This window comes from Xyrauchen texanus, chromosome 3 (assembly GCF_025860055.1).
Source record: "Xyrauchen texanus isolate HMW12.3.18 chromosome 3, RBS_HiC_50CHRs, whole genome shotgun sequence".
In the NCBI taxonomy this organism is placed as follows: domain Eukaryota; kingdom Metazoa; phylum Chordata; class Actinopteri; order Cypriniformes; family Catostomidae; genus Xyrauchen; species Xyrauchen texanus.
In genome coordinates this window covers 45451262-45679263 of record NC_068278.1, presented here as the reverse complement: position 1 = coordinate 45679263, position 228002 = coordinate 45451262, and the positions used below count along the sequence as shown (strand labels likewise).

At 38.3% G+C, this 228002-nt stretch overlaps 5 protein-coding genes across 8 annotated transcripts; 3 read left to right on the top strand and 2 right to left on the bottom strand.

Annotated features, from left to right (window-relative positions):
* Positions 1-270: 270 nt before the first annotated feature.
* Positions 271-2743, top strand: LOC127627170 (vacuolar ATPase assembly integral membrane protein vma21). The gene is made up of 3 exons (XM_052103441.1): positions 271-429; positions 795-904; positions 1751-2743. Exons 1-3 carry the CDS (start codon positions 368-370, stop codon positions 1891-1893), a joined length of 315 nt encoding a protein of 104 aa, XP_051959401.1. The 5' UTR covers positions 271-367; the 3' UTR covers positions 1894-2743.
* Positions 2744-14987: 12244 nt separating this feature from the next.
* npas2 (neuronal PAS domain protein 2) lies at positions 14988-108244 on the top strand. Of its 2 annotated transcripts, none has more exons than XM_052106009.1 (22): positions 14988-15128; positions 79648-80044; positions 80565-80621; positions 81787-81941; positions 86703-86794; positions 87644-87733; positions 89403-89526; positions 90278-90391; positions 92060-92178; positions 92526-92608; positions 95137-95243; positions 95480-95627; positions 96063-96144; positions 96307-96433; positions 96545-96648; positions 97183-97257; positions 97371-97529; positions 101018-101182; positions 101324-101514; positions 101824-101916; positions 102071-102281; positions 104409-108244. In XM_052106009.1, the coding sequence occupies exons 2-22, from the start codon at positions 79971-79973 to the stop codon at positions 104595-104597; spliced, it is 2559 nt and encodes an 852-aa protein (XP_051961969.1). In that variant the 5' UTR covers positions 14988-15128; positions 79648-79970; the 3' UTR covers positions 104598-108244. The 2 variants fall into 2 exon arrangements, with proteins under 2 accessions (XP_051961969.1, XP_051961975.1); XM_052106015.1 differs by lacking the exon at positions 14988-15128 and adding an exon at positions 58625-58721.
* A 4097-nt stretch (positions 108245-112341) lies between these two features.
* radx (RPA1 related single stranded DNA binding protein) lies at positions 112342-127444 on the top strand. The gene is made up of 15 exons (XM_052111015.1): positions 112342-113210; positions 115662-115804; positions 115945-116137; positions 116281-116389; positions 116501-116601; positions 116721-116840; positions 116960-117055; positions 117498-117668; positions 117873-118054; positions 118198-118334; positions 119115-119162; positions 119956-120047; positions 121078-121362; positions 126797-126961; positions 127077-127444. The coding sequence occupies exons 1-15, from the start codon at positions 112655-112657 to the stop codon at positions 127220-127222; spliced, it is 2544 nt and encodes an 847-aa protein (XP_051966975.1). The 5' UTR covers positions 112342-112654; the 3' UTR covers positions 127223-127444.
* A 69-nt stretch (positions 127445-127513) lies between these two features.
* Positions 127514-140183, bottom strand: apool (apolipoprotein O-like). Of its 2 annotated transcripts, XM_052111024.1 has the most exons (10): positions 140164-140183; positions 136949-137059; positions 136394-136513; positions 131755-131809; positions 131569-131667; positions 130791-130882; positions 130561-130659; positions 130064-130418; positions 129365-129979; positions 127514-128390 (listed from the first exon to the last, which is right to left on the bottom strand). In XM_052111024.1, the coding sequence occupies exons 1-10, from the start codon at positions 140173-140175 to the stop codon at positions 128302-128304; spliced, it is 1647 nt and encodes a 548-aa protein (XP_051966984.1). In that variant the 5' UTR covers positions 140176-140183; the 3' UTR covers positions 127514-128301. The 2 variants fall into 2 exon arrangements, with proteins under 2 accessions (XP_051966984.1, XP_051966979.1); XM_052111019.1 differs by having other exon boundaries at positions 127515-128390; positions 129365-130418.
* Positions 140184-142564: 2381 nt separating this feature from the next.
* Positions 142565-223819, bottom strand: si:ch211-26b3.4 (connector enhancer of kinase suppressor of ras 2). 2 transcript variants are annotated; one of them, XR_007968485.1, is made up of 24 exons: positions 223727-223819; positions 197626-197789; positions 190123-190325; positions 189825-189912; positions 189666-189707; positions 188735-188854; positions 188527-188586; positions 180143-180211; positions 178275-178421; positions 176467-176597; positions 176191-176351; positions 175378-175458; positions 170087-170325; positions 169506-169540; positions 158092-158140; positions 157721-157769; positions 157344-157516; positions 156902-156975; positions 150825-150896; positions 150666-150736; positions 150459-150541; positions 149564-150265; positions 145377-146157; positions 142565-145237 (listed from the first exon to the last, which is right to left on the bottom strand). XR_007968485.1 is itself a non-coding variant. In XM_052102624.1 (23 exons), the coding sequence occupies exons 1-23, from the start codon at positions 223788-223790 to the stop codon at positions 145936-145938; spliced, it is 3099 nt and encodes a 1032-aa protein (XP_051958584.1). In that variant the 5' UTR covers positions 223791-223819; the 3' UTR covers positions 142565-145935. The 2 variants fall into 2 exon arrangements, 1 of the variants encoding a protein (XP_051958584.1); XM_052102624.1 differs by having other exon boundaries at positions 142565-146157.
* Positions 223820-228002: the final 4183 nt, after the last annotated feature.

Genomic DNA, 228002 nt, shown 5'->3' with positions numbered 1-228002 from the left:
ATACCTTTATAGTTACTCAACCATATACACCAATGCAACAGTGGGAGTCTTGGATGCAGTTCCAAGCAACACAGCAGTATGACAATTACAATAAATATCCGATTTACACATAACAGCAGTATTAATGAATTATAAGAAAACTTAACAATTAATAATAAATAAATGTTTATGAAATTGTAATAAAGAAATAAATGCATTTCAACAGAGTCGAGTTCTGACCATGAACCCACCCCCAAAAGAACCGCTTTCAACAAGATCACGTGACAAAGACCCGGAAGCGCAAGTCATTCAAAATGTCGCAGCAGGGAATTACGTTCTGGTGATTTTCTTTCTTTTTTCTTCTGACAATAATAATAAAAAACAAACAATGCAAACTCACGACAAGACATCTGTCAGTTCCGTGGCAGGAACTGCGCCTGATTTCAGAGGGTAAGGCATTTTATATGATGTTCCTATTTAGCTATTCAGTGTGACCCCCCACACATACAAAACTAACAGATCAGAATGAAAAGGTAAACATCGAATATTCACATATATGATGCTTGCACTGGTATTTTGCATTAACACTTTGCATTAACGCTTCGTGAGCGTGCGCTATCAGGCCTCGATGAATCTGTAGGAGCTATACATTCGATTTTCCACTGAGAATAATTTAGGCAACGATATTACTGTGAAACTGTTTCTCTGCTTTAGACGGAAGATCTTAAATTGATCATTTAAAAAAAATATATTCGACTGGTTTAACTTGTCTGTCGATCTCTTCCTTTTTCTCTCTTCCTCTTTTACTCCTTTAGGAATGACGGTTCTCTTGTGTCTGTGCTGAAGACACTGCTGTTTTTCACTATACTGATGATAACTCTACCCATCGGACTGTATTTTGCATCAAAGGCTTTTCTCTTTGAAGGTATTTTGTTCTAAAGGCTGATAAGCCAACTGTGGAAGAATAGCAATAATAATTATATTATTATTAGTTTATATATTAGGCCTACATATAATTGTATATTATATAATATACGAAATAGTCTAAAATATATTATCTTATTATTATTCATATTTAACTGAGGAAAAAATATGTAATCTTAAGATTTTTTGCCCTTAGTATTGGTCTTTTGCATATTTTAATATATTGTATACATAATATATATTGTTTATATTATTTGATAACATAAATACAGGCAAATATATTTAAGGAATCTTCTGGGTTAAATACAAGTTAAGCTAAATTGTGGCAAAATGTAGATATAAAAAAATAATTTAAACTCTTGCCTCATTATTTTAAAATAATTATTAATAATAAAAAGTAGTGGTTACAGTAAGTCACTTACAATGGATGTGAATGGGGCCAGTCCATAAACATTAAAATGAAGACTGTTTCAAAACTATAGTACTTAAACATATATGCTAACATGATTTTAGTGTGATAAAACCAGGGATTTAATAGCCTTACAGTGTTAACCAAATTACAGGATTTGCTGGCATTACGTCATGATTACAACAAAGTAATCATGACGTAATACTTTTGAAACAGTGTGTATTTTAATGTTTATGGACAAGCCCCATTCACTACAGTAAGTGCCTTACTGTAACTGTGACTTTTTCTCTTTTTTTAAGAAAATTAGGGATTTTTTTTGTGATAATCCACAATATGCCACAAATGCTGTCAGTTGAGCTCATATTGATTCCTTTAACACTCCTTTAAATTGTTAATTTGTTTCAGTAATCCATAATGTCTGTTCTCTTCTCTACACAGCCTCTCTGGGTTACTCAAGCAATGACAGCTATTTTTATGCTGCCATCGTTGCTGTGCTTGCGGTGCATGTGGTTCTGGCACTCTTTGTTTACGTTGCATGGAATGAGGGGTCACAGCAATGGAGAGAGGGGAAACAGGATTAATCAGAACTGGATGCAACAGAGAGAAAGAGAGAGGGAAATGCACACATGCCACTTTCTCATACACATTCATAAACATGAATATAATAATGGACTGAAAGCCTGTGTGTGTGCATTTGCTTTTCTCCTGAATGTCTCAGCATATCAGAGAGAAGATGCCAAAATTGCCTCTTCATCTCATGGACTGGTTGTCACCTTTCTGGAGGTCGTGTCAGAAGACGTTAGTTGTTAATGTGTTTTTGTGTAGGGCTAATACAGGACAGAAGAAAGCCAAAGTTAAAACAAGCTCATGTTCTTATGGAAGTTCATTGTTCCTGCAGTGTTACTATCTGACCCATTTCAGCATAGCCAATAGTTGAATCCAACTCTGCTTCTGATCTGTGATATGAACTTCAAAAGAACTAAGCTTCAGCTCATTTCAGTCTATTGCACTGTAATCTTTGGCTCCCTGTATGATTTTAGTGTCTTCCTATATTATTTTAGATACATTAAATCTAGTGTTTTGTGATTGTGTTTTTCCAAATTTGATTTCATGTTCTTTATAAATAAACATTGTTCTACAGAACCCATATAACCATTCTTGCTGGAAATACACACTCCCAAACCCAAAGAGTAAATGTCCTTGTCCTTGTTTTTTTTTTTTTTTTTCTGTATTCATGGATCAAAGTATCCAGTAGATAAATGCTTCACCTGCCCTCCAAACACACTGTTCTTTGTGCCCCTCATAAGGTTCTCCCTTTGTCATGAACATTAAATTGAACTTACTGGGTATGTTTGGCTTAACAAAAGTTTGTTTGTTTTTTCTTGCAAGAGGAAAGTCAAAAGGTGTTGGGTTTTTCATGATTTTGAAGGTTTGAAAACCTAAGGGTTTTCAAACTGAGGTCTGGGGGTGCAAGGAGGTCTGCAAAAATGTTTAGAGAAAAAAAAAAGAAGGTTTACATTATTTGACATTATTAGCATTCTGAAATTATCTGATAAATCATGATTATTTTATTGTATTCACAGCCATAGTAAGAAATAAAAATTAATCGGCATATAATTTCATATATATAAATATATAGAGTCAAATCAATTTTATTTGTATAGCACCTTTACAACACACATCGTTTCAAAGCAGCTTTACAAAAGCTCAGGCATTTAACAGAAGATCTTATTTGTAAGAAATAATAGTTGTAGCCTAGTCACTCTTGGTAATGTTGCTTTGAAATCAAATTTATTGTTTTATCATAGTATACTTATATATATATATATATATATATATATATATGTAATGGTTCGGTTTGTATGGTTTAAGGGTCACAGTTTCAGTTCGGTTCAGTATTTGCTTTGTTAATAATAATAAAATATATATATATATATATATATATATATATATATATATATATATATATATATATATTAAGGCAAAATCCAAAGAATAATCTATTTGATAAACATTTCAACAGGTTCACCCTTAAATAACAATCATTGTATTACAACAGTAACCATAGTTTTACCATGGCATTTGTAGTAAAATCATAGTAACCACAATATAAACATGGTTACTGTCACGGTTACAACATATAGAAAAATGGTTACTATATAGAAATTACAGTTTTACTGTTATAAAACCATGGTTAATTGTATCAAAATGGTAACAGCAGTCATGGTTACTACAATATGACTATAGTAAAAACATGGTTAATTTTTGTATGGGTGCTTAACTAAAAAAAAAAAACATTTTCTCTAAAAATTAAATCAACATTTTAACTTAATACCTTCCAAGTCTGCTGGAAAGCTATACAGTCCAGCAGTGCTGTTGCAACCAGCAACATTAAACCTACGTACCATCCTGACCACTGTACTAAATACAGATTATCTACGCTAACTTGAAGCTATCCTAACTGACGCAATACTATGCTACTAACTAACTATGCTTCTAACAATACTACACTAACAAATATGCTAATTAACGACCTAGGCTACACGAAATAATCTAAATAACAATATAAATGCTATGCTAAATAGATGCTAAAATACTCTATCCTGATCGTTTTCAATACTCGCAATTCCAACACCTTACTGGCTACAGTGGTTTTGACGAAACGAGATGGTTTTTATACTGCCATGGGCGTGGTAGCTCGTACCAAGCTGGTACCAAGGGCGTGATGAGCTGGAACCTGCTTACGTCAGCTGTCACCGGTTACGTCACGAAGTACCGCAAACAGCCAATAGGAAAATTCAACTGCAGTAGCCACCGTTCAACCTGAAGAGGGCAGGCGTTTTCACACCATATATTGTAGAATTAAAACACTTTATACACAAATGTCAAAAAAATTACTTGAATCAATGACCAGTACTAATAAATCCCCATTCTTACAGATCATTAACTAAAAAAAGTTGGTTTAGGGTTTAGTTACCCTTTAAAAATGGAAGGGAGTGTGTGCAGTTTCGGCTCACCTCTATCCCTAGGTGATGTCTGCGTAAATTATTTATCAAGTATCAATGTATTACTATAACGGCATAAAAATGGCATTAATCAAAGCGCATTATTGACGCTCATGATAGATTACTGCCACGCGAGGAAACAGGAAGAACTTGCGTTCGCGTTTTAAATAAACCCTCACGTCACGTGCATTATTGACATAGACTACCAGTATACGCCACTTGTGTCGAGTTGCCTGTTTTGTAAATGTATTTTTATCATAGCTGTTGTAATTGACTGAAAAATAAAATGTTCCCAGAAAGGAGAAACGTAATGGGCTCCTCTCTCAGCGTTTCGTTTTCCCCACTTGCCATTTTCAAAGTTACACACCACGCTTGCAGAACAGTGATGTCATCAAGTTGACCCACTTGAAACACAGGTGGAGCGTATCCATTTACAGATCCATTCAGGTGAATTAGCGGAGGCTGTAACTGTGCCTGTTTCACGCTTTGTTTTCTTGAATAAAACTTGTGATCCAGATGCATCATTAAATGTAAGGTGAACCGACCGCGATGCCAATGCTTCCCGAACCATGGGTGGCGAACCATACGATTAATTTTTTTATACCGAGAACCATTACACCCCTAATATACACACTGATCAGCCACAACATTTAAACCACCTGCCTAATATTATGTAGGTCCCCATCTTGCCACCAAAATAGCGCCAACCCGTATCTCAGAATAGCTTCTCACCACAGTTGTACCAAGTGGCTATCTGAGTTACCATAGACTTTGTCAGTACAAACCAGTCTGGCCATTTTCTGATGACTTCTCTCAACAACATCAAGGCATTTTTGTCCACAGAACTGCTGCTAACTGGATGTTTTTTGTTTTTGGCACCATTCTGAGTAAATTCTAGAGACTGTTGTGTATGAAAATCCCAGGAGATCAGCAGTTACAGAAATACTCAAACCACCCCATCTGGCACCAACAATCATGCTACTGTTGAAATCACTGAGATATTATTTTTTGAAGGTCATTCCACCAACGCGGTATGGTGAAACTGAAAGTCCGGTAAAGTGTTTTGGTGCCTCTTTGTTTTGGTACGACAAGGCGACATTCCTTAGCCGACCGCAGGCTTATGGTTGGAACGTAGCTCTGCATAAATGTTTTAGGTATGCTGGAGCATACCCAGTGACTGTTTGGTATGCCAGCATCAGGGCCTTGAATTTAGTACATGCATGAACCGGCAGACAGTGAAGAGAGACAAAGAGTGGTGTAACATGTGCTCTCTTTGGTTCATTAAAGACCAGACATGCTGCTGCATTCTGGTTCATTTGCAGAGGTCTAATAGCACATGCAGGAAGGCCTGCAATGAGAGCGTTACAGTAGTCCAGTCTAGTTATGACAAGTGACTGAACGAGCAGTTGTGTGGCATGTACAGAGAGGAAAGGTCTTATCTTCCTGATATTGCAGAGTGTAAATCTACATGATCTTGCAGTCTTTGAGAAGTGGTCTGTGAAAATTACCTCATCATCAATGGTTACCCCTAGATTTCTAACCGTTTTGGAAGGTGACACTGTAGTTGGACCCAGCTGCACGGTGATGTTGTGTTCAACAGCAGGGTTGGCTGGAAAGACAAGGAGTTCGGTCTTGGCTGGGTTGAGTTGTAGGTGGTGTTCCTTCATCCAGGCTGAGATGTCTGCCAGACAGGCAGCAATTCGAGCGGTCACTGTGGTGTCGTTGGGCTGGAAAGATAAGTAGAGTTGCATAGCAGTGTAGCAGTGGTAAGAGAAACCATGTGACATGTGGATGATGGGTCCTAATGACGTTGTGTATATGGAGAAGAGAAGTGGCCCAAGCACTGATCCCTGAGGTACCCCAGTAAGTAACTGATGTGGCTTGGCTTACTCCAAGTAATACTGGATTTAGAGGGTGACAAAGCAGCAGACCCAAAAGGGCAACTTTGGCAAATATACCAGGGGACTACATAAGGCACTTGAAGACCTGTAAAAGCATGTGACTTCAAAATACATTGAAATGTCTCAAAAACAGTAGAAAGTAATCAGATGGCTTCCAGACTCAATGTGGATGGCATCCCTGTTTGATTCATCAGTGGCACAGGAACAATTATTTCATAATGTCTCAGAAAGCAGTGATAAAGGAGCAGTCTGTGACTTCAAAAGGACCTGTTTAAGGAACTTTTTTATTACGTATAGTAGCAAAAGTATGGCAAAATACTATCAGGCTGTAATGATATAGAGAGGAGATTAGGTATGAACCCAGGTACGGGAGCTTTATTCAAAGAGTGCAGGACAACTGGGCAAACAGGATACAGTCTTTACAGTGGAGGAGCTAGGGGGTGGCCACGTTTTAGTCATTTATTTTTTGGTCATTTGTTGGCACAATTTAGTTCTTGGTGAAGAGCTAAATTGTGAGGTGAAATCATCTCTGTACAAACTTAACATATGTGGACACCAAGGTCGCAAACCTCTCCGTACCGGGTGTCATTGTATGACTCTTCCCGAATGCGAGTGGGGGTTTATTAATCTAAACTTCACCGGAGCGGCGCCAAGCAAGCAGTCATGTCAACGATGTCATGTGCTTAGCGGTCTTTAGATGCTGGGCGGTGCTTTTACATCTTAAAGAGACGTGACAACTAGCCTGTAAACAAATTTAATATAAATTGTTGTAAATAATTAATTCACTAAATTTACCGTATCACTGCATGAATTTAATCAGATTTCTCATTATTATTTTTAGTAACATACAAGTATCTTGGGGACCCCCCCAAGTCTATTTTTTTACTTCTTATGGGGGACCCTAATACATTTTGGGGGTCCTGGATCTCCCCAGCCCCCTCTCAATTCGAGCACTGCGGTGAAAATTTGTCTTTATTATTTATCCTTTTGATGTTTCATTTAATATATTCTCAAAAATCTATCCTCTAATGGATATCAATCAATTGCAAATACAACACAAAAAACTAATATTTGTTTTGTCAAATATATGTGTGGTCCAATTTTGGTGCCCTTTTATTCTATACTTTGTGCAACCTCCCTTTGCCAAGATAACCACTCTGGATCTTCACCTATTGTATTTAACTGGCCATGGAGATGGAGTTTATTAGAACACAAGTAAACAATCCAAATCGGCAGGCAAAATAGAGGTTGTCGTTATGCAGGCAGTATAGTTCAATAAAACAAAAAGACAGTCCAACAAGGCAAACAAAACAAAGGGGTATCCAATAAGCAGTAAATCCTGGAAAAAAGGCAATGGTCATAACAAATAAACAATCAGCAATGGCAATGGAATAACACTTGGTAAGGCAGGGTAAGCTGGCATTAATTTGCAACGTGACAGTGGAAACAGTATGGTATTTATATAGTTCAAACAGGAAGTAACCAATGAAGAAATGGTGAAGAGTTAGTATTCGGGAGAGGGCTTCATCTGGTGGTTGGTAGGAGGGGTAACAACCTTGGATGTTACACCTATAATTCAGAGGTCTACGCTGGTGGACTCCTCTCTTCAGTTCACCCACAGGTTTTATATGGGGTTCAAGTCAGGGGACACGGATGGCCATGATAGAACCTTGACTTTCTGGCAGAGGCAGTCAGGTTTCGATTTTTTATGTGTTGGTATTTGATAGAGTCCATGATACCATGTATCCGAACAAGACATCCAGCACCTCTAGCATAAAAACAGCCCCACAACATTAAAGATTCACCACCATATTTAACCGTGGGCATGAGGCATTTTTCCATAAGACTGCCTCTCTGTATGCGCCAAATCCATTTCTGGTGTTTGATGCCATAAAGCTCTATTTTTGTTTCATCAGACCATAGAACCCAGTACCATTTGTGTCTGGCAAACTGAAGACGTTTGAGTTTGTTGTTGGATGAGAGAAGAGGTTTTTTCTTGAAACCCTCAGTTTTGGAGACTTTCTGACCCCAAAAACCCAACAAATTTCTGCAATTCTCCAGCTGTGATCCTTGAAGAATTTTTGGCCACTTGAATCATCCTCCTCCTTGTGTGTGGAGACAATATAGACACACATCCTCTTCCAGGCCGTTTCTTAACATCTCCAGTTGATTGGAACTTCTTACAGTAATTAACTCGGCTAAATTTGACGGCCTTCATAGGACAAACGGAAACAGAACTTACCATGGTGGCTATGACAGCACACTGCTCTTTAACAAATGCGAGATTGAAAAATGTCCAGGTCAAAAGCCTACATGTTGTACTGGCGGCCATATGTATCATCAATTATTTTAGGGGGGCATAAGCAAAATCCTAAGAAAGATAAGTGGGCATACGACGTATGCCTGCCTATGCCCTAGACTACACTACTGGAGCGAACATAGAGTGGGGTTTTTTATAATCCAGGAGTAGCGGTAAATGGACAACCTGGAGTGGAGCTGGAGCGGAGTGATTAAAGAATGCTTTGAGTGTGGAGGGGAAATTGTTGCTTCTCTACTCCACTCTCATACTCTGATGCATACTTAGCCTACATAGCAGTCAGACATTCATTAATTAAAAAATAAGCAACCAAACTTCAACGCAAACCGGAGGTGGAACAGCTATTTATTTCTTCGCACATAATTAATTAGGCCTCCACCACTTCAATGTAAATCAATGTTTCATGTCCATCTATTTGTTTATTTGGCAAGTAGTCTTTATAGGCTGAATAATGAAGAGTTAGACGGTCATTAAAAAAAAAAAATAAAAAAAATAAAAAAAATAAAAAAGGCTTCCAACAGAGTTCTGTTGCAAACCGGAGTTGGATTTTAGTGGTTCAGCCATTTCTTTCTTCTCAAATTACATAATTTCAATGCAAATCAATATTTTATTTCCATGTATTTATTTTTTTTGGTTAGTAACCATTTAAGCAGATTAATGTAAAGTCAGCCATAATATTTTATATTGAGTTGACAAAATTGTATATTTTTCCATCACCATGTGTTGTACACTGGAGACATTTAGTTATTTTTTACAAGTTGAATCTGCCTCTATAGCCTTAATTAAAATGTCAAAATGTATCCCACAATTCTTAACAGGAATCACAATGGGAAGATGATGACATGTTGACGTTGTGACTGCAGAGACTTAAACATTAAACCAGGCGATGTGTCCTATTGTTGCATCCACTACTTCAGCAAGTGGGAAAGAGGTACTCAGAGTTATAGCTGACCATGATATTGTCTGTTTTTTTTAGGATTATAAAAAAATCTGACAAAATTTACAGACAACTTTGATAGGCAGAAAATAGAAACTTTACTTTATGTAATGTTTTAATATCTTACAGATCCCTACATTTAATTTGATATTTATATTTATTTGTATAATTTGTGCATTTTTAAACACTTTATTTGGCAGTTTAACATTACGACCTCTGAGGACAGGTTAAGTTGCATGTGCTTCCAAGTACAGAGCAAATTCTAATGAAATTATTTTAAAATATAAATAATGAATGACCTAAGTGACAATTCCTTTAGATGTAACTTTTTCAGAATTTTTATAACTATGAATATAACTATTTTAACATAAAGAGGACTTTTGTATGTAGGACATGTTTTGTCTCTTATCTCAAGAATCAGTGATTTGTTATTTATTAAATACAGAACTGTGATATCATATCCTATTGCCCTAATGTGTTGCAGGGTCCAAAGTAATCTTGCAAGTTTACAGTAAACCCAGGTTGCTCTAGTGGCACTGTCCCTGAATAAGTGTAATGTAAGTCGCTTTGGATAATTGTATGCTAATATTCTAACCTATAAGATGTGTCAAGTTTTCCAGTGTTTCTGAAAGAGCAGATAAACTGGACCAGTCTTCAGGATACATTTACAGATGGAAACAGGCATCCAGGGAAGAATGACTGGCTTTTTCTATATAAAGAGGACCTATCATTTCTCTAAATTTGTCTTGATAACTCCAGCACCAGAGATGGAGATAAGATTTATCTCAATTTGGAATGCCCAATTCCCACTACTTAGTTCCATGTGGTGGCGTGGTTACATACCTCAATTCAGTTGGAGGAGGACAAGTCTAAGTTGCCTCCACTTCTGAGATTGTCAATCCACACATCTTTTCACATGGCTCGTTGTGCATGACACTGCGGAGACTCCGCATGTGGAAGCTCATGCTACTCTCCACGATCCAAGCACAACTTATCCCCAGCCCCATTGAGAGCGAGAACCACTAATCGCGACCACGAGGATATTACCCCATGTGACTCTACCCTCCCTATAAATTTGCCAATTTGATTGCTTACGAGACCTGGCTGGAGTCACTCAGCACACCCTGGATTCTAATTCAAGACTCCAGGGATGGTAATCAGCGTCAAAACTCACTGAACAACCCAGGCTCCCAGAGATGGAGATAAGATTAAATGTTTGTTATTAAAGAGGGATAGCAGAGGTCACTGGCTGGTTACGGATGGATATTTCCAGTGCAAAAAAATCTTTGTCACAGGCAAAAGAGAAGTACTGAGGAAAGGATGTAGAGGTGGAGTGAATGAAAAATAGAACTCCGTTTCAGACAAAGCAGCAAAGCTATAGCAGCTTTTGTTCCACAGCAGGGGGCCATTACACAGAAATAGGGCAAGGATAGCAGTTATCCAACTGTTCCTCAGACAGAGCAGTCCTGTCCTGAAATTAGCATAGAACAAGATAGAACCACTACCAGTGGTTGCATTTTCACTCATTCTCTTCACCGTCCACACCACAGACACAGAGATGACAGAGATATTTTATACTTTTGTGGCGTCATCATTACAATTATAAATCCAGGTCTCTTTGTGAGTGTATTTCTGAGTGTGCATACACACTTCAGTTTATGGTTGGGTATATGTGTGTGAGTGAGTGAGTGTTGTATAATCCTTCCCATTTCCTGTGTGTATGTGAATGTTGCTTTTTTCAGTCAAACATTACATGACCTCATTGAGGTCAAGAGGTCTTCACCTGTATTACAGCCTTGATGAACATGCCCTTAGCACACAACCAACACTTACTGTACATGTATTGTGTATTTTCCTTAAATCATTTCAACACACATAAGAAAGCCAGATATTTGCGGCATCAAGGCTAGTTCACATTACAGTATATTCTGGCAATGAACCACCCAGTAAAACATGTCTGATTGACACGTAAAGCAAACCAGTTGAACCAGAGTTTTTTTGGCTTATTTACTGTCTGGTGTTGTAGTTGAATAATGGTGCAACTGTCTTCATGAATGGTTATACAGAATAAGGATGTGCCAGAGTGATAGACCAATTGACTAGTCGTCTTACAAATGACTAGTCGATTAGTGGATGTATACATTACTAAAATGTATAATTTTTAGTGGTGGTGGTTTAATGGGAGACACAATTCTAAAATAAATTTAAAAATACAACTTAGATTGTTTTTGAATATTGATAGCTTGATGTACAGCAAAGCACTGCATCAACAATATATTTCAAAATGATCACTGTCGGACATGAAACTCTCTGCTGAGTAATATTACTGTATTTGTGAGGTGCTGTGGAGAGATTAAAGTGTTTTGCTGATTCTGTCTGACAATGCTTAAATAAATAGTTGCTGTAAAAAAAAGGTGCGAACTGCTTGATGTATTGAACTACATGTGTGCCCGCAAAGTTACCTTGCAGTTTTGCACTTTTGACTCGGTTACACTGAAGCACGTTCTACTTTCAGGACACGCATAAGCAGTTTTGCGCCACTCTGTGTTGGAGCCTTTCTTATTTCATATTTTGATAGTTTTGTGAATCTGAATGAATCTGGCCAGGATGTGAGAGCTTTGGACAGAAAGTGTAGACTCTGATAAATATTTTTGGTGAAAGTTTATGAGTCCTGTTTCAAACCTGCAGAACTAGAACCCTGTCGCCTTTCTACCCAAGTAGAACGCATCCACTAAGTTGCCATGGGCACAACTTGGGCTCTCATCCTGTATTTTGATTGTGCAAAAGTAACTAAGGGTGATTCACCGATTAGCGACCACAGCCGAGACTGGCTTCTTTATCTTGGAATTTTCTGAGCAATCACTCCAAGTTCTGTCAAAGAGAGAGAGAAAACTGAGAGGGGTGGAAAGAAAAATTCTTAACTGTGATGTAAGCTAATTTGAGGAAAAACTGCACAGGAGAAATGTCTATGCTCTGCATTCAGTAATAACTCTATGACAAGCTGTAGTAGTCTGATGCTGTCAATCCGAACTGCTGTCCCCTCAGTCCCGGGCACAGACATGTAGTTCTAACACTGATTTAGGGCCAGATATTCTGAGACTCACACTGTGACTTCAGTGTTTTAAAACAGGCTGGTACCTTGAAATGAACAATATTTCAGTGCCTGCCCAGTGACTCATACCTATCTCATTGGGTATGCTGCCAGGGCATTGAAACAGCAATTTGTGTTCTGATCTGATCTGTACTTATACACCAAACACACCCTCCTTCTATAATGTCTTGTTTAATGTTTCTTTGTCTAGATGAACACAAAAAAGTATATTTTTGTGGTAAGGAAGGGTGACGAGACCTTATTTAGAGTAGTGTCATATTTGATTTTTACAGAAGTGAAAACGAGGCTGTAAAGGAAAGACTTACAGACTCTTTAATGCCATGCACTGTGTCCACAGTTTTCCTGACCACCCACTGGGTGTTGCCATGATGAAAATGATTGGCGCTAGACTGTTTTCTAGTTCTGGTCTCCATAAGAAGCAATCAGAAACGAGCAATCCAGACCAAGAACAACAACCATTTTTTAAGTTTGTTGGAGTAATAAGGGTTCAGTCTAAACTTGGGGAGTTGTTGGCTGTCATAACAACTCAGAGTAGTTCATGATATTTAATGTAACTAACCTCAGGCCATAGCCTAATGTAATTAATCCATTCATAAACATTGGCAGGTGAGGCACTGTCAAAAGACGCTCATGGCGACTCTGTTAAGCATCAGCAATAATATGGAGCCTTATGCATTTTATTTAAGGAAATTAATTTTATATTATTATGATGAGAACTTTATTCTAAATATTATTTTAATTATTTTAATATTATTATTATTATTATTTATTTTATTTTATTTTGTACAGTAAACATCACATTATCAGCTAAGAACATAAACCAAAGCGAGTAAAAACCCTGGAGACTACAAAAACGAAAATAGGCTTCTGGAATGAATCAAGGGACATTTCCAAGTTCAGGAAAAAGGTGCATAAAGCTGTATGAAGGTCCTAGATCACATCTAATTTTCATAGCTCGTGTTTTTTGGAATATTTAGTATACTGATTTTTTTTTTAAAGATGTTTATTCAACGTTTTATCAGCTGAACGACCAAAACCAATTTAAAAACATTACAGCACTTTAAAGAGATTTTAAAGCTGAAGTATGCAACTTTTTCAATATTAAAATGTATAAATTTTAATTCAATGCAGAAACGATTATAAGTAAGCCATGCATAGGTTAATTTTCAAAAAAAAAAATTAAAACAAAACGTCTCTATGGCACTATAAAATGGTGGCGAGGGAGCCTTTTACCAAATGCCTGGGGTAAAAGGCTACCTCACTTGGGGCAAAAGGCCACTAGGGGGATTATAGTGATATAGTGTATACCAGAGCAATAGTTTTAAGGCACAATTTGTCAACATAGGCAAATACTTTTGAGATAACAAACGCTTTTTAGTTAACAAATTAAGATAATGCTTATTAAAAAGAACCATTTCAGAAAAGGGTGCATCATTTCTTGTTCATTTCAATCACATTTGACATTTCATTACATTTTAAGTATTCTCTAAACAAATGTATCTCCATTGTGATTGGATCAGTCATTGTGAGCCCACTTTGAATATTATTCATAACAAATCTATTCACCCCACTTACGAAAAAAGTTTATTAAAAGGGCCTTAAGCCCCTGCAACAGAGAGACTTTTTTAATTTATATATAATCACACAAATAAATATTTTGTTTCAAAATAAATGTCATAATGTATCAGATATTCATTTGTTACATAAATTTATATCATTAAATAAAATATTATCCTAATAACATTAGATCAAATTGCTTCAAAATTAACCTTTATGCATTAAACGCAATGATCTCATGGAAGAGGAAAATTTAGCAGTTCAGTGTGTTAGGAAAGTACTGTGTTAGGTTTTGATGCTATTTAGTGTTTTGGGGGAAAATAAAATCAAACTAGCCTTTTGCCTCGTGTAGTAGGCTACTCTGATGACGCAATATCTCAGGTTCATTCAGCCACAAACTAACAAGTCCCTAAATTCACCTTATGAAACAATAGTCCTTACATAACAGAACTGTCTACGTTGTCCCACACCGTTTGGGAAACTCTAATGCAAGTATCTAGTTTTATAAACCAACCGTCACCCAAATGTTTTCGTACTGTTACATTTGGCTTCCCTTCCGATATGTAACGGAGGCGCCCTTCATTTTCTTCGCGAAGAACTGGCCTCTTTTGAGACACGACGTCCTTAATTCTCCGCCGATGACATTCACTGGCCGGTGTTCAACCCGTTTAAACACGGGAGCGTGGCGGATGTGCGCTCTTCCCTCCGCCGATTTTAGCGAACCCGGTCTCGCCTCTCGGCGCGCGGTCACGCCCCTTTGCTCCTTTTAAGGAGTGACGACGGCTGATGACGTAAAGAGTGAGGTGTGTGCGTTGGAAAATGAACATCAGTGATTGAAAAAAACGCTGTGGAAGCCACTCATTGCCCACTGAAACGGTGCAGGTTATGTAACTCGGTTTCATGTGTAAGACCTCGGTGTGTCTCGTCGCTAGAGATTGCAAGCAACTTTTCTGTTCAGGTCGGGTTCTCTTTGCTGTCTCTGATTAGGTAAGTACAGCCGGCTGTTTCTTGGTTTAGTTTGTGAAATTAGAGCATACAAGAAGTGTGTCAGTGTATTAAAGGCGCTTGGTGGAGTCATAACGGGTTGACATGGACGAGAAGAAACTGGTGCTATGGATATTTTCAGCAGTCAGTTTAAGTTGCAGCAGTTGGAATGCGAGTGTTCATGTCACTTGTCGTCTGGTCGAACGGAGCAAATGTGTCTTTTGTAATAAATTAGTTTTTTTTCTCTATGATGATGTAATGATTCTGTGTCTTAACTGATAAAGACAGTTAGGCAAGTCTCTGTACTTTATGTTCTTTCGAAATTATATATTCTAAGGCACTGTAGATAGTTACTGTCCTATAACAAAAGTGTCAGACAGATGTAGGGCAGGTTATGAATTATGCATGTGCACATTCATTCATTGGACGTGTTGACGTCTGTGTTTTTTCTCTTATGGAGGTCAAGAACAGCAGCAGTCTAAAATCCTGTCTGTTTTTACAACCTCTTAAAGGACTTAAGTTATAATGTTATGATTAAATGAAGCAGATAGTTCAATTGAAAGTTTGAACCTAATACCCTAAAATAAAGGCACCTATGAATAAATGCAAGTTATGTAACACTTGACTTGAGAATCATGAGCCGGTGGCAGTGACGTCATGCCCTGGATTTCGTTAACAGGAATACAAAGTTCATTAGTGATGATGTGTCCGCACGCTCCGGACGACGCTCGGTTTCTCATTCAGCTTTTCCATTAAACTCGCGTCTCTGGTGGTATTTAAAATAATGTCATCAAATAATGTCTTTATTTGGTCATTTTATGTGAAGTAAACATGTATTAAAAGCTTTCATATTAACAAATATACCCATGCGCTACATGATTTAACATATTGGTGACCTGTTGGATTGTTTGGTAAAGGTTTAATTGTGTAGTTGCTACGACATGAGGATTATAAATAAACCGAGCAGCCTCATTGTGACGTGCGTGAGCCACCGATGTCTTCATCCTAATCTAATTGGTGCTTTATTTTTTTCCATTTAGTTCCCTGAATGAAAGTCAGGTGACAAGCCATCATTATAAGCCATTAACTAATTGTCAGTGTTTCTTTAATGTGTTGGTGTTGTTGCGAAGGTGGTCGCAGTTAGCTCTGTAGCTGGTTGGTTGAAAGGGGGTAAGGAGGGGCCCACAGGTTCAAGGGGGCCCCACAACAAATTCTAATCTGTATTTTTAGTAGGAAAGGGGCCCATAATACCTTGATCTAAGGGCAGGGTTCAAACCTGTTTTGCTGCTTTTTTCGTATCTTTATGGCACTGAAATCATAATCTTGAGTAAAAGCTTGTTTTGGGAAACAGATGTTAGGATAAAACATATTTCAATGAGTCAATGCATTAGGCAACACTAATAAATTAGGGTGTAATAGTGACCAATTAGTGAGTTAATAATAAATCTTAAATCTGTTATTCTTGTCTTCTCAATAACTAACCCCTCTCAGTTATTATTCTTATTACCCTGCATGTTCTCATCATCTGGTTCAAGGCTGGAAAAAGCACAAGATGCTGACACATTATATACATTTTTGTTGCAGACATTTTGAGAATATAGAGGGGTGTCACATGTGGATGAAATATTTGACAGTATTTTTTAACATCTTTCCATTTGTTTGTGTGGAGTGCGCATGTGGAGCAAGTGCTGTTGCTGGATAACAGGCTTGTTCTGTAATGGACAGTATGCATTTACTCTTGCATAGTTTTTCAGTTTTTTGAATATGAAGTCTTATAAACACACACTTTACTGATTCTATATTTTGCTTATGGTCACTGAAAGAAAAAAAACATACCTGAGACTGTACAGGTGAACATTAAAATGAGGAATATACTTTATGCTACACAAAAAAAGAAGAAAATGTTCTAGGAATGTATTGCTTTAGTTCATTTTAATTGGGTAAATTGAACAAGCAGCAAAAATAATGTCACAACTTGATTTCTTTGTGTTCTATCCATTTAAATTTGTAAAATGGATGTTTAATTAATCAATTTGAGTTGGGAAAACATGAAAAGTTTTGTGGATGCAGCATTGATAATACTAGGTAGGGGATTTTCATTTCCCAGCATGATTTGCATAGGACTGTATAGGGAAAACAAGTGTTGAAATTAAAGTGTTATTTTATGCATTTTTGAGCCAGATTTGAATAGTTAGAGATTTGTTAATGTTTAATGTTCTGTTAATGCTGGAGTTTTGGGGGTTACCATTGTGGTGAAGATTGGCACTTGGGTTGAGGATGGTCTGTCACTTTCAAGTGATCATTGATTTGAGTGCTGCTTAGGTCTATAAGTAATTACTATTAAATTGACAGTACAACAGTTTTACTGTACTTGACTTTGCTCACATGGCATATACTAATAATTGATCAATTAAATTGGTCCAACATAGGAAAATTATTAAATTAAACATTAGTATATTGAGTTTGACAAACCTAATGAAGTTGAATTAAAACTACTAATGTACATTCATTTGACCTAATCCAACTAAATGATGTTTGCTTAATTAAACAGACTTAATCTGAATGAAAGACATAAAATTACTTGTAAAAACGTTCTACAGTTCAGTTACTTTGGTTTATGACTTTTTGCTACTTTGATTTTTGTTTTTTTGAGGGATACGTATTTTGTACCTTTTTTACCTTAACTGAGATGTTTGTTGAATGAGGTTGTGTATAAGTGTTTTGTAATGATAAGTCAATGATTGGTCAAGAAATGTATGGTTGTTCCCAGCTGGACAGTCACATGTCATGGCATGCCCTTATAAAATAGATTCTTCAAATATTTAGTACTTTCCTGTTTTCATTGGCCAATCTTGATCTTGCCAGTCATTGATTGGGTCAGTTACCTCATGTTATTAAACAATTAGGTAATTTAGGTGTGTTTTGGAAGGTTAGAGGATTCACTCTTTATTGTAAGAAAGCTTACACTAGAGACAGCTCTGACAGAGTAATAAATTCATAAGGGCCGTTTTTCAAGTGCAAATACAGTGAGTTGGATTTCCGAAAGCACAACTAGACTCGCCTCTCTAAAATTGTTATTGATCAATAGATGCAGCAAAAGGTGATACATTTATTTTTTTTCTCTCTTCATATTTCTAAATGTTTCCCTCTTTGTCATTGCGATGCACTTTCCCCATGGATCCCCAATTCAATCAATGGATTCTAAGCATTATCTGATGCAGCATAAACTCTAGTGTAGGTACATTATCTGTTTTCCGATCTCTCTTTCTCTTTTGCTCTATAGGCACACTCTTTTCACTCTCTCTTACCCTTTAGTCTTTTATGTCTGTTGTGCTGGGAATACAGGCTCTGCTCTGTATGGGCACCGTACTGTGCCCTATTCTGCTCTCAGTGTTAAATGGTTCTAAACAAAGGTCTGCTTTATTAGAAAAACACACACTGACTCACAGATTGAAAAAAAACTGGAACGGAAACCTGGACAGGTACATCCCCTGCTGTGCGAGTGTGTGTTAGGTAACAGATGTCACAGTGGCCACTGCTGGGCTGTTACGGTGCTTTCGCACTGGGGAAACTGGGTTACTGGGGCATGGCCTGCAAGCTTCGCCCTAGCACGCAGGCAGGTATGTCATTGTGACTCGGCAGGCTGAAATGGCAGTGAGCTACTGCAGTGCTTGAGCATGCTAAGAGAGGCACTAGTCCTTTAAGAGCTCTCAGAGCAGTGGTGAATGTTCATTTCTGTGTCAGATCTACAGCCATGAGAACCGAGCATAGAGCTGGATATACTAAGTAGAAAGATAGATGATAAAAATAAAAGGGATAGAGCACTGCTTTGACCTCCACATAACGCTTGCAGACAAAAACATCATATTCAGTGTTTTGTGGATAGTTAAGATATACTGTGGTTATGTGGTACATAAAATGCGTCTTACATAGGGCTGAACAATACTTTATTTTTGTCACAAGCTCATCTGGCCTTGTTTTGTGCAACAAATAGCTTTAAGACCTCCTTTCCCCTTCACTTTATCTCTGACAGTGAATCACTGCTGTGTGTTTGTGCATCAGTGTAATGAGTCCAGGCGGAAAAAAATCGCAAAGGCCCCGCCCTTCCACACAATGTTTATGCTGGTTTATGTTTTATTAACGTTAAATGCATTAATCGAGATAAAAAAATAATGCATTTAACTTGCGTTTACACATTCATTTTGGCAGTTCTAATTGTTACTATTTTTAATTAAATCCTTCAAGTGTTGTCAAAAGTACCGGTACTTAAATGCTCACACGCATATTTGAGTGTCTGCTCTGTTACTCCTTTTACACTGAAATGCACAACAAATCAAATATAAAATCGTGATATGTCCTAGTGTGATTTATTAAACCGCAAAATTTTCTTAATGTGTATGAGCTGCATAAGCTTTAAATTAACGTGTGAAGCAGACCGCTCATACACTGGAAACTCCACAGATTATGAGAATCATTCGTGTTGTATGAGAGATACAGAGCAGAAAACTAATCCACTCTGAAGCATTACTTTTATATAATTAAATCACAGCATTTGCGTTTTATCGATCATACACAAAACTGTTTAGAGGTTAAACGTCTGATAAAAATACACAGAAAAATAAAAGCATAATTCATAATAAAAGCTAAACCTGAAATTTAAGATATGGCAACAAAAATATATTATAACTGTATAGTCAAATGTAATCCGCACTTTAGAAATAATAATAAGTAGAATAATAATGATGAATGAATAATGATTGTAATAAAAATAGAAATTAAGCAATATATCACAAGCAAGAGTGCTTTTGTACTGAATAAATGTTTGTTAAAAAAATGCAATGGTATGTTAAATAATTGTTCTATTTTTTACTTGTTAAAAGTTTTTAAATGTTTAAGGAACATTTTTGATTAGACACCATTTTGATAATTAAATGATATTAAACTTAAAAACATGTAATTTTTGAAATTTAATTACAGAAATAAAAAGGAAAAAAGAATTTGGAGAAAAAAATCAAACCGATTTCAGTAGGGCCCTGCTTAGAAACAAACAAGTGTTAGAAAATTTTGAAGGAAACATTCATATATTTTAATTTACTATTTACATTGAAATTTAACTTTAAATAGGCTAAAGGAGTGTGTTCATATTACATTATCATATTAGCTATTTTTTTCTGTGCTATTGAAATTGGTATCAAGAACCGTGAAATTTCATTGGTATCGGTACCAACTACTGAAATTTTGGGACCGTGGCAACACTAAATCATTTATAAAAGAGTTCTTAACCATGGACTAAACCAACCAGCCCCAAGGTGCATCACATTATAACATCACTGTTATTCACTGTGCGTCATGGGGCTTGGGCGGTCGCTGCATAGCACTTTTGGCACACTATGTTTGCCTCGTTTCTATTATTTGTGCATCTTCCTTTGCAGGATCATAGGTAGTGTAGTAAAAAGGTACTCTCTGTGCCTTGAGGTAGAACATGCTCTGGGGAGTTCGGCAAATGAACATATGATTGATTAATGTTTGAGCTTGTGAAACATAGTTTGAGGGCAGTACTGTGGAATTTTACCACTGTGTACTAAAAGCACTTTACTAGTGTGACATAAATGTAACTACATCATAGCTATACACTGGGCTCTGCTTTTATCTGCATATTGGTATGTAATACTTAAATATTCTTTCTCCTTCTAATAAAAAACAAGTCTAATTTCTTGTGAATTTTCTTTTCCTTTTAGTGTCCCTTTATTCTTAGTTCTTTAGTTGTTTCTTTAGTGCTCTGTCTTTCATTTTACTCAAAGATTGGGATCAATTAGTTTGAATCAATTAGAATCTAGCTGATCAATTCATTCATTTATAGTTGAATTAGACACAGTTTCAGCTATCACTTACATTTCCTGTCTTTCTGTCTTTGATATCTCTCTCTCTCCCTCTCATTTACCATATCTAACTCTTTCATTCTATGCTGATTTTTAATGATTTCATTAAAACTTGGGAAAATTAGCCTTGTGTTTTTGGCAATGTCCTAAGAAAATAATATTGTCAAATCCAGATGCTGTCAGCACCTAACTAAAACTACTAAAAACAAACTTTTATCTGCTCGCTCTGATAAGCCTCTCAGAATACTTATCAGTATGTTCATATATAGTTTACCCACCCAGCTCTCGAATCAGACCAAAAGTCATATATAACTACTGATTTATATATGTCGACTATTACCAAATTATACTTCTCAATGAAACTCCACAATTAGCAGCTAGATGTTGTATTAAATGGATAGTTCACCCAATAATAAAAACTCAATCTTCATTTGCTCACCCTCATGCCATCCCAGATGTGTATGACTTTCTTTCTTCTGCTGAACACAAGAGAACATTTTTAGAAGAATATCTCATCTCTGTAGGTCCATACAATGCAATTAAATGGTGATCAGCATTTTAAAGCTCCGGAAAGGAGATAAAGTCAGCATAAAATTAATTCGTATGACTCCAGTGGTTTAATCAATGTCTTTTGAAGTGGGTGAGAAAAGACCAAATTGTAACTTCTTTTTCACTGTATATCTAAACAGCAGTCTCTAGACATGATCATGATTTCAAGCTCGATTACTAGTGGAAGTGAAGGCATGCTAGGTAGTATGCGTCCTTTGAAGGCTGCAGTATACCGCATGTCCTCCTTTAATCAAGTCTCGTTTAAATGAGATGGCCTTCGTAGGACAAATGGAAACGGAACGTAACATGGTTGACAGAATGCCACTTTAACAAGAGCGAGGACTTTGAGACGGTAACAAAGTCCCTCTGGAAGGGAATATATGAGGTAAATTTTAGGAGAGTTATAATGATGTAAAGAGAAAAGAAAATAGATTTTACAGGTGTTCTTTTAGTCTTATACTTTTATTTTAATTATATATATTATATACTCTGCACCCATCTACTGAGGTACTTCAGCTTGGGAATTAACATTCCTTGCGTTTGAACATCATATTTACGAGCAAATTGATGTAATTTTTTTTAGACATTTCCGTTGAAGCAAAGAATTGTGGGTTGTGAGTGCCCATGAAGGATACACCTCATGCATCCTTTGAATTCCCATGAAAGAAGGTTGCATTCGAAGTGTTCTACTCGCTTTTATGAAACAAGACCGTCTCAATGACGTATGTGGTCAACAAATGCGACCTCCAGAGGATGCAGACTTCCAAATGAGACACAGCTTATCAGTGCTGCAAATTACCTCAGACATCATGGCTCAGGAGGTGCTTTGAGTTCAGTTCGCTTTATTTGTCATAAAAACATAAAATATTACAAAAGCATGTTAATCTCAAACCATGATTTATTTTTCATTGATTATAATCATCATTATAATTCTTTTTACATTTATAGTTGTTTATATATCTTAATTTGTGTAAGTCATTTCCCCCCTGCATGTTTAGACGGATACTTGCCTGACGGTAAATGGAAATGTGGTTACTTATATAACCACCTTTTTTGATCACTTTATTATTTTAATTGCTTTTTCATTTCGTTTTGAGTGCAATTTGAATTTAGAAATGTGTTTTGATTTAAGTTTTTCATTTTTTAAATAAATTAATTAAATTTTCAATGCAAAATTACTAAAGCAAGAATATTCACAGATCCCTCAGCCCGGGGGTTGCCAATGTAATTGTGTGGATATATATATATATATATATATATATATATTAGGGCTGTCGATTTAACGCGTTAATCCAGTGCGATTTTAATTTTATTACAAATAACGTGTTAAAAAAATTTACGCAATTAATCGCAATGCCCTGGATTGTAATAAGGAAGATTCCTTAGAAATGCAAGCTTGTAGTACCACCTGTTTACTCCAGTGGGCAGTAAGTAAAACTTCAGCTCTGTGGGCAACACGCAGTTTATACAGTGAGGAAAACAACCAGACAGCACAAAACAAACATTCGTTACATTCTTGCGTTCAAAACATTTGATGGAGCGCAAATTCGAACTAAGGGATCTCAAGCTGTGATCTAAGTATTAAACTATATTTAACTTGACACACTGACCTAAACATTTTATATTTATGACGCCACACACCCGAGACGCTACACAAGCATGTCTGACGCTTGTTGAAATTGACGGGTCCTTAAACAAGCCCTCATAATAAATCTCCAACTGATTGACAAATTCACTTGTGAAATGGATATTTGTGAACTGTATGCCAATGATTGGCTTATGTTCAATAATATGGTAGTAAACAATATATTGTATTCTAAAGCTGCTTTTTGTATTGTCTTATCAGTGATTAACTCTTCTACCACAAGAATGTAATGCATTTTAATTATTTGAATACTTATATATAAAATACACACACACACACACACACACACACACACACATGCATACATATACTTTTTTAATAGACTCAAAACACCTCTGTTTAGCTGTGCATTTACTGAATGAGCACTGTGCCACTGTGTGTCCGACTGTTTGTACTGTATTTTATTTTATTTTATTCTAAACTGTTTCAATTATTCTTATTTTTTTATTCTTATTTTAATCTCTTCTATGTAAAGCAATTTGAATTACCATTGTGTATGAAATGTGCTATATAAATAAACTTGCCTTGCCTTAATATTTAAAGATAATTATTTCATCATTATATATTGAATTATTGTTATATCAGGGGCTATATATATATATATATATATACACTATTGTCCAAAATTTTGGGGTCACATGACAAACTTTTCTCATGATCTTAAAATCTTTTGGTCTGAAGGTGTATGCTTTAATATTTTGCCACAATTATATTTTTGTCTACAAAACTAATTTCAAACATTTATGTATTTTTCTACTAATTATAATATTAATATTTTTTTTCTATTATTCAATAGTTGTGATTACTTTACTGTTATTCTAAAATAGAAGGGAAAAAAAATTACAAAAGAGTGAGTAAGTGACCCTAAACTTTTGAATGGTGTATGTGTGTATATATATATATATATATATATATATATATATACATACACACACACACACACACATACACACATACACAGTGCATCCAGAAATTATTCACAGTGCTTCACTTTTTCCACATTTTGTTATGTAACAGCCTTATTCCAAAATTGATTAAATTCATTATTTTCCTTAAAATTCTACAAACAATACCGCATAAAGACAACGTGAAAGAAGTTTGTTTGAAAAAAAAAAAAAAAAACCCAATCTAAAAGTATTCACAGCCTTTGCTCAATACTTTGTTGAAGCACCTATTTTTGGGCAGTTTCTCACATTCTTCTTTGCAGGACCTCTCAAGCTCCATCAGGTTGGATGGGGAGCATTGGTGCGCGTCCATTTTCAGATCTCTCCAGAAATGTTAAATCGGGTTCAAGTCTGGGCTCTGGCTGGGCCACTCAAGGACATTCACAGAGTTGTCCCGTAGCTGCTCCTTTGTTATCTTGGCTGTGTGCTTAGGTTCGTTGTCCTGTTGGAAGAAGAACCTTCGCCCCAGTCTGAGGTCTAGAGCACTCTGGAGCAGGTTTTCATCATGGATGTCTCTGTACATTGCAACATTCATCTTTCCTTCGATCCTGACTAGTCTCCCAGTTCCTGCCACTGAAAAACATCCCCACAGCATCACCACCACCATGCTTCACTGTAGGGATGGTATTGGCCAGGTGATGAGCGGTGCCTAGTTTCCTCCAGACATGATGCTTGCCATTCAGGCCAATCTTAGTTTCATCAGACCAGAGAATTTAGTTTCTCATTGTCTGAGAGTCCTTCAGGTGCCTTTTGGCAAACTCCAGGCAGGCTGTCATGTGCCTTTTACTGAGGAGTGGCTTCTGTCTGGCAAGTCTACCATACAGGCCTGATTGGTGGAGTGCTGCAGAGATGGTTGTTCTTCTGGAAGGTTCTCCTCTCTCCACAGAGAAACGCTGGAGCTCTCAGTGTGACCATCGGGTTCTTGGTCACCTCCCTGACTAAGGCCCTTCTCCCCCGATCGCTCAGTTTGGCTGGGCGGCCAGCTCTAGGAAGAGTCCTGTTGGTTCCAAACTTCTTCCATTTACAGATGATGGAGGCCACTGTGCTTATTGGGACCTTCAATGCTGCAGAACATTTTCTGGGACCTCCAATGCTGCAGACATTTTTCTGAACCCTTCCCCAGATCTGTGCCTCGATACAATCATGTCTCGGAAGCCTACAGACAATTCCTTGGACTTCATGGCTTGATTCATGCTCTGACATGACCTGTTAACTGTAGGACCTTATATAGGCAGGTGTGTGCCTTTCCAAATCATGTCCAATCAACTGAATTTACCACAGGTGGACTCCAGTCAAGTTGTAGAAACATCTCAAGGATGATCAGTGGAAACAGGATGCACCTGAGCTCAATTTTGAGTGTCATGGCAAAGGCTGTGAATATTTATATACAAATGATTTTGTTTTTTTTATACAATTGCAAAGATTTCAAACAAACTTTTTTCACGTTGTCGTTATGGGGTATTTGTTTGTAGAATTTTTAGGAAAATAATAAATTTAATCAATTTTGGAATAAGGCTGTAACATAACAAAATGTGTAAAAAGTGAAGCACTGTGAATAATTTCCGGTGTGTGTGTGTGTGTGTGTGTGTGTGTGTGTGTGTGTGTGTGTGTGTGTGTGTGTGTGTGTGTGTAATGAAAATATTTGTTTAAGTTCAGCAGAAGAAAGTCGTACACATCTGGGATGACATGAGGGTAAATTATGAGAATTTTGTTTTTGGGTGAACTAACCCTTTAACTTATTTTATATGAAGTACCACGTGTTTGGTAGTGTGTTGTCTAAATGTATCTGGAATTTTCAGTGATAGGTAGGTATCATCTGACAAAATTTTACCTAGTAAAAATTAAAGAAAGGGAGAACTGGTTTAAAGTCAACATGAAACAGAATTCACAACCACAAACCATTGTACTTTTGGAATTGGATGTTTTCCCAAGTAAAACTGGATATTAAATGACAAAAATGTTGGGTGGGACATTTTTTTCTATTAAATTGATTTGATTGTGAAAGTGAGCACTACCAGAATGGATCAATTTGGTTGAAGGTGAGGGACTGAAAAGTAAAGGCCCGGGTATTCTTAGTTTTTCTGCATTCCAGATCGGATCATGGTGTTGCCTTTCAAAGTATTCACTTATGACTGTGAGTGAAAATTAATGTGTTCTACACATACACACTACGTCTGCTTTTTGATACTCTTAGCAAAGTCAATAGCTGGCACCTTCATTTTGAGAAACACATAAACACGTATAATGCACAGAGGCACCTGTTGTGGAAGTCTTATCTCCATATTTTGGAAAAGCCGTCTGATGCTATGACTGGCTCATTCTCTTTGGTTTGCAACAAATGCGATAGGCTAATCAGAAATTTCCTGTATAATGTAATAAGCTAAATTCTGTTATGGCTGGATTGCTTGCAGTTTATCACGTAGCCTCTGTTAACAGCCTTTTCAGGGCTTATTTATTAAATGACTTGAAGACTGTTTGAGAGGTTGATTAAAAAAAATAAATATGAATAAATATTCACTACAGTGATTCAGCCTGTAACATTATCTTGATTTTCAATAAGAGAACAAGGCAGAAACAAATGTATATTTCCTGTCTCATGTGTGGACTTGAAAAGAGAGAACGGTTAATTTTGCTTTGCTTAGAGATCAGCTCCTCTGTTTCTTGGTGTAATAAACAAGGCAGAAATGTTAAAAGCTGCTCCTGAATCTACTGTGAAATGCGGAACCACTCGCAGTAATGATCATTATTTCTCTGATGAGAAGATAGTTTATAAATCATAAAGCTTTCAGCTGCAAGGCCAGAATCATGCTTAGAATATATCTGCTGTAAATTATTCATTTTAGTTAGTTTTTTGACCCACATTTGTGGAATATGCAGAGATCATATCAAAATACCGGCAAACACCACAGATGTCATTGATTTTGGACACGTCATTGTCACCACCATCAGCCATGTTAAAGATAAACTTCCTGATAGTTATGATTTTTCTCCTGTATATTGACAACATCGTTAAGAAACATTTAGGTTGTGTTTGTCAAACATGCATAAATTGCACTTAGCAAATGAAAATTCTGTCATTTTTTACTCACCCTCATGTTACAAACCTATATGAATTAATTTTTCCCGTGGAACATAAAAGGAGTTAGATGGCATGTTTGTCTTGAATGGAAAAACTGGTGACCTGAAGTTCAAATAATAATTAGCAAATTAATTAGCAATGATTATTATGAGTTTGACCATTGGTTTAAACATTGATGAAATCCTAATTTGAACTTTTAAATTTTTAACTTCGAACTGGTTAGACTGGTTTTAAAAATTAGCTAGTTCAGTACCTAAAAATACTAAACACTAAAATACTTTTAATGCATCACAGAAACATAAAATCTAGTGAGTTCGAGTGTGTCCATATCTAAAAGAAAATAAAACTGTAAGAGGGGAAAGACCGAGAAAGAGGAGAAAAGTATTTGAGAGGAAGAGAGACAAGGTGTGTATGTGAGTGTGTTTGCATGTTATTTGAGGGTGTATTGTGTGTGTATGTGTGTGTTTTTTAAGTTATAGCACTGCCCAGTGTCTGTGTCAGAGGGAAAAGGGAACTGCTCAATGGAAATTCATTGCAATTATCATGTGAGTATTACATACAGCATATTAATAAACTTGTCAGTATGTGCTGGAGAACTCTCTGGAAAGACTTTCAAGGTTTAAAGGATTCATGGGCCATTTGTAAAAGTGACTGGGATTTCCACTTATGCAGGTCTCTGAGCACACTGTAAACACAGATACAGACAGTTGAGAAGCAATTCATAGTTTGCACATTTCCTAATTTCCAAAAGTTATAGCAGGTGCATACATTGTGGAGTTTTGTTTTTATATACAGATCTGCTTGTGATGGGAGTAATTGGAGAAATGTGTTATATTTGTCAAGTAAGGAATCATTATGTAAGCAAAGTGGTATTAGTTATAATTGAGGCCTGATTTGTTGCCTGTACAATTTAGTTTGTATGCATTACATTTTGTGTACTGTAGATAAATCTTGCCAGAAAATACTACTCATTTAGCCAGGGCAGGGCAGACTTGTGTAACAAAACAACATTTCCCATCTGTAGCAGCATGAGATTGCTCTGCTCTTCTTTAACCCAAACCATTTTTAACCTAACCAAACCAACGTAATAAATCGGACTTAAATTCAAGGCCACTTCTGGCCTCAGCCCTCAGAGAGGTAGTTTACAGTCAGAGCACTATGGGGATTGGCTGTTGATGGCGCTGCAGCAGATAAGTCTCTGTGTATGAATTTAATGGCCGTAGAAGGTCTTATGGGGCAGAAGCAAGCTGTACTGTGGCTTTGTGATTACGTTAAGCGAGTGGAAGTATGTTGCACATGACTGCAGAGAGAATGTCTGGTATTTGTGTCACTCTCTGTAATCTTCTAATGACGTCATAGGCAATGTTCAGTGTACGATTATACTGCTTAACTGCTCACGTCATTCTCAGATCAAATGCCTCTCTCCCCATCCCTCCTCCTCTCTCCTTCCCTCACTCTCTTTCTCTCTCCCTCCCGAGGTTTGCTGCCTTTACAAGATTGACTGTTGTACCTGATCCCATAAAAAGGGTTGGGAACCGAGAATCAGTTCTTATTCAGAACAGGTTCTGTTTATTCAAAAAAATAATGGAACTGAATGAATGAAACACAACACAACCTGTGTAGTCTGATTCCTGATTGAATTACTTTTATGAGCTGGTTCTTTTGAATCTACAGTGTGAAACTACAGCATGGCCAGTGTAGGCTGATTCTGTAACTAATGACTCTTGAGTAGGTTCTTTTGAATCAGTGCGAAACATACAGTGCGACCAGTGCAGCCTGATTCCTGAAAGATTCATGAATCATTTAGTGGATGAAAAACGTACTTAAACGCAGTTTAGAATTCATTAATTTTATCATGTCCTAAAATGAACAAAGAACTATTGCTGTGAAATGTGTACTTTAGGCTTGTGAGACTTAGACCCAGTTTACACCTAGTATTAAGCTACGTCTCGAGTGACCCGATCACTTGTGGTCAGGTGAGACACGTCGCTGTTCACACATTGCTTAAATACGTTTAATGTGACAACTTGTGTCTCTGATTTCATGACGTCATACATCAATCACTATGTCAGTGTGTTACTGCATGATATTAAAGTGCAAAAAAAATCTGAAAAGTCAAAGAAAGTGCAATCTAAGCACAAAGGCAATATTTCAAGCAGAATTATTTATTTTAGTGGATTTCCTGTATTACAGTTTTTCTCGATTGCTTAAACACGTTTCTTGAAACTATACCTCGTATTCTCAAAACAGTAAACACAAATCCATAACGTCTCACCCAGTTTCCCAAACAACCTATTTTCAGGTCAAAATGAAGCTCTACACTCAAAACCATTCACTCTTGCTGAAAAACCAAACTTTGCCCTCAGACAGGACACACAAGCCCTCAAAATAACACGCACTACAACACAGTCTAACACACTGGTGCAATAAATTCAAAACAACATTTCCAAAACTGGTAAGTTATGTTACTTGTGGTTCCCCTCCTCACAAACTTTTTCACATGATGAACAAAAGACACAACCAATGGATACATTGGCACATTTTTATTCATTCATGTACTACATAGTACAACACAAAAAAAAAAAAGAAAGAAAAAAAGAAGATTATTCCGCCTCAGCCTCCTGTCTTTGGTCTGGGTCAGGCCAGAGAATCTCATCCACATCACAGGCTATATTAGCCCTAGCCAGGCAGCGGGGTTAAAATCCTCTTGCATGCCTGATCCACCCCTGGCAAGCATCTACTGATACATCTAGGCAGGCTTCTTCCATGGCCTGGAGGAGGTGAACACGCATATAAGGTTCTCGATCATACACTTTCCACCGCCATGCCGAAAAAAAACTCCTCTATTGGGTTTAGAAAGGGAGAGTATGCAGGCAGAAAGATGTTTGAAAATCTCGGGTTATTGGTAAACCAGTCTCGAACCAGAGCAGCGTGATGGAAGCTGACGTTATCCCAAACAACAACGTAGTGAGGGTGGTCTGGTTGTGCTGGTTCCCTGTGGTCCAACTGGAACATATGCTCTCTTAGACCGTCAAGGAAAGCAAGGAGGAGCATAGTGTTATAGAGTCCTAAAATGGCATGGTGGTGGAGTACCCCTCGTTGGCTGATGGCTGCGCACATAGTGACATTCCCTCTGCGCTGACTAGGGACATTTACAATAGTCCGATGGCCAATTATGTTCCTCCCCCTTCTCCTCCTTTTGGTCAGGTTGAAACCAGCCTCATCCACAAAGATAATTTCATGGGGAACAGGCCAGCCTTCAGTCTCAAAGATTCTCTGCAAAACACATGAAACACAGTAGAGTAAATCACTATGCTGAAGCACAGTTCAAGAGGGCACAAATGGCAGCATAAACTGCTATACTCAGATGGTACACAATACTTCATGCGATATCAAAATTCATACCTGAACATATTCCACTCGTTGGTCTTTCACTCTGTCAGAGTTTCGTTCAAAAGGGACGCGGTATACCTGTTTCATCCGGAACTGGTGCTTTCGGGGGATGCGGTCAATTGTGGAGAGGCTGATGGCATTTATTCCTCAAATGATTAATATCCTCAATCACTCTCCTTTGAATCTCTCGCAGGCAGATTACGTTATTGGCAATGACCATGTTTACAAGCTCCCTCTCTTGCTCCTCCGACAAAAACCTTAGCCTGCCTCCACCAGGTGGTCGTCTCTGTGTCCTAAAAAAAATAGAAGTACTCATTACTGTAACTCTCACACATCCTTTTTACAGGAAAAGATGGAAACATACTGAAACTATCTGTATGCGAGGCAATTTGATTCATTTCTTTATTACACTAGTACATATTACGTAGTGCAACAGTAGATGTGATGTGCTGTACTCTGTGCTTTGACAAGTTACTGTACAGAGCAGTCTTACTGTAAGTACACCTACCTGTTTTCCTCCCTGAAAGTTCTGATGATGGAGGCGACGGTGAAGCGACTCAAATTAGGCTGTACTCGTTGCCCAGCCTCCCTCATAGTCATGCCATGGACAAGGACATGATCAACTAAAGTGGCTCTAATTTCATCCGAGACTGCTTGTCTCCTTGCCCTTCCTCCTCCTCCTCCACCACCATCTCCACCTCGTCTACCTCGTCCTTCACCACGTCCTCCACTTCCTCTTCTTCCTCCTCTCCCTCCTCCTTCACCACGTCTTCTTCCTCCTCCTTCACCACGTCATCTTCCTCTCCCTCCTCCTTCACCACGTCCTCTTCCTCTCCCTCCTCCTTCACCACGTCCTCTTCCTCCTGCTTCACACGCCTCCCTCCCTCGACCTCTTCCTTCATTTCTTTGTGGATCCATTGTTCCAAAACTCAAATGAACTGACTCTGGCACTTTTATGTATCTTGAAAGTTCTGATTGATGTGTGTTAAATTGTGACTCTTAGTGTTTTCACCTGGGTAATTGTGTGCTAATTGAGCTGAAACTATGCTGACTTGAGTGAACAATATTGAATGCTAGTGCTTTCTAAATGACCACATGGTCTAGGCAATGAAATATTAAGGGATTTGTGTGTAGAGTTTTGCAGTGACAGTTCAACAATTCTGACTCATGTGTCAAAACAGGGAATAGTGTTTATAGTTTAGTGAAATGGGTGTGCTTTTTGATAACTGGCATTATGGTTTTGAAATTTTAGTTCAAAAGCCTGGTTATAGTGTTTAAGCAATTGAGAAAAACTGTAATCTGAGTTTCAGATATTTGTGCTTTTCATCTGTCTCGCTACATGTTTATATCAGACACACTGAATAAGATCGGTAAAGTTCTTGTGCTTTTGAAAGTATCCGCTTTTTAAAATTTTCCTTTTTAAAGCCACTAAGAATTGCATTTCTTATTTCCAAATATTTATTTCTCACAAGCACAAGAAGAATCGTTAATGTGTAACCATTACTGAACCAGAATCTTTACATTTCATAATGATTCTTATCTATAGACGTCACTTGAGTGCACTGAAAAAAATATGTGTAACTGAGCCTTTGGTTGTGCATTGATATCCATGTATGCACATTCAGTGAATATATGAGACCACATTATCTTGGATCCAAATCTAATTTAAACTGGGGAAGTAAACAAAGTTTTAGAATTTTTTATATAAAATATGAAGGAAAAAAAAAAAGAGATTCAGCAGTATTTTTTTAAGTCATTAATCAAAATTTGTGTTTCATTCTCAACCCGTGGGATAACATTGATCATCAGGTTTTGCAACTTTTGGCATATTGTCCATGCCAGCTCAAGATTATGATGTCATTAAAGCAAAATGAGGACACATTTAATGCTACTACATTTTGAAAATCTTGATCATTTTTTTTTAGTTAATCATTTCCTTCATGTTATGTGGAATATATTATTTTGTAATGAAAATTAAAAAAAGTGCAAAATAGAAACCTTTTCTCTAGTGGTCTCAGACTATTGGACCCTGCTATATGCATATGGTCATGCACATATGAGTATTTCAGGTTAAGCCATCTTTTAATCCATGCTATTTTCATCCCTCAGGCTTGAGTGGGGTCTTGTTTCTTTGTGAGCTTGGTGTTTATTTATCCAGGTTTCTAGGTTAGTTCTATTCTTTACTCTGATTACAATACCAGAGTCTGTTCAGGTTAAACTATTCCTGTCAGGCTAATCTTAATTCCATTACAATTCATCTGTTTGGTGGGGATGTGGTAGCATAGTGGTTAAAGGTTAGGGCATTTTCACATGTTCAGTTTAAGGCTGACTCATGAAAATTCTGCTCCATTACCACTGTGTATTTGAGCAATGCACTGAATTCTAGAATTCAGCAGATGTCAATACTGAAACTGAAATCTAAAAAATTTTGTTATTTCAGTAGTATATTTCAGTAGTATTTGTATTTCAATTTTCATCTAGTAAATCTCAAACAGTATTCCAGGTTTATTAAAATTACCTGAACATTAAGGATAAGGACCTGGATAACTCTGCGAGTATTGACGCCAACTAACACCCCTGGAGTCGTGAGTTTGAAGAGTGACTTCAGCCAGGTCTCCTAAGCAACCAAATTGGCCCGGTTGTTACGGAGAGTAGAATCACATGGGGTAACCTCCTTGTGGCCACGATTGGGGGTTCTCGCTTTCAGTGGGGTGCGTGGTAAGTTGTGCATGGATCGCGGAAAGTAGCATGAGCCTCCCGTGCTGTGAGTCTCTGCGGTGTCATGCACCGTGAACCACTTGATAAGAAGCGTCGATTTACTTTCTCAGAAACGGAGGCAACTGAGAATTGTCCTCCACCACCCAGATTGAGGTGAGCAACCACGCCACCACAAGGACCTAATAAGTAGTGGGAATTGGGCATTCCAAATTGGGAGAAAGAGTATCTAATAAAAAAAGGTGGATAGAAGCATGGACAAAATGGAAACGGGCATCAGACTGGAAGATCACTTGCAGCCCTCTACGGACACGTTGGAGAAAGAATCGGCATTGGCTAGTAATTTTTTTGTTCACTCAAGTCGGTCACTTCGACGCTGTGTCAGTAGCTGATGCTATAGGACCTCCTCTCAAGAGTGACAGTCTCTGAAACCCTTTAAAATCATGCCAATCTATGGTTATTGTGGGCAGATAAACTGGAGCGCAGTGGCATTTCATCAGAATTTTTCTCTTGAGGGTTAAGAATACATCTCTCGTGCTATGGATGCCCAAATCTTCGCTTTGTCATTGATATTGCGGACCTTACCCCCAAAAAATTAAACAACACCGGTGAATAAAGATATTGTCTTGGTTTTGCCAGAGCTAGTTTCATATAGCCAGACATTTAACTAAATTACATAAGGTCTGGTCCACTTTGCACTTACTTGAACAGTAGGGCTGCAACTAACAATTATTTTGATTATCGATTAATCTAACGATTATTAGAATGATTATTCGGTGATTATTGTAACGATTAATCATTAGCTCTTAACCGATTTATTCAGCTTGTGAACTGACTTAAAAGGTTGTATTAAACATGCTTACTAACAATAAAAAGGACAAAATCATCTTTTAAAAATACCTCTAAATGACATTCACTGAATTAAAGGGAAAAAATACTTTTTAATAAATTTAATCAAGTAAAGACATTCATTGTTTTCCATTTAGAATAGTCTACAAATACTTAAAACAAGATGCATTTACTTGAGAAGCAAGTAGAATTGCTTTACGAGAATGTATCTTAAAAATAAGTGTATAAGTAAGTTTGTATAATGTGTATTTTCTCACTTGGTTATACTTCTGCGGGGGTAGTAAAGACAAAATTTACTTGTGTTCAAGATCTGTTCTCTAAAAGCAAGTATAAATATCTTATATGCTGCTTCTTCGGTGAATGCATCTTTTTTTAAAGGATTTTTAGATATTTAAAAATTTGCTCAGTGACATATATTATGATTCACTAAGTCGTGAGCCAATACATTATAATCTAGCTGTAGCAAGCGTGGGCGCTTGTGCGACGAGCGTCCCCGTGACAGTGTGTGCATCAGCCGGGTGCAGTTTCTGTCTCTCCCCTTAGATCGGGACATTTGTGCAACTCATAGAAGAGGTGCTGAATTCACAGAGAAATGACAGTTTTGGAGTTTGTAGTTATTTAAGTGATCTGCTTCCATATTATTTGTACTTTAATAAAGCTATAATGCATTAAACAACTGCATTTAAGGTGTAACGTCAGGATGTTTCCTATAAAGACGCTCAGCAGTTTTGCTTCACCGGAGCGGCAGCTCCAGCTCCACTTATTCCACAACAAGAGTGCTTCTGTATTTACTTATTTTTTATTTTTGCATTATAATTCCCTCATACAGTGCAGTCTACATCACCTGAAGCTATTTGGAAAGATTAGAGTGCATCTGGACTGTGAGCTGTGTAATTCTTCCTCTCCTCATTCAGGTGCGAGCCGCTGTGCTTCTCTCTTGTGTCATCATTAGAGTTTGATATGATCTCATGTTACGTTAAATGAGATCAAATGAAAGATTTTTTTATTGTCGACATTGTCTATTAAGTCGACTAATCGTTTCAGCCCTAGTGCGCATGTGTCTGTCTGTACGCGCTGTGTAGTTTTCCTCTCGGGGCTTGTCATAGGTAAGATATGTCCATGCGCGTCAGCTGCGCTTATTGTCAGTGTTTACTTTCAGTTTCGTCAGTGATCTGCATCAAATAAATGACGTACATCCATTTCTTGATTTGTAATTATTTATTTACTGAAGAGAGCCCTATGCAATTACTCTGTAGCAGCTGTTATGTTTTGTATGATGATGCCAATGCTGATGTAGCTCTGTTTGGGTGGAGTACATTTTTCATTTGTAGCTGGCACAAAGCAGCCTTAACTCGGCTGTGTAAAGACACCATAACAGTTAAAGTCACCATTAATTTCTTTTTCTCAGATCAAAATAATAAGTAGAATTTGACAATCATTAAAGAAATGCCACCATGATTATTTTATGGTTTTATGAAAAGAATATTCTTATTTGTAAACTTAGAAATCAAACTGCTTGTGGGGTAGATATAAATCTCTAATTTCTTTGCCTTTGTCTGAAATGTATGTTTCAACAGTGCACTGTCCAACTCATAGCTGATGATGTCATAGATTATTACTTTTAATGTATTGTCTTTTTTCTTCTTCTAATGTTCCTCTGTTTGGAGGCCAGGAGGAGCTGTAAGCCCTCAATGCCAGCTCCCCAAAATGATACAGATTAACAAACATCACTCTGGCTAATGTGGAATCCATAATGTCATGCTAATCATATCATATAGGCATGGTAAAGTGAAGCATTTTATCAAATGATGATGACATAGATAATATTGTCAATATTGGTTCTTTGTTACTGTCCAGCAAATCTTATCAGGAGAGTAATTCTTAATTATCCAACGTGTGTGCGTGCGTGCGTGCGTGCGTGCGCAAAGAATCAGTATTTTGGTTCTTGTTGCAGTTCACATTACAATCTTTCTCTCTGTGTTGATCGCTCGTTTTCCCTCTCTCTGTGATTTGTGAGACTGTTGGGATTATTTGAGTGGTTAATATTAATGAAATCTCATGAAAGTTTGGAATATAGAAGTTAATTATTGATGTTATGTTGGTGCTGCTGCACACAAGGGAGTTTGAAGGTTCTTTAATTATAGAGTAATGAGAGTGGACCACAACATTCATTACACCAAAAACATCAGAGCACTAAAGGACCATTTAAATACAAAACTAAGTTTGATAAATGTATGCAACCTGTATCATATCAAATATTAATATGGTTTGTTAGGTTATTAAATGGCTGGTTAGAAAGTGCAGTGCTGGGTGATTTTTTGACAAAAGCAGGTTGAATGATTAACTCATTTTTGCAAGTCAAGCTGCAAAAGCACAGACTGCCTAACCTGCATCTGCATTGCAGGTGCTGCATTTTATCATGGCACCTGTAGCTTGGCAATGGACCTAGAGTCATGCAATCTAATCACATTACATTGAAATCTGTCCCTCCAGCTAATTTACTTGTATAAAATAGTGCTTAAACAGTGTGCTAGTGTGCCTGTAAGTTTGTTTATGTTTGTTTTTAAATGTATGTATGCATGCATGCCTGTGTAGGTGCAAATGTCTGTATGTGACAGTGTTGGACAAAAGCAATAATTAATCTTTTTAAAATGTCATTTAAATGCTTTAAGCTGTTTTTGCGACATCAAACTAACAGACCTAGATAATGCGATTGTAGCTCGGCTTCATCCAGCATGTGTACACCTTAATCGGACTACATTTGGCCTCAACGTTATGTGCTGCCGCACAACGTGTATTTAACCCGGAAGTCGAATGCAACACAAAGCAGTGAAGACGGATAGCAATAATACAACGGTATCATGGCGAACACTAGAAATTTTAATTTTTTGACAGATCAGCAATCTGGGAGCCATTCACATGTGTAACACATTGATGTGCCTCTAATTATTATTGTTTCATCTGTATTCTGCCCATTGACTAAACCTTATCTGTCTGCCGTAGTTACGCCTTTATCAACCAACACCCATCTTTGCATTATCATCCAATGTCTTAAAAACCTTTAAGACAAAAAACCTTTTTCATGATCTTACGTGGACTATTTACACAAATTCCATCATAAAGTACAATAAAACAGGGTAACAGGTGCATACTATGGCCAAGGTTAGCATGATGGCATTAGTGAATGCAGAATGTAAACATTACAAATTATACATTATCTACTGCATATTACTGTTCTTTATAATTGTGTGGTTGTAACAGATTCTTTTACTTATCTCATAAAGATACCATTCATAGAATGAGGTAGAAAGCATAAGGTTTATTGAATATGCAGCCTGAAGCAAATGACAGGTCCAGTGACAACAAGTGACATACAGACAACAAATCTATAAAATACTAGAGATTGTTGGGAAAATATAGACAAAGAAGTCGTCTATATATTCAGGACATCTCTCCCCAGTCTAAATGTGATTAATACCTTGTACACGGAGCTTATAAGGATAATATCTTTATAAATTGAAGGTGCCAAGTAAAGCAAAGCAAAGCAGAGCTCATTTAGTTAGAGCAATCCATTAGCAAACTGCATGTCTTCTGTCTTCGGACATCAATATATAATGTAAAATAAATTATTATAAAGTAAAGATAAAAGTACAGCTGCAAAATCCATTTTCTTTTCTCTCTACATCGTTAACTCTCCTTCAGTTTACCTCAGAGATTCTTTTCTCACTGCTGCATGCTGTCATAGCAACCATGATAGGTTCTGTTTCCATTTATCTATAAAGGCCATATCGTTTAAGCAAAGCTAATTCTAAGTTGAGGATATTGCTGCCTACAGATGGTACTACCTTCGTAATGAGACACACCCTTCTACTCAGAAATGTTATTGATTTGAATATTGTTGGTTGATTTTGTTAATTTTTCTCTATAGGAATGAAATTTGAATAAATGTGATGATTTTGCCATCTGTTAACTAAAAGAAATTGTTACAAATTCAGCATAAGATCAGGTTGGGATCACTAATAGATTTTTGCATTCCCCCCCACCTCCAAAATGCCAGTTTAACCCTTCCTTACGTATAGCTCACTGAGGAAGCCTCAGTCATCATGAAGCTAATTTTAGTGTGTGTGGGTGTGGGTTTAAGTGGTTTACGAGAACCTTTTTTTAGCTTACAAACTGGTATTATGCTCTTAATGTGGTTTATGAGGACATTTCTAGTGTCCTCATAATTCAAATCGCTTAAAAAAAACAAAAAAAAAAAAAACATACTAAACGATGTTTTATTGAAAATGTAAAAATGCAGAACTAGAGTTGCAACGGTATGAGATTTTCATGGTATGATAACAGTCTGGTTTCAAGGTATATGGTATTACACAATTACTATTACAATTACTATTATCAGTTACAATGACCCTTAAAGGAGTGAAAACAAAATGTAAAAAAAAGTTTTGGTTGGTTGAACAAACACTATTATAATTGTGTTTTTTTTTTTTTTTTATTGAAGTATGTGTAAAAAAAAAAAAAGTCTCCATTTTGAAAATAAATAGAATAAATAAGAAAGCCAACAGAATTATAATAATAAATCAAATTATAAACATGAAAGAAATAGCATGTAACTATAACATGTTATATAACTAAAGCATGTTAGTTTACATGTTACCATAGCTTGCTAAATTAACTACTAAATGAAAAATGACATCAGCTGTGTGAGCTATAAATGAATGTCCTATGATTATTAACAATTAACATATACTGCTCTGGTCTGTACATTTAACTCAGTGGTTCTCAACTGGTTTTGCTTCAGGACCCAGATTTCACATTGGAAATCAAGTGGCGACCCACCATAGTAAAAACGTAACCTGTATTTAATGTATCCTGGGTCACATTCCCTTTTATGTTGCATAGTTTTGATCATGGTTTTCAAGTACAAGGACATGCATCAAGTGACATTATTTTTGTTGATGTCAACAAAATGTACAGGAAATTCTCTCCCCCTTTTAAAAATTGATAAGCATATTTAATTATATGAGCCCATTATTATCCCGTTCGTTTCCTAATTTCAAACAAAATTCAAACAGAACATACATATTACAGAGGATAAAAGGTTCCTCATTACCATGGTTAGATCAGTTTAGCTAGTCTTAAATAATATAAATAATAATAATAATAATAAATTATAATATTTATGAAAAATTAAGTACTAGCTGAAACACATCTTGAAACTTTAACTACACCTGCCACTGTTGATATAAAATGAGGTCTAATAGATTCTACTTTTAGATTATTTCATATGAAACTATAACATTTTGTCAAAATATAACGTTGCATTTACTCATTTAATATAATGTTACATTTACTCATGTAAAATCGTGAAACTATTTTGTAAAGGTGATGTATAATGGGGAAAACAAATTAGCACAGTTTAGCAAAGAGGGCACAGTGTTGCTCTTTTCCTCCTCAGTGCTGTGTGGCATGTCAGGGCTGCCTACTGTTTGAGAGGTTTGACTTGACTTCCTCCGTAACGCTTTAAACTAGAAAAGTCTCACTAGAATTGAATTGGTCACATCAGTTTTGAGGTCTGTGCTCTGCAATATAGAGGGAAGCCTGGTTGTTGCATGCGAGGTTCAGAGAACAGATCATTAGCGCAAGCTGGTTCCGTTACACTCATGCGAAAGTGCAAATGAGAAGCCTTTAGCCGATTGCGAGATTATCAATATATCTGCCTCGGCAGTCCTAAATAGGCTATCACTTGGGCGGCCGCTGAAATATCTTCAACGGGAGAACCATGTCATTGTTCTTTCCCTGCTGTCCACGACCCAGTCCAAATAGACTGCGACCCAATTTTTGATCACGATCCACCAGTTGATCCACTGCTTTAACTCACACACACACACACTCACTTAAGTCAGACCCCCTCGCTGCTATCTGACATTTTCTCAGGAGGAAAGGAGATTGCATTTTTGTTTCCTCAATACCGTAGATAAGCAAATGTACATGGTATGAGAACCGTCAATTTTCATACTGCGGTATACCGCGAAACCGGTATATTGCTGCAGCCCTATGCAGAATGTTTTTTGTGAGGGTTACATTTAGGGGACAGAATCTATAGTTCGTATATTATAAAAATCATTGTCTATGGAGAGTCCTCATAATGATAGCTGCATCTAGAATGTGTGTGTGTGTGAGAGAGAGAGAGAGAGAGAGAGAGAGAGATTGAGAGAGAAGAGAGAGAGAGTATTCTGCTGTGTCAGAGAGGCAGCACCACTGAGCTGTCCACTTTACTCTTTCTCAAAGCATTACCATAGTAACAACATGATCATGCATGTAAACACTCAAACAAATACAATTTAGGTGTGTCTGATTATAAAAAATGCGAATAAAAGGTGTGTTCCAAATCGCACATTTCTGCACTATTCTATGACATTTTGTAGTGTAAGTAGTGCAAGTAGTATTTTTACACAGAAAATGCAACAAAAAGGAGTGTACTACAAGTACCCGAATGATGTAGGCCTACTTCTTCAACCAAAAATGTGGTATGTTGGACACTTCATGCACTCAATGGGTTGCCATACGTATCAGAAAGAGTGTAGGAACCTGGCAGAGATGCTGGACTAACAAAACAATTGGCGAAACTTCTATGAAGACCGCACCTTGCAAATGAGTTGAATGCTATACCATCACCCCACGTTGTTGACTATGTACATTATTTGAGATATAAATATTGAACGCCTTACAAATGTAAACAATTAGCACCTCTGCTGTGGTAACACCAGTATGTTTAGAAACCCAAAGTTCACAAACAATTTCTCTTAATTGGAGAAAATGGCCACATCAAAACAACAGCAGCAGCAGTACTAACAGTTTAATCATGTTACATTTAAAATAATTAAATGTAAAGAGAGAATTTTCCAATTATCAAAACAATATGATTAGATCCAGACTGATAATAGACTTCACAGCAAAAAAAAATCTACCTCTTAAACAACACACATCTCAGTATCTTTCACCCTCTCTCTCTCTCTCTCTCTCTCTCTCTGTCTCTCTCTCTCTCTCTCTCTCTCTCTCTCTCTCTCTCTCTCTCTCTCTCTCTCTTTCTGTGATGTTGCCTGTATAATTAAGTGATCACTGTTCTGTTTGATATAAAATAGCTCACTGTTAAATTAAAAACAGGCCATTTTAATTATAGTCCCTCCTCCCTTAATTAGTTTGTGTTTTCCCCTCGTACTCTGTATAAAAAAACCTAGTCTATGTCTCTCTCTCTCTCTCTCTCTCTCTCTCTCTCTCTCTGTCTTTCTTTTCCATACATAAGCACACAGAAAGGGAGAGAGAGAGGTGAAAATGGCACAGCATTCTTTTATTGACTATATACGAAAATGTACACACACACACGTTGGGTTTCCATGTTTTATTGGGACTTTCCTTAAACATAACAGTTTTTATTAGAGATGCACCGATTGCAGTTTTCTTGGCCGATTTCGATTTCTGATTTTTTGCAAGTGTGACCTGCCGATACCGATTTTTTTTCCGATTTTCTTTCTAAGAACTATTATTGACCACATATACAAACAAAATCTACCTTTCTTCAGTGCTAAATTTTATTTTCATAATAAAATAAATGATTAAACATTACAATTTCCCCCAAACTGCACTAAGTTACAGAATCTTCTCTCACTTAAACAACTCTCAAAATAAAGTGCTCTGTGACAAGAAAGAGGTAGAAATAACAATTAACTGCAAATAAGTTGCTTTATATTACAGATGTCATTTTCCACTATTTTTATAAATGGACCTTTTTCTCTTTTTTACTCGTCTAACAAAACAATTCCAAAGATCTGAAAAACTGAAGTGTTCAATATGCTCAACTTACAAATATCTTGATGTACAAATATCAGTTGTAAAACTGAGCACTGCTTCGGGAACGGCTTGCATACTTGTCAATACTCCCGTTTTTCCCGGGAGTCTCCCGTTTTGTTATTTCTCCCAAAAAAACTTCCGTAATTTGTATGGCCCAAACCACGTTATATGAATAATCACATCAATATGTTATTCCAAGGTGGTCCAGTTGCCAGATCTTGAATGAAACGCATCCTACTCACACAATCGACACATCATACAAATTACAAATCATTTATGACCTCAATCTGGCAGCCTACAACCCAGTTGCGCTGTTAATATCTGCGCAGGTAGTAGACGCGGGATGTTAAATCAAGCATCACTGGTAGAGGGGTGGAGAAGACTCAGCTGGTGCTCGGGCGAAAAAAACAAAATATACATGTACATATAACAACAGCTGGATGGAAGAATTGAATTTCATATCCCGAAGCCATCGACAATGCCCACGCCTTTTGCAATGTGTGTCGCACTGCTTTTAATATTGGACACGGTGGGATACGTTAAATCACAACGGCACAATTTGTATGCATTTAGCCTGCCTCTGCCATCCAGCACCCCCCTTCCCCTCTCCCGGATTTGTGTACCCAAATGTTGACCGATAAAAGGCTGCGTGTGTGACATGACACGAGATTAAACAATTCGTGAAACGCGACGTCGGAAAGTACCTCCTACTCTGTATCGAGGAAATTTATCAGATTTCTGAAGCCTCTGTCCTCAACTATGGAGAACAGCTGGTCATCCAGGGCCATGAATTCCATAATTTTCCTCGTAATTGCTTTGGTATTTTCGTTGCTCATACCAAGGAATGATAGGAGAGGCTGCTGACTTGTGGCTGACTCTGAGCTCTTGCTAGCTTTAGCCGCTTTCACTTTTTAGCTTTTTTAAAATGGGAATTTTCAGCTGGGTGGTGGTGTTATAAATGTCTAATTAGGTTTGTTGATCCTAAAGTTATTGTGGTGGTTCCCCCACGGTTTACTTTTAGCCTTTTTATTTATTATTATTTATTTATTATTATTAATTATTACACATTTCGAACTTTATGTATTCTTCACTCACACAGTGAAGATCTCCCACGCCAATGACATGTTTACATGCAGCTGTGACGTTATTGCCTGCGCCGCTGGCAACAAAACAGACCGGCTTGGAATCGGTAAGACGTGAGGCTGACCGGCCGATCACCGGTCCGGGCCGAGCATGCGGAAAATCTGCTAATTCCGGTCCCTGGCCGGTCGATCGGTGCATCTCTAGTTTTTATACTGTACAAACTTTATATTCTATCCCCTAACCCTAACCCTCACAGAAAACTTTCTGCATTTTTATGTTTTCAATAAACCTAATTTAGTATGATTTATAAACTGTTTTCCTTAAGGGGACCGACAAAATGTCCCCACAATGTCAAAAAAATTTGATTTTACTATCCTTATGGGAACATTTGGTCTCCACAAAGTGATAAATACATACGCGTGTGCACACACACACACACACACACACACACACACACACACACACACGAGATCTAATATGTGATGATTAGCTTTTAAATTGAATTGGGTCAGACCACATTAAGATAATTACAATTATAAAAGAACAATGTGGGTTTTCTACTGAAGCACAGAACACACACACGTGTAGATAATTACAACACAGATCAACACACAAGCATAAAGGACCACAGCCTGAATGTCATGATGGCAGTGCTCTAAAAATAAACTGAAAGATGGATGTATAGGGAAAAGAATGGAGCTTTGGACATGTGAATAAATGAGGAGAAATGGAGTGTAGTAATTGGCTCAACTAAGATGACTTCCTGTAAAATGATTGTACAGTTTAGAGGTGTGTTTCCATCTGTTGGGTTTTAAACAGCTACAGGTCTCTCTCTTGTCCCCTGAGATCGAAGAAAACTGCTGCATTATTCCAGCTGACCTACATAATCTTGTGTAAGGCTCTGTAAGAGAAGCCAAGAGGTTAAAGTCAGCGCTACTGAATCAAATGTGAACTGCTTTCTGTTCTGGGGTGAAATCCTCTGTCTTCTGTATTGTATTTGAATTCTTCATTGTCTTAGATGCTTAAGATGCAGCACATACTGAGTGTTTAAAGCCACACTTATACATTTTTGTTTGAAAATGCACCTTTTCTCTACGTTTTGGACTTCAGTCCACAATGAGGCAGCGTTTTTGACAGCGAAAACTAAGCTTTTAAAAAATGCTCTCCCAAGTGGATACATTTTAAAAAGCTGTTACTTTTTTATTTGAAATTATCAAATAATAACACACTGTGCAAATACAGTTAATAGTATTCCTCTTATAGGCGGAGCACGTGTAAGGTTGGGCAAGGCTTAGCCTTCCCCCGGCCACAGGCATGTTCGTATTAATGCTTATTAGGTACTGATCGGAAAGTCTTGTCGCAAGTCGCTCCTGGATAACACTGCTCGTAGCTGCACCAGTAATATGTCTAGGATCAGTTTCCCCAACTCCTATACAAACTTTAATTACTAGCATAAAGGGAAAGCTGACTCTTGATCAGTGGCCAAGGCAAACCGAGTCACTGTCTGCATGGAGAATTTCATTATTTCTGAAAGAATTTAACATTTTAAAACAAATATAAAATAACGTAATGCAATTCTTACATTAATACATATTTATTAGATTATGGTAGCATTGAAACGAGTGTATTTGCATTTGTAACATTCCTTTTTAATTTCATCCATTCATGTTTAAATCAGTAAGCATCCAATCAAACTCAAAATGATCCAGCATTGAGATTACTGAAAATAAATGAATCATCATCGTTCCTTGAGCTTGTAATGAAGACTCTCTCCATTAGATTTTATCTAAAACTTTAATTCAACTGCATGAGAGGTGCGGGACCACTTTTTATGGTGTATGCAGGTCCAAACAGTTCCGTTTTTGAATTTTATTTTTTATATTATTTTGCTGCGTTAGCAAAGAGTTTTTGCTACCTATTATTTAATTTGCTGATATGCTGAAAAACAAATCCTGTATATTTCCTTGCTGTAGCCTGATATTGAGTTGCTACACTAATTATTAATAAAAATAGCCTACAGGTGTCATCTTGCCTTTTGAACATGCTAAACTATCCAATTATTTTACTATTTAAAAGTAAATGCACATTCTTAAGGGGGTATACAACTTTCATATCCTGCCGTTCATTCGCCCTCCACCTATGATTACTTGGATATTTACTGAAAGAACGCCAGATGCAGTGCTTCACAGTGGATATTATCTCTCTTTGCTCATGCTCCGGTCGAGTCTAATATCAACAAAGTCACCTCGTGACCAAGGATGACACTGGGTCCTCCCTTATTTAACTTCCAGCAAACTGTCCCTATGGAATCTTCTCGCCCACACTTTGAGTTACAGAGAATTCTGCCAGTCATCCAGAACTCATAGAGCCGCAGTTACATATGTAACTCTCATTCAATTTAGTTCTTACTGATGGCCAGAGGCAGTGCTTCACACTGGATGACTCAAAAGAGAAAGTTGAAGGCCCCAATAGGATGGCCATTGCAATAGCGCCACATTAACTCTAAAATATCTGGAGAAAGTATCTGTAGATGACCATTTAACTGCCACTTAAATGTCACTTAGGGGGGTGCCCCCTCAGTGCTGCCCAAGACGTGGAGATACCTCTAGTCGAGTGGCATCTTGCACCAGTTGGCATCAGATGGTTGTTGATCTTATAAGCTTGGGTGATTACCTCCACCACTCAGTGTGACAACCTCTGCTTCGAAAGAGGCCGACCCTTTTTTGACCCACCGTAGCAGAGGAGGAGTTGGTCTGATTGACGCAAGATTTCTGTGGCCCTTAGGTAGCTATGAAGGGCTCGCACTGGGCTTAATGGTTTGATTTGTCTGCTCTCTATTGACAAAGGAGGATTAAACACTGCCAGCTCAATTGTCTGGTTCCTAAATAAGGTCTGGAGCCTCTTGGGGAGGAATGTCAGGTTGGGCCACCATGCCATTACTGAGCCATCTGCATTCCAGCGCATGCAAAATGCATTAACTGATAATGCATAGAGCTCACTTACGCGTTTAGCTGAAGTACTAGCCAGGTGAAATGCAGTTTTTAATGAAAGCCACTTCAAGTTACTCTGCTCCATGGGCTCAAAAGGGTGCTGTGTAAATTATATTATTTTATGTGTAAAACAATCGCTGAGCACCACATATACTCTTAGGTTAGAGGCTGCCCTATTGCTTTCTAGCAGAGACTGCAGAAAATGTAATACAAAGGGTACGGGTCAGTGTTCTGGGATCAATGTTCATTCCCTACACCAATCAGGGAAAGGCATAAAGTAACAGGTCTGGCCAGGCGTGCGCTAGCTGATGGTTTATGTGATAGACCACCGATGTGTTGTCCATCCTGAAAAGGACATGCCTGCCCTCTAAGACTAATTCAAAGTACCTCAGAGCTAGTAGTGCTGCTCGTAACCCCAAGGTATTTATACTTTCGAAAGACTTGCCTGTTTTTCCAGTGTCCCCTGACCATTCTGTGCTGCCAGACCACCCCCGAGACAGTATCGGTTTTAATTATTTCCCGGCGAGAGGGACTCACGCCCAGGGCCACACCCTTGGTCAGGAATGATCTTTAGCTCCATGGTTTCACGGTAAGGAGGTACCATTGTATAACTTTGATCAGCCAGTTCCTGTGCCACATTGGGTTCAGATGGAGAATGTTCACCCATATCTGGAAAGGGTGCAACACAAAAAGGCCCAATGGTACCACAGCAGCTGCTTCTGCTAGCATACCCATTAATCTGAGGAAGCATCTGAATGGAAGCCTGACCTGTTTCTAAAATGGTTTGAGGAGCAAGATATTGGTGATGGTGATGGTGATACCTTCATTGACCGTGAGTCTAGAGTGATGCCTATAAACTTCACAGACTCTGAGATAGCAGACTTTTGCTGAAATTTACCGTGAGGCCTAGCTGGGTATCATGGGAAATCAGAAATCAATCGGACAGTGCTGCAGACATACACATGATAAAGACCCGAGGGAATAGGGAAAGGGCGAATGGGAGGATATGAAATTGATAGATCTGATCCTGGAATGCAAAGTAGAAGAATTGCCTGTATTAAGGAGTGATTGGGACATGAAAGTAAGAATGCTTCAGATCTATCCTGGTTGAACCATTGCTGCTGCCTGACTGCCTGAAGAACATCGGCTGTGTGCAGCATATGAAATGGTAACGCCTTGAGGAACTGATTGAGGCTGCAAAGGTTGAGTATGGGCCATACACCCCATCTTTTTTTGGAATTATGTAGTATACTGAATAAAACTCATTTAGCCGTGGTGACCAACCTTTACTGGTTCTATAGCATCTTTTTCTAGGATTACAACTGTTTGTTGTGCTAGGAAAATTGAACTGCTGTGGTCCTCTTGACCCAATTGAAAGCAGGGGGCTGCCGGAATTGCAGCTTGTACCCTTGAGATATCATTGCTATGACCCATGGGTGGTTGTTCTCCAGTAACTGAGCTGCTTATGTGAAAAGCATCATGCATGCTGTCTACCCCTTGATGTCTGAAATTGTTGTCCCTCTCTTGTTTCTCTCTTGACGAAAGTCTGGGAAAAATAAAATGCTGTGGTTCTTCCAAGAAAGCCTTCCTTTAATCCTCGCCTCGCATAACACAAGATCTTTATATGATCTGGAAAGGGTGCAATGCAAGAAGGCCCAATGGTACCACAGCAGCTGCTGCTGCTAGCATACCCATTAGTCTGAGGAAGCATCTGTAACCTGCAACCTGCACACTCTGACACGCTGGTGTCAGGAGCACAACCTCTCCCTCAATGTCAGTAAGACCAAGGAGCTTGTGGTGGACTTCAGGAGGAAAGACAGAATACACAGACCCATCACCATTAATGGAGTACCGGTCCTCGGTGTCCACATTACTGAGGAACTCCCATGGTCCGTCCACACTGAGGCCGTTGTGAAGAAGGCTCACCAGCGCCTCTTGTTCCTGAGACAGCTGAGGAAGTTTCGAATGAACCACCATATCCTCACACGGTTCTTCACCAACACTGTAGAGAGCATCCTGACTGACTGCATCACCCCCTGGTATGGAAATAGCACCGTCCACAACCGCAAAGACCTGCAAAGGGTGGTGCGAACTGCCAGAAACAACATCAGAGGTGAGCTTCCCTCCCTCCAGGACATATATAACAGGTGGTGTGTGAAAAAAGCTCGGAGGATCATCAGAAACTCCAGCCACCCGAGTCATGGTCTACTCTCACTGCTTCCATCAGGCAGGCGGTATCGCAGCATCAAGACCCGCACCAGCCAACTACATGACAGCTTCTTCCGCCAAGCAATCAGACTTTTTAACACTTGATCCCTCACGATCAACAATCAGCACTGCACTTTATTAATCTTCATCTTGTTATCTCACACTGGACTGTCAAATATATTCTCCACAATCTGGTTTATCTGGTCTTGAGGTCATGAACACATGAATTAGTTTTTCGGCTTCGGCAACAGTGAGCATGTGGCATAATTTATGATGTTATGATGGAAGAATGATGTTCTACAAACATTGGAAATTTGATTTTCAAAGGACAGATTGGGATCAAATATAACACTTAAGTTCTTTGCTGTAGAAGATGACGTAACGGTACATCCATCGAGAGTAAAATAATATTTTGCTGCTCATTTTTAGAGGTTTTTGGTCTAATATTTAGAACCTCTGTTTTGTCAGAATTGAGTAGAAGGACATTTCTGGCCATCCAATCTTTGATTTCATTGATTCACTCTGCTAATTTGGAGAATTGTGAATTTTCATTGGGTTTAGAAGAAATATAAAGTTGGGTATCATTGCCATAACAGTGGAAACTTATTCCTTGATTCCTGATAATATCTCCCAGGGGAATCATGTATAAGGAGATAAACAGAGGTCCTAAAACTGATCCCTGTGACACTTCATACTTTTGTTTGATTTGACAATTCCTTGTTTACACATACAAAGTGGTAGAGGTCTGATAAATAGGACCTAAACCATGCTAATGCAAGTCCACTAATGCCAACATAACTCTATTCAAGAGAATAGGCTGGATTATTATGTTGACATTAGTGGACTGTGTGTATATGTGAGAAGAGAGAGAGAGAGCGAGACATGACGTTTATACCTCTATTTATACAATTTGTTTTTCTTCTAAAATTTTTTTTGCAATTAACAACCACCATCACATACAAAACTATATCAATATACAAAAGAAAAGAAAATGTAAAAATAATAACTGAATACAACACAACAGTTAAAAATACACCAACTACAAAGCAGTTAAAAATACATAAAAAATAAGTTAATTAAAAATAAAAAAGTAGGTTTTCCTCATAATCTATAGTACACAAAACTTCACTAAAACCCCATGTTTCCATAAAATAAACCAGATTTTTAGTCCGTTTAAAATAAACAAACTCTGCTCTGATCCTTGAAGCCACAAAAGCTCTTAAAATTATCTCTGGATTGTTACTCATATTGCCAATTTGGTTTCACCTATTAGGTAGTTAAACCAATTCTTCGCCTGTCTGAAGCCTTATAGTTTGTTCCAAAAACTCTTCACCAACTCTTCACCACTTTGATTTCTTTACAGTCCTTCAAAACTGATTGATGAGCAACTTTAACACATGTCAAATACAATGCTTTCTTTGAAGCCTCTTTGAAGTAACTCTGGAGTCCAGAAAGAAAGTATTGATTTCTCTTGTGGCTTCTCTTCCACCAAAGCTGAAACATTGAGTTCAGGAAAATTCTCCTCCTGTATCTCATTCTCTTCTTTATTCAAGTCCTCTTCTCCTGACTTTTGTTGATAGACAGAAGGAAAAAAAGAGAAAATCTCATCCATTACATGTTTCGTAAATCTGACGGACTTAATTCCTGTCAGATTGCACATATCCTGAGGGCTTTTCCACTCATCATAATTTTTTTAATCCATTATCCTTGTGCATCCAGATCTTTGAAGTCCATTTTCTTAAAATTGTTTTATAAAAAGCAGAAGCGTCTTTTAAGTCAATTTCTGTTAGATTAATTAAAAACAAATGCAAATCGTATTTAAAAACATCAACTTTATGTAACAGGGCTTTTGCGGTGTCAGTCCAACACCTTCCATTTGAGTACAGCAACTTTTGCGCTGCCTGCAGCCTGAAAGTCTTAATTCTAATTTTGATGTCTATTAATCCTTGTCTACCTTAATTTACTGGTAAGAAAAGAATGGCAGCTTTAGTCCAGTGTTGTCCAGTCCAAAGTAAATCCACTAATCTTTTCTGTAGTTCATGAACAATATCATTTGGAGGATCCAGGACATAAATTTTGTGCCACAGTGCTGAAGCTGCTATAGGAAACCTGTGGTAGCACCCACAACCATTTAGACAACCGGCTGCACATCTTCTCCACCATTCCTTCCCAATTTTTCATCATAAATGTTTCAGTCCCTAAAAAAACTACTAAAACTTTCAGACCCTCTTGACTCCACTTAACACTACCTGGAAGTACTGGTGGGATTTTTTTTTTTATAATTTCTCCACAAAAAAAGCCTTCACACTTTTCCCAGTTCACTCTAGCTGATGACGCATTTTCATAAACATTCAATGTTTCTTTTAAAACAGACACATCTCTCTCATCCTTACTACAAATTGTAACATCATCAGCATAGGCAACAAACTTAATAGGCCTTTCCACATTTCTTTCAATTGAAAACCCTTGTAGTGTTTTCCCTAATTTACAAAGTAGGGGTTCTATAGCCAATGAATACAACATTCCAGATAATGGGCATCATTGTCTGATTCCTCTTAACATTGGAATAGGCCGACTAAGTCCACCCCCAACTTTCAACATTGCAGATGCATCATTATATAACTTTTTTATCCATGAAATAAAACTTTGACCAAACCCAAAAGCTTAAAGCTTTTTAAACAAGTAAAAATGACAACTCTGTCAAACGTTTTCTCTTGATTAACTGCAAAAATTCCAACACTTTCACTGTTCATTCTTGCAATGTCTATTATGTTTATTATATTCTATTATTATTACAAGAAAAAAAATTGTCCATTATTTTTCTGTTAGGGATACAATATGTTTGTTATTAATTTACAATATATTCTAAAAAAAGGTTTCAACCTATTCAAAAGACACTTTGCCAAAATGTTATAATCTGTACATAAAACAGCCACAGGTCTCCAGTTTTTCAGCATTCAAAGATCTGAAGTCAAATTCCCATTTAAATCTTTCAAATGCAATATAATTTTTTTCTCTCTTTCTTTTTGTTCCAGATTAAAGTAAAACAAGCTTGGTGTATCCATTTCTCTCAAAGATGTAAAACGAGCTCTAATTAAAGTTCCTTTGCTTTCTCATGGAACAAAGAGGCTAAAGCCTTTTTTTCCTTCAACTTCCCAACTTTCACAGTATCTCCAACAATTAACATACTTTCAATCTGTTTGAACAGTATTTTGTATTATATGTATAATTTTGACAAAATATCCTAATTTGTGTCTTTCCTATATCCCATCACTGAACAATGTCATCATAATTATTTTTTTGTTTTTTCCACAACCCAAAATACATCAGATTTTTCACAAAAAAGTAAATCTTGTAACAGTTTCACATTAAAATGCCAATAATAGCTTTGACTTTGTGACTTTACATTTATTTCAATGATACATACAATGATCAGTGAACCCATTTGGACAAATAGTAAATTTTAATATTCTATTACTATTTTTCCTATTAATATAAAAACGGTCTAACCTGGCAGTACAAATACGAACATGAGAAACCTTTACCCATGTATACTGCGTAAATGTTGGGTGTTGTAGTCGCCATACATCAACCAAATTAAAATTACTATTAACATTATGTAAAACATTGGCAGAAGAGGGTTGAGGTTCTTCTCCATTTCGATCTAACGTCAAATTTAAAGTACAGTTCCAATCACCCCTAAAACCAAACAAACATTTCCATCACTTTTTTTTTTTTTTTTTTTTTAAATGATCCTCTCTGCTCCAATATTTGGTGCATAAACATTAATAAAAACAAAAGCAAACCCATTTTTATTTGCTTGAACAGCCAAAATTTGTTCTTTTTCTATTTCATTGACAGAGACATTGGTTATATTAATCTTCTTTGAAAATAAAATAGCAAATCCTCCACTTACATTTGAACCATGACTCATAAATAAATCACTTCTAAACCCCATTCTCCATTCCACATATTTTTTCACATCACTATGCCTCTCTTGTAAAAAGTTACAGCAATATTCTTATTTTGTATGTATTCATTCAAACTTGCTCTTTTCCTCCCATCTCTTCCCCCGTTCATGTTAATGGATCCTATTATAAGGCTGTCCATGAAAGAATAGGACAGAAAAAGGAAAAATAAAGAGGACAAGACCAAAAGAAACAGATAGCTCACCCTTTGTGATGTCTTCATAAGTAAATTATAGTTCTCAAAAGCTTTTTCTTTTCTCAGTTTTGTTACAATTGTTTTCAATCGAAATATTTTCCTTCTACTTAACTCTTCGTGACTCAGTCTTTTGTATCTTGACCGCTGAAACCAAAAACCTTTTTACTTCAGGAAAAATATCCTTAACTTCTACTTTTCTTCCGAAGGTTGCATCAAGGAAATCATTAATCTCCTTCACAATATATAACTGATCGTCATCATAATTAGAGGGAATATCTAACATTTCAGAAAGGCAATCATCATCAGCCATCTCTTCTGTCACATCAGTGCTTTCAGAGAGCTGAGACAGAGTTATGTTTTCTGTTAGATTCTCAGCTGTATCGACATCGGTGCCAGCAGAAACCTCAAGATGAGATTTTCACATCACTCGTCCCAGCCTCTTCACAATTCCTCTTTTTATTTTCCTCATCACAACTATTTTTTTTTCCCTCCCCTGACATCTTTTCTCTCAATACCTTCTGTTCTCTATCTTCAGTAGAGTTACTTTGTTCATGAGTGCTCTGTTTGTTATTTACGCTCTCATCTTTTTCGGTTTCATTGTCTGTCTCTGTTTCTTTACTTTTATCTACAACCTCTGCTTTGCCGGCATCCGCCTGTTCAACTTAATTTGCTTTGTTGGTATTGTCCTCGTTTGCATTTTATGCAGGCATGACATTTTCTTATGCCTGAAATTACCACACACAAAGCATTTCAGATTATTGGTGCTCGCATAAATCATGTACGATTTATCCTTGTGTTTAACACGGAACGAGATATCAAGTGTCGGCGATTGTAAAAACATAAACACCTACCGTCTAAAAGACAACACATGTTTTAGAGCTTCATTTTTACACCCAAGTGGAATGAGTTTAATTTCGCTTGCCATTTTTCCGAACCTCTGTAGTTCATTTTCAATATATGCATAGGGTATAAACGGTGGAATATTCAATATCGTTACCCTAGTTGACTGTGAACCCAGCGGTGAAACGGTAACAAATGCTTCACCTGCCCAAACGCCGCTTACGATGAGTTTACTCACAAAACTTTGTTTCTTTAGAAAAACTACCACGGCCTTGACATTCTGGATGCAGAAAATTTTTTTTCGAATCCAATTTGTTCTCCAATCGCCACAAGCATGTCCTCAACTGCCGCTCCGGCGTCAGGTACACACCTCACTCCATGGCGGAGCGACAGAGGAAAACTCCATCCAAGCCCTCCGCCACAAGGCTGAAAAACTTTCACCTGAAGCCTATTACTCTTCAGATATTTCCACAAAAAAGTCAAATTAAATACAAGAACTAACCATACATTTTTTTTAAAGAAAAGGAAAAAACGAATAATATATATATATATATATATAAAACCGAGAATAGTAACGAAAACTATCCCCAGAAACCCTCTTCTCACCTGTGAGACGCTCACATTCCCTAAACTCCCAGCATATGAGAGAGACTGATCAGAGAGTGAGAGGGTGAATCAGCATTTTAGATGGTACTCTGAAATGTATCAGTACTGTGAGCCTGTTTAAAATGGAATGGGTGACATCAGGAAACAGAGAGGTTTGTTATTGGTTATTTATTAACTGCTGATATGAATCTGATTGCAATATGTGTCAATACGGAACTGGTAAGTGAACCACAATCTTGAGCAGAATACTGCAGGTTACAAACCACAAGACAACATATTTATGAATTTGACCAATTTCCCCGTGCGTGTTTTTGTGTGATGTAGGCCTATTTATATTTCACAGTCTAGAAAAGTGCTAAAGCTCAGTAAATGCTGCACCATTTAAAGGGTAGTGTTTTTTCAGTGTATTGTGAGAGTTCTTAAGGGGTTGGTATGATCTCGTCAGAGTGTGTTGTTGAGACAGAGATTCTGGCTAGACATTCTGGTCTATTAGGAGTGGCTCTCTATAGAGAGCATCCAATGACTGATTTATGAATTCCTTATGAACAAATCACTTGACCTTTTATTGGTTCGCAACAGACATTTGTGCATAGGCCATTATGTGTCATTATTTCCTATACTTGTGTTTGTTGTTGGACATTAAAATCACCTAGACTATTGATGTGTGAGAATTAATTATTGTGCTTTTCCATCTCTTCCTCTACCTTTCTGTCTCTCAGTTCCTCCCTCTTACTCTTGCTGGTGTTCCACTGGCCCATATTCATCTGGAAGTTCTTTAAAGCTACAGAGTCAGCCTCCAAACCAAAGTAGCACCAACATAAAAAAAAACAGTAACAAAGCAAATCATTACAGACAGAAAAATAATAAAAAGAAAATAATCCAATTAGGGCTATAGAATGAAAATAAGAAGGAAAGATTGTTTTAATACTTAAATCCATTAAAGTATTAATTAAAATGCATGGCATTTAAATCTATTTGGTGAGGACAGTATGCATGCACTAAGCCAGTAAGGCCACAGAGCTGATGTGCTTCAGAGGTTTAAAGCTGCCCAATGGCCAAGCTGGACAAAGGGTCTGATGGAGGGTTCTTTTGTTTTCCATGGCAACTGCCTGAATCCTGATACTGTGCTTCCAGCATCACCATTATTTCTGCTTTAAGCGTGGTGGTGGCGTAGTGGGCTAAATCACATAACTTGTAATCAGAAGGTTGCTGGTTCAATCCCCACAGCCACTAATGTGTCCTTGAGCAAGGCACTTATATCCAGGTTGCTCCGGGGGATTGTCCCCATAATAAGTGCACTGTAAGACGTTTTAGATAAAAGGGTCTGCCAAATGCATAAATGTAAATGTAAAATGCTTTAGCTGTTTTAGTGACCTCTAAAAGGTGTGTTTGTGCACAACAAGGATGTTGTATCAGACAATAGGATGTTGTGTTGAGTCACTAATGAGAGACAGATCTAATGTTGGCAGTTTTAGGCATGTTTGGCCTTTTAAAAAGGAAATCATTGTTACAAAATTACAACCCCAATTCTGAAAAAATTGGGACCGTATGAAAAATGCTAATAAAACAAAGGAGTGATTTGTAAAGTATATTCACCCTTTGCTATTTTGAAAGCATTAAAACTAAACATTATATGATGCTTTACCTTGTGAAATTCTTTTTTTTTTAAATTTACAGTAATTTCAAATCATTTGATTGCAACACACTCCAAAAAAGTTGGGACAGTCAAGTGTTTACCACTGTGAAACATCACCATTTCTTCTAATAACACTTATTAAGCATTTGGTCACTAAAGACACAAGTGTGTTAAGTTAAAAAAAGTGGAATTTTCCCCTGATCATCCATTATGTTGGTCCATAGCTGCACAATTGTACTGGGTCTTCATTGCCGTATTTTGCGCTTCATAATGCACCACACATTCTCAATTGGAGATGGTCAGGACTACAGACAGGCCAATCTAGCACCCGCGCACTCTACTAACACAGCCATGCACTTGAAATCCGGGAAGTATGTGGTTTGAAGTTGTCCTGCTGAAAATTATGGGATGTCCCTGGAAAAGACGGTGCTGGATGGCAGTATATGTTGCTCCAAAATGTGTAGGCCTACATACCTGTCTACATTCATGGTGTTCTTACAGATGTGCGAGTTACCCATGCCATGGGCACTGACACACTACTGGCCCATACAGACACTGGCTTTTGGACTTGACGCTAATAACAGCTTGGATGACCCTTTTCCTCTTTGGCCCGGATAACATGATGGCTTTATTTTTCAAAAACTTTTTGAAATGTGAACTCTTCAGACCAAAAAACACAATTCCACTGTTTTATTTTCCATCTAAGATGAGACCGAGCCCAGAGTAGTTGGCAGCGCTTCTGGACAGTGTTGAGAGGTTTTCTGCTTTGCATTGTAAAGTCTATTGTCTAGAGATATTTCTCTAAAAAAAAACATTTTTGTGTTAAGCAGAAGAAAGTCTTAGACATCTGGGATGGCATGAGGGTGAGTAGATGAGAGAATTTTAATATTTGGGTGAACTATCCCTTTAAGATTCAGGTTCCATTGACACTGAAACGGACCCGGTTTCACCTTTTGTTGCATCAGGAAAATATAAAGGGCTGAGATGAAGGATTTTTTTTGAGGATCACCTCAGCTACATGCAAATCTGTGCTGGACATAATCACGGAGTCTAATGAATCACCTCCAACAACAAATCTATTTGACATAGTTAATGATTACAATGACTTTATTGCATTATTATTGTGCACATTGCACTATATGCATCATTTACATATTTATATCCAGGTGAATTGCTCTTTTTTTTTTTCACTACAACATTATCTTTCCTCTAACATTTAATTAGAGGAAATTGATTCTGTTTTTGAGCAACCAGAAATAAACATTTATTGCCATCAATCACTGTTGCATGCCGTGCACATAGACATGAGTTTGGTCTCATCTTGTGTATATATGTATAGCCATGGCCAAAAGTATTGGCAGTGACATAAATTGCAGTGTTTTGCAAAGTTTGCTGCTGCAGTATTTGTAGATTTTTTTTTTTTTACATGTTTCTATGGTATACTGGAAACCAATGATAAGCATTTCATAAGTTTGGAAGGCTTTTATTGGCAAAAACACTCAATATATGCAAAAAGTCAGTATTTACAGTGTTGATCCTTGTTCTTCATAACCTCTGCAATTCGCTCTGGCATACTGGATATCAACTTCTGGGCCAAATCCTGACTGATGATGATCCATTCTTGCCTTATTAGTGCTCGGAGTTGATCACAATTTGTGGGTTTCTGTTTGTCCACTCGACTTTTGAGGATTGACCACAGGTTCTCTATGGGATTAAGATCCGGGCAGTTGCCTGGCCACGGATCCAAAATGTCAATGTAATTGATCTCCGAGCCACTTCATTATTACTCTTGCCTTGTGGTATGCATGGTGCTCCATCATGCTGGAAAATGCACAAGTCTACTGCTGTCCAATCCTTGTTCTTCCTGCAGAAATTCAGTCTGTCCTTGATGTTTTTCTTGGAGAGAAGTGGCTTCTTTGCTGTCCTTCTTGAAACCAGGCCATTGTCCAAAAGTCTTCACCTCACTGTGCATGCAGATGCATTCACACCAACCTGCTGCCAATATTGAGCAAGCTCTGCACTGGTGGTGACAAGATTCCATAGCTGACTCCTCAGGAGGAGATGTTCCTGGAACTTGCTGGACACTCTGGGACGTCCTGAAGCCTTCTTCACTGCAGTTGAACCTCTCTCCTTGAAGTTCTTGATGATCCGGTAAATGGTTCTTTCAAGTACAATATTCTTTGCAGCAATTTCCTTGCATTTGAGGCCATTTTGATGCAAAGTGATGATGGCTGCACGTCTTTCTTTAGAGGTAACCATTGCTAACAAGAATTTAATGATTGGAAGCACTTCTTCCCTCCTTTTATAGCAATCCATCTGCTCTTATAATCAAATCATAATGATAGAGTGATTTCACCTGACTAGTACTCGTTCACACTTTCCCAGGTGCTGCTGATTATGATTAGTGAAATTATGTAAGCTGGTCATTTTGTGCCAGGGCCAAAAAACTGTGAAATGTGGGTTTTTGTGATAAAGTTAATTTTTTGGGCCAATTAAGCTTTTTGCAATTATTCACAATAATCTAGAAACAATGTTAATCAACACTACAACAACTGAAGCAGAAAACTTTCCGAAACATGGCTGTAGGTTTGTCATCTTACAAGAACATTTTAACTGTCATTGTCACTGTTTTCACTGTCTATATTGAAACAACTGTATTGAGGCAATAGTACATTGTGCGTGTGTGTGCATATATAGATATATTCACACATAAACAGTCCACATGCATACAGTAGGAGACATGCAAACCTCAGCTCCACATACACACACACACACACACACAGCAGTCTGACATGAGCAAGACGTTCACCAAACGTTTCTGAAAATGATAAAGAATGAAAGAAGAAAAAAAGTTGTTGTCAGGTAATTATGTTCGAGGCCATCCTGTTATGTTTGTACCTTTTCGTGTGTGTGTGTGTGTATGTGTGTGTGTGTGTGAGAGAGAGAGAGAGAGAGAGAGAGAGAGAGAGAGGCGGTTAGTGATGTCGTTGGTTGAGTATTGAGCTCCCGTCTGACCTACTTTCGTACTTCGCATCAGCTCAGCCTTTACAGAGCTCGGGAGCGGATGATGTGGACCCGGTAAAGAAAGAAACACACGGAACCAATGCAGAAACGCCGTGCCTTGTTCTCCTCTATACCGGTTTATCGCGGGATTCCTCTGTACGCGTGAGTACTTTGGAGTGGCTCTCTCGTGGGTTGTTAATGGTAAAGGCACGAGCTCACACTTTGCTATGAGAGGTGCGGACAAAAATGCCCATCGAGGGCAAACGTGAAGTACGGCCCTACAGTCTTTAATACAATGTAAGATTTTCCGTCAAAATTTTTCACATTGCCAGTGAGAAAGTGAGGAGTTACGGAGCTCTTTTCAACCTCGCTCGTTTGCTTTTATAAATGTTGGTTTGGTGGAGCTCTCGTTTGTTAGTTACACTGAGAGAAAGCAAATGGAAATAGTAAGTCATAGAGTTGTGATTATTGAAATATTGACGTGTGAGTGAGGGTCGCGCGGAAGCGGCTGTTTGAATTATGTTACCGCGCGCGTACCTTGCCTTAATCTTTTTATCTCAGGGGTGATGGACTGTTGCTATGAGCAGCACAAATCCTATGGAGGACAAAACCTGCAAAATTAATAAATAAATTCATAAATAAATGTAATAATAAGAAATAAAGGAATAAATGTCTTGATAAAACAAATATAATTAGTTTTTAATGAAAGTTATTCCTGAATTTATTTTGGTATCTTGTTTTCCTTTATTTATTATTTTCTCTTTATATTTGTATTCTTTAAAACTTTTTATTCTTTCATTTGTTTTTGGTTATTATTATTATTTATTTATGCATTCATTTATTTTAATATTTTATTTATTCCCACCTGTATTTATTTCCATATTTAAATATTCCCACATGTCTTTATTTTTATATTTATCCTTACATTTCTGTCTCTTGTATGATAATTATGTGGGCTGGTCCTGCTTACCAATGGTTTATGATTGACTTGTTTTGATGTGACGTCAGGTCATAGCCATATCGTGTAAACTATAGCTATTTGTGGGGCTAAAACACAAGAGCTTAATTCAATCCAATATTTATTGGTTATACTACAATCACAAAATAAATGGGGAACTGTTTCTTCAACAAAACCACAAAATGAGCAAGTTTCATAAATAATATGATTTAACCTTATGCTTTTCTTTTTTTTTCTGTGATTATAACTTCATATTTTGATGTCCGCAAGTCCATAATATTGTTTTCTGTTATGATTGTTCATTGTAAAAGATGCAACCATGCTTCATTTCCCTGATCGTTTATGTATGCATGTATAGGCCTATATAAGTTCTGCAATAAAAAAAATCTATAGCTGATGCTTCACATATATCTAGAGAGTTGCACAACTTGCAAATTAAGTCGATAACCACACATCAAATGACTGTTTCATTTAGAGTAGAGGTGCTTATTGATGGTTTAGGAGAGCTGTATGCCAGTATGAATGTCGAAGCACATCCTGGATTGTTAGACTCTCTGCAAAATGTTTCTGTGCCAGTCAGAGGGTGCTAAGGTGGGACGTCCTTATTTGCTTCCGATAAGTAGCCTACTATTGAGCTCTCAACCAATGATGCACTGGAGTAAGGACTGCCTCCCTCATTTCCATGTTGCACACAGAAAAGTAAAAATAAATACATATAGCCTATGTATAAATAAATATGGGAATATATAAATATGGAAATAAATATAAAAATAAATGAACACATAAATACAAAATTTAAAACAATGCAAAATATATTAATAAATAAAAAATAAAGTTAAAAATAAATATAGAAAATAATAAAGAAATAAAGTCATACAATAATACATTCAGGAATACATTTAATTAAAAACCGAATTATATTTGTTTTATCAAGACATTTATATATTTTTTTTTTTTATTTATTTATTTTTTTACATTTATTTATTTATTATTTTTGCAGGTTTGGGCCTCCATAAAATCCAAACACATTCAGAGCAGTACAAATGAACTATGCAAATGCGTAAATGAAAACGTTCGAATCATTGTCCCCTGACTGTAGCCTACTGTTTGACTCTCTTGGTTCCGGTCTGATCTGAAATCTTGGCATGCGCTGAAAATGGGTCAATAGCTCAATCGCTGAAACCAGTAGCTCCAGCCAGCATAAAACTTGCCGGCTTGGACAAGGTGTCGCAAAATTTGAACCCTAATGGTTATGAATGATCCAGGCTATTGGAACTTTGAATATGACTTGAATTAGATGTGGAAAATTCAGAAGATCTCAGGTCTGCCGTAATTACGCGCTCCTCTCTCGTTCCGTGTCCTTGGACTCCTGCTGCTGTTTGGGCTGGAAGTAGCCTGCTTGTTTGGGTTCTGTTTGTTGTAGTTCAGGAAAATATTTGGACATAGCAAGTTCAGAGTCAAATACTTGAGCGCGTTCACATCACATCAGAGTGTAGTTCTTCTGAGGTCGTTGAAACATGGAGCCATATATGTGCCATATATTTTATTTTGAGCACACAAAAATATTCTGCGTGCGCAAGATGATATTTTGAGTGCATTAGAAGGTTTTTTTGTACGCGCGTGAACTCAGTTTTGTATCTTGTTGCAAAGATGAATTCATTTTGAGCAAACAAAAAAAAAATTTGCGCTTGCGAATAAAGTTTATTTGAATGTGATTTTGCACCGATTTTTGAAATGCATGTAACTCTGTTTTTTGCATGTGCAAGATCTCACTCGCTCTCTCCTACCACACTCTGCGTGCGCTCATAGCTTTGACCGCTTGCTTGCTCAACAAGTTTACAGCATGTTCCAGAATTTCAGCCAATCGGTGATGAGGTGGTAAATTTGGATTATCTGACTACATCACAGATCAAACTGCTAAACAAAACAGGAGGAAGAGGAGGAGATAGTTTGTTTTCAAGAAAGAAAATGTGTAACAAACGATGAACATATAAGCAGTTATTTTGTTGAATTTGCAATTTTTATTTAATCTTACTGAAAATATGTTTTAGTCTGTAGGCTACGCTGCCAGTAGGCTTACTAGCTCGATAACTATCTGTCTAGCTTTCTTAGTTTGGTCTATATTAGGTTTTGGTTCTATTGGCTAGTATTTGTTATCTAGGTTACTAAGTTACATTTACGTAGCTACTAGTTTGGCCATGTTAGCTACCACTTGTATCTGAAATTATAATAATATAATCTCTCCCATTTGTAAAACTACATTGTAAAACATAATACTGTAGTTTTTGGGAACTTAATTTGGCTTCTATCTGTTCCAAAGGATATTCTGAGAGATCAGTTTATTAAAATAAATGTGACCAGATTACAGTCTACCATGGATCTGCAACAACTGAATCTTCTTCTTTTTGTTATATTTAATTGATGTTATTTTGTCCACCTTCTTTAGTGTCCTCTCCCAATTTTTCATCAGCCTTGTGTATTATAAGTATTATGAATATTATAAATATTGCCTAAATTAACATGTTCTATTCTTGATAATAAATTAGAAAAGCTGTTTGTTTGCATTTCAAAGCTTTGCTGTATCTTGAAATGTTCAGTATGCTGTTTTTATGAAATTTATGCATTCTACAACAAGCCTTATGCCAATTTTTTTTATTGCGTCTGTTCTATTAGACACAACTGACCGCAGCAGTTGTTGGTGGATTATAACTTTTTTTTTTACAAAGAAATTGTGCAAACTCCGATTGCAAATGTCTGTTTTTAATTTCCAAAGTTCTGTCGCTGTGAGTCAAATAGGATCTAATGGTGATCTTATATGATCAAGACCACCATATACGATATAACGAGAGGAACAGGACCCATCTCTAACACTGGCGTGAATGGACTAAAGTTTGTGATAAGTGAATAAAAATGTCATGCAGTAAAAATTATGTCTTTGCATTTATTTTGAATGCAGTAAATAATATTGTTCAACCAAAATAGCTGTTAAGTTTTGATATGAAATATGATCATATTGAAGTAAAATATTATTTATTATATGTGTTATTATATGGGTTCATAATTTAAGAAGTTAAGACACATATTGTATGTCTGAAGGTAATTTTGATTTCTAAGTAGCCTACCTAAATTCTTAGGCTTTAAAAGTGTGTTAAACATGTGAGGATGTGTATTCATCAACCTGTTACATGTCCGACATAATCATACAGGCTCATTGAACCAAGTTTAAACTAGGGATGCGCCGATCTGATACCTGGATCGGTATCGGCTCCAATACTGAAGCTTTTAGACAGATCGGTTATCAGTCTGACGTGCCCGATACTGTCTGTTAGTCATGTTCTTTACTGTCAAGCTCCAAAAATGACATAAAAGAACCATAAAAACCACCACGGAGCCTCCGTGGATCGGACTTGTTGGTCCAGCACATCCCACAAATGCTCAATCGGATTGAGATCTGAGGAATTTGGAGGCCAGGGCACCTTGGACTCTTCATAATATTCCTCAAACCATTTCTGAACCGTGTGTGGCAGGGTGCATTATCCTGCTGAAAGAGGTCACTGATATCAGGGAACACCATTGCCATGAAGGGGTGTACCTGGTCTTAAACAATGTTTAGGTAGGTGGCAGATGTCAAATTGATATCCTCATGAATGGCCAGACCCAGGGTTTTCTAGCAGGACATCACACTCCCTCCACCAGCTTGTCGTCGTCCCACAATGCATTCTGGTGCCATCACTTCCACATGTAAACGGCACACACACACATACATGGCCGTCCACTTGATGTAAAAGAAAATGGTACTCGACGGACCAGGCAACCTTCTTTCACTGCTCCAAGGTCCAGTTCCGTTGCTCACGTGCCAATTGTAGGCACTTTCGATGGGGAACAGGGGTCATCATGGGCACTCTGACTGGTCTGCGGCTACGCAGCCCCATATGCAGCAGAAGGATGTAATGCACTGTGTGTTGTGACATATTCCTCCTGTAACCATCATTAACATTTTCTGTGACTTGTGCCACAGTAGATCTTCTGTTGGTTTGGACCAGATGGGATAGCCTCCATTGCCCTCGGACCACTGTCGAGAGGTTCTCAACACTGATGACTGGTAGCACCCCACAAACCTTGCTGTTTTAGAGATGTTCTGACCCAGTAGTCTGGCCATAACAATTTGGCCCTTGTCAAAGTTGCTCAGGTCTTTACACCTGCCCATTTCTCCTGCATTCAACACATTGACTATGAGAACTGATTGTTCGCTTATACCATCTAATCTTCCCAGACCTTGACATGAGGCCTTATTAGGAGATGAACAATATTAATCACTTCACCTGTGGGTGGTCATAATGTTTTGGCTCATCTGTGTATATTTATGTAGGGTCAGGTAATTAAGATTGTGTGAAGGTTTTTGAATTAGTGAAAGAGTGTGTGTGCGTGTGTGCGTGTGTGTGTGTGTGTGTGTATTGAAGTGTGTGTGTGCTGTATGTGGGCCCCTGCGTTTGTCAGAGTGATGCAATAATTCCCTGACCTTTCACACCTCTCATTTTGTTGTTCTCTGTCCTTCTTTGTTTCTTTCTCTCTTGCATTGGTCAGTAGCATAGTGTTTCTCATTAGCATTTGCATAGATGCTTCTGTCGTTTCTGTGCGTACTGTACAAATTAAGGTGTTCAATTAAAGCACAAATGGATGCTGATCCTAACTTATCTTTCCTGACACACACTCTCTCTACTCTCTCTCTCTCTCTCTCTCTCTCTCTCTCTCTCTCTCTGTCCATAATTTAGTGAATTGCACTTGAAATATTTACCTGGCTGATGTAAGCAGCATCTGAGCAGGAGTGAATCATCACTTAATACGCAGTATGCCACAGTGCCGTTGAATCAGTCAGTCGAATAATTTCTTAAGTCATTGTTTGATTTGGCATTCTTAATTCTGTAATAAAATTCCATTCCTAAATTAGAATTAAATTAATTTCAATTAAAATTAAATCATTTTTCCCACAGTATATTTTTTTAGTGGGGAAAATAGACTTGTTCTGAAAATTTTTCAAAGTGGGCTCACATTGACTGATTCAATCACAATGGAGATTAATTTGTTTATAGGATACTTGAGATTTTATGAAATTAACAGGACATTTTGCACACTTTTCTGATGTGTTTATTTTGAGGAAGCATTATCTCAATTTGTTACTTAAAAAAAATCATGTTGCTGGCTCAGAATTATTTGTATTAGTTGAAAAATGTTGCACTATATCTAATGCCCCTATGTCTAAACAATATCACTATAACCCCCTCTAGGGGTCTTTTACCACAAGTGTGTGGGTCTGGTTCCCTCACCCCCTTTTTTGTCAAAACAACCTTCAATATATTATTTCTTTTCACACAAATTATTTTGCTCGGTCAATATTCAATAAAAATAAATATTTTTTCAATCTTGTTATATTTCTTGGCCAGAAAAACTAATTTGCCTTAAGGTGGGTCTTTAGCCAGCTTGTACCCTACCTATCCGATACCTGGTTCGTTATCGGCTCCGATACTGAAGCTTTTAGACAGATCAGTCCGACGAGCCAGATAAAAATCCAGTACTATGTGTTAAGGTGCGTACACACTGCCAGCGACTTTGTCGCTGCAGGTCGCCAGTGGGTGTTCCCAGTACTGGTTGCCTAGTAACGTTTATAAATGACATAAACGGATGTCATTCCATTTCTGTTGACAGCGAATCGCTTTTCTTGCCACTAAAAACAAACATTTTGGAGGAAAAAGACTAAATATAAATGGAATCAGTACATAAAATGCTTTATATCAAAGATGAATGAGAAACAAGTCGTGCTCTTTGCCATAGCGGCTGTTTATCTGCGGCAAAAATGCAAATGCCGGTCTGTCTGGGTTCATAAAATCCCCGCGATCTCAGATACACCTTTCCATGCAGTATTTTTCTTAAAAATGTCCTTGTACGTGGGAAGAGACATATCATAGAGCACTGGAAAATTTCTAACAGCAAGAATTAGCCTTTCATCCATCTTTCCGTAAGAGAGAGAGAGAGAGAGAGAGAGAGAGATCACGTGAGCTCTCCCGTCTTCTCCTATTGGCTGTCGCTTCCGTTAGTTGCTCTTCATTTGAATAAAGTTGAACTTATCTCAACTTTGTTGCGTCGCTGGACACGGCCACATCTAGTCGCCAACAGTCGTGACTGCTCGTGTCGCCGGAAGTCGCTGTGCTCTCATTAAAAATTAATGGTATGGTGTCGCTGTCGCTGGCAGTGTGCACGCACCTTAAAGGCTATTTTTAGCCTTCACAGCAGAGCGCAATATTTGAGCGCTACTCAAGAACATCATCTCAGATGTAGATTCTCAATAGTTCGGTTCACTTCTAATATGCATTTTACCAGAATTTGAATAAGAAGTGAATTAAACTACTGTCAACTTGCCAACAAACAGACACTAGGACTTCCTGGAGAGTTTCTAATGTCAAAATAAAAGTGAGAGTGTTTAGAATGTGCACGATTTAAAAATATTAGGTACATTTCCTGAAGAAAATGTGAGTGGTGCTTGTCGAGGCAAAACTCGTCAAATATAATTTTCTAACTTGTTGCTAAGCATTAAAATAATGGTCATAGAATGTTGCTATCATGTGTTTTTCATGATGGTGGCATGTAGGTGTTATGTTTGTGTTATCATGATGCTAGCATGTTTTTAGCATGTTTTAGCACTTATTACTGTTGTATTTAAAATTGAAATTAAAAGTCAATAATAATATTAATAACAAATTATTATTATTTTCATCATTTAGTATTTGTTTACAATTTATAACAATATTTAATTTGAATGGGTTCCAAAAAATAACTGCATGAATGAAAGGTGGACTGATGTCTTAGTCCACCTTTCATAAACTGAACAAAAAAGAGATCTGAAGACCAGAATCAAGTTGAAACATTTTTGGAAAAAAAAAAAGGCAAAAATAAAACACTGGTTTCTTTTCTACTGAAGACTTGAAGACTGGAATTACTGTTAATTTTGCTGCTACATTATCCTGTATACTAGTTAGTAATAAAGCGTTTCTTAATAAGCTATACATTTATATTGAAATAATGTGGAGTTAGAGATTTGTGTGTCTTTACATATTAAAGAGTACTCCCAATTAGCTCCACACAATAATGTAAAGATATTCTAATCTGAATATGCAAAAAACAACACTGGTATCGGCTCGGGATCGGTATCGGCCAATACTGAGATTTCCGATATCGGAATCAGATCGGTGCATCCCTAATTTAAACCATTGAACATTGTGCCCATGTATACAAAATTTGCATTATTTGTTAAACACAAGCAGAATAGATTTCTGTGTATTTAGTTCACCATTGTTGTGCAAATTATTTCATTCAATTCAGTGCAACAATTTATGTATGAATGGATTCATTAATGATTTACACAGAAATACGTTCTCCTTCTGTTACATAAATGAGGCCTACAAAGTCAGTGCGTACATCTCTGGGCTAATGTTGCATTAATGCCCTTGTAAAGCAACACCAAAATTGTGTTTTCTTGTCACTGCTGTAATTTTCTCCAATGATTCCATTACTTCTGAAATGTTTCTTGGGCCCCTCTCTACTTACTCCTCCCATTGTGACCTTTGACCTCCCTCTAAACCCAGCAGCTGTTTTCTCACACACCCCCAGCTCTTGTGCATGTGTGTTTTGGTGTTTGTATGCTAATATGTGTGTAGTTAATATATCAGTCTATATACTCTGTGCCTCTTAGTGTTTGCTGGAATGTGTGTCTCTAGAATTAAGAAACGATCTTGAATTTGAACTTTGCTTTGCACACATTTTTGTTTGTGTGTGTGTGATCTGAGTCTGTGCTGCTGGCTGTAAACATGTTTCTGTGTGAGCTCAATGTACATCGCAGGGTGTGGCTGAAGGCGGATTCTGTGTGGCCAGTCAGGTAGAAAGAACTCTCTCTCTCTCTCTCTCTCTCTCTCTCTCTCTCTCTACTCTCTCACACACACACACACATCACACACACACACACACACACACACACACACACACGTTGGTGTGTGTCTATCCTTATGAAGACTCTCCATAAACATAATGATTTTTATACTGTATGAACTATAGATTCAATCCCTTAAACCTAACCCTCGCAAAAAAACGTTCTGCATTTTTACATTTTCAAAAAACATAATTTAGTATGTTTTTAAGCGATTTGAGTTATGGGGACACAAGAAATGTTCTCATAAATCACATTTATAGCATAATACCCTTGTAATTACCAGTGTGTAACCTTAAAAAAAAGTCCATGTAAACCACCAAAACCTGCACGGGTGCGCACACACACACGCATTCACACACACACAAGAGTTGGGTCATAATGACAATGTTTACAGGCACTTACAAAAATGTGTAATCCAGGTTTTTTGCAGAAAGCGGCATACTGAAACATGTAAACAACAACACCGCTGTCCTAACGCCGTTTAAGGGATTAAGATGTAATACACCCAGATTTTTCCCAGAGACTGTGGCTTATGTGGCCATCATGTAAATGCATTTGCAACATTCTTACAAGTTTTTGAAGAGTTCACATGCACGAGGAACAGACCAGATAACTAACGTCATAGGATGGAGCCGTACATTTTATCAACAAGTCAACATAGCGGAAGAATTCAGCACTCTTGGGAGTACAGTGGGAAAAGGGAATTGCACATAGACTATAAAATATACCTTTTTACAAAGGTTGTTAAAAAAATGCTAATGCTAATAAAAACATAAGGAGTGATTTATGAATTTATATTCACCCTTTGCTTTCTTGAAGCACTACAACTAAACATTATTTGATGTTTTACCTAGTGAATTTCATTGTTTTTTGTGTACAGTAATTTCAAATGAGATGATTGCAACACGCTCCAATAAAGCTGAGACGGGTGCAATTTAAACCTAATAACAATTTGATGAGTTAAAATAACAAGGTGATGTGAAACAGATGTTAAACAGGTGAGGCAACTATGTCATAATACTGTATACTATATAAGGAGTCTCCAAAAACAGCCTAGTCCTTGAAGAGCAAGGGTCATTCGAGACTTGTCAGTATGTAACAGATGCAACTTCGGCAAATAATCCAGCACTTTGAGAACAATGTTCCCCAAAGACAAATTGGGAGGATTTTAGGCATTTCATCCTCTAGAGTGCACAGTATAGTTAAAAGTTTCAAGGAATATGGTTATATCTCTGTGTTCAAGGGCAAGACGAAAACCACTTCTGAACAGGGGCAGAGTGGGAAAAGAAATCAGCCCTGAATTTTAAATAAAAACCGGCCCAATAGTTGTTCAGCTGGGGGGGTATTGTTCGGGAAAAGTCCCGGTTCTCCCTATGGCCAGTCTGCCCCTGCTTCTGATTGCCCGTGATCTCTGATCCCTCAGATGCCACTGTCTTAAAAACATCATTCATCTGTAATGGATATCATGAACATGGGCTTGGGATTACTTTAGTAAACATTTGATAGTCAACAACATTCACCGCTGCATCCACAGATGCAAGTTAAGACTTTACTATGCAAAGAAGAAGCCCTATATCAACACTGTCCATCTTCGATGGAAAGTAGAACAGTGGAAAAACTGTGTTTTTTGGTCCGATGAGTCCACATTTCAAATAGTTTTTGAAAAACACAGGAAAAGGACCATACAAGCTTTTATAAGCATCAAGTCCAAAAGCCAGTGTCTGTATGGGCCATAAGCATGGGTAACTCGCACATCTGTGAGAGCACCATTAATGCAGACAGATATGTAAAAATTGTGGAGCAGCATATACTGCCATCCAGCACTGTCTTTTCCAGGGACGTCCCATAATTTTCAGCAGGACAACTTCAAACCACATACTGGCAGAATAAGTGGAGTGTGCGAGTGCTAGATTGGTCTGCCTGCCGTCATGACCATTTCCAATTGAGAACGTGTGGTGCATTATGAAGCGCACAATATTGCAATCAAGACCCCGTACAGTTGTGCAGCTGAAGACCTGCATAATGGATTAAATTATAATGGAAAAATATATATTTTTTAAACTTAACAAACTTGTGTCTATATGCTTTTAAGTGTTATTAGAAGAAATGGTGATGTTTCACAGTGGTAAATGCTCAACTGTCCCACATTTTTTGGAGGATGTTGCAATCATCTGATTTGAAATTACTGTAAATAATAAAAAAAAGAATTTCACAAGGTAAAACGTCATATGTTTATTTGTAGTGCTTTCAATATAGAAAAGGGTGAATATAATTTACAATTCACTCCTTTTTGTTTTTCTTAGCATTTCTCATACTATTCCAACTTTTTCTAAATTGGGGTTGTATACACTACAATTTAAATTATCAACATGGTCTCTTACGTGGCGTATATGTTTTCAAGGGTACTGGGGAATCCCGTAGTTTTACATAAGAGGAAAACCCCTCTATTGATACAAATTCCATTGCAGGTCGCAATAGAAAGTTAAGAAAACAAACACAGCAACAACTCTGGAATATCTGGAAATAAAGCAAAGCAACAGAGAGTGAAATAGCTGTTTTCCTCAGGTCCCATGTTTGTTATTTACACAAGCTTTGCGGATAAATTACATTGCTGTGGAGAAAGCTGCTTACTGACCGAGCCACTTGTACACCATAGTAAAGAGAAAGCCAATAACACAGTGCATGTAAACGCATATGCCAATTTCAAGTCTTAAGAAGCTTTCTCACAATAAACGCCTTTCTGGTGTACATGTAAACAACTTCAATAGTCCACTGGTCATCCAACAACTGACAAGTCAATGAGTGCATTTACATGCACTTTAAAAGTCGGATTAAAGTAATAAGTGGACTTTTTAAAATGTCATGTAAACGTGTTAGTCCGACTGAAATCAAACCAGTCCGAATTTTGCTAAATCAAACTAACAGACCTAGATAAAGTGATTGTGGCTCGGCTCCATCTGTAATTTTGTGTCATCCGCCAGATATTCTGGCTCAAACTTTACCAAACCAAAGTTGTGTTTGAAGAGACAAACACTATTGTGCAATTAGCAGCCTTATTTACTGTATACCTGAAAAAAATGCTGATTTATATCGATAATTATCTGGATATTTCTTTGATTATCAATGCATGAAGAGGGCATTTATCTTTGCCTTTCAGCAAAGCTAAAAACTAGATCAGACATCCAGTATTTGTTTTTGTTCTTTTTTAACGATGAACCGAAATTGAAAAAGTAATGCGTGTGCGTGTGTGTGTGTTTGGATGAGGAGTGTCCAGTTGACTTGGCATTTTTTTTGTCTTATGTTGAGTGACAAAAATAGAGAGAGAAATTCAAGTCTTTCTGCATGAGAGTTAGATTTTCTTTCATTTCTAAATGGTTCCCTTCATGTGGTTGACTCATTCTCATCTCTTCTCTTTGAATGCCTATAAACAATTTATACATGCTTTATAAATGTTTCCAGTGTTGTTTGCGGAGTGGATAGGAAAAGAAAGTAACACGTGTTCACATTGAGCTGTATGTTTTTTTTTTTTTTAAAGAGAAATACTGTAGCAAATCTCAGTTTGGCAAACTCAGGAACTGTTGAAAGACATCATTGTGCTGTCATATCATGAATGTGTAAAAACAGTGTTGATTGACTACTGGTTTTCATTAGCAGCTTAGTTTTCATCACTGATGTTAAAGTAGTATGCCGACTTGGGTTCATTTGAACTCTATTGAGTTCAATTTCTTCTTGAATATATGCAATCTTTATATTAGCAGGTCTACATTAGCACAGGAGTCCATTATAAGCAAAGTTTGCTATGTCCATTATGATTAGTGTAGTTGATATGTTGAAGTCTGCTGTGTACATTTTTATCAGTGTTTGTTTGTTATTACTGGCAGAAAGTTTTACATGTTCATTAATGCAATAGAGTTAGCTGTGTTCCTTATTAGCAGAGAGTTTAGCAGAGAGTTTGCTGTGTTTACTGTTAGCACAGGGTTTGCTGTTTTAATATTAGCAAATACTTTTCCATGTTTGCTGCTAGCAGATTTTATGTTTTTTTTGTAACCGGGAGTGAGTGTTTATTATTAGAAGACTTTTTTCTTTTTTGTTATATTCATTAGATTGTTTGCTGTGTTTATTATAACCAGAGAGAGTTTGCTGTGTATATTATTAGCCGAATGTTTTCTAGTTACACTATTAGCAGAGATTGCTGAGTTTGTTATTAGCTGAGTGTTTGCTACATCTACTATTATCAGAGTTTGTTGTGTTTTTGTAACTGTGCTATGTTTAATATTATTAGCAGAGAGTGTGCTATGTTTATTGTTATTAGCTGACAGTTTGCTGTATTGACTATAATCAGAATTTTTTGTATTTATTGCAACTAATGCCTTTTCCTCCATTTCTTCGGTCCAATGAGTCTATCTTGATACTGCAGCCATGCTAGTTGATGTTCTGTTGCAGGTACATCAGGACTCCTCCCACTGAAACTTCCCGTGCCCCATTTCGTGCTCTCTCATTGGCTGTAGGTCCACGCTGCATTTGCATTGTCAAAACACATTTCACATTGTGCGATTTTGGGCTTTTGTCTGCGATCTCTACAAAACTGTCAGCGAGTGAAAATCGGGCCTAAAATTGTTTAGTGTAAACTCGGCATAAGACAGTTTGCTGTGTTCATTTATTAGCAAAGTGTTTTCTGTGTACATTATCATCTGCACAATCACTATTTATTATTAGCAGAGAGTTTGTTGTGTCTCGCTCTCTCTTGGTCTTCCTTCTTTTGAATCATCTTTTTTAATTTAATTCTTTAGGGTGAATTAATATGAGTCTGTATTTCAAAGGTTGTCAGACACTTACAGTGGATTGGTCCAATGGAACTTGGACAGAATGCAGAGTGTGTTTTTGTGCATAAATGTGGGCAGATGTTTGTTTGTTTGTGTGTGCGTGTGTTGTGCAGTGCTCAACTATACGGATAGCCGTCTGGCCTGGGACCAGTGTGAGAGAGTTTCAGGTCAGACGACAGAAGTGTACTGTCGGGCCAGTGTTGCATTTTCACAGAATCTTACATTTGTTGATCTTGTGTACAAAACTCTATATTTACAGTATTTGCATTTAATATCTATTTAGACTTTAATCATATCTTGGTTAACTATGTCGCAAATGAAATGTAACAGGTCATTTTGACTAATTAGATCATGAAAGCAGTTGTACAAAGGCGCCACAGAAGCTTGTTACATACTGTTTAAATGATGGAAAGATCCACATAAATTAACACTTTGTAGCTACAAATACTTTAAATGTAGAGTATTGTACTGTGATGACATATGTTGAATTGTTTAGCGTCCAGTCTTATGCTTTGTCGATACTGTCTTATTTACACATATTTAGATCATATAATCAAATGTAAGAAATTCCAGCAGAACTTAAAAGGTTCACCTATGGGATAGCAGTCACATTGTGATGATTTCTCATCACTTTGCAAAGTGTTTCTACCATCTTCATACTTCATATTCATATTTCTTTTCATATTACCCAGGTCTTGTGTGTAAAATTAAATTACATCTGACTGTAGAACATTTTATGGATACTAAGATTGATATTCAAGATGTGATCAACATAAATATTAATAATAATATATTTCCATGACTAATTTTAGAATATTAATTAATTTAAAAAGAGAATTTGATTTAAAGTATTTGTTCAATTTACCCTCTTTTATTTCAAACCATAATATATGGACAGTACACAAACAAAAATTATGCTGTACAGACAGCATGTATTTAGCAGTATTCATTTAATATATTTCCCTGCCAAAAACTTTTTGAAGGGACAATGCTATTGACCATACGTTCTGTCCATTTAATTTCCAATGTGTACTCTGAAAAAACCCCATAAATGTTTACTTAAAAAATGTGGTTCATGTTGTAACATCAAAATAAACTGCTTCGATTCAAGTCAAAAGTACACTGGCGGCCAAAAATTTTAATAAATTCACCAAAGTGGCATTCAACTGATCACAAAGTATATTCAGTACATTACTGTTTTAAAAAACAGCACAATCACTATTTGAAAAAAGTAATTTTGGATCAAATCTAGACCCATTTCCAGCAGCCATCACTCCAACACCTTATCATTGAGTAATCATGATAATTGCTAATTTGGTACTAGAAAATCACTTGCCATTATATCAAACGGTGCTGAAAGCTATTTGGTTCGTTAAATGAAGCTTAACATTGTCTTTGTGTTTGTTTTTGAGTTGCCACAGTATGCAAAAGACTTGCATGTCTCAAGGTCAATGTTAGGCTAAAAATGGCAAAAAAGAAACCGCTTTCTCTAGAAACTCATCAGTCAATCATTGTTTTGAGGAATGAAGGCTGTACAAAGCTTGGAATTGCCAAAAAAACCTGAAGATTTCATACAAAGATGTACCCTACATTCTTCAAAGACAAAGGACAACTAGCTCTAACAAGGACAGAATGTACAACTAAACAAGAGGATAAGTACATCAGAGTCTCTAGTTTGATAAATAGACACCTCACATGTCCTCAGCTGACAGCTTCATTGAATTCTACCTGCTCAACACAATTTCATGTACAACAGAAAAGAGAAGGCTCAGAGGTGCAGGCCTTATGTGCAGAATTGCAACGAAAAAGAAACTTTTGAAACAGAAAAAACAAAAAGAAAAGGTTAGAGTGGGCAAAGAAACACAGACATTGGACAACAGATAATTGTAAAAGAGTGTTATGGATCTTAACCCCATTGAGCTTGTGCGGTATCAGCTGGACTATAAGGTGCGTGAGAAGCGCCCAACAAGACAGTCACATCTATGGTAAGTGCAACAGGAAGCATGGGGTGAAATGTCACCTGAATATCTGGACAAACTGACAGCTAGAATTCAAAGAGTCTGCAAAGCTGTCATTGCTGCACGTGGAGGATTTGTTTTATGAGAACTCCTTGAAGTAGTTTAAGAAGTTCTGAAATATTTTTTCAAATTGTAATAATAATTGTAAAATAGTAAATGTCCTGACTATACTTTTTGATCAGTTTGATCCGTTTGTTGCTGACCAAGTTAAAAGTGGTTATATTATGTACACAATGAAGAAGAACAAACAAGACATTCTAGTAATCATGTTTCATTGCTGATTTATTTCAACGATCCTGGTTCAAATGCCACATTATTAAGACATTCCATTCATTAAATATAACAGTAAATGTTTAACACGCTGCTATAATCAATATTGTTTAAATAACCATGACGCAAGACTGCAAAATCAAGAGTTACCGCTTGTTTATTTAGTTTGTTTTCTTGTTTATCAGGTTGTCAAAATGCATAAAATATGCACATGAAGTGTAGTAAAAAGGTGTCTTATCATCGTCTCTTGCTGTCTGTCAAACAAGGATGCAAATTAAGTTTGTTTCTGTCTTCACACAAGTAAGTACTCTAGCTTGGCTGGTGCTTTCAGGTTCATGCATAAGCTGTGACATCAACAGTATGATTTAGGAAAAAGTACATTTCCTGCTTTTAGCAGCCCGGCAAAAAAAATATCGGTCATCGGAAAAAGATGTAGTAGCATGTAATGAAATTGTGATCAAAATGTTTCTTGTAAAATAAATAATTTCTTCAGAATACATGGTTGTTTTTCGTCAATTGGGGAAACATGCATGAGCTTGCAAAGCACTGACCATCTGTATATGACACAGAATATGACAAGTAAACTGACAAATACCTTGGCTGTCAAGAATACACAACACTTGCTAAAGCTAGGCTTTTAATTGGGAATCTACAGAGTATCTCATAACAAAACTAAAATGATATGCTAATTAAATTAAATGTAACAAAATATAATCCTCTCCGTTGATGGAGAAATGCTGTGTCAGGATTTTTCATTATTATGGTCTTGACACACATACAAATACACATCAGCACAATGCAAGGATTTTTCTTGTTTGTGGTTTACATTGAGAGTCAAACAGAGAATGTTTTAGCTTTAAATTCAACCCAATACTACTAGTACGGTTTTCTTCTTTGAGGAGTATGTATAGTTCCCTTCATCCTGTTAGATCATTTGTACGTGTACATTCGTGTGTGCACACATTCTCTTTCACTCTTTCACACACTGTTCTCTTTTTTTTCCCCCCCATCTTTCTCTTTTTCTGTTGCGTTGGATTATGAAAAGAGCTAGTCAGAAAGGATGTTTCTAGGTCATGGCACTCCTTGACGAAGTAATGTTTCCTGAGGGTTGTGCCAATGCTGCATTCATGTTTAAGCCTATGTGTCATCCTGATACTTCTCATACACTTTTTCTTACTTGGTCATCAGATATTGTGTTAAGCATGTTTAATCCAGAAATTCATAAACTGAATGTAAGAAGCACAGTTGTGTCCATTTAAGATGCAGTCCAAAATGGAACTATTATTATCTGGGCCAAGGTGACATTTCTTCAGCTATTTTGAATTAGACTTAATAATTAGACTTAACTGCTTTGATAAACCCAAAATCTTCATCAGAGCAAAAGGCTGGTGTGAGAAGTGAGTGCAAGCAGTTATTGAGTGACACATCACAGTAGATAATAAACAGGTTCTGTGTTTCAGTGGCCATCAACACATTCCTTAGAATGTTTTTTTACGCTTGGTTTGATTGCATGGTCTGATCTCAAGTTCGATTCAACCCTCTTCCCCTGCCTCCTCAGGGGTCTTTTCACATTATATTTTTGGGTGCTGTACCGCTGCTGTATGCTTACACCATCAACATGAGTACTAGCAGCAGCTGTTTACCACTATGGACTCAGGTGCAAACCAACAGCGCTGGTGTGAGCACCCATAAACTGTTAAGAATTAGTTAGGGGAGCACAGGGCAAATTTTAAAGTTTAAAAAGTATCAAACACATATTTATAACTGCGATGTATCCTGCTGTTTTGACACAAGCATCCTAGTGAATCTGTGAATCCTAGAACCTAGATTTGAATCATTTTTGGACTTCAGTCAGGCTGCAGAGCTCAAAGTACCTTTTAAAAGTTATACAGTGCAAGAGAAAGTATGTGAACTTTTTGGAATTAGCTGGTTTTCTGCATTAATTGGTCATAAAATGTGATCTCACCACAAGTGGCTTCCTTCTTGGTGTCCTGCCATGGACACCATGCCTGTTTAATGTTTTCCGTATAGTAGACTCATGAACAAAAATGTTAATCATTTCTTCAAATCTTTCCTTAAAGTCTTTAGCTGTCACCCAAGGGTTCTTTTTTACCTCACTGAGCATTCTGTGGTGTGCCCTTTGAGTCATCTTGGATGGATGGCCACTTCTAGGGAGAGTAGCCACAGTAATAAATGATCTCCATTTGTAGACAGTTTGTCTATCTGTGGATAGATGAATATCTAAGCTCTTTGAGAAAACTTTGTAACTCTTTCCAGATATATGCAAAGCAACAATTCTTGATCATAGGTCTTCTGAGATCTCTTTTTTGCAAGGTATGGTCCACGTCAGCAGGTGCTTCTTGTGAATAGCAAACTCAAAATGTTTGAGTGCTTTTTATCAGTCAGAGTAGCTCTAACCCACACCTCCAATCTCGTTTCATTAATTGAATGCCAGGTTTGCCAATTCCTGACTCTAATTAGATTTTGTTGATGTAATTTGTGTGTTAGTTAAAAACAGATTGTGTTTGTTCATTATTGTAACTTGGATGACAAATGTATACATAAATGCAGGCAATTCCAAAGAGTTCACATATTAATTTATGCCACTGTATGCATTCCCCTGAGAAAGAGAGAGAGGGAGAGGGCAAATCATTTTACTGGTACATTAGGCTTTTAATATCTTTAAAAATGTCATAAAAAAAATTCTAAAGCAGTAATGGATATATCCTTGGAAGAAGAAGGCATTGTCAGAATGCATTGCTCTTAGAGATAATAATAGTTTAATAATTTTAAACCGTGACTTTAACTATACATAAGTAATATTAACATTATATTCATGATGTTAGCCAGAGGGGAACTGGCCCCCACAGTGAGTCCCAAGGGTATTTTTCCTCCATTAATCAACATCTTATGGAGTTTTGTGTTCCTTGCAACAGTCGCTTTCAGCTACTCACTGGGGTTATTAATACAATTATTATTTAATTACTTATTTTTAAACACTATAAACAATCGTATTTTATGTAATTACACAATGATAATTCATCGACATTATAGACATTACAGTTTTATTGTCTGTTAATGCCTGATCTTCTGTAAAGCTGCTTTGAAACGATGTGTGTTTCATCCAAATAAAATTGACTTGACTTGACTAGAGATGCCTCTTTTTAGTGATTCCGGTTTCTTAATGGTTCCATTAACAAAACTTGTAACACTTTTGAGGAAAATATTATTCTTATTGAATCTACTGCCTTCAGCAGACTGTTTTCAAATGATGAAATAATTTCAGATTTTAAAAGAACAGATATAACAAATCAGAAATAAATCCACCTTGCGAGCATGACGCTCTGCTTTCATAGGATTTAATTAATTGAAAATGCACTCCACTTCGCTCACAACATGCCAGTGGTAACGTAGGGTCAGACTGGATGAACTTGCTAATGCTAGCTGCCTTGCTAACAATTAGGTTACGTCGGACACCGGATTGATTCCATCTGCACCGCAAGACTTCATGGCAATGGTTGCGCCCTCTCATCGTCTCTAATGAAGAGTGCGACAGAACAACAGTGATGTGGATAACAGCTCTGATCTTTCTGCGCTGTAATCTTGAATATTGTTCTCTGGCACCAAACATGCATCATTTCTGCCCTGAACCGTTCCGCACGCGTTGCCACTTTTCCCTGCATTTGTGTAGACTTGAAGCTCCGCATGAGTTAACGTGGTTTCAAAGCACCTTTTAGACCATAAAGTTTTTCCCTTCTAAACGTAACTTTATTAATCAGCATGTTATGAGCCTTTAATAATAAACAAATCGAATAAACGAATCGATTTCTGTTCTAATTTTGTGAAAATTAATTAGATGTCTGGTATGGATAAGGAAAGACTAAAATTACTAGTTGGTAGACTAGTCTCCAATAAAATATACAATTTTTTTTTTAAATAAAAAAACTAAAAAAGTTTTCTAAATGTTCTCTCGGGACACCCCTCAACCCACATTCAACATCATTCCACAGTCACAAGGGCTTCTATGCCCCATACTTTGGTATCTGAATCTAAAGAAATATAAAAAATATTTCATTTTAATGTCAAAATATTCCAGCAAATACTGGACTGCTGTCACTATGCTTCAGAACAAACAGATGATCTTTTAACATTCATTTTCAATTGATAAATGGTTAAAGACTGTAAAATTGGTAAAAGATCCCGCAGCCCCCACTGCTTTGGCCGTCTCTGGACCCCCTGTGCAGTTTTGTAGAGACTATTTTGACTGTTTAGAATAAATTTTTTCTTATTTTCTTCTGTCAACTTTAAAATAAAAAAAAGAAAGTGCAATGTGTAAATGTATATCGTGATAAATATGATATCGAACAATATGAAAAAGATTATCGTGATGACAATTTTGGCCATATCGCCCAGGCACATATTCATTTTGGCTGCAAATTGCATGTTCGGGAACTGTTAACAGAACTGAAAGTCATGAAAATCATACGGTTTTGGTATCTTAAAAAAGTATTATTCTCTGTTATTGATTTCCAACCCTAATTGTGATGTAAACTCAGCTAACTTATCCGATTACATTTTAGTTAAATTATGCCCAAGTATATAGCTGTGTATTGAAGAAGACTTTCTGATTTGTGTTAAAACATCAAACATCAAACATCAAAGGAGCACTAAGTAATATCCATAAATAAATGAATAATTCGTTTGATCTGTGTAAAATTATGTACACTGAAATTAGATGTCCTCTCAAGACTCAAGTCATTTCAAATTTTTGCTGTTGCATGATGTTGTAACTATACTGGTATGTACCAGAATAAAGTTTAATACCACTGTCATATTGGCCAGCAAAAAAATACTTTGCACATTTAAAAGGACAAAGCAAGCAAGAAAGAAAAATTCACTGGCAGTTCTGTTTAGTTATTCTATAAACATTTTTGGAGCCTTTTTTTGAGCCAATGTAGAAATTACCACCTGTGGCCTTGCTTGGAGTGCTTTGAATTTAAAAACTTTGAGCTAAAACACACTTTTTTCTTTTATTCCACAGGTCCTGCTGTTTGCATCACTAACCTCATGGAGAAAGAACAACGTTTTTCAAGCATACATTAGCAGTTTTATGCTGAAAATCAAACGTAACAATAAACAATATCTTGGCATTTAAGTACTGGCTAGCCATAAGGACACAAAAGCAGCGTGCATTAGTTGCCAGTTATAAAAAGGTTAACACCAGTGGATAGCCATCAGAGATTTGTAAGTAGTGGCTAACCACTAGCATTAGGTGGTTAGCGTGTGGCATTTATTTGCCTTTCTAAGGGTGTTTTGAGAATAGAAGACGCGAATGGGACACACCAGCCTTCTCAGGTGGCCTGAATGGGAGAAGGAGTGAGCATGGACAACCTTTTGGAGTTTGGAGGCATTTGTCCGTCCAGCCGGAGGGAATGGGAGTGAGTATGGACTTAACACATACATTTTCAAAGTTTAAATGTAATACATTATCCCTAATGATTTCTAATAGTCAAACTAATACATGCCTTAAAGGTATAGATCACCAAGAAATGAAAATTCCGTCATTATTGTCTGCTCCTCAAGCTCCAAAAAATAAAACGCCATTAAAATTCCATAAAAGTAGTCGTGTGCAATATTCCAGGACTTCTGAAGGCATACCATAGCTTTGAGTGAGGAACACACCAAAATTTAGGTTGTTATATATAGCAAATCTTTAAGAAGATTCTACAAAATTTCTCCTTTTGCGTTAAATGAAAAAAGTACCCAAATGCGTTTGGTAAGACATGAGGGTGGATAAATAATAACTTATTATAAATATTACTTTTTGGGTGAACTTACTCTTTTAATGGAAAAAGATTTATAATATATTTAAAGTCCAGTTGCTATGTTATGTTGTTCTTTGAGGATTTGATGGTGGCAAATGAATACTGAAGAAAATATATTTTCCTCTGATTGTAGCACGAGCAGCTGTGTGGATGATTTAATGGACGAAGATGACAAGGACAGAGCAAAAAGGTAGTGTTTTGTGTGTGCTCTCCATAGTAATAGTACACATTAACGTGATAATAAGTCACCATAGTAAACTCTAAACTTGTGAACTTTAATTATGTCCAGAAACTTTCAGGAAATCACACCTCTAAAAAACATCACACTTTCATTCTCTCTGTACAAAAGATTTTCCATGTGGGAAAGTGCACAGGGCTGACAGAGAGAGACAGAAACAGAGTGGTGAAAATAGCCATATGGTATCATTCCCATCTATAGCAGTTACATAGATCTATTCAGTTTCTTGCCCATATACAAGACCAAATTCAAGACTTGTTATTAAATATAGTTTACAGCCGAGAATAATCATTAAATCGGAGGCTCTTTGTAAACTATTAGCTGGAAGCCTAAAATCTTTCACCTCTAAAAACAAACTATAGATTTCTCAGACAGTGACCACGTACATTATCTAAAAGGCTGTATGTAATTGTAAAATGAGCATAATATATAAATAAGGTTATGTGACAGATGTGTTAAGGGGCAGAGATGCTACCATAAGAAACCATGTATAAAATACTCATTTGATTTACCATGTTCAATAGTTATGCTCTACCGTTTCAGAATTCACACACACATTTAATTAGCCTTCTAAATGAGGATATCCCATACACTTTTCTTGTTTTCACAGAAAGCCAATTGTACCTATTATAGTCAGTGTTTCCCACAAGTGGAGTGAGTGGTGGGGGTGCGTGCTACAAATAACATTATTTATTTTATATGTGAATCGTTTTTCCAATTGAGGACATCCCTGGATGTCCCCTTATGTGGGTTTTGTAAGATTTAGCTGACCTATGAGGACAATTTGTCCACAAAGTATAGCGAAGTATGAACATGCACTCTCACACGCACACCATCTTCACCACAAACAAAAAAGTTCTCTTTGATGCGTAGGTGGAGTTTCAGGGTCAATGTGTAAGTAATGAAATATTTTTAAAAAGAGTTTTTATTACATATATTTGTGTGTAGTCAGCATGTGTCCATCCTTTTTTATTTTCTTAATTTAAGCTTATATGTTCCTCCTCTGCTTAGCATCCTCTGAAGAGCAAAAAGTTACAGACATGCTTGCACAAACACAGTGTCATAAAGTGTAGAGTGTCATCTCTCTCTCTCTATTTCACTCTCTCTCTCTCTGCAGGGCGTCCCGTAATAAATCAGAGAAGAAGAGGCGAGACCAGTTCAATGTCCTCATTAAAGAGCTGTGTACTATGCTGCAGGGTCAGGGTCATCCCCGCAAGATGGACAAATCCACCATCCTGCAGAGGACCATTGACTTCTTGCAGCAACAGAAAGGTTAGCGGGAAGGTCACAGGGTTTTGTTTGTAAGAATTGTGGTGGGGATAATATACTGGGAGTGGGAGAAAAAAATTTAACATCTCTGGGTGCATCCAACATTTCCCTCAGTCTCGAATAAGAGGGGGGAAAATATTATTTGAAGAACATTGAAGCTTGAAATGGATAGATTTTTACATTTGGTCTAGCAGGTATTAGTTACTCTGGTCTACCCAAGTTTCCTCAGAATCTTTTCACTATTAAAGAAAACTGATATCTCATTTTACAGTAATATTATTTATTTTCTTTGCATATACATAAAGATCAGAATGAACCCATTCATCTTTGTGCTACAGTGACAAGAAAAACTATGTGAAATAATTTTTCTACAAAATTATTCACAAAATGTTTTCTGATTTTCACCAAATTCTAATATTAGACAAACACAATCTGCTTAAAGTAATGACAAACAAATAATTTCACTTGTTCTTGTCAATGCTGAATATTCCATTTAAAAATGCACAGTCTATGGTTGAAAAGTATGTGAACCTCTGGGCTAATGACTTGTAGAAAGACAATTTGGAGACAGGTGTTAGATTCAGTTAGAATGAGCTGTGATTTGTAGGTGCCCTAGAAAAACAGTTACTTCTTAAGAAGTATGTCCCAATCAAAACAAATGGCTGAGGATCTTAGAAAAACAATTGTAGAGATGAAGCTGGAAAAGGCTAACAAACTATTTCTAAAGACCTCAAGGTTCACCAATCCAAAGTATGACAAACTGTCTACAAATTGAGGAAACTCTTCAGCATTCTTGCTACTTTTCCTTGTAGTGGGTGCCCTGCAAATATCACCCCAAGACATGGTTGTCCAAACTTTTTATACTGGGAACCAGATGCAAAAAGAAATAAGGTGTGCAGGCCACACCGTTGTAATAATACGAATTTAAAACGGGCTAGATGCCACTTTTGCATCATCTGTATATGAGGGGCCAAACAATGTGGGGCCAAACAATGCCCTGGTTTCTGTTTTTTTTTTATTTTTTATTTTTTTTTATACCATCTGATATAGTTCTTAAAATTCTACTTTAAGAGTAGCATTAGATCTACACACTATCACATAAAATAAGTAAATTTTTGATATGTTTGGAAAAAAATGCCCTCATAAACAAAAAAATTCCCTTGAAAATTATATCCATTGGGCAATTATTTGCCCCTTTATAGAATAGTTCTTTTCTGACCATGCAGTAATGGAATGTTCCTTTCAATGCCCTTGCATTTTGCGTTTTTATTTTTTTGCCGTCCATTCAGTGTCACTGCAAAGCACATGTACTCTGTGACGTATAACAATGATCAGAATATTTTTTTAATTTTCTGCTATTACATAATTCAAGGAATTACTCTTTATTTATTAGTAATTCAATCATAGTTTCTGTTCTGTTATTACTTGTGTTACAAATAGGATTTTAATTTGATCAAAATTATTGCACTCCCTTTATTTAGTTGATGCGTGAGTGCGCGGCAGTACAGGAGAGATGCTTGAGTGTTTTGAGCACTCTTTCTTATGTCCTTACTGTGAAACATCAAAACGAACCAATTTACAACAATTAATAAACTTACCAGCACTCTAGAACTCATTCTAGGAGTGTTCTCGGCTTGTGCGTGCTCAATAAACTCGGTGCAACCGCTCGCGCTGCACAATGGCAGCTCTACTCAGTTGTACGATGGGTGGTATCGGGAAAGTTGTACGATGGGTGGTATCGGGAAATTTTCGAGAACAAGTACATGAGCAATGTATCGAACCTGATACCAGTCCTAAAATAAAAGCATCATTCTTTTGCATCATTGCGTGCCATTTCATCTGTGGAAATCTGGAGGAATCCAAACTCAATGTAGCGTCACCCAGGGTTCAGAATACAAATTTCATGTAATTTATCAATTGCAGGCAAAATTATGTTCTATTTCCAAGATCTCTTGCAGCCCACATCAGAGCAGTCTGCGAGCTGTAGATGGCCCGCAGACCATAGTTTGGACACCCCTGCCCCAAGAGCACAACCTGCAATGCTGAAGGAAGTGAAAAAGAACCCAAGGGTAATGGCAAAAGATCTGCAGAAATATCTTGCTAAAGTTGCTCTGTTCATGTGTCTACTCTACAAATAATGCTGAACAAGATTGGTGTTCATGGGAGGACACCACGGAGGAAAATGCTCTTCAAAAAAACATTGCATGTCAATTTTGCGAAAGACCCCCTACATCCTCCCCAAAGCTTCTAGGATAATGTTTTGTGGACAAATGAAACAAAAATTTTACTTTTGGCAGAAACTTACAACATTATATCTGGAGGAAAAAAGGCAATTCACACCAACTTCAAAACCTTATCCCAAATGTGAAGCATGGTAGAGGAAGCACCATGGTTTGGGTCTGCTTTTCTGCATCAGAGCCTGGAGCTCGCAATCATTGAGGGAACAATTAATTCAACTTTGTTTTAAGAGATTTTACAGGAGAATGACAGAGTAGCGGTCTGTTATCTGAAACTTAAAAGAGGTTGGGTGAATGGCTAAAGAGGGGGAAAAAGAATAATGTTTTTGAATGGTGATGTAGGAGTCCATACCTTTACCCAATTGAGATGTTGTGGCATGACCTGAAGAGGGCTGTTCATGCAAGAAATCCTAGATATTTTAATGAAACAGATTTGGGAGGAATTGTGTAAAATCCTTCCTCAATGTTGTACAAGGCTGATGAGCAGCTACATTAAATGTCTGTTGGAGATTATTGCTGCTAAAGAGGAAACAACATTTTCAATAAAGATATGAAAACTACACTGCCTGGCAAAAAAATTAAAAGGTTGCACATTCTAATATTTTGTTGGACTACCATTAACTTTGATTAGTTTCGACAACCTTATGCAACGTTATTTCTGTCCAGAGTTACATACATTTTTGTGAGTGGTGGTGGTGTAGTGGGCTAAAGCACTGAACTGGTTAGCAGATGGTTGTCTGTTCGATCCCCACAGCCACCACCATTGCATCCTTGAGCAAGGCACTTAACTCCAGGTTGCTCCGGGGGCATTGTCCCTGTAAAAAGGACACTAATTCGCTTTGTATGAAAGTGTCTCCCAAATGCATAAATGTAAATGTAAATTTTTGGACGTGATCTTGTATTGATGATGGGAGAGTCGAACCACTTCGTAAAGTCTTCTCCAGCACATCCCAAACACTTTCAATGGGGTTAAGGTCAGGACCAATTCACGTGTGAAACGTATTCCTCGTGTCCACAATTTGAGCCTGATGAATCTTGGCATTGTCACCCTGGAATATGCCTGTGCTATCAGGGAAGAAAAAAATGCATTGGTGGGATAACCTGGTCATTCAGTACATTCAGGTAGTCAGCTGACTTAGCCGCATAAAGTTGCTGAGCCTAACCTGACCAATTGAAGCAATTCCAGATCATAAAACTGCCTCCAGAGGCTTGTACAGTGGGCACTATGGATGACAGCTGTATCGCTGCATGCACTTCCTTTCCTACCCTGACGTGCCCATCGCTTTGGAATCGGGTAGATCTGGACACATTAGACCTCATGACCTTTTTCCATTGCACAGTCTAATCTTTATGTAAAAGTGGCCACACAGATGTTTAGTCCCAATCATGTAAGTTCACATTGTATTTTGCATGTGGAAATGCTCTTAATTTCACTATTAAACATAGCCGTGAGTTCTACTGTTGATTTTTTTACAATGTGACTTCAAGTATTTTAGTGATACCAATCACCATCATTCAAGATTTTTTTCCAACCAAATTTCTTCCGCAAAGCTGATGGTTCACCACAATCTTTCCAGGTTTTAATAATGTGTTGGACAGCTCTTAACAGTTATTTTTATTTTTTTGGGGCCAGGGAGTATACAATTATTTGTTTGTCATTACTTGAAGCAGATTGTGTTTGTGTACTCTTAAGACTTGCGTGACGATCAGACCGCATTTTCGAAATAATTGAAATGCAGGTAATTCCAAAGGGTTGCCAATGTCAGGTGAATTTACTGGCCATAAATATTTATTTTTGGCTTGGGAAATGTTTTAAAAATATGACAATATGACAATTAAATAATTGTGTTTTTTTTTTTTTTTTTTTTGTTGCATATGAATCAGATCTTCATATTTATTTTTAAAGCAAGGTAAAGTCCACATAGAGTTATGTAAATACTTTACATCAGTGAGATTCAGGTTATCATGGTCACAATTCAATTTAAAGCTTGTATTGTGTTGCAGTTAATACCAGAGTATCTGCCGAGTTACTTGCCAACTAACAAGTATTATTTATTCGCCAAATGCCCTTTTTACTTGCATTTGGTGTTTGGCAAGTGTTAATTTTGGGCCCTGGCTAGAAAAGAATGTTTTTTGCTGTATCTGTTTATCTCAGTTTGAGTTGAGGAGTGAACTGCTGCAAGCTCCTGGGCGTGTCACTACCAACACCTCTGTGCGCCAGCAATTGCTCTGTGATGGGCCCTGTTCCATTTCCTGTCTGAATCCAGGGCACAACTGTCAGGCTGTTGGCAGAATGTTTAATGGCAGCAGATTTCAATGCTCCTATAACCAGTTCAGCCATATTCAACTTCCCCCAATCCCAGAATTCCTTAGTGCTTGATTTACATTTCTTTCCTTTTTTTATCCATTCCATCCAAATTTATTAGTTCACAAAATGCCTGTCCCAGACTTCCACAGATACAGTCATGATTTACAGTATATTGTCACTGCATTCCAAAATATTTTCCATGTGTTTGATGTTTTCTAGAGATCACAGCGCAAACAGAATCTTGTGAGGTCCGACAGGACTGGAAGCCTTCTTTCCTTAGCAACGAGGAATTCACCCAGTTAATGTTGGAGGTAAAGGAAACTTGTAATCATTATAGCCGCCTCCTCCACTTTCTGTATTTCCCTAACCCTCTGGGAATACTGTGCAGATCAGCTGTATACTGTGCTGCCAACGCATCATGTATTTTACTAGGGAATGAGATACCTTACAGCATTGCTTCAGGTTAAAGTTGTGATTGTAGGTAAGTGAAACACACATTACAAATAAAGGAAACTCGTTCAAGTTTAACGTTAATCCTGTAGCAGAAATACAGAATGTGGATATACTGTGTGATGACTTGAACTGTACAATGCCTATAGCCAGCTGAATAAGGAGGTCAAGCTTTTATAGGGACTCTTTGAATTCGCCCCAAAATGTCCAGCATTAAGGACATTTTCACAAATGATTACTTCCTTTTAAAAACAAACTCTGGCTTCCCTCATCCCCCAGTCTAAGAAACTGACAAGTCTACTGTAGCCAATCAGGTATAGAGTAGTAACTGCAGAGTGTTATCACAAATTCCCTGCTCACACCAGTGCCCTAACATCAAATTTCTGATCAACCAAAATAGGGTTTTCATTGGCTAATTCTTAAATTATTATGTCATACCCTCAATCCTGAATGTGCTGTTACAGCCTTGACACATGCAATGGACCTTTTTTCGAAATGGACCAGTGGTATAAATATGTGAGAAAAAAATAAGTTTTTACTGTATTTACCCTACTGAAATAATGGATAAATTACATACTTTGTTCATGCACCTCTATCTGCAACACCTTTTTTAGAATTTACTTAATTACAGGAAAAATACTAATATAGGACAGTTTCTATGTCAGTTCTACTGCTATTTTAATGAACTTTTTTGTGTTTGGTTATGGCAGGCATTGGATGGTTTCCTAATAGCTCTTACCACAGATGGAAACATCATATATGTATCTGACAGTGTGTCCTCTCTCATTGGCCATCTGCCGGTAAGTGAAGGGGGTGGGGTGAAAATTCCAGACACTCTTTGGTTAATTACGTAACTCAGAGAAACTCAGTCCAATGCATGAAAGTGAGCATCTACAATAAAGATTTCTGTAAGCTTGATTATCTATTTTCTAAAAAAAAATATGAATTTATTACCTCTGAAAATGTTGTGTGATATGATTGTTTGCCAAACTCATCTTATTAGGAATGTAATTGTCATGTTTTTCTAAACTTAGTTAAGGCAGCCCACACACAGCAGATTTTCTGTAGGCTGTGGACAACAACCCTTAGGAAACACTTCAGAACATTTTAGGCCTTTTATATGTTGTATTTGGGCAGGATCTGAAAATCATTTTCTTGATTCTTTGAAATATAATTGAAGTGGAAGGTCATTGCCAGTGAAGTGGCTCCACTTACTACAGAAAAAAAACACATTTGAATTGGAGTGTAAAAAGACACACCTGTGTATCTTATTTCACTAACCTGAATCAATGTATTGCAATGCCGCAAAAGCAAAACGTAAGATCACATGCTGCCAGACTAATGATCCTGTTCCTGCTGCTGTTATGTGTGGGTCACAAACGTGATTGGATAATATCAAAGTCCCTTTTAAGACAAGTCAGTCCACTCGGCAGACATATTGTGATTGCTCCGGGCAGCTATTATCTATGTATACAGGCTGCATAAAAGTACAGCTGCTGTCTATTTAAATGGGGAAAGAACTAAATCTCCAAAATGGTTGGTCAAGATTATGATCAAATAACATATTTCAAATCAGCAGTAAGATCTGACATCACTGGTATCAAAAATTGTGTTTCTTCACGCTCAACTCACACTAAAAACGCTATTTTTCAGACTGGTCCAGCTAATGCGCATGCACGTTCCCAAGTTAAAAGACAGGCGATGTCTGTATCTAAAAGGTGATTGGCTCTTTTACCTGAAAGGCAAGACTTCATTTTCTACATCCACCTTATTGGGTGTTCCAATTTCTGGAAAGTGCTCCGTCTCGGGCTAAATAGTCTCTGATAATACTCATGGTCCTTTGCATCGGAGTGGTGGTGGCGTAGTGGTTAATGCACAGGGCTGTTAATCAGAAGGTCAGAGGTTCTAACCCCACGGCCACCACCATTGTGTCCTTGAGCAAGACACTTAACTCCAGGTTGTTCCGGGGGTATTGTCCCTGTAATAATTGCACTGTATGTCGCTTTGGATAAAAGCTTCTGCCAAATGCATAAATGTAAAATGTAAATGCAATGTCAATGTCTTTCCTCCGTAATTTTTGGCCTTATTAAGCACAGCAGAGCAGAGAGGAGGGCTTAGCAGACCCTTGTTATTGAGGAATAGAACAGAGTGCACTCGAGGAGCACAGAAGGTCATGTGCGGGACTATTATGGATTCATCTGCTCAGATTGTGCTAATGCTCTCATGATTTTGTTTAGATGATGCTTGGAAATTTAACTCAGTACCTGTAATATCAAAACCACATTACTGATTCTTTTAAGGTGATTTACTTGGATAGTATAGGACTGAGGTTGTATGGGTAACATCTTTAAAAAAGCAGTAGTGTCATTAAATTAGGTTGAAAGTGCATAGCATTGTGGGAATTGAAGTGTGCACCACAGATGGAGAAGAGCAGAGAGTGATGTTGCTATGGATACTGTTGTGTCTCAGTCAGATATGGTGGACCAGAACATTTTGAACTTCCTGCCAGAGCGAGAGCATGGAGAGGTGTATAAATTGCTGTCATCACACATGCTCTTGACGGAGTCTTCTGCTGTTGACCTCCTCAACTCCAGTGAGTGTATACACACACACACACACACACACACACACACACACACACACACACACACACACACACACACACACACACACACACACACACACACACACACACACACACACACACACACATTAACAAACACATAGACTAGCACAGGGGTTTTCAAACTGAGGTCCTAAAGTTTTGACAGAGCAGAATCCCTGTGATTGGCCCCCTTCAATATGCTGCGAGTCAGTCGTTGCACTCTGATTGGTTTATTTGAGAGTGCCATGTACATTGCTCTCTTATTAGCTGGCTGCAGTGTGCTTCTATGATTAGACTCCAGGCTAATTATAGAGGCTCTGTGTGTCCAGTGTAACACAGTAACACAGATTATCTATTACAACACACTGATAATCCCACATGCAGCTCTAACCCTGACCCCAATCCCTGAAACAGAGAGAAAGAGAAATAAAGAGAGATAGATTAAAATGGCAAAGAGTCACTGTTGACTTCTTGATCTTGTTTGATAATCAGAAACACCTCTGTTTTTACTGGTCACATTCACTTGCACGCATGCACTCACACTTACACACACTCCTGTATGGTCTGTCAGGTCATTGTATTCTATTTTAAAGAACATTAACCTCTTGTGTGTGTGTTTGTCTGACAAACTGAATTGCTCCGTTATCACTCTAATGCCTCTCTTCTTCCACCCATGCCCCCTTTTTCATCCCTTTCTTCCCCTACCTCTGTCTCTCTCTCGCTAATCACTGTCTGTCAGATGAGACGCACATCGAATTCTGCTGTCATTTAGCGAGGGGGAACATTGACCCAAAAGAACCACCCACTTACGAATATGTTAAATTCGTTGGAGATTTCAAGTTTCATAACAATGGTGGGTTTTTACATCACTCTGAGCCTCATGCAACACCAACAGAGACATTAATGACTGATGAAAAGTTATATTTGTGCCTATTACTTAATTCTGGAGACAAATTAAACAGCACAATATCCCTTTAATTTAGCTGTGTTGGTATGTTTGAGAGCATGTTGAGTGAGCTTTTGTTTTTATGTTTGCCTTTCTGTGTGAGGAAAGACTTTTATGTGTGGGATACATTTGAATAGGTTCAAATTATTGGACCAGGTCCTCATTAGCAAGTGGAATGCTATTGTAAGGTCACATCTTGAATGACAATAACATGAAAACGAGAATTGAATCGGATAGGAAATATACACCATTTGATCAATGTTAGTCCTCCTTGAACTTTCATGACTTGACAATATTTCCCATTTAGACTGCAGTCCTTTCAGAAGTGACAGCATTCACGTTATATAACTGCCTTGTGCGCTTTGTTGCTTTTAAAATTTGGTTGTTACATTATAAAAATATTAAAGGGATAGTCCACCCAAAAATGAAAACTCTCTCATCATTTACTCACCCCAACACCATCCCAGATCTGGATGACCTACTTTCTTCTGCTGAACACAAAGATTTTTAGAAGAATATTTCAGCTCTGTGGGTCCTAATGGAAGGATACCAAAATATTGAAACTCCAAAAGGACATAAAGGCAGCATAAAAGTAATCCATACGACTCCACAAGTGTAGGTGATGGTGTATGATAGGTGTGGGAGAGAACCATCTCCTCTTTCACATTTTTCTTCTTTTGTTTTTACTGGGCAGGGAGGAGAATTTGTCATAAAAAAAGCACTTAAAAATTGATCACCCATTCTTATCATAATGCTTCAGAAGACATGCTACATTTATGTGTATTTTGGAGCTTCAGCATTTTGGTACCCATTCACTTGCATTGTGAGGACCTACAGAGCTGAAATATTCTTCTAAAAATCTTCGTTTGTGTTCAGCAGAAGAAAAAAATTACACTTCTGGGATTGCATGAGGGGGAGTAAATTATGAGAGAATTAAAGTTTTTGGGTGAACTATTCCAACACATTTTCATTAAACGTCATTTTATTAAGCAGATTTATTAAGTGCCTTGCTAGAAGATGGTCCCTGACATCTCTATGGGTGCTGCTTGGTGACATACACAGTAGCTAGGCATCATAGATTTTTATTAGGAAGTAAATAAATAAGATACTTTATTTGATCACTTGAGGAATATTATGCTACAATAATCTTGTTTCACATGTTAAAGGAATTAAGCCTTCTCAAGAAGTACAGACAGTTTAGTTCCATTGCTCTAGCACGTCTGGATGGCTGTATTGACCAATCAGCATCAAGTAATGGAACTATTAATTTAATAATACATAACAGCAAATGAGATGTACACAAAATTGTTGAAATTAAATTAAAAAAAAATTGACACTGTATATTTACTTAAAATTTTTGAAAACAAAAAAATGGCAAAATTTTGGTTGATAATGTCAACAAATAAAAAAGTCAATTAGTGTCTGATAATTGCTTCAATCTCTAGTGTCAATTAGCTCTGAAATCTGGTCACTTTGACACTTTGTTTTTTTTTTATACAGCACATGATGTTCATACTTATAACATGGTTTTGTCAGAAAACCCAATCAAGCTCTGTTTTTCTGTTTATGCTGCAGTGACTCTGTCCTCATGTAACGGTTATGAGCTGGCATTTCCGCGCACACTACAATCCTCATTGGAGGAGCAGGTCTCTCTTGTAGCCACAGTGAGACTTGTGACCCCCCAATTCCTGAAGGTAGGAGAGCACACACACACACACACACACACACACACACACACACACACACACATACACACATTAAATCTGTCTTTCCTTTAGCATGATGGTGAATTCGTTTTTTCCTACATTGTGGGGACCAAGTATCCCCCCAAGAAGAGTAAAACCTGATATCACATGCAATGTGGGGAATAGTTAACAGTTTATGTCCCAATGCAGAAACGTTTATTTAAGGGTTAGATTTAGGGGGTAGTGGATAGAAAATATCTATGTAGCTTAGTATAAAAATAATAGAAGTCAATGGGAAGTTACCAACATTTTAGGAAAACAAATGTGTGTGTGTGTGTGTGTGTGTGTGTGTATAGGATCTGTGTAATGTTGAGGACATTTGTGATGAATTCACATCAAGACACAGTCTGGAATGGAAATTTCTCTTCTTAGATCACAGGTGAGTCAAATGCTGCTGTGACTCCATTATGCATACAACTCTTCTCATGTTGTCTGCATAGTCTTTTGTACTTATAGGGATAATTCACCCCTTCTTTTTTTTTGGTTCATTTGAATCATGTCTACTTCTAATGATGTCATTCGTCTGATTCATTCATCAGTTGCTGACCCATTTAAATCTGCTAATTCAGATTTTCCATTGTGCCAAGGCCAGCTGCGTGTGGGCGATGTGATCAGACGTGTGTGTCTGTGTCTCTCTGTGTGTGTGTGTGTGTGTGTGTGTGTGTGTGTGTGTGTGTGTGTGTGTGTGTGTGTGTGTGTGTGTGTGTGTTTGTTTCAGTTCTCAAACACATATTTTAATGTGATCTCTTTATTCTGTTGTGGTTATTCATAAATTCCAGGATAGAGATCATCTACTCAAAAATGAGTTTCTGACTCCCGGAGTGTTACATAACCGTGTGTGTGTGTGTGTGTGTTGTGTTGGATGTCCTGACCCCTACAAGGCTATAATAGGATGTTCAAGCTCTCTTGTCAAACTTTCTCTTTTAAGACATAGTTCACCAAAAAGTAAATATTCTGTTATCATTTACTCACCCTCATGTTGTTCCAAACTTGTATGATTTCTTGCTCTGGAAATCAAAACATGATGTTACCTTCAGTCACCATTCACTTTAATTTTTTTTTTCCATACTAAGAAAGTGAATAGTGACTGAAGCAAACATGTTGCCTAACATCTTGCTTTTTGTTCCACTGAGAAAGTCATGGGTTTCGAGTAAATGATGACAGAATTTTCATTTTTGGCTGAACTATCCTGTAAAGGAATTAATGGAAAGGACGAGGTAAGAACCGGCTTAACAATATAAATAATATTTAATTAAATAAAAAGACAAACACATACTGGTTTCGGAAGCTGCCCGTAAATCTCTCTCTCTGTCGCACTGCGGTCTCCGTTCGGCCTTTATCCCTCTTGGAGGCTTAATTAGCCTGATTAGGGGCTGGGTGTAGCATCACGACCCGGCCCCACTCTCCGCCCTGCCACATTCCTCCCTTGTTCTCTCAGGCCGGGGAGCCCCCGGAATGACGTACATCCCCCTCCACTCTTTCCCTGGGGGGAGGTGTGCCTTCTGCCCCGTCTGCCAGCAAGTCAACCCTGTCTACTTGGATGAAGGAGGGGACAAGGGGAGGGAAAAAATAAAACAAAAATGCGGTACATACACGCCGTAATGGTCATGTACCAAATGAAAACACTAATATTTATAAAGAGAAAGAAAACCCAAAGTGGAGCTGCAGTGGGAGAGAAAGAGAGAAAAAAACACTTACTCGCCGGTTCTCCAATACATTTACATTTACATTTATGCATTTGGCAGACGCTTTTATCCAAAGCGACTTACAGTGCACTTATTACAGGGACAATCCCCCTGGAGCAACCTGGAGTTAAGTGTCTTGCTCAAGGACACAATGGTGGTGGCCATGGGGTTAGAACCTGTGACCTTCTGATTAACAGCCCTGTGCTTTAGCCACTACGCCACCACCACCACACGAGGACCAAGCAATACGCCATAGCTTGGTCCTCGGCCACTCCTCCACCCTCTAATGGATAACATCCGTGCCTCCCTGGGCAGATCGGAGGAAGTTCTCCGGCCCCTGGTGGATGGAATGCCCCGCCGCGTTCTCGGGGAACAGTTGGGGTCTCCCCCACGTACAAGGACATTTTTAAGAAAAATACTGCGTGGAAAGGTGTATCTGAGATCGCGGGGATTTTATGAACCCAGACAGACCGGCATTTGCATTTTCGCCGCAGATAAACAGCCGCTATGGCAAAGAGCACGACTTGTTTCTCATTCATCTTTGATATAAAGCATTTTATGTACTGATTCCATTTATATTTAGTCTTTTTCCTCCAAAATGTTTGTTTTTAGTGGCAAGAAAAGCGATTCGCTGTCAACAGCAATGGAATGACATCCGTGAATGTCATTTATAAACGTTACTAGGCAACCAGTAGTGGGAACGCCCACTAGCAACTTCACCGCCAGCCACTGGCGACCTGCAGCGACAAAGTCGCTGGCAGTGTGTACGCAGCTTAATGGAAAGGAGTCGTCGAGAACCGGCGTAAGAATATAAAGAAATATTTAATTAAATTACAAGACAAACACATACAGGTGCCGGGCAGCTGTCTGTAAATCTCTCTCTCTCTCTGTCACACTGCTGTCTCCAATCAGCCTTTATCCCTCTCGGAGGCTTAATTAGCCTAATTAATTAGCCCTCCACCCTGCCACATATCCCTTTTTGCTTATATGCCTCTTTCTTTTTACATGCTTACACAAACACATACTGTACTTGACTCAAGGTGGCTATGGACACCCAGCTCTCTATTACCTCAGTGGTTCCTATAGCAATAAGTGTCCGTAGGCTCATCTAAGCCACCCTGTTACATTTCTTGAGCGACTAAGTGAGGAAGTGCACGGTCATTTTTATGGGTGGCAGCAGTTTAAAGGATGAGCTACATTAAGCCTGTGTGTGCATTTGCAGGGCATCTCCTATTATTGGATACCTGCCGTTTGAGGTTTTGGGAACATCAGGTTACGATTACTACCATGTGGATGACCTGGAGCTGATCGCTCAGTGTCATAAACAATGTAAGTGTTATCTCTAAATCTCTCTACCTCTTTCACTCTTTCTCTTTTAAATCTAGGTCAGTGTACCGGACAGTACTGTCTTGAAATTCTTGTGTTGTTTGTGTGAATTACAGCAGTGCTAAAAATGCCCTCATCAGGAAAGATAAAAAACTCCCAAGCTCGCAAGTTACAAGCTCTTTGATGTTATTATATACTGTAGAGACTACTGATCTATCTTGTTTGTGTGTGCATTGCAGTGATGCAGTTTGGGAAAGGAAAATCCTGTTACTATCGGTTCCTGACTAAAGGACAGCAGTGGATCTGGCTGCAGACACATTATTACATTACATACCACCAGTGGAACTCCAAACCAGAATTTATCGTCTGTACACACAGTGTGGTCAGGTAAAAACACACACACAGTTATGCATACACATGGAACCAAACAAAATTTGGCAATGTCAATTTCATATGCATATAAACCGAAAACACTCTTAAAAACCATCTACCATCTTAAAATATGTAATGAATATTTGTAGCTTAAAGAAATAAATGCATATATATATTCAAATACCAGCTCATAAGTACTTCAAACTTAAAATCTGAAAAAGTTGCTTATTGGCATTAATAGGTATATTGGGTAATTAGAATCAGTGCTTTTAGTCCTCTGTGTCCATCTATTGTTTAGTTTATGTTACTGCAATATCAAGGTTTGTTCATGTACCTTAAGTTTCCATCTCAGGATCAGTCGTTGTCTTTTCAAAAGCAAAGAACAGCTTGAAAGGATTAAAAGTAAAAACAAAAAGCTAAACTTGTACCTACCTCTCTTTCTCTGTTAAGTTATGCTAAAATCCGAGCGGAGAGAAGGAGAGAGGTTGGATTGGAGGAAAGCTCGTCAGAAATAGCCTCATCCTCAATCAAGGTGTTACACACAAAAACAAACCAAATCACACACACCAGTTTCATATTAAATTTATGAGCCATTTGTATTGAATGCTAATGACTAGTTAGTCATGTTTATGTCCAGTTTCTGAAGTTTTCTGTGTGTGCTTGTGTTTGTTTGTGTATGTGTGTGTGTGTGTAGGTGCAGGAGGTGTATTTGGACATGTGTCCACCTTTAGATACTCCGCGGGACAGAATCAGCAGCACGCAATCAGTGTCCTCACAAAGCTCTAGAAAATCATCACACACAGCAATGTCTGACTCTGAATGTGAGTACACACGTGTGCACACACGCCTCTGCCAACACTTCAGCACTTCTTATGATGTGAACATATAAATCAGAAGCTATTATGATAGAAACCCTGCCTGTGTTTCCATAGCGAACTCATCAGTGAGGTACACAGAAGTGTGCACGTCATCACGGCAATCTGCTTCCATTGGTCCAGAGAAAAGTTCCAGCAGAATGCCACACAGCAGATCAAAGGTACGGAATGCGCACACACAGTCACATCATCATTTATAAGGACATTGATATGGAGAGGAAATTAATTACTTTGCGGTCTTTATAGGTGACGTGTGTAATTAATTCAATGTAAAAATAGTTTTTCCTTTTACAGCTTTACACACTCGCAAAATCGTCTTGACCTAAGCAATGCATAATAAATCAACATTTATGTATGATGTAGGATGTAAACAGAGAACACAGGTGTGTGCAAATGGAATTCAATAGGTTAGGTCGTGTCAATCAGACAAACAGATGGATAAAGTTTTTGGTTTTACAAAAACATTTGTCTCAAGATTATTATTTTTTATATTTTTCTGCTTTAGTGTGTCAATAGCAGATTTAAAATGTAAGGTGATCAGTATTTCTAAACACTCAATACAAAATCCACAAATAATTAAGTGTCCACAAATATCCAAGTGAGTTATGGAGGACTCAGACATGAGATTTGTGTGTGTGTGTGTGTGTGTGTGTGTGTGTGTGTCTTAAAGCTTTGTCTCTTTGTTTTTGTTGTAGAACCTGATTCAGAGGCAGAGCTCCTCTGAGCCCACGCCAGTCTCCCCCTCCTGCAGTCAACATTCCACCACCATGGTCAGTAACCCCCACTAACACCCCCCCGCCCCATAATCTAAGATTGCTTGGCTGCTTTTGATGAATACTATAGTGCCTGACAGTTCTCAATGTACTGTGTTTGTTGGTTTCAGACACAAGCTCTGTACGGATACCAGGAGCCTCAGTTAGGCGTCATGCATCAACTGAAGGAACAGCTGGAAGAGCGAACACGCATACTACAGGCAGACATCAAAACACAACAACAAGAGCTGCACGACATTAAAGAGAAACTACAGCTCGCAAACATACAGGTACACACACATATAGTATATGATGCTGTTTTATCTTTATTTGTTTAAATGTGGATCAGATAGAATGCAGATAATATGCAATATACATTATTTTTTTAAAAGAAAGGAAGAAATGTCAACTCTCCCAAAAAGTATCTGGACAATGAAGCCACACTTAAAAATCAAAGTACACTTTCAAACATACTATTTGATAAAAAGGGTGAGGTATTGATTCATAAAACAACAGATATCCTGTTCAAATTAAGACATGTCCACAGTTAATATGATGAACTTCACATATAAACCAAAGATGAACTGAATGTATACATCAACTAAAAATCACAATGTAGATTGTAAATGGCTAAGAAAAATTATGTTTGTTTTGAGAAATGGTACCAGATGCCATTTGATTTGATTTGATGCTTCCTATCAAACCTTACTTCCTTTGATACATATCCTAATACATTTTTAATATTAAAAGTTGTATTTATTAACATTAGTGCATTATGAACTAAAACTTAACAATAGTATATACATTCACTGAGCACTTTATTAAGAACACTATTGTCCTAATAAAGTGGTCTTCTGCTGTTGTAGCCCATTTGCCTCAAGGTTTGACATGTTGTGCATTCTGAGATGTTCTTCTGCTCACTACAATTGTACAGAGAGGTTATCTGAGTTACTGTAGCCTTTCTGTCAGTCTGAACCAGTCTGGCCATTCTCTGTTGACCTCTTTCATCAACATCCACAGAACTGCCTCTCACTGGATGTATTTTTAGTTTTTGGCACCATTCTGAGTAAACTCTAGAAACTGTTTTGTGTGAAAATCTAGGAGATCAGCAGTTACAGTAATACACAAATCAGTCCGCCTGGCACCAGCTATTATGCAACGGTCGAAATCACTTTTTTCACCATTCTAATGGTTGATGTGAACATTAACTGAAGCTCCTTACCCATGTCTGCATGATTTTATACACTACACTGATGCCAATGATTGGCTGATTAGATAATCGGATAAATAATTTTGTTATACACAAACTTATTTATCCGACATGCAGTCCTTTATTAGACATGCAGTCCTAATAAAGTGCTTAGAGAGTGTAAATTAACAGTAATAAAGATAAATAAATGTTTCAGAAATATATTGTTTGTTGTTAATTAATGATACCTGATGCATTTACTAATGTTAACAAATACAACCTTATTGTAAACTGTTACGTTTTTTTTTTTTTGTTGCCGTTATTACATTTTGAATTAAATCAATGGATTCCTATGAAGAAAGTTCACACCAGCTGACAAAGCTAGTTTTTTTTTACAGTGAGTGCATTGATTTGTTTTCTTTGCCCATTGATGAAATTCCCTGACTAATAAAATATGAGCATTGAAACATATGTCAGGAGCCGTGGCAGTTACTAAAACTAGCACAACTGGTGGCACTTAAGAACAGAAAGCTGTTATGACCACCAACATTATAAGCAGAAGAAATCCTAAACCAGCAGTGAGGATGTGGAGTTAATTTGCATCAAATGCTTTAAAAACTGAAGGAAAAAAAGATCATATGGGTTCTTTTAACATTTAAATAGTATTGCAGCATCACTGCCTTGCATCCCTTTAGAAAAAAACTCTCAAATCTTATGTGAATTGTCTTCATAATTTATTTAATATTGCTGCATTTTTTGCTTTTAATCTTATGAGAGATATTTTACACTGATCAGCCACAACATTGAAACCACCTGCCTAATATTGTGTAGGTCCCCCTTGTGCTGCCAAAACAGCGTCAACCTGCATCTCAGAATAGTTATTATATTTTTTGTTTTTGGCACCATTCGGAGTAAATTCTAGAGACTGTTGTGTGTGAAAACCCCAGGAGATCAGCAGTTACAAAAATACTTAAACCAGCCCATCTGGCACCAACAACCATCCATGCAATTATCTAATCAGCCAATCATGTGGCAGCACCACAGTGCATTAAAATCATGCAGATACGTGTCAGGAGCTTCAGTTAATGTTCACATCAACTATCAGAATGGGGGGTGATCTCAATGATTTGGACAGTTGCATGAGTATTTCTGTTACTGCTGATCGAGCCCCAGGCTGAATGCCGGCCTTCTCTGCTAGTACAAAACGGAAATAAACCAGTGCTCGCACATACACAGTTTAAGGCCTGCAGACTCAGAATATCCTGGAAAAAAGAGGGCAGAAGGTACATTCTTGACCTAAGACTTAAACACAATAAAACTTCTACTTTGATCAGTGATCCATTCATTAATTACAACTCACAAGTTTATTCATTCCTCAAGATCTGGGCCAAACTTTATAGATTGGCTCACCAGTGAACTTGCTTGCTTGTCTTTCGCATTGCAGTTTCGTGGTTGTTTAGCCCATTGTACAAAGGTGCCTGTGTTTGTTTACTATTGTTCTTCTCATTGGTAATGGGCAGAGGGCAGACCAGCTAAAAGTTCCTTTGCTCCACCTACCGGGGTAAAATTGCTTGTCAATTAGCGCCACCTATTGTAAAGGCAAGAATGTGTCAACGGCGATCATTCGCCTCGCTTGTAATGTGAAAGGGCCATTCGTCAATGATTCGTTCCACATAATCATGTTGCATTTGGTTTGAAAGAGATTTTACTATTCATTATCTTTGGAAAAATGTTACCAAGAATACCAAGTATTTTCTAAAGGAACCTACTGTATTATGCAGATGTACACTGTCTGGCCAAAAAAAAAAAAAAAGTATCCGTTTGGATTTAAATAGGCAGATACTTAAGATTGGATCATTTCTGCAGTGATTAACATGTTTCAGATGACAACAATTCTTTTAACCATAACGGCTATGTTTAATAGTGAAAGTAAGAGCATTTCCTCATGGATAATGCGATGAGAACTTATAGAATTGGGACTAAACAGCTGTGTGGCCACAAGAAACCACTTGTTAGTGAGGCTAATCAGAAAAAAAACAACTTCAATTTGCAAGGGAGCATAAAGATTGAACTGTGTAATGGAAAAAGATCATGTGGTCTAAATAGTCCAGATTTACCTGATTCCAAAGCGATGGGCGCATCAGGGTAATCCATAGTGCCCACTGTACAAGCCTCTGGAAGCAGTGTTATGATCTGGGGTTGCTTCAGTGGGTCAGGTCTAGTCTCCGCAACATTATGCGGCAATAAAAATGAAGTCAGCTGACTACCTGAATGACCAGGTTATCCCATCAATTGATCTTTTCTTCCCTGACAGCACGGGCATATTCCAGGATGACAATGCCAAGATTCATTGGGCTCAAATTGTGAAAGAGTGGTTCAGGGAGCATGAGGAATGTTGCGTAAGGATGTCAAAGCAATGCCACGACAAATTCATGCTGTATTCAAAGCTAAAAGCAGTCCAACTAAATATTAGCATATGCAACTTTTTTATTGGCCAGGCAGTGTAAACTACATATATTTTTACAACTAAAAACCATCACAGTAGTCAGGCTTGTTCTGAACAGTGTGTTCGGATCTGTGTGTTTGCAGATGTTACTCCAGCAACCAATACAGGGAGAGTTCACCAGTTCCAGTCCACAGCAGCAGGGTCCAGTCAGGCCGACCCAACCCAGCACACATCCTAAACCCCAACACTGTGTCTCACATTCATCACACACACTGCTCCGAGAACAGCCCAGTAGCTCATCTGCTCAGGTAAACACACTGTACAACACATTGTACACACATATAATAGCTCACAGGCTCTTCCACAGAGTGATGGTTGTGTGTTTGTTTGTTTGTTTGTTTGTTTGTTTGTTTGTTTGTTTGTTTGTGTGTGTGTGTGTGTGTGTTTAGGGCCAGCAGAGACTGGTTCAGAGTGGACACATGCAGGGTGTCAGTGTTCCAATGCAGACACACACCAGTATCACCACACCCTTCTACAGCAACCCAATGATGTTCTCTCCCAACCACGGACAACGTAGCCAACAAGACACACACTGCCAAAGAAACACACACACCGACTACAGCCAGGATGGACAGCTACGGTAATAGCACACCTTTACACACAGAGGAACCTTAACATAACACACAACACTGGCAAAAGTACATTGAGTGCATTTTTGGTCCTATATAATTTTCAAGTTCCCTCTTGATTCTAGTGAGCCACAATACAGAGTCATTTATATATGGAATCTATGTAATTTATCTCAGAGATAATATCTCTGGTTGGAATAACCTAAATCTATGACTTATTTGGTATCATTTACCATTGCTGAACTACTTTTGTAACAAAAGTGGAACTCTGACTGGCTGGTATATCAGTTATGTAATGAAAGCTGTTTTCTGATTCGTAGGATGCTGCTAAACCAGCCAATGCAGACGCTTGTACCAGATAGCAGTGGGGGAGCTCAGTCTTCCCAGTGCAGCTCAACTCTTCAACAAACCAAGTGAGTATGTGCATGTTTATATACATACTGCACGTGTGTGTGTGTGTGTGCGATGGCCCTGTACAGCTTCAAAATGTAAATTTCTAAACTCAAAATTAATGTAAACTCAGATTGGATGTTATTGTTTTATATTATGTGTATGTGTGTGTTACAGATATCCTATGGAGCAGCAGATGATGGCTCCCTCATTCCCTGTGCAGCAGATGAATTGTAACGCTGTGCTTGTCCCCTCCCCCGTCTTCACTTCACCAATCATGTTCCCCCATAACAGTTTCATCACCCATCAGGCCACGGCCACCTACACGGCTCACCCGTCGGCTGCCCCACACAGTTTACCACTACAGCAGCCTCAGCAGTTCTTTCAGGTAAAAAAAGACAAAAAAAGCATTGCCTAATAATTTCATATTAGGTTCTCTACAAATGTTTACCCTTGATCCAATGTTGATCGATTCTGGATTATTTAAAATGAGAGAGTGCGTTTAGTACATGCGAGTGTAGTTATTTGTAGTCATTTGCATAAAACATGGCAAATGAATCTCCATATAAGGGCTTTCTGCACAATCTCTTCTGTTCTGCCATTTGTCACTCTTTGTAAACGTATCTCTCGCCAGAGAGCAAACACAGCTAGATGTTTGGGTAAAGCCAAGTGTGCCATTCTTATAACCAGTTGAAACAAACATATGTGATTGGCTGCATTTTTATGCAGAAACAATAAATCATCATTTTGTTACTCTTACATTAGACTTATTGTTGGGCTGTATGGTTTCTAACTTCTAAAAATAATAAAAACAAATGTAAAACACATTCCAAGTTTCAAAGGACAACTTTTATTTTTTATTTTTTTGCACACATGTGGTTTCAAGTGGTACTAAATTTATACTAAATTTGAAATAAACATAAATGCAATACTGATTTCTGTGTGAAAGCGTTCGCACATTAATTTTATGCACAAATACGTGTATACTCAATGTTAGTAAACAAGACCCTTTGTGATTTATGAATCATTGGTTCTTATTACTCGGCAGAACAAGGAACTAATTTCATCTTGAGTCATGTTGTATAGGGTTGGGAACCGAGAACCGGTTCTTATTCAGAACTGGTTAAATTTTTTTAATACTGGAACCAAATCATGTTCATGACTTTCGGTTACATTAACGGTTCTTGAACGTACATTCTTCTGCCGATGCGATAGAACACTGCACTACCATTCAGCGGCACTGCAACAGCACTACTAAATCAGCAACCCGAAACACATACCGTGACCAGTGCAATCTGATTCCTGAACAAATCACTCTTATGAGTCAGTTCTTTTTAGTGAATTATTTACTAAACGCAAGTCATTCATTTTGTCATGTCTGACTTAAAATGTACCAAGAATTGTTACTTTGTAATGTGTACTTGTAAGACTTCAGTCAGAGAAATTATGGGGTGGTTGTTATGACCATGTGTAGTTAAAGAAACAAGTTTTGTTGTAATTAGTGGTATTTTGTAAAAAAAATATCTTAATTAGTCTGTCATTGTGTAAACATATTTAGCAAAAATCTGTTTTTACATATATATATACATACATATATATATATATATATATATATATATATATATATATATATATATATATATATATATATATATATATATATATATATATATATATATATATATATACATTTGAAGTGATCTCATCATCCCTTTGTAACAGGCTGCAGAGGGCAGTTAATCCAAAATTAAAGGGATGGTTCTCCCAAAAATGAAAAGTCTCATCATTTACTGAATATCTCAGCTCTGTAGGTCCTTACAATGCAAGTGATTGGTGGCCAGAACTTTGAAGCTCAAAAAAGCACATAAAGGCAGCATGAAATGAATCGATAAGACTCCAATGGTAAAATCTTCAGACCTTTTATACAATAAATGCTCAATAAAACTCCTCCCTCAATAAATTCTCCTTCCTACCCAGTATGTGGCGATATGCATGAATAATGCTAATGCGAAGTGAAAGTGGATATTTACAGTAAAAAAGGACTTGAATATTGATCTGTTTCTTACCCACACCTATTGTATCGCTTCTGAAGATATAGATTTAATTACTGGAGTCATGTGGATTACTTTTATGCTGCCTTTATATACTTTTTGGACCTTCATTCACTTGCATTGTATAGACCTACAGAGCTGAAATATTCTTCTAAAAACATTTGTTTGAGAATTTTAATTTTTTGGTGAACTATCCCTTTAATTGCATTTGTTATTTTAAAATATTTCTTCCTCAAAAGTACAAATAAAATAGATAATGGAACAGTTAATGTTAACGTTAAGGAACTATAATAATCCAGAGGAACTGGAATCGTAAAATTAATTATGATTCCCATTAATATGAATGATTGACAGTTAATCTTCAAATACTAATGTCATACATTATTTATCGTCTTAGCACATTACACAAAAGCATACTGATAACCACATCACTCTGTCTCTTGCACTTTCTCCATATCTCAAAGATGCAGCCGCAGGGTCTGATCCACAGCGGTCCCACTCAGGCCATATTTCACACCCCTAATGTTCCACAACAAAGCACTGTGGGATACATACAGCCACAACAACAGCAGCAGCAGCAGCAGCAGCACCAGCAGCACCATCACTCCCAGTCCAGCAGCCTATCAGACTATAGAAACATGCTTCCACGATAGCCCCACTCCCAGGGGGAAGCCATGAGATTGCCAGGATAGCATGTTGAGTGGTTAACTCTTTAGCTTGATGGGAAGGGACTCTTTTGACTCAGGGGAAGGCTCGCTCCTGAGCCAAACAAAATCGAGAAAGCCAAAGTCTCTCAAAGTTCCCATGACAGCACACAATGGTGAGAATGCCACAAGCCCCAAGGCTCCGCCTAGCCCAGACTGCTTGTGGAAGATGCTGCGGTGTGTGGGATAAGCTCACAGTGGCATGACCCATCTGGTACTCATTGAGCGAGGGGTCACAGAGAAGCCCTGGACAGTCAAGCAGATGTGCCGATTCAAATATAAAAGACAGAATGCTACAGATGATTTTTAAATAGTGGATTGGAAAACTTGAGCTGCAGTTTTTTGGCACTGTAATATTACAGCTGGTTTGTTTTGTCTGGACATTTCTTACACTAACTCAGCAAAATCAATCAATCAAGAAATGCCTTGAAAGAGCATAAATGGATGCAGAGTTCAGTAACAGAACGGTTGCGAGTGCTGAACACATACAAAAATGGCCTCACCTCACATGAGATGAAATACAGTATACACAATGCATCATCATAACAATGAACATGCATGAACATTTCATACATCAAGGATGGTTCATCTGCAGGGCTCTCACTCCACAGGTTCTCTCTATGTGTGGTTGTTTAAGAGGAAAGGAGCTGGACACAATTCAGCTAAGACCCAAATATATTTTGAAAACAGAAAGCCATCAGATTCTGTCCCCTCCCAGATAGATATAATTATAAAACTTGAATCAAGTTGTATATTACAAATATTTAAGATCAATCTGAAAGTTCATACCAGGATAAAAAAAAACCTTTGCTACTATTGAGTTTGAATCATCCCTGTTACTCTTTATTTCTGGACCTTCTGTATCATTAAGAACAAACATTTAGTTAGTAAATAGTAGAGTTTCTATATTTATGCTGGTGTCTAGACATTACTCTTCATCGTTTTCAGGTGAAGCATGTTGACTTAGCTGATTAAAAAGTTCTCCTTTGTTAGTTTCGGTTGTTTCAGACATACAATTGTTATCCAACTGGTCCCATGTCCAGACAGTAAATCTGCATTGATTTGATGTCAATTTCAGGACAGCATAGGTATTTATTGTGTCTCAATTCATATGTGGAAATTTCTTCTTCAGTATTACACAGGGAAGAGGCTTTGTCTTATTTATGCTTTATAGCAGAGGGTGTGTGAGACATTATTATTGTTTAATGGGATAATTCACACAAAAATTTAAATCCTCTCATTTTTTACTCACCCTCATGCCATCTAAGATGTGCATGACTTTCTTTCTTGAGCAAAACACAAACACAGATTTTTAGAAAAATATTTCAGCTCTGTTGGTCTGTTCAATGCAAGTGAATGGTGATCAAGCCTTTGAAGCTCCAAAAATGGAGATGCATACGCAGAGCACTAGATGGAGCTACAGGAAGTGTAATCAAGCTTGAAATCATGATCGCCAAGGAGACTGCTGTCAAGATTTGTAGTGAAAAAGGAGTTACATTTGGGTCTGTCTCACCCAAAACCGACTGGATCACTTCAGAAGACATTGATTAAATGACTGGAGTCTGATGGATTACTTTTATGCTGACGTAATCTGCTTTTTGGAGCTTCAAAGGCCTGATCAGTATTAACATGCATTGTATGGACCAACAGAGCTGAGATAGTCTTTGTTTCATCGTTTGTGTTTTGCGGAAAAAAAACAAAGTCATACACATCTTAGATAGCATGAGGGTAAGTAAATTATGAGAGAATTTTCATCTTTGGGTGAACTATCCCTTTAAGGTGGTGTGATACTAAGTGCCACAGTGATTGCATGTATGTGTCCTGTTCGGGAGAAATTAATGACTGAAGACAATCATAATGTGATGACTTTAAAGAGAGCTGCAGAAATGGAAATGTTCTCACACTTGGGCTCAGTGTTTCACAAAAAAAAAAAAAAAGTCAAATTTAATCAAAACATATTATGCACTTATTGTCTCGTCATTTTTTATTACGTTACTTTATTATCAGGAGTTGATGTGGAAATCTACGTGTCAGGCTTGTCAAGGGTCAAAGTATTTACTCCCTTATTTTTGAGGATTCAAAATCAAGTTTATTGCAGTGTTGTGATGCTCTCAGACACATCCACATCCAGAAAAAAAAGAAAAAACAAATTCTGACAATCCAGAATCACAGAATTATTTTCTTCTTTGTGGGAACTTTAAGCTGCTCTTTCTTCTGTCCTGTCACGCCTTGCGCATTTAAAGACTGGTGCTGATTATTTTATTTTTGTAAAACAAAGACAACTCTGTTAAAGTCTAAAATCAATCTATTGACAGCTTCCATTATGTGCCCTTCTGCATGTTGTGCAATACGATTCTAAAAACAAGAATGTTTGTAATTTATTCTTCTCAAAGAGATTTTTTTTGTTTCTTGTCAGCAAGAGACACTTCATATTAGTAAAAGCCAATGTGCTGTTTAAATGAAAATGGAAAGTATTTTTGTATGAAAACATCTTCAACATTCCTTTGGTGATGTACAGCAATGTGTAAATTCCCAGACACTCTCAGGTGTGACATTTTTACCCAGATGTTAAAGCTAGCAAATGTTACTCGCATGTATCTAAACTCTGTGGTTATTTTGAACAAATTACACTGGAAGGAAGCACTCCAGGCCATATTTTTTTCATTTACAAACCATACGAGTATAACATTTCCCATTTAATATGGATAAGAACCCATTGATGTCCCACTATCATTTATGATGTCCTTAGCAGAGTTTAAAGCCCCCTTGACTTCCTACTAATCCACATCTCAGTGTTTTGTGCTGCCTCCCTGGAGTGACGCTAGGAATGATGAGGAAGATGTTTGGTGTGGTTTGAGTGTGTTTGTGTTTCAGATGCTGGTATTTTTTTAATAACCGAAGAAGCTCCAGCAATTGTATGTTAACATGGCTTAATCAATGACGGGTCTAAGTGAACTGCAACTGTTTAGCCACAAACACACCCTTAGTGATAAAGGCCCACGTGCCTGGGTGTTCTGCAACAGTGCCTCCGTTTTTTTTTTCTTCTTTCGTGAGATTATCTTCAGGTTTTGCAAATGCGCTCTTTGTGATTTCAAGATGTGAGAGAAAAGTTGAAGTAAAATTTGACTACATTTTTGGTCAGGCTTTCAAACATTCATTAAAAATGGATTTGTTTCCCTCGAACACAACTAGCTGCTTCCTACTTAGTTTAACAGCCTTTTGTGGTATTTTTATGTGATATTTTCCCAGTCAGGCTATATAACATGTAAAGGTTTTATGGTTTTGCAGACGTTCATGTGTTTGCTGTGTTGTTTGCACATGTGGATGTTATTGTCTTTGCGTTTATTGATTGGGCTGTGAGTAGAGATGAAAGCCGTTCTGTCTACTCTCTCTCTCTCTTTCTCTTTGTCCAGTGAGACTCTGCTCTGGTTGTGGAGACTGCTTTTTATTCTTTTCCCTTTCTTTCTGTCTTATGATTTTTCTGATTCCTCTCTCTGGCCTTGATTTCTCCCACAAAGTGTCTGTTCTTATGAGGATGTAGGCCTAAAAGTTGTGTGTGTGTGTGTGTGTGTGTGTGTGTGTGCGTGCGTGCGTGCGTGCGTGCGTGCGTGCGTGTGCGTGTGCAAAAACAGGTGAAAACCCTCTCGTCTTGGGTGGCGAGGGCATCAATGCATTTAATGTTCTACCAGGTGAGGGGAAGCGATGGAAAATGATACCTGGTATAAACAGCCATCTCTGCTGATACTCTGCAGATAACATATAGAAGATATTGTAATATAAGACGAAAAAGCAAAATGTTTAGAAAAATATAGTTGTTTATTTTATAAGATGTCAAATAGATTGAAATACATTTATATACATTGTATGATTTGAAAGTAAAAACAGAGGTATTTTGTAACAGATTAATTATTGAAGTGTCTTACCTGAGGGGGAGGTAAAGGCTTTTTGTTCTTCAGTTCAGCGAGTTGGTGTTGCACAGACAATGATGTATGGCTTGTTTTCCCCCTTTTCTTCTGTGTACATATACCATTACAACAAGCTTTAACATATTGTTATTGTTTTAAAAGAAATTATTAATAAAAAAAGTTTACATTCAGCCTGGATATCTTTTTTTATCAAAGCTAAAGTTGATCTAATCCGTTCTGGAAAAGGCTGTATGAATAAATGTTTTTAATGACCCCATAAAATCAAAATTTGTATGGCTTTTCATGTCTGTTAGCTTTGTGGCCAAATGCACATATAATGCTTTATGATGCACTCAGAAACTTTTATCTTTGTGTCATCTTGGACTTACACTGACACCTAGTGGCTTGGATGCAGCATCATTTAAATTAAATCGTTTTCAGTTGCAGATGCCATTGTGGAAATGTTGTATTCACAGACAGCCATGATTAATTTAATCAATGAGTGAAAGTTTCAAATACAAGATGGTTACTGAGATTGAGCTAGTAGTATTCGGCTTGTTGTGTGATTCTAACATGGCAGCCCCCATGTGCGGACCCTCTCCATGTAGAATAAAACAGCTTTTATAAGGTTACTGATATGACTGGAGTCTTTAATGTAAGAGGTCGTGTGTGATTTCCTACATACACTGCAAAATAACAATTTATGTCTTTAGGAGTTACACTTTTTAATGAGGAAATAATTACTGAGTGCACCTTTAAAGTTGACTAAATGAACAGATATATAATGTATCAGATAATAAAGCAAACAAGTAAAGACCCTGACTACCACCCCTGGAGTCACGGGTTCAAATCCAGGGTGCGCTCCAGCCAGGTCTCCTAAGCAACCAAATTGGCCCGGTTGCTAGGGAGGGTAGATTCACATGGGGTAACCTCCTCATGGTCACTATGTCTCTGTGGTAACGCACTCAACAAGCCATGTGATAAGATACGGGGACTGACTGTCTCAGACATGGAGGCTACAGAGATTCGTCCTCAGCCACCCGGATTGAGGCGACTCACTACGCCACCACAAAAACTTAGAGCGCATTGGGAATTGGGCATTCCAAATTGGGGAGAAAAAGGGGGGAAAAGAAAATGATGATGCACTCACAAGTGTATACTATGTTTTGTTCAAACAAATGCTATCTAGAATGAGAATGTCCCTTCATCTAATATCACCTGCCGTGGACTAGTAATGGCAAGAAGCAAATCTACAGTAGCGCAATGCTGCCACGTACTTGTTATTTTTTTCACTCAATAATGTCGTAAAAATCGTATCTCGTAATGAGATATTATGTTGAACAAACAACATCTTTTCTCATAATAATGAAATTAAGTTTTCCAATAAAAACAAAAATAATTTATGAGACTTAACAACAGACACACTTGTCAATGGTACGATTGCAGCTCTGCTCTGTAGCCTATATAAATAACGTTAAATTAATTCAACATGGCAACCGTGGCATAGTTATTTGAAATGATTTATCTTTATTTTATTCTTTGTTTAAATCATAAAGAAATGTTATAATGTGGAAGTTAGCAACAACAAAACATGAACGGTTTGGCTTTTGTGAAAAAATATCATTTGAAGATTTAACCATTTTTAAGTTTGCAAAAAAATGTATAAACTTGAATTGAGTAAACAATAAGATAAATAAAATTAATCTAAAAAATAGGCTAAAATATTTTTTGTGTGTAAGTTAAATTAGATTCATCAAATGCATCGAAATATCGATGTACAACAGCTTTATTTTAACAGTTTTTAATGTAAAGGTCTTATTCATTGCACATTTGATTAAGTGGCAAATAAAATGTCATCCAAAAAACTATATTTTATTTTATTATTGTCAGTACAATGGTTCTGTTGTTTTATTCATTAAAAAGCCAGCCAAAACATTGGATTGCATATGTGTTGTATATATATTAATTGTCTAAAGAATGTTTATATCAACCATCAGAATGGGGGAAAAAAATTATCTCATTGATTTTGGGCGTGGCATGATTTTTAGTGCCAGACAGGAGTATTTCTTTAACTACTGATCTCCTGGGATATTCACACACGTCGAACTTTGAGGCAGACTTGAGGGTTCCACTTCTGTCAACCAAGAATAGAAAGCTGAGGCTGCAGTGGGCCTTCCATCTGTGTACCTCAGCAGAAATCAAGTTTCACCAGACCAGGCTATGTTTTTCCAGTCTTTAACTGTCCAGTTTCTGTGAGCCTGTGCCCACCGCAGCCTCAGCGTTCTGTTCATGGCTGCGAGAAATGTGGTCTTCTGCTGTTGTAGCCCATTCGCCTCCAGGTTCGACGTGTTGTGCATTCTTGATGCTCTTCTGCTCACTACAATTGTACAGAGTCCGACTGAGTGACCATAGCCTTTCTGTCAGCTCGAACCAGTCTGGCCATTCTCCATTAACCTCTTTCATCAACTAGGCGTTTCTGTCTGCAGAACTGTCGCTCTCTGGATGTTTTTTTTGATTTGACACCATTCTGAGTAAACTCTAGAGACTGTTATGCATGAAAATCCCAGGAGATTTGATTATTTTTATGATTATTTATCATATGTTACAACTTGATCGGATAAGTGGCCGATGAAATTCTTGCATTATTATTCCGTTGTCATTAAGATACTAAGCTACTTTTAAGATTTTACACTATCATAGCTTTTTTAAGATCAGTTTTTGTTAGATAGCCCAAAATATGTTATGAATGTTTGACAAAACTCTCAATGGTTAAACTTAAAGTCTATTAAAATATTATTGTAATTAGGTTTACAGTAAATTCAATATAAACAAATATTATATTCTCTTCCTTTTTGCGAACACTCCAAAATACCTTGGCCTGCAGTTTATACTAACACGTTCAGAAAACATAGGCCTTGTCCAACTTATTGGACAAGGCCTATGCCTATGAATATTTTCCTCTGAAACCTCAGGATTCTGGAGAACAATAATTAAAAACAAAACTCCTGACTTTACCTAATGTAAAAAAAAATAATAAAAAATTTACTGCTGAGTAGCCTGCACTGTACTGTAAGAAAGTAGGCTGGGATATCAAAAATGATAGGTCGAATGATAAGTTTACTTGTGAGATGCTCAAAACACCTGGCTAAAATGACAGATGATGTCGTTTTTATGTCATAACTATATTAAACATAATATCTTGTTATTACAAGAAAATATTTCGTTTCTAACCACATATCCTCTTATATATATTTTTATTTTACATAATATTTCGTTATTACAAGAAAAGATGTAGTTTTTACGACATAACTGAGTGAATAAAAACATGAGGACTACAATTACCACAAGAATATGAGTTTCTGTGCTGGTTGTCCTCGTAGCAAATTGTTAGCTACTTCAGCAGTTTAAAAAACACCTTTTAGGTATGTTTCGCTTCTAAATCATATTAAACACAGATCTTATTTTACTCACGATTCGAAAATCACTATTCTACAACCCTTTTTTAACAATATTATCATGGGAACTCATGGCGAAAAAGCCTTCTGTGTTGGACTACAAATTAACGTCATGACTAAACAGCTCTATTTACAAGCTGAACAATTTAAAACACAAGCAATATTTTGAAGTAAAACATGACAGTTAATTATTCAGATCCTTATATAAAAATACCAAATACATTTTTTGAGGTACTTTTCTGTATCTATTGTCGCCGTTGTTTTCTCCGTGCCAGTAGGCGGCGTGCCGGCGCCGTTCAGTGATTTATTTGAAACTGCTTGTGAAGAAGAACCACGAACATGTCGCGCGCTCTTTATTTGTTTACGTCTCGAGCTAAGTTTAATAACAATATAATACACGAGAGTCCGAATGAGCCATAAAATGTTACTGATTGCATACAAGTGTAGCATTTAAATATCTGAAGGGAGAAAAGTCTGTACATATCAAATACGCGTGTAAGTCTATCACATACAGTCACATTAATTTTCTCACATATTGTACACATTAAATTGCAGGTATTTATTTTAAATTCATTGGGTGTTTGCACCTGATTCGGGACAGATTATGTAGTGTTTGAGTCAGAATCAGGACGTTCTGCTCTCAGTGATGGCAAGTCCATCGTATCCCAGTGATCGCGGGTCTAGTTCTGCTCTTCAAGCGGTGCTGGAGCAGCTGCAGTCCGCACACACTCTGTCCCTGACCCTCCCCAGTCCGCTGTGCGTGGCTGTCATCGTTTTGGACCGGTACCTGAGCCTACAACATCCCGCCACTGAGTCCTACAGCTATGATATGACGGTAACGGACGGTCAGTGGCGAGTGAAGTGTCAGTTGGCGGAGAGTCTGACCCGGTTGGTCTGGAAGGGCTCACTGCGCTGTGGGACTGGGGTTCTGGTGGCCCAACTGTCGGTAGTCTACGATGAAACGAGGTTGAGTCACAGTTACCTGAGAATAGACAGCATCCACAGCGTTGTGGAGCTCCCTGAGAGGTTTCTGTCCATAAAAGACGACGAGAATATCCCGCAGTGGAGTCGCAATGATGTGAGCCGGACTGATGGACCCCTCCAGCTGGGCAGAAAACATTACTTATCCCTGTGGATAAACGATGATCCTTATGGTAGCGTGTGGATTCCCAACAGCCCACCGCCAGAAGTGGTTATTGATGGTATGAAAACAGTGCGTGTAGTATAGAGAACGATATTACCTCCATATATTTATAATATAATCTTTATTAAATAAATATTCCGGGTTCAGTTCAAGGTTGCATTTGTGGCATAATGTTGATTGTCACAATAATGTATTATGACTTGACTATCCATTTTCTTTCAAAAAAAATCTGGCTTACAGTGAGGCACTTACAATGGAAGTGAATGGGGCCAATCCATAAACGATAAAAAAAAAAAAAACTCTTTCAAAAGTATAGTCACTAGAGGTAAAATATATGCATGTTAACACGATTTTAGTGTGATGAAATCACTTAATCTTTTCTATGTGAAGTTATGTCCAATTGTAAATCTTTGTTGCATAATGACATAACACTGTAAACCCTAAAACAATGATTTAAAAACTTAGCTCAAATAATGCATGAGTTTTAACTGAAGAATTTAATTAGGTGCTTTTATAAAATTCTAAGCTTCACATTTCTGCCTTTGCACCATCTAAAAATTGGCACCATTCACTTTTAATTTTAAGTGACTCACTCTAACTTTGCATTTTTTTAAGAAAATAAATGATTTTTTGTATTAATCAACATTGTCACAAATGCTGTCGATTAATCTGAACTTGTATTGAACATGGAATATTCCTTCATTACATTTTTTTTAATTAATATTCACATTCAAAACCTGTAGTTTGTGTCTAAACGTTTTATTAGTATTCTCACAACTGTTCATTTGCCCTTAATTCATGGTGGAAGAGTAACTAGTGTGTGTATGTCCCTGAAATGTGTTGAATTTTAGAGCTGGGCATTATAGAGTAATTTTGTAGTTAAGTATTCTAACCTACAATCAATTATTAATCGATTATTTTATGCCACCTTTATATTGAATATTTATTTCACAAAATGTTACCAAGAATGGTTTCAAAATAAGTAGGGGTGTTCCGATACCGGTATCGGAATCAGGGCCGATACAGCACTCATATCCTTGTAGTCGTGCTCGTAAAAATGCTCCGCTACCAAAAATAGATACAATTTGACATATGATTGTTATTAAAATGCACAAATGAAAATCACATCCTGTCCTAGTGAGATTATTTAATAAATTAATGATTATTTAATGTAATAAATATAATGTTTGAATGTGCTGCGCTTTAAATGTGATTGCTTAAGAATGTGTGGAGCCGGTATTTTGCTGACAAAAAGACACAGAGGGCTCATACCTTTAAGAGATCCTTGGCTCATACACGGAAAACACAATGAGCATCGCATCCTCTGTTTGTAAAATAAATAAATAAATTGATCAATTGTCACACATTATACATACATTTCTGAATATACATAGTGAAATTATTTATTTTTCACATATCCCAGCTAAGCTGGGGTCAGAGTGCTGGGTCAGCCATGATATGGCACCCCTGGAGCAGATAGGTTCAAAGGCCTTGCTCAAGGGCCCAACAGTGGTGTCTTGGTGGTGTTGGGGCTTGAACCTTCTGGTCAGTAACCCAGAGCCTTAACCACTGAGCCACCACTGCCCTAAAGCAGTAGCAGGCAGAGCACTAATTCACTTTGTAGTACGAGGAACATACAGACTACATATTTATATAATTAAATAGCAGCCTTTTGAGGTTTAATAATCACTTTGAGTCACGTAGTGACCTTTTTTTTTCCAGAGTGAGAAGCTACAGAGCTTCTTGGTCATAACAATACAGAAACACTTCAAAATAAAAGCTCAGGCAAAAAAAAATCAATTTAATTAAGGGAAAAAAGTACGACAGAAGTAGTTCACTACTGTATAGTTATGTAGTATTCACTGTAATACTACAAATATAAATAATAATTCTAAATCAATAGTATTTTGTTTTATTATCTAAGCAATATCTCACATCTATGATGCTCTTTTATGCAGCACTTTATTTGACCAATTTTTTTTTATTTTGGATTGTGCTGTGAGGTTCTGTATAAAATCACTTCATTTGATTAAAGTTTTAATGAAGACATTTATTTGAACACTGTTTGAAAATTGAAATAAATTGTTGATATGGAATTCAGAAAAAACTAAAAAAACAAAACAGGTATTGGACTCTGTATTGGTGAGTAATAAAAAGAAAGTATAAGTACTTGTTCTCAAAAAAAAAAATGGTATTGGGACATAAGATAAAAATAAGCTACTGTAACTTCAACAAACATTTCTTTTGGAAAAATGTAATGAACAATATGCATTAATTCAATTCTCATTGCATTTCATTACAATTCTCAATGTAACTGTGAGATTTGGAGAGAGATTCAGAGGGAAAGTACAGTATTATTCAGCTTTGCCTATGGCAGGACAATATGCAAAAGAAAATCAATTTGTGATTTTCGAGTAGTATTTCTGATAATCGATTAGTTGGTTTTGAATGATTAGACGATTACTTGTGCACATCCCTAGTTCATGTTGTTGTTGGCTTTGTTTGACAGTGTCTAAAATCACTCTACTTGCGGATCTGGATGCATTCTTTCACAGCTCTAGACGGCCGCTCCCACTGCTGGTCAGAATTCTGCACAGATCCAGGATCAAGTACTATGGAAAACCAGGACAAAGAGTTGACTTCCCATTTCAAGTGAGTCATAGCTCCTATCTACCACTAGTGACAACTTTCTTAGTTTGCTTGGAAAGCACACATGCGTGATATGATTTGGTGACACTATTTCTTTTGGTTCTTCTCTCTTTTTTTTATCTATGTGTGCGGCTGTCTCTCAGGTTTACTATGAGGTGGCTGATCAGAGTGGGATCATGTCCATGGTTTTGTGGAATGATCTTTGTCCTGAGTGGTACAATCGACTGACAGTGGGCTCGGTTCTGTACCTGCAGCAGTACACTTTGAAACACAGTTATCAAAACCGGTCCAGACCGCAGATCAACACGCTCTCTATCATGGCTTTTCGCTCTATTGGTATGTCCTGGAATCCTTTCCACTATCCTTGTTTTATGTTTTATACAGGGGGGTCATCGCTGGGCCTTATGTAATATCAGGTCATGTCCAGAGGAAAATCAAATAGATTATTTCAATTGTTTGAGTGTGGTTGTGTTGTGTAGAGATCTGCTTGAATCCTCGAAGTCCTGCATCAATAGTGACGGTGATTCCGCCGAAAAGTGTTCAGACTCAGTGGAGCCTTCCTGATGTCCCATACAACTTCATCACAAGGTACCATTCACATATACAATATTATTGAGAAGTGGTTATTTCAATCTGTTTATTTTAGTGAATCTGTTCAAAAATGATTCCACGATTCACTATATTTCTGTCTGTGACCAGGTCAGAGGTGGAGGCATTAAACAGTAACTATGCCTGTGACATCATCGGTCTTGTGACATATGTGGGGCGCATTGAGCGAATCAGAAGCAAGGAAAAGTCTGGTATTGCTTTTAGTTGGACAGCTTTGTGTCTGTAATTGTTTTTATAACTTGCTGCCTAGTATTACAGAAGGATGTTGATTCGTTGGTTACACAGTTATGTCTGCATCTTTGTGTGTCAGGACCTGAGAAGTTCTGGGCATATCGATGGGTACATGCAGTGGATGGGACAACTGACTCTCCCTTTATCTTGGAGATCTTCTCGACATCCCAGCCAGAGATCTTCAACAATATCTGCCCCAGTAAAACATCAGTCCATGTCATAATGCACTAGCATTAAAATCTAATGCTAAAATGCAGGATCACCTCATCCCACTCAATCTCTCTCTCTTTCTCTTTATTTTTTACTTTCTCTCCAAAGTGACGTATCTGGTGTGCACTCAGATGAGGGTGTGTCAGGTAGTAGGCAGTTCTGTCTATCTCACCAGTAGCACAGAAACTCAGCTCTTCATCACAGGTAAATTCCAGCCAGACCCTGAAATCAGCCCATGACAAGGAGGTAAAGCTGCAGGCCAGAGACCTCCAAATGGGGGCAGAATCTCCAAAAGTGGCGGAGTTCTCCAAAAAGGTTGCGCCAACTACAAAAGGGGGTTGTGCCAACTACAAAAGGGGGTGTTACTTCCTCTCATATTTAAGGTTAGGGAAAGGGTTAGGTTAGGGGCTCCCTATATCTTTAATGGAGATTTGAAGCTCACGCCCCTTTTTGGAGCTATGCCTGTAGCTATACCCTTCTCACACTTGAGGCCACAGATAAAATGTGTGTATGTATTGTTAAGGCTTTGGCTACAGTCCATTGCGGAGATAGAAAATATGATTAGCTCAGTATAAAAACATTCGAAAACGTCCATGGAAAGTCCCTGCTATGATAGAAAAACAAATGTGTGTTTTTTTTTTGTCAGGCTGTCACAAAAAGCAGCCATATGTCAATGAACCAAAGGTAAAAGCATTCATCCAGTGGACTAAGACACTCAAGGACAGTGTCATGCTGCGGAGGACTGCTGTCGGAGGACATTACTGCTACCCTCCTGGCCAACCCACCTTCACACCAACCACCAATAACAACACGGCCAGTAAGATCTGCCCTACTTAACCTTATACATTGCTCTAACACATTATCACTGCTGTAATTATTATACAGAGTTGTCAGTAATGTGAATTTCAGAGATGTTGGACTTTATGGTTTTTTAAGGTTAGATTTTATTCGGTCAAGATCTCATGTTAATCTGTACTTTATCTAATTTCACAACCCTGACTGGCGTTACTGTATGTTGTAGATGAGACATCAATAACAGCCGTTGCTGACATGAAGGGGGAGCTAGAGAGTCTGCAGTATCGGGAGCATAGGAGAGTGGCCATACAGGGCTATGTGGCTGCAGTGCAGTACCACATCTGGCCGCCAGGGGAACTACACCCTGTAGTCAACACTGTACAAGGCACGTCACAAAGTGAGCAACAGGTCTGTAATATTGTCTGTAGCCTCCAAAGCAAGATTTATTTTTATGGTATAATGCAGCCATATAAGAAAAAAATGTCCTTAAGGTTTCTCTTAAAAATATTTTTATTTGCTGAATGATGACAAAAATGTTAATGTTTTTACAGCTGGAAGGTGCTAGAGTGGTAATGCCTCTCTCCACAGGGGATGAGGGGTTTGTGGAACAGGGAGAAATAGACTCAATATCATCCGATTCTGACACTGCAGCTATACCTAAACGCAGGAAAATGCAAACAGACTCAAGGTGAGGCTCCTTCAACAGGTAATCACAGTATTTTAAATCCATTATGCTGTTTATGTTTCTCTTGGTTGGTTGGTTTGTTTGGTGTTTTATTTAGTTTCATTTGAAACTGTAATTTGAATTACATGGTAACACTTTACAATAAGGTTCCATTTGTTAACATTAGTTAACATGAAATAATAATGATCAATACTTTTACAGTATTTATTAATCTTTGTTAATTTCAACATATACTAATACATTTTTAAAATCAAAGTTGTATTTGTTAACATTAGTTAGTGGACTAACATAATCTAAAAATGATCAATTGTATTTTTATTAACTAACATTAACAAAGATTAATAAATGCTGTGAACAGTGTATTGTTAATTGTTTGTTCATGATACATAATGCATTAACTAATGCTAACGAATGGAACCTTATTGTAAAGTGTTACCTGTTACATTTATATTTTATTGGTTTTGAGTGTTCTTTATCAAGTTTATCAATTAAGTAGTTCTAGATAAGGACACCCCTTACCAGTGGTAAAAACACTGTAATGCACAGCCTGTCATGGCTATATGCTATAATACTTTTATCCAGTCTCCAGTTTGCTTAAATATACATTTGATTTTACTATTAAATTATTTTCATGTATTTCCATTCATGTTGATTTTGTTTAATGTTATTCTCTTTTCTTAAACTTAGCTTTTTTGTGTGTAGAATTTCTTCATTATCTTCATTATCTTTAGAGACATGAAATCATGTCACCTAATGTAATGTCCTTTTTTTGGTTTTTGTTAGAAGAGTATGGCGTCGATATTTGACCAGATCCAAAGTGCAATCAGACAGGTAATCCAAGAAGGACGGTAAGACTTTACAATAAGGTTCTATTCGCAAACAAGGGTTAATGCATTAGGTATCATAAACTAAATCAATAATATATTTTTTACACTATTTATTAATCTTCGTTAATGTTAGTTAAAAAAATACAATTGTTCCTTGTTAGTTCATAGTGCATTACCTATTGTTAACATATACAACTTTTGATTTTAAAAGTGTATTACTATATATTGAAATTACCATTAACAAGGATGATTAAATGCTGTAAAATATTGTTCATTGTTAGTTCATTTTAACTAATGTTAACAAATGGAACCTTATTATAAACTGTGAATCTCACTTCAGCCCATTCATGAGTTAACATAGCATTTCATTTCACAGTTCAGTTTCACACCCATGTGTATTTTTTTAAGTAAATATTTTAATTCTTCTCATTCTGTTGAATTCAATTGATTGTTTTAATTAACATTAAGCTCATCCATACAAAAACTCACTCTTCATTTTCCTACAATTAATCCCACTATTAATAATAGGATATCTAGTGTTACTTTTTTTCTTATTCTTAAGGTCTTTAATTTCACTAATCAGAAAACCTGCCTATTGTACTTTTAGCTCTGCCCAGCTGCACTTTTATATTACTGAGATATGAAAAAGAGATTTGATTTGATAGCAAGTTCATTTGATTTTCATTCATTCTACTCTACTCTTTTGCCCAAAACATCTTAAAGTGCAGCCATTGCTACCTCACACTGGAGGATATGGCTAATTTTAAGCTTCTATTAAATCTGATTTGGGCCCTTAGGCAGATGGGCTTCACCTCTCATGAAGAGGAGGAAGAGGAGGGCTGTAACAGAGAGGAGGCAGACACAGTGGAATTTGAGAGGGGAGACGAAGGTGCTGCATCCTCAATAAAACACACCCACCGAACACATGCAGATATCTTTATCCTCACATATCAGTAATTGTGACTTAACCATCAGAGTAACATTTTGCAGTAGTTATAAATGTGAAAAATATACATAAATTCAGTGTCCCCAATAAGTATTTGGCCATTTAAGACACACCAATTTTTTTATTTAACAAAAAAATTAAAATCAATCACATCGTAATAAAGAAATATTGCATATACACAATTTATATGCAAAACATTTCACAAAATGTGTGTTATGTTTTAAATGGTAAAAAACGAATACACTAACTGAGCACTTTATTAGGATCACTATACTGGGTAGGGGCCTCCCTTGCTCAGAAAACAGTGTCTCAGTTCTTCGTAGCATGGATTCCTCAAGATGTTGGAAACATTCCCTTGACATTCTGGTCCATGTTGACATGATCGCGTCATGCAATTTCTGTAGAACCAGTCTGTCCATTCTCCGTTGACCTCTCTCATCAGCAAGGTGTTTCCATCCGCAGAACTGCTGCTTACTGGATGTTTTTTTGTTCTTGGCACCATTCTGAGTAAACCCTAAAGACTGTTGTGCGTGAAAATCCCAGTAGGTCAGTAGTTACTGGAATACTCAAACCAGCCCTTCTGGCACCAACCTTGGAGCCATGTTTGAATTCAACATTTTTTTAAAATGTTTTTGTTGATGTGAACATTAACTTATGCTCCTGACCTGTATCTGCATGAGTTTATGCATTGCTCTGCTGCCACAGGATTGGCTGATTAGATACTCACATGAATAAGTAGTTCAACTGGTGTTCCTAATGAAGTGCTCAATGAGTGTATAATTGTGATACAGTTTTGAAGGCAAAAAGTGGTTTATTCTGAGAAAAGGTCTAGAATAATTTGCTTGCAAATGACATTCAGTGTGATGATGAAAAATTGAATTACTTTCACCCACAAACTCAGCAGTAGATATAGTGAAAGTGTCTCTTTAATAATTTACAATAATATGTTGTGTAATGTTAATGTTCTCTGAAGAGGGCAACCAGACATCAAGTGGAGTCCCAGACGCACAGCAAACTGCCAGCCACACCAGTGCAATGTGGGAGAGCAGCTACTGGCCATTACTAAAACAGAAAATGACAGATCACTTTTACTGTGGCAAGCTCGATCAAGAAAGCATTCCAGAAAAATTCCAGTTTGATGACAAAGAAATTCTGCTACATCACCTGAACCTGAGTCCAGCAAGATGGACCCCCGATCTCAACTCACATACACACACACCTGTGGCCTGCACTGGCTACTTTACACTCACCATACTGGGTAAGAGCTAAGAGCAGCATTTGGGAAGCAAATGTGTATAGGCATCCACCAACGCTACAAGAGTATGTAGTTAAATTTACTCATAAATTTTGTTCCAAAACCTAGTAAGCTTCCTACCTAGACAGCATTTTAAGGCACCATAAGCATGTTTCTGAAGTAAAGGCTGTTCCAAACAGTAGAATGTATAATTATGCTACCTCCTAAGATACCTTCTTTTTTGCATTTTCTAAGGCAGTGTTGCTTTGTATCCTTCACAGACAAGGCAATCATAAAATGTGTTGCATCGAGATCAATGAAAAATTAATTTAAAGGGATAGTTCAGCCAAAAATGTTAATCCTGTAATCATTTACTCACCCTCATCTAGTTCCAAAAGTTTCTATCTTTAATGAGATTTTTGGCAAAATGCAACCTCAGCAGAGAAATTAATGGGGGAAATTAGAACACCCAATGGTCAGCAGATGTAGAAAGGAAATTCCGCCTTACAGGTAAAAGCCAAAAATTCTTAGATAAAGACATGGCCTGACAATCAACTTGAGAACATGTATACTTTACATTAGCTTTACAAGTAGCTATATAGCTAAATTTTTTGTTTGTTTGCGTAATTTGTGGTAAAGAGGCACAATTTATGAAACTAGTGTTGTCAGATTTTACTGCTGATTTGAAACATGTTCTTTGATCGTAATCTCGACCACTCATTGTTTAGATATCAGTCTTTCCCCATTCAAGTAGACAGGAGCTGCATTGTCATGACTGGAAATATCTTCCCGAGAGTGCTCCAAACATGGCCGACAGTAGACTGACTTTCTAGAAGACTTAGTATGGAAAAAGATGCAATAAAAGTGAATTTTGAGGCTGTTAGCCCCCAATATTCTGCCTAACATCATCCTTTATGATCCAAAGAAGAAAGAAAGTCATACATGTTTGAAAAAATATGAAACTGAGTTGCTCAACAACATGCCAATGTGAAATTCCATTGGACTAATAGTTGTCTTGAGAAGCACTATGGCTGTGTCCGAAAGCTTAGGCAGTTACCTTGATACCTCAGTGCCCAGTCAGTCAACGACTTCACAGGCAGCGATTTACATATGCAAATATTTAGAAACAACCATGCTTATTTCTCACTAGAAATGGACTAATAAGAAAAACAACCAACCAGCAAACCACACATGTAGGATTTTGAATCAACACTGACTTCAAAAACTGACCAGATGAAGGCATCTCAGTAGACAGAATGTGATGCAAATATTTTATTAGGATGTGCCTCGATGCCTACCTATTAGGGATGTGCTGGAGTGATCGTCTAATCGACTTGTCTTCTGACAACTGACTAGTCAATTAGTGGGGTTGACTACTAACATTAATATTTTTAGTGGTTGTGGTTTTAATGGGAGAGGCAATTCTCAGATGAATTAAGAGAGAGCTATTTTGCATGATGATTGTTTGCTGTGCTTAACAGTTAATAACAGTCATTACAGTAAAACCTTCTGTAAGAAGTTTAGTCTCTTTACTGCTTTAGGTTTAGTCTTAATGTACTACTGTTACAGCAAAGCGCTGCATCAACAAATTTTTTCAAGATGATCACTGTCGGACGATAAATCTTCTGCTGTGTATTCCCTTATTTGTTAAGTGCTGTGGAGAGATTCATGTATTTTGATGATTCTGTATGACACTGCTTAAATTAATAGTTTTCGTAAAAAAGGTTTAAACTGCTTGTTGCCGTTCTAGATGATGACGTGTACATGCATCATCTTGTATTTCTTCTCTTTTGAATGCGCAGCTAGGATCACCCTGAAGCACTTTGGTTACATTGAAGTGCGTCATTCTGCGCTCACAATGTGCTTAAGCTGTTTTGTGCCGCTTTGTATTGGGGCTTTTCTTATTTCGTACCTTTCTTACTTTGCTAGTTTTGTGCAGTAAGATGGCATAGTTATTTAGCTTTTTTATTTGTTGAATATCCGTTCACCATGTTGAATTGCTGCACTTAGTGTCCATATATCCCTTTAAATAGTGTCACTTGAACACAATTGACTGATAAGTAAAACAACTGACTGACTAGTCGATTAGGAAAATTGGTAATTTTGCACATTCCTATTACCTACATTTGAAGTCAGAAGTTTACATACACCTTAGCCAAATACATTTAAACTCAGTTTTTCACCATTCCTGACATTTAATCATAGAAAACATTCCCTGTCTGAGGTCAGTTAGGATCACTATTTTAAGAATGTGAAATTTCAGAATAATTACAGAATTATTTATTTCAGCTTTTATTTATTTTATCACATTCCAGGTGGGTCAGAAGTTTACATACACTTTGTTAGTATTTGGTATTGCCTTTAAATTGTTTAACTTGGGTCAATAATTTTGGGTAGCCTTCCACAAGCTTCTCACAATAAGTTGGTGGAAGTTTGGCCCGTTCCTCCAGACAGAACTGGTGTTTTTTATTATTTTTTTTTTTATTAAACCTTTATTTAACCAGGAAGAGACTCGTTGAGATTAAAAATCTCTTTTACAAGAGTGTCCTGGCAAACACTCCACTTGGTGTAACCAAGTAAGGTTAGTAGGCCTCCTTGCTGCACATGCTTTTTCAGTTCTTGCCACAGATTGAGGTCAGGGCTTTGTCCTTAAGCCATTTTGCCGCAACTTTTGAGGTATCCTTGGGGTCATTGTCCGTTTGGAAGACTCATTTGCCACCAAGCTTTAACTTCCTGGCCTATGTCTTGAGAAGTTGCTTCAATATATCCACATAATTTTCCTTCCTCATGATGCCATCTATTTTGTTAAGTGTACGAGTCCCTCCTGCAGCAAAGCACCCCACAACATGATTCTGCCACCCCTATGCTTCACGGTTGGGATGGTGTTCTTTGGCTTGCAAGCCTCACCCTTCCTCCAAACATAAAAATGTGGCCAAACAGTTACATTTTTGTTTCGTCAGACCAGAGGACATTTCACCACAAAGTAAGATCTTTGTCCACATGTGCACTTGCAAACTGTAGTCTGGATATTTATGGCAGTTTTGGAGCAGTGGCTTCTTCCTCGCTGAGCAGCCTTTTCAGGTTATGTCGATAAAGGACTCGTTTTACTGTGGATATAGGTACTTGTATAGTCTACCTGTTTCCTCCGGCATCTTCACAAGGTCCTTTGCTGTTGTTCTGAGATTAATTTGCACTTTTCGCACCAAACTACATTAATCTCTAGGAGACAGAATGCGTCTCCTTCCTGAGTGGTATGATGACTGAGTGGTCCCATGGTGTTTATACTTGCGTACAATTGTTTGTACAGATGAACATGGTACCTTCAGGTGCTTGGAAATTGCTCCCAATCAGACTTGTGGAAGGCCATAATTTTGTTCTGAGGTCTTGGCTGATTTATTTTGATTTTCCCGTGATGTCAAGCAAATAGGCACTGAGTTTAAAGGTAGGCCTCAAAATACATCCAATTGACTCTATTAGCCTATCAGAAGCTAATTGACTAATTGCCTAAAGGCTTAACATGATTTTCTGGAATTTTCCAAGCTGCTTAAAGGCACAGTTAACTTAGTGAATGTAAACTTCTGACCCACTGGAATTGTGATATAGTCAATTAAAAGTGAAACAATCTGTCTGTAAACAAAGTTACTCATGCCATGCACAAAGTAGATGTCCTAAACAACTTGCCAAAACTATTGTTTGTTAATATGAAATCTGTGGAGTGGTTTAAAATTGAGTTTTAATGACAACCTAAGTGTATGTAAACTTCAGACTTCAACTGTAGCTCTATATATAGCATCCAAAAGCAGCAATTTCCAGCTTTTGGATGCAACCTACATATATATGTGATATGGATGACCAGTTTAAGGAATAATCCGGATTCAATGCAGGTTGAGCTCAATCAACAGAATTTGTGGTATTATAATGATTACCACAACAAACAAAAAAATCAACGTGCCCCTCCTTTGCTTAAAAAAAAAAAGAGCATAAATCTGGGTTCCAGTGAGGCAGTTACAATGGAAGTGAATGGGACCAATCCAAACATTTTAAAATACTCAGTTTCAGAAGTATAGCCACAAGATGTAAAAAAAAAAAAAAATGTGTTAACTTGATTTTAGTGTGATAAAATTGCTTTCTAACCTTTTTATGTGTGAAGTTATTGCCAATTTTACAACTTAGTTGCCATGATATAATGTCATAAAACCCTAAATTGACTGTAAAAATTATGATTTAAACAACTTTACAGCTCAAACATGATACTGTTTAAAACACTGTTAAAATACATGATTTTTAGCAGATAAATTACTGTAAGTGCTTTATATAATTGTAAGCTTCACATTTTACCTTTTAAACCCTCCAAAAAACCGCTCCGTAAAGTCTTCTCCAGCACATCCCAAAGACTTTCAATAGGGTTAAGGTCAGGACTCTGGTGGCCAATTCATGTGTGAAAATTATTCGTCATGCTCCCTGAACACGCTTCACAATTAGAGACCAATTAATTTTGGCATTGTCAACCTGGAATATGCCTGTACCATCAAGGAAGAAAAAAATCTATTGATGGGATAACCTGGTCATTCAGGTAGTCAGCTGACTTTATTGCCACATAATGTTGCTGAGCCTAGAAATGACCAACTGAAGCAACACCAGATCATAACACTACCTCTAGAGGCTTGTACTATGCATGACAGGCTCATCTTTCCCTTCTTACGCTGACGCGCCCATCGCATTGGAATCGGGTAAATCTGGATTCATCAGAACACATGACCTTTTTCCATTTCTCCACAGTCCAATCTTTATGCTCCCTAGCAAACTGAAGTAGTTTTTTCCAATAAGCCTCACTAACAAGTGGTTTATTGTGGCCAAACAGCTGTTTAGTCGAAATCCTGTAAATGTTTGTCGCATTGTGTGTTTGGAAATGCTCTTACTTTCACTATTAAACATAGCCATGAGTTCTGATGTCGATGTTTTACAATGTGAATTCAAGCGTTTTAGTGACACAAACATTCAAGATGTTTTTTCGACCACATTTCTACTGCAAAGCTGATGGTTCACCATAATCCTTCCAGATTTAAATGTTGAACGGTTCTTAATGCAATCTCCTTGGTTGTTCACTTTGCTTGATGCAGGCCAATAATTTGCCCCTTCGGAAAGACAGTAACATAATTTCCAATAAATCGGGATACGTCTTCTGACATGGGTGTTTAAGAAATGAGAAGCTACACACTCATCAGTTAGGGTTAAAATAATTGTTGCCAGCTGAACCATAAAAATCACTGCAATAATGATCCAATCATTGGCTCTTAAGTATGTACTTTTTTTTTTGGCCTGGCAGTGTATGTAGAGCATTCCAAATAAGTCACTTGTACATAACATGTAGAGTAGGTTTTGAGGAAGCTTTGTAGATTTAGGAATGGAGCTGTTGTCTCAGTTTCAGTGGTAATGGGTAGCCCTCCTTTGTCCACAGGGCTAAATCACAAGGCTGCAGTAGATGTTATGTTTGTGCCTGTCATTTCCTCCGATGACCCCAGAGCTGCTGGAGTGCCCCACAGTCAACATGATAACTCATTGCTGTCCTGCCTGTCAACGGGACACCTGTGTGTTCAGCCAGATGGTACCCACCCTGCACCAGGTGTGTGTTGTATGATACTGTTCTTTTCACATTGTCTTCCATGTTTCTGTTGAATAAACTGTGCATCAAGTTAGCAGTGTAGTCCTAAAGTGTGTATGTGTGTCTCTCTGTGCAGGGTCGTTGATGAGTTTTGCTCCTCAGATGGAGTCAGAAAGAGTGGTGTGTATTGTTGATTTGTGTCTGCTTGGAGAGAGCAGAATAGAAATGATCTGCTCCAAACTTTACAAGACAGCAGACATCTGCCAGGCCGACAGCAGATAATGAGACTCTACACATCACAAAAATAATCATGCAAAATAAATAAAAGTTTTCTGACTGAATTACAAATGTGCCAAGGCCAGTATCGTTACTAAAATGCATTCTGAAGAGCTGATGTGAGTTCGGTTTGTTGGACTAAGTGGGTTACAAAATATTTTTACTGATTTACACACAATAAAAGCTTTTTGTTATTGGTTTGATATGGGTGTAATCCTTTGTTTAAAAAGTACTTATGGAAGTTTTGTATGGGAAATATGAAAACTCAACTTTTAATCAGAAATATTGTTTAAATCACTTTATTTTTATTTTCATCTGATGCTCCTCTGTTGCACAAAGGCATGATAGGCCATAAAGTTTCATAAGACAAAAAAAAGTTAAATACTGATATACTGTGTCCAAAACTATGCTGGGCAGTGCATCCCACAACTGAAAAGCATTTATCAAGGAGTCTTGTTTTTTTATCTTTAATGGTATAGTTTTCTGTAAGTGGTTTGGAACTCTTTGACAGACATAACTACATAGATTATTTTACTATAGTCATATTAGTAATACTTTTTCAACTATTAAATAAATTCACAGTTTCAATATTGTGTTACCCCAGTAAAATGTATTTTAGAAAATACAGATGTATACTACCACTGTTTTTGTTCATATAAAAATACGTTTTTGTTGTGGTCCAGTTTCTTATGTAATTTTCTTTTTCACAGCACAAAATTAGCACAAGTTTTCTGTTCCTACAGGAAATAAAGGTCAGAATGATCAACTTTATTAAAATAACCCTGGATGTTCCTCGGATTATAATATTCCTCCATAGTTTCATGCTGAGAAAGAGGTACTAAACACAAAGTAAAAAAGTGAGTTAACACAAATATTGCCCTGTGTGTTTAATATCCCTGCTGCTGAGGTAAGAAACATCTCAAGAGTGAGACGTCACAAAAAAAGAATCACATAACAGTAACTTCCACATCGCATCATTGGTAAAGCACGATCATCTGAACCACAATCAAACAGAGCTGGAATCATGGCACATCCTTAAAATGTCATAACATTCCCCCCCTTTCCATGAATTCTTCCATCATCTTTCAGCTTCGTGTGCTGTACATGTCTGCGTCCTCTGGATTAGCCTGGCCGTGATCGAGTAGAGCAGGGTTCGGAACAAAGTGTGTTTTCACTGGGATGGAAGAAGAGGGGGGTATTAGTAAGTGAAGAAGGCAAAGTGCTTGTGCTGGCTTCATATTATGTCAAAATTATGGTATTTAAAAGAGCAGTGTACATGAGTCACTACAATGTTATTTCCAGTGTTAAAACAAAGGATTTTCTTTTAACTGACTTTCTGAGTTGGTACCCTGTTAACTAAAGGGCAGAAGCTAACTGGTATTTGTCATAGTAAGTTTTAGTAGTAGTAATAATTGAGAATGTAGACTCCAATTTGTAGAGGTTGGTAAAATATAAATTTTCTGATGCATCGCAATCTTCATTTGAATGATGATTGAATGATCTCGATTTTGATTCTTAAGTCCCAAGATCGATCGTTTACTCTTTGCGCAACCCTCTACTACAATGAGAGGAAATCACTGGCATTTGCAAACAAATTAACCACTATGCGACTAAAATTTATATATTTGGTAACTGGCTGGTAAATGTTTACATTTCACTCACCAGTAATTGTGTAGTTTAGTGGTATTCTGTGGCGAGATCCTTTCACTCGTGTTGGGAGTAAAATTTATTCCGTGTAATGCGTGTCCAAAGACGAGATCCACGCGACCAATTTGACCTTAAATAATGTCTCTTAATACACTTTCTGTTCTCTAAAGTCGTTTATTAATCAAAATAACAAACAAAACCAAAACAAATATTTATTTTGAATCATGCATGGCACAGATGAGATGAAGCCAATTGAGTCTCTCTCATTAACATACGCACATTTACAGACGCTCTTTATGTTAAAGTGACAGTATCGGTTTTAGCACTTTCTTGGTATTAGCTTCCTGTTTTTTCAGGTAGTGACATTGAAATGAAATTGCCCTATGCATTTAAATCTGGACAAAATCACTTGACATCATAAATATGAACTTTCCAGGAGGACTTGATTGGAGTGTTTTTTTTTAAAAGTGCACAAGAAATGATTTACTCTTGTTTCCTCACCTTTGGCTGGCTCAACAACAGTCTGTTCTACAGGAGGTTCTTTAACTGTGGGGGCGTGGGGTGTGGCCTCTTGAACAGGGATTGGGACCTCTTCAGCTGTTGATTGTTTGACAACAGTAGGGGGAGGTTCAAGCAGAATGGCTTCTTCAACAGGGGGCAATGTGATGGAAACAGGTTCCTCATATACTGTAGGTGGGGTAGGATCTTCAATTGTGGGTGCAGGGACTTCAAGTTCTGGACTAGCAGGGGCAGCTTCCATAACAGGACTAACATCAGCTTCTAGGACAGTTTCAGCAAAAATTGTTGGCTCATGGGTAGATTGAAGAGCATTGTCTACAATAAAGTCAGCAGGTATTGCCTCGGGGGCAGTTTCAACTACAGGCTCTGGAAGAGGAGGTTCAGAGGTGATTACTGCAGCTAGGGCAGCTTCTACTACAGACTCGGTGGCAGATTCAGGTGTGATTTCTGCTGCTTGCTCAGGGGTGGTTTCAGCAACGGAGGCAGTTTGAAGAGCAGGTTCATGGGTAATATCTGCATTTGGGTCAGTTTCAAAAACAGACTCAAGGGTGGTTTCTGTTGCTGAGGCAGTTTCAAGAGCAGGTTCAGGGGTAATATCTGCAGTTGGAACAGTTTCAGCAATGGGTTCAAGGGAGGATTTAGTGGCTAAGGCAGTTTTAAGAGCAAGTTCAGGGGTAATACCTGCAGTTGGGGCAGCTTCGGCAACAGGCTCAGGAGTAGGTTCTACAACTGAGACGGTTTCAAGAGCAGGTTCAGGGGTAATATCTGTAGTGGCAATTTCTGTATCTGGGGTAGTTTCAGGTTCAGAGGCCGAGACCATTTCAGATGCTACTTCAACAACAGAAGGTAGTTCTGCAACTTCTGGCACAGAGGCAGATTCATTTGAGGTAACTTCTGACACAAAATCAGCTACTGGAGCAGAAGCAGCTGCTGGGGCAACTTCTGATATTGATGTAACTTCCTCAATTAAAACAGCAGGTGCCAGCTCAGACTCAGGTATGAGTTCAGGAAGTGCTTTAGTTACAGGCACAGCTGACTGGAAAGAAAGAAAGAAAGATGACTTGATAACTATGGTTATTAAGCATTCAAAATGGGTGTGCTATTTTGTAAGGCCCTTAAATATTGAACAAAAATGGCAAAACAACATGAGCTTTAACAAGCAAATGCACATAGTTTACCTCCACACTAACAGCAGGCATGATGATGTCTTCCTTTGGTTTAGATTTAAACACAGAGGCAATAGATGAACTGAGAGTGTACACCCTTTTCCCAGTGATCTATTAGGCAAGGAGATGAAAGGAGAAAAGTGAAAGCATTTTTGTGATGGAGAAAGAAAATGTCCTCAGGTTTGGGTGAAAGTGACACTAAGCCTTGGTAAAAATGTATATTTGTGTGAGAGAGAGAGTACCTTAAGGACTCCAACAGTCTGTGTGGGGTAACACACTGCAGTACCAATGGTAGCCAGACCAAGAGGTACAACAATCCTCTTTAAACGAGAGCCTGGGCAACAGCACACATTCATTCTTTTAAATCACTTTAAACAGTAAATCTTTGTTTAATCTATTTAAAGCCTTTAACCACTTGCAACCCCACGTTCACATGCGTGGACGTTGTATTTTGACTTTGCTATACCAATAATTTAAATAAAAATTTTCATTTAAACCTGTTTGGTTGTAAAGAGGAGAATCTCCATTTCATCCAGATATGTGGAAACTTGTACTGCATTTCCTCAAAAGTATTTTTAATAACTTTCAACTCGAACCCATCTGGGGGTCATTTCGCTTCATTTTAATATACATTTTGTTATAACATGTTTGGCAGACATGGGACAATGGTAACCAGTACATAGAATCAGAATTTTATAATGCTACATTCTATTTTAACATGGTTGGCAGTGATTGGATGATGCTGGACATTATTTTGAAAAAGAATTATTTATTCAGCTTTACAGAAAATCAGCTTTAATGTCTGTAATGTCTCAAAAACGTGAATAACCAACACTCCTGGAAACATAAACATTTTGATGAAAAAAATCTGACTTTCTAGAGCTAACTGTTTTTTAAAATTTCACAACATAGTCTCGCTGTCCTCATATGTGGACATACATTTTTAGGAAAAAGATTTGCTCTTTGGCTTGTTTATTAGGTGCTACTAATAAAAAAAGGAGGAGAAGATGCCCAGCTTACCCTTGCGTGCCAGAATAAGGCCACCCAATCCAGACACAGTGATGACACTCACTCTAGACAGGAAGCCAGGTGGTGGATCTCGAAGAAAGTGGTATGTGTCTAACAACAAAGAAAGTCAAGTTTTAAAAGCCATGTTTACAGTAGTTTTCTCTCTCTTCAATACTTCTGAATAAATATCATACTCGCCTTCCCCTGCCTGGTAAACGGATATAACTCCAAGTTTGACAGAATAGAAACCGCTCTGTAAAAAGAGACACGAACATCATAACAGACTAATAATAGTACATCTTTCATAAACTCACACTTCCAATTCATTATCACAGACAAACATTGTTTGTATCAAATCAGTGTATCATTCATTCATTTCATATTCAATTAGGAATTAAAAATCGGGGAAACAAAAAAAACTAATATTTCTTTATTCGTTTACAAAATCAATATTAAAGGGGACCTATTATGCAAAATTCACTTTTACATGGTGTTTGTACATAAATGTGAGTCAGCAGTGTGTGTACACAACCACCCTACAATGCTAAAAGTCCACCCACTCCTCTTTCTTATATATCTATTAATCAAAAACAGTGTGTCAAAATTAATAGTTTTAGGCCTCGCCTACAACTGGTGACGGACTCCACCCTATTATCATAGATCCTCCCCTGAGTGATCTACACCCAGTCCACCATTTTTGTCCGTGCTGGAGCAGATAGTGAGAAGAATAATGTCTCAGCTTCGTAAGTGTCATAAGTGTTCTGTTGTTGCATAAGAGTCTTCATGTACTCCCGGCATCAGAGCCACTGAAGACACAGTGGACAAGTTTTGTTTTTGAAGAAAATGTGCCCCAAAACATAAAAATAAATAGTGTATGTTTGGGCAAATAATTTTACACCGGACTCAAGCATGGATCAGTACCAACTGTTCGCGTTCCAGCTTTTATATCCTGAAGATTTAAGTATCACACTTACAAATGTGCTTGTTAACTGATTCCACGGCTAATGCAGCTAAAGTTACCGTTGTCTCTGATTGTATTCACGGAGACCAGAGTCTGGGATGGGGAGCTGCAGCTAATTTGCATTTAAAGAGACACACATGAAAACAGCATGTTTTTGATTCCACTCAAAAAGAGGCATTTACAACATGGTATAATAAATGATCTGTAGCATGTTTTGAGCTGAAACTTCACAGACACTTTAAAAAACAAATATTTACTTGTTTTTCGTCATATTGATTAAAAATAGGAAATTGGAAAAATAGCCATGGGACACTTTTTGATTATTTGATTTCACTAATATAATGGCTTGAATATTTGATTCGCACATATGGGTGGACCTGAAATGCCCCTTTCTTAGATTGGTCAACCTGCACCGTCATCTTCCTCAATGCAGTGAGACAGAATAAAAGTTATCTGCTGTTAATTTGTTCAGATTAATTTGTCTCAGTTAACATTAAATTCTTTACTATTTATTCTACAAAACTCGCCACCTTTATTGCATCGGAGGTATCTCTTTCATAAAATTCGCCAAATTTATCAGACAGCCCTAAACATAAACCAACTAACGTGAAAGACAAAAGTCTTTCATGTTCATCCGGTTTAAAACGGCATAGTTTTAAATGAGATGACAAAAACCATACATTCATAAGACTATTGAAGCATATGCCTACATAGTAAAAACATAGGCTTACATTTATCTGTAAGGTAAATTAAATTTTAGGTATGATATTCCTTGGATATTCGCCAATGGTGCATAAAGGGACCACCTGAAAACTCCATCTACAACTAAAACATGACTGGCATTAGAGCAGTCATTTATTTGACTATTGACTTGCATGTTCTATCATTAAAAATATATATATTTAAAAAAATAAAACAAACAAACCAAAAAATATTTTAAAACAAAATCACAGATTGTAGTAGATCGCCAGAGTGATGGCTGTGCAAATGAATGTACAGTATTCACTTATATTATGAAAAAAATTATGAAAACATTTTCACATTCCAAAGGTTGTAGTAAGTTCTCAGTAGATAGACTGACTTACTATAGGTGACATTTTTTACAGTTAGTCAGTCTATCCACTATGAAGTTAATATAAACTTTGGAATGTGTGAATAACATTTTCAAGAATTTTTATGATGTTTATCCTAGAATAATCTAATACTGTATTCTTATTATTGGATTTACTGTAATAATCTCACCTGTCGTAAATCAGTCTATCCACTTGGAATTTACTACAACCTTTGGAATGTGAAATAACATTTTGGAGAATTGTTATTTTAAATAGTCTAATACTGTATTCATATTATTGGACTTACTGTAAAAATCTCACTTCTAGTAGCTCAGACTATAAACTGGCAACCTACTACTGTACAACATATGGAATGTAAAAGTGTACATTAATGTTTTGTTTAACTTGCACGTCAACTGAATGAGTGATTGGCACTGTCTGTGTTTAAAAGAGACTCTCCGTTAAGTACACAAAGCAATGAAAGTATTTTTAGTCATAATTCTGCAGCCACACCAACTGACAGTTCTGAGTGCAGTGTTTTATGTCTGTATATTAGTTATATACCATTTATATTTATATACCATAACATCAAGCCAAGTGTGCGAAATCTTTGCAAACTTGCTGCCAGCAGAGAGTGCGAGTACCAGAACCTATCGAACCTAAAACTAACTTTACCCCACTCTAAGAGCTTAGGTGTGAGGGACTTAATCATCATGGAATTATGCTAAAGGAAGTTCATGAATGCTCATCTCTCAAAAGCTCGACCAGTGAATTTAAATTCAGCATTTACACATAGCCTTCACATTTGTCCGATATTAAAAGCACACAAAACTGCTGCGTATACGAAAAGTAGATAAAGGCCATCCATATTCCCATTCCAAAACATTAATGTTGGAATGATCCGAACTTGAAATTAGTACTCTTCGCTGCCATGTAAATACTTATGGTCTTATATTAATTATTAAATGCAATAATATCTTCCAAATTATTTGTTATTATTAGGGCTTTCGTTTTTAACGCATTAATTCAGTGCGATTAATTTTTATAAAAAACAACGCGTTTAAAAAAAGGCAATTAATCGCAATCCCCCGGACAGTAATAAGGAAGATTCCTGAGAAATGCAAGATTGTAGTATGACCTGTGTACTCCAGAGGGCAGTAAGTGAAACTTCAGCTGTGTGGGCAACACGCAGTTTATACAATGAAGAAAAACACCCTTCAGCAGCAGCACAACATAGACATGCGTTATGTTCTTGCGTTCAAGACAATTGGAGTGCAAATTGGAACTAAGAGATCTCAAGCTGCGTTCTAAGTATTAAACTATATTTAACTTGACACAATGACCTTGCAACGCACCCGAGACGCAACACAAGCATGTCTGACACAGGTGTACATTGACGGGTCCTTAAACAAGCCCTCATAATAAATCTCCAACTGATTGACAAATTCACTTGTGAAATGGATATTTGTGAACTGTATGCCAATGATTGGCTTATGTTCAATAATATGGTAGTAAACAATACATTGTATTCTAAAGCTGCTTTTTGTATTGTCTTATCAGTGATTAACTCTTCTACCACAAGAATGTAATGCATTTTAATTATCTGAATATTTTTTTTTAATATATATATATATATATATATATATATAACAATTATATATATATTATATAATTATATAATTGTTAAATATGAAATATTTCATCATAATATATTGACTTATTGTTATATGAGGGGCTTTCTCAGCAAATATTTGTATATGCGATTAATCACGATTAATTAATTGGGACACCATGTAATTACTTTGATTAAAAATTTTAATCAATTGACAGCCCTAGTTATTTTTATTATTATTTATCATTTGTTATTTACTGTTGTAACTGTTATAATTCACTGGCATGAATGCTCATCTGTCTTGGATGCACTTTAAATACTTTCAATTCTTTTGATGATTTCTCATTTCAAAAACACATGAAACACAGATGTCAATTTAAAATTCTTATTTAAAGCAATGAAACTATAGCTGCATTAGACTAATTACAATATTAGGACAAAAGGTGTCCAACTGTAAGTCCACCGTGATGCGGTACATGACTTGTAAAATAGGTACTGTCCCCAGTTTTAATGTGACGTCTGGTCACCCTAACTGCGAATGCCAGCCGATTCTCCAGTGCAGTGTGGACCACCAGCGCCCAACTGATCAGCTGCACTGCAAGGTACCACTTATAAATTAATAAAACAGGAAGGATACCTGTGAGAAGACATTTGGCATACAGAGTGTGGGATTAATCTTAATAATGTGTGTATGTGTCGCTCTTATCAATTGTTTCATGTGGCAATGATTGTCCCAATCCTGAATCGCATGAAGACGAAACCCTGTCTGCATTCAGTGAACATTTTACGGTTATGTGTATGCACTGTGTCTGACTATTTAATGAAAGAGATAGCACAGCTACAGTAAACGAGGCGAGTTTTGGAGAATAAATGATAAAGAATTGAATATTAACTGAGATTAATTAATCTGAACAATTAAACAGCAGAGAACTTTTATTCTGTATCACAGCATTGAGGAAGACAACGGTGCAGGTTGACCAATCAGAAGAAAGGGGCATTTCAGGTCCACCCTTAGGCCTATATGTGAATCAAACATTCAAGCCTTATAGTGATTTTTCCAATTTACTCTTTTTAACTTGAGCATTAAATCAAAATGACAAAAAACAAGTAATTATTTGTTTTTTACTATTGGTTTTGTAAACGAATAAAGAAATAAGTAGTTTTTTGTTTTTTGTTAATGATACACAGATTGTATCAGCGTATATAACAGACCTGCACAGCTCTGACATACGGCTGCAGGCCCACCCTCACAACCCCTAGTCCCGTCTGCAGGAGACCAGGTTGCTCTTTCACAAACTGCACAGCAGGACGATCTGGGGAGTAGATAGACAACTGGAGAGAGAGAGAGAGAGAAATTGTGATAATGTTAACTTCACAAACAATCAAATTGTGTAAAGTGCAGACTTGCACTTAATATAGGAGAAATGCAGTCCAGAGTGTAAAACAGAAGAAAGAAAAGATGAGTTTGTTCCAGAATTAAATACTAGTACACTACATACCATTTAAAAAAATATTATGACAAACAGTACGCATAATTAAATGGTATGCATTTCAAACAGTAGTATATCTTGGCAGTCTGATCAAATAATCACATTGGAAATTGAAAGTCGAATGCATTGTATTCTGGTATACAGTATTTCACACAGAGTGCCCTGTCTTATAAGTGTTATGTCATCAGATTTTCAATGCATACAGAACATTTGCATACTGCCGAAATAATACTTGTAGTATGGTAGGATACCATTGCGAACAGAGCCTGTGTCTTACCTCTCTTGGTGAGATAAGCTCCTCGCTGTTGTTTTCACTCATGGTATAAATTCTGATGGAACCCAAACCCACCACAGCACCAGCAGCAGGAACTGCTGCATACTTCAGAATCTGAGGACAAAACACATCTTATCAGTTATTTTATACAAAACAGTTTGACTTCAAGGACAGTTCCGGTTTTAATATAAGCAGAGACTAAACACAGTACAAGAAACCAAAACAAAAAACTATTTTTTAAATTTTTTAGCAGAACGTAACCGAAAACAGGAAGAAAGTCCATTTCAATCGTTCTGGAGTGAAAACCAGTTAATAACCGGTTAATTTCGTTCCAATAATTTTTTCCTGAAACCTAAGACCAAAGGGTTTATTACAGTAATTTTCTGGAATTACATCACTTCCTGTTGCCCATAAAAAATGTGTCTTCTTTCTTTTTAGTAGAACATGATAAGCATGTGATTTGATCCTGAAGGAAATTGCTGCATCACACATTTCTTTGCCATACTGCATGTTGTTGATGTAGCCTTCTGTGACATACTAAAGACATTTATAAGAACTATATATAATTACTAGATATAAAGGCACATTAATCCAGATGTAGGCATGCAGGAGAGAGCGATTAGGGCTATTCATTTATTTAAGATGGCCAGATATAATTGAAATATTTTTGGGGATATACTGAATATCAGAATACATTTGAAAGGCGACTGTATACTATGCTTGCTATGATATCTATGCTGATTATTCCCCCACATGGGAAAATAATAGAATCACTTATTTTCACTTATTTTGGGTGAGGCAAATTGCTTATTTTGAACTTGTATTCCAGACTAGGTCCCTTCTTTCTGTTGTGAGATCTGGCAACACTGCAACTGCTAAATGGGTGATTATGTGCAGAATTATTATTATTATTATTATTATTATTATATGCCTTTTTAAAAAAAAGGTTATTAAACATTCTTTTATTTCGTTCTAACATTACTATTTTGAAAAGAGGCTGCGGAACGAAAGAACCGGAACAAAACAAAAAAAATCTCACAACAAACCGATATGAAGAAGAAAAAAAAAAACATGTAGTTTCTTAGTCCCTGCATATTAATTAAGCTCAATAAATAGCTTTTGTGACAGAATGTTTATTATTACAACAAAAAAATATTTTAATGATAGTACAGCCACAAGGGTTACCAGTGTTACAACTTCATGACAACGAAGTTGTTATATTGGATAGAACTTTACAAGAAATAACGTTAGTAAGAAATTTTATCAAACTAAAATCATGTTAACACATACAGTTCACGCCTTGTGGCTATACTTTTGAAACGGTGTGCATTTTAATAGTTGTTCACTGGCTCCATTTACTTCCATTGTAAGTGATTTATGTTGAGTTTACACTACACGATTTTCACTCGGTGACAGTTTTGTGGAGATCGCAGACAAAAGCCAGAAATCATAGGCAAATCAGAGCTCGCTCCCGTGAGCGACAAATGCTATGTATGAATTATCAAAGACGTGATCTAAGAGAAGCGCCGATGCGTTGCCGATGTCAGCGAGATATCTAGCATGTTAAATATCTGGACCTGTCAGTGATTCCAAATCGCGCAATGTGAAATGTGTTTTGACTAAATGTAACTGCAGCGTTGACCTACAGCCAATGAGAGAGCAAGAAACGGGGCAAGGGAAGATTCAGTGGGATGAGTCCTGAAGTACCTGCAACAAAACATCAACTAGAATGGATGTGGTATCAAGAAAGTCTCATTGGACCAAAGTAATGGAGGAAAAATTAGTGGAACATTGGCAGGAGCACCAGTGCCTATTTGATATTTACTCTGAACTATACCACAACCAGGTGGAGAAAGAGAAAAGTTGGAGAGAAATTACCAATTATCTTGGACAGTCAGGTAAGCAAATAAGTAGATTTTTCAGTAGGAGGTACTTTTTCATATTGTAATCAATAAAATATATGATGCCTTTACACATTTAAAAACAGTACACATCAGGCGATTAAAAACTTACAGTACACATCATTTTCTGAAATGCATAACATGTGATCATGCATTCGTTTTCATATCTCGTATCGAGAAGTATCACTTCTCGTGTGTACTCTGTTGCGAAACATAATTTGGAGTTCAGGCAGGTTCATCTGGGATTCGTCAATAGTGAAATATTTCGTAATGTCACCGATTCCTTATGTAATTTGAAAACCCTACGACTTCCATGACAAAACAGTCAGTTGTGTAATATGAATGGTACCACAATCAGACGTCTTTGAAAGTCATGTAGTGTTTAGGAGGCATTAATGGAACGAGGGGCAAAGTTGAAATAATGTTTGTGGTAATCTAATCAACTTTATGCCAAAAATGCTGTCGATTGAGATTAACTTCCATTGAACATTCCATTCATTTTAAAGGGGAGTTTTAACTTTGCTACTAGCTAGTTAGTACTCTTAAGAAGTACTGTTGCAGTAGTGATGGTCTCATGGTAAATCTATATGACCATACTAAACAATTTCTGTATTCATATACCATGATTTGTAGATGGTTATCCATAGTCCATAGAAAACGTGTTAGACTTTAGAATGCCTCATTGCATTTTAATCTTTATATTAATTTAATCAGTGAACCTGCTTGTAAAACAACCGGCTGTCAGCTTTGCTTCAGATGAGTGTTTTGTTTTCGTGCTCTCGTTTTGTTATTCCAGATCTTTTATCTTCCCTTAAGCACATTAGCTGTATTAGTTTAATGAACCGAAGCAAGCGAAGGCAGTTGAGCCCGTGTAATGATCCCAATCCAATTCAACCAAGTTATTATGCTACAGAAAACCATCCGTGTGCGCACACGTGTAAATTACAATTAAGACACAAGACACTGACGTCCCTGGTACTTTTGAGTAATAGAACGTGTCAAAACATAATGAGCTGCCTAACTATAGATAGGGCGCGCTTGATGTCTGGGTGAGCAGCTCACTATGTTTCAGGACACTCCAAGCGTGTGGAGAGAGAGAGATTACAAGTGAGTCTATGTGAGAGAGAATTTAGGAACAGTATGTTCCCCTGCTCTTGATTTACACACAGCGTGTTTATGCTCTGATTAACAGCTGTATCATGCAACTCAAGCGAAACGACACTTGTTTAATCCGCCATATCTCTGCAGCAGATAAATGCACACATTATTATATCAAACGGACAAGATCAGTTGGACTCGGGCTGAAGTGTAACTCACCTTGGCCGCCATGCCGTCCCGCCCCCTTTACAATGACTACGGAAAGCCGGAGGAGTCTCACTACTCTCACTAAGAATATAATTTAGAAACGCGAGAGAATATTTTTGATGGGGTTCTCATATTATATTATATTATATTATATTATATTATATTATATTATATTATATTAGATTAGATTAGATTAGATCATATTATATTATATTATATTATGAGACTATATTAAAACAGAAAATTATAATGATAATCATCATCATCAGATATGGATTAAAATAATCCAGATTGACATTCAGCTATTCTGGCAGATAAGAAATATCATTTGTGTGAGAACATAATCAAGAAAAACACTATAATCTCTCATTTTCCCTATGAAAGCCCATTTCCGCCACAAAGAAAAGGGGATGAGTTGTCTGACAAGACAAGAATTTCACCTATTGTTGCACTTGTGTACATGGTAGTGTGACAATAAAGTGATTTGATTTGATTTGATTTTACATGGTGATTGAGGAGCGGGTAAAATGGTGGTAAGTGTCCCTTCTAAAAAGACCATTTTAACCAGCATGTAATTCCCAATATGGTCTAGGCTGGTTTATGCTGGTTAGAAACTGATCTAGCTGGTGGACCAGCATAGCCATGCTTTTCAACAGCAAAACCAGCTGGCAAAGATCTTTTCATGACCTTTTTTATGATACTAGTTAAATTTGTTTAAAAGCCATTCCATGCTGGGTGACCAGCTCCCAAAACACAAACATAAACTGGTGACCAGCAATCCTGTTCTTTTAGGTAGGGGTGTTGGGAAAAAATACCAACAATAATTCCTTTTTTTTCATGAAATTTTTCAAAAATCTAGTCTAATTTATGCAGTTCTGTTTGGTAATCCTAGTGGTGTAGACATTTCACACTAAAGAGGTCATTGCATAACATTTGTTATCTTATTTTCTGAGGTCCCAGTGTAATTTAGTGTTACAGAACCATTTTCTACTCTTTCTCTCTCTGACCCTTAGAATCAAACAGACTGTTTTTTGCTGCTGTATCTGTAAGACTTGTAGCTGAGGGCCCTCTTTGCATGTGAAATGAGAAACGATGCCAAGCCTTCTCATCATGGGTTATGGGTTTGCTGTCAGGTTCAGTAGTTAGCATGACCCTATCCTTTGGAAACAATGTCTTTGCAAATCCTGCATTACATTGTGACAGGTTAAGAAAATAATCTGCTCTGAAATGTCCCACACAAACAGCTAAGGTCGGACAGGGACCTTGTTAAAAATAAATATCAGCAGATTTTAATACTGAGGAGCCAGAAACAGCAGCTGAAGCAAACTTTCTGAGATTAACTGCCAACTGGAAAATATATATTGTTTTGGTGTTAACCAAATATTACCTCCACAATACTTCACTGTGACTGGGCAGACTCAATTTATTAACACAGAATAAGGTACAATGGGGCTAAAGGCCCCCCTGGGGGAAAGACACATTTGATTTTATCTCCTCCAAAACACTAAATAGCAACAAAAACTATCACAGTTCTTTCCTTACCTGTTTGTCACTATACACTTCACTCACTTCCTGAGATCTTTTCGTGCAATGTCTAAAGTCAGATTTTTAAGGTAATTTTATCTGTATTTAATATTTTCTAAAAATTTTCAAATTTATGTTGCTAATGAAAATCCATGAAAATATCACCTTTATTTTGAGGCAAAATACTTAAAACATTCAAAGTGGGCTCATATTGACTGATCCAATCACAATGGAGATTAATTTGTTTACTTGAGATGTTATAAAATTGTATATATGTTTGAATTTAACAGGAAATTGTGCACCTTTTTATGAAGTGGTTCTTTTTAATAAGCATTATCCTTATTTGTTACTCCAAAAACCAACCTACTCTCTCAAAAGTATTTGTCTAAGTTGATATATTTTGCCCTATAACTATTGTCCCTAACCTTTTTTACCACCAGATATATATATATATATATATATATATATATATATATATATATATATATATATATATTTAATCAGTTATTATTAATTTTCACACAAATCAAGTGCTCCATCATTAATTAATAAAAAGAAGTATACACTTTGTGACCAGAAAAAAATCTGTGTCTTTAGCCCTGTTGTCCCCTTTGCATCACTGATGTGTAATTGTGGTCACTCATGTGTTACTGTATTGTATCTGTTTGATGTCTGAAAATTGTGGAAGTTCACAATGAGCCTAATTTTTTATCTTAAATTCAATAGTCAGTCTTTTTTTGGATTGAGGAGGAAGTTGTCAGTTCTGAAACTATAGTATGTTTACATAGGACATTGAACTCTTTTATTTCAATCGATTTTTCATTATTGTCCCCCTTTAAGACGCTGTCATTGAAAACATCACAAAACACACAAATTCAGAGTGCAGAGAACTCAGTTTATTATTTTAACATTTTACAATCTGTATTATATATATTTATATATGTATTCATATTTCTGAAAGCAAAGAGGATTAGATTTGAATAATACTGTGAATAAATATCAGGCTCTTCCTGGTGTTTTAATATACAGAAGGGGAATTTTTGAAAGAGAACCTTGAAAAAAGAGCAATATGTTCCGTCTCAATGTTGCAGTGCAACTTACACCTTATACAGCATAGCCGTGTGGGGGAGAGAGGGGGTACATGCCCTTAAAACCACAGTGAAGCCCCGATGGCCTGGATAACACGCACACATACAACATGCACTCATAGACTCACACACACACCATGAAATGAATGTACAGAGCCAACACGTTAAAGTGTAACAGTCTACATAAAATAATAATCAAAACTTTAGTGGGAAGATGCATTTCTGAAAGTCACTTTGGTAAAAAGCATCGACCAAGGACATAAAACCATTGTGTGTGGGTAGTGAGTGAGTGTGTCTGACTGTTCAAATGAGATATACAATTAACAAGTTATTGAATTATTACATTCTATTCAATTCAAATACATCCCACATGATTCTAAAAAATGACAATCAAACATAACTGTAACATTAAGCGCATATGCAAGGCTTAGTGACGCAATGACATTTGAATGGGGACAAATAACAACACACACACACACATACACACACACAACACTGAGCAAGGGGACGTTTTCCACTCCACAGCCAGAAATTAACCAATTGATTTTTCATTTTAATGGGGTCATGAAATGGAGAATCAAATTTTCCTTGATATTAAGACATATTCGAGGTAACTTTACAATAAAATCATACTCTAAATTTCAAAACTTAAAACTTCCTCCTCTGTTTAAAAAAAAAAAGAGAATTTATAGTTACCACCCTGTTGAAACATCTTGTTTTGAAATCTGTGTCTTCATGACATCATGAGACATTGCTTGTTTGTATTTACACATCCCAAAACATGTGTCAGCGCACCCTCGGCCCCGCCCACTGGCACTTAGTTCGAGAGACAGAGAAAGAGCAGGACAGACAGGCCTAGTGTGGATAACTATTCCTGAACACCAAAGGGGACCCATCTGGGCTATTTTTAATTATTTTTGTATAGAAACATGCACTAGACAGACGTCTTTGTATGTGTGTTGTCATGTATCTTGACACTTTTAAAAGACGCAGTGTCAAGTTTTGAAGAGGAGAAGCCATTCTGTTTCATTCAGCTGCTCTGCCTCTTGCTGTTTTGAGCACAAACATGTCACTGATGCGTTCTTCCACACATCTGCACTATGTTTAATAGTTGGTGTATGTAAACATGAACTAGATGGACGTCTTTGACTGTTTCGATGTGATTACAGCGATGTGCTATTTGTGTGCATAATTTCACCGTGTTTTGGACTATGTATGTGCTGTTTTTTTGTTTTTGTTTTTTTAGCTCATGTCAGCATGGATTGCTTGTGAACCAGTCATAATATGATTCAAGCTTGGCAAAGGAACTGTTATTGAAGAATGGGGCAGTTGCAAAAACCATTGAACACAATCAAAAACGTAAGTAATCCATTTCATTCATGAATATTTCAAATGTCATGCCTGTTTGATAGTTTATGGTGCTGAGTGTTAACAGTTGTGATTGAGATGAACAGTTGAATATATTCAGATGTAATGTGTTGAATGTGCATTGTGTAAACCCTGAAATGTAGTTTATAATTTTGTGGAGTTTGTTTAACTCCGATTGAGTTCAAATTTGACTGTATTTGAGGAGCTGCATGATGTTACCAATCATAAGGAGGTGCTGAGGCCAAAACAAACAATTTCAGATTGAGGGCCAGAGACAGTGCGGAAAATTATCATATATTACTAAATTATGACTGTTTTGGTGCAAAAAAATAAATAAAATAGAACATTTATAACATTATCAGTGTACCTCAGGGAAGATGATACAATTATTAAAAAAATTATGTTTCATGACCCCTTTAATTGGAAAATCTCAAATTCTCGGCCATTTGCTTTATCCGATTCTGAAATCCTGGGCCACTGACCTCTAGAATTGTGAACAGGATTACAAAACTCTTGTTTTTGGCTTATGGAGTCTGTCTAAGGGATGCATACATCAGAAAACAGAAACAAGCAACCTGAATGTAGCCCATAGCTCAGAGGTAATGACCAGCAAAGACCCGGAAACAAGCAAAAACAGTCATAACATCAGAGAAGCAAAGCTTTTCATCTTTTGTTGTCTTTTTTGTAGAAAAAAATAGAGAGTAGAAAGGTTCTGCTTTTGCAGAGTCAAAAGATTGCATTCACGAGTACAATTCACAGTTTTAAACAGAGGATGCAGCTATGCAAATAATATGTTCTTATATACAGACTGTTCTCTGGCCTGATAGCATATATTTATATATTTTTTAAAACCATGCATGAGTTTAGCTATAATATAAATATTCTAATGAAGCCAAATTAAACACATTACTACCTGCCAGGAGTTAATCGTTTCCCATATTCCCATTTCCAATAATACAGACATACTTACAAGTACATACGCACACATACACACTCACTTTCCAACACTCTTGCTTGCTTTGATAGTTGTATAGATTAACACAGTAGGGCGGTGTTGCTTGGTAACAGAGTGAAGCCTGTTGCCCATGGCTACATGAGTGCTCTTCCTGCAGCATTCCAAGGGAAGGAAACAAAACCAAACAAAACCAAAAAATCCAATAAATGAATTAACAAAATCTTCAGAAGATATAAAAAAAGGATTTTCTTTACTCCAATCAGAGACAAAAATAAGAGATTTTTATTTACCGTCCTATTTTGTTCAACTGGTGGGGGTTTAATTTAATCTGAAAAGATGATTCTCCAGGCATGCAGTAGGGCACCTCAGGAGGCCTTTCTACCATCCGTTCCAGACTGTGCCCATGATGAAACATATTGTACAGAGTTTGCGATGAGCCATATACAGTATGTGCAGATAACGCTTTTCTCACTCAGCTGTGACACTTCCATGGTGTGTCTGAGGAGCAGTTTATGAGTCATCTATCAGTGTCAGGTCAGCACAAATGACCTCAGGACAGTGACGTACCTTCGGTCTGAGTTTTCGAGGCTGGGTCAGCTCTTTGAAATTCATCTTACAGTGTATTGGTTCAATCTGATGTCCCTCATGGTCAGGAGGAGGGCAGTATCAGGTCCCCCATCGAGGAAAGGTGAGGACAGTCTAGGTCTACAGTGTTTTTCATATGGTGTATGTGTGTCAATGTTAATATGTATATGTGAGTTTCAAATGCAAAATTCAAGTTATTTGTAAATCGTTATGTCTGTATATTACCATGTGATTTTTTGTTCTATGTGTGCATGATAGTGTGTTTCACACATGCGTTTCTATGAAAGAGTGAGTGTGCATCATCAGCGTTGGTGAGAGAGGTGAAAGCTCGTTGGAATCACTGGGCAGTTCCAGAGGGGCGGAGCTAAACTCACAGATATCCAGGAAGAGCTCGTGATTACGTTGCTTCCATTCACGGAACTTCCGTGAGGTCAAACAAGGGTCATCTAGCACCAGATTGATAATCGCCAAATCGGCATCCTTTGCCTGTGTTTGAAGGAGAGAAGAACATGGATGAGAGCATGATCAAAACTATAACTCTAGATCTTTAATTATTTTTATTATTTTAACAAAAATGCAAGACAGCATCTGATTGGTTGAAGCATTTCAAATTGCAAGTTGCATCTTACTATGGTTGCCGCCACTGCTGGGTAGTAACAGATTACATGTAATATGGATTATGTCATCAGATTACAAAAATTAAGAACTTGTAATTATATTAAATGACATTTTTAAGTACTTGGAATCAGATTAACATTACTTTATTATCATAATTACATACAAAATCTAATAAAGACAGTAAAAGATCCCTTTCATTTTTCTTATTTTTCTTTTAAATTCTAAATCAACTTACAGCTGATTTACTGTACGTTCGGTAAATCTTGAATTATGAATTTAAGTCTGGAATTGCACACACAAACCTGATACCAGCCACCAGCCATAAATATACTGAAGATGAATTGCAGTCCACACATAAATGTAGAATCTGCAGATTTTAGTATTTGAGAAGTTAGGGAAATTGGGGGTTCATCAGTCCCTTGCCCACTGGATTCTGGACTTCTTGCAAAACAGAACTCAAGTGGTGAAAATAAACAATAACTTTTCAGAAACCCTGTCTATAAGCAAGGCTGTGTATTGTCGCCTTTACTCTATTCTATGTACACAAATGATTGTATTTCACATTGTGATTCTATAAAAATCTTTACGTTTGCGGATGATACAACAATGATTGATTTGATTACAGATAACAATGGATCTGCTTATAGGAGTGAGGTGTCTTCCCTGATTGAGTGGTGCAGTGCTAATAATCTTGTGCTAAATGTTTTAAAAACGAAGGAAATTGTGTTCAACTTCTGATGGCGACAGAATCTTCTCCTGCCATTAACCATTAATGGTCTACAAGTCAAAAGGGTGCCTAGTTTCAAGTTTCTCTGGACTACTATTTCAGCATTTCTGAAATGGGATGATCATTTAACTGAGATTATTAAAAAAACACACCAAAGTCATTTCTTTCTAAGGCATCTTAAAAGTATGGATTATCAAATTATGGTTTGCTCCACTTCTATAGGGCAGTGTGATTGAGAGCAATTACAGAGTGGTTTGGCAACCATAGTATAATCTGCCTCTAAAATTGTGGTATAAATATGTTACAGACATAAATTACATTTATGTGTCACGCATGAAGGGTAAAGGCATGAAAATCTTGAATGATCCCACATATCCTGCCAATAATTTCTTAACTCACCTGCCATCAGGAAGGCGTGCATCTTAGGGCAATTAAATCCAAGACCACACGTCTCTTAAATAGTACATATTGCAAGATTGTTCAGATTCTTAACTCTTCGAGTACATGAACTTTTGCACCCTACACTTGGTATTGTGGATCTCTGTTTTTGTGCTGTACTCAGCGGTACCAGCTAATTCTTACAGGCACTGTTGAAAATACCTACGATATTGATGTAATTGATGCTCCACCCATTGTTGACAGCTGCAGACTGATGGGACTCAAATTAGTGGCCTTTAAGAAGGGTTGCTTTAGTAGAACAGTTTACTCTCTGTCCTTGTCTCTGCTGCCCAGGAATTCTCATATTATATTGTAGCTGTGTATTAATGCAAGTTATCCTCATTTGGGTTGTTTAATATAAGGTATTGTTTGTCATGCAATTTATTGTTGACTTACTTTCTTTGTTTATTCACATTCTTAATGTATTGGTTTAGAAACCAGTCTGATGCACCTATGGAATGACATTTACTGGCATTGGTGAAAATAAAACTTTAAAATGGATGTGTGTTGTGATGCTCCCCCTATGAATCAACAGTATCCTAAGAATCTTTTACAGGCACTACTGTGATATCTTTGTTGCTGTATGTGTGATGTGTGATGTATGTTGTTATTATTGTTGAGAGCTCACCACGAAAAATTCCAGTCAACTTTGTTGGCATGGCAATAAATTGTTATTGAAATGATTATTAAATTGAATGAGTGCTCTTTGCTTTTATTTTTTTTTTGTGTTTTATTTTTTTTTTCCATTTTATTCAGAAAAAGGCAACATGCATACAAATTCTCATATTTTGATCCATTAAGGAAGTTTTCTTTAATACATTTAAGCAACAATGTTAAAATGGTACAAGCTTATCCTACTCAAGCGCATCCGATATCAAATAAACAAGAATTAGGTCAGATGTAATCCAAAATTAATAAAAAAAAAAAAATCTGATAAAATTACTTTAAAATGTAATCCAAAAGATTACATTACCGACAACAATATTAGTCATGTAATTTGTAATCAGCACAAGATTACAATTCAGAAGTAATCTACCCAGCACTGGTTGGCACCAACCTAAAAACATATTAATATTCATGATTTAAACTGATATGGTTTATAATGTGTCCCTCCTACTTTTCAGTTTGTTCCTGAGGTCCTGCCAGCTTGCCTAAAAGCTGACAGTGTCTTATGCAGTCACCAATAATATAAAAAAAAGTTGTACATGAAATGAGATCAATAAAATCCATGTTCCACTAAAATACAGCAGAAAACTATACTCTGGTTATTTATTAAGTTTTATCAATTATTGTCCTCTAGTATTATCAAAATGTATAACATTTCTGGCATCATTTCTTTGTTTACCTTTTACTTTTATTGTATTTGATTATTGATTTGTCTCCGTCTATTAATATAATTAATAAAAATGTTAGTATTCATTTTTCATAATTTTGGTCATTTTGGTTGACTATTTTTCTATATATAAATTGTTGAGCCTACATGTTTATTGTTTAAATGCATAATTTCTACTTTTTACATTATTAAGCAGAAAAATTGCAAAAACGGTACTGTTTATTTTGGTTGAGTGCATATTAATTATAGATAGATCATGATTGAGTGGTGTTGCACAGCTTGTTTGCTACAAATAATGTTTCTTTTTTGTTGTTTTTGATCAACAACTGACTCTAAAGAACAAAAAGAATATTAAAAGAGACATTCAATGGCAAATGGATTGGATGGATCTTGTCTTTGGACAAGCAATAAACTAAACAAGTCAAACCAAACTTTTACTATCAGCACACAGTAAAAGGATCTCAGTGCTTATCTTTGCATATTAAAAAAACAATCTTGCGGTTTTAATAATCGAAATCGATATTATTCAAATGAAGATCGCGTTTAGTCTGAAAATTATATTTTTACCCAGTTTTAATCCCTATTATTTTTGTTTTATAGGTTAATCAAATCAAAATCCAATTATTTTAGTGTACACCCAGGAAAATGCTTGCGTATCCCCGTTTGGGAATCACTGAACTAGATTGCACTACATATCCAGTAGATTTGTTTATAGAAGACCGCTACATACATTTAGATCTAATCTTTGTCCTGTGTTGCTTTCTGTGTTTGCATACCTTCAGTGTGGAGCGGAGAACCCGTATGCGGTGCAGTCGTTCATTTGTAGTGGGGTCATTACTGCGTTTGATGAAGGAGCGTCTGAATTCTTGTTTGGTGGATGGTCTTTGCTGGCCGAAAGCGGAGAGGCTGGCCTGTTCCAGTGATCGGTACAACTCCTGCAGACCATCCGTGCCATCAGCCACTTTCTCTTCAGTCTCAGGCCTCCTGCTGCTGCATTTCTGAACCTCTTTTTCCTCCTCCTCTTCCTCCTCTTCCTCGTGGAGATGAGTTCTTGGCCTCAGAGTGCCATGTGTGTGCACGTGTGCATGTGAGCGAGCACTGCGGTGGGGGTGACCCCCGTGTGCCTCGCGGTGGCGTGGAAGGCTCTGGCTGCGCTGTTTGTGGGTGTGATGGTGCGAGTGGGACTCCTCACTGTCAGTCAATGGAAAAGGCCCGTCACATTCCAGAGGACGGCGGCGCTGAGCAGGGAGTGTAGCTTGCCTATGCTGGTCTGGGTACAGCAGAGCAGGCTCCTCTACTTCCGCTGTCTGCAGGTAGTGTAGGCCAGTGCTGGTCAGTGGGGTTTCAATCAGATCCTGCCATGAGCGACGCTCTCGATGGGAGGATCGGCAAGAAGAATGGCTCTCCTCTGCAGAGGAATGTGAAAATGTGGATCCGCTGGAGAAATGATGCTCAGGAAATGGACTAGTTGAAGTTGCCTGAGGACAACAGAATGACTGATCATTATCAATGTCTACTGTCAGTGAGATAGCTAGAGGTACACAATGATGGTAAAAAAACAGCACGTTATTGTTGAATATGTTTCTGACCTAGAAGAGTGTTCTTACCTGACTATAAGTATATGTGCTCACAGATCTGAGTGTGTGTATGTATATACATGTTTGTACTCACTGAGGGGTTGTGGTGGTACGTGGGTTCCTGTTTGAGTGTCATAGACCCGTCCACCTCATCCTGGTCACTTTCACTCCAGTAATCTGAATTGAGTGTACATCAGAGTTATCAGACAAGACTTTTCATTCATGGAATGATGTACGAAACTATAGACAGTGACAGCATAACACTATGGGCTTATGATATCATCACAAAATGTGATTTCACCTTCATCGGGACGTGGTACTGGATCATCAGGTGTGTAGCCAATGGCAGCCAAGCCTAAACGATTCATCCATCTGAAACAGGAAATGTAGACATCAGAGGAAATGGAAGGGTGGGGTAATGTGTGGGGATTGAGTAGTAAAGGGCTCTGAAATCACTTACCGGTTCATCTCCTCTAAATGATCGGTAGCAAAAAAGAAACTCTTAATTTTGGGATGACATGCTTTGAAGGCACTGAAACCAAAACAGAAAAAGACAAACAGTCAGACACAAGACATTAATATACACTGAATCACAGTTGGTGTGTGTATGTGTGTGTGTGTGTGTGTGTGTGTGTGTGTCTGAGCATGTATTTATCACTTTGTAGGGACCAAATGGATAGTAAAACATAAGGACAACACAAGGTGTGTGTGTGTGTGTGTGTGTGTGTGAGAGAGCGTGTATTTATCACTTTGTGGGGACCAAATGTCCCCATAAGGATAGTAAAACCCGAAATTTTTGACCTTGTGGGGACATTTTGTCGGTCCCCATGAGGGAAACAACTTATAAATCATACTAAATTATGTTTTTTGAAAATGTAAAAATGCAGAAAGTTTTCTGTGAGGGTTAGGTTTAGGGGTAGGGTTAGGTTTAGGTTTAGGGGATAGAATATAAAGTTTGTACAGTATAAAAACCATTATGTCTATGGAAAGTCCCCATAAAACATGGAAACACAACGTGTGTGTGTGTGTGTGTGTGTGTGTGTGTGTGTGTGTGTGTGTGTGTGTGTGTGTGTGTGTGTTTTTGTGATTTACGAGGACAATTTTGTAAGTTACAAATTAGTAATTACAAGGGTATTATGCTATAAATGTGATTTATGAGGACATTTCTAGTGTCCCCATAATTCAAATCGCTTAAAAATCATACTAAACAATGTTTTATTGAAAATGTAAAAATGCAGAAGGTTTTCTGTGAGGGTTAGGTTTAGGGGTTGTGTTAGGTTTAGAGGATAGAATCTATAGTTTGTACAGTATAAAAGTCATTATGTCTATGGAAAGTCCTCATAATGATAGGTAGACCAACATGTGTGTGTGTGTGTGTGTGTGTGTGTGTGTGTGTGTGTGTGTGTGTGTGTGTGTGTGTGTGTGTAATAGAGAGATCAGCAGTTCTGTGGTGACCCAGTTTCCTATATCTTACAGGTTTCAAACACAGACCCACCCAAAAACCAGCAAACACAATAGAGTAAGAGTTATTATTATAGTCTTTTAACCAGGGATGGGCATTTTTTCTAAGTAATTAATTGAGTGCACACTGACAAGTACATATATGTCAGACAGACAACTTTGGTTGCTGCATTGCGTCTCTGTAGTTGTTCCAACATCTCATAATTCATTATTATAGACTGTTATAATGTAATCTGTTACAAAAGGTACAAAGAAAGGTATAATCAAAATGTAATGCATCGTATTTTGTAAACGATCTATCTACAGGAGTCTGCAGTTGTGTATAAGTTTTTATTTCATTGTTTTACTTTGTTGTAGAATAGTATTTATTGCTAGACTTGTACTGTTTGTTTACTGTGTTGAACTCACATTGCTTAAACTTGTGAAGGTGTGTGTGTGCTGCATTGTTTTGACTTGTCCCAGGGTATTCACTGCTAGAGTTTTTTGTCTAGTGTGTAAAACTATCGTTGTTTTTAGTGTGTCTATAAACAGTGCTTCACTTGTTTTAGAGTATTATTTATAGCTAAAGTCTAGGATTTTTTGTTTGCGGTATACTGAAGTCACGTTTGTTCCCGTGCTTGACACCTCGAGTGACCCTTAGTTTCGGTTGCCCACGTGACTAGCTTTGTTCTGCTAAGGATGTCCAACTTTTTTCACTTAACGGCTCGTTAGAAGCATGTATATATTTGATGGGAATGCTGATGCAAAAGTGGTAGCCCTCGTGTGAAGGCCTACTTGTGTAAAGACCAGGGAGTCTACATGTGCAAGTCCACCGAGCAAGGACACTGACAAGATACCATTCACCATAGCACTTAAGTATGTTTTCATTTGATTTTTTCTCCTATATTTTCCTTCTACCTTCTAATATGTCTAATTCACGCATAACATATGCCCTAAAGCACTTCCCTGTTATCTGTTACAGACAGTTTACACAATATAGACGCAAGACACAACTTAACTCACACAACCTACGGCCATTTTGCTGCTCCGCTCTCTTTCTCATTGAGACTCTGGAACTGCCAGTCAGCTGTGAACAAAGCTGACTTCATTCCAGCCTTCACCACACAGTCCACCCTCAGCATCCTTGCACTGACAGAAACATTGATATGTCCAGAGGATACAGCAACAACCGCTGCTCTCTCCAACAACTTCTCCTTCTCTCACACTCCTCGACACACCGGTAAGAGAGGGGGAACAGGTTTGCTCATTCAAAACAACTGGACATTTTCACCACACTCCCCTCTATGTAACAATACTGCTTTTGAATCCCATGCTATTACTATAATGCAACCCACAAAAATCAATGTTGTTGTCATCTATCAACCTCCAGGTCAGCTGGCAAACTTTCGAGATGTTAGATGTCCTGCAACATACACCAAGACAAGCCCCAAGCAACTGAACAATCTGAACTTCATGCTCTTTTGGCCTCATTTGACTTGAAAGGACTAAGCAATACAGCAACTAACAGATCGGGCGACCAGCTGTACCTCATTTTTACACGTAACTGTACAAACTCAAATATGCTTGTTACTCCTTTACATGTCTCTGATCACTAATTTGTTCAATTCAACATGACTCTCCCATCTATATTAAAACAGACTCCGCCTTTGGTTTCCTTTCGCCGTAACCTCTGTTCTCTTTCACCCGTTCTCTTTCACCCTCGTGCCTTTCCACTGCTGCCTCTACCTCTCTTCCCACACAAAACTTATTTTCCACTCTGGATGTAAACACTGCCACAGACACACTAAGCTCAACTTTAACAACCTGTCTAGACAGCATCTGTCCTCTCTCCTCTAGGCCAGACACCACCCAGCTCCTGGCTCTCTGATGTCCTTCGTGAACATCGGACTGACCTCAGAGCAGCTGAGAAGAGATGGCAGAAATCTTAAGATCTAGCAGATCTGGGTAAGTATCAGTCTCTGCTTGCAACTTTTTCAGATAATGCTAAATCTGAAAAAAAGTCCTATTACCAGAACAAGATCATCTCAACCACAGACACTCGCAGCTTGTTTAGAACATTCAACAAACTTCTCTCTCCTCCCCCTACACCACCTGACATATCACTAACAGCAGATGTCTTTGCCACATTTTTTACTAATAATGATACAGACATCAGCAATACATTCTCAGCACCACACCTGTCTCCTGTATGCAACTCTTCGGTCTCTATATTCTCTCTTCTGACTGACACTGAGGTCTCTAAACTCTTCCTCTCCAACCATACCACAACCTGTTCCCTTGACCCCATTCATTCCCACCTTCTACAGGCCATCTGCCCCATCCATCCTACTTGCACTCACACACAATATTAACTCATCTCTACTTACATTATTTTTCCCGACATTTAAGACATTTAAGCAGGCTCAAGTAACCCCGCTGCTGAAAAAACCTGCACTTAACTCCACACAAATAGAACACTACAGACCAGTCTCTCTCATTCCATTCATGGCAAAAACACTTGAAAGGGCAGTTTTCAATATCTGCCTATCTCTCACAGAACAAGTTGCTGGATGGCAATCAGTCAGGTTTCAAAAGTGGAACTCCACTAAGACTGCCCTACTTTCTGTCACTGAGATGCTGAGACAGGCAAAAGCTGGATCCAGATCATCTGTCCTGATTCTACTGGACCTTTCTGCAGCCTTTAACTCTTTCCCCGCCAGCGTTTTTAAAAAAAGTTGCCAGCCACCGCCAGGGTTTTTGACGATTTTCACTAAACTTTAATGGCCCGCAGAATATTTTCTTCCATGAATATATGAAGATGCTATATATCAAAATAAAGATCTGAGCCTCTGCTTTTAGGCAAAAAAACCGATTTTATTTTATCTTCATATGTTCTTTTTTTATTGCCACTTGAACAGAGGTAGGTTTTGTCAAAAACAACATTTCGGACAAAAAGCTGAGAAAAAGGCATTTTTATCAAACAAGTGCTTTAGTATTAGTATAGTGTTCCACTTCCTAGTATAGTGGTTTCTCTTACCACTGCTACGCCAAGACACACAGCTCTACTTGTCTTTCCAGCCCAACGACACCATGGAGGCTGTTCGAATCTCTGCCTGTTTGGAAGGCATCTAGGCCTGGATGAAGGAACACTACCTGCAACTTAACCCTGCCAAGACCGAGCTCCTTGTCTTTCCAGCCAACCCTGCTGTTGAACACAACATCACCGTGCAGCTGGGTTCAACTACAGTAACACCTTCCAAAACGGTCAGAAATCTAGGGGTAACCATTGATAACCAACTAAATTTCACAGACCACATCTCAAAGACAGCACGATCATGTAGATTTACACTCTGAAATATCAGGAAGATAAGACCCTTCCTCTCTGAACATGCCACACAACTTCTTGTTCAATCACTTGTCATAACTAGACTGGACTACTGTAACACTCTCATTGCAGGCCTTCCTGCATGTGCTATTAGACCTCTGCAAATGATCCAGAATGCAGAAGCATGTCTGGTCTTTAATAAACCAAAGAGAGTGCATGTTACAACACTCCTTGTCTCTCTTCACTGGCTGCCAGTTGATGCACATATCAAATTCAAGGCTCTGATGCTGGCATACAAAACAGTCACTGGGTCTGCTCCAGCATACCTAAAATCATTTCTGCAGAGCTACACACCCGCCAGAATTATGCGCCTTGTTCTACCAACACAAAGAGGCACCAAAACACTTTCGGTTTCATCGTACCACATGGGTGGAATGAACTTCTCAACTCCATCCGTTAAGATGACTCACTTTCTGTCTTCAAAAAATGCCTAAAAACACTTAACCAGTCACAAAAAAACAAACAAACAAAAAAAATGTTGTTGCACTTAAATCTGTCTTGAATACTATTATTCTGATGCTAGTGAAACTTGGTCATACAACACTTTTCATACCACTGTCTCCTTACATTTTTGCATTGCATTTTGGCAAACGCTTTTATCCAAAGCAACTTACAGAGCCCTTATTACAAGGGCAATCCCCCTGGAGCAACCTGGAATTAAATGCCTTGCTCAAGGACACAATGGTGGTGGCTGTGGGGATCGAACCAGCGACCTTCTGATTATCAGATTACCAGTTATGTATTTTAGACCACTACACCATCACCACTCTAGTTATAAGATGATTAATTCAAAATTAAGACCCACTGGGCAACTCAATGAAAGAATGTTAAAGGTATAGTTAGGTTCACCCACAAATTTTAATTTTACTTACCCCAATGTCATCTCAGATATGTATGACTTTCTTTTTTCTGTTGAACACAAACAAAGATTTTTTGAACAATATTTCAGCTCTGTAGGTCTTCACAATGCAAGTGAATGGTACCACATTTTTATGTAAAAATGTATGCTGCCTTTATGTTATATTTGGAGCTTCAAAATCTAGGTACCCAGTCACTTGCATTGTGCATTAAAATCTTTGTGTCTTCAGCAGAATAAAGATAGTTATACACATCTGGGATGGCATGAGGGTGAGTAAATGATGAGAGAATTTTCATTGTTGGGTGAACTACCCCTATAAGCATGCGTGTGACTCATCTCTTACTTCAGGTTACCTTAATAAGCGTCCACCACTTTTTTCATTGTGGATAGCTTAAGCATGTATTAGCAGACCACGGTTGACTTGACAAGAGACACAATAACCATCACATTTTTAATAGGCCGTGTTAGGTTGAAAATAGGTTTGAAGACCCTGTGCTCTATCTAGCTGTTTGAAAGGAAGAACTCCTCCAGTGTGTGTGTGCACTACTCCTGCACTGTCTGTGTGCTGTCACATGCCTAGTGAGTGTGCACTTCTCTAGAGTGTTGAGCACTGTCTCTGCCCCGGACAAAGCGTCACTGTGCGCTGTGTTAGAGCATGTTGCTGTAATGATTGCAGATTGCACTCCATAAGGCGGTTGAGTGAACTCCAAAAGGGGGCATCACTTCCACACATGGTTAGGTTTAGGGAAAGGGTTAGGTTAGGGGCTCCATATATCTTTGCTGGCAGTTTGGAGCTTCCTCCCCTTTTTGGAGTTCTGCCTGCAGCTATAGCCTTCTCACTTTTAACACTCACTGTTTCCTCCTGCACTCAATTGCTCTGTCTATCCGAAACTCTGGCAGACAGATGAAGCCTTCTGCTTTCTCATCCTGAGCAAAGAAACAAAAGAAAACAGGAGAAATCATTTCTGCATCACAAATACGGCACAAATACAGCAATAACATGATAACACAAATACAGAAATCTCTAAATATAGGGAAATAGGCACGACATGGCAATCAATGTTAGAACTTTGGAGAATGACTCAAGACGAATGCTCATTATTGATAAATGTGCTCTATAGAGGAGAGAATTATAGGTAATAACTGGAGAGAATAACTGATTGGATGTGCAGGTGTTGAGCTTTTACAGTGGTTCCAGAAATATTACTTGTGAAATGTGATCTGTATGAAAGTGGAATACAACACACGAAACATACAAAAGAAAAAGAAAGAAGAGAGTCAGTTTGTTTGCTTACATTTTGGTTGGTATACCAGTACAGGTTGGAGTCTTTGAGAACGAACCAGTACTTCTTCCATTTCTGTGTGAAGTAGCCAGTGGCATCTTTCTTTTTCCATAACCAGCCTTCACAGTCACCATGACCCAAATCTTTGCAAGCAATACGCCTCCTGCTGGCACTACTTAGGGAGCCTACACACACACACACACGCGCACACGCACACACAAACACAACACAACACACACACACACACAGCATATCAATTAATAGCAACCACATACAACAGAATACTACAAAGCTATGATAAGGCTGACAAACAAAACACAATGTAATTAAACACATCTCAAGTGGTTGTGCTCAAAGTAAAACCAGAGGCCTGTGTGCACACCTCATACCTTTGCTCTTTTTCTTGGGCTTGGTCCTCAGAGAGGCATAGTGCATAGACTAGAAAGAGGAGAGGAAACAGACATGAGGAACATGGAATATGTCTACCTGGATAATGTCATGGAAAATCTGATGTTCATCAACTTATTTCTCACTACCGCAACTCTTCTTTTGTGAATAAATATTTATTCTCCCATGATGCATCAGCAAGAGAAGTTCAGATATACTCTTCAGTGGAATCTGTAACTTCTGTTGCCAACACTAGTGTAAGTATTCTCAATAAACACATTCTCATTCTCATTACATTGTTTATATTTTTTAAGTGTTTGGGAGCGTAACAGAGGAATTATCTGAACATACACTATGTGTGCATGTGGTTTACCTTCCTCATTGATAGCCCTGCTTGTCGGTCCAGTCCTGAACTAGCATACCTGCAGAGAGAGAGAAAGAAATAGAGAGGCAGACAGGAGAGAGAGAGAGATTTCACATTTTCAAAGACATTTTAATTGTGGGGCTGGTAAAAAACAATAGGTATTTAATGATATGTCAAAGCACATCATTAAAGGTATAGTTTACCCAAAAATGAAAATTCAGTCATTGTTTACTCACCCCTGTGTTGTTATAACCCAATATGACTTTCTTTCTTTTTATTAACACAAAGGGAGAAATTGTGAAAAAATGTTGTGCTCAGTGATGTCATTCAATGGCACTTTAAGGGGACCACCTCTTTAAGCTTCAATAGAATGCTAAAGTGTAATTCAGAAGTCTAATAAATAATTTCACGAAGTCCTCCACAGTGATGGCAACAACAGAACACAACACAGTCCTATTTTTTTTTAAAGTGTTTGTTTGGACCATTGCCAGTTCAAAGTGGAAGGAGTTACCCATGTGATGCCAAAAATAGAAAACAAGTGGTCACTGCTGGTTCGGACAAAAACTTAAATTTCCATTAAAAAAGATAACTTTTATTGCATATCGTTTGCAGTCAGGGTAGAGACAGTGTGACGGTGGCTGTCTGTATCCTCCTCTATGTCTCTGTTTAATTTCTAAGTACTCTGTTAAAAAAATAATGCTGGGTATAGAAATGCATCAATTCTTTGACTACAAACTCTTTAGACATGTATAGTAAGTTTTGTTCTCTGTTTTTTGTGCAGCTGTGTTGTGTTCTGTTGTCGCTATCACTGTGGCAGTCCTTTTATTTTTTACTGTTTATTTTAGATAAACAAAACAAGTTTTTGCTTAAACGTACCAATGTCGAGAGGGGGCTGCGTGAACTGTTGCTCTCATGCCCTATCATGAATGCACACAGGAGATCAACGGTCAGTGAACATTTTCACTAAATGATACATTAGGTTTCAGTTTGTTTCTCACCAAACCTTATTGTATGCATTCATAACTTTTTATTAGAATTTTTTATTAAAATGTATTAGACTTCTGAATAATACTTTTGTGTCCTTTTGAAACTTGAAGAGGTGGTCACCATTTTTCACAATTTCTCGCTTTAAGTCATATAGGGTTATAACAACACAGGGGTGAGTAAACAATGACTGAATTTTCATTTTAAGGTGAACTAATCCTTTAAGAATAATACAAATAAATAATACAATTAAATTAAATGTTATTTTAAATGAACTTACAAAACAAAAATGTTTTGTACTGTCAAGATTTAAGACAAACAAATCCACAGGTATTGGACAAGATAGACATCTTGGTCAGCTTTACAACTGATTCTAACTGATAGAACCCTAGCATAGCTGCTCGTTCTCACACACAACCTGAACCACATACACACCCTCATACCGTATATACACACAGACAACATTCAGAACTGAACCTTATCCATGCTGATTAAGCTGTTTTATCTGGTTCTTTGTATATGCCGTAACAGCAAATAAACAGTGATCCTTCCAACTTCAGTTAGAGACGTCTCACCGCACTGAACTCTTACAGAGAACTAAACCTCTCTGAAATCTTACAGCTCCTTTAGACTTCAGCCAAGTAATTTCTGTTCCTCATTTTAAAACAAATGGCATCTTATTAGGAAAGATGACTGTCTTGTGCCAAAATAAAGATATACTAACATCCTGTCTGTCTGTAACAACATCTCTTAAGATGGTTGAGTTAACCATCTCTAACTCTCAGTCAAGACCTTTAAAAGGGTCATATCTATACAATCAAAGTTCCTACATCTTTTGAAATAAAAGAGTTCATTTTACTATTAAAATATACTGTGACTTTCAGAACTGAAGACTTGCTCCCCTGACCAGAAGGATTGATCAATTCCAAGTTCCAAAAATAACTAGTTTTGAAATCCAATTATTTCTGACATCAGAAACCCAAAACATTACACATTTACACAAAAATGACGCTAATTTCATGTTCAGAAATTTGGCCAGGTCACAGTAAGGTAATAAGGAGGAAGTAGGATAAATACTATTATTCATAACACTGGAAGAATGTCTTGGTTACTATTGTAACCTCCGTTCCCCGAGGGAAGGAACGAGATGTTGTGTCGAAGGAAGTGACACAAGGGGTCTTCTCGGACGCCGAATCATACCTCTGAACCTGAGAAAAGGCCAATGTCAAGTTGGCAGACAGAATTTGCATGCCCCGCTCCAGACATATGGGTATAAAGGGAAGCGGGGCAGCGAATGCCAGTCAGGATTTTGCACTGAGGAGCCGAAAGGATGAAGCACGGCCATTAACAGTGCTAGGTCTAGTGCCGTGGCAGGAGGGACACAACGTCTTGTTCCTTCCCTCGGGGAACGGAGGCTACAATAGTACCCAAGACGTTCCCCTTCTGTCACCCTCTCAATGTTGTGGTGAAGGAAGTGACACAAGGGATCCATATAAAAACGCCACACACTAACCGTGTTATGTGACTGTCGAAACAGGTGCAAAGCAGGCTATTGTGTGTTAGCGGTAACTGTACAGTAGCCCTCCCCAACTCCCCCTCAAAGAGTTTTGCATACCACCTTAGGTTTTCCCGCACCCCTGAGGGGAAAAAAGGTGTTACATGCTAGCATGGGAGCAAGCCCAGCAGCCGCGGCCTTCTCTCTCACTATGTCTCTCACATAGGACGTAAAGCGGCTGAGATCCAACATAAGTCGGGGAAGGCGGTCTTTCCCCGGAGGGAGCAGGAGAGCCTGTCAGGGGCGACAGGAGCCCTGAGGCTAGGGTGCTGAGAGAAGACTCAAAGCACTTACATTTACATTTACATTTATTCATTTGGCAGATACTTTTATCCAAAGCGACTTACAAAAGAGGAAAAACATCAGCGAATCATCTTAAGGAGACAGAGGTACAAAAAGTGTCATATTACAAAGTTTCACTATCATCAGAATAGTATACTAAACAGATTTAAGTGCAACAAGAAATGTAAATAATTTTTTTTTAGTGACCGGTTAAGTGCTTTTGGAAAAGATGTGTTTTTAGCCATTTTTTGAAGATAGAGAGTGAGTTAGCTTCCCAGATTGAGTTGGAAAGGTCATTCCACCACCGTGGTATGATGAAACTGAAAGTCCGGGAAAGTGTTTTGGTGCCTCTGGTGGGAACGTAGCTCTGCATAAATGTTTTTAATGTATGCTGGAGCAGACCCAGTGACTGTTTTGTATGCCAGCATCAGGGCCTTGAATTTAATACGTGCATGAACCGGCAGCCAGTGGAGAGTAACATGTGCTCTCTTAGGTTCATTAAAGACCAGATGTGCTGCTGCATTCTGGATCATTTGGAGAGGTCTAATAGCACATGCAGGAAGGCCTGCAATGAGAGCGTTACAGTAGTCCAGTCTAGTTATGACAAGGGACTGAACGAGCAGTTGTGTGGCATGTACAGAGAGGAAGGGTCTTATCTTCCTGATATTGTAGAGAGTAAATCTACATGATCTTGCAGTTTTTGAAATGTGGTCTGTGAAATTTAGCTCATCATCAATGGTTACCCCTAGATATCTGACCGTGTTGGAAGGCGAAACTGTAGTTGGACCCAGCTGCATGGTGATGTTGTGTTTAACAGCTGGGTTGGCTGGAAAGACAAGGAGCTCGGTCTTGGCTGGGTTGAGTTGAAGGTGGTGTTCCTTCATCCAGGCTGAGATGTCTGCAGACAGGCAGCGATTCGAGCGGTCACTGTGGTGTCGTTGGGCTGGAAAGACAAGTAGAGTTGCGTGTCATCAGCTTAGCAGCGGTAAGAGAAACCATGTGACTGGATGATGGGTCCCAGTGATGTTGTGTTTATGGAGAAGAGAAGTGGCCCAAGCACTGATCCCTGAGGTACCCCTGTAAGTAACTGGTGTGGCTTGGATACTTCCCCTTTCCAGGCTACCTCAAAGGACCTTTCTGAGAGATAAGAGTTGAACCAGTCAAGCACAGTTCCAGTGATGCCCAGTTTAGAGAGGGTGGAGAGTAGGATCTGATGGTTGACTGAGTCAAAGGCAGCAGAAAGGTCCAGCAGAATCAGAACGGATGATCTGGATTCAGCTTTCGCCTGTCTCAGCGACTTGATGACAGACAGCAGGGCAGTCTCAGTGGAGTGTCCACTTTTGAAGCCTGACTGATTGTCATCCAGCAGCTTGTTCTGTGAGAGATAGGCGGAGATCTGATTGAAAACTGCCCTTTCAAGTGTTTTTGCCATGAATGGGATGAGAGAGACTGGTCTGTAGTGTTCTATCTGTGTGGGGTTAAGTGCAGGTTTTTTCAGCAGTGGGGTTACTCGAGCCTGCTTAAATGTAGTGGGAAAAGTGCCTGCAAGAAGGGATGTGTTAATTATGTGTGTAAGTGCCAGTAGGATGGACGGAGAGATGGCCTGGAGAAGGTATGATGGAATGGGGTCAAGGGAACAGGTTGTGGGTTGGTTGGAGAGGAGGAGTTTCACCTCAGTGTCAGTTAAAGGAGAGAACATAGGGAAAGAAGGGTTGCATACAGGAGCCAGGTGTTTGACAGGGTGTGGTGCAGTGAAGGTATTGCTGATGGCTGTAACCTTATCAGTAAAAAATGTGGGTTAAATGTTCTAAACAAGCTATGAGTGTCTGTGGTGCTGTTGATCTTGGTCTGGTAATATGAAGTTTTTGCAGTTTTAACGTTATTTGAAAAAGTTGCAAGCAGAAGCTGATATTTACCTAGATCATTTGTCCTGCTCCGCGCACCCGGCAGGGGGCGGCTTAAAGACTGAGGAAGAGGCCTAAGGAGGCGTCTTCAGAACTCGTCAGTGCCGGCGTGCCGGGCGCTGAGGCGAGACTGGAGGTAAGGTAACTGTCCGGTCCGCGAACTTTCTATTCTTTCAGGAGGTGAAGACCTTGCAGAGGCCACACCCTGCCCAGTCCAGGGGGAGAAGATGTGTGGAAAATACACCACGAGGGTTGTGAAGCCGGATGTGGGATAAGTGTTAGGTCCAGCCTAATGAAGGGGGGAACTCTACAAGCACGGGGCCGAGGCAGCGGGGCTGCCCGAGGGACCGTACCGTGGAAAATACATCACGGGGGGTTAGCCTGAATAGGGAACTATGCCCGTGGAGCCTGACCCCAGTACAGAGCTCAGTGTAGCTGAGTCGGATGGTCCTGGTCAACCAGTGTGACGGATTGGGAAGTGATAACCACGCATCCAAACTCCGTGCAAGGGGGACTAATGGGACGATCATGTTTGACGTACCGGGCGGGGCTTTGCGGCGGGGGGGGAGCAGGTAATAATGCGTCGGGAGGCGGAAGAGCGTCCCGAGGCTGGGGTGCTGAGAAAAGACTCAAAGCACTTACCTTGCTCCGCGCACCCGGCAGGTGGCGGGTTAGAAACTGAAGAAGATGTCCTGAGAAGGCGGGTTAGAGACTGAGGAAGAGATCCTGAGAAGGTGTCTTTGGAACTCATCAGCGCTGGCCTGCCGGAGCTGGACAGTCGTGGGGCCGGAGGCGAGAAAGCTGCGTCCGGGAAACTGGGACTGGAGAGTTGTAGGGCCGGGGTGCCGGGAGAACGGCGCGCATTGGCTGGATGACCCAGGGAGTAGGGAAATTGCTCTTTTATTGAGTATTTGGGTACCGCACCCCAGGGGGAGTGCAGCAAATGAAAAAAAGGAAAATGAAGAATCTCCTCCCGGCCCTCCACCGGGGGACGGAGTGGTCTTGAAACCATCTCCGGAGCTAACATCCGACTGCCTGCGCTGTCCATCTCAGGAGTGCTTCGGAGCTTTTCTGGTCCGAGAAGGGGTCCTGGAGACGGTGGGCATACGCCGCCTGCGAGGTGCTCAACGCTGGTGCTGAGAGCTGGGCCCAGGTTGCGGAGCTGCCTGTGTTCGTCGGGGCAGAGAATGCCAAATTCTGACTGGCATTCTCTGCCCCGCTTCCCTTTATACCCATATGTCCGGGGCGGGGCATGCAAATTCTGTCTGTCAACTTGACATTGGTCTTTTCTCAGGTTCAGAGGGACGATTCGGCATCCGAGAAGACCCCTTGTGTCACTTCCTTTGACACAACGTCGAGAGAGTGACAGAAGGGGAACTAATGATAAGAGTAAAATGTGGGGAAATCTGCCAGATCTTGTTCTTCTGAATTGTTTTTATATATATATATATATATATATATATATATATATATATATATATATATATATATATGAGCGTGGCAGGATCAGAATAATTTAGTACAGAATAATGTACTTTTTTGATATTTTCCATGTTATTTTTTTTTTATTTCATTTTTTATTGTTTTATTGTTTATATTTTTATTGATTTACATTGAAAACACAAAAAGCAAAACATATATACACGGACTCAACATTTAACATTTTATGGCCTTTTCAAAAAGCAGTAATCACCACTCCCAGATTGTCTGCCGTTTTAGGGGGGTGTGTTACTCCCAGAAATAGTACAGAGCAGGTGGCGCAGCTGTAAATACCTAAAAAACTCAGATCTAGGAATCCCAAAATGTTGCACTTAACCTTCAAAAGTTCTCAACACTCCACTCTCACATAGGTCACCAAGTGTAGTAACCCCCCTCACAATCCACTCTGACCAGCAGAAAGGGGACTTATCAATACATAATTTATGGTTCAGCCATATGCTTATGGCAACATTTAAATAAATGTCCAAATTAAACATTCTGAACACTTTTGTCCATACTGTGTGCAAATGCATGACAACAGGGTGTAACTTAACATTTCTGGTTAGTTTGATAGAAAGGCTTTGCAATTACATAATAGGAGCAAGAACTTCCTGTTCAATACAAAACCAGGGAGGGGCTCTCTCAGGTGGAAGCGACCATGAGCCAAATGTCTGAGACTGAATACATAATAATAAAACAAAATTTTGGGTAGGCCTAGCCCACCTTTGTCGATCGGCCTATGCAATTTATTAAAATGTAATCTAGGATGCTTACCACTCCAAATAATGGTCTTTGCTATGCTATCAAATGGGGGGCATCTATAGCAGGTACACTTTATATTAAGGTGTAAAAATTATCTCTAACTAAATCACACAAATTTGCTGGGAATAAAATGCCGAAATACTTAATGTCCTGTTTGGGCTACTGGAAGGTGCCCGGCTGGAAGGCTGTTACTGGGCAGTACGCTGTCAGAGCCAAAGCTTCGTATTTAGATCAGTTGAATCTGTTTCCTGAGAAAAGGTATTAATAATTCTGTGGAAGCAAGACAAAGATCTAATGTGGTTGGAGACGAATAATAAAATATGATCTGTGTAAAGCAAAAGCTTATGCGCCATGCCTCCCGCCATCACCCCTGGAAAATCATCCTCATTTCTTATCGTGGCTGCAAAATGTTACAGGGCAAGACAGAACAATAATAGGGTGCCCCTATCAGAGTACAATATCCTGAAATTAATCCATTTGTTTGTACCACTGCTACCAGATGTCTATAAAGTAACTTAATCATCCAATAATAGTGTTCCCAAACCTGTATATTTCCAAAATCTTAAAACTATTATCTCATTCTACCATATCAAACGCTTTTTTTCGGTGTCAAGTGAGATGGCAACGACCGGTGTCTGATCATTCGCAATGCCTAATGTTATCAGAAGAGCTGCAGCTCCGAATAAACCCCACCTGATCTATACGTACAGATGATGAGAGATGTCATAACTTTACTTAATCGGTTAGCCAGAATTTTTGACAGTATTTTTAGGTCCAGCTTGATCAAGGAAATTGGATGGTAAATCTTACCTCACATGGATATTTGTCCTTTTTAAGAATTAGACTGATCTGGGCTTGTGTCATGGTTGGCAGAAGCTTCCCATTCTTTAATGATTCTGTATAATCTTCTAACAAAATTGGAGCCAGTTCTGTAGCATTATATATAAGACATTCAGCTGCAAAGCCATCTGGCCCCGGAACCTTGTCTGTAGGCAGGGCCTTAATTACCTCGTCAAGCTCCTCCAAGGTTATCACAGAATCAAGATAATTTTTTTTTGCTCAGTCGTCAGTTTAGGGAGTTCTAATGGTTCCATAAATTTCTAATATCTTCATTAGTAGACAAAGACGTGGAACTATTGAGATCAAGAATTCTTTAAAAGCATAATTAATATCAATTTCAGAGATAAAAATGTCACCACCAGCAGATTTCACTGAGGGAATGGTAGAAAAAGACACTCTCTGCTTTATGTATCTATCCAAAAGCTTCCATGCTTTGTCCCCCAACTCAAAGTATGACTGTCTTGCCCTGAATAGCCAAAACTCCACCTTCCGTGACAAAATAGTATTATATCTGTATTTCAATCGGGCCAATTCTCTGAGGCCATCAGATGACATTCGGCGCTTCAGCTCTGCCTCGGCCATTTTAATAATCCCTTCTAATGCCGCAAGTTCTAGTGCTTTGGATTTTTTGATGAATGAGTCATAATGTATGATCCGACCCCTAAGAACTGCCTTAATTGCCTCCCAAGCCATGCCCACAGAGGATACTGAGGACCAGTTGGTCTCCATATAAACATTGATTTCAGCCTTTAACATTAGTTGAAATTCAGGATTTTGCAAAAGGGATACATTAAAGCAATTATCCAATTGAGCAATGAACACCAGATGAAATGAGGGACTTATCTGTAAGACCAAGATTTTTACACATCCTCTTAAATGCCAATGTTGCTCTAGGGGGTTTACACACTTTTGCTTCACTATGATCAAGGACTGAGTCAATCAAAAGATTAAAGTCTCTTCCCAATATTATATCATGAGGGGTGCCAGTGGCTGGAAGTGACATATCTGGCCTATAAAAAAAGCCATGATCATCAGCATTAGATGCATAAATATTAGCCAAAATCAACCTTTGCCCCTGAATTTCTGCTAAAACATTAATGACTCTTCTTAATTTATCTTTTATCTGTTTGAGAAAATTGAATTGTAGATGTTTAGTTATCAATGTAATGACTCCACTGCTCTTACTTGAGCCAACACTAAAGAAAACATGCCCACCCTATATCTTCCCAAATATTTCAGCTTCCTGCGGGTAAAGATGCGTTTCTTAAAGAAACACCTTTCTTAACTTTAAGAAAATAAATAACCTTTCTTCTTTTTATGGGGTGCCCCAGCATATTCACATTCCACGTGGAGAGAGACAATCCACTCATATTAACATTTAACATTTTGACATATTAGAAAAAATTTATTGTGTGTCAAAAATAAAATTATAAAGACCACATTCTAACATTAGTGGAACAATTAAACCCAGAACTTCCCCCCGAACCAAACAAAGAGAAATAAGAAAAACATGCACATTAACTGCGCACGACAGCGCCAACGGGTTTCCATCCCTCTAAACTCAAACAGTACCATGTACGCCTACGAGAGCCCCTGCGACAACTTTGCCATCAGATTGCTCAAGTCTGGTGCTTCTATCCAAATTTTGTGAGACAGATTTAAATAACAGAAAATAATCCATAAAACAAACTCCAGCCAATAAGTGGAATAAACACACCAAAAAACATGTGTAGATTAATCTACTTAACTGTCGACTTTGTGTGCCTCCACAAAACAAGCTCCAGCTGCTAGTGGAACAATCACCAAAAAATTTAAATAAATAAAAAATAAAAAAAATGGGCCGTTCAGTTCTTCGGGCAGTCAAACTCACTCCAATGTCCTGCAATAAATATTCCACAAAACCAACTACAGGCCACAGGAGGCATAAGCACCCAAAACAAGGAGATTCATCCACAAATGGTCCCGAATAAATGATACTACACAAAACAAACTCCAGCCACTAGGCGGAACCAGCACTAAATTAAACGAAGATGGTGCTCAGTTTCCTCGGACAGACAAGAGAATATTCAGCGAGTCAGGTCAAATAGGCAGCAGCATGAAAATGTCTTACTCACTCTGATACCTTTATGTAGGACAATGCTTGTTTACAATAAAAATATAATTTATATTGTCAAGCCGGTTCTCGCCTCCTCCTTTCCATTGAATGACATTACACTGGTGCCGAAATCCAGGAAGGAGGAGGGATACACCGTAGTAGAGTTCTCGCCACTACCGTCCACCCCAACGGAGCAGCCGCGGCCATCTGCCGGGGGACGAGGAGCCCGGCCGCCGACCGCGAGGGGAAAAGGGAATGAGGGGGGGTGTACGTCATGCCGGGGGCTCCCCTGCCTGAGAGAACGAGGGAGGAATGTGGCAGGGCGGAGGGCGGGGCTGAGTTGTAATTCTACACACCCGGTCCCTTATCAGGCTAATCAAGCCTCCGAGAGGGATAAAGGCCGACTGCGGAGGATTATGCGGGAGAGAGGGATCGTTTACACACATGTCCGTCATGTGTGTGTTTGTGTCTTTTGTTTCAGTTTATAATTCAAATATAATTTATGTCGACAAGCCGGTTCTCGCCCCCTCCTTTCCATTGAACAACGTTACAAGCCCATCTAGGAATTTTACCATATCTCGGCCTTCCTCATGCTCTGGAATTTGTACATTGTTTCATCAATTACAATTCTCCAAATCTTTCATTTTTTCCCAGACGCATTCGAAATCTCCCTTGGTCACTAGCGGGTTAGCAGCTAATTCCCCCTCCGATGACTCCAGATAATCTATCCGTTTGTCAACCTCTGCAACTCTTGTAACCATCTCAGAGAATTTCTTCTCCATGGAAGTGATTGATCGACGTATCACAGCAAGATCCTCCAAGTCTGCAACGACCTTCATCAATATTGCCAACACATTCATCAATTCACGCCGGATTTCTTTCAGTTCCGAATTGAGTCCGGGGCTTTCGGCCTGCCACTGAGCGGCTTCAGCTTGAGCATGTAAGTGTCTTTTAATGTCTCCAGAGCTAGAGTATTTTGAATTCTTTGACATATTGTCTTCCTAGAACAGTTAAGAATCAGGGTGTATCGAATCTCACCGGTTTATGCACAATCTAGCAAAGTGCACAGAGCTCGCCGTTCACATGTCCGCTCCTCGCATGGCGTCACGTGACTCTTATTGTTTTTAGCACCTGCGCTATACATATATTTCTGAATGATCTTAAGGTTAAAAAGGTTATTTTTTAGAAGGTCTGTAATTGTTTCGGTCCGAGCAGTTTAAGCGATTGTTTTGTGAATCTTTCACGGTGTAATTCAGGATTTGCAGAGAGGCTGTTATTGAAAGATTAGGCAGTGTGAGCGCTGTGAATCATTTAACATGTGAATAGGGTGTTTACATAGAAGTCTTAAAGGCAAAGCAACAAACAAGCCTGTTTACTTAAAGAGTCAGGAGAGGATGGAAAATGGCAATATTACTATGACTATATTACTAAAACGACATAATTTATGTATGACTGTTTTTGGTACAACATTTTTTACTAACAGTTTAATAAAAGTTTTAAAGAAGGTATTGCGGTTACTCACCTATCGGCATCTGCTCGGAGTGTGTCTGCAGCTCTCTGGGGCAATGAACAGAATGAAAGGGAGAGAAAGGAAGAGAGATTTACATTTCCTGTTCTTACAAAATGAAACTACTGTCAGAGAACTGTGTGTGAGTGTGCGTGTATCTGTGGATGACAATGAACACATGACAATATTGCACAAATGTGTGTAATCAGAGCAGTGACATCAATGTCCGCCCTCTTCATAGAGAAATTGTCCAAAAATTTACTTAAGAACAGTAATCTTTGAGGGTGACAAAGGATGTTCCGAAATGACAAATTTTTTGTTCAAGCTATACATGGGAATCAAACTCATGACCTTGAGGTTTTGGTCACCATGATCTACCAGTTGAGCTACAGGAACATGTGAGAATATCTATTGTTCAAACACACGTAAATATCAGTAGTTTTACGAAACACCTCTGAGTTTGCACTAATTAAAGACCATGGGTTTTGAACCATGGACTTCCTCAAACCATCCAACTGTGCTTGTGCTCTGTGTAGTATCTCTCCTATTGCCTTGAGGACATTCAAACCTCTGATCAGATTCGATATATCACTCACATGGTAGTGTGGCATCGTATTTGAGTCAGACACGGGGAAAGGCAGCCCCTCAGGGGGACCTGTGTCCAGACGCACTGGTGGGGCAAGCAAAGAGGGACTAATGGGAAAACTGGGGCTGCTGGGATTACGGCTCTTCTTCCGTGATCGCCTGCTTGTGTCACGTTGGGAAAACTCCGCCTCTTCCTGAATGAGCAGAATTCTGTCATCATTGAGGAACCGCAAGAGGGAGGAGTCCGAATCTAATCAAAAAAGACGTTCGTTTCAGAGAAAAAGACAGAAAACAAGCAGTGAGTCAGATTCTGAGGGAAAGACAGCAAAAGGAATTAGAATGGGACTATATAGTGAAAACTGAGCATATTCAGGGACAGTATTAGGAGGAGGAACATTTTTATATGAGAAATCAGATAAGGAAATTGTTCACAGGAAAATTATAATTTATAATTATAATTATAATTTACTTATCCTTATGCCATCTCCTGGAACTCAAATGAAGATATTTAGTTTAAGATAGGATTTGAATCTTTCCAGACAATGCAAGTCAATGGGATCCAACAATTTCAAGCTCTAAAAAGAACATAAAGCAAGCATAAAGGTAGTCCATATGACTCGAGTGATTTAATCCATGTCTTCTGAAGTGATATGATTGGTTTTGTGTGAGAGCCTTTATGTCCATTTTGGAGCTTGAAAGCATTGGACCCTATCGACTTGCATTGAATGGATATACTGACATCATATTTCCATAAAAATATCTTCGTTTGTGTTCCTCAGAAGACAGAAAGTCAAACGAGTTTAAGATGGCATTTAAATAATGGATGAGAGAATTATAATTTTCCGGTGAACTATTCCTTTAAAATATCCTATTGTCTTTGATATAAACGTTGCCTGTTATTGTGTGTGTGTGTGGGGTGGGGTGGGAACAGAGTTTTAAAGAAGGAGTTATAACCACACAATCTCCATTTTGGCAAGAATATGCTGAAAATAAAGAATATGAGTGTAACACAGTTTAGAATGGGAAAGGAGGAGGCGGGAACTGGCTAAACAGTCAAAATAATATTTCATGGACATTAAAACATAAAGACAAAACATAAAGACAAACGCACACACTGCAGCTGCATGTGGCTCTCTCTCTCCCGAACTGCCGCATCCCACTGCATTTATCCCTCTGATTAGCCCGATTAGGGGACGGGCGTGTATAGTCATGGCCCGACCCTGCCCCCCTCCTCATCACAATGAGATTTTATTTAAAAAAAAATTAATATCATTTAAGTATAACCAATCTACTTAAAGGTGTTGGAGAGATTGTGTTGGCATATATCTTTTCATCTTGTAAAAAATTATTGTGGACAGATTTATTTTCAATAAATCCAACATAAAAGCAGGAAACATTGTTTTGGGTAAATGTCCTGTAGTTCTTAATATATATGACTTGTATTTGTACCATTAAACCAGCACAGTTTGAGAAAACAAGAAGCCCCTCTGTATTTATTTTATTTGTATTTATTTTGTATTTGCTGAATAGTGTATTTAATATAATGTCTATTACAAATAATGTTAATGGAAGGTACAATGTAATGAAAAAATTATTGAATGGATAGACACAATAAAGTCTAAAAAAATTATAAAATGCACATGCGCATTAGCTGGACTGGACTAAACTATATATATATATATATATATATATATATATATATATATATATATATATATATATATATATATATATATATATATATATATATATTTTTTTTTTTTTTTTTTTTATGTGATTTGAGCTAAAGAAGCACAATTTATGATGCCATTGTTGTTATATTTTATTGCTGATTTGAAACATTTTAAAACATAATTCTGAGAAACGGTTTTAGAGATTTCTGACTTTCCTCATCCAAGCAAATAGGAGTTGTAACCTACTTGTATGCCTATTGCCTACATAAAAAAATAGCTGTCTGGGGCCGTTGCCAAGATTGCCACCAAGTAAACTGATTTGCCTTAAAAGATCTCTATTCATAATTAAATTTTGTGAAACTATTCTGACACCTTCCTGTATAGGTGTGGTTTGAGAGGTTTATTTCCCCTCATGGAAGTTTGCCTTCTATTTATATCAGTGCAAGTGTCTCCTACATGTTCTCTGTTCTATTCTTAGAGTTCTGTCTCCAAAAAAAAAAAAAGAATGCCAAGAAGCAAAAAAAACAAAAAAACACCCAAAAAAAACCAAACAGCAAAGTTGGTTATTGTCAGCGTGAACTTTCTGCTTATTACACAGGGAGTTTAAATCTTTTATACATTAGTGCTTAGACATTGGCAAGATGGGCCAGTTTTTACCTACTGTTATTATTGCTCATAACTCGCGTAACTCAACCCACATCGTCCGTGCAGCAGACATGAATGATACCTCAAATCATGCAGCTTATAGAGAGGATGTGTGCTCTTATTTTCTAAGCAATCAGACTTACAGTTTTCACCTCGTGAAATTCCCATACATTCACATTAAAGGAGGAACTCAAGCACAGCTAGGGACCAGAATGACATTGATACTTAAGGTTGACTCTTTTGACAAGGCCTTGCACTCACCCAGATCATCCTAGCTCACACATAGCAACAAGTTTAACTCACAACACCTTTGCAACTTTGCAATTTTAGCACAGGCCTGGTAACTACCCTTGTATCGTGGTGGCGACATTGTCACAGGCAAGCACCACTAACATTTTCTTCAGAAATGTTTTTTTTAACATTCAGTGAATGGTAATCATCTAAATTTATGGAAAATGAAGGAGCTTGAAGGAGTTTCAAGGAGCTGTTTAAGTTCAAAATCACACTTCTTTTTGTAATTTTCAAAATCACCAGAAATGTTTACTGAATATTTTATGGCAAAAAAAAACTATAAAATACTGAAAAATCAAACTAAGTTAGCTGCTTTAAAGAAAAATGTCCCGGGGGACCTGGGTAGCTTAGCGAGTATTGATGCTGACTACCACCCCTGGAGTCGCAAGTTTGAATCCAGGGTGTGCTGAGGGACTTCAGCCATGTCTCCTAAACAACCAAATTGGCCCAGTTGCTAGGGAGGGTAGAGTCAAATGAGGTAACTCCTCATGGTCGCGATCAGTGGTTCTTGCTCTCAATGGGGTGCGTGGTAAGCTGTGCATGGATCATGGAGAGGAGCATGAACCTCCACATGCTGGGAGTCTCTGCGGTGTCTGACTGTCTCAGAAGCGGAGGCAACTGAGACTTGTCCGCCGCCACCCAGATTGAGGTGAGTAACCACGCCACCATGAGGACCTACTAAGTTGTGGGAATCGGGCATTCCAAATTGGGGAGAAAAATGGTGATGTAATTTTTAAAATGGACCAACTTTGTTTCACTCACCCTTCTTCAACAAGAAAATGTAACAGTGTTTCCTGCTTTTGGTTGCAAAGTTCACTAGAACAAAGTCACCAACCTGCAGGTCTGAATTTCTCTCACTTCTGTCACTTCTCTCTTCCTCTGAGCTCTCATACAAAGAAATGTCACTGGTTCTTTTAATGTTTTTTGACTTTAATGTTCTTATTTGACACTTTCTTACCAAAATAACTTTTAGATACAATTGTATAGTACTGTATACAGATGAATCAATGGCTCAAATTACCCTAGAGCAGGGGTTTTCAAAGTCTTAAACAGTAAGTTTGAAAACCGTGGCCCTAGAGCATTTGACTCAATTTGCCTCAAAGCCATCATTTTGGGGAAAATGCCTTGAAAAGGCTAATCTTTAGTTAAAGGAATATTTCACCCAAAAAGGAAAATTCTCTCATCATTTACTCACCCTCATGCTATCCTAGTATGACTTTCTTTCTTCTGCTGAACACAAACAAACATATTTAGAAGAATATTTCAGCTCTGTAAGTCAATTTAATGCAAGTTGGCCCGAATTTTGAAGGTCTAAAAAACCTATAAAGGCAGCACAAAACAAATCAATACGATTCCGGTGGTTAAACCCATATCTTCAGAAGCGATACAATGGATGTGGGTGAGAAACAGATTAATATTTAAGTCCAATTTTACTATTCATTCTCCTCCCTGACCAGCAGGTAGCGATATGCATGAAGAATGTGAATCAGCAAAAAAAAAAGAAGAAGAGTGGAAGTGAAAGTGAAAGTGGACATTTATAGTAAAAAAGGACAGAAATATTTATCTGTTTTTCATCCACACCAATCATATTTCTTCTGAAGACATAGATTAATCACTGGAATATGGATGTCTTTTGTGCTGCCTTTATGTGCTTTTTGGACCTTCAAATTCAGGTCACCATTCACTTGCATTGTATGGACCTACAGAGCTGAGATATTATTCAAAAAATCTTTGTTTGTGTTTAGCAGAAAGAGTTATTCACATTTGAGATGGCATGATGGTAAGTAAACAATTTACATTTTTGGGTGAAGTATCCCTTTAAAGTAATATACATGTTTTGTATGGGTGTTTTTATCCCCTTTTCTCCCAATTTGGAATGCCCAATTCCCACTACTTCATTGGTCCTTGTGGTGGCGCGGTTACTCATCTCAATCCGGGTGGTGGAGGACAAGTCTCCCGCTTCTGAGACAGTCAATCTGTGCATCTTATCATGTGGCTCACTGTGCATGACACCGCGGAGACTACCAGCATGTGGAGGCTCATGCTACTCTCTGCGATCCACGCACAAATTACCACGTGCCCCAGTGAGAGTGAAAACCACTAATCACGACCACGAGGAGGTTACCCCATGTGACTCTACCCTCCCTAGCAACCGGGCCTATTTGTCAGCACACCCTGGATTCGAAATTGTGACTCCAGGGGTGGTAGTCAGCAACAATACTCGCTGATCTACCCAGGCCCACTTACATGATTTGTATTTTAGCAAATGATCAACAAGCATTAAATGTATTTTTTGATCTGGGTATTTTATGATCTTTTTACTAGAAAAGTAACCTTGACATGCAATAAATACTCAACACACTCCCATGTGCTAAAATGATAAGCATTTCATGAATATAAGGTCATATAACAAATATTTGGCACAGTTCACTATACAAAGGTTGGATATCAACTGGCTTGCCCCACTCTCCCCCACTGATATAGTTAGGATCAAAGATGGAGCTTTTATGTTAGCTTCACAACATTTAGCTCTGACCTCAAAATTATCATTGAGTTAAACATCTGACAATATTTAAAAGACAAGTTCTTAATGCCATTTTTGGGGAAACAGCTTTAATAAAACACACAAAATTTCTTTTTGAAAGATAATGTATTGCCTACAATGAAACAAAACTAATAGGTAAAATCATCACCTCTGCTTCCTCTTTTGTAAACTCCAGATTCCTGGGGCTCTGCCAGCCACTCAGTTCCCATGGAAATCTGCCGGGGGTCACCTACACGGCGATACATGCAACATTTGAGTGTAATTGTGTATTGTATGCTGTGTTTTATATAACATCTATCATCTCTACTCTCAATGAGTAACACTGTACAGAGTTGTACAACATACTAAATTGGCTGAGATTTACAGTTTAAGGATAGAGCTCACTAATGGTATAATCTCTTGTAATGCACTGCATCAATGTCTTGCTTTTAAAAATGGCACACATCCAGAAATGTCACAAAATGTACCATGTAACATCAACTTAGCACACAACAATTTAAATATTTATGGTTGTAAACTTTGTACTGTTTCATATATTATTTAAAATACAGCATGCAGTATACTATATACAGTGTGTAGACAGCATATGATGTGTGTAGATTCAGTGGACAATAAATGACTAAGAAACAATAAAGTTTTGATAAAAGGAATAATGCAAAGTATCAAAAGTTTCAAAGTTTAAATTCAGTGAAGTACAGAAAGTAAAAAGGGGAAGACTTTACAATAAGCTTCCATTTGTTAACATAGCATTTCAATATATATTAATACATGTTTTAAATCAAAAATTTTATATATTAACATTAGTTAATGCATTATGACCTAACAAGAACTAACAATGCACAATTGTATTATTATTATTTATTATTATTTTTTTTTTCTTCAATCAAATGCTGTAAAAAATATATTGTTCATTGCTAGTTATGCGTGTGTATGTTCGTTTTATGCATGTGTTTTTTCTTACAGTGAGTTGGCGTTCGGTCTCTGCGTCGCAGTCCCGTATTTCTCCCAGAATCCTCCTCCAGGAGGGGGAAGTACTGCCCTCCGAGTACCTCCTGTTCTACAAAATACCCTGGAGAATCAGAACCAAATACACCAAACCCACCCCGATCCAGATCCTCCTCCCTGAGAAAAAGAAAGAATGGGAATGAGTGTAAGAAAACAAAAAAGAAAAAGCATAACATTGACTCTAACATGCTGAAAGTGACTAAAAGTGTCTTGGTTGTTCATTTGTTAATACCTGTGTCCATAGACAGGGGACAGTATAAAGACGTCATGTCCCCCAGGTGTGTCCACTCCAGGTGAGAGTCCCACTGAACCAAGGGTGCTGGGTGGGGTGGGTGAACCACTGCAGGGACTGGTAGACAGCGGCTGCCAATCAAAAACATGCAAAACAACATTATCATACAGAACAGCCAATGTCCTCATGATGGGTAATACAAGTATTCATGTTCAATACAGTAGATTTAAAAAGAGTCCACTGAAAATGCTTCTATTTTGCATAATTTTAAAACAATTATATAAATTGTATTTCATTATAAATTCTATTATCAGCATTGCAATTTGAGTAAAAGTTGAATTAAAAAAATAACATGAGTTTAAAGTTTTCATGGGACGAACCCCACAAGTTTGCGTAAAACCTGATGAAACTTGTTATTCCAGCATGATTTCTGAATTATTCACAGAACATCTTGTGTGCTTTAAAAGAAGCAAGAAAATCTGACCGTTTGTACAAAGGAATGAACTAATAATTTGCTTAAAGGTATAGTTCACCAACAATTCTCTCATCATCAACGCACCCTCATGCCATCCCAGATGTGTATGACTTTCATTTTCTGCTGAACACAAACAAAGATTTTCAAGAGCATCTCAGCTCCATACAGGTCCATACAATGCAAGTGAATGGTGACCAGGTCTTTTCTCAACCACACCTATCATATCGCTTCTGAAGATATGGATTTAAACATTAGAGTCGTATGGATTATTTCAAGCTGCCTTTATGTGCTTTTGGGGCTTTCGAAGTACTGGCCAACATTCACTCTCATAGTATGGACCAACAGAGATGAGATATTCTTCTAAAAATATTAATTTGTGTTCAGCAGAAAAAATAAAGTCATACACATCTGAGATGAGGGTGAGTAAATGATGAGAGAATTAAAAATTTTGGGTGAACTATCCCTTTCATTTTATTACTGAAACAGAAATTGTGCAGAATCTGAAATATTTCTCATTCATTTTATGGCATACATTTTTTGAGCTGTCAATGTGGATTCAGAATTTTTAATAAGCATATTATACTTCTATAATATGTCAGACTTATGCAGCATGTTACATTGAAGAGCAGGACACACACTCACACATGTGTAAAGAACTTTGACCAATTGAGGAGCAAGAATGTGTTTCAAAAATGATGATAACGTTGCCCTGCATCAGTCAGTTAGCAATGAGGAAATGCCTAACAACAAGCACCAGACAGCAACCTGGCCGCAAGAGGCAGGAAATATATGTATATAAAATACACTGCTCATTGTTCCAAATGTAATCATTTCAGTACATCCGTCCTAATATTCTTCAATAATTTGTTTCTGATCATTGTTCAGACTATTTAACAACATGGTGTTTTCTCCATACATTAATTTACATACATATGTCCCTCTCTATATTTTGTTTATTTATTCACACAGTGAGGATTTAAAATGTACTTCTAATGCAGGTTTAAGAGTAATTATGTCAAAATTCATTATGTCCTTCAGATCTGTTGAAAGTTGGCACCAGTGTGAATTAATTCATGAGTGAACAGTTTTGGTCCACTCTGCTCCATTGTGTCGTGACTGTGAGAAGAGGACACATGTGCAAGCTATAACTGCATCTGTCTGATGATTGTATCCAGAGCAACCACGGAACTGTGGGTACCATGGCAACAAGCCGTACAGAACTTATTCACTGCACTGAGATACACATAGACACACATTTGCACACAATATGTATTAAATGGGCACACTTGAACAAACATGTTGAACTATCCTGACAATAAACACTCACACTCACCTGCAGGGCAAGTGGTTTCCAGCGGGTATTCTTCAGCAGCGCAGGGGTGGATCCCAGAGTGTTCTGTGGCCTCTTCTTCAGAGTAAGGATGACTCCGCCTGGGTCCTCACGAAGACAATTGACCAAGTTCTTTAACTGCCAGCCAACCTGAAAGAGAGAGATGAATGTATATACTGTATATATATATATATATATATATATATATATATATATATATATATATATATATGAATACTAGTGGCCAAAAGTGGAATAATTCAAGTTTTGGATTTTGCTATTATGGAAAGAAATTGGTAATTTTATTCACCAAATTGGCATTCAACTTTCAACAAAATGTAAAAAAAAAAAAAAAAGAAGACATTTCACCCCACGCTTCCTGTAGCACTTGCCATTGATGTGGCTGTATTGTCATGCACTTCTCATGCACCTTACAGTCTAGCTGTACAGCCCTCAGAAGCTCAATGGGTTTAAGATACATAAGACTCTTTTCCAATTATCTGTTGTCCAATGTCTGTTTCTTTTCCCACTCTAAAAAAAGTTTCCCACTTTTTTTTTGTTTTTCTGATTCAAAAGTGTTTTTTTTTTCTTTGCTATTCTTCCCATAAGGCCTGCACCTCTGAGTCTTCTCTTTGCTGTTGTACATGAAACTGGTGTTGAGCAGGTAGAATTCAATGAAGCTGTCAGCTGAGGACATGTGAGGCGTCTATTTCTCAAACTATAGACTAGTACTTATCTTCTTGTTTAGTTGTACATCTGGGCCTTCCACATCTCTTTCTGTCCTTGTTAGAGCCATTTGTCCTTTGTCTTTGAAGACTGTAGTGTACACCTTTGTATGAAATCTTCAGTTTTTTTTTGCAATTTCAAGCATCATATAGCCCTCATTCCTCAAAACAATGATTAACTGACGTGTTTCTAGAGAAAGCTGTATCTTTTTTTGCCATTTTTGACCTAATATTGACCTTAAGACATGTCAGTCTATTGCATACTGTGGCAAATAAATAACATTTTAGCATGATTACTCAAGGATAAGGTGTTTGAGTAATGGCTGCTGGAAATGGGGCCTGTCTAGATTTGATAAAAAATGACTTTTTTCAAATAGTGATGGTGCTGGGGGGGCTTAGGTAGCTCAGCAAGTGTTGACGCTGACCGCTACCCATGGAGTTGCAAGTTTTAATCCAGGGTGTGCTGAGTAAATCCAGCCAGGTCTCCTAAGCAACCAAAGTGGCCCCATTGCTAGGGAGAGTAAAGTCACATGGGGTAACCTCCTTGTGGTCGTGATTAGTGGTTCTTGCTCTCAATGGTGAGCGTGGAGAGTGGTGCATGGATCGCGGAGAGTAGCATGAGCCTGCACATGCGGAGTCTCTGCAGTGTCATGCACAATGAACCACATGATAAAATGCACAGACTGACGGTCTCAGAAGTGGAGGCAACTGAGACTTGTCCTCCACCACCCGGATTGAGGAGAGTAACCACGCCACCATGAGGACCTACCATGTAGTGGGAATTGTTCATTTCAAACTGGGAGAAAAGGGGACAAAACAAATAAAATAAAATAAAATAAAAATAGTGATGGTGATGGTGCTGTTTTTTTACATCAGTAATGTCCTGACTGTAATTTGTGATCAGCTGAATGCCACTTGTGTGAATTAAAGTGTCAATTTCCTTCCGAAACCGCAGAATCTGTACATTATTCCAAACTTTTGGCCACAAGTGTATATTATATACAGTATACTGTATATAATCCTTGATCAATGAACATACACTGATTATTAATCTGTACAGTCATTAATGCTAATTTATGCAACAAGAGGCAAGCTCAACACTCATATACACACAAATGACAACTTTTCCCACACAATGATACACACCACTGTCTGGTGATTGACCTGAATGACCTCATCACCGGCATGAATCTTCTTACAATGATCTGCAGGAGACTGCAAGCAAGAGATAAAGTGTTTAATAACCCCTTTTCATTAACAGATAAATCTGACAATAATAATTACACAGCCACTTCTGTGATGTATTATAGTAGCATATACTGCATGTCTGAACGTTTACCTTCTCTATGAAGAATGTATTTTTTTGTGATTCAAATTTGTATTGATTCACACAGAAAACACGAAAAGAAAAACATACAGTATATACATGGAATCGACATTTAACACAATCCCCAAAAATACCCCTCCCAAACCCAAACCCACCCCGACCCCCAGCAAACACTCACGTTCACATGAGCATATACACACAAAAATAAATTGAGAATCTGGGGCAAAACGAAATCCGAGTGCCCAACACGTCACATCCAAAACCACTGGATCTCAACACACCACCAAAAAACATGGACCGTGTCTCCATCCTCCGACTGGCATCACCAGCAGGTAGGTGTGTCTTTAAGACCAAGCCTATACAATCTAGGGGGTGTTCAATAGAATCTATGTATTATCTTGAATTGGCACACCCTTGCATCTCTAGATGCAGAGTTGATGTTTTAAAAACCCTACCTCCAATACCAAGATTAAATATTTCTTTCATAATCTCTTGATAGAAGTTAAAGCTCTGGCCCCCAGACTTTGAATTAGCAGGGAGTGATACACTGATGCCTCATGACCTTTTCAAATAGCAGTAATCACCACTCCCAGAATGTCTGCCATTTTAGGGGATGTATGTTACTCCCAAAAATAGTACAGAGAAGGTGGCACAGCTGTAAATACCTAAAAAACTGAGATATAGGAATCCCAAAGTGTTGAACCAAACCTTCAAAGAATTTCAATACTCAACTCTCATATAGGTCACCGAGTGTAGTAGCAGAAAGGGGACTTGTCAATATATAATTTAGGGTTCATCCATATGCTTGAGGCAACATTTAAATAAATGTCCGGATGGAACATTCTGGACACATTTGTCCATATCAAGTGCAAATGTGAGATAACGGGGTGTTAAAAATGTTTACACATCCTGTAAAGCGTTAATGTTGCTCTAAGTCGCTAACACACTTTTGCTTCACTATGATCCACGACAGAGTTCATCAAACGATTAAAGTCTAATCTCAGTATTATATCATGAGGGGTGCCAGCGGCTTGCAACATCCTTTCAAGATCTATAAAAAGCCCTGATCATCAGCGTTAGGTGCGTAAATATTAGCCAAAATCAACCTTAGCCCCTGAATTTCTACTAATTCAAGAAGAAAGTATTTTTAATAAAACATAACTCATCTAAAAATGTTCATGCTGTACTCAGTCATTCATAAATAGCTTAAGATTTTACATAATCTGTTGATTTCATAGTTAGTCAGCATAGTAAACAATTTAGCTGACAATTCTATGCAAATCTGTCCAAGTGGAAGTACAGTCCGCCAGGAGCAACTTGAGTTTACAGGAATTATTTACACAAAAATGAAAAATTCGGTCATTATTTACTTACCCTAATGTCGTTCCACGCCTGTATGCATTTATTATTTCCACAAAACACAAAAGGAAACATTTTGAAGAATCTTTCCATAGGACTATTCCAAACAACAGCTCATAGTGACCACATCTGTTCAGCCTTTTCGCCTGTTCCTCACACAAACATTTTGTATGCCTTCAGAAGATTTATATAGCCTTGTGCGACACTACATCCTTCCCAACACAAAGTTTTGGCTTTGGTATACGCAACACATAATTTAAATTCATTTAAATCAACTTATCTCAGTTCAAAAGACTCTGGGATGTCAGTAAAGGGTTAAACCTTTGATGTATGGAGTCATGTGACTAAACAACATGGTGCTGAGTTTGTCTTTGGGGACACCAACAAAACTACATCTGGTAAGAAACCTAATCAAGTTTCTACAGTGAAACCTATTTGAGTAAAAAGATTAAAGTCTCTAGTTTCATCCAATAAGCCATTTTTATAATTAAAGCAATTTATCGTGAAACGGCATACCGGACAAAAGAGCTAGTTTTTCATTAGAAATCCTATATTTACCGTGCATTTTCACATTGAGAATTTTTTTTTGCTATCAGAGCCCTTGTAGGATAACCAACACTCCTGGAAACATAACAAACTATTTGATTTAAAAAATCTGACTTTCTATAGCTTGATATTATTTAAAAAAAAAAACAACTTAGTCCAGCTGTCCAAATATGTGGACATACATTTTTAGGAAACCTTTTTGCTCTTGAATTTTGTTTTGCATGTGTATTAGGTGCTACCAGTTACAAATAAAAAAGGGAAATGGAAAATGCACACAGCAGTCACGCTTAGGAGGCAGTGCATAGGAATATTAGCACAGTCATATGAACTACTTCTCTGGTGGGTTTTTTCTGTCCTTTCTGGAGCTTAACCGACATGGTCAATAGAAACTGTTGTATGAAAAATAACTGCATGAAGATTTCTCCCTTTTATATTCCACAGAAAAAAATAAAAGCCTTCAGGTTTGGAAAGATATGAGGGTCAATCAGTGTTGTGCAGATTACATGTAAATTGTTATCAGGTACTGATAACAAATTACATTACAAAAAATTTAATCAGTAACATAATCTCATCGATTACATTTTTGGGTTAATCTTATATGATTACTTTGGATTCATTTTAGATTACTTTCAACCTCATTCTATTTTATTTTATGTCACATGCATTTGAGTAGGATAATAATGTGAACATAAAAGTACAAAGAGGAAGAAAATGTATTCCATTCTTTATTACTAACAAAAATATCCTCACAAAAAGAACTCATGACATTTTTTAAAAAAGTGCATTAAACATTGTACATTGAATTAAATAAACATTAAATCTAACAGCAATGACATGGCCAAAGTTTATAATTCAAAACACTGAGACATCAAGTTAATTTTAAAGGGCACCTATTATGGAATTTTGAAAATTACCTTTCATGTAGTGTGTAACATAGATTTAAGTGAACAAAAACATCCTGCAAAGTTTTATATATGAAAGTTCACCGTAAAAAAAGTTATTGTCTCTCAAAAGTAGTAGTCGACTGTGAGTCAGTTTAATGAATCGTTTTTCCAATGAGTCATTTTCCTTTTCGTTGTGACGTCAAGACGAAACATTACCAAATTGGCCGCGCCCACTCATTGCGCACGCAGACACCACGGAAAACTTGAAAACATCATGTCGACAACAAGACGCTGTGTTCTGAAGTGCATATCAAAAGTGACCTTTTTTTCACTGCCCAGGGACGATCATGTGAAGAATCAGTGGCTAGAGTTTATATTTACAACTATACCACACAAGTATAGCCCGAAACTTGTGCTGTGTTCACGTCATTTTAATGACGATTGCTTTACGAACATGAATGCTTTCAAGTGTGGATTCGCGAGCCGGTTGATACTGAAGGAAGGTTCAGTACCAAGTTTATTTGGATCAGCTTCCTCCTCCGAATCACAACCTGTAATTATTATTAATAATTGTTGCTTTTATGTGTTTTTAAGCATGCTTAATAAGTAATTGTGTGTGTTGTGTAAGTTATGCTCAGCGCAGCTTCTAGGTCTCCAATGTCAATTTTTTTGAAATATGTGAAATGTTTGTCGATGTTATTGGAGTTGTCATAAAGAATAGAGCAATAACTTGTAGTAATGCAGTGCTTTATCAATATGTTTATGCGTTGGGCTAACGCAAACATTAACTGATTGGGTGTTTACCACCGAACTTTGGGCTATGATCGCTAACATAAATCAACTCAAATTCCTTCTCTGATTTAGATTTTTTTTACTACAAAGCGGTGATGGGCGTTCCGTTTCCGACAATCTCTGCACAGAGTATACCAATCACAACTGACTGGGTCATCTGACCAATCACCGCAGATTAGCGTCACGCAAAGGAGGGGTTTGGAAAAATGAGTCGTTGAACGAATCATTTGGGAGTCGGTGAGCAAATCAGGTAAACATAAATGCATATTATAAGACAATAAAAGTGTTTTTTGTCATTGCATGCATGTAAAACTGTTGTTGGGGACTCCCAAAACAATATTAGGAACATTTTAAATGCCATAATAGGTGCCCTTTAAGTGCATAAAACAATAACAGCATTACAAACATGAATGACCATAAAATCAACATAAATCGATCATAAAATGAACAAAAATTAATGACCATAAAATCAACTGCAATGACGTTGGCTAGGTCAAAGCTTTCATCTAAAAACACTGAAAACACTTTTAACCCTTACTGCTTTCTGATAGTCCATCACTTGTTCTAAAGCAGAGGTGCAAGGTATTCTATTTTGAACAGCAAGAATATTCTTAAAAGAGCAGAATATTTTAAAATGGCAGTGTTCCACCGAGTCACAAAAGGAACAATTGTGTCAAGTTTTACGTCAAGTTTCATAGCAGCAAAAGTAGAGCGATGGGCTTTGTTCCATATTGCTGCACATTTTGCATTTGAACTACTGTGTACCCTGCGGGCAGGACCCTTAGAGATGGCTTTCCCTAGATCCTTTGAAACAATAAGGTTCTATGTGTCCACACAGCTCCACACCATTGGTGAGGTATTAAGAATAATATATATATACTACTGTAAAAAAATATATATACTGTATACAGTAATATATATATAAATATATAAAACAGGCGACATGACTATCATGGGAGCAAACCAGCCAGCCGCGGCCTTTTCTCTCTCTATGTTTCTTGTCATAGAGCATAAAGTGGCCGGGGCTATCTTAACGCTATGAAATGCGTCGGGGAAGGTGATCTTTTCCGTTCCTATTCTTTCAGGGGGAAAAGACCCTGCGGAGACCCCATCCTGCCCAGACTGGGGGAGGTAACATGTGGCCAATACGTCACATGGGTTGTCAGGCCACACGTGGAAGTCGCGCAGTGGTATGTCCTACCTGGTGAGGGAGGAGCTCTACAAACACAGCGACCGGGGGCAGAGGGACTGCCCAAGGGAGACTCGGGTCCGCCGACAGGGGGACCGTACCGTGGAAAATACATCACAGGGAGTTGCCTGAAGAGTGAATTAGACCAGTGGAGCCCTACCACAGTACAGAGCACTTGAGGCTCATAGTGGGTCTGGCTGCAAATTCCTCTGCTGAATTCGCAGGCCAAAAGGCTAGGGAGGAAGAACATCCAGGAAGCGAGAGCTTAGTGGCTAACCTGGGAGAGAGAGCATGCTGGATCACTTTGGTGAAGGGCGCTAGGTGCAAGCGGAACACCCGGTCGGCTGTTCCGTATTACCGAGTTCTACCAGCTCGGACCTGACAAAACACGGGACGAGACCGACTCAATCCTGAGATTGTAGAATCTCGCAAAGGTATTGGGTGTTGCCCAACCCACTGCTCTGCAGATGTCTGCTAGGGAGGAGCTATTCGCCAGTGCCCACGAGGATGCCACACTTCTTGTCGAGTGTACTCGAACCCGCATGGGGTGGGCACGGCCTGGGTCTGAGCTGTAGTATTATACATGCAGAAGAATTGAAATAATATGACTTGAATCTAGAGTTTTCAACCTTTGAAGTCCTGGAATTCTTCACCGTCATAAATCAAACGGCCCAGGCGTCCTCAATGGTCAGAAAGGCTCTCCTGATCTTCCACACAGTTAAAGCAGACTTCTCTTTTGTAAGGTTACAAGGACCATCAGATTTGCACAACTCTAAGACTTTAAACATTAATCTTAATCTAGCCTTGCTAGATAATGCTGAAAATTGCTTTGAACTGTGGTAACGTTTGTACCTGACAAATGAATGATTATAGACTGATGGACCTCTTTAAAATGTGAGTAGAGATGTGCAATCACATATAATTGATAAATACAATCTCTAATTCTGTATGATTCATCTCATTCTACTAAGAATGATAATATAAGGCTCAACTTGATAAAATGCAATGGGGAGCAGGTAATAACACCTCGGGAGGCAAGAGTGCATCCCGAGGCTTTGGTGCTGAGAAAAGACTCAAAACACTTACCTTGCTCCACGCACCCGGCAGGGGCTTAGAGACTGAGGAGGAGGTCCTGTAGAGACGTCTTCGGAACTCGTCAGCGCCGGCCTGCCGGAGATTGAACCGGGACTGTAGGATTTTGCATGCTCTGGCTAGATGACCCAGGGAGTGAGGAAATCGCTCTTTTACTGACAGCGTGGGTAAAAGCCCAAGGGGTGCAGCAAAAGAAAATAAGGAAAATAAGGATTTTCCTCCCGGACCTCCATCGGGGGACAGAGTGATCTTGTCTCAGGAGCACTTAGGTGCTATCCGGGTCCTAGAGACGGTGGGCATATGCCGCCTACGGGACGCTCGACACTGGGGCTGAGAGCTGGGCCCAGGTTGAGGCAGAGCTGCCTGTTGCTTGGACGCAGGGGGATGCCCTCGGCGTGCAGACGTGGCGCGGCTGTGCTGGGGCGTGCCGCAGCATGATGTGCGAAATCACTTACGTCTACCTCTTTACCGCCAAAAACTTGAGGAAGTACGTGAGCCACACTCACCTCGAGCCTGGACAGAGGCAAGCGAGTGTGCCGGGGGGGCGGGTGGTTTATGGGGACGTACCTGGTGAAACCGAGCCCGCTGCCATCCCCAAATCGCCTCCATCGCCAGCCAGGTCATCCTCAATCCCATGGGAAGAAGGAGTGGGAAGAAGGAGCGACGCGGGGGGTGCCTGAAGTGGCATTCACTTTAAGAAATGAAAGCCGCGACCGCAACGTTGCCATGGTCATATTCTGGCAGTGAGAACATGTACCATCCACAAACGCTGCCTCAGTGTGATTGCTACCCAGGCACACGAGGCAGCGTCTATGACCGTCAGACTTGGAGAGATATCGACCGCATCCAGGAACTACACAGGGGCAGAAGGGCATCTTTAAAAAGATGCCTCCGAAAAGGACATTCAACATCTGCTGTGTATTGCTCATTTGTGAGTGAAAATAAACTCTTTTAGAGGGAAAATACTTCTCTTTTAGAGGCATACACTCTTTTAACAGAAGCGCTGTCGAAGCCCCCAGGGGCATGGACTGCACAGTGTGCAGAGAGCGAGAAAGCCGCTGGTAACGAGCTGTAGATCCAACAGCAATGCTCTGCTTATAGAGGTGAGTGGAACAGTAGTGAGACTCAGCTTGCTGCTGCACAACCGCTTGGCTCCGAAGAAAAATCAGACTGACAGACGCACGTCTGCTTCCCTTTATACACGTATGTCCGGGGCAGGACATGCAAATTCTGTCTGCCAATTTCTCATTGGCCTTTTCTCAAGTTCAGAGGTATGCAAGGTTCTCAAGAAAGACCTCTTGTGTCACTACATTCAACACAACGTTGAGTGAGTGACAGAAGGGGAACAAAGATTTATGTTCATTTAGTAAAGATGGGAAGTAAAAATGTAATGTAGCTTGAGTCCAACCTAAATTAACATAAATTATTTAACAACAGCACTGGGACAATCCACCAATCCAAGCCTCACTCTTCCCAGTGCAGAAATCAAGTGCCTGCTCTGTGAGGATGACCTGGATCTGCTGTCCCAACAGAAGAAAAACTGCAGCACAGCATGTCCTTTTTCAAAGCAGTATTGCCAGTAATGAGCACTGACAATCTCAAGAAACCTCAGTTAAGGTTTTCTAGATAGATTCAGTTTCCTTATGGAGGTCTTAAACACAGCATCACCAATGTTGATCTTGGAATTGACATACACATAAACACATACACGGGTTTTAATCTACCAGTAAAACCATTAAGTGATTAAGTGACTCAGACAATCGTCTATACTCTAAAATTATGATTCAATCATATATATATATATATATATATATATATATATATATATATATGTACATAGATAAAACAATTCTATCCAGACTTTAGCATTATATATATACTGTATATATATATATAATGCTAAAGTCTGGATAGAATTGTTTTATCTATTCATAACCTCAGACATTATCTTTATATTCTTGTCCAGTATATCTAATGTCTGGAACTAAAAACTGGGAACAGAAAACAAAAATTTTTAGGATGCACAAAGGCACTTCAAATAGTGCTATTATAACTGTTCAAGGTGCTGTAAGCAATTTCAGCCATTTGCCTAATTTCCGCTAGACTTAGCCACTGAGTTTTCTTAGGATTTCTTAGGACATATACAGAACTTCAGTATGATCATATCAGTCAGATATCATAGTATTTTATGTTTGTTATTATAAAATATTGGAAGAAGGAATGAGATTGTTTATAATTCTTCCAGTTTTGATTGGTGGGATTTATATGAGCAAGCTCCAATAAAACGTTTGTTAGGACCCTCATTGAGACAGGTAAAGAATAAATACACTTGTGAACTCACATTCTCTGTGGTTCCAGTGATCACATGAAGACCATCATATGTGGACTTGATGTACATGCCCTGAAAAGAGAAGAGAGAAAGAATGGTTGTGAGGTGTTGTATCAATAATTTAGTTATCATTTAAATTGTACCAGATTTATACAGTTTTTCCAAACTTTGGGATGCATTTCTGTCAATGATGAAAGTTGTTACAGTATTGTTTACTCACCAGGCCCTCACTAGGCATAACGTTGGTCAGATGAACAACTTCTAGGTGGGCCGACTGTGACACCAGCGAATCGGATGACAATGAAATAATGTGCTCACAGATACCTGATAGAGTCTTACACTGCAAAGAGAGATAAAAACAGAAAGAGAAAGAGAGAGAAATAGTAGTTAATATTTCAGTCTACTTATAGCTGTTGAATTTGGAGTGAACAGAACACTGGCAGCAGTATAAGTATTCACATGAAATATACCCATAATTCATCATAAGTCTGTTCTAAAAAGTCATATGCTATGTTAATATGGCATATTCATGCCATATGTTTTCTTTCATCTTCCTCTCTCTCCCTTACTCCCTTACCCACCACCACCACCACCCTTCTCTCTCTCTCTGTCTCTTTCCCTCTCTCTCTCTTTCTGTTCAATAGGGCAGTGATACTGAAGGGGGAAAAAATCACAGTCTGCATTATTGAAGATATACAACCTTAGGCTAAACACACACACACATGCACACACACGCACACCCCCAATCACACACTCCTAACAGATTTTTGCTTCAGAGCAGGCTGGATACATGTGACTCTACAATAATGTCTCAAATACATGTTTTAAAGGGCTGACCGTGAATGCAAAATTTCTTGCTAAAACAAATTTGTATGTGTGTACAAATTTGTGAGGACCACATTTCCAAATGAAAATATAAACAGTAATGTAAACTTCTTATAAATAAATTCTTAAAAATAAAAAACCTAAAAACTGACTAACAATACATAAAGCTCTTTTGTCTTAATAGTTTTTTGTGGTAATCAATATTATGCCACAAATGCTGTTGATTGAGCTTAACTTGTACTGAAACCTGAATATTCCTTTAAGTATAGGTGTAATTTGTGTGAAAGAAAGAGAGAGAATGTGTATATGGTTTGAAAAACACTCACCACATGTAGAATTTTATTCTCAGTTTCATATACTGTGCAATCCTGAGAAAAACAAAACAAAACAAAAACAAGTCAAAGAAATAATAAAGGACAGCGCTGTGTGTCACATATCAAAATACACTCACTCACACACCTAGAGTATTGCTCTCATACACACACCTGTTGTACTATGGTCGTTAGCTCTAGACAGAGCTGAACAATGTTGTTCTTCAGCACTGAGTATTCTGAAACACTGACAAAAGGAGACCTGCAAACAAAGCAAAACATACACAAAGAGATGAGGGAATTACAGTAGACAAACAAACCCTATTTCATAACATCATTAAAAGCAGGATTTACTGTAATTTGCTTTTATTCTAATATTTTGGGTCATCTTTCCAGAGTTTAATTCATATTTTTCATTTTGTTTCACTTCAGTCCAGGTGAGTTAAGGTTCTGTTCAGGTCATTTTTGTTACCTGTCCAACCATGCCAGCAGATTTTTTGCTGCTCCAATGAGGTCAACGACTGAAGTCAAGAAGTCATTTGGAAGGCGCCGTGAGATTCGTCCGTCATAATGTCCCCCACGACGTCGACCCGTGATGAAGTTCTGCAGATTCTTAGCCGATGCATTGAGTTTGTGCGACAAAGTTCGCAAATTCTCTGTCTCTAGGCCAAAGTTCTGCAACAGGAGAAAAATCTTGGTAGAAATATTTATGCTTAACAATGCAAAGTTAAATAAACAGAACCCAGTTTTGTCACTTTACTCCTGCAGAGACAAGCATGTGTAAACTGTCTTAAAAAGAATAGTGAACATTAATTATGTCATCATTTACTTAAAGGGTTAGTTCACCCAAAAATGATCTCACCGGAGCTTAATACGCCTACGTCATATGGCTTAGTGGCTAAAGCACAGGGCTGTTAATCAGGCTGTTAATCAGACGTTTGTTGGTTTGAACCCCACAGCCACCAACATTGTGCCCTTGAGCAAGGCACTTAACTCCTGGTTGCTCCGGGGGGATTGTCCCTGTAATAAGGGCTCTGTAAGTCGCTTTGGATAAAAGCGTCTGCCAAATGCATAAATGTAAATGTAAAAACTTGACTCTCTTGTAAACACGTGGATAGCCGTTACTGGAAGCCAGTGATTATAGTTTATAACTTTATAAATATGGATATTTTTCTTACAAAAACGCAGTGCTTCACTTCAGAAGGCCTTTATAAACCCCCTGGATCCATTTGGATTACTTTTTTGATGGATAGATGTGCTTTTTTGGACTTCAAAATCTAAGGTACCATATACTCCCATTATAAAGCTTGGTAGAGCCAGGATATTTTTTTATATAACTCCGATTGTGTTTGGCTGAAAGAAGAAAGTCATATACTCCTACAATGGCTTGAGGATGAGTAAATTATGGGATAATTTAAATTTTTGGGTGAACTAAACCTTTAACCCTCATGTCACTCCAAACCTATGAACCTTCTCTCTTTTGTAGAATACAAAAGAAAATACTAATAAGAACCCAAAACCCAAATGACTGTGCTGCTCTTTCCATGTAGTAAAAGTATACATGACCAGGGGCTGTCATGCTCCCAAAAGAAAACAAAACACCATGCATGATGCACCAAGCATTAAGTCTTCTGAAGCCATATGTTAGGTTTGTGTAAAGAACAGATTATTGATTACCACAAAAATCCACTTTGACTTTTCTATAAATAAAGCAATAATCTGGGTAACAGTGAGGTATTTACAATGGAAGTGAATAGGGCCAATCCGTAAATGTTAAAATACTCACTATTTCAAAACTATAGCCACTAGACATATACTGAAAAAATCACTTACTAACCTCTTCCATGTAAAGATATATACAATTTAAAATTTTTGTTGCCATGAAGAAAATTATGCCAATAACCATAAAACATCCATAAAACGGCATACAATTACAGTATATATTTATATTATATATATTATATATTCAAGGCTGATGTTATTTACACTTAGTCCAAATAATTTGTACCCAGGTGCAAATAGTGGCAGATAGTATTTACAGCCCTAATTAAATACTAACATACAGTTTTGTGGCATCACTGAAGTGTGTTTATTGTGTTAATTTAGAGTCCAACAGACACCCTACACCAACCACTATCCCTAATCCTAACCTTACCTTACAAAAATGTACCATGATTTTACTACAGTAACCATAGTTGTCACTTCAATTTTAAGCACAGTAACCTCTATTTTGAGTTATTAAATAACTCAGTGGAAAAAAGAAAAGTCATGTGGGTTTCGAAAGACACTAGATGTGAAACTAGTTTGAGTGAACTAGTCCTTTAATCTAGGTCTAAGGTTGATAAACCGAAAGAGTCTGAGACATAAAAGCAACACTATAAATAGAGGATAAACAAAAACTACATAAAGGACCTCTGAATGTCCACACAGCACATGTACAGACTATAGAGCAGCCATCACACATTAACAAGGTTACTCTGATATAAAACACTGCCTACACAGTGAAACGCAATAAAAACATCATCAAGTCTCCATTCATATCTGAAAACGTCATTACTCAGTATAATGTCATTTTCTCAGAACTGCTGCTTGGTTAAACTGATGTGCTCTTAAAACCCATAATTTCTGACAATCAATTGGCTGAATAATTCAATCACCTGATCATTCTGATTCACAACTGTCTGTTTAAAATCTGTTGTTAACAACAATTTTATTTCTCAATTTTTCCATTTGGTTTGTTTACCATGTTGTAGTATTACTGTTGTCGCAAGTCTAGCAAGTGCAGTATTTATACTCCTAGTTATACTATGGATTGGAGGGGTATTCCGAACAACAGGATCATATGTGATGTCGGAACGTTCCTTCCAAATGTTCCAGTACTTTGACATCGGCCCCCTTATTCCAAATTACTAGCGTAATCTCCCATCAGACATTTTTGCATGGGCTCAAGCATGAATACCTTGTCCTGTGGTGCGACCAGAAGCGAGCTGCGACAGCTATGTAAGAGATCTGGGTTTTCGTCCTGCATTAATACCAGGAAGTAATTGTGTTCACATTGTTAGTGATAACCTTGATTTGGAGGTTCCATTTTCTCTCTAAAAACAAATTTTTACTCTGATGGTTAGTGTAAGGGTTGGGGGGTAGAGTTAATAAAATATACATTCCTCTTCACTGTATAACATCCTTTTGGTGTGAACCTGCAGGCATTTCACCAAATGGGCTCGAGACCTACAAAGCACGGAAGTTCACACTTTAGCCCAATGTGTCATAGAAGCGCCATGAAATGACGTGACTGCTTCAGCTATTGTGTTTTTCATCTCACATTTTCTTTTATGACACTATCTGTTTATATATCTGGTTTAGGTTAGGGATGTCTCTCTTGTTCATCTCACATTGGCTTTTATCACACTATCGGTTAGGTTTAAATGTAGCATTAAGTGTATGGATGTCGGTTTTGTTCATTTCAAAATAGAAAACAAATATCATCTCACATTTGCTTTTTATGATACTATTGGTTAGGTTCCTGTTAAAGATCTAGGTTGGGGAGGTAGGTTTATTCATAACTCATTAAAGCATTAACCCTAAAATTTACTCTTTTTTTGAGAACATGATACTTGCTCCCGCGACCCTGTACACAGGATAAGCGGTTGACGATGGATGGATGGATGGATGGATGATACTTGCTTTTAGCACCTCTCAGTGGACATTTCACCTTGAAATTGCAGAATTACATGTAATGATTCACATAATATCCTTTTGCTAAAATGTTCAGTCATGTAATTTTCATGAGATCAGGCTGCACTTAAGGGATAGTTCACCCAAAAATTAAAATTCTCTCATTATTTACTGCCATTTATTCCTCCCAAATGTGTGTTACTTTCTTCCTTCTGGTGAACTCTGATCTGTTTCTCACCACATTTACATTTATGCATTTGGCAGACGCTTTTATCCAAAGCGACTTACAGTGCATTTATATACGGTTATAAAGGGAGGGAAATGCGTCTGTTCATTCAGGATTATGCCTGAGGAGCCGACAATGAGGTTCGGACGTGACAGTGGCTCGGTTCAGCGACGTGGCCGGGAGGACTCGTTCCCTCCATCAGGGAATGGAGGTTACAACAGTAACCTAGACGTTCCCCGTCTGTCGCTCATTTCGATGTTGTGTCGAAGAAACGACACTAGGGGTCCAATTTGAATCACGCCATGTGCAGAACCGTGTACGTGCGCTGCTGACACAGGTGCGGGCAGGTAGTTGTGTGCCAAAACGACAGGTCGTGTCAGACTGTACGTACCCTTACCGAAAGCCCCATAAGATTGTCATAACCTTCTGGTTCCCTACACCACGATATGGGGGGAACAAGGCGACGTGCCAAGCATGGGAGCAAGCCGCGCCAGCCGTGCCTTTTCTCTTTCTATGTTTCTCGCATAGAGTTAAAGTGGCTGGGGCCATCTTAACGCTATCACACACATCGGGGAAGGAGTTCTTTCCCAATTCCTTTTCTTTCAGGGGGAAAGACCCTGTGGAGACCACACCTGCCCAGGCTGGGGGAGGTAACGAGTGGTGGAATACATCAAATGGGATTTTAGGTCGCATGTGGAGAATGGCGCGGTGGTAGATCCTACCTCATTGGGAGGGAGGAGTTTCATTCTAACACGGCGACCAGGGGGCAGTGAGGACTGCCCAAGGGAGACGCGGGTCCGCTTGCAAGGGGACAGTACCACGGAAAATGCACACAGGGGGACAAGTCCACACGGGGCACGACCTGTGGAGCACCTATTCCAGTACAGTGTAATTTGAGTACTCACATTGGGCTTGAATGGGTAATTCCTCCGCAGAATTCGCGGACCAGAGGGCTAGGGAGGAGTCATCCAGGCAGCTGAGTTAGTGGGATCTCCTGGGATAAGAGTGCACGATATTACCTCAGCAGAGGGAAAGGGCGCTAGGCGCAAGTGGTACATCCGGTCAGTTGTTACCGCGTTACCGATTTCTACCAGCTCAGACCTGAGAAAATACGGGATGAAACCAACTCAACCCTGAGATTGTAAAATCTCGTAAAAGTATTGGGTGTTGCCCAACCCGCTGCTCTGCATATGTCTGCTAAGGAGGTGCCTTTGGCCAGTGCCCACAAGGATGCCACACTTCTCATCGAGTGTGCTCAAGCCCGAAAGTGGGCGGACATGGCCAGGGTGTGTTAGGCCAATGCTATGGCGTCAACCACCCAGGGTGAAAGCCTCTGTTTGGAGACAGCGTTCCCTTTCCGCTGTCCACCAAAGCAGACAAAGAGCTGCTCAGAACGTCTAAAGCTCTGCGTGCGGTCCAAATAGATATGCAAAGCACTGACCGGACACAGCAACGGAGGAGCTGGGTCTGCCTCCTCCCGGAGCAGTGTTTGCAGGTTCACTACCTGGTCTCTGAAGGAAGTCGTAGGAACCTTGGGCACGTAGCCCGGTCGCGGTCATAGGGTGACGTGAGTGTCTGCCGGACCGAACTTCAGACAGGTGTCACTGGAAGAGAACGCTTGCAGGTCCCCAACCCTCTTGATGCAGGCGAGAGCGATCAGGAGGGCCGTCTTCAAGGAGAGGGCCTCAAGCTCAACTCGAAGGGGGGGTCTCTGAAGGCACGAAAGGACCACTGAGAGAACCCAGAAGGGGAACAGGCTTGGCTGGGGAGGATTCAACTTCCATCAACTTCCAAATGTCGCGCTTACCCAAGGACTTGCCATCCACTGCGTCGTGGTGGGCCGCGATAGCAGCTACATACACCTTCAAGGTGGAGGGGGACAGCCTCCCCTCCAACCTCTCTTGCAGGGATGAAAGCACTGACTGAACTGCGCATCTCTGCGGGTCTTCAGACTGGGAAGAACACCAATTTGCGAACAAGCGCCACTTCGGGGCGTTAAGTTGCTTGGTAGAGGGAGCTCTGGCTTGGTTGATCATATCTACGACAGCAGGTAGTAGGCCAATTAGATCTTCCGCATCCCATCAGGGCCAGACGTGGAGTTTCCAGAGGTCTAGGTGCGGATGTTGCACATGGCACCCCAACCCTGTTTGGAGGCATCTGAGGTGACCAGAACGCGTCAGGACTGCTGTAAAGGGACTCCTGCCCATAAAAAACAGAGGTCTGTCCAGGCTTTGAAAGTCTGGCAGCAGGCGGGGGTGATAAACACACGGTGCAATTGCCGTCGTCGAGGGTGTCCTCCTGCGGCTTCCAAACGTCAGGCAGCTCTGCTTCAACCTGGGCCCAGCTCTCAGCCCCAGCGTTGAGCGCCTTGCAGGAAGGGCACTCCCCCGTCTCCCGAACGTCCTCGAGGACCCGGTAGGCTCCCAAGCGTTCCTGAGACGGACGGCCCAGGGAACGAGACGTTTGCTTCGGAGCTGGTAAGCTGACCACTCCGACAATTAAATATGTATTTTTTTCTGCTTGTGTGCTGGTGTTTTTAGATTTTTAGATTATCTTCTGTTGTGTATTTCTGTTTTACACATTTTTATATAGAAGCCTATATATCTATTTTTTATTGTATTTGTTTTATCTAAAAAGATAAAGTCAACCTACTGTTTCCGAATTCACTGTTACCAGTCTGTTCCGACTTCCTCTCTTCATTTTCTCTTTATATGGTGTTCATTGCACCTGTCATACTGACACGACATAATTTCCACTAATGGAAATAAATCACAGCTGTCATGACTGTCGTTCTCTATTATCCAATTCAGGCTTTTCAATCACTGCATTAATTAGAGCTTACAAAACTTATTAATATGCAGAAACCCATTCAGTGCTCCAAATATTATTAAAAATAGATTCTTATATCAATAAGCTCTCAGGAAAGGTCTTAGGAATGGTATTCATGGTATCTTCCTAAAAGCTCCGTGAGACATCCTTAGAATCAAAATAAGTTTCCAGCCAACTCTGTTTGTCGGTGTAAATAGCAGTGACTTAAATGCAAAGAACAAGATTTTCAGAGAACAGGCCCTGGATGGTCAGCAGATCACAGCAAGAATTTAGGAATGATCGGGTACAGATGAATCTTGTTCTAAAAAAAGGTCACAAGCAACATTTACAAGGAGATAAATAGATTTCAAGAGGGTGGCTTGGATGACACCTGTTTTGTATGTTTTTGTTTGTTAATTCTGTGTTTGCTGAACAAAAACCCATAGTATTCTCAAGAGATATTGTATTGTATACTGTGAATTGTACTGTATATTTTCTTGTACAGTATGATTTTGTATTTAGAAAGTTGCCATATCATGTGGGGCTCCATGCTATACTTCACCAAAAACATTTTTAATTGAGAGACTACATGGAACATTTGTACTTTTAAAAATGTACTTGTCACATCACAGAAATAGAAAAGGCAACAAGGTGATTCAAAATGGAGACCAATCAAAGAAGCTAAAATACCCTTATAAATAATTCCTTCATAGATTCATATAGCTTTGAAAGTTATGTCAACTACCCATATATCATAATATATATTATAATACATCATTCTGTATGTCTGTATTGGATCAAATGTTATTTAATAAATAACTGATTGATATGGCATTTTAACTGTGGTTGATTTTTTTTTTTTTGCAGCTCACATATGTCAAATACCTGTTTAAATTAAAAGTGTAAAGGTTTTACTTACATGGGCAGTAAACCTGAAATCTGATTCTGTTCTAAGATTAATTGGTTTCATGAACAGTTGTGGGGATGTCCGCATTTTTTGATTTAAGAGATTTAACTTCTCTTCTTTTCTCATTGATGTATGAATTCCTCCAGCAACCAATCAGAATCTAAAATGCATCTTTGCTACCCTACACACACTCTCTCTTCTCTAACTGTGTACTGGTTGGGAGATTCCCGCTGGGTGCTAATCATTCAGTGTTAAGCGGAGTTTGATTAAAATGTCTGTTGTGTCATTAATACAAAACAAACACATCATTATCACAGCTAGTCACTCTCCTACTCTAATACACAAATGCACTCACACACCAGTGCACAGAGTAAGTCCACAGCCTCCAAAATGAGCTCCTGGTGTCCGATACGGGTAACGCCAAGCTCTTCCAGCTCCTGATGGGTGATGTGGAGCAGCTGCTCTCCAGTTATCTGCTCTCTCTCAAATGTCCTCATGTACTGAAGCAAACAGTCATCCAACCCTGAAAAAGCAGCAGAGAGAGAGAGAGAGAGAGAGAGAGAGAGAAAGAAGAAAGAGAGACATTGGAGAGCCATATGATCATAATTAATTGAACAACTTAAAGAAAAAGTTCATCCAAAAATACAAATCCTGTCATTGTCTTTCTGTCTTCCGCGGAACACAATGATAGTAAGGCAAAATATAAGCCTTTAATGTTCCATTGAAGAAAAAAGTTATACAAGTTTGGAACAACAAGAAGGTGAGTAAACTATGACAGAATCTCTACTCCATAAAAAAAAAAAAACAGGGTATGCTGCTCCTCTCCCTACAGAGAGCTGTCATTAAAATGATTAATTATTGATTAATGTAACTGTTTATTGGAATTGGTGTCCTTTATCATAGTCCTGTTGCCGCAGTTTTATAAAAGCAATAAGGCACTCAAGTTTGCGATACAGTGATTTTTCCACAAGTCAGAACACCCCTTACACATGGTAGAAGCACTGTAATGCACAGCCTTATTACTTTAATGATTGACCACTTATCTGAATATGGTGGTAACAACCCAGCATAAACAAACTGTAAATCTGCAAATTATGTTGAGTGGTTAATTCATGTGATAATATTTTTTCTAAAACCACTTGATTATAATCACATCTCTCAGTGAGTGATAAACACATGCACACACATCAGTGATGTGTGGTGGACTTAAACGAGAAGTGCCTTATCATGGTTCTTTTTTTTTTCAGTACATTGTAAATTCATATTTCAGTTCCATTTGACATTTACATACACTCACTGAGCACTTTATTAAGAACACTCTGGTCCTAATAAAGTGCACCTCAAGGTTCAATGTGTTGTGCATACTGAGATGCTATTCTGCTCACTATAATTGTACAGAGTGGTTATCTGAGTAGCTGTAGCCTTTCTCTCAGCTCAAACTAGTCTGGACATTCTCCATTGACCTCTCTCATCAACAAGGTGTTTCCATCCACAGATCTGCTGCTCACTGGATGCTTTTTGTATTTGGCACAATTCTGAGTAAACTCAGAGACTGTTGTGAGAGAAAATATCAGGAGATCAGCAGTTACAGAAATACTTATACCAGCCCATCTGGCACCTTCAATCATGTCACATCATCATGCCAACATCACTGAGATTAAAAAAAAATCCCCATTCTGATGGTTGATGTGAATATTTACTGAAGCTCTTTATTTTGATGGTACCAAGTAGATATTTAACACACTATAAGTGACTATTTAACTGACTATAAGTGACTTATCAACTGGCTTGCTATAGCTAGTAAACAGTTTTTCAACAAACTTTCAGTAGACTATCAATAGCCTGTATAACAGCAACAAAATAACAGCTTGTCGGATGACTTGCTATAGCTAGTAAACAGTGTTTCAACAAACATTCTGTAGACTTTCAGTAGCCTGTATATAGATCTTTATTAATGACCTTTAAATTAACTGATGTTCTCAACAATAATGTAAGTAGGTCATAAATAGAGTGAATAGAGCATGTTACCTTGCAATGCTGCCACACAATTGGCTGATTAGATAATAACATGAATAAGTGGGTGTCCAGGTATTCTTAATAAAATGATCAGTAGATGCAGTTTTCAGGCAAAATCCATACAGAAATCTCATATCTCACAACTCATACGTATGTTCATGTAAGCTTTTAACTGATACAAAAATTCACATACTTGTGCACTTAAGTAACAACATATATTTTAAATTACTACCAAAAAAACTCTGTTTTCACATATGTAAAATATATTTTCCCAATTCAAAGTGGAATTTGAATATGTATGATATACAATATCAACTATAGTTTACATGTTTAAGGCCATGTATCAGATTTCTGTATGGGAAGGGATATGGAATACCTTTTAACTTACATTATAAGTTAATAACATACAGAGACTCAGAGCTCAAGCCCAGTCCCGCACTCAAGCCTTTCCACTATGGACGCGTCCTCGCCTCCCGACGGCGTACTACCTGTTCCGCACCGCTGCAAAGCCCTGCCGGGTATGTCAAAAATACTCGTCCCTTTGGTCCCCCTAGCACGGAGATTGGATGCGTGGCTCTCACTTCCCAACCCGTCTCGCTGGCTGGCCCGGACCATCCGACTCGGTTCCGCAATTCAGTTTGCCAGGCCCCCACCCCCACTTCGCGGGCGTCCGCTTTACCGCAGTGCACGGCCAACATTCCAAACTCCTGCGCGCAGAGATCGCTACTCTTCTACTCAAAGACGCGATAGAGCCTGTCCCTCCAACCGAAATGAAGAAGGGTTTCTATAGCCCTTACTTCATTGTACCCAAGAAAGGCGGCGGCTTACGAAGTTTCTCCCGTTAATTAGAGACAAACATGTCCTAATCAGGTCGGACAGCACCACTGCAGGTGCGTACATAAATCGCCATGGTGGCGTACGCTCCCGCCACATGTCACGACTCGCCCGTCTTCTCCTCCTTTGGAGCCAGCAGCGACTCAGGTCGCTCACATCCCCGGCAAACTCAATGTGATAGCGGACGCACTGTCACGACAACGCTTGCCCAGTGGAGAGTGGAGACTTCCCCCCCAGTCAGTCCAGCTGATTGGGAACGATTCGGCAGAGCCCAGGTAGACCTGCTTGCCTCCCGAGAGACCTCCCATTGCCCGCACTGGTATGCCCGAACAGAGGCTCCCCTTGGGGCAGACGCACTGGCACACAGCTGGCCCGCGGGGCTACACAAGTATGCATTTCCCCCAGTGAGCCTTCTTGCACAGGTGTTGTGCAAGGTCAGGGAGGACGAGGAACAAGTCACACTAGTAGCTCCCTATTGGCCCAACCGGGCCTGGTTCTCAGACCTCGCACTTCTAGAATAAGTTGGAATCAGGGCCCTCTCTCTTAAGACTGCCCTGCTGATCGCGCTCGCTTCCATCAAGAGGGTCGGGGACCTGCAAGCGTTCTCTGTCAGTGACACTTGCCTGGAGTTTGGTCCGGCAGACACTCATGTGATCCTAAGACCGTGACCAGGCTACGTGCCCAAGGTTCCTACCACGCCCTTCAGAGACTAGGTAGACTGCAAGCGCTTCCCCGGGAGGAGGCAGACCCAGCCCCTTCGTAGCTGTGTCCGGTACATGCTTACCTATCTGGACCGCACGCAGAGCTTTAGACGTTCTGAGCAGCTCTTTGTATGCTTTGGGGGACAGCAGAAAGGAAACGCTGTCTCCAAACAGAGGCTTTCCCACTGGGTAGTAGACGCCATTTCATTGGCCTATCACACCCAGGCCGTGCCCCCCCCACCCCTTGCGGGTCCGAGCTCAATCAACAAGGAGTGTTGCGTCCTCATGGGCACTGGCCAGGGCCTCCCTAGCAGACATTTGTAGAGCAGCGGATTGGGCAACACCCAACACCTTTATGAGACGTTACAGTCTCAGGGTTGAGTCAGTTTCATCCCGTGTTTTCTCAGGTCCAAGCCAGTAGAACTCGGTAACACGCTGATGGGCTGGCCAGGTGAATCGCATACATATAGCGCCCTTTCCCTCGGTTGAGGTAAAATTGGAGTGGAGGAACTTGCCGACCCAATCCACTGCGGGTACTCAGTCTACCTTGTACTGGAATAGGTGCTCCGCAGGGTGAGGACTCCTACTCGGACTCCACCTGTGTGTATTTTCCGCGATACAGTCCCCTTACGAGCGGACCTGCGTTTTCCTTGGGTAAGTTTCGGCTGCCCCCCGGTCGCCTTGTTGTAGCAACACCCCCTGGATCTACCACTGCGCCACTTCCACGTGTCGCCTAAAAACACATGTGATGTATTCGCCATTTTACCTCCCCGCTGGGTAGGTGTGGTCTCCACAGGGTCTTTTCCCCCTGAAAGAATAGGAAATTGGGTAAGACCCCCTTCCCTCAATGCATGTAAGGGCCCCAGCTGTCTATTGCTCTATGCGAGAAACATAGAGAGAAAAGAGGTCTGGCCAGGCTTGGCCCGTTCCCAGGTTGGCATGCGTCGCCTTGTTCCCCTGGCTAGGGTAATCAGAAGGATTCTGACTTTTTTGGGGCATTGGGGAAGGGTACGTGCAGTCTGACACAGCCAGTCGTTTGGCACGTAAGAAATACCTGTCCGCTCCTGTGTCAGCAGAACACATACACGGGTCAGTGCGTGGCGGATTTAAATTGGACCCCTAGTGTCGCTTCTCTGACACAACGTCGAAGAGAGCGACAGACAGGGAACGTCTAGGTTATGGATGTTACCTCCGTTCCCTGATGGAGGGAACGAGACATTGTGTATTCCCGCCCACGTCGCTGAGCCGAACCGCTGTAGTGGCCAGAACCATTTCTGGCTCCTCAGAGAAATCCTGAATGAACTCTAGTATTTCCTCGCCTTTATACCCATATGTCTGGGGGCGGGGTATGCAAATACTGGCTGCCAACTTCTCATTGGCCTTTTTTCATAGATCAGAGGTATATTCGGTGCTCAAGAGAGACCCCTAGTGCCGCTTCTCCGACACACCATCTCGTTCCCTCCATCAGGGAACGGAGGTTACATCCGTAACCTAGACGTTAATGTTAGTTTCAACATACACTAATAGATTTTTAAAATGAAGCGTTGCATTAGCTAACATTAGTAAATGTACTTTAAACTAACATGAACAATTGTATTGCTATTAATTAATATTAACTAAGATTAATAAATTATGTAAAAAATATATTGTTCATTGTTTTTTCATTGTACCTCATATATTAACTAATGTTGACGAATGGAACCTTGTAAAGTGTTACCCATGTATACATTACTATAAACTGTTGTTCGGATATTATTTTTAATAGTCACCTTATTTTCACATCATTACTCCTCCGTAAGCACCACAGGTGTCACGGAGGAGTGCCTTTAAATTAACAGAAGTGTTCACTAAAACGGCTCACTCTCAGACAATTTAATGTTCTATTTCAAGTCATTTTAAGTTAATTTTGATTCTGAAGTGACCAAAATGTTGTCCTTGTCAGTTATTTGCTGACTCTCTAATCGTTCACTTGCTTCTTCAACCAGTTCACTCCCTTTACCTGCTGATAGGCAGGCTGGCTATTATCGCATTGATGAATGAATAACAGGTTAATGACCAATCAAATAAAAGTGGAGTCATTGCCTCCTCTCACAACTTTTTGCCTGTATCCACAGTTTTCCTGAGTAACCACTGGGCGGCACCAAGATTAATGTTATTGCCTGTTTTCTGTTTCTGGTCTACTAGAGTAAACTAAGCAAAATGAGCAATCCAGACAGAGAACAACAACCATTTAAGTGTTATTTGGAGAAAAAATTTATTTCATGCTCAACTTCTACAGTTGCTGGCTGTCATAACAACTCTAAGTAATTAATAATATCACCACAGATCATCAGTTTACATTATTGTAACAAAGTGTGTCTATTATGCAAGGAGGAAGTGAGACTCGGGTACGTTCAACTCAAAATTATTTGTATTACCCAACTAAAAAACAGAACTTGAAACAACACAGTCTCTGGTAGCATGTGTCTAGCTATCCTTGTCTCTGGCGTGGTCCCTTTTTTTATCACTCTCCCCAATGCTAACTGCAATCATAAACAGGACATATGTGTTAAGGGAATCTGCCAATAACCCTTTGTCAAATCCAGTGTTGAGTAAAAGCGAGCTGTGCCCAACCGATCGAGCAACTCATCGATACAAGGCATTGGGTATGCATCAAAGTTAGACACCGCATTTACTTTTCTATAATCCACACAGAATCTTACTGACCCGTCGCTCTTAGGGACTAGAATGACCGGGCTGGACCAATCACTGTGGGATTCTTCTTTTACTACCATATTGAGCACTGTCTAATTCTTCCCGAGTCACTTTTTTCTTCTGTTCGGGAAGCCGGTAGGGACAAGTGCGTACCACTACCCCGAGTGCAGTCACAATGTGGTGCTCCATGAGATTTGTGCACCCAGGCAGAGGCGATAACATGTCTGCAATGCATGTCGGCAACCTCTGTGACTTGAGATGGTGAGAGGCGGTCTCCACAAATGACCTGGGTGAAATGATTGGCTTTTAACTTCACCTGTGGCACGAGCTCCTACCTCTCCGGAACTACCTTCGCCAATGTCACAGGGACACCCTCTGTCCATAATTTCAGGAGGTTGAGATGGTATATTTGACATACGTCACCTCTATCTGTTCGCCTTACCTCATAATTGAGATCTCCTACACATCGTGTGACCTCAAAGGGCCCTTGCCAATTAGCGAGTAATTTAGAGATTGACATTGAGAGTAATACCAGCACATTGTCTCCTGTTGCAAATTCCTGTAGCCGAGTGACCATGTCATATAGTCGGCTTTGATTAACACAGGAGCAAACTCTCCTGTGTTAATTGACCCAAAGTGTGGATTTTTGCTCTAAAATCAAGAATGTACTGAATTTCATTTTTGCTGTTTGAAGGTCCCTCCTTCCTAGCTGATGTCGAACACACAGCGCGGTCACCACCCATACAGCAGCTTGAATGGGGAAAACCCTGTGGAGGATTGTGGGACCTCTCAAACTGCAAATAACAGGGGATCAAACCACTTGTCCCAATTTCTAGCGTCCTTGTGTAGGAACTTACAATCATATTTTACAGGGTATAATTAAACCATTCCACCAACCCATCTGTCTGTGGGTGGTAAACACTGTCTTGCCCTGATCAGTGAGGATTTCTTTCAGAATCCCCACCCGGGAGATTATTCTGAAGAGTGCCGCCACAACACTACGTACACAGATATTGCGCAGAGGCACTCCTTCCAGATATCGCATTGCATAGTCCACCAGAATCAGTACAAAGTGATGTCCACATGCTGTCAACTGTAATGGCCCGGTGAGGTCCATGCCAATTCTTTCGTTGGGGACCTAAATTAACGGAAGGGGCACAATGGTGCACTTGGGGTGGCTAGCAGATTCCTCAGCTGAAATTCACGGCATGCAACACAGCACCTGCAAACACACCCATGAATAGAAAAGGGTCTTTAGTCAGTTCAGTGTCTTTTCTTGTCCTAAGTGACACACCATCAGATTATAATGAGCCGTGCATGTGTCTAGCTCTCTCTCTCTCCTCGTCTCTGGCGTGGTCCCTCTTTTTATCGCTCTCCCCAGTGCTTACTGCAATCAGAAACCCCTGTCGCCACAGTCATCTAATCAGCAATCAGAAACATGCGTTAGATATGATAGCGCACAGGTGTGTACCCTTACTGATTTCTTTCTCCCCGGATGAGATCATTTACATTTACATTTACATTTATGCATTTGGCAGATGCTTTTATCCAAAGCGACTTACAGTGCAATTATTACAGGGACAATCCCCCGGAACAACCTGGAGTTAAGTGCCTTGCTCAAGGACACAATGGTGGTGTCCATGGGGTTAGAACCAGTGACCTTCTGATTAACAGCCCTGTGCTTTAGCCACTACGCCACCACCACTCCATACCCCAGATCATACCCCTGTCGATCATACCCCTGTCGCCACAGTCATCTAATCAGGCACTTAAAAAATAAACGTTCATCTCAACTCTGTGAAGTATCAGCACTATAGAGCCATATGTTTTTTGACTATTTCTACAAATGTAATACTTAACCCACTAAGAATATACACCAATGGGGGTGAAAACACTGGAGAACGGAAATTGAAAAGAGGCGAATTTTGGGACAGTTCCACATTCAGGAAAATGGTAGCTGCAGGCATTGCTCCAATAAGGGTCGGGAGCTGAAAATCCCCATTAAAGATATAGGGACCCCCCTCTCCCTTCCCTTTCCCTAACCTTAACCCGCAACCCCCTTTTGGGGGTTCGCTTCTGGAGTAACTCTTTTTGGAGATTCAGCCCCTATTTGGATGTCTCTGTCTTACAGCTATAGCTACTTGCCTGTATTCTGCGGCTACCCCACTCACATTCACATCATGCTTTAGGAGTTTAATGAGATCACAATGAGCTGAAGGGAGGCAAGAGATTCAAGTCGGTATAGAGGGCGGGATTACTCCAAAAGGGGGTTGCGCACACTCCAAAAACGGTGTTGCTTCCACTCATAGTTAGGGTTAGGGAAAGAGTTAGTGTAACTTAGTGTAAGGAGGAAGCGGCATGATTGTTCTACCTTCAAAGTCCCCTTCGGAGGGTGAAGTATTCCATTTGAAACACGGTGCTTGTCTTTATGCAGCTGGATGGTAAATAGGCTAATGGAAATAACAAAAATGTGTTTAATTATTTAGGAAACCAAAAAGTTTGAATGGCAAGCATTTTTCACACATTTTTATAGATAAGATAAACTTCATTCATTTCAGTAAAGACTGTTAAGTCGGTAAAGTATTTCCCACAACTGCTGATATTGAGGCCCTATGACACAATGCAATTTCAAATCCAATAAATAATCAAATTACACACAACTAATAGCGGGCATGAAAAAAAAAAAACTTCTTACTTTTACCTTATTACATTTAAGTAAATAGTCGCTGTAGGTGAGCACTGTAATCCGGTTTATCAAGTCTGCTTTTTAGAAACTTCAGTGCAAACCTCCTCCCACGTGCCACTTAGGCAATGCCAGCGTAATGAACTTGTAGGCAAGCCCATTTGAAAATGTTTGCATCCGTCCTCACTGTTTTTCAGATGTTTTCCTATATAAGCATGTGCTAAAGTAAACTGACATCTTTGACTGTTGTTAAGCATCTCGCAGTTGTTCCACTTCTTGTGCAGGTGCACCTCATTTTTTAGACACTGTGGCACGTTAAAAAGACATTAAATGGTTAAAAACATGACTTGAGATGTCTGTGTTCTGTTCTTGTCATTGTGCTGCATCTAGGTTTTGTTTGCAGTGAAAAGCCATGTTCGATGTTACTCTTTCTTTGATCCTCTTTCATTTGATGCCAAAGATGAGTGTGTGAAACTTTCATGATTGAAGCATTATGTGGGTAGTTTTTTATTTTTAAATTAAATATATCGTACATATGTAATTAATATCTTAAATGAGATTTTTCATTTAATTTAGTTTTTTTAATTTCCATATAGACACTCTAAAAGAATAATATTGTCCGCACAAGAAAGACTTTTAAGATGGAACAATCTGGGTCGTATGACGCCATGTGAGGAGCGGACGTGTGAACGGTGAGCACTGCACACTCTGCTAGTTTTTCATTATTTTTATGTCCTAAACCGGTGAGATTCCATGCACTCTGTTTATAACTGTCCTGTGATGAAAGTATGTCAAAGAATTCAAAATCCTTGGGCTCTGGTGACATTAAAAGACACTTAAGTGCTCAAGCTAATACCCCGACAAGGCTGCAGACCAGGGACTCAATTTGGACGGTGCGGTGGGAGAAATTGAACAGCAACTGTCCAGCACGTCTGTGATGCTGACGAAGGTTGCAGCAGACCTGGAGGATCTAGCTGTAATACGTTGTTCGATTACAGCGTTGGATACAACATTTTCTGAGTTGGTTACAAGATTGTCGGATGTCGAGAACGGATAGATTGCTGCTAATCCACAAGCGACCAAAGCAGATTTGCAGTGCATCTGGGAGAAGGTGGAATACCTTGACAATCATAATCAGCGAAACAACGTCCGAATTGTTGATCATGTCAAGGAATGCAAGAAACTCTTACATCAACGGAAGTTCGCTTTTGCACTGATGTTTCCGGCCGAACTGAGAAAAGATACTAAGGATGGCCATAAAGCATTTACATGTCCCCATCAAGCAATTTCTTTCATAAAGTCAATGGAACGAGTAAGTTATTTTGGTGATTTTCATGTTGCTCCCGAGTGAGCTTGAACCATTGAACATTCACTTGACTGTTCGGGGAAACTGGGCACCTTTTTTGTTTCTTCTTTTGATGGCTCTGCCTAGCGACTGCAGTTGTGGTTGAATCTGCTCGTTCTTTGTACTTGTGCCTCCTATTGGCTGGAGTTTGTTTTGTGGAATATTTGTTTGCAGAACATTGGAAGGCTTAGGTCATCTCCTGCACTCATGAAACAGCTGGCTCACTGAGTATTTGTTTGATTGCACACAGGATGTGTAAAAATCTTGGTCTTACAGATATTTGGAGACTTTTGAACCCATCTGGTAGGGACTATAATTTTTTTTCATCAGTCCATAAGATCTATTCTAGAATAGATTTATATATATATATATATATATATATATATATATATATATATATATATATATATATATATATATATCTAAGTCCCTCATTTTAGCTGTTGTTGATTGCTCAATTGGAAAAATGTTAGTCTCAGATCACGCCCTGGTGAGTTTAGAGGTGTTGCCACATATGGAGAAAAAGAAATCTTATAGTTACCATTTTAATGTATCCCTTTTGCAAAATCCTGAATTCCAACAAATGTGAAAGGCTGAAATTAATGTTTATATGGAGACTAACTGGTCCTTAGTATCCTCTGTGGGTGTGGTATGAGAGGCACTTAGAGCAGTTCTTAGGGGTCAGATCATACAGTATGACTCATTCATCAAAAAATCCAAAGCACGAGAACTCGTGGAGTTGGAAGGGAATAGTAAAAGTGCCAAGGCAGAGCTGAAAGGCCGAATGTTGTCTGATGTCCTCAGAGAATTGACCTCACTGAAATACAGATATAATACTATTTTGTTGCTGAGACAGTCATATTTTGAGTTGTGGGACAAAGCAGAGAAGCTTTTGGCTAGATATATAAAGCAGAGAGATTTTTCCACCATTCCCTCAGTGAAATCTGTTGGTGGTGAAATTTTTACCTCGGCCATTGATATTAATAATGCTTTTAAAGAATTCTATCTTGATCTTTATAGTTCCACATCTTCATCTACTGATGAAGATATTAGAAACCTTGTGGAACCAGTAGAACTTCCTAAGCTGACGACTGAGCAAAAAAACTCTTGATTCTGAGATAACCTTGGAGGAATTAATTAAGGCCTTACCTACAGGCAAGGCTGCAGGGCCAGATGGCTTTGCCGCTGATTTTTTTAGATCTTATGCTACAGAATTGGCTCTTTTGCTAGACATTTATACAAAATAATTAAAGAATGCAAAGCTTCCACCCACCATGACACAAGCACGGATCAGTCTGATACTTAAAAAAGACAAAGAGCCAAGCGAATGTAAAGTTAACATCCAATTTCCCTGATCCAGCTAGATGTTAAAATATTTTTAAAAATTCTGGTTACCGATTGAGTAAAGTTATGACATCTCTTATACATATAGATCAGGTGGGGTTTATTCGGGGCCGCAGCTCTTCTGATAATAATAGGCGTTTCATCAATATCATGTGGTCAATGGCTTATGATCCGATCGCTGCCAAAAAAGGCATTTTATATGGTAGAATGGGATAATTGTTTTAAAGATTTTGGAAATATACGGGTTCAGGAACACTTTTATTGGATGGATTAAGCTACTTTATAGACACCCGGTAGCAGCGGTACAAACAAATGGATTAATTTCAGATTATTTTAATCTGGATAGGGGCACCTGGCAGGGTGCCCTCTTTCCCCATTATTGTTCTGTCTTGCCCTGGAACCATTAGCAGCAGTGATAACAAGGGAAGATGATTGGCGGGAGGGATGGCACATAAACCTTTGCTTTATGCAGATGATATTTTATTATTTGTCTCCAACCCCACTAGATCTATGCCTAGCCTTTACATAATTATTAATACCATTTCTAAGTTCTCAGGATACAGAGTCAATTGGTGTAAATCCGAAGCTTTGTCTCTGACAGCGTACTGCCCAGTAACAGGTTTTAAGTAGCCCAAACAGGGCATTAATTATTTGGGCATTTTATTCCCAGAAAATGTGTCTGATTTAGTTAAATTAAATTTTGACCTCTTAATAAAAAGGTTTTCGAGCGATGTGGGCAGGTGGGATTTGTTACATTTATCTGTGATTGGGAAGGTTAATGTTATTAAATGAATTGTATTCCAAAATTTAACTACCTGCTACTGTCTCTCCCTGTAGATGTCCCCCTCTCTTATTTCAAACAATTTGATAACATAGCGAAGTCCTTCATTTGGAATGGTAAACATCCTAGATTAGATTTCAATAAGTTAAATAGGCCGATTGACAAAGGTGGGCTAGGCCTACACAAGATTTTGTTTTATTATTATGCATTTGGTCTCAGACATTTGGCTCATTGGTCTCTTCCACCTGAGAGAGCCCCTCCATGGTTTTGTATTGAACAGGAAGTTCTTGCCCCTATTTTGCCATTGCAAAGTCTTTCTATCAAACTAATTGGAGAAGTTAAGTTACACCTCGTTGTCTCTTATTTGCACTCGGTGTGGACAAAAGTGTCCAGAGCATTTAATTCAGACATTTATTTAAATGTTGCCTCAAGCATATTGCTGAACCCCAAATTATGTATCAACCACCTTTTTGTTGGTCAGAATGGATTGTGAGAGGGGTTAATACACTTGGTGACTTATATGAGAGTGGCGTGTTGAGATCCTTTCAAAGTTTGGTTCAACACTTTGGGATTCCCAGACTCAGTTCTATAAGTATTTACAGCTGTGCCACCTGCTCTGTACTGTTTTTGGGAGTAGTTTACATCCCCCTAAAGCGGCAGATACTCTGGGAGTGGTGATTACTTCTTTTGGAAAAGGCCATGAGTCATCAGTGTATTACTCCCTTCTAATTCAGAGTCTGTGGTACGGAACTTCAACTTCTCTTAATATATTATGGGAGAAAGCTTGGTATTGGAAGAGGGAGTGTGGGCTAGGATTCTAAATAAAATTAAGTCTGTATCTAGAGATGCCAGGGTTAGCCTTCTGCAATTCAAGATGTTACATAGAGTCTATTGGACCCCCTGTAGATTGCATAGACTTGGTCTTTAAGACACTCCCACCTGCTGGCGATGTCAATCAGAATAATGAGACACAACCCATGTCTTTTGGGGATATTCTAAGATTCAAGAATTTTGGTTTTATGTGTGAGGTATTGGGCTCTCAAATTTTATTTTGTCCCAGACTCTGTATTTTAGGTGATGGGGTGGTCATTAATATGGAGAATAAGCACGTAAAAAACTAGGTTCTAACTAGTATTATGACTACCAGACAGATACTTTTAAGGGTTAAAAGTCGGCTGGAGCACGCCCATTTCAGGAGTGATGTTCAGAGATGGGCAGGGTGCCAACTTTTGAGGAGAGGGCACCCAGAAAAAATATGGAACATTCTGAACTTGCAGAACCACAGGCTCATAACAAGCTCTGTTTTCTCAAATACACACATAGAAGCTCTTTTTAACCTGTGTGTCATCTAACAATGTACGTGTGTGTGTGTGTGTGTGTGTGTGTGTGTGTGTGTGTATGTAAGATGTCCTTCAACTAAACACACTCTCTCAAGCATATTCTGTCCATTCTCCCGTTCTGCTCTAGCTGTATGGGCTGCCTGGCAACCGTTGCTTGGAGACGGGGAGGTAAGCCTGCACAGGGAATGATAAAGGCCTCCATTTCCAGTCGTACACACTCGCATCCATACATTGCAAGCACATACACACTAGCTTTCTTACACAACCGTAGTTACACGTGTAATAATCATGCAGATGGTTGATACATTTAGTTCTCTAAGCGAATGATGACCTTGAAGAAACTCACACAAATCTCTCTAAGCCCATTCTTCTCTTTTAGGGCACACCATTTCAAATCTGCCCTAATGCATTACTCTACGCAGCTGATCCAAGAACAGCTGACAAAGGGAAAAATGCATCAGGTCCCTCCCACTGAGAGAGGTGAGTCATCGTGAGGAAACCCTTTAGAAAATTATCAAACACACACTTGCAAACACAAGCTCGCAAACATCCAAGTGCTCCATAGACTGTAAAACCTCAGTTTCTTTTTTTACATTTTCATGCTTATTTTGGTGGAAAATTTAGTTGGATGGATTTAGGCATAATAAGATTATAGTGCCCGCCCACTTTTTTTAGGTTGTTCATTATAATTATAGAAACAATATATTGTATTTTACTTTTATTAAAAAAATAGTCCGATATGTAAAAATATATACGTAGTTTAAGGGTAAAGGGAGACCAACAAGATTACATTTTCACAGTATGTTCTCTGATTAGTGGATCTTTCTCTGCTGTACCATGGTTAATGTAGTTGTTTACCATGAATTCCGCTAGCAAACCCGATTTTTAAACATTGAAGTTGAAATAATGCAGATAGATGTCTTCAACGGAAGCATACACCATTGGTGAACAACCTTGTATCGTCTTAAAGGTTTTTAAGTTATCATTGAAAAGTCTATGGGATAAATGAATGGGATTTTTACTTCCAGAACCAGTCTGTTATTGGTAGCTCCCAAATGTTTAATGAATGTACATGCAAGGGACAAGGGATATTATTTTACAGTGTCACTGTGATATTTGAGTTTAAAAAAAATTTACAACAGAGAAGGAGTGTTCTTAAGTACAATGAATGCCTAAAATGCTGGCAATAGCATTCTGATTTAAGACACCAATGTTTAATAAAGAGTTACATTTATCACTGATAATTATCTGAATAAACAGATTTACTTCCACCAAGTAAAATAGTTGTAGGGATAGTTCACCCAAAAATTTAAATTGCATCTTAGTACAGGAGTACAAAAGTATTTTATTGTTATAAACTAACAATAAATAATTTTTAACAATAAATAATATATATGGTCTGAGTACTCTACTTGACATTGTGCGTGACATGTTTCATTTACCTATTTTACACAAACAGACACAAAAAGCCTGCCTGCATCTTCCCAATCATTTTTTTCTGCAATATATATATTTTTTTAATCTCTTCTTTTTTGTCAGACAAACTCAGTAAGCTATACAGACAATTTTTTGGAGTTCGGCCTTCAGCTATGTCCTTCTTGTCATTCATGGGTGGAAAGGTTGGGACATTTGTTATATTTAATGTTATGTTTCGTGTTCATTGTGGCTATTATAGATGGTGTTGTGTGACAGTGGGCGCCAATGTTCTCTTGTGCATCCAGACATGTGCTTTTTTCGCTCCGCTGCTCCAAGGCGCACACTCCGTTCCAGTTAAATCACAAAGCAAAATCCAAACAAATGTGTCCCCGCTCATGATATTCATTCAATGACATGCAGATGCAATCTTCGTTTATTAAATTAAAAGGTTATTTTAAGGCGTATTAGAACCCGGAACTACTTATACTATAGGCGAAAACATTACCATGAGACCAATCAGTCATTCTGGCTAAAGCATACTGATCCATGTATTCAGGAGTGTAAAGTAACAAATTTCAAATACTCACGTTACTTTAACTACTTTTTCCCAAGAATTGTACTTTTACTTGAGTACATTTGAAGTGCTGTAATGCTATTTTCCCACCGTCTGGTCTGTGTTTACTACTTCCTGATTTAATTTGTTTCTATCAACACAATTGGCTAGGGAGAGTCTCGTGTTTCCCGTCAAATCAAATCACACGTAAAAAAAAACTTGAAAGGTAGCTGCAGATCTGGCGCACCTGTGGAGCATGCCTCAAGCACATTTCAAAACCTGAACATCACAGTAGCACCTGAAAGGGATTTTTGCAGTGAAAAAGGCCAATTGCTTGATTGTGTCATGTGAGTTTAACTTGCTCAAGCCAGATATCAGCATTAATCCTGCCTCTAATTTTAAGAAACCTATCGAGGTAGATTTCATATTTCTCTATGTGTCAATAATGTAGCCAGTAAATTAGCTTTCCATCACTGAGATTATTGGGTTTGATGTGAGAGATTAAGGCAAAGTTATCAGTTGGGCTTGGCAATAAAACAATCTTGATGTTTATCTGAAAAAAAGAGAGAGATATCAATGATAAACTTTAGATTTTCTATACTAACCAACACTCACCTAAAGGATTATTAGGAACACCATACTAATACTGTGTTTGACCCCCTTTCGCCTTCAGAAATGCCTTAATTCTACGTGGCATTGATTCAACAAGGTGCTGAAAGCATTCTTTAGAAATGTTGGCCCATATTGATAGGATAGCATCTTGCAGTTGATGGAGATTTGTGGGATGCACATCCAGGGCACGAAGCTCCTGTTCCACCACGTCCCAAAGATGCTCTATTGGGTTGAGATCTGGTGACTGTGGGGGCCATTTTAGTACAGTGAAATCATTGTCATGTTCAAGAAACCAATTTGAAATGATTCAAGCTTTGTGACATGGTGCATTATCCTGCTGGAAGTAGCCATCAGAGGATGGTCAGAAACAATGCTCAGGTAGGCCGTGGCATTTAAACGATGCCCAATTGGCACTAAGGGGCCTAAAGTGAATCAAGAAAACATCCCCCACACATTACACCACCACCACCAGCCTGCACAGTGGTAACAAGGCATGATGGATCCATGTTCTCATTCTGTTTACGCCAAATTCTGACTCTACCATCTGAATGTCTCAACAGAAATCGAGACTCATCAGACCAGGCAACATTTTTCCAGTCTTCAACTGTCCAATTTTGGTGAGCTCTTGCAAATTGTAGCCTCTTTTTCCTATTTGTAGTGGAGATGAGTGGTACCGGTGGGGTCTTCTGCTGTTGTAGCCCATCCGCCTCAAGGTTGTGCATGTTGTGGCTTCACAAATGCTTTGCTGCATACCTCGGTTGTAACGAGTGGTTATTTCAGGCAAAGTTGCTCTTCTATCAGCTTGAATCAGTCGGCCCATTCTCCTCTGACCTCTAGCATCAACAAGGCATTTTCAGCCCACAGGACTGCTGCATACTGGATGTTTTTCCCTTTTCACACCATTCTTTGTAAACCCTAGAAATGGTTGTGCGTGAAAATCCCAGTAACTGAGCAGACTGTGAAATACTCAGACCGGCCCGTCTGGCACCAACAACCATGCCACGCTCAAAATTGCTTAAATCACCTTTCTTTCCCATTCTGACATTCAGTTTGGAGTTCAGGAGATTGTCTTGACCAGGACCACACCCCTAAATGCATTGAAGCAACTGCCATGTGATTGGTTGATTAGATAATTGCATTAATGAGAAATTGAACAGGTGTTCCTAATAATCCTTTAGGTGAGTGTATATTCTACACCTAGAACAGGGGTGTTCATTACATCGATCACGATAGCAAGAGCACCACTGGTTGGTTGATCTAGATAAAATATAAAAGATTGAATTTCTTATTTCCTGACGTCTGTCGCTGCGTGCTGTTTGATTGACAGACGCTAATGTTTTGGCGCTATTGCGGGTACGTCCCTAAATGATCAAATACACTTTAAAATTCAGACAGTGCCCGTCTTGATGAAGCATTAATGTAAATGCAGTCGGTTTGGTCGAAAGTGAACATATGTTGTTGGGCATATCAAATGTTGGACTTGAAGTGTACATGTAACCGAACTGAGCACTGTCTAGTAGTCTATGTCACATAAAGTAACAAGGAAATAACAAACAACAATAACAAGGATATGAGAAAACCACTCACTGCTTTTGGCTGAATAACTTGAGTAGCTTTAAAAGTATTAATGTAATAGAATACATTTAATAATAATATTTTTAATAATATTGTTCGTTTTTTTAATAATACCGACCCACGATGTAGAGTGTTAATTTGTATAATAAATGACCATGAATCATTTGTAAAAGTACCAGCCTTTATCATGTTTTTACTAATGTCTGATAGAAAAATGTCAATCTTTGTGGAGCAATACTTCAGGCAGAATATTCCACGTCACAAACTTCAGAAAATTGTGCATCATGCATTAGAATGAGAACACAACTATTTCTGGGCTTAAAAAATACAAGAACTAAATCAATGTGGAACACTGTATCTGAAAGGAGGACAATGTGGCCCCCCATGTGCTACAGTTTAATAGAAATAGAAAATGTCCTTATCATTTATTCACCCACATGCCATCCCAGATGTCTATGACGTTCATTCTTCAAAACACAAATTAAGATTTTCAGAAGAATATTTCAGCTCTGTAGGTCCATACAGAGCAAGTGAATGGATGCCAAAATGTTGACGCTCCAAAAAGCACATAAAGGCAGCATAAAAGTATACTACTTTTGTGCTAACTAATGTGATTTTTGGAGCTTTAAAATCATTCACTTGCATTGTATGGACCTACAGAGCTGAAATATTCTTCTAAAAATCTTAATTTGTGTTCTGAAGAATGAAAGTCTTTTTGTTCTGGTGATGAAAGAAAGTCATACACATCTGGGATGGCATAAGGGTGACTAAATAATGAGAGAATTTACATTTTTGTGTGAATTATTCCTTTAAAGCCCGATGTGGCCCCTGTACCAAACAACTGCTCTACTGCCTCTGTTGTGTCAAGTGACCCTGCTTTTTTAGTGTTTTTTTTTTTTTTTTTGCAGTGTTAGATGTACAGATCAAGTCATTTAATTTATTATGTGAAGTATTTATTGGAGCACTTGAATTGGTCACCATGAATGACTATTTATCAAAATATTATTTGACATTATCTGCACATAACCTAATTAATATTCATAAGTTTTGCATTACTGAATAAACCTGAATACACTAGCCTACACCACCAAAACTAATTATAAGGGTTAGATCAGGTAGAAAAGGGTTAGAAATAGCTTCTTAATTAACAATTGCACCTTACTACATTTTACAGTGTTTGTAGTGAGCAATATGGACAGCATGTGAGGTGAGGAATGATTGCAGTTTGGTGTTGTTTTATGCAAGCTGATCCATTTAAAATTAAAGGTGACTGGAAATATGAGAGAGCCTGACCTTGAGAGCTTTATGAAGAACATGTATGGTTTGGGAGAGCAGAGCTCTCTCTACCACTGCTCTCAATTTATTTAGGGTTTATTAAACTGAAGGCATTTATCAAATCAGTTGTTTTTGTCAATGTCTGAATCAACATAGGAGAGTATGTGTGAACTGAGTTCATCTTCTAAACTGGCCAGACTTCTCTGATTGTGGGTTCACATTTACTCCCATCTATGACCTGATGACTGTAGGTATGCAATTCAGACATTCTTAACATTTTGAAATCCAGGCTGTGTTTTATGTACCATTAAGTGACTGCATTCAGTGAGCCTTAAATGACTAGCTTGATGTATTAATTTGACAAATTGCAATAAAACTACAGATGCTAAAGTATTGCATTCATAACAAGAAAAGGCTATAGATTGAATGGAATACTAATGTACTGCATACCGTACTGTACAGACTGAATACACATTTTTTTTTAAGTAGTATGTGAAACAGTATGCATTATGCAACAATAAACATTCTAAACAGTAGTTGGCTACATTGTTTTTACATGACCTCATTATGTGCATGTTTAATTCAGCGAGTGGCATCAAATAATCATCTAAAAACAGATTCAAATTTTTTTTTCCATATTTTGTGTATATATGTTCTAACTCTTGGCAGTCCAATTAAATAATGAGTCAAGGAAAAGATTTTTAGATTGTGCATGATATTCCTTCTGGTTTATTCATCACACTGGAAATGGAAGGTCAAGTCTTGTGCTTTGCATTATGGCTACATTTTACAACCAGGAGTTTGCAGATTGCATACTGAATATTCACATATCAAAAATAGTGAGAGTAGTATGGTCAAATATAAAAAGTGGTTTTCTGAACAAACCATTTCAAATTGAACAATGTTGCTGATTAGCGAGTGCCCAGTATGTATTGCAATGAATAAATTATGCAGTTACTGTAATAGGCTTATTTTTTTAACTTTTTGCTGACTTTATTTATGCTGTTATTGTTGTTTTTTTGTTACCACTCTCAGTTAATTGTTGTGTGGTGATGTTAAAAGCTCTCCTTTTAACTTAATGAGGTTTGTTGATTGTCACTGTTATTGAGGTTTGTATGTTAAGGGTTGAGGTCTATTGTGTGTTTACTTAAAACAATTGTAAGTATTGTGTTTGCAAGACATACCTTTCTTCAGAGGCAAAGAATGAGATTTACTTCATGTTAAAAAAAAGTTTAAAACCATATATAATATTGAAATGGTGGCAAAATGAAAGTTCTTATATTGCAAATTGATAGTTGGCTGAAAGAGATTAGTAATTCTCTCAACGAGAATTTTTGTATTTAGTGAACAAATTCCAATTGACTAAGCAAAGCAATGTTACTGAGGACAATTAAGACTTGAGAGAACTATAAATTTATAGTGCATTATGTTGTCATGATTTTTTAACTTTGATCAACATATCTCCTTTTTTTTTTTTTTACAGTGAACGTGATTCAAAACTAGCCAAAGTTTAAAGGCGCTGGTGTAAACTCACTATTTACTTTAATTTGATATGCATTTCTATATTTTTATATTGCTGCTCTAGGGAGATGCTTTCTTACCAAAGAGACTTACAAGAAAGAGCAGATTTATTGTTTTGGATAGCAGGCAACTAAAACCACCAGTCAAATATTAAAATATAACCCCAAAGTGCTAAGAAGTATGGAGGCCCAAACCTGCAAAAATAATAAATAAATAAATGTAATAATAAAAAAATAAAGGAATAAATGTCTTGATAAAACAAATATAATTAGTTTTTTAATGAAAGTTCTTCCTGAATTTATTATTGTATGACTTTATTCCTTTATTATTTTCTATATTTATTTTTAACTTTATTTTTATTTATTCATATATTTTGCATTGTTTTTAATTTTTTTATTTATGTGTTCATTTATTTTTTATATTTATTTATTCCCACATATATTTATTTCCATATGTATATATTTTCCCATATATATTTATTTACTTACACATTTATTACTTTTTTGTGTGGAACATGGAAATGAGGGAGGCGGTCCTTACATAGCTCCAGTGCATCATTGGTTGAGAGCTCAATAGTACTTATCGGTAGCAAATAAGATGGACGTCCCACCTTAGCACTCCCTGACTGGCACAGATTTAGAATATGCAGGTAAACGTTTTGCAGAGAGTCTAACAATCCAGGATGTGCTTCGACATTCATACTGGCCTACAGCTCTCCTAAACCATCAATAAGCACCTGTACTCTAAATGAAACAGTCATTTGATGCGTGGTTATCGACTTAATTTGCAAGTTGTGCAACTCTCTAGATATATGTGAAGCATCAGCTATAGATTTTTTTTATTGCAGAACTTATATAGGCCTATACATGCATACATAAACGATCAGGGAAATTAAGCATGGTTGCATCTTTTACAATGAACAATCATAACAACAGAAAACAATATTATGGATTTGCGGACATCAAAATATTAAGTTATAAACACACAAAAATAAGAAAAGCATAAGGTGAAATCAAATCATTTATGAAACATTTTGTGGTTTTGTTGAAGAAACAGTTCCCCATTTATTTTGCGATTGTAGTATAACCAATAAATCTTGGATTGAATTAAGCTCTTGTGTTTTAGCCCCACAAATAGCTATAGTTTACACGATATGGCTATGACCTGACGTCACATCAAAACAAGTCAAGAGTAATCGAGCACACACTTCAATCTATGATAAACCATTGGTAAGCAGGACCAGCCCACATAATTATCATACAAGAGACAGAAATGTAAGGATAAATATAAAAATAAAGACATGTGGGAATATTTAATTATGGAAATAAATACAGGTGGGAATAAATACATATAAAAATAAATGAATGCATAAATAAATAATAATAATAACCAAAAACAAATGAAAGAATAAAAAAAGTTTTAAAGAATAAAAATAAAAAGAGAAAATAATAAATAAATGAAAAAAAAAGTCTACAAAAATAAATTCAGGAATAACTTTCATTAAAAAATTAATTATATTTGTTTTATCAAGACATTTATTCCTTTATTTATTTTCTTATTATTACATTGATTTATTTATGTATTTATTTATTATTTTTGCAGGTTTTGTCCTCTATAAAGAAGTACACTGTACACCAATACAACTGCAGGGATACAAACAACAGAAGGCTTGCAAATAAAACCAAGTCACTGATAAGGTTTTATTAGATGAAACAGGTGAGTCAGTGGCTTATAAAGTGTGCCTTCATTTTGATAACACAGAGAGCAGAAGATTAATGCTGTAAGTCACAGAGGAAATATACGAGCAAAGAACTCTAGCAAGAACCCCTGCAGTGGTCGAACATTCATGTGGTCGAAAATGTTCTCTCTGCTTTGTGGAATACATTTTGGAGGATTACAATTTCAGCTTCACCTTAACTATGGATGTAATCAAACATTCAACATTGGGAGGAAAAATGTAGTCCCTCCTCAGTGTCTATGGTAGTTACGGCCCTGACCTATAACTGTAATATACTGTAGCATACCATAGTTACAATGAAAATTTGACCCAGCCAGAACCATCATTCTAGTATTAACCCCAACCATAACGTTCAACTAAAATGCTGAACCAAACACAAAGCCACAATCCTAACAGTCATATCCGGCATAAGACCTTATCACATCCAAACCTGCATGATGATTTATCAAACATAAGCAGTAAAGGTCAAATAAGGCGCTTAGCAGAGTTTTATATTACAAGATGCCTGTAATGTTAGAGGAGGCAGATCAGACACAATCAGTGCATGCCACATCTCTGCACCAAGTCAAGTTTATTGTTGTTCTGCCAAGGTCACAAAAAGAATGAAATACACACACAACATCCATAATAAAACAGAAAAAATAGCAATGACAGCTGCACTAAGACAGCAAACAATAAATACAAAGTAGTGAACAGTAAATGCAATTTAGTAGGCATGTCATAAAACATCAAAATATACACTCACCTAAAGGATTATTAGGAACACCTGTTCAATTTCTCATTAATGCAATTATCTAATCAACCAATCACATGGCAGTTGCTTCAATGCATTTAGGGGTGTGGTCCTGGTCAAGACAATCTCCTGAACTCCAAACTGAATGTCAGAATGGGAAAGAAAGGTGATTTAAGCAATTTTGAGCGTGGCATGGTTGTTGGTGCCAGACGGGCCGGTCTGAGTATTTCACAATCTGCTCAGTTACTGGGATTTTCACGCACAACCATTTCTAGGGTTTACAAAGAATGGTGTGAAAAGGGAAAAACATCCAGTATCGCGGCAGTCCTGTGGGCAAAAATGCCTTGTTGATGCTAGAGGTCAGAGGAGAATGGGCCGACTGATTCAAGCTGATAGAAGAGCAACTTTGCCTGAAATAACCACTCGTTACAACCGAGGTATGCAGCAAAGCATTTGTGAAGCCACAACACGCACAACCTTGAGGCGGATGGGCTACAACAGCAGAAGACCCCACCGGGTACCACTCATCTCTACTACAAATAGGAAAAAGAGGCTACAATTTGCAAGAGCTCACCAAAATTGGACAGTTGAAGATTGGAAAAATGTTGCCTGGTCTGATGAGTCTCGATTTCTGTTGAGACATTCAGATGGTAGAGTCAGAATTTGGCGTAAACAGAATGAGAACACGGATCCATCATGCCTTGTTACCACTGTGCAGGCTGGTGGTGGTGGTGTAATGGTGTGGGGGATGTTTTCTTGGCACACTTTAGGCCCCTTAGTGCCAACTGGGCATCGTTTAAATGCCACAGCCTACCTTAGCATTGTTTCTGACCATGTCCATTCTTTTATGGCCACCATGTACCCATCCTCTGATGGCTACTTCCAGCAGGATAATGCACCATGTCACAAAGCTCGAATCATTTCAAATTGGTTTCTTGAACATGACAATGAGTTCACTGTACTAAAATGGCCCCCACAGTCACCAGATCTCAACCCAATAGAGCATCTTTGGGACGTGGTGGAACAGGCGCTTCGTGCCCTGGATGTGCATCCCACAAATCTCCATCAACTGCAAGATGCTATCCGATCAATATGGGCCAACATTTCTAAAGAATGCTTTCAGCACCTTGTTGAATCAATGCCACGTAGAATTAAGGCAGTTCTGAAGGCGAAAGGGGGTCAAACACAGTATTAGTATGGTGTTCCTAATAATCCTTTAGGTGAGTGTAGATTATTAATCAGTACATTATTTTATTTATATATTTTTGAGGCATAGATATATTAACATTAGCCAACATTTAAATAAGAAGCCTAATTTCCGTGGGGGGATCATTTACTGAAGCAGGTTGCATGGCACAGGTATCACAACACAGGATGGACATTTTAGAGCTCACATACACACACATCACATACACTTTGTAAGCAATAATTGTGAAAATAATCCACAAGCAGCTGGTTTACAGTTAGGTCTCCATCTGAGAAGGGAACAGAGATGTCCTGAAAATGGAAGCCATCATGCACAACCGGCCATGAAACCTAGAACTTTAAATCAGGCCAACAGGACTGATTCATTGGTGAAAATGTTTCAAAAGGGAACACATTAATAAAATTCATAGCATTGAAAGAGAGATTGATCAACAGTCTATGTGGAGCTAAAGCCTTCTCAGTTTTTTTAAGCAGATGAATGGTCACAGGAGAAGTCTGAGTGGCATATAATGGGCTTAAGTCTGCGTGGGTCTATGAAAGCATTTCATTTACAGCAATGCAATATGGCTGTTTAGGACATAAAGACAAAAAACATTATTGATTTTCCAGTGCACACTTGTCTGTTATTGGATTAAATGCTACACTATCTGACCTTTGAAATGCTCATTGGGTAGAGATTAGGAACAGCTGAATGTCATGTGCCCTAATGCCCTTAAACTTCACTTTAGCTTAGGGCTGTTCGTGCTGGTATTTTGGCCCTGTGTCTCAATACCACCACCGCTGCTCCATTGTTTCTACTTATAGAAGCATCGGTGTAAATCGCATCAGCGTATCTGCACATGATCATCTCCATAGAATAACGTAAATGGTGTTGAAATCAGATACCGACTATCATGACTTTTTGAGAATTTCGTCAATTTTCCCGAGCAGAAAAGGCCACTTTAACATATCCCTGAGCTACAGCTCAGCTGCACGACAATACACACGGTATGACTTTAACTGTCTGCAAGCGACGTTCGTCCGATATTCTCTCTTACTCTCTCTCTCTCTCTCTCTCGTGTGTGTGTGTGTGTGTGTGTGTGTGAGTGAGTGTGTGTGAGTGTGAGTGTGAGTGTGAGTGTGAATGTGAGTGTGTGTGTGTGTGTGAGTGTGTATTTATCACTTTGTGGGACTAAATGTCCCCATAAGGATAGTAAAACCCGAAATTTATGATCTTGTGGGGACATTTTGTCGGTCACCATGAGGAAAACAGCTTATAAATCATACTAAATTATGTTTTTTGAAAAGGTAAAAATGCAGAAAGTTTTCTGTGAGGGTTAGGTTTAGGGGTAGAGTTAGGTTTAGGGGATAGACTATAAAGTTTGTACAGTATAAAAACCATTATGTCTATGGAAAGTCCCCATAAAACACAACATGAGTGTGTGTGTGTGTGTGTGTGTGTGTGTGTGTGTGTCTGTCTGTCTGTCTGTCTTCTGGAGCATTTGTAGGGAACTGTATGAGGCTCAGCTGGTTTCCACAGATACCGTCACCCCTCTTATGGTCCCTAGATTACGCGCATGGCGCATCCGTACCACAGCTCAGCGCGCGTCGACCTGGTTCTGTCCATGGTGTTAGTTATCACTGCGCGAGACGGTGATTTATTCACTGATGCTGGAAGCAGCCTGTGTATACGTATGTATGTGTGTGTTTATTGACTGTGAAAGTGCAGGGTCGTCCTTTGTGTCACAATAACTGTATTTTTGCTCATCTACTTGCAAAACACGCGTTTGAGTGCGCGCGCACACACACATCCACATCACGCAGCCAAAGAACACACGCACACCCCCTCTTGCGCGACGCTTGTAGCGCTGTGCGGATCACACACACACACACACACACACACACACACACACACACACACACACACACCACACACACCATGGTGCGCTGAGCAGAGTCGCAAAATGGCACACAAGCGCGATCAATACCTCACTGCACGGCATAGTCAGAGGCGCGAGAGGCGTATCAGTCCAGAGCCCGCATGCAACTAGACTGTTTCCGCTCCCCCATTCATGCAGAGAGAATGCGGGGAACAAATCGTGATTTTTTTTTACCTTTCATCCAGTCCAGAACCTGCTTTGGGAACCATTTGCTGATGGGTTCCATGACCAGCGCCATGGCTGGTGTGCGTTGATTTCCCGGTTGAATTGTTTATGGAGCGTGCGTACCATCCGAACCCCGAGAAACAGAACGGAACCGTTAGATCAGATGGGCACATGTGATGCCGTTACACGGGCGGCAGCGCGCGCGCATCAAGAGCGTGTCCGTTGGATACATCCTCGCGGAGGACTGCGACGGTGAGATCCACGCGCGCGACTCTACCCCGCCCCGCCCCCCTTCAGCTCTCCCTCTCTCTCTCTCTCTCTCTCTCTCTCTCTCTCCAAGTGTGTACCTGATTCTTTAGTCTACCAAGCTGAGATGCAGGAAAAAAAAGTGTCTCGCGCCCCCCTCCCTCACGTACTCACAACGCTGCAGTATCACATGGGTCAGCGGTTCCGTGAGCGTGGGGATTGTTCTGTGACACCACCGATAAACACTGAACAGCTCCACTGGGTACTATACTGAGCGCTAGAAACAAACAAGTGCTTTGCAAAACGACTACTTGGTATGCGTATTTGTCTCTCTCTCTCTCTCTCTCTCTCTCTCTCTCTCTCTCTCTCTTTCTAGGTTGGACCGCTTCGGGTCTGCACGAGCTTGAGCCTCTGTCCACGTCTAGAAAATTTCTGTGCTCCCGTTAACTTACGTCACCGCAGCCCAGTTTCACTCATAGAGGAAATTCGGAGTGAACCAATAGCTGAGAGAGAGAGAGAGAGAGAGAGAGAGAGAGAGAGGAGGGCAGGAGAACGCTCCATCTGGTATTATGGGTTGCCTCATTGTGCCAGGCTAAAGAGTCAGTTAGATGCCCACAGAGCAGCTACAAGAGTGTGAAGTAGCCATGTTGGCACAGACAGCACACACACACACAAACTTAGATCACACTTAACAGTTAATCCTTTTGATGATTTGGTGTGTTTGACTCCTGTGTACCAGTGCCAGAGTATCAGCATGCAGACAGACACACACACACAGAGAGATGTGCACTCTCATACACACAACACACATTATTCCTCATGGCCATTACCTGTCATTACCTCCCCAAATGTACTTCAGAGAATAATACAAAAAATACATTGTATTTATAAAGCACCTTTCCACAAGCTCAAGGACACTAACACTCCATACACATTTAACAGGACAACGTACATTAATACATTTATTGTATTAACTAATACATTTCAAACAGAAGTTAAAATCTCAGTTATAAAGAAATAAAGTAATAAACAAATAATGCACTGAGAAAATATGTGTTTTAAGCTCAGATTTAAAGATAGAAATAGAGGAGATGTCACAGAGGCTCTGAGGTAGAGAGTTCCACAGTTTAGTTGCAACTACACTGAAAGATCTCCCACCAAAAGTGGATAGATGAAATCTGGGGATAGACAACAACTTGGAATCAGAAGACCGAAGAGTGCATGCTGGTGTGTATGGAAGTAGCAGATCACATATGTAACAAGGTGCCAGATCATTGAGAGCTTTGTATGTCAGGAGAAGAATTTTAAACTTAATATGGCGTGAGACAGGCAGTCAGCGAAGACTAAACAAGATGGGAGAAATGCGTGCAGAAAGCTTGGTGTTAGGGAGAAATCTAGCTGCAGAGTTTTGGATGCATTCGAATCAGGCAATAGTTTTAGCCAGTAAAGAGACAGTTTTAGTATTCAAGACTTGATGTTATGAAAGCATGAACTATTGATTCTGCATTCGGCCAACTGAGAATGGGGTGAAGTCGTGCAATGGAAGAAAGAAAGTTAGATGGAAGAAAGCAGTTTTAGTGATGGTTCTGATGTGGGATTCAAAAGTAAGAGATGGATCAAAAGTGATTCCCAAATTCACTTTCGAGGGTTTGGTCAGATTTCCATCAATATTGTCACAAATGTCAAAAGTGTTTGTGTCCCAGAAATCATGATCTCAGTTTTGTCAGCATTGGATTTGAGGAAATTACTGTTTAACCAAATTTTTACATCATTGATACAGGCAGTTAATGACCTGATGGCATGTGTTTCATCAAAACGTGCAGATGTATAAATCTGGGTGTCATCAGCATAGAAGTGATAACTGAGACCATGACGATGGATGATCTGACCTAGTGGGAGAACATAAATTATGAACAGTAGCAGACCCAATAGAGAACCCTGGGGGATACCCTGAGTGAGATGAGCAGTAGGGGATTTTTTTTTTTCTTAATCAAGATGAAATGTTGTCTGTTAGTGAGGTAGACAGAAAACCAGGATAGAGCAGTGCAAGTAATACCAATATCTGGAAGTCGGGAAAGGAGTATTTTGTGGCATACAGTGTCAAAAGCAGAGTCAAGCAAGATCAGAATACTGAGAAATCCAGAGTCAGCAGAGAGGAGATCATTAATAACCTTCTAGAGAGCAGTTTCAGTGCTGTGGATTAAGCGAAAACCAGATTGGAAAGGGTCATAGAGATTATTAGCTGCAAGATCTGATTGAAGTTTAGATATAAAAGGCAAGTTAGAAACAGGATGATAGTTGCAGAGGGAAGATCTAAGATGGAACAGCGGCAATTTAAAGATCAGTTGGAACAATGGCAGATTTCTATGATGTTCTGGTGCAGAGATATGTGTTGTGTTACTTGGTTGCTAGTGTAATCCCATCTGATTGCTGGGCAGTTACCAGGGTGATACTCAAAAGGCTCCTTGTCAGCATGAGTCAAACAAGCTACTAACATTTTGCTAGGCATTGCTATCCTGTTTTAGCACTTCGCTAGATGTTGCTAGCATGTGGTAGCATTATACTAGCATATTTTAGCACTTCACTTGGTGTTGCTAGCATGTGTTAGCATGATGCTAGCATGTTGCTAGCATATTTGAGCACTTTGCTAGGTGTTGCTTGCATGTGCTAACATGATGCTAGCATGTTTTTATCATGTTTTAATACATAGCCAGGCATTGCTAGCATTATGCTAACATTTTGTTAACATGTTTTGACACTTTGCTAAGTGTTGCTAAAATGAGATTGCATAATGCTAGCATATTTTAGCATGTCATAACTGTTTGCTAGACATTGCTAGCATGTGCTAGCATGATGCTATTTTTTTGCTAGCATGTTTTAGATGTAGCTAGCATGTGCTGCCATGTTTCTAGCATGCTTTAGCACTTTGATAGGAATTGCTAACATGAGACTGAGTCAAACGAGCCAAACAGGTAATTTCTACAATGTTCTGGTGCAGAGATATGTGTTTCGCTACTTGGTTGCTAGGGTAATCCCATGGGTTGCTAGGCAGTTGCCAGGGTGAGTGTAATGAAGTCTCTATGACATTCTGATCCTGAGATACCATCTAAGCGATTTTAAATGGAAGTCAATGGGGTTTGTTTGCTAAGGTGCTCTAAACAGTTGCTAGGGCATGACCACGTAGTTTACATGATGATACTTGAAGACTGATTGATCACCCAATTAAAACAAGCTAAGTTTCATGTCTCTACAACATTCTGATCTGAAGATATCACACTCAGCCCCTTTGAATGGAAGTCAATGGGGCTGGTTGCTAGGGTGCTCTAAATGGTTGCTAGGGTGTGGCTAAGTAGTTTTTTAAGTGGATACATGAAGACTGATTGCTTACCCAAGTGAAACAAGCCAACTCTCATGTCTGTAGTACATTCTGATCCAAAGATAACCCTCTCAGCCATTTTTAATGGAAGTCAATAGGACTCATTGCTAGGGTGCTCTAAATGGTTCATAGGGCATGGTTAGCCAGTGACCAGAGTGATCTTTATTGTCTACTTACTAACCTGACTCAAAAGAGCCAATACCCAAGTGTCTACAAACATTCTGTTCTGAAGATATCCTACTGATCCATTTTGAATGAAAGTCTATGGGGCGGTTGCTAGAGTGCCATAAATGGTTACAAGGGCGCGGCTATTCCAATTTCAAGGTGATACGTAAAGACTGATTGGTAGCCCGATTGAAATGACCCTGCCCTATGTCTCTAAGACATTCTGATTGGGACATATGATCCGACAAATGTCTTGCATTGACTTATCATAGTAGAAAAACATTTTTGCACCACTAATAATAATAATAAGTATGTGAGATTAAAATAGTAATGCTTTGCTTTGCAAGCACCAGTAATAATATTATTAATAATAATAAGAAGAAGAAGTATGTGAGATTATAATAGTGATGCTTTGCTTTGCAAGCACCACTAATAATAATAATAATAATAAGTATATGAGATTAAAATAGTGATGTTTTGCTTCGCAACTTCGCAATC

Excerpts from the sequence above, each read along its gene's own strand:
- si:ch211-26b3.4 (XM_052102624.1), bottom strand. The coding sequence starts at position 223,790 with ATGGCGCTGGTCATGGAACCCATCAGCAAATGGTTCCCAAAGCAGGTT. Across the intron at positions 180,212-188,526 it reads TCACTGGAACCACAGAGAAT|TCTCCTGCAGATCATTGTAA; the intron begins GTGAGTTCACAA and ends TCTTGCTTGCAG. Across the intron at positions 150,266-150,458 it reads CGTACCACCACAACCCCTCA|GCAACTTCAACTAGTCCATT; the intron begins GTGAGTACAAAC and ends TGTTGTCCTCAG.
- npas2 (XM_052106009.1), top strand. The coding sequence starts at position 79,971 with ATGGGAGAAGGAGTGAGCATGGACAACCTTTTGGAGTTTGGAGGCATT. Across the intron at positions 80,045-80,564 it reads TCCAGCCGGAGGGAATGGGA|CACGAGCAGCTGTGTGGATG; the intron begins GTGAGTATGGAC and ends CTCTGATTGTAG. Across the intron at positions 96,434-96,544 it reads AGCAATGTCTGACTCTGAAT|CGAACTCATCAGTGAGGTAC; the intron begins GTGAGTACACAC and ends GTGTTTCCATAG.
- apool (XM_052111019.1), bottom strand. Across the intron at positions 131,668-131,754 it reads CGTTTACCAGGCAGGGGAAG|ACACATACCACTTTCTTCGA; the intron begins GCGAGTATGATA and ends CTTTGTTGTTAG. Across the intron at positions 130,660-130,790 it reads AGACTGTTGGAGTCCTTAAG|ATCACTGGGAAAAGGGTGTA; the intron begins GTACTCTCTCTC and ends CTTGCCTAATAG.
- radx (XM_052111015.1), top strand. The coding sequence starts at position 112,655 with ATGGCAAGTCCATCGTATCCCAGTGATCGCGGGTCTAGTTCTGCTCTT. Across the intron at positions 115,805-115,944 it reads GAGTTGACTTCCCATTTCAA|GTTTACTATGAGGTGGCTGA; the intron begins GTGAGTCATAGC and ends GCTGTCTCTCAG. Across the intron at positions 126,962-127,076 it reads TGGTACCCACCCTGCACCAG|GGTCGTTGATGAGTTTTGCT; the intron begins GTGTGTGTTGTA and ends CTCTCTGTGCAG.
- LOC127627170 (XM_052103441.1), top strand. The coding sequence starts at position 368 with ATGCAAACTCACGACAAGACATCTGTCAGTTCCGTGGCAGGAACTGCG. Across the intron at positions 430-794 it reads ACTGCGCCTGATTTCAGAGG|GAATGACGGTTCTCTTGTGT; the intron begins GTAAGGCATTTT and ends TTACTCCTTTAG. Across the intron at positions 905-1,750 it reads AAAGGCTTTTCTCTTTGAAG|CCTCTCTGGGTTACTCAAGC; the intron begins GTATTTTGTTCT and ends TTCTCTACACAG.